This window comes from Rana temporaria, chromosome 4 (assembly GCF_905171775.1).
Source record: "Rana temporaria chromosome 4, aRanTem1.1, whole genome shotgun sequence".
Taxonomy (NCBI): domain Eukaryota; kingdom Metazoa; phylum Chordata; class Amphibia; order Anura; family Ranidae; genus Rana; species Rana temporaria.
The window spans coordinates 33,038,432-33,326,789 of record NC_053492.1 but is presented as its reverse complement, the minus strand read 5'-3'; the positions used below and the strand labels follow the sequence as shown (position 1 = coordinate 33,326,789).

The 288,358-nt window shown below is 46.1% G+C and overlaps 2 protein-coding genes across 2 annotated transcripts in view; both read left to right on the top strand.

Annotated features, from left to right (window-relative positions):
* Positions 1-17,125, top strand: part of RAB10 (RAB10, member RAS oncogene family) — a 147,819-nt gene extending 130,694 nt beyond the window's left edge. Inside the window, exons 4-6 of the mRNA XM_040348214.1 lie at positions 3,182-3,271; positions 13,398-13,499; positions 16,576-17,125. Coding sequence (XP_040204148.1) covers positions 3,182-3,271; positions 13,398-13,499; positions 16,576-16,659 — 276 coding nt within the window. The 3' untranslated portion in view covers positions 16,660-17,125. The remainder of the gene's footprint in view (positions 1-3,181; positions 3,272-13,397; positions 13,500-16,575) is intronic.
* Positions 17,126-87,363: 70,238 nt separating this feature from the next.
* On the top strand, positions 87,364-272,190 carry GAREM2 (GRB2 associated regulator of MAPK1 subtype 2). Its single transcript, XM_040348213.1, is given in 14 exon segments — positions 87,364-87,705; positions 152,436-152,576; positions 259,606-259,736; positions 263,302-263,551; positions 263,554-263,595; positions 263,598-263,925; positions 263,927-264,063; positions 264,066-264,130; positions 264,133-264,202; positions 264,205-264,323; positions 264,326-264,436; positions 264,438-264,461; positions 268,392-268,567; positions 270,829-272,190. Coding segments are annotated over 14 exon segments (2,694 nt in total). The 5' UTR covers positions 87,364-87,593; the 3' UTR covers positions 271,817-272,190.
* Positions 272,191-288,358: the final 16,168 nt, after the last annotated feature.

The window sequence follows — 288,358 nt, the reverse complement described above, 5'->3', positions numbered from 1 at the left end:
AATGTGCTGCCACTGATTGCCCACTATTGATACATGTCTCTGCCTAAATAAAGCTGCTTGTACATGAATCGAAATTCATCTGGTTGAGCAGGGACGGGCTGAGATTTGATCCACGTATGGGCAGGCTGATTGTACCCAAGTTGATCCATCCAATCGATTTGGGTCCAAGCTGCCCGTTGTATTTTTTACATGCGGTTACTGCTGGTGGCAATAGCCGCTGGCTGTAGTCATTGTGTTCTGCCAGCTGTGAAAGCTTCCTGCTGACAGAACACAATTGCACTGCAGGAGGCATTCCCCCCTCTGACTGTGTTTCTGGGGGAATGAAATGTGGAAGGAAAGAAACTCAGGCTATCTATGGGCTGCTTAATTCATGTGCAGAATGATCTCTGCTGATTCTGAACGACCAAAGCCGGACGTCCTGCACATGAGCGGCTGGCTGCATGCACACGATGACTCTGCTGTGCGTTGTGTAGGGCAGTGCAATATTACAGCACTTTGCATGGTTTACTTTATTTTATTGAAGTGTCACAAATTTAATTCAACTATGCACCACCACACTGTGCTTCAGTACTGTGACCTGCAGTGCATACATGTTTCATTCTTACTCGGCCTCAAGGCACCTGTATGGCGTGAGCAACACACACACGCGCACACACACAAAAACGCGCGCACACACACAAAAACGCGCGCACACACAAAAACGCGCGCACACACACAAAAACGCGCGCACACACACAAAAACACGCGCACACACACAAAAACACGCGCGCACACACAAAAACACGCGCGCACACACAAAAACACGCGCACACACACAAAAACACGCGCACACACACAAACACGCGCACACACACAAAAACACACACGCAGTGCAGATTATGGCAGCTGGAAGGACATGATGTGAATGAGCCCCATCTAATATTGAATGAACACGGCTCGGTGTTGACATGAAATGTACTGTGGCAGATGGGTCTGAGCCGACTCACTTCTGTCTCCTGTGGTCAGACTGCTTCTTCGCCGCTATTTTCCTTCTGACACAGACACCTGAGACTGACATCATTAGTTCCGTATCAGGTTTATTGCAGCAGCCCAAAATAACTTCCCCGAACAGCCAGGCCGGTGACACAGCAATCGGTGATGGTGCAGATCAGATCTGGACTCATCTAGGCGCGCACCCTGACCCTTCATACTGCATCAGAGAGGCTCAACCTTTTAAAGAGTGAGGGACACTTAAAGTGGATGTAAACCTGAATTTTGTATTTTATTTTTTGCTGTCACAATGTACAGTAAAACATTTCCTATCTGTACCCAGTCTTGCCACAAAAAGTTAATCCAGGTCGGAGCAATCCTTTTTTTTTTGTGAGATAAACGGGAGAAAACTTTGGTCTTTTCTGCCCCCTTGCTGAGAGTGACAGGTTATTTACATATCTCATGCACTAGCCTGGAGACGGGCATTATTTTTTAATTCCCACCCCCACTCCTTTTTTGAAGTCATGTGGTTACTTTTCTGGATGTTAGTGATCCTAGCAGAATTTGGTTTAAGAAATACACAGGACAAAATGCATGTTGACAGGGGGAGTGTAGAGGAGGGCGGAGAGTCTACTGACATCACGACTCCACCCACCAGACAACAGAATCTGCAGTTTTTCTTATAACAGGCAGAGGGGAGACATTTGACAGGTAAGGTCCAGGTGTAAAACAATGTGACAGGGATGCCGTACGGGCCTCATGGATCATGGGGTGGAGGTCACCGTTGCAACCCCCCAACGCTACACCAGTAGTACGGCAGTGTAGTTAAAAACGTATCTCATTCTCAACTATGGAATTTTTCTGCCCCCCAACCGCAAATGTAAACAACCCCTTACTGTCCTGAGCCCCCCTATAAGGCTGCCTTCACATGGATGTGCTGCAGGTTGGCCGCACTTTCCTGTGGGTTAGCTGCACTTTGTCATGGACGTCTATTATATCTTGCGGGTATGGTACACTTTCTGAAAGTGCAGCAAACCTCCAGGATATAATAGAAGTGTGCTTCCCTGGTTTTGAGGTCAAAGGCCACATCAGAGGGCTCCGAGGGTCACAAGTTGGGCACCCCTGTACTACATATGATGTACATGGCAATGGGTGGAATTCCACATTCACGGAGCCTGAAGCTGGCTCCACATACCCAGAGCTGGCTGGTGTCGGCATATCCAACAGTTGGAACAGTTTATGGCTCTGTTAAAGAGAACCTGTCCTTGTTAAAGCTAAATTCTAGATACACCATGAATAACTAATCATTCGTGATACTAAACACACACACACTGGTTCATTTATATTGTCCCCTTTATTTCTGTATGTTTGGCACTGTAATTATTTTATTAAAAAACATCTAAGTACCTTTTTCCTAATTGATATACAGCTGTCGCATGACCCAGCTCTTTCCCAGCCTGTCTGCAGGGATACAGAAGTAGGTGGAGCTTCCTGTTCTCTGCTCCTGGTCACTTGTTCCAAAAAAACAGAGTAAACTGTTTTCAATTGTCATACAAATATATATTTGCAATTAAATCTTTATTTTGTGGTAACATGGCATGGGAGGATTGCTGCCAGTCACAGGCTGTGTCACACCCCTCCAGCCTGTGTCTTGGTATAAGTGGAAGGTGAAGCCTCCATTAATCTACATGTAATATCCTGCCCACATTGTGTTTAGCTGGTTAGTGGACATGGAGGGAGTGGGCTGTCATTTACCACTGTGTATACACCCACATGTGTGATTATATAGCTAAATGGGCTGCTCAGATGTGATGGGGAGGAAATGCTCAGCATAGAAACTCAGTGAAAACTGAGCATGTGCAGAGCTGCCTACACTGCTCTGTGCAATCCCAAGCTGCATTGGGGACATGGACAGAATAGAGAGAGCAGCAAGATCAACAAGGGTTTTTTTTAAAGAACACAGAAAATCCCATAGTGAGCGACGCCATGGAATACACTTTTTATTGATACTTTTTTTTTTTTTTTTTACTTTATGTGGGTTTAGTGACACTTTAAAACGTGTGTGTGTGTGTGTGTGTGTTTTTTTTTTTTTTCTTTTTGGTTTCTTCACCTGTATATAAACACAAAGTTGTCAGATGTATACATTGTTTGCGCATCTTGTTGCATATGCAGAGATGAGTTGCATTAACCCCTCGCTCTCCTTTTCTTCCAGCATGCCAATGAAGATGTGGAGCGGATGCTGCTAGGAAACAAGTGTGACATGGAGGAGAAGAGGGTGGTGCTCAAAGCAAAGGGAGAGCAGGTGAGTGGATGGCCAGTGTAATCTTCATGGCCAAGTACGGCAGATCTTCCTGTAGGCGCTCACACGTTTCGACGCGTCTGTTGGTGTTCACACTCAACTGCCTTCCGAGACTTCAATCCGATAACATGAAATTGAATGAAAGACTATGCAGGTTTGATCAGAAAGTCTGTGGGGGTGCAACGGATCAAAAAACTCACGGTTCGGATCGTTCCTCGGATCAGGAGTCAGGGATCGGATCATTTTTCGGATCGGCAAAAAAAAATTCTCCCCCACTGTAATATCCATATTCCCCCCCCCCCCCCCTTTGTAATATCCATATCTCCCCCCCCACCCCACTGTAATATCCATATCTCCCCCCCCCCCCCCCCCCCACTGTAATATCCACATCTCCTCTCCCCCACTGTAATATCCACATCTCCTCCCCCCCCCCCCCACTGTAATATTCACATCTCCCCCACTGCAGTGGCGTCACTAGGGTTGGTGTCACCCAGTGCATAAAAAAAATTGTATCACCCCCCCCCCCCAGGTAGTAACAGGCAGGCGGACACCCCCCCCCAGGTAGTAACAGGCAGGCGGACACCCCCCCCCAGGTAGTAACAGGCAGGCGGACACCCCCCCCCCAGGTAGTAACAGGCAGGCGGACACCCCCCCCCAGGTAGTAACAGGCAGGCGGACACCCCCCCCAGGTAGTAACAGGCAGGCGGACACCCCCCCCAGGTAGTAACAGGCAGGCGGACACCCCCCCCAGGTAGTAACAGGCAGGCGGACACCCCCCCCAGGTAGTAACAGGCAGGCGGACACCCCCCCCCAGGTAGTAACAGGCAGGTAGTAACAGGCAGGCGGACACCCCCCCCAGGTAGTAACAGGCAGGCGGACACCCCCCCCCCCCCAGGTAGTAACAGGCAGGCGGACACCCCCCCAGGTAGTAACAGGCAGGCGGACACCCCCCCCAGGTAGTAACAGGCAGGCGGACACCCCCCCCCGGTAGTAACAGGCAGGCGGACACCCCCCCCAGGTAGTAACAGGCAGGCGGACACCCCCCCCAGGTAGTAACAGGCAGGCGGACACCCCCCCCAGGTAGTAACAGGCAGGCGGACACCCCCCCCAGGTAGTAACAGGCAGGCGGACACCCCCCCCCAGGTAGTAACAGGCAGGCGGACACCCCCCCCCAGGTAGTAACAGGCAGGCGGACACCCCCCCCCAGGTAGTAACAGGCAGGCGGACACCCCCCCCCAGGTAGTAACAGGCAGGCGGACACCCCCCCCCCAGGTAGTAACAGGCAGGCGGACACCCCCCCCCAGGTAGTAACAGGCAGGCGGACACCCCCCCCCAGGTAGTAACAGGCAGGCGGACACCCCCCCCCAGGTAGTAACAGGCAGGCGGACACCCCCCCCCCCCCCCCAGGTAGTAACAGGCAGGCGGACACCCACCCCCCAGGTAGTAACAGGCAGGCGGACACCCCCCCCAGGTAGTAACAGGCAGGCGGACACCCCCCCCAGGTAGTAACAGGCAGGCGGACACCCCCCCCAGGTAGTAACAGGCAGGCGGACACCCCCCCCAGGTAGTAACAGGCAGGCGGACACCCCCCCCCCCAGGTAGTAACAGGCAGGCGGACACCCCCCCCCCAGGTAGTAACAGGCAGGCGGACACCCCCCCAGGTAGTAACAGGCAGGCGGACACCCCCCCCAGGTAGTAACAGGCAGGCGGACCCCCCCCCCAGGTAGTAACAGGCAGGCGGACACCCCCCCCCAGGTAGTAACAGGCAGGCGGACACCCCCCCCCCCCAGGTAGTAACAGGCAGGCGGACACCCCCCCGGGTAGTATGACTCCCAGCTCTGGAGCCGTGGCCATAACATTAGGAAAGGCCGCGCCTTCGGCCTAGCTCCGGGGCCGCGGCAATCCCGCGGGTCACAGTGTGTGCCGATCCGAATGGGGTGACACGTTCAGATCACTTATCAACTGTGATCCGTTGCACCACTACTGTTGACTACACGGAGCCTTCCCCCTCACGTCCTGTTCATATGACTGTTTACACACACAGCTCCCGGTTCTCGCTCTGTAACGAGCGATCGCCCGGCGGTGAACGTGCCTGCCGGGCACGCGCGTCGGCGCCCCTATTGGCTGCTCGGCGAGATGACGTAATATGTGATCTCGCCGACCCGCCACCGTAAAACTGGCGGCTGGTCGGTTAAAATGGCGCACACTTGTGGAATGGCGACAAACTTCAGTACTTAAAAAATCTCCACTGGTGAAGCTTAAAGTTTTTTATTTATTTTTTACGGGTTACCAGTTTGAAGGTTACAAAAAAGTCTTGGGCTACAATTGTTGCTCTCGTTCTAATGCACGCGGCGATGCCTCGCATGTGGTTTGAATGCGGTTTACACATGCAGGCATGATGTACGTATGCGTTCAAGCGAGGTCAGAGGTGATTTACATTTTTATTTTTACATGTTGACACTTTCCATTTTTTTTTTTTATTCCTATTACAAGGAATGTAAACCTCGTAATAGAAATTGGGCATGACAGGTCCTCTTTACAGCGATATCTGGGGTATAGAAGGCCCCAGATCCCGCCTCTAGATCCAATAAAAAGATATTGACTTCCCAGCCAAGGCAACGGCAGTGTTTACAACTGCTGAGGCTGGACGTAACTTCATAAAGCCGCGCCCAGCCCCCAAAAGTCAGATGACCGGAGACCATCTGGTCCTCGTCTGCTCTATGGTAAAGGCTGCCGCCGGCCAATTCATTGTCGGCTCGCAGGTGTCCCCACCCAGCGGTTTTGACCATAGATTTGCTTTTATACCCCCCAAGTTAAGATGATATAGAATGTTCCCTCATCTCAAACACTGTCCTTTTTATAATCCTCTAACATACAGAATATCCCTCCCCCCGCCATGTGAAGTTTGTTTTTTGTATAGACGGTGTCATGGCATCCCCTCTGGTCTCCGTCTTCCCATGTAAACATCGCAGTTCAGGCCCCTTTGTATTGGCGTCTGGATGCTCCTCTGTCACATATGAACAGAATTCCCATGGCGCGTGGTTTACAGTGTGATAAATATTTACATAGCAGTGCCGGCTCCCACATCGGCCACAGCTATATGGGGTACTGGTCTGTGTGCACCGCTCTTTCCCTGGGATTTGTCTGTACAGATAATCAGGGTGGTAAGTCCTACTTTGATACGCCATGCCCAATAAGCCACTCCAGGAGCACTAGGACTTTAAATAGCTGGTGCGGGCCAAGCTGGCCAAAATGAGCGATTCCTTTCCTAGATGATATAGGAGCTGTCAGTGCTGTATAAACTGTATAATGCATCAGGTCCACCCAGTGTGTTCCACCAGCATTCCAGGACTTCCTATCTTGTTCCCGGAACAAAATTGAGTCACTCCGACTTTTTAGCCATTCATAAGCCTTGTATTTCTATCAATGAATACAAGGTTTCCTCTGGCTGAGTTTGGGAGGCAACGGTCCCTTTTTATAACCACTTGCCGACGAGCAACAGTACATATACTGTGCAGGAAAAATCACGTATACAGTATCTCACAAAAGTGAGTACACCCCTCACATTTTTGTAAACATTTTATTCTATCTTTTCATGTGACAACACTGAAGAAATGACACTTTGCTACAATGTAAAGTAGTGAGTGTACAGCTTGTATAACAGTGTACATTTGTTGTCCCCTCAAAATAACTCAACACACAAGTTGAAGGGGAATGCTATAGAACAGGGGTCTCCAAACATTCTAAAAGGGCAAGTTTACTGTCCTTCAGACTGTGGCCGGTGGGAGTAGTAAAGGTCCTGACATCAGTGGGAAAAAATAATGCCCCATAGTTTCAGTGAGTATTTTCACCCCGTTATTGTAACTGGGAGGAATTGGGTCCCATTGTTGTCATTGAGAGGAATTGGGTTTTATTGTCATTGGGAGGAATTGTGCCCCATCAGTGATGTCATTCGGCCCCATTGTTGTCATTGGGAGGAATTGGGCCCCATTGTTGTCATTGGGAGGAATTGGGCCCCATTGTTGTCATTGGGAGGCATTGGGCCCCCTTTGTTTTCATTGGGAGGAATTGGGCCCCCTTTGTTGTCATTGGGAGGAATTGGGCCCCCTTTGTTGTCATTGGGAGGAATTGGGCCCCCTTTGTTGTCATTGGGAGGAATTGGGCCCCCTTTGTTGTCATTGGGAGGAATTGGGCCCCCTTTGTTGTCATTTGGAGGAATTGGGCCCCCTTTGTTGTCATTGGGAGGAATTGGGCCCCCTTTGTTGTCATTGGGAGGAATTGGGCCCCCTTTGTTGTCATTGGGAGGAATTGGGCCCCCTTTGTTGTCATTGGGAGGAATTGGGCCCCCTTTGTTGTCATTGGGAGGAATTGGGCCCCCTTTGTTGTCATTTGGAGGAATTGGGCCCCCTTTGTTGTCATTTGGAGGAATTGGGCCCCCTTTGTTGTCATTGGGAGGAATTGGGCCCCCTTTGTTGTCATTGGGAGGAATTGGGCCCCCTTTGTTGTCATTGGGAGGAATTGGGCCCCCTTTGTTGTCATTGGGAGGAATTGGGCCCCCTTTGTTGTCATTGGGAGGAATTGGGCCCCCTTTGTTGTCATTGGGAGGAATTGGGCCCCCTTTGTTGTCATTGGGAGGAATTGGGCCCCCTTTGTTGTCATTGGGAGGAATTGGGCCCCCTTTGTTGTCATTGGGAGGAATTGGGCCCCCTTTGTTGTCATTGGGAGGAATTGGGCCCCCTTTGTTGTCATTGGGAGGAATTGGGCCCCATCGTTGTCATTGGGAGGAATTGGGCCCCCTTTGTTGTCATTGGGAGGAATTGGGCCCCCTTTGTTGTCATTGGGAGGAATTGGGCCCCCTTTGTTGTCATTGGGAGGAATTGGGCCCCATCGTTGTCATTGGGAGGAATTGGGCCCCATCGTTGAGGTCATTGAGAGGAATTGGGCCCCATCGTTGAGGTCATTGGGAGGAATTGGGCCCCATCGTTGAGGTCATTGGGAGGAATTGGGCCCCATCGTTGAGGTCATTGGGAGGAATTGGGCCCCATCATTGAGGTCATTGAGAGGAATTGGGCCCCATCATTGAGGTCATTGGGAGGAATTGGGCCCCATCATTGAGGTCATTGGGAGGAATTGGGCCTCATCATTGATGTCATTGGGCCCCATTGTCATTGAGAGGAATGGTCCTATTGTCATTGTGAGCAATTGAGTCCCATTGTCATTGGGAGGAATGGTGCCCCATCAGTGATGTCATTCGGCCCCATGGTCATTGAGAGGAATTGGGTTTTATTGTCATTAGGAGGAATTGTGCCCCATCATTGAGGTCATTGAGTCACATTGTCGTTGTCATTGGGAGGAATTGTGAAGAGTGTGATCAGAAGATAGGGTCCCTTTAATCCTACTACTTTCACATTGAAAGGATGTGACATTCGGATATAAAACCATTTAGGAGGACAATACAATTCCTGAGTGTGATGAACACTGATGTGTGTAGAATACCAGTCGGTGTCCCGTCTCCGGACACACAGGCTTATTGTCACCGTCTGGTCACATGATCCGCAGTGAGAAAGCTGCCAGGGACTGCACCAGGCTGCAGCTCATGCAGTAGATGCAGAACACTGATGGCCACTCAGGCGGAATGCTCGCAGCTTACTTCAGCTTTTTACAGATCTTTTTGCCGTGTTGCTTCTTTCCAGCAGAGCGCCAGGGACAATTCAGCCTGGCTGCATAATTGGACACAACCGTGCCATTCATCTCCGCAGCCTCCAGTGCAGTTTGTGCTCACCGCAGGGGCTCCCGAGCTGCAGTGTCACTTCAGTGCTCACAAATGCCAGACTACGACTTCATTCACACCACTGTTTAGCTGCATTGATCTGCATAGGTTGGCACAAGGGAGCGGTTTTCTTTGTGGCCTGTTCACCTCCTAGCGCTGCATCAAAATTCCGCACGTCTGCATTTTTATGTCAGATTGGCTATTCCTAAGGAATAAAATGAGTATTCGCGGTAGTGGTGGCGGCAGCAGCAGCTCAAAAGTGAATGCAGCATGTTGACTTGACAGGTGGCATGGCATGTCCATTACCATTAGGGTCAACATGGCCTCAACCAGAAGCCAGACACTTGGTTCGCACTTGCAGTGCAGTAGTTCCATTTGTAAATTGTCACTAGGCAAAAAAAGACAATCAAGAGGTGGCAAGATCACCACCTGAATGCCTGACAGCAGCTACTTGGCTGCACTCTGAAAAGAAATCCCCCGCAAATCACTTTTCAGAGCTACTGTGAACCTAGCTTAACCTGTTGATGCCCAGAGATTGCCAAAGCTAATTTCATGCCCAGGCCACATTTTGCAGTATCTGCATTTGTTGGTTAATATAACGAATTTGCATATCCGATAACTTTTATACAGATTTCTCGTCTATTGACACAAATATCTTATTCTATAACTGTTGAATTATGCTGCCACCTGCAGGAGTAGGAAGTGAAGTACAAAAAAAAAAAATCAACAGAGGCAGCCCCCCCTCCCCCCCCCCCCCCCCCCCCCCCCCCCCCGTTAGCTCTAATTAAAATGTGAAGTCACCACTTTGTGTGGGGTACCATCTACTGTAAGAGAACCCCCTGGTATGTGCCCATTCCATTTCTGATAAGGTTTCTTCTAATGTTATACTTAATGTAAGAGTGTCAAAGCTTCATTTACCTAAAGCTGAATTGCAGGTATGGATCTTTTATAAATGGTTACAGTGATCAAGCTTGGACCCATGTAACAAGGTATACAGGTGAAACTCGAAAAATACGAATATCGTGCAAAAGTTCATTTATTTCACTAATGCAACTTAAAAGGTGAAACTAATATATGAGAGCGACTCATTACATGGAAAGCAAGATAGTTCAAGCCGTGATTTGGCATAATTGTGATGATTATGGCTTACAGCTCATGAAAACCCCAAATCCACAATCTCAGAATATTACATGCAATCAATAAAACAAGGATTGTGCATAGAACAATATCGGACCTCTGAAAAGTAGAAGCATGCATATGTACTCAGTACTTGGTTTGGGCCCCTCAATGTGGCGTGGCATGGAAGGTATCAGCCTGTGGCACTGCTGAGGTGTTATGGAAGACCAGAATGCTTCAATAGCGGCCTTCAGCTCTTCTGCATTGTTCGGTCTCATGTCTCATCTTTCTCTTGGCAATGCCCCATAGATTCTCTATGGGGTTCAGGTCAGGCGAGTTTGCTGGCCAATCAAGCACAGAGTAATCCACGGTCATTGAACCAGATTTTGGTGCTTTTGGCAGGTGCCAAGTCCTGCTGGAAAATGAAGTCTGCATCTTCATAGAGCTCGTCTGTGGAAGAAAGCATGAAGTGCTCCAAAATCTCGTGGTAGACGGCTGCGTTGACCCTGGACTTAAAGTGGAAGTCCTCCTAAAAAATAAATAAAATAAAAGCCGGCAGCTACAAATACTGCAGCTGCTGACTTTTAATATTGGGACACTTACCTGTTCAGGGTGCCCACGATGTCGGCAGTCGAAGCCGATCTATCGCTCGGGGCTCCCCTACTTGCGCCGCCATCCTCAGTAAGAGAATCAGGAAGTGAAGCCTTGTGGCTTCACTTCCTAGCTCCCTACTGCGCGTGCACAAGTTGCGCTACGCGTCCTCGCTGGTCCCTGCTGTCTTCTGTGACCTGTGTGTCTCCCAGAAGACAGTGGGGGGGGCAGAATAGGCGGTGGAAGTGGCGTAGGTCACCTTGATCACAGATGAGATCTATGCCCGGAAGTGTGGGGGGCAAATACCTGTATTACACAGGTATCTGCTCGGCCCCCCACCCCCCGAAAGGTGCCAAATGTGACACCGGTGCGGGGGAGGATTCCAAAAAGTGGGAGTTTTTATTTTTGGGTGAACTCCACTTTAATGAAGCATGGAGGACCAACACCAGCAGATGACACGGCTCCCCAAATCAACACGGACTGTGGAAACTTCACACTGGACTTCAAGCATCTTGCAGTGTGTGCCTCTCCATTCTTCCTCCATACTCCGGCTTCTTGGTTTCCAAATGAGATGCAAAATTTGCTCTCATCAGAAAAGAGGACTTTGGACCACCGAGCACCAGACCCGTTGTGTTTTTCTTTAGCCCAGGTAAGACGCTTCTGACGTTGTTTGTTGTTCAGGAGGCTTGACAAGAGGAATACGACATTTGAAGCCCATGTCCAGGATCCGTCTGTGTGTGGTGCTCTTGATGCACTGACTCCAGCCTCAGTCCACTCCTTGTGAAAGTTCCCAACACTTTTGAATGGCCTTTTCCTGACAATTCTCTCCAGGCTGCGGTCATCCCTGCTGCTTGTGCACCTTTTTCTTTCACACTTTTCCCTTCCACATGACTTTCTATTAATGTGCTCTGATACAGCACTTTGGGAATATCCAACGTCTTTTGCAATTACCTTTTGAGGCTTTCCCTCCTTATGGAGGGTGTCAATGATGGTTTTCTGCACAACTGTCTTTCCCATGATTGTGATTCCTACTGAACCAGACTGAGAGGCCATTTAAAGGCTCGGCAACCATTGCAGGTGTTATGGATTAATTGGCTGATTAGAGTGGGACACTTTGAGCCTTTTCAAATTTTCTGAGATTGTGGATCTGGGGTTTTCATGAGCCATAATCATCACAATTATGACAAATCACGGCTTGAACTATCTTGCTTTGCATGTAATGAGTCTATCTCATTAGTTTCACCTTTTAGGTCGCATTAGTGAAATTAACTTTTGCACGATATTCAAATTTTTAGAGTTTCACCTGTATACCGTACCTCCTGGGATCCCTCTAGAAGCCTCTATTAGGAACTCCTATTTCAGTGATCTTCAATACCTTCTGGGTCCCATACCGAGCTGGTAATCTACTGAATTGTCAATATTGGTTCTCTGGCACTGGGCGCGGGCGAGTGACCGCCTGTGTTCAGGGCAGCCGTTTTAGCATGGGACCTGGAAGAAAGCCGATATCACTGGTGTTGACTACAGTGATTTCCAGCTTTATAGAGCGGCTATCTCAACCTTTTTACCATAGAGCAGGGATATGCAATTAGCGGACCTCCAGCTGTTGCAGAACTACAAGTCCCATGAGGCATAGCAAGAATCTGAAAGCTACAAGAATGACACCCAGAGGCAGAGGCATGATGGGACTTGTGGTTTTGCAACAGCTGGAGGTCCGCTAATTGCATATCCCTGCCATAGAGGAACCCTTAAAATAGTCAGGTCTCAGGGAAACTCTACTAAAACCACTTCATTGTGGGCCAGTGGGAGGGACGCCCCTTGCGTTGGTGGCCAGTGGGAGGCACACCCCCCTTAAAGGTGACCACATCTATCAAAATCATGCCTCTAAATGCAAGTTGACATTTGCCCCAGGACTATGCACGGACCATCAAATGGGGGGTCAACCTGCCACAGCCCAGGGAGCCCCTGGAGGAGCTCTGAGTTTGACTGTTCTGTAGGGAACCGGTATGTATGATGCATTCATAGTTGCACAAGTCCAAGCTGTATCAATGTATGTAAAAATATATCATTCCTGGAATTCTTTATAGTCTGCAGGGTGCCCTTTGTTTGCATTCTGCCCTATACATTTTGTTGAGTGTGGCCACACTGCTTTTCAGGGTTTCATGGAGCTCTACCATAGCCACCCTTATGTGTGCGCTTCTGCCCGGGGTGTGGGTGTGCATGCATTTTGTTGCACTAGGAGTGACTGCGTTCATGCAACAATTTATAGGCCATCTACAGTGCATGCTGTTCAGGCCTGGATACGTTTTATATGCACAGTTCTCATAAGGGACCATGTACAGCTGACCTGGAATGCGTGGGTTATCACAGGGGGTGAGGGACCACATGCTGCCGATCGTATGCGTGCAGTCGTGATGTTTATGGTGTGTACTTTCCCCAACTGGAAGCACAAGGAAGCGGCATTGAGCCATGGGGGGGGGGGGGGGGTGGCTGTTATGACAAAACAAGAGATTGGGGACATTGTTTGAACAAGTACTCTGTTGTGGGTTTCCATGGTGGATGTGAATATTTCTAATCCTGCTTTCTCTCTTGTACTGTTTGATAAGGACATGCAACGAGCGGGAGACTCACCATGAATCCTCTTCTCTTCCACAGATTGCCCGGGAGCATGGAATTAGGTTTTTTGAGACTAGCGCTAAAGCAAACGTAAACATTGAGAAGGCATTCCTCACGTTAGCAGAAGACATACTTCGAAAGGTACGAGATTTCTCATCTGTCTCTCTCCTGATTTTTCAGATCTCTTCAGGTTTCAGACTTCCAATGGCCCCGACCATAACACTGAAAGGCAGGGAGATGTGTAGCGCTGTATCCAATGGTGCTGGCCACATCTTTCCTATGAGCAAAAGGGACATTTTTACCACTTGCCTATCAGGGCCATTCTGACTGTTCTCTCCTACCAAGAATGGCATATTAAACCTCAGTGTATGTGGGAAAGAAATGCAATAAAGGGGGTTTTAAGTTAGGTTGGTATACACTTGAACCAGAAAATTGTTCTTTAGTGCCAATTTAAATAATGCATGCATGGTTTTTGAAGGAAGAATTGAAAGTCCATTAGCTGCCTTCCAAACCATTTGAAGGCTGTGATTACTGCAGTACTGACAGACCAGGGAGGTGACCAAACACTTTACAATTAATAATTGTCCACAAAATGTACAGAAATTGCCAGTTTAGAAAAGAAAATTTCACTTTCTGTAAAAAAAAAACCTGATGACACGTAAACGCTGCATGACTTGGTGTTGCCCTGAATGACACTTCGTTTTTAGTCTGCCTCTAGAATTTTTAGACCGGTTTAGAAAATTACAAAGTAATTTCCAAATGGTAGCTCTGTATGTGTACCCGACTTCCCCAGAATCTCATCACTCGCTTGTGTGATTTTTTTTTTTTTTTAAACCCCACCCTCTTTGCCCACGTTCTTCAGTTAGGCTGCTTTCACATTGGGCAGCGGAGGTGCGGTGACGGTAAAGCTGTGCTATTTTTAGCGCCGCTATACCGTCGTATTTACCGGGATATTCGGGCGCTAGCGGTGAGGTTTTAACCCTCACTAGCGTCCGAAAAAGGGTTAATACCGCCCGCAATGCGCCTCTGCAGAGGCGCATTGCGGGCGGTATTACGGCGGTTTCCCATTGATTTCAATGGGAAGGCGCGGTAAACACCCCCGCTCCTATACCGCTCCAAAGATGCGCCTAGCAGGACTTTTAAAGCGGTCCTGCTACCGCACTGCTTCAGTGTGAAAGCCTTTGGGCTTTCACATTGAAGCCTGCAGGGCAAGATTTATTCATGCGGTATAGCAGCGCTATTTTTAGCGCTGTACTGCATTAATAACGCCTCGATGTGAAAGGGGCCTAACACGTCTTATGTTCCTGGAGGATGCTCCTCTTTAACCCCTGTGAGTGCATTTCTTATGTTTTTTGAGGTCGGGTCCTGATGTTGGATGAAAAAAACTTGGGTCACAATCAGCGTTTCAGTTCTTCCCAAAGGTCCTTCACCGTACTGTTGCCACAGGGTTGGAAGAGCAGAATTGTCTACAGTGTCTTTGTATGATGTAGTGTTAACAGCACCCTTCCCTGGAAACACTTGATCTCAATCATTTGGAGGGGTTGTAAACCCGCAGGTTTTTTTTCACCTTTAAATGGGTTATAAAGGTACAATTTTTTTCTTTATTTATTTATTTTTTTTTCTTCCCTAAATAGCGTCCTTTCCCTTAGTGCAGTCCTCCTTCACTTACCTCATCCTTCCATTTTGCTTTTAAATGTCCTTATTTCTTCTGAGAAATCCTCACTTCCTGTTCTTCTGTCTGTAACTCCACACAGTAATGCAAGGCTTTCTCCCTGGTGTGGAGTGTCGTGCTCGCCCCCTCCCTTGGACAACAGGAGAGTCGGGACGCCCACTAACACACAGCTCCTTTATCTGCAACGTAGAGTGTGTCCCGACTCTCCTGTAGTCCAAGGGAGGGGGCGAGCATGACACTCCACACCAGGGAGAAAGCCTTGCATTACTGTGTGGAGTTACAGACAGAAGAACAGGAAGTGAGGATTTCTCAGAAGAAATAAGGACATTTAAAAGCAAAATGGAAGGATAAGGTAAGTGAAGGAGGACTGCACCAAGGTAAAGGAAGCTATTTAGGGGAAAACATTTTTTTTTCCTTTACAACCCCTTTAAAGCATCCTATGCCTTAAAGCGGTTGTAAACCCGCACCAACATTTTTTTTTTTCTCCTGCAAGGCAAAAGTCATAATGAGCTAATATGCACCGCATATTGGCTCATTATGAAATACTTGCCTCGGAACGAGGTGTGTAAAACTTACCTGGTTCACGCCGAGCGAGAAATCATCTTGCCCCGGCGTGTCTTCAGGGTATCGCCGCTCCAGCGCTGTGATTGGCTGGAGCGGCGATGACGTCACTCCCGCGCCACTCAGATTTTAATTTGGCAAGGTCTGGCGGCTGCCGGTCCTTTAGCCGAGGATCCCCCCTGCGCATGCGCCGCTGCAGTCGGCGGCGCATTGCGAGGGAAATATTTTCTAAACCAGGGATATGCAATTAGTGGACCTCCAGCTGTTTCAAAACTACAAGTCCCATCATGCCTCTGCCTCTGGATGTCATGCTTGTGGCTATCAGGCTTGCTATGCCTCATGGGACTTGTAGTTCTGCAACAGCTGGAGGTCCGTTAATTGCATATCCCTGCCCTAAACCGTACAGGTTTAGGAGATATTCTTTATACCTACAGGTAAGCCGTATTATAGGCTTACCTGTAGGTAAAAGTAAAAAAAAGTGGGTTTACAACCACTTTAAAGTAAGAAAACTTATGGCAGTCACCAGCCCCCGCCACCCACTGTTTTACTTACCTGAGCCCTGGAATTCACTTGGCGGAGATGCGTTGTCACTCTCTGCACAGGGTCCTGGCTCTTGATGTTGATGGCAGCGTAGCCATTGGCTCATGCTGCTGTCATTCAAATCCAATTACGGGGTGGGCCCCAAGTCCGGCATCCGTGTGTCCCCCCCGGACTCCTGGGAAAGCCCTTCTCCTAGGGGGGTTATCTGATGTGGGGAGGAGCCGCTGGGGACCCCAGAATTCAGTGTTCTGGGCCACACTGCCAAACAGGCTGCACAGTGGAGGGAAGTATGACATTTAAAAAAAAAAAACTAGCCTTTACAACCACTTTAACTTATGGCCATATAGGCATGTGTGATGAGATGTCCAGATGTTTGGCCATACAGTGTGTAAATCTGTCCCAGTGTGGGCCAACCTGTGTCTAATCCCTTGTTTTGTCTTGCAGACTCCAGTTAAAGAACCCAACAGTGAGAACGTAGATATCAGCAGCGGCGGTGGCGTGACAGGCTGGAAGAGCAAATGTTGTTGAGCCCTTTTATTTGCATTGTTCACCATCCACTGTTCCCCCCCCCCCCCCCCCCCCCTCACCCTTTTCCCCCTCCTACCCAACCACTTCTCGTCCTTGCAGCATAAACCACTCTGAACCCACCCATCCCCTCCAATTTAACCTTTGAATGTCCCCCCCCCCCCATCATATTAACATCCTTCTCTAAGCGAGTGCTTGCTGGTCTCATTCTTCTTCGGGTGTATAGAGAACGGAGGAAGATGCAGCTGAAAGTCGATAAACCATGTTTGTGACATTTTCTCATTTTAACGCTTTATCCTCCTCCCCTACCCCTCCCCCGTCACTACATTTTGGTTGTATCATGTCCCCTCTCTCGTTCTGTTGTCACTAAGAAAAAAAAAAAAATTTGGAAGATGGAGGCACCTACAGCAATTACTGCTACTATTCTGGAAAATGAAATGTGTATCACAATAAAATTTAGAGTGAATCACTATTGTCGTGTCCATCTTGGCCGCAGGAGCAATTGGGCGCTTTGAGCACGCCAGCGTCTGTGTCGCTGCATAGTGTAAAAAAAAGTGACCTAGCACGGGAAGAAGGGCATCTGTAGTGTTCTCGGCTAGCCCACGTTCTAACGCAGATGACTTGTATGATGCAGTCTGTTAGTACTGGCAGAATCTTTGGGTTATAAACCAGCCACTAAACTCTCCTCATGCAATCCTTAAATGACAACTTCACCCTTAGGGCAGTTGCCTTTAAGTAAAGCCCCGCCCTCCTGAGCGCAGCCTACCACCCACTTTTGGGCATTTTTTTATGGCCCTGTACGGAACCTCAAGGTCTTTGATAAGAAAAGGTTCCATCCTGGTCTTTTTCCTTTTGGGCATCCAAGCAAAGGCTGTGCATCGCCAGCTGGCGCTACTCTGTGAATGTTGTCCTTAACCACTTAAGGACAGAAGGTGTTTTTCAGATTTGGTGTTTACAAGACTAAAACAGTGTTTTTTTTTGCTAGAAAATTACTTAAAACCCCCAAACATTATATATATTTTTTTTCCAACACCCTAGAGCAGGGATATGCAATTAGCGGACCTCCAGCTGTTGCCAAACTACAAGTCCCATAATGCCTCTGCCTCTGGGTGTCATGCTTGATGCTGTCAGTCTTGCTATGCCTCATGGGACTTGTAGTTTGGCAACAGCTGGAGGTCCGCTAATTGCATATCCCTGCCCTAGAGAATAAAATGGCGTCATTGCAATACATTTTGTCACACCGTATTTGCGCAGCGGTCTTACAAGCGCACTTTTTTTGGAAAAAATTCACATTTTTGAATTAAAAAATAAGACAACAATAAATTTGGCCCAATTTTTTTATATATTGTGAAAGATAATGTTACGCCGAGTAAAATGATACCCAACATGCCACTCTTAAAAATTGCGCCCGCTCGTGGCATGGCGTCAAACTTTTACCCTTAAAAATCTTCATAGGCGATGTTTAAAAAATTCTATAGGTTTCATTTTTTGAGTTACAGAGAAGGGCTAGGGCTAGAATTATTGCTCTCGCTCTAACGATCGCGGCGATACCTCACTTGTGTGGTTTGAATACCGTTTTACAATGCGGGCGCTACTCGCGTATGCTTCTGCGCGCGAGCTCGTTGGGACGGGGCGCTTTAAAAAAAAAAGTTTTTTCTTGTTTATTTTTATTTTATAATTTTTTACACTGAAATAAAAAAAAATGTTTCACTTTTTTATTCCTATTACAAAGAATGTAAACATCCCTTGTAATAGAAAAAAAGCATGACAGGTCCTCTTAAATATGAGATCTGGAGTCAAAAAGACCTCGGATCTCATATTTAGACTTAAATGCAAAAAAAAAAAAAATGGAAATTTTGTCATTTGAAAAAATGACGACAAAAAAATGTCTTTTTAAGACGCATGGGCGGGACTGACGTTTTGACGTCACTTCTGCCCAGCAATGCTGTGGGGGCCATCTTGCCCTCACTCGCATCCCCACACAGCAGCTGAAAGGACCCGATCGCCTCCGCCGCTACCGACGGCTCCGGTAAGCGGCGGGAGGGGGGGCCCTCTCCCGCCACCGATAACGTCGATCTCACGGAGACCGCCGTTATCGTTGACAGGACCGCTCACTGAAGAGATGGATATCTCGGTTGTGGCAGCAGCTGCTGCCGTTACTGAGATATCCATCTTTAAAAACAGGACGTATATATACAGTGGGCGGTCGTTAAGTGGTTAAAGCTGAATTTTTGGAGATCTAAATCTCAAGCAAGGTGCCTGATCATACTTATCTCTCTCTAATTACAAATGGCAGCTTTATTGTGCTCCAGTAATTTAACTTCTGGCGCTTCGATGCTGCTGCCTGTGGCTTCTGTGAATGGTCTGCAGAAAGGAGGGGTCAGCATAGCTGCTGTGTGTGTGTGTGCTTCTCTCCTCTCACAGCCAGAGTGTGTCCTTCAGGGGAGTGCAATAAACCTGTATACATTGTGCTCCAGGAGGATAACTTCCAGAGCACCAATGCTGATCACTGTGGTCTCAGTTCCTTCAAGAGAACAGTCGCAACTGCTATGCCTTCCCCTCCTGCCCATTCTCCAGAAGCCTTTGTATTTTGTGAATGAGTTCACATATTACAAACACATTCTGTAAATGGGCTGCAGAGGGGGAGGGGTGGGCATTGGCTAAGAGAAGTGCCAACGGTGGCTCAACGCGATTGGCACTGCGCTGACAAAGCCATTCACCTCTGCAGCTAGGGGTTCGGATCCCGGTCTCGGCTACATGTGAATTGAGTTTGGTGGTCTCAGCCCGGCTCCCGGTGGGTGTGCTATGCGAGGTAAGCCTGCGCTTAGTACGCCCACCCCCCTCCCACAAAAACCATCACACTTACACGCACTCGAAATTGAGTTAACATGCACGCACTTTGACCACGCGGTCTCTAAAAAGAGAGGCGAAGGACTAACGGGGCTGTTTGAGCGGGCTAGATCCTCTCACTCCCTTGTAGGGAGTCCCTCTGCCCCGTTGGGCTTCAAAGCGGAGCAGGTAGGGCGGGCTATGTGGGAGGACCTCCTCACACACCCGCCATTGCCACCCGGGGCATGGAGAAAGGTGGCAGATTGCCTCTGGGGGAAGCCTGCCTACTCCCAAGTCCGGCTCCTCTCTCGAGTACAAGCACAAAGATGCACTTTAAAAAAGAAAAGAAGCGCACACAGCAGCTATGCCCACCCCTCCCCCTCTGCAGCCCATTCACAGAAGCCTTTGTATTCTGTGAACTCGGTCACAAAATACAAAGGCTTCTGAGAATGGGTAGGAGGGGGGCGGGTATAGCAGTTCCAGCGACTCTGCTCTTGAAGGAACCCGAGACCACAGTGAGCAACATCGGAGCTTACAAATTATCTTCCTGGAACACAATATATACAGGTTTATTGCACTCCCCAGATGACACACTCTGGCTGTGAGAGAAGAGAAGCGCATGCAGCAGCTGAGTGTCATTCGGGGAGTGCAATAAACCTATATATTGGGTTCCAGGAAGATAATTTGTAACCTCTGATGTTGCTCACTGTGGTCACAGGTTCCTTCAAGAGCAGAGTCGCTGGAACTGCTATGCCTGCCCCCTCCTACCCATTTTTGGAAGCCTTTGTATTCTGTGAACTCGGTCACAAAATACAAAGACTCTGTAAATGGGCTGCATGGGGGGGTGGGATTGCTGTGTGTGTGTGTGTGTGTGTGTGTGTGTGTGTGTGTGTGTGTGCTTCTCTGCTCCCGATTGGAGTGTAATAAACTTGTATATTGTGCTCCAGGAAGATAACTTCTAAGCACTGATGTTGCTCGCTGTGGTCTCGGTTCCTTCAAGAGCAGCGTCGCTGGAACTGCTATGCCTGCCCCCCTCCTACCCATTCACAGAAGCCTGTTGCATGTCGCACAGCTTTTCCAAAATACTTATAAAGGCAAATCACTCAGAGGAAGATGGTCACATCCTCCCAGGCTCTGGGGCGGAAATTGAGATACCCAACGGTGGATTTGGCCAAGCGGACCGCAGAACCAATCGCAGTACTTTAGAACGAGGAATGTAGTATGCTGGATCCAAATATAAAACCAAAAAGGAGATCAGAGATGCAACTATACTGCCACAAACAGCCCTATAATCCAGGACACCACAACTTGCCAAATGGTTTACTGACATAAAATGGGAGAGGAGTACTTCCTAATCTAACTTGCATTCATGGTGACATTTCTGTAATCCGAAAGTACTGCCTACATATTGGAAGTTAATGCTTTGACAAACGATGAGTAGGAAGGTGTGGACCATTGCAAAATGCTTGGGGTTTTTAATATAGTTTATTCAGCAGTGGTGTTCTACAATCTCTCAAGTTAATTGGCCCATGCAGTCTCATCCAGGTGTTATACATTTAAAAAAAAATAATAATAATAATGATAAAGGATCCAATATATTTATAACGTATGAACCCAGCCACTTTATTAGGTACACCTTCCTAGTACCGGGTCGGACCCTCTTTTGCCTTCAGAACGGCCTTAATTCTTCATGGCATAGATTCAACAAGGTGTTGGAAACATTCCTCAGATTTTGGTCCATAGTGACATGGCATCATGCAGTTGCTGCAGATTTGTCCATGATGCAAATCTCCTGTTAACACCACATCCCAATTGTGCTCTATTGCAGGGCTCGACAAATCACGGACGCCATGGCGACTAGAAATAGTGTCCTGGCGACTTGGCTTTTTTTTTTTTTGTGAGCTGGCGCCATCTGGTGGTGGCCGTTGGTATTACAAGTTAAGCATTACAAGTTAAACAGCAATTCTAATGTAATTTTTCACTATTTTCACTGCCATCTTCTTCTCTCTAATTAGAACCCCCAAACATTATATATATTTTTTATCCTAACACCCTAGAGCAGGGATATGCAATTAGCGGACCTCCAGATGTTGTAAAACTACAAATCCCATCATGCCTCTGCCTCTGGGTGTCATGCTCGTGGCTGTCAGAGCCTTGCTATGCCTCATGGGATTTGTAGTTCTGCAACAGCTGGAGGTCCGCTAATTGCATATCCCCGCCCTAGAGAATAAAATGGCGATCGTTGCAATACTTTCTGTCACGCCGTATTTGCGCAGCGGTCTTACAAGCGCACTTTTTTGGGAAAAAATTACACTTTTTTTAATAAAAAAATAAGACCACAGTAAAGTTATCCCCATTTTTTTTTATATTATGAAAGATAATGTTACGCTGAGTAAATTCATACCCAACATGTCACGCTTCAAAATTGCGTCCGCTCGTGGAATGCCGACAAACTTTTACCCTTTAAAGTCTTCATAGGCAACGTTTAAAAAAAATCTACAGGTTGCATTGTTTGAGTTACAGAGGAGTACTAGGGCTAGAATTATTGCTCTCGCTCTACCAATCGTGGCGATACCTCACATGTGTGGTTTGAACACCGTTCACATATGCGGGCGCTGCTCACGTATGTGTTCGCTTCTGCGCGCAAGCTCGTCGGGGCTGGGTGCGTTTTCTGGCTCCTAACTTTTTTAGCTGGCTCCTAGATTCCAAGCAAATTTGTCAAACCCTGATCTATTGGATAAGATCTGGTGACCGCGGAGGCCATTGGAGTACAGGGAACCCATTGTCATGTTCAAGAAGCCAGTGGTGAGATGATTGGAGCTTTGTGACATGGTGCATTATCCTGCTGGAAGGAGCCATCAGAAGATGGGGACACTGAAGTCCTAAAGGGATGGACATGGTCAGCAACAATACTCAGGTAGGCCGTGGTGTTAAAACGATGCTCAATAGGCACTAAGGGGTCCAAAGTGTGCCAAGAAAATATCCCCCACACCACCAGCCTGAACCATTGATGCAAGGCAGGATAGATCCACGTTTTCACCAAATTCTGGCCCTTCCGTCTGAATGTCGCAGCTAAAATTGACTCCTCAGACCAGGCAACGTTTTTCCAATGTTCTATTGTCCCATTTTGGTGAGCCTGTGTGAATTGTAGCCTCAGTTTAACTACTTCCCGACCCGCGTATTGTAAATGTACGTCCTCTTTTTAAACATGGATATCTCAGTAACGGCAGCAGCTGCTGCCACAACTGAGATATCCATGTTTTCAGCGGGCGGCCGTATAAACGATAACGCCGGTCTCCGCGGCGGATTCGCCGCGAGATCGCCGTTATCGGTGGCGGGAGAGGGGCCCCCCCTCCCGCCGCTTTTCCGCGCCCTCCGCCGCTTACCGGAGCCGTCGGTAGCGGCGGAGGAGATCCGATGCTGCCGCCTGGAGAGTGAGGACTTATGTGAGGGCAAGATGGCCCCCACCCGTCCTCATAGCTCTGCTGGGCGGAAGTGACGTCAAAACGTCAGTCCCGCCCAGCCTCTTAAAGAGACAATATTTTTTTTGTCATTTTTTTAAATGACAAATTTTCCTTTTCTTTTTTTTTTGCATTTAAGCCTAAATATGAGATCTGAGGTCTTTTTGACCCCAGATCTCATATTTAAGAGGACCTGTCATGCTTTTTTCTATTACAAGGGATGTTTACATTCCTTGTAATAGGAATAAAAGTGATCATTGTATTATTTTTTACACTAAAATATAAAAAAAAAAAATCAATAAAATTAAATAAGAAAACAAAAAAAAAAAGTGCCCCGTCCCGACGAGCTCGCGCGCAGAAGCGAACGCATACGCGAGTAGCGCCCGCATATGAAAACGGTGTTCAAATCACACAAGTGAGGTATCGCCGCGATCGTTAGAGCGAGAGCAATAATTATAGCCCTAGACCTAGAGCTACTCTGTAGCTCAAAAAATGCAACTTATAGAATTTTTTAAACGTCGCCTATCTAGATTTTTAAGGGTAAAAGTTTGACGCCATGCCACGAGCGCGCGCAATTTTAAAGCGTGACATGTTTGGTATCATTTTACTCGGCGTAACATTATCTTTCACAATATATAAAAAAATTGGGCCAAATTTATTGTGGTCTTATCTTTTAATTCAAAAAAGTGATTTTTTTCCAAAAAAAGTGCGCTTGTAAGACTGCTGCGCAAATACGGTGTGACAAAGTATTGCGATGACCGCCATTTTATACTCTAGGGTGTTAGAAAAGAAATATATCATGTTTGGGGGTTTTAAGTAATTTTCTAGCAGAAAAAACTGTTTTAGTCTTGCAAACACCAAATCTGAAAAACACCTAAGGTCTTTAAGTGGTTAAAGGGTAACCCCCCCCTGGGGTGGCAATATCTTTGATTTCCTCCATGTTGTTCAGATAGATCTCAACCACTGAAAGGTTGCCTATCCCTCCTCTAGAGGTATATGCTTGGTTCATATTTTGATGTCGGAGGTATGAAGTCAGGTACAGAACAAGTGTTTTTGGGTATCCACTGCTCTTTGTCAAGTCTGCAGGTTTTAAAACGCCAATGATGGGGAAACCCACCATGACAAATAATCTGGAAGTATAAACACACTGCTGTCTGTCCGCTGATCCCATCAGTCCAAAATTGTAATTTACAAAGTATCAATGTGTTCCACAATGTAGCAGAAGTCCTGTCTTTTGGGGCTCAGGTTTTTTTTTTTTTTTAAATGGTGAAACACCCAAAGGTGGGGGGTTTGATTGCCTCCATGTTTAGGTAGATCGCAATCTCTGAAAGGTTACTTACTCCCTCTTCTAGAGGCATATGATTATTTCATATTTGATGTCAAAGGTATGAAGTAAGGTACAGGACAAGTGTTTCGGGTATCTACCACTCTTTGTCAAGCCTGCAGGTTTTAAAACATCAATGACTGGGAACACTCCATGACAAATAACCGGGAAGTATAATAAACACACCGCTGTCTGTCCTCGCACTCCTAGAAATCTCATTTACAAAGTATCAATGTGTTCCACAATGTAGCAGATCCAAGCCTAGAGACAATGTAGAGACATTGGATCGCTCCCATCATGTATATTTCGCTTCCCTTACTAATTATAAATGGGAATTGGTGTAAATAAGCCTTAAGGCCCCGGTCACATTTGGACGATGAGGAATCCCAAAATGCTGATTTGGGGTGGGGTGCCATTCATTCTAAATGTGATGAGATGTAATGATGCGCTAAAATCAACCCTATATGCTATACAGTGAAACAAGGTAAACATGAACCTAAATAGGTATTAAATGAACTGTGACAATCCTGCCAAAGAATTGCATAAAAAAGTGCCAATGTGAGAACGGTAACAATAAGCAAAGTCCATTCATCTGAACTGGGTATGGAAGTATTGCTTATTGTAGATGAATGGACTTTGCTTATTGTTGCTGTTATCACATTGACACTTTTTTATGCAATTTTTTGGCAGGATTGTCAGTTTGTTTAATACCTATTTAGGTTCATATTATTTACCCTTTTTCACTGTATAGCATATAGGGTTGTTTTTAGCGCATCATTACATCTTATCACATTTTTATTAGTTTAGTACACTATTTGTATGTATGCAGCTTTTATTATTTGGTTATCCTTGTTGCTTTTCCTTTGTATTCACCACAATAGCGCCTTAGTATCACTTTTCCATTCATTCTAAATGGCATCCCAGGTGTGGTGCGATTTTGTTGATTGTCATGTGACACAGCAAAACATACTGATAAAATTTAGGGTTGTCTCGATACCACTTTTTTTTTTTTTTTTTTTTTTTTTTTTAGGAACGAGTACAAGTACCGATCCTTTTTTTTTTTTTTTTTTTTTCAAGTACTTCCTGATACTTTTTTTTTTTTTTTAATGTCATGTGACAATTTCACTAATTGACACTGATGGATGGAACTATAACCAATGATGGGGCACTATTCCTAGCACATACACCAACAGAATGCTATTTCTTCCACTGATGTCAATGGGACACTATTCCCTCCACTATCAAGAGTGGGGTGCTGGGAACAATTTCGCCCACTGGCACCAGCAAAGGGGGGGGGGGCACTTATTCCTCCCATGTATAGGACATGGGGGGGGGCACTTATTCCTCCCATGTATAAGACATGGGGGCACTTATTCCTCCCACTGGCACCAGTGATGGGGTTGGGGGCACTTATTCCTCCCATGTATAGGACATGGGGGGGCACTCTTTCCTCCCACTGGCACCAATGATTGGTGGGGATGGGCACTTATTCCTCCCATGTATAGGACATGGGGGGGCACTATTTCCTCCCACTGGCACCAGCGATGGGGGGGGGCACTTATTCCTCCCATGTATAGGACATGGGGGCACTTATTCCTCCCACTGGCACCAGTGATGGGGGGGGGGCACTTATTCCTCCCATGTATAGGACATGGGGGGGCACTTATTCCTCCCACTGCCACCAGGGGTGGCACTTATTCCTCCTATGTATAGGACATGGGGGGGGCACCCTTTCCTCCCACTGGCACCAACAATTGGGGGGGGGGGGGCACTTATTCCTCCCATGTATAGGACATGGCTGACAGTTCTTTATAGTATCTAGGTTGGAAGGAAGTGTCGGATGCTGTGCGCTCACCTGGAGAAGGGGGCAGGATGTGCTTACTGAGCCTCCTCTTCTCCAGCGCACTGATCTCCATGTTCTTGGTCATCTCACTCGGCAGTACCAGCGCAGAGACCTTTTACGGTGTCACCCAGTCCTTAAATACCGAACACCTTGGCATGCACCACTCCATTGGTCATCATGGGGTTGAAGTAAAGGCTCTCATGTACACTGGCCATGTTTTTCACAGAGACAGCCTACCGGGACTGCATCGCTCAGAAAAGGGGCTAGGCTTCAGCTGTCACATGGTGGGGTGGGGCAAGTTTATAAGGACGTGTTTTAGAACCGGAAGCGTGTTGCAATGCAGTGTGCTGTGCATGTTCGGCGGCGCCCTGCACTCCTGCCCCGGCCAGCTTACCCCCGTGATCTGCTGCTGCCAGACCGATCTCCGACCCGTCCGCCGACTTCCGGTTCCAGGTATCGGATCTGGCATCGGGAGCATTTGTGCGAGTACAAGTACTCGGTATCGATACCGATACTAGTATCGGGACAACCCTAGTAAAATCACACCAGGCTCAGGGCCAAAATTTGGTTCCTGAGCTTCTTTGGCATGACAAACATGCAATAAGGCACCCTGTTCAAGTAAATTGGCCTCCCTATGTGCGACACGGAAACTGCTTTTTAAAATCGTGCCTGGGAACCCGCTACATCAGGGGTTGACAAATTTGCTTGGAATCTAGGAGCCAGCTAAAAAAGTTAGGAGCCAGAAAACTCACCCCGTCCCGACGAGCTTGCGCGCAGAGCAGCGCCCACATATGTAAACGGTGTTCAAACCACACATGTGAGGTATCGCCGCGATTGGTAGAGCGAGAGCAATAATTCTAGCCCTAGACCTCCTCTGTAACTCAAAACATGCAACCTGTAAATATTTTTAAACGTTGCCTATGGAGATTTTAAAGGGTAAAAGTTTGTCGGCATTCCACGAGCGGACGCAATTTTGAAGCGTGACATGTTGGGTATCAATTTACTCGGCGTAACATTATCTTTCATAATATTAAAAAAATGGGGATAACTTTACTGTTGTCTTATTTTTTTATTAAAAAAAGTGTAATTTTTTCCCAAAAAAGTGCGCTTGCAAGACCGCTGCGCAAATACGGCGTGACAAAGTATTGCAACGATCGCCATTTTATTCTCTAGGGTGTTAGGATAAAAAATATATATAATGTTTGGGGGTTCTAATTAGAGGGACGAAGATGGCAGTGAAAATAGTGAAAAATGGCATTAGAATTGCTGTTTAACTTGTAATGCTTAACTTGTATTACCAACGGCTCACCACCAGATGGCGCCAGCTCACATCTGGTGGTAATAACTTGTATTACCAACGGCTCACCACCAGATGGCGCCAGCTCACATCTGGTGGTAATAACTTGTAATACCAACGGCTCACCACTGGATGGCGCCAGCTCACAAAAAAAAATGTTTTTTTTTTTTTGCCCACCTTCCAAGCCAAGTCGCCAGGACACTATTTCTAGTCGCCATGGCGACCTGGCGCCCGGGATTTGTCGATCCCTGCGCTACATGAAATGTGAATTGGGCCTAAGGGCCCATTGGCCCATTTACTTATCTACTGTACATTTCAGGAGAAAATACGGAGTTGTCTCTAAATGGCACCCATGCAATACACAGAGGTTGTGGTGCATTTGTTTGGCAAAAATGGAGTCAACACAGGCGGTGATGCCTCCTTATACCTTGTCCATAACCTCTGAAAAGTTTAATCAAAATGTATTTGTGAACCTGGTTCAAAATTTCTGCTTTGGAGATCCTGCCGGAAACGGCACTTCCTGTTGCAGGCTGGCATTGCTAAGCCCCTGTCACTGTCAGCCTATCATATCGGCTCTTTCAGGTGCTTATTGGCCTTCACTGATAGACCTGATAAGCAACCCAATGGTCAACTGAAGGAGCTGGCTGACAACGCGGCTTCAACAGGAAGTGACGTTACTGGCAGGATCTCCACATAAGAAACTTTGCAACAGATTCACAAGAACCGGTTCCTTATGACCATTATAATACAGTAGGTCATGATTTTAACCACTTCAGCACCAGAAGGTTCCCCACCCCACCCTTTCACGACCAGGCATTTTTTTGCGATACGACACTGCATTCCTTTAACTGACAATTGCGCGGTCGTCCAACGCTGTACCCAAATAAAATCTGTAATTTTTTTTCCCACAAATAGTTTTCTTTTGGTGGTATTTGATCACCTCTGCGGTTTTTATTTTTTGCGTTATAAACAAAAAAAACGTAAATTTAAAAAAATATATTCTTTTTTTTCCTGCTATAAAACATCCAATTAAAAAAAAAAACTAAATTCTTAATTAGATAATTAATTTAGGCCAATGTGTATTCTACATATTTTTAGTAAAAAAATAAAAAAAATAAGCGTATATTGATTGGTTAGCGCAAAAGTTATAGCGTCTACAAACTACGGGATATATTAATGGAATTATTTATTTTATTTTTTTAACTAATAACAGTGGCGTTCAGCAACCTATAGCGGGACTGCAGCAGGCAAATCGGACACAGTGACACTTTTTTGGGGACTAGTGACACTAATACAGCGATCTGTGCAAAAAAAAAATATGCACTGTCACTGTACTAATGGCACTGGCTGGGAAGGGGCTGGGGGTTAAAGCAAAGGACCGCCTAAAAAAAATATTTTATTTATATATATATATATATATATATATATATATATAATTAAAATCAAAATCCAGCAGCTACAAATACTGCAGCTGGTGACTTTTAATACATGGACACTTACCTGTCCTGGGTGACCGCGAGAAGAACTGAGAAAAGAACTGCGAACTGCGATCGATGCTGGCAGCCGAAGCCAAGCAAATGCTCGGCTCTCGGCTTCCCCCGCCGCCATCCTTGGTGAGGAAATCGGGAAGTGAAGCGTTGCGACTTCATTTCCCAATTGCCTACTGTGCATGCACGTCCTCGCTGGTCTCTGCTCTTTTCTGGGGCCTCTGTTTTTCCCAGAAGACGGCCGGGGGGACGGGAAGTGATGTAGACCCCTGCAGATTCTGCAGGGGTCTATGCCCTGAAGTGGGTACAAATACCTGTATTATACAGGTCTCTGCACCCCCCTCCCCCCTGAAAGGTGCAAATGTGGCACCGGAGGGGGGGTAAGGGTTCTGAAAAGTGGAGGTTCCATTTTTGTGTGGACCTCCGCTTTAACATCAGGGGCGATCAAAGGGTTTAATTGGGTCCCTAGGGAGTGCTTGCTAACTGTGAGGGAGGTGCTTTTACTGTGGGAAGGCAGAGATCTGTGTTCCTGCTTAGCAGAAACATAAGCTCACTAACTTCCCTACTAACAGAACGGCGATCTGCCTTGTTTTTTTTTTTTTTTTTTTTTACAGTAAAGAGATCTGCCTTGTTTACATAGGTAGATCGCAGTTCTTCTTCTCTCAGGAACAATGGGCAGGTCCGTCCCCGGCAGACATACAGTCCGCCAAACTCGCTGATTGGCTCCCATTGTGTCCTATCGCAGCGGATGCGGGTCACTGGCAGTGTGCACCCCAGACCTGGAAGTGCAAAATCACATACCTGTATGTGATTTTTGCACAGGGAAGCCACCTTGCCGCTGTATATCTACGGTATACGGTCGGCAAGAGGTTCAATATACTGAAAAAAATAGATTTAGGGTTCATTTAAAATGAATGTCCTAATTTGCATAACATACTGTGCCATTCATTCATAATGGAACCCCGGTGCACTAAAAAAAAAAAAACACACCCATGTGGTAGTGTTTTATATAAAAAGGGATATTTGAATCTAATTATTAAAGATCACCAAAAACCCTATTCAATTCATTTTTTTTTTTTGTAGTCTAAGCAAACTCCCCCATCCATCCATGTCTCAATGCTTTATTTTGCTGAGAAAACACCCCCCTAGCATTCGTGGCTGTGGCCATCTTAACTAAGGGCAGATGATTCATGTAGAATTTACTTCCTAGAATCCATCTGCCCTTAGCTCCGGTGTATTGTCACAGTTTGCTGCCTAGCCTAGAATGCTCCGGAAGTCACGTGGCGGCCAACTGCGCATGTGCGATGCTTTCCAAACGCAAATGCAATGCGTTCCAATGGATTCATGACAGTGCACACCAGTGAAACCTCGGTCGGCATCCAGGCTCTTTCCTTAACATCCCAGTGGATTGGAGGATGTTAAAAAAAGAGCCAGGAGGCCGAGCGAGCGGAGCGAGGACGTGAGGCCGACTGGCCACTTTACTCTAAATCCATTGGAACGCATCGCACTTGCGTTTGGAAGGCATCGCTCATGCGCAGTTGGCCGCCACGTGACTTCCGCAGCATTCTAGGATAGGCAGCAAACTGTGACACTACACCGGCAGGAGGGTGTGCTTATCTAAGAAAACCCCCTCCTGAAGACTCCTGGGACATCATGTGACCAGGGCAGAAAACCCGGGAAGTACATGAATGTAGGGTTGCCACCTGTTCACCCAAACAGTTCGGGTTTTGAATCATGTGTCCGGGTTTTAGGCAGACTGAAACCCGGACACATTATTCAGACTGGGCTGTGGCTCCCCATATAACCAAGATAGTCCCACACATATGTTACTGTGTAGGGGCAGGTTTGGCATCACTGGGGTGGGGGCAGGGCAATGATGTCAGCAAGAGCAATTTGGCTGCACCCGCTGTTCTCTGCAGTAGGCTATGTGCACTGCATTACTACTCTTGTTGGGGGCACCCAAAGGTGTCCCAGTCCCACCCACTTTCAGATGCCATTGTAACAAGATAATCAACGTTTTTCCATATTACCTGTCAGCGGTCATAAAGTTCTGGTTGATCGGTGTGTTTCCTATTCTGAATCCTAATAAATTCACCAATAACTGATATTTTCTTTGCAAGGCGACACCCTTATATCTATTACTTATCAGGGGTGGGGGGATCATTTATTGATCATTTATCATTTATTGGGCTGATACAGTCTAATTAGAGCACTGTGTCACTTTTATGTTCATCTGTCTCATCTGGTTTGGGCAAGGAGTGCACGGCGCCCTCTGCTGGCCTCTCACTGGCTAAAGATAAAGTCAGCAAAGTCTTTTTATTTTTTATTATATATAAAGAATACATTCAGTACATGGCTGATTTATTTGTACCGCCGTTACCATGGCAATGTAGGATTTTTATCCGGAGGAAACTAGTTTTTCTCGTCGCTGACACCTCAATTCGTCATCCCATGTGTAATGTAAAGCTTCAGAAGTCTACAGACAACCTTCATTGTAGGAAAGGACATCCACATTTAACACAAGTCATACCTTCTACCTGGGAAGCGCCACCTATGTAATCCTTACACCCGACGCTTTCTGGTTTATTGCTTTTCTTTTCAACTGCCAGTTACAGTGAAAAAAAATAGAATATATAATATTTTATATATATATATATATATATATATATATATATATATATATATATATATGTTATACAGTTGAACCTTGGATTACGAGCATAATCCGTTCCAGGCAGGGCAGGACTTAGGGTGGTGGGGGCCCCTGGGCTTGAGTGTTGAAGGGGCCCCCTGGAGCCGAGAATTGAGGGGGATCGAAGGTGTTGAGCGAGGGGGCGCATTAAAGTTGTTGAGCAGGGGGGAGGGGTTTTGCAGTTGTTGAGCGGGGGGGGGGGTGCCTCTCACCTGTGCCAACAGCCGGGGCCACAGACTGTCATTAGCCCGGCTGTCGGCTTTCTTCCCTTCAGCAGCCACAGTCCTCCACACACTGCTCCGGTTCCTCCTGCTTAACCCTTTCACGGGACTGCGGGAAGAAGCTGTCTGTGCGGGAAAGTCCAGCAGAATGCGGTCGTGTTGGGAGGTATACGCAGGGCCGCCATCAGGAATTTTGGGGCCTCTTACACAGCTTAAGGCATGGCAGAGAACCGGGAGGGGGGGGTGCTGCCGCCTGAAATTGAGAAGCGTGGGGGGGGGGGGGGGCGTTTAAAAAAAAAAAAAGAAAAGAAAAATATATATATATATATATACAGTACAGACCAAAAGTTTGGACACCCCTTCTCATTCAAAGAGTTTTCTTTATTTTCATGACTATGAAAATTGTAGATTCACACTGAAGGCATCAAAACTATGAATTAACACATGTGGAATTATACATAACAAAAAAGTGTGAAACAACTGAAAATATATTTCATATTCTAGGTTCTTCAAAGTAGCCACCTTTTGCAGCAGACACATCTCTAGAACTGGTAAGAGGAGACTGTGTGAATCAGGCCTTCATGGTAGAATATCTGCTAGGAAACCACTGTTAAGAAAGGCAACAAGCAGAAGAGACTTGTTTGGGGTAAAGAACACAAGGAATGGACATTAGACCAGTGGAAATCTGTGCTTTGGTCTGATGAGTCCAAACTTGGGATCTTTGGTTCCAACCCCCGTGTCTTTGTGCGACGCAGAAAAGGTGAACGGATGGACTCTACATGCCTGGTTCCCACCGTGAAGCATGGAGGAGGAGGTGTGATGGTGTGGGGGTGCTTTGCTGGTGACACTGTTGGGGATTTAATCAAAATTGAAGGCATACTGTACCAGCATGGCTACCACAGCATCTTGCAGCGGCATGCTATTCCATCCGGTTTGCGTTTAGTTGGACCATCATTTATTTTTCAACAGGACAATGACCCCAAACACACCTCCAGGCTGTGTAAGGGCTATTTGACCAAGAAGGAGAGTGATGGGGTGCTGCGCCAGGTGACTACCTCTTGAAGCTCATTAAGAGAATGCCAAGAGTGTGACAAGCAGTAATCAAAGCAAAAGGTGGCTACTTTGAAGAACCTAGAATATGAAATATATTTTCAGTTGTTTCACACTTTTTTGTTATGTATAATTCCACATGTGTTACTTCATAGTTTTGATGCCTTCAGTGTGAATCTACAATTTTCATAGTCATGAAAATAAAGAAAACTCTTTATATGAGAAGGTGTGTCCAAACTTTTGGTCTGTACTGTATATATAAAAAAAGGGGGGTAGCCATCTGGGGCCCTGGGGACCTCTGGGCCCTTTAATAAAAAGAAAAAAGAAACCTCTGGGCCCTTTAATAAAAAAAAACATTTATAAAAAATGCATAAAAAAGGGAGGTTGCCACATGGGGCCCTGGGGACCTCTGAGCCCTTTAATAAAAAAAAATATATAAAAAAAAAATTAATTTTTTTTATAAAAAAAAGGGGGGGTTGCCATCCGGGGGCCCTGGAGATCTCTGGGCCCTTTATTAATAATAATAATAATAATAATAATAATTAAAAAAATATATATATATATATATATATACACATATATATAAAAAAACATTTATAAAAAAAGGGGGGGTTGCCGTCTGGGGGCCCTGGAGACCTCTGGGCCCTTTAATAATAATAATAAAATATATATATATATATATATATATATATATATATATATATATAAAAAATATATAAAAAAACATTTTTTATATAAAAAATAAATACAAAAAGGGGTCCGGAGCCCTTGGGATCTCCGGAACCCTAAAAAAAAAATATATATATATATATTTTTTTTTTAAAGGGGGCCCCCTATTGGGTGAGGCCCATGGGCTTGAGCCCAGTCAAGCCCAATGGTAAGTCCGGCCCTGGTTCCAGGAGTATGCTCGTAATCCAAAGTACTCACATATCAAAGCGAGTTTTCCCATTGAAGTCAATGGAAACTAAAATGATTTGTTCAATGGGATGCAATACCGAATGCGGCCAGAGGTGGGGGGGGGGGGCGCCAGAGAGCCGAAAACGGCCGTAAAGGCTTGTTTCCTGCACCCCGTACCTCAGGCCAAATGAGGTACTGCAGGCCTATTTTCGGCTCTGCTCGGCTTCTGCGCCCCCGTACCTCAGGGCAAAATGAGGTACTGCAGGCCTATTTAGCTTGAATACAAAAAGATACTTGGGGGGGGCACACCCTAAAAATGCTATACATCTAAGATGGTGCTGCTATAAGACCAAATACAGTACAAAACAGATTATAGCGCACACATGCAAAAATGACATTTGTCCTGTAAGGCTAGTTAAAAACGCCTGAACATATTCAAAAATATGTGAATATGTTCAGGTGTTTTTAACTAGCCTTACAGGACAAATGTCATTTTTGCATGTGTGCGTTATAATCTGTTTTGTACTATTTAGCTTGAATTCTGCTCGTCTTGCGAGTCTTTGCTCGCAAATCAAAACGCTCTCAAACCAAGTTACTCTTAAACCGAGGTTCCACTGTATATATTATATTTTATTATATATCTATTTTTTATATTTAGAAAATTAAGATATAAAACATACACACTCACACTATATCTCACTGTTGTAACCATGGCAACACAGCGTTCCATCAGAGTGTACTCATACCTCCCAACTTTTTGACATGGGAATGAGGGACACCTATCACCAAAAGTATGCAGGCATAGGACACACCCTTGCCACACCCCCTTAACCACTTGCCTACTGTGCACATACACCCCCCTTCCTGCCCAGACGAAATTTTAGCTTCCGGCACTGCGTCGCTTTAACTGACAATTGCGCGGTCGTGCGACGTGGCTCCCAAACAAAATTGGCGTCCTTTTTTCCCCACAAATAGAGCTTTCTTTTGGTGGTATTTGATCGCCTGTGCGGTTTTTATTTTTTGGGCTAAAAACAAATAAAGAGTGTAAATTTTGAAAAAAAAAAACACAATATTTTTTACTTTTTGCTATAATAAATATCCAATTAAAAAAAAAAAATGTTATCTCAGTTTAGGTCGATACATATTCTTCTACATATTTTTGGTAAAAAAAATAAAATCGGAATAACCATATAGTGATTGGATTGCGCAAAAGTTATATTGCCTACAAAATAGGGGACATAATTATGATTTTTTTTATTTTAGTTTTTTACTAGGAATGGCGGCGATCTGCGATTTGTTTCGGGACTGCGACATTATAGCGGACACATGGGACACTTTTGACACATTTTTGGGGCCATTCACATTTATACAGTGAACAGTGCTATAAATATGCATTGATTACTGTATAAATGTGACTGGCAGGGAAGGGGTTAACCACTAGGGGGCAGGGAAGGGGTTAAATGTGTAGCCTAGTGAGTGTTCTAACTGTAGGGGGAGGGGGGTGACTGGGGGAGGTGACCGATCTGTGTCCCTGTGTACAAGAGACACAGCATTGGTCTCCTCTCCCTGACAGGACGTGGATCTCTGTGTTTACACACAAAGCTCCACGTCCCTGCTCAGTTACTGGGCAATCGCGGGTGCCCGGCGGCCATCGCGGCCACCAGGCACGCGCATTGTGTTCCTAGTAACGCGTGCGCCCCCTAGCGGCTTTAAATGACAGGACGTCATATGACGTCCTGTCAGAACAATGAAGTCAGACTGATGGGGCACTATTCCTCCCAATGACGCCAACAATGGGGCACTATTCTTCCCACAGAAACCAATCATGGGGCAGTATTCCTCCCACTGACACTAATGATGGGACACTATTCCCTCTAATGCAGTGAATCTCAACCTGGGGGTCGGGAACCCCTCGGGGGTCGAATCCTGGGCTGTTCCCAGGGCCATCTTAATAGCATCATGGCCCCCTACAAGCCTGCCCCAATTTACGCACCTACTCTCAAGAATGAAAGTACAATATTTCTACTTTGCAGCATGTCACTTGCCACCATCACCCGTCATCAAATTCAGCGTGTCACTTGCCACTGTCACCTGTCATCAAATTCAGCGTGTCACTTGCCACTGTCACCTGTCATCAAATTCAGCGTGTCACTTACCATCCATCACGTCACCAGATTCAGCGTGTCACTTGCCACCCATCCCGTCACCAGATTCAGCGCGTCACTTGCCACTGGTTCCTTGTCACCAGATTCAGCGTGTCACTTGCCACGTCGCCTGTCACCAGATGCAGATTGTCACTTGCCAAGTCACCTGCCACACGTTGCGGATTGTGACTTGCCACATGTTGCCACATGGGGAGCTGACAGAGAAGATGGGGGTTTGGCAGAGAGGAGATGGGTCTGGCAGAGAAGATGGGTGCTTGGCAGAGAAGAGGGGGGTTTGGCAGAGAAGATAAGGGGGGGGTCTGGCAGAGAGGAGGGGGGGTCTGGCAGAGAGAAGAGGGGGTCTGGCAGAGAGGAGGGGGGGTCTGGCAGAGAGAAGAGGGGGTCTGGCAGAGAGAAGAGGGGGGTCTGGCAGAGAGAAGAGGGGGTCTGGCAGAGAGAAGAGGGGGGTCTGGCAGAGAGAAGAGGGGGGTCTGGCAGAGAGAAGAGGTGGTCTGGCAGAGAGAAGAGGGGGTCTGGCAGAGAGAAGAGGGGGGTCTGGCAGAGAGAAGAGGGGGTCTGGCAGAGAGAAGAGGGGGGTCTGGCAGAGAGAAGAGGGGGGTCTGGCAGAGAGAAGAGGGGGAGTCTGGCGAAGAGAAGAGGGGGGGTCTGGCAGAGAGAAGAGGGGGTCTGGCAGAGAGAAGAGGAGGGTCTGGCAGAGAGAAGAGGGGGGTCTGGCAGAGAGAAGAGGGGTCTGGCAGAGAGAAGAGGGGGTTCTGGCAGAGAGAAGAGGTGGTCTGGCAGAGAGAAGTGGGGGGTCTGGCAGAGAGAAGAGGGGGAGTCTGGCAAAGAGAAGAGGGGGGGTCTGGCAGAGAAGATGGGGGTCTGGCAGAGAGGAGGGGGGGTCTGGCAGAGAGGATGGGGGTCTGGCAGAGAGGAGGGGGGTCTGGCAGAGAGGAGGGGGGTCTGGCAGAGAGGAGGGGGGGTCTGGCAGAGAGGAGGGGGGTCTGGCAGAGGGAAGAGGGGGTCTGGCAGAGAGAAGAGGGGGTCTGGCAGAGAGGAGGGGGGGTCTGGCAGAGAGGAGGGGGGGCGGGAAGAGAAGATGAGGACTTGACAGAGGAGAGGGGGGTGTCATGGCACTTCTGGAGTGGGGGAAGAAGGGGGAGCGTGCTGCTTTGCTGATCGACGATCTGCACATAAGGGGGGGGGGGGGGGGGTCCGACTCGGGATCGCTCACCACTGACTGAAGGCATGGGGTGCTGGTGGCGGGAGAGCATCAGTTCAATCCAGCCACACAGTGAGCGGGTGATGGGGGGGGATCAATGACACCACAGAGGGGGTGGAGAGTTAGTGCTGCTGGCGGCCGCCGAACTCTGAAACGTACGAGACCGCATCCAGCCACGGGGGGGGGGGGGGGTGATGGAGAGCTGCAGTGTGCAGGTACTTCCCATACTGGCTGGAGTGGAGGACACAAGCCCGGGCAGCTTGTACAGGTGGCAACCGCCGCAACCCCATCTCTCATCCACATTATCACATTATCGTGCCTGCTCAGTAAGACGGCCCTGGCTGTTCCAAAAACCTGCACCGCTCTCCCAGCCTTTTTGCCCACTCAGCCTCTTTGCAGGCGTCCATTCAGTTCATGGCATGGCTGGGGGGCAGAGACTAGAGGTCAGCTGACTGGTGATGAATGTGAAGTGGGAGGGGCTGCAGGAGACCCTATCTCCTGATTTCGGCAAAGGTGTCACTGCTACAAGACACCACAAAGGGATTTTAATATTGTACAAGTGGAGGGAACTCTGGGAGCTCTAAATGTTAATGGGTTAGGGGCGCAAATTACTTGTCTTGCCTTGGGTGCTGCCATTCCACGCTTCAATAGACCCTCCAGCACACCTTGCCAATCAGTTCTGGAGGTCCTGGAACTGCGTTCCCCCACGTTCCTGCTGAAATAAAGCCCTGCCGATGGGGCACTATTCCTCTCCCTGGCACCAGTAATTGGGTACTTATTCCTCCCACTGACATCAACAATGGGGTACTATTCCTCCCACTGACACCAGCAATGGGGTACTATTCCTCCCACTGACACCAGCAATGGGGTACTATTCCTCCCACTGACACCAGCAATGGGGTACTATTCCTCCCACTGACACCAGCAATGGGGTACTATTCCTCCCACTGACACCAGCAATGGACCAGGATTTGAACAGTGCTGGGGCAATTCCAACGACAGTCAGTGCAGAATTAAAAATAACAATTCTGAATTACACACCCCCACTCTGCCGCTCCTACTAGCTTAGGGGGGTGTATTTTTTCCATTATCTGTGCTCCTTTCTGATGATCATGTGCTGGTCGGAGTGGAGGGAATATTTCTTCAGTTTCGGGTGTATGCCCATTCTGCTCCGCTCACATGTTCTTCTGCCTTGGGGCAAGTCCCGGCCAGCCGCCTGCCTGCTTATCTCCTTGCCTTCCCTGGTGGAGTGATCTTCCTCCGCACCCCACCCAGTAGTATCCAGGGGCCCAGAGACTAAGACTTGAGGGGCAGAGAGTCGCTGATTGCCGCCATTACTAGTAAAAAAAAAAAAATATGTCCTCAGATTTAGTTTTAAAAATCTGGTCACCTTACTCTAGCAACCAATAAGGGAGTGGTAATAATGTAAAGTAATCTCTAGCAACCAATCAGTGAGCGGTAATGATGTGCAGTAACCTCTAGCAACCAATCAGTGAGTGGTATTAATGTGCAGTAATCTCTAGCAACCAGTTTGTAGTAATGATGCGCAGTAACCTCTAACAACCAATGGGTGAGTGGTAATGATGTGCAGTAACCTCTAGCAACCAATCAGTGAGCAGTAAGGAAAGGATGTGCAGTAACATATAACAATCAATGGGTCAGTAGTAATGATGTGCAGTAATCTCCAGCAACCAATGGGTAAGCGGTAAGCTCTAGCAACCAATCTGTGAGCAGTAAAGATGTGCAGTAACCTCTAGCAACCAATGGATGAGTAGTAATGATGTACTGTAACTTTTAGCAACTAATCAGTGAGCCTTAATGTGTGCTGTAACCTCTGGCAACCAGTCAGAGAGTGGTAATGATATGCCGTAACCTTTGGCAACCAATCACAATCGCTGTCTTATCTGCTGCAGTAAGTTGATTTTGAGTTTAGCTGCTATTTATTGTATGTCTCAGAGCAGGTGGAGAGCAATATTCCAAGGTAGGGGGTAGAAGTTGGCCCCAGCCCCGGCCCATGGGGGAGGGGGGCCCAACAAAATGCTTGCCCAGGATCCAATCAATGTTAAAGACTGGCCTGCATGGGGAGGCAGGCCATTTGGTAGTTTATAAGAGATAACTAGGAGGGAAGATATTCTTTGGTGCAGCTCACAGGAAGTGACAAACACCCGGCATTTCAGACAGGATCAAAACGTCCTATTTCCTGTACTTGCTGAAAATGTTCTTATCCTGAAAAAAAAAAAAACGAATGCAACCACCATGTCTAAGGACTGTATATTGCATCATGTTGCATTTAGTTCTTGAGTTTAGTTATACACAGGTGGCTGGATGGTGGTTAAAAGAAAGGGTGGTTTTACCCCCCACCTAAAAATAAAAATGACATTCATCCGCTCACCTCAGTCATGGAATTTTGATTTGCTTCTACCAGCATTTGGCCTGTTTGTAACACGACCAAACATGACTTATTCAAGTGAATGTGGCCGCAACTGTGAATCAAATACTTGGCTTGTGTTTGCAGTGTGGTATTTTCAATAGAAAACCCCCAGCCATTCATCCGAAAAAACAGTCTGCTGGCCAGTCGTTGCTCTACCACCTTCTAGAGAGCGATCCACCTGGGGGATCTTAATGTATATCTAAAGCCCATAATTTTATCCCCCATTCTGTTTTTTATTTTTTTATTTTGCCATCTGTGTCCCTCCCATGGAGAGATTTCCCTTCACTTCCTGTCCCGTAGCCAAAACAGGAAGTGAGAGGAAATTCCTCCAAAGTTAGGAAATCCCTGGTTGTCACCAAAACTAGCGTCCCCATTGGCAGATTCCACTCTATTCCTGTTATGGGGACGACATAGAATTTGAATTTTCTTTCACTCTAAGTGATATCAGTAAACAATAGAGAGGGTGAATCTCCCTTACAGGGACACAGACAGCAACAAACCCCGGCAGGCAGCCTTAAGCGTATGTTAGGGCAGAATTAAAAAATAAAGCACATATACAGTACATCTCTGTTACACAAACACACGTTTCCCACATTTAAAACAACAAAAACACTTGTTGATCCTGGCAAAAATGCACTGAGCTCCTAATTTCCTGCTGTAAGATAACAATACTTGCTTTTTTTCTGGATTGAAACTGCAAAAAAAAATAATAATGGTGTCAGCCCTGCCCAATTGTCTTTTGCTAAACAAAGGAATCCCTCCTTGTGTTCATACAATGCTGCAGAGAATGTCAGACTCATCAAAATGAAAGCACTCATTTGCACTGTAGAACTTAGGGCTCATTTACAGCTGTGGGGTGGGTGGTAAAAAAAAATGTGCCCTAGCCGCAGTTTTACCTCCCCCTTAGGCTGCCAACCAGGTGGAAAAGACTCTACATATTCTGTAGCTGCAATGATTTGCAGCACAGCAAAAATTCAACTCTTTTTGGTGGGCAGTACCGCTGAAGAACGTGACCCATTCAAGTGAATGGTGCCACATCACACCAGCGATCCAAGCACTAGGTGCGATTTTGCCATTTACAAACCACGTTCAGCTGTATAAAAAAATAAACAGAGAGTACAAACATAAGGAATAGCATTGCCAGCCGTGCGAGTGCTGCTCTTTGAAAAGCGATCTATGGTGGACCACTGCAGGTGTAAACTACCATGTACCTTGTTTACACCTGCAGTGGTCCACCATAGATCGCTTTTCAAAGAGCAGGACCATGGACACTGGAGAAAATGGAATGTTCCTTAATGCTGCGTTCACACATGTACGTGTTGGTGTGCGTTGTGTTAGGGCTGCCTGTTTATTTTAGTGGGTTGCCTAACGCACCAACAAAGGTGCACACCACAGTCTACGAAAATGCATTATAGTGTGCTGCAACTCATGTCTGTTGGCAAGATGCGTTGGGTTGGACTTAAAGATAATAACACTGCGTCACCCCAATGTGCAAAATGTGTGTTTTTGTATGTCGCAGTAATGTGTGCGTTACGGCAACGCAACAATGTAAGTATGGTATAAAGACTTGAAAAAATTCCCATCTTGCTGAAAATCCCAAATAGGCAATTCAGGGAAAATAGAGATGTCCATAAACAGTCATCGTACAGCTCAGAGGCTGACATCACCAGCATCCGCTATGTAAGCAATCTAACCAGGCCAGCCTTGGAAAGGGAACGAATAAAGATTCAGTTTCTCTGACCAGTTCATTCTACCGGAGAATGAATGAATCCAAATGTTGGCAATTACATCACTGATGATGCATTCTCGAGACTATATACCACACCTTGGCCTCATTTATAGGGGCATTGAACACATTTTTATTCTCATTCCTGGAACGGAGGAGCAGTACAGCTTAAATATTTTCCATTGTGCTGATAATCCTAAATAGGTAATAAAGGGAAAATAGTAACAGATGTCCATAAACATATTTGATGGGCGTCATAGTACAGCTCAGAGGCTGACATCACCAGGATCCACTATGTAAGTAATCTAACCAGGCCAGCCTTGGAAAGGGAACGAATAAAGATTCAGTTTCTCTGACCAGTTCATTCTACCGGAAAGCTTTCCATCCCTCGGTTCCTTATATATAAAATTTCCATAAATCCAAATGTTGGCAATTACATGGTTGATGATGCATTCTCGAGACCATATACCACACCTTGGCCTCATTTATAGGGGCATTGAACACATTTTTATTCTCATTCCTGGAACGGAGGAGTAGTACAGCTCAAATATTTTCCATTGTGCTGATAATCCAAAATAGGTAATAAAGGGAAAATACTGAGTAACAGATGTCCATAAACATATTGCATTTGATGGCCGTCATAGTACAGCTCCGAGGCTGACATCACCAGGATCCGCTATGTAAGCAATCTAACCAGGCCAGCCTTGGAAAGGGAACGAATAAAGATTCAGTTTCTCTGAGCAGTTCATTCTACCGGAGAGCTTTCCACCCCTCGGTTCCTTATATATAAAATTCTATAAATCCAAATGTTGGCAATTACATGGTTGATGATGCATTCTCGAGACCATATACTACACCTTGGCCTCATTTATAGGGGCATTGAACACATTTTTATTCTCATTCCTGGAACGGTGGAGCAGTACAGCTCAAATATTTTCCATTGTGCTGATAATCCTAAATAGGTAATAAAGGGAAAATACTGAGTAACAGATGTCCATAAACATATTGCATTTGATAGCCATCATAGTACAGCTCCGAGGCTGACATCACCAGGATCCGCTATGTAAGCAATCTAACCAGGCCAGCCTTGGAAAGGGAACGAATAAAGATTCAGTTTCTCTGACCAGTTCATTCTACCGGAGAGCTTTCCACCCCTCGGTTCCTTATATATAAAATTCTATGGCCCAGATTCACAAAAGAGATACGACGGCGCATCTCCAGATACGCCGTTGTATCTCTGCCTAGCGCCGTCGTATCTATGCGACTGATTCGTAGAATCAGTTACGCATAGATATTCAGTAGATCCGACAGGCATAAGTCTCTTCCGCCGTCGGATCTTAACTGCAATTTTTTTTTGCCCGCTAGGTGGCGCTTCCGTCGTTTTCCCCGTCGAGTATGCAAATTAGCTAGATACGCGAATTCCCGAACGTACGCGCAGCCGACGCAGTGAAGTTACGAAGTTTACGTTAGGCTTTTCCCGGCGTAAAGTTGCCCCTGGGTATATGAGGCGCAGTCAATGTTAAAGGGGAGTTCCAGCCAATTTGTATGTTTATTAAAAGTCAGCAGCTACAAAAAGTGTAGCTGCTGGCTTTTAATAAACAGACACTTACCTGCTCCAGCGTTCCAGCGACGCGCCGGCCGGGGCTCCGCTCCTCTCCCCCCCTCCCCGGCCGGCGTCTTCATTGTCACTGTGGGCACCCAGCCGTGACAGCTTTCGGCTTCACGGCCGGGCACCCACTGCGCATGCGCGAGCGGCACTGCGCATGCGTGCGTGGCGCGACCCGGCGCTGCGCCGTGTAATTGGCCAGGAGATTGCCTAGGACATGTGACATGTCCTAGGCGATCGCCTACAGCAGCCTCTTCCTGTAGGCGATTAGGCTTAATCGCCTACAGGAAGGAGGAAGTGGGACAGGAAGTCCCACTCTTCCTGAAGCCCCCACTCCCCCTCCCAAAAAAATTACATGCCAAATGTGGCATGTAAGGGGGTGAGGAGTGGGATAAGCGGACGTTCCAAATTTGGGTGGAACTCCTCTTTAACCTCCCTGGCGGTATGATTCTTTCAGAAAAAACATGCTGAAAGCGGTACCATTATTTGCAAGGAAATTTGGCGTTTTATATTGTAGGTCTGTAATTTTTAGAAATAACTCACTTAAATCTGACCAAACAAGATTCTAATAGGCATCCCGGGTATGAGATTTTTTTAAAAACAAAATTATAAATTATAATATAATAAATAATTATAAATAATTATAACAAATAATAATATAATTATAATAAAAATTATTCAATAATGTAATCAAATCAAAATCACTGAAATTTTTTCAGTTGCAGAATTGTCGCTGTCATTATTTTTTTTTTTTATGACGAATTTCCCCACAAATCGCTATCGCACAATTCTGCAAGTGATTATAATTTATTATCGCTGTTTTTTAGCTGATCTAAAACTATTTTTGACATAAAGGGACACTTTTGGTTGCTATGGACAATCTACAGTTTGCAGGGAGAAAGAAACGTTTTTATTATATAAAATGACATGCATGACACAGGACAGACCACTAGGGACAAGGGGGGTGTGTTTTTTTTACATACAGTACTGTAATCTATAAGATTACAGTATACTGTATGTAAAGTGTTTGTTTACTTTTTTGAATTTGGCGCCGTTCTCCGTCCCCGTGCGTCGTAACGTCGCAGGGAACGGAGATCGGCGTCACACGGAGGCACTGTGTGAATCGAGCGAGGTCCCGCTCGCTCACACAGCGCGGTGGCATCGCTGGATCCAGGGACAAGGTAAGTAAACCATGCCTGTGGATCTAGCGAGGCAAGCCCGAGTCTGACTCGGGGTTACCGCTCGCAGCAGGAAAATCTAACCCCGAGTCAGACTCGGGAATACCGCCAGGCAGGTTAAGTATGGCCGTCGTTCCCGTGTCGAAAATTAAAAAAATTACGTTGTTTGCGTAAGTCGTCCGTGAATGGTGCTGGACGTAATTTACGTCCACGTCAAAACCAATGACGTCCTTGCGACGTCATTTAGAGCAATGCACGCTGGGATATTTTAGGGACGGCGCATGCGCAGTTCGTTCGGCGCGGGGACGCGCATCATTTAAATGATACACGCCCCCTACCTGCTGAATTTGAATTCCGCCGGGTGATTTACGTTACGCCGCCGCAACTTTACACGCAAGTGCTTTGTGAATAAAGCACTTGCCTTAAAAACTTGCAGCAGCGTAACATAAATGAGATACGTTACGCCCACCCAGAGATACGCCGATCTCTGAGAATCTGGGCCTATAAATCCAAATGTTGGCAATTACATCACTGATGATGCATTCTCGAGACTATATACCACACTTTGGCCTCATTTATGGGGACATTAAACACATTTTTACTCTAGTTCCTGGAACGGAGGAGCAGTACAGCTCAAATATTTTCCATTGTGCTGATAATCCTAAATAGGTAATAATAGGTAATAAAGGGAAAGTAGTGAGTAACAGATGTCCATAAACATATTGCATTTGATGGCCGTCATAGTACAGCTCAGAGGCTGACATCACCAGGATCTGTTATGTAAGAAATCTAACCAGTCCAGCCTTGGAAAGGGAACGAATAAAGATTCAGTTTCTCTGACCAGTTCTTTCTACCTGGGAGTTTTCACGTGGCTACATTGTGGGACCAGGAGAGGGTGGCTACATTCCTACATACTGTGGGGACAAGGCGGGGTGGCTAAATTCCTACATACAGCAGAATAAGGAGAGGGTGTCTACATGCCTACATACAGTGAGACCAAGATAGGATGGCTATATGCCTACATACAGTGAGACCAAGACAGGGTGACTACATTCCGACATACAGTAGGACTAGGAGGGGGTGGCAATATGCCTACATACAGTGAGATCAAGACATGGTGGCTACATTCCTACATACATTGGGACTAGGAGAAGGTGGCTACATTCCTACATACTGTGGGACCAAGAGAGGGTGGCTACATTCCTACATACTGTGGGACCAGGAGAGGGTGGCTACATTCCTACATACTGTGGGACCAAGAGGGGGTGTCTACATTCATCCATACTGTGGGGCCAAGACAGAGTGGCTACATTCCTACGTACAGTGGGACCAAGACAGGGTGGCTACATTGTTACGTACTGTGGGGCTAAAACAGGGTGACTACATTCCTACATACAGTGGGACCAGGAGAGGGTGGCTACATGCCTACATACATTAGGACCACGACAGGGTGGCTACATTCCTACATAGGGTGGGACAAGGAAAGGGTGGCTACCAGGGGCGGACTGACAACTCGGACAATAGAAGATTATGGGGCCCCTGGGCTTACAGATGGCCACCACACCAGGAGGCAGTGCAGAGGCGGGGCAGCTAAAATCTCAGGATTTCCACATCAAAAGCATGTCGGTTTCGGACATATCAGGGACAGATGTAAAAAAACATAGATTTTTACATACTGTCCCTGGTTTTACTGAGCCTGGCAACCCTGATAGGGCCCCCTAGTGGCATGGGGCCCTTGGGCAGTGCCCGAGTGACTCAATGGTCAATCCGCCCCTGGTGGCTACATTCTGTGGGATCAGGAGAGGGTGGCTACATTCCTACATACTGTGGGACCAGGAGAGGGTGGCTACATTCCTACATACAGTGGGACCAAGACAAGGTGGCTACTAGGGATGAGCCCCGCGTTCGATTCGAACGTACGTTCGAATCGAACATCGGTCGTTCGATCGTTCGTCGAAACTCAAACGAAACGGGTTGTTCGCGCCAAATTCGAATGACGCAAAACGTCCCATAATTCACTGCGGCGTTGAGCGCTGATGATTGGCCAAGCATGCTGTATGTCCCGCATGCTTGGCCAATCACAGCGCTCAAAAAACGAAGAGCCATAATTGGCCAAAGCCAGGGTGGCTTTGGCCAATTATGGCTCAGGGGGATTAGTACACGCCCCACACTATAAAAGGCAGCCTGCACGGCTGCCTTGTGTAGTGTGTTCCAGCTTGTTACAGAGAGCAGATCAGTCAGACAGAGAGAGATAGAGAGATAGAGACGTATCTTTTCTACCAGATAGATAGATAGATGGAAGGAAGTGTAGTCAGTATAGTTAAAACTACAGTTTGTAGAGAATATATTCACATCCTTAGGCGTTGTCAATATATTTATAAACTGTATAGCTCATCTAGTTGATCTATTAGTATCTGTCAGGCAGGAGATTGTTCTACATGCAGTGCTCTAATGTGTTGTATTGCCTGCATTAGGGATTAGCTTGAAAATATTATTCTGTGTTATTGAACGTGTGCTAGTTTAATTGCACACACAGACGCATTACCTGTTACTGCACGTGTGCAATTTATTTGCACAGAAGCGCAGTCGCAGTTAATGCAACTGGGCTATTGAATTGCACAGAAACGCAGACATTCTTACTGCGTGTGTGCTGTTTAATAGCAACTAAACGCATTCGGTGTCACTGCGTGTGTGCTGTTAAATCGCATTTGACCGCAGTCGCTATTACTGCGTGTGTGCTGTTTAATAGCAACTAAACGCAGTCGGTGTCACTGCGTGTGTGCTGTTAAATCGCATTTGACCGCAGTCGCTATTACTGCGTGTGTGCTGTTTAATAGCAACTAAACGCAGTCGGTGTCACTGCGTGTGTGCTGTTAAATCGCATTTGACCGCAGTCGCTATTACTGCGTGTGTGCTGTTTAATAGCAACTAAACGCAGTTGGTGTCACTGCGTGTGTGCTGTTAAATCGCATTTGACCGCAGTCGCTCTTACTGTGTGGTTGCTGTTTAATACCATCTGAACGCAGTTGGTGTGACTGCGACTATTTTGTTACATAACACTTGAGCCAAGTCGCTCTTACTGTGTGGTTGCTGTTTAATACCATCTGAACAAAGTTGGTGTGACTGCGACTTTTTTGTTACATAACACTTGAGCCAAGTCGCTCTTACTGTGTGGTTGCTATTTAATACCATCTGAACGCAGTTGGTGTGACTGCGACTATTTTGTTACATAACACTTGAGCCAAGTCGCTCTTACTGTGTGGTTGCTGTTTAATACCATCTGAACGCAGTTGGTGTGACTGCGACTATTTTGTTACATAACACTTGAGCCAAGTCGCTCTTACTGTGTGGTTGCTGTTTAATACCATCTGAATGCAGTTGGTGTGACTGCGACTATTTTGTTACATAACACTTGAGCCAAGTCGCTCTTACTGTGAGGTTGCTGTTTAATACCATCTGAACAAAGTTGGTGTGACTGCAACTATTTTGTTACATAACACTTGTGCCAAGTCGCTCTTACTGTGTGGTTGCTATTTAATACCATCTGAACGCAGTTGGTGTGACTGCGACTATTTTGTTACATAACACTTGAGCCAAGTCGCTCTTACTGTGTGGTTGCTGTTTAATACCATCTGAACAAAGCTGGTGTGACTGCGACTATTTTGTTACTTAACACTTGAGCCAAGTCGCTCTTACTGTGTGGTTGCTGTTTAATACCATCTGAACGCAGTTGGTGTGACTGCGACTATTTTGTTACATAACACCTGAACGCATAACTATGGTTGGAAGGACAAAGAGAGGCAGAGAGTCACGAGGGCAAGCAGGCTCTGCATCTAGAGGTAACGCTGGTGATGGATGTGGTGCATCCTCTTCAGCACGTGGCCGCTCATCCTTCTTTTCGGGAGCTGGCCGTGTTGAGCCTCAACATGCTGAGAAATTAGTTGAGTGGATGACCAAGCCGTCCTCATCCTCCTCATCCTCTCTCACACAGACTGATCATAGTTTGTCTGGCAAAGCAGCTGCCAAGGCGTCCTCTACCCTCTGCACAATGGCATCACACAATCCTTCCCTAGTCCCACCGTGTCCTCCTGAGGAGTCCCCCGAACTGTTTCAACACAGTGTTGGGTACATGCTAGCTGAAGATGCGCAGCGTTTTGAAGACTCCGATGACGGAACACTGATAGAGGAAGGCATTGATGTAAGCCCAGGGAGAGGGGGTGTCCGAGAGGGACAACAATCTGGGAGTGATGTTCCCCCAGCTGGAGCATACTGCCAGGTTGTCGCCAGTGATGATGAGGAGGGAGGGGATGATGAGGTCATTGACTCTACCTGGTGCCTGATAGGAGAGAGGAGGAAGAGGAGGACGAGGCACAGGCACATCTCCAAAGAGGCAGGATGCCCTTCAGGGGTCAGCTTAAGGGCAGCACACCAACTGCATTACGTGGCGCTGCTGTGTCTCAACGGTACAGCAAAAGTTCTTTGGTGTGGGCCTTTTTTGAAACATGTCCATCAGATCGTACCTTTGCTGTTTGCAACATATGTCTCAAGCGTATCTCGCGTGGCCAAAACATCACCCGCTTGGGCACCACATGCTTGTCCAGACATATGTCGACCTGCCATGCAGCTCGTTGGCAGGCATACCAGAAAGACCCACACCAAAGACCAAAGCGGTCCTCCCCTTGCCCTTCTGTGACCTCCAACCCCAACTAGACCCCCAGTCCTCTCTGCAGCCTGCACCGAAGGTGTAGAAATAGGTGTGTCACAACGTAGTAGTGGTAGTACATGCGGGCAATCTACTGATATTACCAGACAAATTTCCCTGCCCCAGCTGCTGCAGCACTGAAAGAAGTACGCTCCCAGCCATCCACATGCCCAGCGGTTGAATGCTAGCTTAGCAAAATTGCTAGCACTTCAACTGCTACCTTTTCAGTTGGTAGATTCTGCCCCCTTCCGTGAGTTTGTGGAATGTGCAGTACCTCAGTGGCAAGTACCCAAACGCCACTTTTTCTCACGGAAGGCGATTCCAGCTCTCTACCGGCATGTGGAAGGCAATGTCCATGCCTCGCTGGACAGGGCGGTCAGTGGTAAGGTGCATCTTACTGCTGACTCATGGTCCAGCAGGCATGGACAGGGACGTTACCTGTCTTTTACGGCCCATTGGGTGACTCTGCTGGGAGCTGGGAAGGACGCAGGGCAAGGTACAGTAGTTTTGGAGGTTGTTCCGCCACCACGCCTCCAAAACACTACTACTGCTTGTGACACACCTCTCTCCTCCACCCCCTCCTCTTCTTCTTCCTCTGTGGCCTCTTCCTGTGGTGATGTTGGCTCAGAACCAGCCGTGCTCCGTAGGCGTACGACGGGCTAAGCAGGAATGCAGGCCAAGAGATGCCATGCGGTGCTAGAGCTGGTGTGCTTGGGAGACAGGAGCCACACTGGGGAATAGGTTCTTTCAGCTCTGCAGGGGCAGGCTCAGAGGTGGTTGACGCCACACTAGCTGAAGCCTGGAATGGTGGTCAGCGATAATGGCACCAACCTCCTCTCTGCCCTGCGACGTGGAAAACTCACCCATGTGCCCTGTTTTGCGCATGTTCTCAATTTGGTGGTGCAGCGGTTCTTGGGCAGGTACCCTGGCTTACAGGATGTCCTGAGGCAGGCCAGGAAAGTCTGTGTGCATTTCCGGAGGTCATATAATGCCACTGCTCGGCTGACAGACCTCCAGAGGGAATACAACCTGCCCAAGAACCGCCTAATCTGTGACATGCCCACCAGATGGAACTCTACGTTGGCCATGCTGCACACGCAGCAGAGGGCCATCAATGAGTACCTGTGCCAATATGGCAGCAGAACTGGCTCAGGGGAGCTTGGGTTTTTTTCACCACGCCAGTGGGCCTTGATCAGGGATGCATGCACTGTCCTGTCACCATTTGAGGAGGCCACGAGGATGGTGAGCAGTGACAGTGCATGCATCAGTGAGACTGTCCCGCTTATTCACATGTTGGAGCACACCCTATGTGGAATAATGGACAGGGCCCTTGAGGCAGAACAGAGGGAGGAAGAGGAGGACTTCCTTACTTCTCAAGGCCCCCTTTATCCAGACACTGTTCCTGCTTGCCCACCTGGAACACAGGAAGAGTAGGAGGAGGATGAGGAGGAGGAGGAGGAGGATTGTATCAGCAGCATGGAGGTGGAGCCTAGCACTCAGCATCAACAGCAGCAGTCTTCAAGGGATCATTTACAGTCCCAAGGAACACGTGGACTTTTACGTGGCTGGGATGAGGTGGCTGAGGATCCTGTCGTCCTCAGTGACCCAGAGGACTGTGCCCCGAATGCCTCTGCAAACCTACGCTGCATGGCCTCCCTGATCCTGCAAAGCCTGCGTAAGGATCCTCGTGTACGTGCTATCAAGGAGAGGGATCATTACTGGCTGGCAACTCTCCTTGATCCACGTTACAAGAGTAAGGTAACGGATCTTATGTTGCCATCGCAGAGGGAGCAGAAGATGAAACTACTGCGGGAGGCCTTGCAGAAGGGTCTGTGCAATGCGTTCCCAGAACCGGGGGGATTACCAAAACCTGGCCCTGGACAACGTCTTGCTGAGGCTTCGGTGAGTCAGAGAAGGAGCGGTGGAGAAGGTGGCCGTCTGACCGATGCGTTCAGACAATTTTTTAGTCCGCAGTCCCAAGGTCTGACCGGTTCCAGCAACCATCGCCAGCGTCTGGTTTACATGGTCCGGGAATACCTAGCGGCAAGATCCGACTTGGACACCTTCCCCACGAAAAATCCTCTGGCTTACTGGGTCTTGAGGATGGATCACTGGCCAGAGCTTGCACAGTACGCAATTGAGCTACTGGCTTGCCCTGAATCCAGTGTTCTTTCAGAACGCACATTCAGTGCTGCTGGAGGCTTTGTGACCGATCACAGGGTACGCCTCTCCACCGACTCTGTTGATCGACTGACCTTCATCAAAATGAATCAGGCTTGGATCAACACCGGCTACCAAGCACCTGATGCTGATGTTACTGAATAAGAATTTTGTGTTGAAATATCAGATCCCTTTGAGACTGCTGATGCTGAGTGACTGTCCTGTTGTGCTGCTGATGGAATATCCTTCTCCTCCTCACTTTTCATGCTGTTAGCTAGTAAGAAATGTTGTTTTTCTGTGCTCCGCCACCAGTGCCTAAGGCCTAATTTTTCTGGGGCGCCTAATAACAATTTTTGATGCAATACTTTGCACGTGGCCTAAGGCATCATTTTTCTGCCCCTGTGTAACAGGGGCGTCTAATAACAATTTTTGATGCAATACTTTGCATGTGGCCTAAGGCACAATTTTTGTGCCCCTGTGTAACAGGGGCGTCTAATAACAATTTTTGATGCAATACTTTGCACGTGGCTCTTTGTTGCGCTACAATTACAGTATGTTTGAGGGGTGCCCTTTTTTCTACAATTTTGCTTTCCCAAAAAGATAATGCCACCCCCCCACCACCCCTAAAATAATCGAGATATTGTTCCCAACCAGCACGTGCGCAAGCAGTATTAAATTACTTTGTTCTTATAATAATTTAATGTTGTGCAGGGACATTTCTAAACACGTGCCACTACTAGAGACACACAGCAGGTGTGATATTTGAAGGAATTTTTCATTTTTTTTTTTTACTTTAAACATCATTAAAATCGCTGCCCTGGAAAAACGGCCGTTTTTAAAATATTTTTTTCGATTGATACATGTTCCCTGGGGCAAGACCCGGGTTCTGAAAGACGTTTACCAACATTAAATTGAATATTGGTCTTTAAAATGATTGTTTTTGAATTCGAACATTCGAGTCCCATAGACTTCAATGGGGTTCTAAATGTTCGCGCGAACCCGCGGTCTGTTCGAACGTTCTGATGCGAACCGAACCCGGGTATGTTCGGCTCATCCCTAGTGGCTACATTCTTACATACTGTGGGACCAGGAGAGGGTGGCTACATTCCTACATAATGTGGGGATAAGGCGGGGTGGCTAAATTCCTACATACAGCAGAACCAGGAGAGGGTGGCTACATGCCTACATACAGTGAGACCAAGATAGGAAGGCTATATGCCTACATACAGTGAGACCAAGACAGGGTGGCTACATTCCTACATACATCGGGACTATGAGAAGGTGGCTACATTCCTACATACAGTGAGATCAAGACAGGGTGGCTACATTCCTACATACAGTGGGACTAGGAGAAGGTGACTACATTCCTACATACTGTGGGACCAGGAGAGGGTGGCTACATTCCTTAATACTGTGGGACCAGGAGAGGGTGGCTACATTCCTACATACTGTGAGACCAGGAGAGGGTGGCTACATTCGTCCATACTGTGGGGCCAAGACAGAGTGGCTACATTCCTACATACCTTGGGACCAAGACAGAGTGGCTACATTGTTACGTACTGTGGGGCCAAAACAGGGTGACTACATTCCCACATATAGTGGGACCAGGAGAGGGTGGCTACATGCCTACATACATTAGAACCAAGACATGGTGGCTACATTCCTACATACAGTGGGACCAGCAAAGGGTGGCACAGTCCTACATACAGTGGGACCAGGAGAGGGTGGCTACATTCCTACATACAGTGGGACCAGGAGAGGGTGGCTACATTCCTACATACAGTGGGACTAAGGCAGGGTGGCTACATTCCTACATACAGTGGAGCCAAGGCAGGGTGAAGCACTACTGGGGCAGATTTGGTCTCATTCCTGAAGCTCACCTTCAATAAATACAGCAAGCTGATTGAATGGTTTGATGGCTGGAGCCTGTTGACCTAACTTGAATTGACGATGGCCCTTTAATAGCCCACCAGTGAGTATGGAAGCCGAGTCCACAGCATTCCGTCACAAATCACATTGTTGCGCTAATCCCTTATAATGATCCCTAATAATGATCTCTAATAATGATCCCTAATAATGATGCCTGATAATGATCCCTAATAATGATCCCTAATAATGACCATCGAAAACACCCAAAACTGCACGTCCATACTAATTACCATAGGTGATGACGCAATCGGTCACACCATTAATATAGAAACCCATATAGCCTATTTGGGGCCAACCATATGATCTGTGCCATCAGAAGATAATCATGGTCCTCTGAAGGTCTCACCTTACCGGCACCGAGTCCATTTTACCATTGTTGCATCAACTAATGTATTCCTGTCTCTGCTGATTCATTCAGGAACTCTTTACCGGCTCATAAAGTGCTCCCCCAGCAGACAACGCTGTCAGAGGATCATAAATCATCTATGTATGAATGGAGGATAGAGGAGGGGATGTCTTCCTGGGTGACATCAGCCAGAGCACTATCATTGTCTGGACAGCACGTCACCCTGGGGGCTCCCCGATATCCTCTCCAGTGTCATCATCCCAAGTCTTACGGCACGCCGGGCAAAGATTGCAAGTCGGTTACATCATTACTATTTACTTTTTTATTTTTTTAGTGTGTGTTTTATCATTTATTTGGCTTACATGGTGTTACTGCACGTAAAAAATTTGCATTTTAAAAAATTTGCATTTCATTAAAAACGATCGTGTGTGGGCTCCAGAGCACTTTTCACGATCTAAAAAATGGGCATTAAAAATTTCGAACATGCTTTAATTTTTCACGTAGTTTTTAACGTTGTTGTTTTGAAGGTTGTAAAAAATGGTCGTGTGTGGGCTTTAACGACGTGAAAAAAACGCGCAAGTTATGAGACGGGAGCGCTCGTTCTGGTAAAACTACCGTTCGTAATGGAGTAAGCACATTCATCACGCTGTAACAGACAGAAAAGCGCGAATCATCTTTTACTAACAGGAAATCAGCAAAAGCAGCCCGCATGGAACTTCCCCTTTATAGTGCCGTCGTATGTGTTGTACGTCACCGCGCTTTGCTAGAGCATTTTCTTTTCATGATCGTGTGTAGGCAAGGCCGTTTTAATGAACGGGTTGAAAAAAACTTTGGGCCAGATTCACGTAGGGGCGCGGCGGCGTAACGTATCGTAGATACGTTACACCGCCGCAAGTTTTCATCGCAAGTGCCTGATTCACCAAGCACTTGCGATGAAAACCTACGCCGGCGGCCTCCGGCGCAAGGCGAGCCAATTTAAATGGGCGTATGCCATTTAAATTAGGCGCGCTCCCGCGCCGGACCTACTGCGCATGCTCCGTTTCGTTATTCCCGTCATGCTTTGCGCGCCGTGACGTCATTTTTTCGAACGGCACGCGCGCAGCGTAATTCCGTATTCCCGGACGGCTTACGCAAACAACGTTATTTTTTTAATTTCGACGCGGGAACGACGGCAATACTTTATACAGCAATACGATTGCTGCGTAAAGTTAAGGCACTAAAAAAACCGACTAACTTTGCGACGGGAAACTAGACTAGCGGCGACGTAGCGAACGCGAAAATCCGTCGGGAATCGCCGTAACTCCTAATTTGCATACCCGACGCTGGTTTACGACGCGGGAACGACCCCCAGCGGCGGCCGCGGTACTGCATCCTAAGATCCGACAGTGTAAAACAATTACACCTGTCGGATCTTAGGGATATCTATGCGTAACTGATTCTATGTATCAGCCGCATAGATAGAAACAGAGATACGCCGTCGTATCTCTTAGGTGAATCTGGCCCTTTGTTTTTTCTAGACCCTTAAAAACGTAATTTTTTAGAACCCGAAAAACGGTCGTGTGTACACGGCATAAGTTTTCCTGTTTAAAACAACACTAAAATTTGGATGTTGGTACAAAGCATTGCAAAGTTATTTACAAATGAAATAACGTTTTTTTTTTTTAAATTTTGCGCATTTTCCATGTAAATTTATATAAAAGGTGTAAACATATTAATCAACAAAGCAAACAAAACCAGATTTTTTTAAATACTGTAGTAATTAATAATAAAAAAATAAAAAAAAATTACCAAGAATATTATAATTGAATGGAGAAGGAGAATAAGGAGTTAATTAGGACTGATTAGAGCATGGGTCTTCAAACTACGGCCCTCCTGTTGTTCAGGAACTACAACTCCCATCATGCCTAGTCATGTCGTGTGGTTCTACAACAGCTGGAGGGCCGTAGTTTGAGGATCCCTGGATTAGAGTAAACTATTAAGGTGTTCAACAGAGGAACGTATGTTTTTTACTTGTTAGGTTGCTTTAACCACTTCAGCCCCGATGAATTTGGTTGCCAAATGACCGGGCCACTTTTTGCAATTCGCTACTGCGTCACTTTAACTGACAATTGCGCGGTCGTGCAACATGGCTCCCAAACAAAATTACAAAATTTACGTCCTTTTTTTCCCCACAAATAGAGCTTTCTTTTGGTGGTATTTATTCACCTCTGCGGTTTTTATTTTTTGCGCTATAAACAAAAAAACTGCAGAAATTTGAAAAAAATAAATCTATATTTTTTACTTTTTGCTATAATAAATATCCCCCAAAAATATATATATATAAAAAAAACGATTTTTTTCCCCGGTTTACATATTTTTGGTAAAAAAACAGTTATATAGCTGGATTCAGAAAGATTTACGCCGGCGTATCAGTAGATATGCCGACGTAACTCTGAATCTACGCAGTCCTAAATTTAAGCGTATTCTGGAAACCAGATACGCTTAAATTAGGCTAAGATGCGAGCGGCGTAAGTCTCCTACGCCGTCGTATCTTAAAGTGTAATTTTTAGGCAATTTTAGGTGGCGATTCCGTTGAGTTCGGCGTAGAATATGTAAATGACTAGATACGCCGATTCACGAACGTACATGCGCCCGTCGCAGTAAAGATACGGCGTTTCCGTAAGAAATACGCCGCGTAAAGATAAAGCTGCCCCCTAGGTGGCTTAGCCAATGTTAAGTATGGCCGTCGTTCCCGCGTCAAAATTTGAAAATTTTACGTCGTTTGCGTAAGTCGTCCGTAAATGGGGCTGGACGTAATTTACGTTCACGTCGAAACCAATACGACCTTGCGGCGTACTTTGGCGCAATGCACACTGGGATATGTACACGGACGGCGCATGCGCCGTTCGTAAAAAACGTCAATCACGTCGGGTCGCGAGTAATTTACATAAAACACGCCCCCCATCCTCATTTGAATTAAGCGCGCTTACGCCGGCCCCATTTACGCTACGCCGCCGTAAGTTAGGAGGCAAGTGCTTTGTGAATACAGTACTTGCCTCTTTGACTTAAGGCGGCGTAGCGTAAATACAATACGCTACGCCGCCTTAAAGATGCGGTGCTCTCTCTGAATCTGGCTAATAGCGTCTACAAATAAGGGGATAGTTTTATGCCATTTTTACTAATATTTTTTTTTGCTAGTAATGGTGGCGATCAGCGATTTTTATCCTGATTTCGACATTATGGCGGACACATCGGACACTTTTGGTGCTAATTTGGGACCATTCACATTTATACATCGATCAGTGCTATAAAAATGCACTTATTACTGTGTAAATGTGACTGGCGGTGAAGGGGTTAACGAGGAGGGGGCGCTATAGGGGTTAAGTGTGTCTTATGAGTGTGTTCTAACTGTAGGGGGGCTGGGCTACGTGTGTCACGACACTGATCACCGCTTCCGATTGCAGGAAGCGGTGATCAGTGTCCTGTCACTTGGAAGAATGGAGAAATGCTCGTTTACATCAACATTTCCCCGTTCTTCCTCTCCGTGAGACGTTTGCCGGTATACCCACGGACATCGAGTCCGCAGGACCGGCGGTCACACTCATGGAGCTTGCGGCGGGTCGGGTGCCCACAATGCCGCGTCTTAAAGGGCAACGTATATATACGTTGATCTGCCCAGCTGTGCCATTTTGCCGACGTATATCGCCGTGAGCCGGTCGGCAAGTGGCTAGACTAGAACAGTCTATAGGTTCATGGCTAGGGAATATGAAGTAGCTTGCAGAACAGATATGGCTAGACTGGAACCATCTTTAGGTTCACGGATGGGGACCATAAAGTAGAGAGCATCTTGACTGCAGATTTGGTGATGTCACTACTGCGTTGGTCTCCTAGCTGGAGAAGAAACTCTACCTGAGGACCTGCAAAACAAGGATCTCCCTGCTCTTGCTTCACCATTCTATTGATATGTGCGTTCTTCACCTCTCGTTATTCCTCTTGAATATTTCCCTCACCAGCCACCTAGTTGGCAGCACTGATTTGAAAAAGCTAAGCTCTGCTTCCACCAAAAAAACTGTGCGGGGGCAGCCCCATTCCATGGGAAATTTTGGTTCTCCCCAGAGATGAGCTTTAATGAGCTCCTCAGGGCCGTCTTTTAAGGCAGGGCAAAAGGGGAAGCTGCCCTGGGCCCTGTCGTTGTTGTGGGGCCCAAAGCAGCTGCCTCACACTTGCCAACTATCCCAGTTTAAATTCCCTTGTCCCTTGAAGTTTTAGTCCAGTGCTGTGTCCTGATATCTCAGTGTGAAGTGCTGCTTCTAATGCTGCCCAGCTCTGCCCTATTGTGTACGGATGACTTACCTGCAAACCCTGTGTTTAAATAACCAGCATTCATTTGTAAATATTTGTAAATAAAGGCGGCATTCATATGTATATCATGCCCCACAGTAAATAGATGATGTGCTGTAACCTCTAGCAACCAACCATTGAGCAGTATTACTGTACAGTAATCTCTAGCAACCAATGAACAAGAAGAAATCATGTGCTGTAACCTCTAGCAACTAATCAGTGAGCCGTAATGTGTGCTGTAACCTCTAGCAACCAGTCAGTAAGCGGTAATGATCTGCTGTAACCTCTAGCAACCAGTCAGTAAGTGGTAATGATCTGCTGTAACCTCTGGCAACCAATCACACAATCACTGCCTGAGATGATACAGTAAACTGATTTTAAGTCTAGTTGATATTTATTGTGTCTCAGAGCAGGTGGAGAGCCAAGACATTTTTTCCCAGGGTCCAATCAACATTAAAGACGGCCCTGGAGCTCCTCAATCTGTATCATCTTTAGAATAATTTATTTTTTTTAGGCTTATTTACCTTTATTTTCACCTGGTGATCTGGCCAGTAACACACTTCCTATATTAGGGTGTCTCCACTCTGGATGAATTAGTAACGAAGATAGACACAGTGGCTGCAATTGATGGGCACAGTGGCTGTGTTTGATGGGCACAGTGGCTGCAATTGATGTGCATAATGGCTGCATTTGATGGGCAGAGTGGCTGTGTTTGATGGACACAGTGGCTGCAATTGATGGGCACTGTGCCTGCGTTTGATGGGCACAGTGGCTGCGTTTGATGGACACAGTGGCTGTGTTTGATGGACACAGTGGCTGCGTTTGATGGGCACAGTGGCTGCGTTTGATGGACACAGTGGCTGCATTTGATGGGGCAAAGTGGCTGCATTTGATGGACACAGTGGCTGCATTTGATGGGGCAAAGTGGCTGCGTTTGATGGACACAGTGGCTGCATTTGATGGGACAGTGGCTGCATTTGATGGACACAGTGGCTGCGTTTGATGGGACAGTGGCTGCATTTGATGGGGCATAGTGGCTGTGTTTGATGGGCACAGTGGCTGCGTTTGATGGGACACAATGGCTGCGTTTGATGGACACAGTGGCTGCGTTTGATGGGCACAGTAGCTTCATTTGATGGGGCAAAGTGGCTGCGTTTGATGGACACAGTGGCTGCATTTGATGGGGCAAAGTGGCTGCGTTTGATGGACACAGTGGCTGCATTTGATGGGACAGTGGCTGCATTTGATGGACACAGTGGCTGCGTTTGATAGGACAGTGGCTGCATTTGATGGGGCATAGTGGCTGTGTTTGATGGGCACAGTGGCTGCGTTTGATGGGACACAATGGCTGCGTTTGATGGACACAGTGGCTGCGGTTGATGGGCACAGTGACTGCGTTTGATGGGACACAATAGCAGTCCCATCAAACGCAGTCACTGTGCCCATCAACCGCAGCCACTGTGTCCATCAAACGCAGCCATTGTGTCCCATCAAACAATGCGTTTGATGGACACAGTGTCTGTGTTTGATGGGCACAGTGGCTTCATTTGATGAGGCAAAGTGGCTGCATTTGATGGACACAGTGGCTGCATTTGATGGACACAGTGGCTGCATTTGATGGGGCACAGTGGCTGCATTTGATGGACACAGTGGCTGCATTTGATGGGGCACAGTGGCTGCATTTAGTGGGGCACAGTGGCTGCATTTGATGGGTCAAAGTGGCTGCATTTGATGGACACAGTGGCTGCATTTGATGGGGCACAGTGGCTGTGTTTGATGGACACAGTGGCTGCTTATGATGGCACAGTGGCTGCGTTTGATGGGGCACAGTGGCTGTGTTTGATGGACACAGTGGCTGCTTTTGATGGAACAGTGGCTGCGTTTAATGGCACCATGCCTGCATTTGATAGACACAGTGGCTGCGTTTGATGGACACAGTGGCTGCGTTTGATGGCACAGTGGCTGCGTTTGATGGCACAGTGGCTGCGTTTGATGGGCAGAGTGGATGTGTTTGATGGACACAGTGGCTGCAATTGATGGGCACTGTGTCTGCGTTTGATGGGCACAGTGGCTGCGTTTGATGGACACAGTGGCTGTGTTTGATGGACACAGTGGCTGCGTTTGATGGGCACAGTGGCTGCGTTTGATGGACACAGTGGCTGCATTTGATGGGGAAAAGTGGCTGCATTTGATGGACACAGTGGCTGCATTTGATGGGGCAAAGTGGCTGCGTTTGATGGACACAGTGGCTGCATTTGATGGGACAGTGGCTGCATTTGATGGACACAGTGGCTGCGTTTGATGGGACAGTGGCTGCATTTGATGGGGCATAGTGGCTGTGTTTGATGGGCACAGTGGCTGCGTTTGATGGGACACAATGGCTGCGTTTGATGGACACAGTGGCTGCGTTTGATGGGCACAGTGGCTGCATTTGATGGGACACAATGGCTGCGTTTGATGGACACAGTGGCTGCGTTTGATGGGCACAGTAGCTTCATTTGATGGGGCAAAGTGGCTGCGTTTGATGGACACAGTGGCTGCGTTTGATGGACACAGTGGCTGCATTTGATGGGACAGTGGCTGCATTTGATGGACACAGTGGCTGCGTTTGATGGGACAGTGGCTGCATTTGATGGGGCATAGTGGCTGTGTTTGATGGGCACAGTGGCTGCGTTTGATGGGACACAATGGCTGCGTTTGATGGACACAGTGGCTGCGGTTGATGGGCACAGTGACTGCGTTTGATGGGACACAATAGCTGCGTTTGATGGACACAGTGTCTGTGTTTGATGGGCACAGTGGCTTCATTTGATGGGGCAAAGTGGCTGCATTTGATGGACACAGTGGCTGCATTTGATGGACACAGTGGCTGCATTTGATGGGGCACAGTGGCTGCATTTGATGGACACAGTGGCTGCATTTGATGGGGCACAGTGGCTGCATTTAGTGGGGCACAGTGGCTGCATTTGATGGGTCAAAGTGGCTGCATTTGATGGACACAGTGGCTGCATTTGATGGGGCACAGTGGCTGTGTTTGATGGACACAGTGGCTGCTTATGATGGCACAGTGGCTGCGTTTGATGGGGCACAGTGGCTGTGTTTGATGGACACAGTGGCTGCTTTTGATGGCACAGTGGCTGCGTTTGATGGCACCATGCCTGCATTTGATAGACACAGTGGCTGCGTTTGATGGACACAGTGGCTGCGTTTGATGGCACAGTGGCTGCGTTTGATGGCACAGTGGCTGCGTTTGATGGGCAGAGTGGATGTGTTTGATGGACACAGTGGCTGCAATTGATGGGCACTGTGTCTGAGTTTGATGGGCACAGTGGCTGCATTTGATGGACACAGTGGCTGTGTTTGATGGACACAGTGGCTGCGTTTGATGGGCACAGTGGCTGCGTTTGATGGACACAGTGGCTGCATTTGATGGGGCAAAGTGGCTGCATTTGATGGACACAGTGGCTGCATTTGATGGGGCAAAGTGGCTGCGTTTGATGGACACAGTGGCTGCATTTGATGGGACAGTGGCTGCATTTGATGGACACAGTGGCTGCGTTTGATGGGACAGTGGCTGCATTTGATGGGGCATAGTGGCTGTGTTTGATGGGCACAGTGGCTGCGTTTGATGGGACACAATGGCTGCGTTTGATGGACACAGTGGCTGCGTTTGATGGGCACAGTGGCTGCGTTTGATGGGACACAATGGCTGCGTTTGATGGACACAGTGGCTGCGTTTGATGGGCACAGTAGCTTCATTTGATGGGGCAAAGTGGCTGCGTTTGATGGACACAGTGGCTGCGTTTGATGGACACAGTGGCTGCATTTGATGGGACAGTGGCTGCATTTGATGGACACAGTGGCTGCGTTTGATGGGACAGTGGCTGCATTTGATGGGGCATAGTGGCTGTGTTTGATGGGCACAGTGGCTGCGTTTGATGGGACACAATGGCTGCGTTTGATGGACACAGTGGCTGCGTTTGATGGGCACAGTGGCTGCGTTTGATGGGACACAATAGCTGCGTTTGAGGGACACAGTGTCTGCGTTTGATGGGCACAGTGGCTTCATTTGATGGGGCAAAGTGGCTGCGTTTGATGGACACAGTGGCTGCATTTGATGGACACAGTGGCTGCATTTGATGGGGCACAGTGGCTGCATTTGATGGACACAGTGGCTGCATTTGATGGGGCACAGTGGCTACATTTGGTGGGGCACAGTGGCTGCATTTGATGGGTCAAAGTGGCTGGATTTGATGGACACAGTGGCTGCATTTGATGGGGCACAGTGGCTGTGTTTGATGGACACAGTGGCTGCTTTTGATGGCACAGTGGCTGCGTTTGATGGACACAGTGGCTGCGTTTGATGGGACAGTGGCTGCGCTTGATGGACATAGTGGCTGCGTTTGATGGGCACAGTGGCTGCGTTTGATGGGCACAGTGAGGCTGCAATTGATTTTTTTTTCAGAATTTTTCAGTTTGTTTGCTCCCCTCCAAAAAAATGTGACCACAATCCGGCACTGGTGGGTAGTGTCAGATGTACTAGCAGATTTAGAGGACCTTGACTAACAAATTGAAGCCAAACTCCAGCTCACTCTTTATAATCAGTGACAGCAAACAGTTTTATTTCCTTTTGGGATAAAGCTTGGTCTGTAAAGGGAAGTTGTAAAACAAAAGAGCAACTGGCAGGATCATCAGATTAAAAGAAAAAAGGGCTAACAAAAAATAAAAACAAAAGAAAACGAATGCAACCATCACATCTAAGAATTGGTAAGCTGCAATAGAATACATTGTTCTTTCTTTTTGCATTGAATACCGCTTTAAATGCTCTATGTGTGCTTCAAAATCTCTTTAAAACGGATACAATGTCAGTTTAGATTAAAAAAAAAAATGATTGCAGGAAAAATATTGATTTTTAAGATGAAATTTTGCTAAACGAATCAAATTTCTCGATGAATTGATTTTTGTATAGAGGCAGAGGGGCCCCCGGGGTCATTGTCCCGGCACTGGATTGAGGGCTTCCTGGATAGATCAGCATTTTCCCATTGATTATTTATTTTTGGTCTGATGTTGGTCATTAATGTTTCAATGGAGTAATCATGGACATGGATAAGCAGAAAAAGGCCGTATGGGCTGTCCCTGCATTTCATGGATTCCAATGGCCAGATCCCGATCTCTAACACACTCAGCAAGAAACCCTTAGCTAGAATAGGCAAGCCCTTTCAGCTTCTCCATGGCATCACCCAAAGCCTGCCACCTGCCTCTTGTGTGAATGTAGACATTGGGGTGTGTTTTTAAAAACATAATTGCCCTGAGAAGCTAAACGCACACTCATTTTGTGTGAATGGGGGCAAAAACGAATGTTACTAGGCTATTTTCCCTCCAGGCCGAATGTTTTTTATTTGTGCACAATAGATTGTATCAGGAAAATTCTGCATTATGGGCACTAGATGGAGCTTTGATTATCAGCGCCATCTAATGGACATAATGCAGTACTTTTCTGATTCAATAAACAAATAACATTTAACCTGAAGAAAAAATAGTTTAGAAGATCAAATGTTATCAGGCTATTTTCTCTCCAGGTTGAGGCCAGGTTCACACCTATGCGAATCGAATGCGCATTTCCCCGCATTCAATTCGCATAGCAGGAGAATGTGACTGTCTCTCTATGGAGTCGGTTCACATATCTCCGCAGCGAGTCCGGTGAGGTTTTCCCAGAAAAACGCGTGCCTTTTTAGGTGCGTTTCAGGTTCGATTTCAGCCCAAATTTCTGGCTGAAACTGGACCTGAACTGGTGAACCAGCATGCACTGGACCCCTGATGTGAGCCGCATGCGGGGACGGTGTGAACCCGGCCTGAATGTTATTAGTTTATAAGATCAAATGTTATCAGGCTATTTTCTCTCCAGGTTGAAGGTTATTTGCCTGATAACATTTGATCTTATAAACGAATAACTATTAACCTGGAGAGAAAATAGCCTGATTACATTTGTTTTTACCCACCCAGCCAAATATACTTGCAGTTTCACAGGAAGAATAGCTCTGCGTGTATTTTTTTCTATACTCATCTCATGTAACATGTCTGCATTGTCTGACCATCTATTGTATCATGTCTGCAGTCTCTGCCCATCTCCTGTATCATGTCTGCAGTCTCTGACCATCCCTTGTATCATGTCTGCAGTCTCTGACCATCCCTTGTATGATGTCTGCAGTCTCTGACCATCTCTTGTATCATGTCTGCAATCTCTGGCCATCTCTTGTATCATGTCTGTAGTCTCTGACCATCCCTTGTATCATGTCTGCGGTCTCTGACCATCTCTTGTATCATGTCTGCAATCTCTGGCCATCTCTTGTATCATGTCTGCAGTCTCTGACCATCCCTTGTATCATGTCTGCAGTCTCTGACCATCTCTTGTATGATGTCTGCAGTCTCTGGCCATCTCTTGTATCATGTCTGCAGTCTCTGACCATCTCCTGTATCATGTCTGCAGTCTCTCCAGATACCAAAGACATGCTGGTAGGTTAATTGGATCCTGTCCAAATTGGCCCTGTATATATGTATATATATGTGTACGACTGTGTATCCCAAGTGTGTCGAGATCCTACGGGGTAAATGACCGCACCAGCCAGGTAGACACTGGCTGCAAAAAGCGCCTAGAGGCGATTCAATTTGCATGTGTAGCGCTATACAAGTCACTCATTCATTCATTCATTCTGACCATCTCCTGTATCATGTCTGCAGTCTCTGATCATCTCCTGTATCATGTCTGCAGTCTCTGGCCATCTCTTGTATCATGTCTGCAGTCTCTGACCATCTCTTGTATCATGTCTGCAGTCTCTGGCCATCCCTTGTATCATGTCTGCAGTCTCTGGCCATCTCTTGTATCATGTCTGCAGTCTTTGGCCCTCTCTTGTATCATGTCTGCAGTCTCTGACCATCTCCTGTACTATGTCTGCAGTCTCTGACTATCTCTTGTATCATGTCTGCAGTCTCTGACCATCTCCTGTACTATGTCTGCAGTCTCTGACTATCTCTTGTATCATGTCTGCAGTCTCTGACCATCTCCTGTACTATGTCTGCAGTCTCTGACCATCTCCTGTACTATGTCTGCAGTCTCTGACCATCTCTTGTATCATGTCTGCAGTCTCTGACTATCTCTTGTATCATGTCTGCAGTCTCTGACCATCTCCTGTACTATGTCTGCAGTCTCTGACTATCTCTTGTATCATGTCTGCAGTCTCTGACCATCTCCTGTACTATGTCTGCAGTCTCTGACTATCTCTTGTATCATGTCTGCAGTCTCTGACCATCTCCTGTACTATGTCTGCAGTCTCTGACTATCTCTTGTATCATGTATGCAGTCTCTGACCATCTCCTGTACTATGTCTGCAGTCTCTGACTATCTCTTGTATCATGTCTGCAGTCTCTGCAGACACCAAAGACATGCTGGTAGGTTAATTGGATCATGTCCAAATTGGCCCTGTATATATGTATATATATGTGTACGACTGTGTGTCCCAAGTGTGTCGAGATCCTACGGGGTAAATGATCGCACCAGCCAGGAAGACAATGGCTGCAAAAAGGGCCTAGAGGCGATTCAATTTGCATGTGTAGCGCTATACAAGTCACTCATTCATTCATTCATTCTGACCATCTCCTGTATCATGTCTGCAGTCTCTGACCATCTCTTGTATCATGTCTGCAGTCTCTGGCCATCTCTTGTATCATGTCTGCAGTCTCTGGCCATCCCTTGTATCATGTCTGTAGTCTCTGACCATCTCTTGTATCGTGTCTGCAGTCTCTAACCATCTCCTGTATCATGTCTGCAGTCTCTGACCGTCTCCTGTATCATGTCTGCAGTCTCTGACCATCCCTTGTATCATGTATGCCGTCTCTGACCATCTCTTGTATCATGTCTGCAGTCTCTGGCCATCTCTTGTATCATGTCTGCAGTCTCTGACCATCCCTTGTATCATGTCTTCAGTATCTGACCATCTTCTGTATCATGTCTGCAGTCTCTGACCATCTCCTGTATCATGTCTGCAGTCTCTGACCATCCCTTGTATCATGTCTGCAGTCTCTGACCATCCCTTGTATCATGTCTGCAGTCTCTGACCATCCCTTGTATCATGTCTGCAGTCTCTGTCCATCTCTTGTATCATGTCTGCAGTCTCTGGTCATCCCTTGTATCATGTCTGCAGTCTCTGACCGTCTCTTGTACCATGTCTGCAGTCTCTGACCATCCCTTGTATCATGTCTGTAGTCTCTGACCATCCCTTGTATCATGTCTGTAGTCTCTGACCATCCCTTGTATCATGTCTCCAGTCTCTGACCATCCCTTGTATCATGTCTCCAGTCTCTGACCATCCCTTGTATCATGTCTGTAGTCTCTGACCATCCCTTGTATCATGTCTGCAGTCTCTGACCGTCTCTTGTACCATGTCTGCAGTCTCTGACCATCCCTTGTATCATGTCTGTAGTCTCTGACCATCCCTTGTATCATGTCTGCAGTCTCTGACCGTCTCTTGTACCATGTCTGCAGTCTCTGACCATCTCTTGTATCATGTCTGCAGTCTCTGACCACCTCCTGTAACATGCTAACAGTCTTCTTGTAGCGTTATGTCCATGCATTACTATGAGGGCCCCCACACCTCCTACGTTGACAAATTCCGCATCTCGTCACTGTTCTAATGTATCAGGCGACATCCATAAATAGACTGCTGATCTATAGGAATGACATTAGTGAGTGGTCAGCGTGGGGTTAATTGCTTCCTGAGCTAAATGCATCCTTCCTCCTTTATTTATATCCTCGTCCATCTAACCTTGTCCATGATCAGCGGAGGTCACCTACCTACACAGGAAATAACCACAGCGCCATTGGAGATCGTCATACCGGATACAGAACCACGGGAAACGCTGGTAGGTACGCACACTCCAAACCACAGCCCCCCATGTTGTGTGTCACATGATCCAGTCTTCTGTATTGTATACTTGGTGTAATAGTGTAGAAAGCTGTGTGACATACTGTATATATATATATATATATTACACACAGTACTGTGCAAAAGTTTTAGGCAGGTGTGAAGAAACGCTGTAAAGTTGAAATGCCTTCAAAAATATATATTTTAATTGTTTATCTACAAAATGCAAAAGTGAGCGACCAGAAGGGCCGCCGTCAGGGGGGTACAGGCAGTACACCTGTAAGGGGCCGGAGGTCCCCAGGGGCCCAGATGGCAACCCCCCCCCCCTTTTTTTTTGGAAGGGGCTCGGAGGTCCCCACTGACCTCGGATGGCAACCCCCGTTTTTTATTTATTTTTATTACAGTAAAACATTTTTTTTATTTTTTTTATATATTTTTATTTTTTTGTTTTATTAAATGGCCCAGGGCCCCGGGTGGCAACCCCCCTTTTTTTTATTTTTATTTTTAATATTTTTTTTGTTTTTGTTTTTATTAAAGGCCTCGGAGGCCCCCAGACAGATAGATCGACAGATAGATCGACAGATAGATAGACAGATAGACAGACAGATAGACAGACAGACAGATAGACAGACAGATAGATCGACAGATAGACAGACAGATAGATAGACAGATAGACAGACAGATAGATCGACAGATAGACAGACAGATAGACAGACAGATAGACAGACAGACAGATAGACAGACAGATAGATCGACAGATAGACAGACAGATAGATAGACAGATAGACAGACAGATAGATCGACAGATAGACAGACAGATAGACAGCCAGGTAGATAGACAGATAGACAGACAGACATATAGACAGATAGACAGCCAGGTAGATAGACAGATAGACAGACAGACATATAGACAGACATATAGATAGATATATAGATAGACAGTCAGTCAGTCAGGTTGATAGACAGATAGACAGAGAGATAGATAGACAGATAGACAGCCAGGTAGATAGACAGATAGACAGCCAGGTAGATAGACAGATAGATACATGGATACATAGATAGATCAAACTATTCATTTCCATAATCGGAAATCGCATGGTAGACAGACAGACAGACAGACAGACAGATAGATAGATAGATAGATAGATAGACAGACATATAGATAGATAGATAGATAGATAGATAGATAGATAGACAGACAGACAGACAGACAGACAGACAGACAGACAGACAGATAGATAGACAGACAGACAGACAGACAGACAGACAGACAGACAGACAGATAGATAGATAGATAGATAGATAGATAGACAGGTAGATAGATAGATAGATAGATAGATAGATATACAGACAGACAGACAGACAGACAGACAGACAGACAGATAGATAGATAGATAGATAGATAGATAGATAGACAGACAGACAGACAGACAGATAGATAGATAGAAATACAGACAGACAGACAGACAGATAGATAGATAGATAGATAGATAGATAGATAGATAGATAGATAGATCGACAGGTAGATAGATAGATAGATAGATAGATAGATAGATAGACAGGTAGATAGATAGATAGATAGATAGATAGATAGATAGATAGATAGATAGATAGATATACAGACAGACAGACAGACAGATAGATAGATAGATAGATAGATAGACAGACAGACAGACAGACAGACAGACAGACAGATAGATAGATAGATAGATAGATAGATAGATCGACAGGTAGATAGATAGATAGATAGATAGATAGATAGATAGACAGGTAGATAGATAGATAGATAGATAGATAGATAGATAGATAGATAGATAGATAGATAGATAGATAAATAGATAGACAGGTAGATAGACAGACAGATAGATAGATAGATAGATAGATAGATAGATAGATAGATAGATAGATAGACAGACAGACAGACAGACAGACAGACAGACAGATAGATAGATAGATAGATAGATAGATAGATAGATAGATAGATAGATAGATATACAGACAGACAGACAGATAGATAGACAGGTAGATAGATAGATAGATAGATAGATAGATAGATAGATAGATAGATAGATAGATAGATCGATAGATAGATAGATAGATAGATAGATAGATAGATAGAGAGATAGATAGATAGATAGACAGGTAGATAGACAGACAGATAGATAGATAGATAGATAGATAGATAGATAGATAGATAGATAGATAGATAGATAGATAGATAGATAGATAGATAGATAGATAGATAGATAGACAGGTAGATAGACAGATAGATAGATAGATAGATAGATAGATAGATAGATAGATAGATAGATAGATAGACAGACAGACAGACAGACAGACAGACAGACAGATAGATAGATAGATAGATAGATAGACAGGTAGATAGACAGATAGATAGATACATGGATACATAGATAGATCAAACTATTCCTTTCCATAATCGGAGATTGCATGGTCCCACCCTGGCTTTTGGTCCTGTGAGTATCACCGAGAGAGACCAGTAGCAGTATTTTCCCCCGGGTAAGAATTTTAGGAATAGTCCAATAAAAGATAGAAATAAAACCAGCTTTTGCTACAACATTCATCATTTAACCCAGAGATTTCCCATGCAGTATTTTTTTTCTGCCACTAGATGTCCTCAGTCTGATGGCCAGCATCATTCAACCCAGGTCATAATAGGTCGGCCCCCCCCAGCCTGTAACTGGACATTGAAAGGAGAAGCAGCACAGTGATAGACTCAGCTCTCTCTCACTCTGCTCTCTCCTCCTGTCGGCATGCTCTTTGTTAGATCTAAGTGTTTTCTTATACTTCTGCCTTGATATTGTTTCTTCCTCTCACACTTCAGCTCTGCTATATAGGGACTGCAAGAGGCTGATACCAGGTCACTTTTAGGTATTTACATTGCTTGAGTTCAAAAAATTCATTTAAAAATGTATTAATGATTACAGAACTGTGTTTGTTATATTATTTCATATTAGTTCAGCTTTCTAATAAATAATAAGTGACCTTTCAGAGAAAGGTCACTTATCCAGTTTGCCCCTTTAAGGTGACCTAATCGATCCCAACCCCCTCTCCAGAGATCCATACTTACCTTACTCTGCTGAAGCCTCCAGGAACTGACTTCCATGGGACTCTGCTGTGCAGGCGCGGCCAGGAGACAGAAGACTTATGGCGCAGGGTGTACAGAATCTCTGGAGGGGTCAGATGGAGGTAAGTATGCATCTCTGGGGAGGATGAGGGTGGGGGGGTCAGATGGAGGTAAGTATGCATCTCTGGGGAGGATGAGGGTGGGGGGGGGGGGTCAGACGGAGGTAAGTATGCATCTCTGGGGAGGATGAGGGTGGGGGGGTCAGATGGAGGTAAGTATGCATCTCTGGGGAGGATGAGGGTGGGGGGGGGGTCAGATGGAGGTAAGTATGCATCTCTGGGGAGGATGAGGGTGGGGGGGGTCAGATGGAGGTAAGTATGCATCTCTGGGGAGGATGAGGGTGGGGGGGGTCAGATGGAGGTAAGTATGCATCTCTGGGGAGGATGAGGGTGGGGGGGGGGGTCAGATGGAGGTAAGTATGCATCTCTGGGGAGGATGAGGGTGGGGGGGTCAGATGGAGGTAAGTATGCATCTCTGGGGAGGATGAGGGTGGGGGGGGTCAGATGGAGGTAAGTATGCATCTCTGGGGAGGATGAGGGTGGGGGGGGGGTCAGATGAAGGTAAGTATGCATCTCTGGGGAGGATGAGGGTGGGGGGGGTCAGATGGAGGTAAGTATGCATCTCTGGGGAGGATGAGGGTGGGGGGGGGTCAGATGGAGGTAAGTATGCATCTCTGGGGAGGATGAGGGTGGGGGGGGGGTCAGATGGAGGTAAGTATGCATCTCTGGGGAGGATGAGGGTGGGGGGGGGGGTCAGATGGAGGTAAGTATGCATCTCTGGGGAGGATGAGGGTGGGGGGGGGGGTCAGATGGAGGTAAGTATGCATCTCTGAGGAGGATGAGGGTGGGGGGGTCAGATGGAGGTAAGTATGCATCTCTGGGGAGGATGAGGGTGGGGGGGGGGTCAGATGGAGGTAAGTATGCATCTCTGGGGAGGATGAGGGTGGGGGGGATGATTACAGATGGAGGTAAGTATGCATCTCTGAGGAGGATGAGGGTGGGGGGGGGGTCAGATGGAGGTAAGTATGCATCTCTGAGGAGGATGAGGGTGGGGGGGTCAGATGGAGGTAAGTATGCATCTCTGGGGAGGATGAGGGTGGGGGGGGTCAGATGGAGGTAAGTATGCATCTCTGGGGAGGATGAGGGTGGGGGGGGGGTCAGATGGAGGTAAGTATGCATCTCTGGGGAGGATGAGGGTGGGGGGGGGTCAGATGGAGGTAAGTATGCATCTCTGGGGAGGATGAGGGTGGGGGGGGGGTCAGATGGAGGTAAGTATGCATCTCTGGGGAGGATGAGGGTGGGGGGGGGGGTCAGATGGAGGTAAGTATGCATCTCTGGGGAGGATGAGGGTGGGGGGGGGGTCAGATGGAGGTAAGTATGCATCTCTGGGGAGGATGAGGGTGGGGGCGGGTCAGATGGAGGTAAGTATGCATGTCTGAGGAGGATGAGGGGGGGGGGGGGGGCAGATGGAGGTAAGTATGCATCTCTGAGGAGGATGAGGGTGGGGGGGGGGGGTCAGATGGAGGTAAGTATGCATCTCTGGGGAGAATGAGGGTGGGGGGGGGTCATATGGAGGTAAGTATGCATCTCTGGGGAGGATGAGGGTGGGGGGGGTCAGATGGAGGTAAGTATGCATCTCTGGGGAGGATGAGGGGGGGGGGGGGGGTCAGATGGAGGTAAGTATGCATCTCTGAGGAGGATGAGGGTGGGGGGGTCAGATGGAGGTAAGTATGCATCTCTGGGGAGGATGAGGGTGGGGGGGAGGGGGTCAGATGGAGGTAAGTATGCATCTCTGGGGAGGATGAGGGTGGGGGGGGGGTCAGATGGAGGTAAGTATGCATCTCTGGGGAGGATGAGGGTGGGGGGGGGGTCAGATGGAGGCAAGTATGCATCTCTGGGGAGGATGAGGGTGGAGGGGGGTCAGATGGAGGTAAGTATGCATCTCTGGGGAGGATGAGGGTGGGGGGGGGGGTCAGATGGAGGTAAGTATGCATCTCTGGGGAGGATGAGGGTGGGGGCGGGTCAGATGGAGGTAAGTATGCATCTCTGAGGAGGATGAGGGTGGGGGGGGGGTCAGATGGAGGTAAGTATGCATCTCTGAGGAGGATGAGGGTGGGGGGGGGGTCAGATGGAGGTAAGTATGCATCTCTGGGGAGGATGAGGGTGGGGGGGGGTCAGATGGAGGTAAGTATGCATCTCTGGGGAGGATGAGGGTGGGGGGGTTCAGATGGAGGTAAGTATGCATCTCTGGGGAGGATGAGGGTGGGGGGGGGTCAGATGGAGGTAAGTATGCATCTCTGGGGAGGGTGAGGGTGGGGGGGGGGTCAGATGGAGGTAAGTATGCATCTCTGGGGAGGATGAGGGTGGGGGGGGGGTCAGATGGGGGTAAGTATGCATCTCTGGGGAGGAGGAGGGGGGGGGGGGGGTCAGATGGAGGTAAGTATGCATCTCTGGGGAGGATGAGGGTGGGGGGGGTCAGATGGAGGTAAGTATGCATCTCTGGGGAGGATGAGGGTGGGGGGGGGGTCAGATGGAGGTAAGTATGCATCTCTGGGGAGGATGAGGGTGGGGGGGGGTCAGATGGAGGTAAGTATGCATCTCTGGGGAGGATGAGGGTGGGGGGGGGTCAGATGGAGGTAAGTATGCATCTCTGGGGAGGATGAGGGTGGGGGGGGGGGTCAGATGGAGGTAAGTATGCATCTCTGGGGAGGATGAGGGTGGGGGGGGGGGGTCAGATGGAGGTAAGTATGCATCTCTGAGGAGGATGAGGGTGGGGGGGGGGGGTCAGATGAGGTAAGTATGCATCTCTGGGGAGGGTGGGGGGGGGTCAGATGGAGGTAAGTATGCATCTCTGGGGAGGATGAGGGTGGGGGGGTCAGATGGAGGTAAGTATGCATCTCTGGGGAGGATGAGGGTGGGGGGGGGGTCAGATGAGGTAAGTATGCATCTCTGGGGAGGGTGGGGGGGGGGTCAGTGGGGTCACCTTAAAGGGGAAAATAGGCGCTCTTATCTTTCGACTATTCAGCATTGGTCCATTTTAATAGTAAGTTGTTTATAATCTTGCTATAATATATAAATTACAGTCACATTCATATTTTTGGTTGGTAAAGCCAATACAGACTATACAGCAAGCATGAGATAATTGTGGGTGGAAACACAAGCTGGGAGACCACAAAAGAGAAACAGCTGGGAACTGCGGTAACAAATAAATAAAAATAAAATAATTCTTCTATTTTATAAATAATAATAATGTAATAATAGTTATTCTTTATAAATAATAATTAAATAATAATATAATTATTATTGTTATTATTATTAATATTATTTTTCATAAACAATAAACAATAAATATTAACATAATAATTATTACTATTGTTATTTTTTTATAATACATAAATTAATAAAATTTAATAATTCTTCTATTTTATAAATAATAATAATGTAATAATAATCCTTCTTTATAAATAATAATATAATTATTATTGTTATTATTATTAATATTACTTTTTATAAATAATAAACACTAAGGGCCAGATCCACGAAAGAATTACGCCGGCGTATCTCTTGATACGCCGGCGTAATTTCAAATTTTGCGCGTCGTATCTTTGTTTTGTATCTACAAAACAAGATACGACGGCATCTCGGATCAATCTGACAGGCGTACGTCTTACTACGCCGTCGGATCTTAGGTGCATTTTTCAGCGGCCGCTAGGTGGCGTTTCCGTCTAATTCCGCGTTGAGTATGCAAATTAGCTAGTTACGGCGATCCACGAACGTACGTCCGGCCGTCGCATTTTTTACGTTGTTTGCGTTCGGCTTTTTCCGGCGTATAGTTACCCCTGCTATTATGAGGCGTACTCAATGTTAAGTATGGCCGTCGTTCCCGCCTTTTAAATTTTTTACGTCGTTTGCGTAAGTCGTTCGCAAAAGGGATTTGCGTAGAATGACGTCACCGTCGTGAGTAGTGGCTTGTTCCGGGTTAATTTCGAGCATGCGCACTGGGATACCCCCACGGACGGCGCATGCGCAGTTAAAAAAAAACGGCGTTTACGTCTGGTCACAACGTATTTACATAAAACACGCCCCCATCACAGAGATTTGAATGCCGCGCCATTACGCCGCCAAAGATACACTACGCCGCCGTAACTTACGGCGCGGATTCTTTGTGGAATTGAAAAAAAAAAAGTTACGGTGGCGTAGTGTATCTTAGATACGCTACGCCTGGCGGATAAATGCGCCGCTGTACGTGGATCTGCCCCTAAATCTATTTTATAAATATTAACGTACTAGTTATTACTATTGTTATTATTTTATAATAAATCTAATTTAATAATTATTCTATTTTATAAATAATAATAATATTATAATTATTTTTGGTATTAGTATTTGCTTTTTTAATAAACAATAATAATTATAATGAAAATATGCAAAAATGTTATAGGTGAACTGTGTGTCACCCGGGTCTCTTGTATTATAGAAACTAACCACAAGATGGAGACAAAGTCCACTTTCATATCCATAGACCCTGTAATAATTATAGGAGGAAACAAAATAGAAATGGTTACCCTTTGATGGCACGGGGAAGACTGGGGACATCTTTAGCCAGAATACGTAGGACATTACTATTGTCTACAGTCTGTGTGTCACTCCAATTCTAAAAGCTCCTTTGCAATACAACTTTTTTTGTAATCACGCCGAAGAAGCATCCATGTGGGATTTTTTTCCACGAACAACCAAAAGAGGTCACTTTGTCACTTTTATATTTTCTTGCTGTAATTCAAAAAATGATGTTTCGTTTGAGATACAAGCTTCTGAATTAAATTATAAATATAAATTTCTACGTAACAATGCTAAACTGATACATAACAATGTATCACCATACATAATAATGCAGGCGGAGTGACAATAAAAAGCCAACGCGTTTCGTGGAAAGGGTCCCCCTTCATCAGGACATGCTACTATAAGTGTGTTCTGGACTGATGACATTGGAGGAATCCTTTGAACCCCCGGTGTCTGTTGGATTTTTATGATACAAGAGTCTGGATTAAATTAGAACTGGCCTTTATTTGTTCTGATTTTGGATTTCTGATCACAGGAGCCAAAAACTGGAAGTAGTTTGGCTGAAGTTTTATGGAATTTCATGTGAGTGCATTATTTATTGGAGTCTAGCCTTTTTAATAAACATATTGCACGGTACTGCGACATTATGGCGGACACATCGGAGACTTTTGACACATTTTTGCTAAAAAAAATGCACTGATTACTGTAAAAATGTCACTGGCAGGGAAGGGGTTAACACTAGGGGGCGATCAAGGGGTTAACTGTGTTCCCTCTCTGTGTTCTAACTGAAGGGGGGATGGGACTTACTAGGGGAAATGACAGATCGCTGTTCACGCTTTGTATGAATAACGATCAGTCATTTCTTCCCTGAAAGAACCGGGAGCAGTGGGCCAGATTCATGTACTTTTACGGCGGCGTAACGTATCCCGTTTACATTACACCGCCGCAAGTTTTCAGCGTAAGTGCTTGATTCACAAAGCACTTGTGTGTAAACTTGCGGCGGCGTAGCGTAAAGCTGCCCGGCGCAAGCCCGCCTAATTCAAATGGGGCGTGTATCATTTAAATTAGGCGCACTCCCGCGCTGAACGTTCTGCGCATGCTCCGTTAGGAAATTTCCCGCTGTGCATTGCGCGAAATTACGGCGCTCCGACGTATTTATTGAACGGCGACGTGCGTTACGTCGTTTCGTATTCCCGGACGTCTTACGCAAATTTTTTTTTTAAATTCGACGTGGGAACGACGGCCATACTTTAACATGGATGGTGTAATTTTACACCACCTAAAGAGGACTCGTAACTTTGCGACGGGGAAAAGCCGACTAGCGACGACGTAAGCGAATGCGACGAACGCGTGTACCTTCGTGGATCGCTGTAATCATCTAATTTGCATACCCGACGCAGGAAAACGACGCAAACTCCACCCAGCGGGCGCCGGAGAATTACACCTACGACCCGAAAGGCGTACGAAGCCGTACGCCTGTCGGATCGAAGCCTAAAGCCGTCGTAACTTGCTTTGAGGATTCAAAACAACGCTACGACGCGGCAAATTTGAAAATACGCCGGCGTATCAGTAGATACGCCGGCGTATTTCAACTGTGAATCTGGCCCAGTGTGTTTACACATACAGATCCCGGTTCTCGCTGTGTCATGAGCGATCGCGGGTGCCTGGCGGTCATCACATCCGCCGGGCACTCGCATCGGCTCCGGGGTCGAGCAGCGGGCGCTCACACGTGCCTCCGGCGGTGCGTGCGCGCCCCTAGTGGCCACGGGGCGAAGCGACGTAACATAACATTGTTTTGCCCAGCCAAGCCATGCTGCCGCAGTAAAACTGCGGCGGCTGGTCGGCAAGTGGATTAAGTGCTTATAAACCTCAGACATAAAATATTAACAAGGCATATCCCTCTATAGTGTGTACTTGTTTCAGTCCAGAGCACTAAGTGTCTTTACAAATCATTAGGAAGACCTCATCTGGAATATGAAGTTCAGTTTTGGAAACCAGTTCATAAAAAGGATATCAGGGAACTGGAGAAAGTGCAGAGAAGGGCAACCAAACTGATAAGAGGCATGGAGGAGCTCAGCTATGAGGAAAGATTAGAGGAACTGAATTTATTCTCTCTTGAGAAGAGGAGAATAAGGGGGGATATGATCCACATGTACAAATATATAAGTAGTCCATAAGGTCATCACAGAGGACAAGGGGGGCACTCTTTACACCTAGAGGAAAAAAGATTTCATCTCCAAATACGGAAAGGTTTCTTCACAGTAAGAGCTGTGAAAATGTGGAATAGACTCCCTCCAGAGGTGCTTCTGTTCAGCTCAGTAGATTGTTTTAAAAAAAGGCCTGGATTATTTCCTATATACACATAGGGCTAGATTCAGCAAGAATTTCCGCCGGCGTATCTATTGATACGCCGCGTCAATTCAAAGCTGCGCCGGCGTATCTTCTTTCTGTATTCAGAAAGCAAGATACGCCGAAATTAGGCAAAGATCCGACTGGCGTTAGTCTCTTACGCCATCGTATCTTAGGGTGCATATTTACACTGGCCGCTAGGTGGCGCTTCCGTCAATTTCAGCGTAGAATATGCAAATGAGCTGGATACGCTGATTCAGAAACGTACATGCGCCCGGCGGATTTTTTTACGTCGTTTGCGTAAGGCTTTTTCCGGCGTAACGTTACTCCTGCTATATGAGGCATAGCCAATGTTAAGTATGAACGTCGTTCGAATTTTGAAAATTTTGCGCCGTTTACATCGTTTGTGTAAGTCGTTCGCGAATAGGGCTTTGCGTAAATTACGTTCACATCGAAACATTGACTATTTGCGACGTGATTAGGAGCATGTGCACTGGGATACATTCACGGCCGGCGCATGCGCCATTCGTGAGAAACGTCATTTACATGGGGTCATGTTTTATATACATACGCCGGCAGATTTACGCTACGCGAAGAAAACCCTATTTTTTCTTCCGTCTGGCGGATCGGATCGGGTGAACACATACGGTCCGTGTTCATCCGATCCCCCATAGGGGAGAGCGGAGAAAAGACAGGGCGGTCCCTGCACAGTGTGCGGGGACCGCCCTGTCATCCACCGGCTCAGCGGGGATTTTACGGAGGATCCCCGCTGAGCATACGGAGGCGAATCATTACTGATCCGCCCCGTGTGAAAGGGGCCTTACTGTTATGATGACAACTGTAACATTTTGGATCTCCAATTATTTTCTTTCCTGTAGATAACCATAAAATGTTGGATCTCACTTACTGTCCTGGTGACAACTGTAAAATGTTGGATTTCTCTTCCCTTCTCTTGGTGACAACAGTAAAATTGTGAATTTCCCTTCACTTTGTGTCCTGCATACAACCATAAAATGTTGGATTTCCCATCACTTACTCTCCTAGTGACAACTGTAAAATTTGGGATTACTCTTCACTTTGTGTTCTGGCGACAACTTAAAAACTTTGGATTTCCCATTGTTTACTGTCCTGGTGACAACTTTAAGGGCCAGATTCACGTAAATCAGCGGATCTATAGATCTGCTCGATCTACGTGATTTAAGATCCGCTCCCGCAAGTTTGAGAGGCAAGTGGCTAATTCACAAACCACTTACCTCCAAACTTGCGACGGCGGATCCTAAATCCCCCCGCAGAATTCAAATTCCGCGGCTAGGGGGAGTGTACTATTTAAATCAGGCGCGTTCCCGCGCCGATTTAAATGCGCATGCGCCGTCCGGGGAATTTCCCGGCGTGCATTGCTCCCACTGACGTCACTAGGACGTCAGTGGTTTCGACGTGAGCGTGACTTGCGACGCGTGTGTTTGTGAATCGGCGTACGCAAACGACGTTAGAAAATTCAAATTCGACGCGGGAACGCCGGCTATACTTAACATTGGCTGCGCCTGCTAAAAACGGGGGGTAAGTATACGACGGGAAAACCGCTATGGAAACGACGTAAGAACACTGCGACGGGTCCGCGTACGTTCGTGAATTTGCGTATCTCGCTGATTTACATATTATTTATCGTAAATCAGCGGGAACGCCCCCGGCGCCATTTTTAAATTGAAAAAAAGATCCGACAGTGTAACACAGTGTAACACTGTCAGATCTTAGTCCTATCTATGCGTATCTGATTCTATGAATCAGGCGCATAGATAGGACCAGTGTAAGTCAGAGATACGATGGTGTATCTGTAGATACACCGTCATATCTCTTTGTGAATCTGGCCCTAAAAGTTTAGATGTATTTTCACTTTGTGTCCTGGTGACAACAGTAACATTTTTGATTTCCAATCACTTACTGTCCTAGTGACAACTGTAAAATTTGGTATTTCCCTTCATTTTGTGTCTTGGTGACAACAGTAACATTTTGGATTTTCAATCCCTTGTTTGTCCTGGAGACAACCATAAGATGTTGGATTTCCCATCACTTACTGTCCTGGTGACAACTGTAAAATTTGGGACTTCTCTTGACTTGACTTTGTGTCTTGGTGACAACAGTAAAATGTTGGAATTTCATTTGTCTCTTGGTGACAACTGTAAACTTTAGGATTTCTCTTCCCTTTATGTCTTGGTGACGACTGTAAAATTTGGTATTTCCCTTCCCTTTCTGTCCTGGTGACAACGGTAACATTTTGGATCTTCCATCACTTACTGTCCTTGTGACGACTGTAAAATGTGGGATTTGCCTTTACTTTGTGTCTTGGTGACGACTGTAAAATTTGGGATTTCCCTTTACTTTTTGTCCTTTGACAACTGTAAATTTTTGAAATTTCTCTTCACTTTGTGTCTTGATGAGAACTAACATTTTGGAATTTCTCTTGCCTTTGTGCCTTGGTGACAACAGTACAATTTGGGATTTCCCTTTACTTTGTTTCTTGGTGACAACTGTACAATATGGGCTTTCCCTTCACTTTGTTTCTTGGTGACAACTGTAAAATATGGGCTTTCCCTTCACTTTGTTTCTTGGTGACAACTGTAAAATATGGGCTTTCCCTTCACTTTGTTTCTTGGTGACAACTGTAAAATATGGGCTTTCCCTTCACTTTGTTTCTTGGTGACAACAGTACAATTTGGGATTTCCCTTTACTTTGTTTCTTGGTGACAACTGTACAATATGGGCTTTCCCTTCACTTTGTTTCTTGGTGACAACTGTAAAATATGGGCTTTCCCTTCACTTTGTTTCTTGGTGACAACTGTAAAATATGGGCTTTCCCTTCACTTTGTTTCTTGGTGACAACTGTAAAATATGGGCTTTCCCTTCACTTTGTTTCTTGGTGACAACTGTACAATATGGGCTTTCCCTTCATTTTGTTTCTTGGTGACAACTGTACAATATGGGCTTTCCCTTCACTTTGTTTCTTGGTGACAACTGTACAATATGGGCTTTCCCTTCACTTTGTTTCTTGGTGACAACTGTAAAATATGGGCTTTCCCTTCACTTTGTTTCTTGGTGACAACTGTAAAATATGGGCTTTCCCTTCACTTTGTTTCTTGGTGACAACTGTACAATATGGGCTTTCCCTTCATTTTGTTTCTTGGTGACAACTGTACAATATGGGCTTTCCCTTCACTTTGTTTCTTGGTGACAACTGTAAAATATGGGCTTTCCCTTCACTTTGTTTCTTGGTGACAACTGTACAATATGGGCTTTCCCTTCACTTTGTTTCTTGGTGACAACTGTACAATATGGGCTTTCCCTTCATTTTGTTTCTTGGTGACAACTGTACAATTTGGTATTTCCCTTCACTTTGTGTCCCGGGACAGCGGTAAGATGTTGGATTTCCCATCACTTACTGTCTTGGTGACAACTGTAAAATTTGGGACTTCTCTTGACTTGACTTTGTGTCTTGGTGACAACAGTAAAATGTTGGAATTTCATTTGTCTCTTGGTGACAACTGTAAATTTGGTATTTCTCTTCACTTTGTGTCCCGGTGACAACTGTAAACTTTAGGATTTCTCTTCCCTTTGTGTCTTGGTGACGACTGTAAAATTTGGGATTTCCCTTCCCTTTCTGTCCTGGTGACAACGGTAAAATTTTGGATCTTCCATCACTTACTGTCCTTGTGACGACTGTAAAATGTGGGATTTGCCTTTACTTTGTGTCTTGGTGACGACTGTAAAATATGGGCTTTCCCTTCACTTTGTTTCTTGGTGACAACTGTACAATATGGGCTTTCCCTTCACTTTGTTTCTTGGTGACAACTGTAAAATATGGGCTTTCCCTTCACTTTGTTTCTTGGTGACAACTGTACAATTTGGGATTTCCCTTCACTTTGTTTCTTGGTGACAACTGTACAATATGGGCTTTCCCTTCATTTTGTTTCTTGATGACAACTGTACAATTTGGTATTTCCCTTCACTTTGTGTCCCGTGACAGCGGTAAGATGTTGGATTTCCCATCACTTACTGTCTTGGTGACAACTGTAAAATGTGGTATTTTCCATAGCTCCGGAGATCTCACCATAGAGATCTCACCATAGAGACATCAGCTCTTGGTGGACTGACCCTTTAAGCAGGCTCCCGCTATATCCTCCAGCCCCCCTCCTGCTTCCTTCTCAGTATATGAATGCAATTAGCTGTATGTTAAGCAACAGGATCCACTTATGTGATTTAAATCCTCCTCGTCCCCCCACCTCCTCCACCTCCAACCAAATCCTTCTGGAGGATCGATGAGAAGAGTTTCTATTCCCTCTTCTGATTCCGGAGGAGGCGGACAGGTAATTAATGGCTTAACCCCTCCGATGCCTCTCTGAGCAAAAAAGCCTTGCAGAAGATAAATGAGGGGTCTACCATTGTGGGGGGGGGGGGGGGGGAGTCTCAGTGCCGGCATACTTAGCGATGAACAAATTTGTCCAATCTGAGTAAGTTCATAGAATTGGTGAATCTAGGCTGGATTCCTAGAATGCCTCATTCTTAGCAGATTGGCCGAGTCTACTGTTTAATATTCAGGAGAATAGAATAGTGATGAATTGGCCGTTCTCCTGATTCAACCATCCCTAGTCATTACTATCCTTCCTTGACTTCTTGGTCAATGACCCAATGAAACGGCTTATTCATGTCAGGAACTCATTGGGTTTTTTCCCCATTTGTGCCCAACAGGGGAGACTTCCCTCTATAGCCTTTCCTGTAGACCAGGGGTGTCCAAACTTTTTTTCAAAGAGGGCCAGATTTGATGAAGTGAACATGCGTGAGGGCCGACCATTTTTCTGACATTCTTTGAACCATTAAAATTTGGTCTAAGTGTGTTTGCCCGAGCACTAATACACGGCCCAACACAAATTCTCCTGCCTTTGTGGCTGTGTGTGGTGAAGAGATGAGCGTGGGCGTGTTATTTGGATATACCGTATTTATCGGCGTATAACACTCACCTTCACTTTAGGAGGGATGTTTCAGGGGGGAAAAAAATGCAAATAAAGAACTGTGAAGCAAAATAAGGGTCATTGCCCATCAATGCAGCCCAATCAGTGCCATGAATGCAGCCTCTCCATTGCCTTGAATGCAGCCTCTCCATTGCCTTGAATGCAGCCTATCCATTGCCTTGAATGCAGCCTCTCCATTGCCTTGAATGCAGCCTGATCGATGCCCATCTGCAGCCTCGGAGGGGGAGGGGGGTGGGACGAGTGCCAACAGATTACATACAGGAGAATCTCCTGTTTACACAGCAGCCTCTGTAATACAATGTCCCGCCTCCTATGTTTGACAGAGGAGTCGTCCAATGGCAGCCCAGGAGACGAGACTTCCTATTACAGATGCCGCAGAGTAAACAGGAGATTCTCCTGTATGTAATATGACAGCACTCGTTCCCCACCCCTCCCTGTCCCCTCCGAGGCAGCACCGATAAATACAGTATATATCCAAATTACCAGGGGGGCCACATTAAACTGGAACGGGGGCCGCAATCGGCCCCCGGGCCGGACTTTGGACATGCCTGCTGTAGACACATCAAGTGAAGAAATCTCTCCAAATTGAAGGAAGTCTCCTCTAAAGGCCCGTGCACACGACCAGAAAATCGTAATAAAAATACCGCTTTCGATGGGATCGTGCTGTAATCTGATCGTTAGTACACAGCTTTTGAGAGCTGATCAGGACGGGTCGTGCAAAATTATCCAATGAAACAAGCATGAAAATGTTTTTCGTACGATACCAGATCGCATGATTTTCGTTTAACCACTTGAACAATCAAGGGGAGGGCCAGATATGGCCCTTTATCTGGCTCGAGGGCCAGATGTGGCCCTTTATCTGGCTCGAGGGCCAGATGCGGCCCTTTATCTGGCCCTTGGGTGTACTGACCCAGGAACTCAGCACAGGGATAATGGGAACCTCTCATAATGGGCACAGCAGGTGTACAGACCTGGAAACTCAGCACAGGGATCATGGAAACCCCTCATAATGGGCACAGCAGGTGTACAGACCTTTATCTGGCCCTTTATCTGGCCCTTGGGGCACTGTTTCTCCCACTAATATAATGCACTATTCCTCCCACTGACACCAACAATGGGGCTACTATTCCTCCCACTGACACCAACAATGGGGCTACTATTCCTCTCACTGACACCAACAATGGGGCACTATTCCTCCCACTGATACCAACAATGGGGCACGATTTCTTCCACCAATACCAATGATGGGATACTATTCCTCCTCCTAATAGGGGCACTACTTCTCCTGCTATTGACCACCAACCCTGAGGCCATATTTATTTTCACTGATGCTGAGCCTGTGACTTTCGCTGCCCCTGCGGACCACAATCCGGCCCTCCTAATGTGTGAAGGACAATAAACTGGCACTTTGTTTGAAAAGTTTGGAGACCCCTGATCTAGGCCAACTCTACAATGTTAGAGTTGAGTTACCAACAACCATGCAGTGTCTGGTCTAAACCATCCAATCAGATTGTAACATGTGTGGTCATCTTAAAGAGAGCCTGTGAGTAGGCTTCCATAAGCCTATCATGGGTTCTCAACCCGCGGTCCTCCAGCTGCTGCAGAACTACAAGTCCCATAATGCATCTGCCTTTGGGAGTCATGCTTTTAACTGTCTGCCTTGCAATGCCTCATGGGACTTGTAGTTCCGCAGCAGCTGGAGGGCCATTGGTTGAGCACCCATGCATGCATTTAGACACCCGAAAGCCTTAAGACTGTTGCTCAGTTAGCCATCTAGTGCCGTATTTCTCAACTCCAGTCCTCAAGGCGCCCCAACAGGTCACGTTTTCAGGATTGCCCTCAGATGAAACAACTGTGGTAATTACTAAGGCAATGAAGCTGATCAAATCACCTGTGCAAAATAATGGAAAGCCTGAAAGCATGACCTGTCGGGGGGCCTGGAGGACTGGAGTTGATAAACACTGATCTCATCTAGTGGAATGGTTGTTTCAGCCAGTTGGAGTAGACCAATATACCAGAAGGGAGAGGTGCTTTATAGGTCTGAGTAATTCCCCCTCTTGTTATGTGTCTTGGATGCACCCAACAGTGGGATCTCCCGGCCACAATTACCGTCTCTTCTCTTGTCCACCTGGGAGTCTTGGGTGTTTCTTCCCACCTTCGTGTGTTCTGTTACATTCTCCATTATATATGTTAAAAGTTAATGGACCAGGGATGGTCAGAACCCCTCACAGTAAACACAGCAGGTCTATAAACTTGGGAACACAGCACAGGGATGGTGGGAACCCCTCATAATGGGCACAGCAGGCGTGAAGACCTGGAAACTCAGCACAGGGATGGTGGAAACCCCTCATAATGGGCACAGCAGGCGTGAAGACCTGGAAACTCAGCACAGGGATGGTGGAAACCCCTCATAATGGGCACAGCAGGCGTGAAGACCTGGTAACTCAGCACAGGGATGGTGGGAACTTCTCATAATGGGCACAGCAGGTGTACAGACCCAGGAACTCAGCACAGGGATGGTGGAAACCCCTCAAAATGAGCACAGCAGGCGTGAAGACCTGGTAACTCAGCACAGGGATGGTGGAAACCCCTCATAATGGGCACAGCAGGCGTGAAGACCTGGAAACTCAGCACAGGGATGGTGGAAACCCCTCATAATGGGCACAGCAGGCGTGAAGACCTGGGAACTCAGCACAGGGATGGTGGAAACCCCTCATAATGGGCACAGCAGGCGTGAAGACCTGGGAACTCAGCACAGGGATGGTGGAAACCCCTCATAATGGGCACAGCAGGCGTGAAGACCTGGGAACTCAGCACAGGGATGGTGGAAACCCCTCATAATGGGCACAGCAGGCGTGAAGACCTGGGAACTCAGCACAGGGATGGTGGAAACCCCTCATAATGGGCACAGCAGGCGTGAAGACCTGGGAACTCAGCACAGGGATGGTGGAAACCCCTCATAATGGGCACAGCAGGCGTGAAGACCTGGTAACTCAGCACAGGGATGGTGGGAACTAGGGTTGTCCCGATACCACTTTTTTAGGACTGAGTACGAGTACCGATACTTTTTTTCAAGTAGTCGCCGATACCGAATACCGATACTTTTTTTAAAATGTGTCCCCAAATGCAGCGATGTCCCCCCACAGATGCAGCCATGTATCCCCCCATCCAGCCATTGTCTCCCCCCATGCAGCCAGCGTCACCCCCCATCCAGCCAGCGTCACCCCCCATCCAGCCAGCGTCACCCCCCATCCAGCCAGCGTCACCCCCCATCCAGCCAGCGTCACCCCCCATCCAGCAATGTATTCCCCCAGCCATTGTCACCCCCCATCCAGCCAGCGTCACCCCCCATCCAGCCAGCGTCACCCCCCATCCAGCCAGCGTCACCCCCCATCCAGCCAGCGTCACCCCCCAACCAGCCATTGTCTCCCCCCATGCAGCAATGTATCCCCCCATCCAGCCATTGTCACCCCCCATCCAGCAATGTATTCCCCCAGCCATTGTCACCCCCCATGCAGCCATTGTCACCCCCCATGCAGCCATTGTCACCCCCCCATCCAGCCATTGTCACCCCCCATCCAGCAATGTATTCCCCCAGCCATTGTCACCCCCCATGCAGCCAGCGTCACCCCCCATGCAGCCAGCGTCACCCCCCATGCAGCCAGCGTCACCCCCCATGCAGCCAGCGTCACCCCCCATCCAGCAATGTATCCCCCCATCCAGCCATTGTCACCCCCCATCCAGCAATGTATTCCCCCAGCCATTGTCACCCCCCATGCAGCCAGCGTCACCCCCCATGCAGCCAGCGTCACCCCCCATGCAGCCAGCGTCACCCCCCCATACAGCCAGCGTCACCCCCCATACAGCCAGCGTCACCCCCCATACAGCCAGCGTCACCCCCCATGCAGCCAGCGTCCCCCCATCCAGCCAGCGTCTCCCCCCATCCAGCGTCTCCCCCCATCCAGCGTCTCCCCCCATCCAGCCATGTCACGCTTACCTGCATCCCCGCTGCCGCCGACTCTGTAATACGGGCGGGAACATTACAACTTTGAATCTCTGTTATGATTGGCGCCGCGCTGCGTATAGACACTCCCCCTCGCTCGGGATTGGACAGTTCACCCGAGCGAGGGGGAGTGTCTATGCGTGGTGCGAATCATTACAGCTATTCAAAGCTGTAATGTTCCCGCCCGTATTACACAGTCGGCGGCAGCGGGGATGCGGCGAATGGCGGCGGATTACGGCGTTTCGTGGCGGCGGGCGGCGTTCGGCGGCGGGCGGCGTTCGGCGGCGGGCGGCGGCGGCAAGAATTCTATTTATGTATCGGGGCGGGGTATCGGCGTCTGAGTACCGCCGAAAAAACTCGGAATCGGTCCCGATACCGATACTAGTATCGGTATCGGGACAACCCTAGTGGGAACCCCTCATAATGGGCACAGTAGGTGTACAGACCCAGGAACTCAGCACAGGGATGGTGGGAACCCCTCATAATGGGCACAGCAGGTGTACAGACCTGGAAACTCAGCACAGGGATGGTGGGAACCCTCATAATGGGCACAGCAGGTGTACAGACCCAGGTACTCAGCACAGGGATGGTGGGAACCCCTCATAATGGATAATATAATTTAGCCTGCATTCTCATTTGCACGTTCCATGAACCCACAGTTCTACGGAATTTGCGCAAAACATGCATCGCCCTTGCAGTACCATTAATTGCTAATGGCACTCCAGACATAGCCAGCAAGCGCACATTTTTGCGCATTGCAAGTCGTGCAACAAACACGCTAAAATGCACGGTTAAAAAAAGCCCAAAGAAAAGTACAGGAGTTTCTTTGGCGCATGTGTTGCATAAAAAAAAAAAAAATGCGCACGGTCACGCAATGTGATGTCACGCCTTAGGTTCCATTCACACCTATGCAGGTGTAACGGTGCGCTCGTGTTATTGCATGTTTATCTCTCCTAGGGCAGCTCTTTCGTTTCTATGGACTGTCCTACGCGTGAAAAGTTGCAGAAAAAGGGGGGGGGGGGCATGACCGCACTAAAATGCGTGCCATTAGGAATTAATGGGACGGAATTCATGGGGAGCCATTAAATTTAGAATTAGTGACAGTGTTGTGTGTCTGCAAAGGGGATGCGTTTTTTTTTGTTTTTTTTTTGAGCGCTGTGATTCATAATGTTTCCATCGCACACGTTCTTGGAAAAGGCGTAACGTAAACAGGTAAAAATAATAATAATAATTAAAAAAAAATGCAAATACATATAAATGCACTGAAAACGCGCACACAGAAACACATGGTGCATTTATATGTATTTGCATTTTTTTTTACCTTTTTTTTTTTTCTACAAAATTGCATTTACGTGTTCATGCGCGTTTTTGGTGTGTTTGCACGCATTTATGCGCATTTGCAATGCGTTCCAGTGCAGGAAAATGCTGAACACTGCTCTTTTTTTTAATGCTCATGAAAGTGCTGCTATGGTGTAAACTAGGCTCGTTGGAATACTTTTTTTTTTTTTGCATATGCGTTTGTACTGCGTTTATGCCACGTTTATTACCGAACTCGCCGTGCAGCGCCGCTGTAAATTAGGCGCTCTCTCTCGGTTGCAGGCCAGCGTGTGATGGGTTACAGGTCCGCGTTTTATGAATGAGAAGACAAACTGAGACTTGTACCCTGCAGGGTCTGCGCTGGATTCTCACACATCCCCCCCCCCTCCTCCTCTCCATCCCGGGGCGGAGCGCAGAAGAGCGTCTCTGAAAGGAACGTTCCCAGTGGAGGGATGGAGTGAGTGGGAGAGCGGCGGGGAGGGAGGGAGGGGGAGGGGGAGGTGGCGCCTCTCTCTCTCTCTCTCTTCTTGTCCTGTACAGAAATCTATGAATGTAATCCAGCAGCTCGCTAGGAGCGCAGGGAGCATGGCACAGTCCGATGGTGCCCCCCGCCGTGCCCAGATGGTGATGGTCCCGGCATCCCTGGTGCTGATGCTGCCGGCGGCGCTGCAGGTGGCGTGTCTGGATCCCTGACTTTCTGCACTTTTCTTCTTCTTCTTCTTTTTTTTTTTGGGTATGCCGGATCCCCGGAAGCGCCATGGAGAAGATAAGAGCCGGCGTCTCGGAGCTGGGGTGGAGCTCGGTGTCCTTGCCCCTGGACGTCGTCGTCAGCAAGTTCCGTCTGCCCACCCTGGTGAAGATCGGCAAAGGTAAGGGGGGGTCACCCTTGGGTCCTTTTTCCCGGGAATGTCACCCTTTCACTCAGTGACTTCTCTGATTTCGACTACAAACACCGCCCTCTCTTCTTTATAACATAAGGGGGAGGTGTTCTGTAGTTCACAGAAGAGAAGGCTGTTAAAGATTTCAGTCCAGTGCACTTCTTGTCCCATGGTGACAACTCTCACTCACCCTCCTGTATCTATGGAGGAGCGCCTTCTGATTTGCACTACAATCAGCCCCCACCACCTTCCTCTTCTTTATAGCACACGGTGAAGGTGTTCTGTAGTTCACAAAAGAGAAGGCTGATAACACTGCTTGAGATTTCATTTCAAAGCGCTTCTTGTCCGAAGCTGATAACGCTCACTTGTCAGCCAGTATCTATGGAGGAGAACCCTAGGCTGCTTTTCTGATTTAGACTACAACCCCCCCCCCCATCTTAAAAGTACTGGGGGGGGTGTTCTGTAGTTCGCAGAAGAGAAGGCTGATAACACTGCTTGAGATTTAATTTCAAAGCACTTCTTGTCCTATGGCGACAACTCTCAGTCATCATCTTGTTAGGCTTCTCTTCTGATTTGGACTACAATCACCTCCCCCTTCCTCCTCTTTATAGCACATCATGGTGAGGGTGTTCTGTAGTTCACAGAAGAGAGAACTGATAGCGCTGCTTGAGATTTAATTTCAGTACACTTTTGTGATAACTCTCACTCATCATTCTGTATCTATGGAGGAGAACCCTGGGCTGCACTACAATCAGCCCCCCCCCACTCCCCTCTACCTCTTCTTTATAGCACATGGTGGAGGTGTTCTGTAGTTCACAGTAGAGAAGGCTGATAACACTGCTTGAGATTTCATTTCAAAGCGCTTCTTGTCCTAAGCTGATAACGCTCACTCATCAGCCAGTATCTATGGAGGAGAACCCTGGGCTGCTCTTCTGATTTAGACTGCAACCCCCCCCCCCCCCCCCCAATCTTAAAAGTACTGGGGGACGTGTTCTGCAGTTCGCAGAAGAGAAGGCTGATAACACTGGTTAATATTTCAATTCAGTGCACTTCTTGTCTTAGGGTGACAACTCTCAGTCGTCATCTTGTTAGGCTGCTCTTCTGATTTGGACTACAATCACCTCCTCCCCCTTCCTTCTCTTTATAGCACACGGTGAAGGTGTTCTGTAGTTCGCAGAAGAGAAGGCTGATAACACTGTTTGAGATTTAATTTCAGTAATCTTTTGTGATAACTCTCACTCATCGTCCTGTATGTATGGAGGAGAACCCTGGGCTGCTCTTCTGATTTAGACTACAACCCCCCCCCCCCCAATCTTAAAAGTACTGGGGGAGGTGTTCTGTAGTTCAAAAAAGAGAAGGCTGATAACACTGTTTGAGATTTCATTTCAAAGCACTTCTTGTCCTAAGCTGATAACGCTCACTCATCAGCCAGTGTCTATGGAGGAGCACCCTAGGCTGCTCTTCTGATTTAGACTACAACCCCCCCCCCCAATCTTAAAAGTACTGGGGGGTGTTCTGTAGTTCGCTGAAGAGAAGGCTGAGAACACTGCTTGAGATTTCATTCCAAAGCACTTCTCATCTTCTTCAACTCTCAGTCGTCATCTTGTTAGGCTGCTCTTTTGATTTGGACTACAATCACCTCCCCCTTCCTCCTCTTTATAGCACATGGTGAGGGTGTTCTGTAGTTCACAGAAGAGAGAACTGATAGCGCTGCTTGAGATTTCATTTCAGTACACTTTTGTGATAACTCTCACTCATCGTCCTGTATCTGTGGAGGAGAACCCTGGGCTGCTCTTCTGATTTAGACCAAACCCCCCCTCCCCCCAATCTTAAAAGAACTGGGGGAGTTGTTCTGTAGTTCACAGAAGAGAAGGCTGATAACACTGGTTAAGATTTCAGTTCAGTGCACTTGTCTTGGTGTGAGATTTCATTTCAAAGCACTTCTTGTCCTAAGTTGATAACGCTCACTCATCAGCCAGTATCTATGGAGAAGCACCCTAGGCTGCTCTTCTGGTTTAGACTACACCCCCCCCCCCCCCAATCCTAAAAGTACTGGGGGAGTTGTTCTGTAGTTCACAGAAGAGAAGGCTGATAACACTGGTTAAGATTTCAGTTCAGTGCACTTGTCTTAGTGTGACAACTCTCAGTCATCATCTTGTTAGAGGTTCACCCTGGGCTGCTCTTCCGATGTGGAATACAAGGCCCCCCCCCCCCACCACCTAAATGAACACGGGTGGGAGATGTTTTATAGTTCACAGTAGAGCAGGCTGATAACACTGTTTGAGATTTCATGTCGATGCACGTCTTGTCCTAAGGTCTTAACTCTCACTCATCCTCCTGTATTGATGGAGAAGAACCCTGGGCTGGACTTCTGATTTGGGCTACAAAACCCCCTCCTCCTCTTAAATTACAATGGGGATGATGTTCTGTAGTTCACAGAAGAAAAAGACCGATAACACTGTTTGAGATTTCAGTCTGTTACACTTCTTGTCTTACAGTGACAACTGTCACTCACCAACCTCGCTGTTACTCACCGTCCTGTATATATGGAGGAGCACCCTAAGCTGGTCTGATTTGGACTACAAACACCTCCCCCTCCTCGTCTTTATAACATAGGAGGGAGATGTTCTGTTGTTCACATAAAAGAAGGCTGGTAACTTTGAGATTTCATTTAAATCTACTTCCTGTCGTAGGGGGAACAGCTGTCACTCCCTGTCCTGTATCTACGGACAGGGCCGCCATCAGGGGGGTACAGGCATTACACCTGTAAGGGGCCCGGCTGGCCCCTCCCATGTTTTTTTTTTTCAAATTATTATATATTTTTTTGCATTACACTCAGATCTGCTGCTTATTAGTTAACCCTTCAGTGCCCTGCCTGTCACTTGCTTTTAATGGGAGTGATAATCAGTAGTTTTGAGCGGAATACGCCATATTCGATTTCGCGATATATCACGAATATATAGACGAATATTCGTGAAATATTCGCTAAAATCGAATTTTCGTGATATTTTATCGAAATTTCGCTAATGCGAATGCGAAATTGATTGCGAAATTTTGACAACTGTGGTAGGAGAACTCTGATTGGCTCTGATGCAAAAGAAGGGCGGAGAAAGTATTCGCGAATATTTGGAAATCGAATATTCGCAATTGCGAATATTCGGCAACATAAAAGGATCGCCTCAGCTTAGCTACTCGGCCCAGGGTCTCTAATCATACCAGCAATGCTTTTAGACGTCAATAGGATGTGATCTGTTTTAAAAATAAATTTGAAAAAATACGAATATTCGGAATAGCGAATTTTGGCCGCGAAATTCAAGTTATTCGCGAATATTCGAATATGCCATATTCGTAACGAATATTCGTAATGCGAATATTCGTGAGCAACACTAATAATCAGTGATATCCATGCCAATCAATCAGGTTTCAGCGTGGTCATTTAAGTTTTTCTGATTGGTCGCTGTAAGTTATTGAACTGTACGAAGTGCCGAAGGAGCCTGCTATTAAGAAATACCTAATGTGTCCACAGTTGTGATAGACCTGCCACATTCAACTACCAGTGGCCACAGTAGCAGGGCCGGCCTTAGGTGTTCAGGCGCCCTGTGCGAGCTAATCCTGTGGCGCCCCCCCCCCCCTCCAATCTTCATAGATAGATAGATAGATAGATAGATAGATAAAAATGAGAAAGAAAGAAGGGGAGGAGAAAGAAAAGAAAAGAAAGAAAGAAAGGGAGGGAGGAGAAAGAAGGAAAGAAAGAAAGGGAGGGAGGAGAAAGAAAGAAAGGGAGGAGAAAGAAAGAAAGGGAGGGAGGAGAAAGAAAGAAAGAAAGAAAGAAAGAAAGGGAGGAGAAAGAAAGAAAGAAAGGGAGGATAAAGAAAGAAAGAAAGAAAGAAAGAAAGAAAGAAAGAAAGAAAGAAAGAAAGAAAGAAAGAAAGAAAGAAAGAAATGGAGGATAAAGAAAGAAAGAAAGGGAGGATAAAGAAAGAAAGAAAGGGAGGATAAAGAAAGAAAGAAAGAAAGAAAGAAAGAAAGAAAGAAAGAAAGAAAGAAAGAAAGAAAGAAAGAAAGAAATGGAGGATAAAGAAAGAAAGAAAGGGAGGATAAAGAAAGAAAGAAAGAAAGAAAGAAAGAAAGAAAGAAAGAAAGAAAGAAAGAAAGAAAGAAAGAAAGAAAGAAAGAAAGAAAGGGAGGAGAAAGAAGGAAAGGGAGGATAAAGAAAGAAAGAAAGAAAGGGAGGAGAAAGAAGAAAAGAAAGAAAGAAAGAAAGAAAGAAAGAAAGAAAGAAAGAAAGAAAGGGAGGATAAAGAAAGAAAGAAAGAAAGAAAGGCAGGATAAAGAAAGAAAGAAAGAAAGAAAGAAAGAAAGAAGGAAAGAAAGAAAGAAAGAAAGGGAGGAGAAAGAAAGAACGAAAGAAAGAAAGGGAGGGAGGAGAAAGAAAGGGAGGGAGGAGAAAGAAAGGGAGGGAGGAGAAAGAAAGAAAGAAAGGGAGGGAGGAGAAAGAAAGAAGGAAAGAAGCAAAGAAAGGGAGGAGAAAGAAAGAAAGAAAGAAAGAAAGAAAGAAAGAAAGAAAGAAAGAAAGAAAGAAAGAAAGAAAGAAAGAAGGAAAAAAAGAAAGAAGGAAAGAAGGAAAGAAAGAAGGAAAGAAGGAAAGAAAGAAAGAAGGAAAGAAGGAAAGAAAGAAGGAAAGAAGGAAAGAAAGAAAGAAAGGGAGGGAGGAGAAAGAAAGAAAGAAAGAAAGAAAGAAAGAAAGAAAGAAAGAAAGAAAGAAAGAAAGAAAGAAAGGGAGGAGAAAGAAGGAAAGAAAGAAAGAAAGAAAGAAAGAAAGAAAGGGAGGATAAAGAAAGAAAGAAAGAAAGAAAGAAGGAAAAAAGGAAAGAAAGGGAGGAGAAAGAAAGAAGGAAAGAAAGAAGGAAAGAAGGAAAGAAAGAAGGAAAGAAGGAAAGAAAGAAAGAAAGAAAGAAATAAAGAAAGAAAGAAAGAAGGAACGAAAGAAGGAAAGAAGGAAAGAAAGAAAGAAAGAAAGAAAGAAAGAAAGAAAGAAAGAAAGAAAGAAAGAAAGAAAGAAAGAAAGAAGGAAAGAAAGAAGGAAAGAAAGAAGGAAAGAAAGAAAGAAAGGGAGGAGAAAGAAAGAAAGAAAGAAAGGGAGGAGAAAGAAAGAAAGAAAGAAAGAAAGAAAGAAAGAAAGAAAGAAAGAAAGGGAGGGAGGAGAAAGAAGGAAAGAAGGAAAGAAAGAAAGAAAGAAAGAAAGGGAGGATAAAGAAAGAAAGAAAGAAAGAAAGAAAGAAAGGGAGGAAAAAGAAAGAAAAAAAGAAAGAAAAAAAAAAAGGGAAGAGAAAGAAAGAAAGAAAGAAAAAAAAAAAGAAAGAAGGAAAGAAAGAAGGAAAGAAGGAAAGAAAGAAGGAAAGAAGGAAAGAAAGGGAGGGAGGAGAAAGAAAGAAAGAAAGAAAGAAAGAAAGGGAGGAAAAAGAAATAAAGAAAGAAAGAAAGAAAGGGAGGGAGGAGAAAGAAGGAAAGAAAGAAAGAAAGGGAGGAGAAAGAAAGAAAGAAAGAAAGAAAGAAAGAAAGAAAGGGAGAAAGAAAGAAAGAAAGAAAGAAAGAAAGAAAGAAAGAAAGAAAGAAAGAAAGAAAGAAAAAAAGGGAGAAAGAAAGAAAGAAAGAAAGAAAGAAAGAAAGAAAGAAAGAAAGAAAGAAAGAAACGGAGGATGAAGGAAGAAAGAAAGAGAAAGAAAAGAAGAAAGAAAGGGAGGATGAAGGAAGAAAGAAATAAACAATAGATAGATAAAGGGAGAGAGAATGAAAAAATGATAGATAGATAGAAGAAAGATAGATAGAAAGAAACAAAGGGAAGATAGATAGACAGACAGACAAAGAAAGATAGATAATAGGGAGAGGGAGAGAGAAGGGAATGAAGACCACCCCATACATCAGTGTACAGTACTCACTCAGAGGCAGGAGGGACTGGATGGATGGATGGACGCTCTGGGCGCTCTGTGCGGTCGCACGGCTCGCACACCCCAAAGGCCGGCCCTGGCCACAGTAGCAGGGCGGTTGTGGCGGTCGCCATTTATACCCATACAGAAGTGGTCGGTATTGCTATGGGCTTGGCACAGTGCTCCTTAGGGGGGCGCTGTTCTTCTAATTTGATCTGCATGTTAGCCCGCCCAACAAGGGTCCCCATTAGGGTGACCACATTTCAAAACTACCATTCAGGGACACCCCCCTTCCCAAAAATCAGCTTGTGCTGTAACGAATCACAGCACAGTGATTGGACACAAGTAGCCAGATTCAGAAAGACTGGCTTAACTTTGAGCCGGCGTAGCGTATGGCATATACGCTACGCCGCCGTAAGTCAGAGAGGCAAGTGCTGTATTCGCAAAGCACTTGCCTCCTAAGTTACGGCGGCGTAGCGTAAATGGGCCGGCCTAAGCGCGCCTAATTCAAATGAGGAACAGGGGGGCGTGTTTTATGTTAATAACTTGTGACCCGACGTGATTGACGTTTTTAACGAACGGCGCATGCGCCGTCCGTGGACATATCCCTCCAAAGTACGCCGCAAGGACGTATTGGTTTCGACGTGATTGTAAATTACGTCCAGCCCCATTCACAGACGACTTACGCAAACGACGTAAAATTTTCTAAATTCGACGCGGGAACGACGTCCATACTTAACATTGGCTAGGCCAGCTATTTGTTCGACTAGCTTTACGCCGGAAAACGCCTTACGTAAACGGCGTACCTTTACTGCGACGGGCAAGCGTACGTTCGGGAATAGGCGTATCTCGCTGATTTACGCATTCTAGGCGTAAATCAGCGTTCACGCCCCTAGCGGCCGGCGGAACTAGACAGCTAAGATACGACGGCGCAGGCAGTCATATCTTAGCTACATTTAAGTGTATCTCAATTTGAGAATACACTTAAATGTACGACGGCGCAGATTCAGAGTTACGATGGCGTATCTACTGATACGCCGGCTTAGCTCTTTCTGAATCTAGCTAAAGGGGTGGGATTTATGATTTCTCCAATCACAAGCAGGGGGCGGTAATGGTGCTCCTCCAGGCATTCCCGGGCAGGGCAAGTACTGTCAGTGAGTAAAGCAGTGATTTGGCGGCCTTTTTTGGGGGGGCATCAGATTGGCCCAGGGGGGGGGGCCATGGGTGTTCAACCTGTGGCCCTCCAGCTGATGCGGAACCACAAGTCCCATGAGACGAGTTGTAGTTCCGCAACAGCTGGGGGGGGGCACAGGTTGAGCACCCATGGCCTAGGCCATAAACCAGGAAGTAACAAAAAATAAAAAAAAAGTTAAAAAAAAAATATATAATATACTTACCCAAGGGATCGTGGCAGAATTTTTGAACAAGCTCCCCCACCCAATACTCACGTTATAATATACTTCTGGTGGTAGCTATACCTTGTATATATGAAATTGAATAGATGTCCAAATACTTTCTTTTGATATTTTGATATGGTAAATATATCTCTTTAGAGCAAACCAACCCCCCGAAGAAGACCACATGGGTCGAAACGCGGTGGGGCATCATCACAACAGACATATGACATGTGATGCTGTATTTTTGTGTTTGCATTTGTGTATCGTGGAATGTTTTTTGTTATCCCCTGACCAAGAGCTTATATTTTAATCTGTTTATATCTTAAATAAAGTATTTTTATACAATCTCTTTTGATTTTCGCCTGTACTGCTGCTTTAAAACCCCTTGGGGGAACCTTCCCATATTGTTTGTTCCAGGGTGTGCAGCCTCTATACCTCTCTTATGTGTCTTTCCCATGCTGATGCTAGTAGCATAAGGATTAAAAATAATCAATATTGATCGAGAGGGTTAAGTCACACTTTAAGGGTCCCTATGCACACGGTGGGCTTTGCACATTGCTCATTAAGGGGGCGCTGTTATTCTAATTTGATATGCACATTGGCCTGCCCAACAAGGGTCACCATACATGCTACAATCTGACAGTACAATCAACTTTTGATTTACGAAAACAATGTTTTATGAGGACCTACCTAATCTATCCGATCACATTGTATCTAATCGGGCAGGTCTTTGTATTACGTAACAGTTGGTAGATTAAAGGAGATTGTGCAATCAGATTTTAATGCGTGGTGGTGGGCTTGAGATGATGGTTTCAGTTCTTGGCCAGTAATTTTTTTCCCTTTCTTACGCAGTTTCAGGGGTACCAAAATGGTAACCCAAAAGTCGGACTTTAAAGGCACAATGAACAATGGAGAGTATACAAAAAAATACAATATTTATTGAAAGTAGTACATGGTACATATAAAGCATTAGGAAAAATTAAAAAAGTATATATATATATATATATATATATATATATATATATATATATATATATATATTAATATATATACATATATATATATATATAAAATATATGATATAGAGTGAGCCCCTGTGTGTCAACGCGTTTCGCTGTTAAGCTTCGTCAGGACACATTCAGGGTTCGTTGGAGAGAGAAAGAAACGGGTCTCGCCATCTTATGGGAGGATAGCATCCTTATCCACAAGATTCCAAAAGGTTATATCCAGTGGTGTAACAAAGGATGGTCATGAGAGCCAGTGGCTCATGTATTCCATATGGGGAATATTCTGGCTGAATTCCTTCCACGGATTATAGAGAAAAATCAGACGAAGAGGGAAGGAGATGTGTTTGGACAGACGACCAATATAGAGGTTATTATTTCCCTTGTATCAAGGTCATGTTTGGACATATGTAACCATTAAACAAAAAAGGCACAACTGTGTATAGACAGGATGGCAAAATGAGTCAATCCCCTTAAGACCATTAAAAATGGCAGATAACCAACATGACCCCCTGGAGAGAAGCCACACGCTAATCACTCCAGGGTATACAGTGAGCGCTTGTGCGTCAACACGTTTCGCTGTTACGCTTCATCGGGACACATTCAGGGTTCGTTGGAGAGAGAAACCCCCTGGAGAGAAGCCACACGCTAATCACTCCAGGGTATAGAGTGAGCGCTTGTGCGTCAACACGTTTCGCTGTTAAGCTTCGTCAGGACACATTCAGGGTTCGTTGGAGAGAGAAACCCCATGGAGAGAAGCCTCAAAGCGGCTACTCTCCATAGGGTTTCTCTCTCCAACGAACCCTGAATGTGTCCTGACGACGCTTAACAGCGAAACATGTTGACGCACAGGGGCTCACTCTATATCATGTATCTTATATATATACTTTTTTAATTCTTCCTAATGCTTTATATGTACCATGTACTACCTTCAATAAATATTGTATTTTTTGTATACTCTCCATTGTTCATTGTGCCTTCAAAGTCCGACCTTTGGGTTACTATTTTGGTACCCCTTTTATTCTTATATTATTTACGGATGTGGCTATGTGAGTGCTTTCTCTTCTATTTTCGCAGTTTCAGGGGCTACCCGTACATTTACCAATCTGATCATGAAACCTTGCAGCAGGTATACCGTAATACCGCAAGCCTTTTGGCCATCAATACGTCAATGTAGGTAACTTGGTCCGCTATCTGTGGTTCTGATCTTGCCTGTAATACCTGTTTATGGGGATGTTATGGTTTAGTGGTGGGTCCTCGATGAGTCAAAATCTAATGTATGATGTGTGCTCCCTCCAGGATGGAAGCAGTCAGTAATATCAGCGCGACGTCCTCGCTGTCCGTGGTACTGACACAGCTGGTAGCCTCACTCAATGACAGTCTGCTATAGTGAACGGTCTCCAGCTCTATTGCCTTGTAAAGCTGGAGACTGTATGAAGACCAATGTCATTGATCACTATAATGACCAAGAAATCGATCACCAAGTTTGAAATCCTCAACAATGTACAATGATTTGATAGGTTGGCAGAGGTTTTCAACCTTCTGGTAAATGCTTGTCAAGCCTTCCATGCTCCAACAGTAAAAAAAAATATATATACTCACACAATAAGTGCCCATTCACACCTAGGCGTATATACGCCTGAAGCGCGACGCCGCAGCAGCCCCTGATACGCTGGAGGGGTGAGTTTACATTGTCGGCTATGGAGATGGTTCACATCTCCACGCCGAACGCCGAAACGCCTGAAGCCCAAAACAAGTCCCGGACCTTTTTTTCAGGCGGCTTTCGGCGTTCGGCCATAGCCGACAATGTTGATCACCCCTCCTGTGTATGTTACCGATGCGTATTTTACCGCGTTTTGTCGCGGCAAATCGCGGGACAAAACGCCGCAATTTGTCGCGGCAATTCGCGGTAAAATACGCCGCGTTGTAGTGTGAATGCAGGCTCCATTCACACCTAGGCGTTTTAACGCCTGAAGCGCGACACTACAATACGCCGGAGGGTCGAAAATACATTAGTCTCTATGGAGATTTTTTGTCGCGCGTATCGGGCGGTTTGGGCGTATTTGAGCGTTTCCATTTCCCATAGAAAGTAATGGAAACGCTCGATTCAAGTGACTTGCGCGACAACGGGCGTTTCGTCGCTTTAATCAATAGAACTTGTCGCCCATGCAGAAGATTAAAACAATCTACCAACATAGCAACAAGTGATGAAAAGATGATAATTTTTCCTATTGGCTAAAATAAAAAACGTCGAAGTAAAAAACGTCGGACAACGCTGTATGCAAACGCGCAAATAAGCATGAATACGCGCGACAAAACGCCAAAAAAACGACCGACGCTCAGGTGTGAATGCAGCCTAAGGCTTCATTTCCACTGGCGTTTTTACTGCCACTTTTCTGAGCGTTTTTTACAGCTTAAAAACGCCTGTCCATGTTATTCTATGGCATGATGCCCACATAAGCGCTTTTGAGCTGCAAATGGCATAGGCGTTTTTGAGCTGTAAAAAATGCGGGACCAGGGAATTCTGTGGCTCCAGCAATAGAGCTGTAAAAACGCCAGACATTAACAAACGCTCAAAAACGCAGGGGAGGGCTGGGGGCACAGAGAGGTTGGCAGGAACTGTGGAGACTAAGGGCCAGATTCTCGTAGAATGGTGTATCTTAGCGGCGGCGTAACGTATCCGATTTACGTTACGCCGCCGCAACTTACACGGGCAAGTGCTGTATTCTCAAAGCACTTGCTCCGTAAGTTGCGGCGGCTTAGGGTAAATCGGCCGGCGTAAGCCCGCCTAATTCAAATGTGGAAGGGGGGGGCGTGTTTTATGTTAAATTACTGTGACCCGACGTGATTGAAGTTTTTCGGCATGCGCCGTCCGTGGAAATCTCCCAGTGTGCATTGCTCCTAATACGCCGCAAGGACGTATTGGTTTTGACGTGGACGTAAATTACGTCCAGCCCCATTCACGGACGAGTTACGCAAACGCCGTAACTTTTTTAAATTTCGACGCGGGAGCGACGGCCATACTTAACATTGGCTGCGCCTCATAGACCCAGGGGCAACTTTACGCCGGGAAAAGCCTAACGTAAACGTCGTAACTTTACTCCGTCGGACGCGCGTACGTTCGGGAATTTGCGTATCTAGCTAATTTGCATACTCGACGCGGTTTTCGACGGAAGCGCCACCTAGCTGGCCAAAAAAAAAAATGCAGTTAAGATCCGACGGCGTAAGAGACTTACGCCTGTCGGATCTAATGGATATCTATGCGTAACTGATTCTAAGAATCAGGCGCATAGATACGACGGCTCAACTCAGAGATACGACGGCGTATCTGGAGATACGCCGTCGTATCTCTTTTGTGAATCTGGACCTAAGGGCTCTTAGGAAGCCTTGTGGACACTGGGGCAGATTCAGGTACCTTTGCACAGTTTTTACGGAGCCGCAGGGCAAAGTTTTTGCCCTGCACCCCCGCAAATTTTCTGCGCTACCCGTGATTCACGGAGCAGTAGCTCCGTAAATTGCGTGAGCGCTCCGGCAAAATGCCCAGCGTAAGCGCGCGCAATTTAAATGATCTCGTAGGGGGCGGGAATCATTTAAATTAGGCGCGTTCCCGCGCCGATCGTAGAGCGCATGCATTGCGGCAAATGACGTCGCAAGGACGTAATTTGCTTCAAAGTGAACGTGAATGGCGTCCAGCGCCATTCACGATTCACTTACGCAAACTACGTAAAGTTCAAATTTCGCGACGCGGGAACGACGGGTATACGTAACATTGGCTGCCCCTGCTAATAGCAGGGGCAGCCTTACGCGAAAACCGCCGTACGCAAACAACGTAAACTGCGTACGCAGGGCTCGCGTAACGTTGTGAATCGGCGTTAGTATGCAATTTGCATACTATACGCTGAGCACAACGGGAACGCCACCTAGCGGCCATCGCAAGAATGCAGCCTAAGATATGCGGGCATAAGAGCCTTATGCCACGCATATCTTAGGCTGCAGTCGGCGTAACGAGGTTCCTGAATCAGGAGCATTCGTTACGCCGGGGCAAGTAAGCAATTGCGCTGCGTAACTATGGTTACGCAGGCGCAATTGCTCTTTGAATCCGGGCCACTGTGAGAGGTTGGGGGGCAATGTGGGCCAATATGGGGGGTTGGGTGGTACTAGACTCAGAAGAGTGAGAATCTCTTCTAATCCCTAAACTGAAAGGGTTAACAGCCTCTGACCCTCAGCTGGCTGCTATGGCGTGTAGTTCCTCTAATCTAAATTTCCTAGTAGTGATGGGTGCAGAGCCTCCGATCGACGTGACGGCCCGGATCATTGACTTTTCTGTCAGCTTCAGGAAACGTAGAGGAAGCGGATTAAATATGACCCATCCAGCTGTGTGACCAGAGGCAGCACTGAGCACTCTGCATGATGATAGTCCCAGCAGAGCTGTGAATGAGGATGACAGATGAGATAACTATGGGAGGTCACCAATCAGATTAAGGGGGGATCCCCAAATCTTATTTACGTTACGCCGCCGCAAGTTTTCCAGGCAAGTGCTTTATTCACAAAGCACTTGCCTGTAAAGTTGCGGCGGCGTAGCGTAAATCGCCCGGCGGAATTCAAATTCGGCGGGTAGGGGGCGTGTATCATTTAAATGATGCGCGTCCCTGCGCCGAACGAACTGCGCATGCGCCGGCCGCGACTGAATCCCAGTGCGCATGCTCCAAATGACGTCGGCAATTCGTCATGCTTTCGACGTGAACGTAAATTACGTCCATCCGTATTCGCGAACGACTTACGCAAACGACGTAAAAAATTCAAATTTCGTCGCGGGAACGACGGCCATACTTAACATTGGCTGCGCCTCATAGACCCAGGGGTAACTATACGCCGGAAAAAGCCGAACGAAAACAACGTAAAAAAAAAAGCGACAGGCGGTCGTTCGTTTCTGAATCGGCGTAAATCCTCATTTGGCTATTCCTCGCGTAAAAGATACGGAAGCGCCACCTAGCGGCCAGCCTGAAATTGCAGCCTAAGATCCGACGGTGTAAGACACTTACACCTGGCGGATCTTAGGCATATCTATGCGTAACTGATTCTCTGAATCAGTCGCATAGATACGACCGGCCGAACTCAGAGATACGACGGCGTATCAGGAGATACGCCGTCGTATCTCTTTCTGAATCTGGCCCCATGTGTCTGGCGCCCTGCATGTAAATTAGTGGCCGGACGCATGGATTAGAGGGGGCGGCGCCCCATGTGGACGGGCCGCCGCTAATCAAAGTCAAACAAAAACTCCTAGCTAACTTACCAACCAGCCTGCAACAAAACTGAATTGTCTTGTCTAACAAGGGGTTTATATTTGCAAATATATCTATAAGTTGAATAAAAAGAAAAGTAAGCTGCGCCCCAAAAAGTCCCAATCCTTGCAGAGAGTGATATATTAATAGTCCATATTGGTGAAACACAGAAGAAAGTGCCCATCCACCGTAAGAAAAACCTGCTTACCGGATGGCAAACATAAAAGGCATGAGGCTACAACCCAGCCTGGGGCCTTTAACTTGCAAATGATGATCGGATGACAAAATCCCGGTAACCTCGGTAACTCAGACAGGATGGTTGCAGATCTTCCACTGGTACCTTATAAATAAGTTGAGAATAAGCATGTTAAAAACTAAGGGCCAGATTCACACACCTTTGCGACGGCGTAACCTATGCCGTTTACGTTACTCTGCCGCAAGTTTTCAGCGTAAGTGCTTGATTCACAAAGCACTTGCGTGTAAACTTGCGGCAGCGTAGCGTAAAGCCGCCCGGCGCAAGCCCGCCTAATTCAAATGGGGCGTGTACCATTTAAATTAGGCGCGTTCCTGCACCGAGCGTACTGCGCATGCTCCGTTTTGAAATTTCCCGCCGTGCTTTGCGCGAAATGACGTCGCCCCGACGTAATGTTTTGAACGGCGACGTGCGTTACGTCCTTTCGTATTCCCGGACGACTTACACAAAAAAAAAAAATTGAAATTCGACGCGGGAACGACGGCCATAATTTAACATGGGCTGTCTAATATTACACCACCTAAATAGCAAGCGCAAATTTACGACGGGAAAAAACGACTAGCGACGACGTTAGAGAATGCGACGGATGTGCGTACCTTCGTGGATCGCCGTAAACAGCTAATTTGAATACCCGACGCGGAAAACGACGCGAACTCCACCCAGCGGTCGCTGAAGTATTGCATCCTAAGATCCGAAGGCGTACGAAGCCGTACGCCTGTGGGATCTTAGCCAAATGCCGTCGTATCTTTGTTTGTGAATTACAAATAAAGATACGACAAATTTGAAAGTACGCCGGAGTATCAGCAGATACTCCGGCATACTTTTTCTGTGAATCTGGCCCTTAGCCGGCCGGCAACAAATAATCAGAAGCCCCTCCTTCTTGTGAACAGCGTAGCTACGTCAGTACGTAACCTACTCCAGACGCGTTTCGTCAGATATGACGTTGTCAATGTCTATAAGTTGCATTGGCTACGTCAAGGCACCCCAGTGTACTGCAGTCCTAACTCTATATATTTGAGAGTCTCCCAAATTGGAGCACATACATAACAGTTGGATAGATTAAGGGCAGGTTTGCCTGGAGGGAGCCCACCCCTACTTAAAGGTCTAGGGATGCACAGGACACCCAGCAAGAACACAATGGCAGCTGAAGGTATCCCAAGCCACCCCGCACCAATTCACCATCTATAAAAGCAAATGGCAACCACCCCAACCTATAACTAGCCTTTGCAACAAGGAGCACATGGAGGGGCAACGCACATCAAAAACAAACAAAAATTCCCAGCTTACCAACCAGCCAGCCTGCAACAAAACTGAATTGACCTGTCTAAACGTTTACGTAAAAAAAAAGGGGATTTAGTCGCCATTTTTTTTTTTTTTTTAATTAGCACAAAAAGTGTTGTTTTTTTTAAGTTGGACCACCCCACCCCCTAAACAGTGGGCTGGATTCAAGAAGCAATTGCGCCTGTGTAACCATAGTTACACAGGCGCAATTGCTTACTTGCCCCGGCGTAACGAATGCTCTTGATTCAGGAACCTCGTTACGCCGACTGCAGCCTAAGATCTGCGCGGCATAAGGCTCTTATGCCCGCATATCTTAGGCTGCATTCTTGCGATGGCCGCTAGGTGGCGTTCCCGTTGTGCTCAGCGTATAGTATGCAAATTGCATACTAACGCCGATTAACAACGTTGCGCGAGCCCTGCGTACGCAGTTTACGTCGTTTCCGTACGGCGTCTTTCGCGTAAGGCTGCCCCTGCTATTAGCAGGGGCAGCCAATGTTACGTATACCCGTCGTTCCCGCGTCACGAAATTTTAAATTTACGTAGTTTGCGTAATGCCGGGTACAGACGAGAGGATTGATCCGCGGATACGGTCCGCTGGACCTTATCCGCGGATAAATCCTCTCGAGGATTTCCGCGGATTTGGATCCGATGGAGTGTACTCACCATCGGATCGAAATCCGCGCCGAAATCCCATCGCGATGACGTGTCGCGCCGTCGCCGTGACGTGTGCGACGCTGTCATATAAGGATACCCACGCATGCGTCGAATCATTACGACGCATGAGAGGGAGGGAATCGGACGGATCGATCCGGTGAGTCTGTACAGACCACCGGATCGATCCGCTGAAGCCGATTCCAGCGGATAGATTTCTTAGCATGCTAAGAAATTTTTATCTGCTGGAAATCGGTCGGGCCGAAAAAAATCCGCGGAAAAAGATCCGCTGGGTTGTACACACCAGCGGATCTATCCGCTGGAACTGATCCGCAGATCAATTCCAGCGGATAGATCTTCTCGTGTGTACGGGGCCTAAGTGATTCTTGAATGGCGCTGGACGCCATTCACGTTCACTTTGAAGCAAATGACGTCCTTGCGACGTCATTTGCCGCAATGCACGTCGGGAAAGTTTCCCGACGGAGCATGCGCTCTACGATCGGCGCGGGAACGTGCCTAATTTAAATGATTCCCGCCCCCTACGGGATCATTTAAATTGCGCGCGCTTACGCCTGGCATTTTGCCGGCGCGCCGGCGCAAATTTACGGAGCTACCGCTCCGTGAATCAAGGGCAGCGCAGTAATTTTGCGGGGGCGCAGGGCAAAAACGTTGCCCTGCGCCTCCGTAAAAAATGCGCAATTGTACTTGAATCTAGCCCAATGCTCTCATAGTTTCTCTGCACATTCTCTAACATTTTATGAAAAACAACAGGTGCCGAAGCAGACCCCCCAGCCTAGCGCCCGTGCACCGCAGGCAGCTCACGTTTCGAAGAGTCCTCCAACTGAAGCCGATTAGAGATGAGTCATTTGCGCTGAATAGGGGAATTAGTCAGAATGTGGCCTGTTTATACAGCCGGCGAGCACGAGGAGACCGAACGACTAAGAACTGATAGTTAGAGGCAAGCTGAGCGGGCACATATATATCTCCTATTTTATGCATACTGTACATTTCCATTGAAGCCTTGCTTCAAGGCTGAGATGTATATAATTAAAGCGTAATCCTTCGTCATGCTAAATCTCCAGTCTCTGGAGCGTTCTGTAAGAATAGGTGGGGGAGGAGGGGGTTCTCACAGTACGGGAAGGTACAAGTAGCATTGTGAAACATCTCACCCTTCTCCGTTATACTACAAACGTACTTTTGTCTGTGTACCCGTCAAAGACATTTTCCATCACTTCCAGCCAAGACTGGGTCTTCAAACTTAACTCCACAAGACCACTGCCACTGATGGGTTGCCATTTTCGCAGAACGATGTGTATGCTACACCACCAGGCGGCTAGGGGCAGTGCCGGGACGCATGTTTTCTTGGGACAGAAATCTCAAAATGGGGACTGTCCCCAGGAAATGGGGACATATGGTAAAAATATCTTGCCCCCCCCCCCCCGGGCTGCTCTGATGCCCTGTAAAAAGGCTGAAGGCTTCCCGGTGAAGAGGAGTAAAAAGTATTCGCTGGTGTCCTACTGGTGTGCAAGATAGGGACAAGTACAGAGCGCAGGAGTCCCCCACCCAATGCCATGGGTGGTGTATGTCGTGTCCGAGCAGAGGCGGGCTCCGTGCCCCATCATGGGCTCTCCTCCCCCGGTCTGTTACGCAGGGCCGCCATCAGCGGGATCCAGGCAGTACACCTGTAAGGGGCCTGGAGGTCCCCAGGGACCCGGATGGCAACCCCCTTTAAAAAAATGGCAACACCCCCTTTTTTTTATTTATAGAATTTTTTATTTTTTTTGTATTTATTGAATTTAATTTAGCACTGGTCCCCGAAGAGGTTCAAATTGCTAATTATTATTATTAAAGGGCCCAGAGGTCCCCAGGGCCCCGGATGGCAACCCCCTTTTTTTTTATACATTTTTTTTCTTTTTTATATTATTATTATTTTTTTCTTTTTATTTCTTTTTTTATATCTATCTATCTATCTATCTATCTATCTATCTATCTATCTATCTATCTATCTATCTATCTATCTATCTATCTATCTATATTTATATTTATTAAAGGGCTCAGATGTCCCCAGGGCCCCATGTGGCAAGCCCCCCTTTTTTTTTTAAATAAATGTTTATTTATTTTTTTTATATATAATTTTTTTTTTATTAAAGGGCCCAGAGGTCCCCAGGGCCCTGAATGGCAACTCCCCTTTTTTTTATAAATGTTTATTTTTATTTTTTTATGTATTTTTTTTATTCATTTTTTATTAAAGGGCCCAGAGGTTTCTTTTTTTGTATTTTTATTAAAGGGCCCAGAGGTCCCGGATGGCAACCCCCCTTTTTTTGTAATTTCTTTTTATATAAAAAAAAAAAAAATATTAAAGGGCCCAGAGGTCCCCAGGGCCCCAGATGGCAACCAGCCTTTTTAAAAATATATAAATATATATTTTTTATATATATTTTTTTTATTTCTTTTTTTCTTTTTATTAAATGGCCCAGAGGTCCCCAGGGCACCGGATGGCTACCCCCCTTTTTTTATATATATTTTTCTTTATTTCTTCTTTTTTTTTGTAAAGGGCCCCCCCCCCCGCTTTTCAATTCGTGGCAGCAACCCCCCCCAGTTCTCTGCTCCAGGGGGCCCATGCCTGAAGCTGTGGCCCCATAATTCCTGATGGTGGCCCTGCTGCTACGACCAAGTCACCCCAGCTCCCCACTGCCCCTTGCTGGCCACTTTGGGAACCCTGGAGTCGGTGCAGCGGGCGACTCAATATTTTTTGTTGATGAAGGGGGGGAACCGGAGAAGGCAAAATATAAGCAGATTATACAGACCATACCAGGGATCCTTCTCTTCGGGAACAGCAGGAAATTAGCGATGATCAAAATGGGGAAATTTTTTTTTTTTTTGCAAAACTTTAATCGGCCTGAATTTTTAAACATAGACATATCTATGGCCAGTCAGTAATTGTATCATTCTCTGCAGGCTGCTGAAATCCGTGTGCCCATTTCCCATTGAATAAAAAGGCCAAAAGACGATTCGCTAGTTTCCACCTGCTACAATTCCAACCAACCACAAAACTTCAGAGTAAGATTCTGCTTTAGTGGCACAGAAGCTGTTATGAAACAGTGATGGGGGGGGGGGGGGGCCCTGTATCCTGGACGTCACTACAGACATCTGATGCCCGCTGTGCCCTCCATCCCCCAGCACCGAGGTTCATTGACATGCAGGGTAGCGAGTGTTGCTGGCAGAGCTGGCAATTCTTTACAAACACAGCAGAGCCTTTCTCACTCCCTTCCCCTCCCCCCCCCCCCAACTCATCGACCCCCACCAGATCCCCTGTGAAAAATAGAGGCTGATTAACTCCTGCTGTACCAGCTCACGGCAACAGTTTTATGGAGTATCCTGAAAGCCGACTTGTGAGCCGCTTGTGGCAAAAACCTTACTAAGAATAGTTCAACACCTTTAGTCGTATCTTTGCAATTTATATCTTTGTATTGCTGTGCCCTGCGTTCTCCAAAAATGATGCTTGGTAAAGCCCGGTTTGAACGGCGCGATGCTTATAAGCGCATGAGCGATTTTGGGGCTGCGCACACAGAATGCATTCAAAACGTATCCCTGCTAATGATCAGTAGCTGGCGTAGACTGGCTTCCCATCATGTGACCACTGTGACAGCCAATCATAGTGGTCATTAATGTTGAGCAGAATACGCCATATTCGATTTCGCGATATATCACGAATATATAGCCGAATATTCAAGAAATATTCGCTAAATTCGAATATTCGTGATATTTTATCGAAATGAAATGTTTGCGAAATTTCGCTATTGCGAATGCGAAAATAATTGCGAAATTTCAACAACTGCGGTAGGAGCCCTCTGATTGGCTCAGAATATTCTTGATATTTTATCGAAATTTCGCAAAATGCGAATGCGATATTTATTGCGGAATTTCGACAACTGCGGTAGGAGCCCTCTGATTGGCTCAGAATATTCGTGATATTTCATCGAAATTTCGCAAAATGCGAATGCGATATTTATTGCGGAATTTCGACAACTGCGGTAGGAGCCCTCTGATTGGCTCAGAATATTCGTGATATTTCATCGAAATTTCGCAAAATGCGAATGCGATATTTATTGCGGAATTTCGACAACTGTGGTAGGAGAACTCTGAATGGCTCTGATGCAAAAGAAGGGCGGAGAAAATAATCGCGCGATATTCCGATTGCCGAATAATCGCATTGCGATTTTTCGGCAAGATAAAATGAACGCTTCAGCTACTCGGCCCAAGGTCTCTAATCATACCAGCAATGCTTTTAGACGTCGATGGAGATCTCTAGGATGTGATCTGTTCTAAAACTAAAATTGAAAAAATTCGAATATTCGGAATAGCGAATATTCACCGCGAAATTCGAAATATATCGCGAATACTCGAATATGCCATATTCGAGCCGAATATTCGCAATACGAATATTCGTGAGCAACACTAGTGGTCATGTGATCCGTGCCCCCCCTGGTATAAAGACCCTGTTTAAGGGACGCCAGGGCTGGGCAGGAAGGGGTCGAAGAATACATTAGAAAACACACTTATAGGTAGATTCAGAGCGAGTTACGCCAGCGTATCAGTAGATACGCCGTTGTAACTCTGAATCTACGCCGGCGTTAATTTAAGCGTATTCTGGAAACCAGATACGCTTAAATTAGGCTAAGATACAAGCGGCGTAAGTCTCCTACGCCGTCGTATCTTAAAGTGTAATTTTTAGGCTGGCCGCTAGGTGGCGCTTCCGTTGATTTTGGCGTAGAATATGTAAATGACTAGATACGCCAATTCACGAATGTACGCTTGCCTGTCGCCATAAATATACGCTGTTTCCGTAAGAGATACGCCGCGTAAAGATAAAGCTGCCCCTAGGAGGCGTAGTCAATGTTAAGTATGGCCGTCGTTCCCGCGTTGAAATTTGAAAATTTTACGTTGTTTGCGTAAGTCGTCAGTGAATGGGGCTCGACGTAATTTACATTCACGTCAAAACCAATACGTCCTTGCGGCGTACTTTGGAGCAATGCACACTGGGATATGTACACGGAAGGCGCATGCGCGGTTCGTAAAAAACGTCAATCACGTCGGGTCACGAGTAATTAACATAAAACACGCCCCCCCATCCTCATTTGAATTAGGCGCGCTTACGCCGGCCGCATTTACACTACGCCGCCGTAAGTTAGGAGGCAAGTACTTTGTGAATACAGTACTTGCCTCTCTGACTTAAGGCGGCGCAGCGTAAATACGATACGCTACGCCGCCTTAAAGTTGCGGCGCAGTCTTTGAATCTAGGTATTAGGCTAGGTTCACACATGTGTGGGTCGGGAATGTATTCTCAATGGCACCCGCGGGCAAAACTGCCACAGCACCAAGCATTTTCACAAAGTGAAGGGTCGAAAAATTCTTACCCCATGTTTTGCGTGGGCAAAACGGTCCATTTTAATTGAATGAGCCGCTGTACCCCCGACATGTGCGCGCAAATGCGCATGCACATACAGTATGTGAATCAAAGCCTTAAAGTGTATGTGAACTCTAGCAATACATTTCACTTATTTGCTCCCCTATGATCCAATAAATATACATTTGAAAGCATTTCATTATATTTGTTAAACAAATGTAGAAAAAAATATCTGTTCATCCAGCCCAAAAATTGTAAGTTGCCTCTGGACTGGTCTCAGTTAGCATTCTTCCATGCTATCTCAGTAGACTACAAAACACCTCCCCTGATGTTATGAAGATGGGGAGATGTTATATACTCCTAACACATTCAAGAAATCTATAAAAAAAAAAAGCACTATATAAGTAAATGATAAAATAACTAAGTGCCTAGAGTCCGTTGGTATCTGAGGCCCCTTAAAAGACGTCCCGTAGGACGAAACGTGTAGGGAAGAGCATTGCAGTAACGTCATCCATCTGGGATTGGAGCATTTCTTACAGTCCTATTTAGTGAGGTCTAAGGTTCTGATAAACGGTCTGGTTTGTTGGTGGTTGGAGTACTGGAGTTGTTGGTGGCACAGAAGAAGTGGTTTCAGTCCCAACACATTTCCTTCCTAGGGTGACAACACTGCTCCTCCTAAATACAGTACGGTTGTCACTCTTGGACAGGCAGTGTGTTCCTGGCAGCATCACTAGGTAAAAAAAAAGAAAAAAAAGTGTGAAATGAAAAAGAAAATGAATGGCCCCACCACATCTAAGGACTGGTAATCTGCAATACATAAAATTTTTGGTTTTAGATACACTTTAAGCTTGGATAGAGATGGGGAAGGATAAGACCCCTGTGCCTCCTCTCTTGCTCTTTGGACAGTGCATCAGGTGCCAAGATTCATGACTGGAACGTGATCTTCCAATTGTTTAGTTATTACAGGCATTTATTTAGAGCCAACAATTTACCCATAAATCCCATCAGTCTCCACCCCCAAGGAGCTCACAAGTCCCGATCTCACACTAGGGACATTTTAGACAAGAGTCAATTCCCTACCAGCATGTCTTTGAACTCTGGATAGAAACCATGGCAATCACATGTATAATGCCAGTCTGGGATTCAAACCAGAGACCCCAGTGCTGCAAGGCAGAGGTGATAACCATTAAGCCACTGTGCTGCCCTAGTAGGGAGCATATCCGTTGTATAATCAACCAAAATTACAGATTCTTTGGCAGGTAACACAATAGATGTACAGTGATGTGGCGATTGCATGACTGCTAATGTTAAGTTCTGGGCACTAAAGAAGAGTCTGTCATACCTGGCATAATGACTAATGGGTCCTCTGCCATGGATGCGGGTGCCATCTTGGGAGAGCCTGAGTTTCATTGGGGACAGAGCTCTCTTGAGACTTGTGTGGCCATCTTGGACTCATACGGGGTTATATATAGCCCAGCAGACCAATGTGTCTAATGCCATGGGCTTGGGTGCCATTCTATAGGATCCTGAATTTCATTGGATACAGAGATCTCTTGAGACTTGTGTGGCCATCTTGGGCTCATAAAGGGGTTATATATAGCCCAGCAGACCAATGTGTCTAATGCCATGGACTTGGGTGCCATTCTATAGGATCCTGAATTTCATTGGATACAGAGATCTCTTGAGACATGGGTGGCCATCTTGGGCTCATAAAGGGGTTATATATAGCCCAGCAGACCAATGTGTCTAATGCCATGGACTAGGGTGCCATCTTGGGGAGCCTTGGTTTATTTGAACACAGAGCTGTCAAGAGTCTTGGGCTGCCATCTTGGACTCATAAGGGGTTATATATAGCCCAGCAGACCAATGTGTCTCCCACTATGGACTTGGGTGCCATCTTGGGTGAGCCTGAGTTTCATTGGACACAGAGCTCTCAAAAAACTTGGGACAGCCATCTTGGACTCATAAGGGGTTATATATAGACCAGCAGACCAATGTGTCTAATGCCATGGACTTGGGTGCCATCTTCGGGTAGCCTGAATTTCATTGGACACAGAGCTATCTTGAGACTTGGGCAGCCATCTTGGACTCATAAGGGGTTATTTGTACCCATAAGACCAATGTATCCTCTGCCATTGACTTGGGTAGAGCCTTGGTTTATTTGAACGCAGAGATGTCAAGGGACTTGGGCTGCCATCTTGGACTCATAAATGGTTATATATAGCCCAGCAGACCAATGTGGCTCCTGCCATGGACTTGGATGCCATCTTGGGTGAGCCTGAGCTTCATTGGTCACAGAGCATTCTGGGGCAGCCATATTGGACCCATAAAGGGTTATATATAGCCTTTTTTGGGTCAGATACCTGATTGTGAAGGAAGTGTAGGCCTAGATTGGGGACAGGTTCCCGTCCAGTAGGGATGCTCACAGATGTCTCTGGAGTTTGTTCTGTGTATTCAGAAGGTTACCATAAGCCTTTTCAGCTTTCTTATCTGCTGCTGCCCTCTGCCCCACACTGGTTAAGACAGCACCCCTTGCAGGAAAGCCACCTCTGGGAGGCCTTGTGGGTACATGCTTAAAACTTAAAAATGATCCTTCATAGTGGTGCTGCAAAGGGTTAATTGCTTGCTTAGGTCGCGGGGACATAGAGAGGAAAATGTACTTACCCGATCCTCTGATCCTCCGTACTGCTAGACCACTGCTCTCCCGATTGAAAAATTGTGTTGTGCTTTCTCTTTAAACAAACAAAGTGATAATCACCACATCCTAAATAAACATAAACAAATACAGAATAGTGTGCAAACAATAAAGTTCCAAAACTGTAAAGTAAATAAAAACACACATTGGTCTGCTGGACATTTTCCACTCCCACAGGCCACAGTCTGACCCCCCTGAATTCTGAAGGACAGTAAACTGGCCCCTTGTTTAGAAAGTTTGGAGACCCCTGCCTTAGACTGATTATTGAGAGGGCAGACTACTGTTGTGCATCTGGCTGCCTCTCCATTAATTCTGGGAAAGAACCAGTTAAATCACAGCTGCTCCTATGGTGGTAGCGCTACATTTTTATTTCTTTTTTGCCATATGTGTCCCCCATTGGGGGGAATTCCCTTCACTTCCTGTCCCATAGCTAAAAAAGAGAGGGGATGCCTGGTTGTCACCAGAACTAGTGTCCTCATTGGAAAAATGTCCCTTCTATTCCTGGTGACAACCCAAAATGTGGTATTTTCTATCACTTTCTCACTTTGATAACCATAACCAGGACAAATAGAGAGGATGATCTGCCTAACGGGGGCACAGACAGCAATAAAAACCTGACAGGTGTTCTAATCCCTCTCCGCTCTATTCAAAACTAAAAAGTTATACTTTAAGCCTGGAAAGGGTTGGCCTACATGTCAGATTTTTCTTCTCATCCTGTTCTGGTGACACCCAAGGAAGTGAGGTCAGATCTCCCCGGCGGGGACAGCAGGAAGCTGCGATAGAGGATCTAACGCTTCCTTGCTCTATCCAAAGCGAAGGAGGAAGAATTTTGGCCGGCGTTCAAAGCGGTTGTCAGTAGTCGGTTCACGTGCACACCCTGGGAAATACACACAAACACACAATACACGCCGCGCTCCAAGCTGGCATTGCCATGGACAATATTAGGAGAATAGACGTGTATGTCAGACTTTAATCTGCGTAGATGGGGGAAAAGCTGGGGAGTTACATGGTGCATGTTTATCCCCTGCCTGCGAAATCGCAAATCCTTCCCCGCTGCCGCCCCCCCTCCGTTTTCCAGACTCCACGCTAGCAGAGACGATGGCTCTTCGGGGATCACCGTCTAAACAATGACAGGGGCCCCCAGGCTGGTTGTAATTCACAGCAAGAAATACCGCCAGCCAACGTCCTGCCCTAATTGTTCTTATCCTCTCCCTCCAGATGCGTCATGTGACACCATCGCAGCGAAAAACAACTTTTCATCAATCTTTAAAAGGGCCAATCAAGAACAAAAAACTGCGTTTAACCCTTTTTTTTCCACACTAAAAAATAAATAAATATTCTGATAGCGTAACTAAAATGCACAGCATCAACTTTTTTTATTTTAATATTTTTTTTATTTCTTTTTATATTTTATTCCTCGCTCTTACACAAATTGTTACAAAAAATTATTCAAATGTTTACTTTTTTTTTTGCACACTTTAAAAGGAAAAAATATTCTGAAAGCGTAACTAAACGCACAGCATCAACTTTTTTTATTTGATTTTTTTTTTTTATTATTTTACTATGTTTTTAATGTTATCCCTCGCTCTTACACAAATTGTTACAACAATGATTAAAATGTTATTTATTTTTTGCACGCTTTAAAAAAATAAATTCTGAAAGTGTAACTAAATGCACAGCGTCAACTTTTTTTATTTGATTATTTTAAAATATTTTACTTTGTTTTTAATATGTTATCCCTCGCTCTTACACAAATTGTTACAAAAATGATTACAATTTTTACTTTTTATTTGCACGCTTTAAAAAAATAAATTCTGAAAGCGTAACTAAAACGCACAGCATCAACTTTTTTTTATAATTTTTTTTATATATTTTTTTTTTATATTTTAATCCTCACTCTTACACAAAATTGTTACAAAAATTATTCAAATTTTTACTTTTTTTTGCACAGTTAAAAAAAAGAAAAATTCTGAAAGCGTAACTAAATGCACAGTATCAGCTTTTTTTAATTTTATATTTTTATTTTATTTTAATTTTTTAATCTTCACTCTTACACAAATTGTTACAAAAATAATTCAAATTTTTAAATTTTTTTTGCACACTGAAAACTGAAAGCGTAATTAAAACGCACAGCATCAACTTTTTTTATTTGAATTATTTTTATATTATATATATATATATATATATATATATATATATATATATATATATATATATATATATATATATATATATATATATATATATATATTATCCCTTACTCTTACACAAATTGTTACAAAAATTATTCAAATTTTCAATTTTTTTTTTCATTTGCACACTTAAAAAAAAAAAGATTCTGAAAGCGTAACTAAATGCACAGCATCAACTTTTTTTTATTATTTTTTTTTTTAATTTCCAGACTGAAAAAATAATCATTATTAAATAGCTAAGTATAACAGTAATAGTTTCTATGCAGTACACCATGTGCTGTCCAGGGTGCTGAATATGGCGGCTGTGCCTTCTATTAGTAAACTCTGGTAATATAGCTGACCCCATATGAGTAAATATATGATATCCGTGATTGACAGGTCTCATGAGCGCCCCCTCATGCTGACTTGTCCTGGGCGCACGAGGGAGCTGCAGGTCACAATTAACCCTTCCACCTCCAGGCATGACCACTTCAGCACTCCAAAGATGCAGTGCTTACAGAAAGGCCACAAATATTTCAAGTAGATCTAAAAACAATCACTACAATCTCATATGCTGTAAAGTTAGGCTGCATTCACTTCATTTTGCGTTTTTGCAATGTGTGCAAATAACACGCCGTGTTTTTTTGCTCCAATCATTTCAATGGGCTTCCCTACACGCAGCAAAGTAGCTTTCTGCATATTTTTTTTAAACCACAGCTTTTGTCGCACATTTTTTTTTTCCTGAACTTTAGGCGCCATTAACAATGAATGGCGATGCAAACGCAACAGGCATGTTTCACGGACGCGCATGAAATGGTACGATTTTACAAACGCCCGTGAGCTGCTGAAGTGCGAATGCAGCATTACTGTTGTATTCAGCCTTTTCAGAACCATAGTTTTCTATAAAATAATCCTTGGTGATCCTGCCATGGAAGTCCTTATTTAGGTACTTCCTGTTATAGGGTGACAACTGTCTTATAAATGTGCTTCTGCGTTGTCACGCTATCAAATGTGCCCCCTAGTGGAGACTACAAATGCCAACACACCTTGAGCAGATATGCTGCATCATTGTCACTATCAGGGCTTTTTATTTTTTTGAGAGTAGGTGCAGGACCCCCCTCCACTCCATGTCACCCCTCCCACAGCCCCGCTCTCTCTCTCTTTGTGCAGGATGGCTGGTCTCGCCTCCACCCCCTCCTGCAGTTCTCTTTAGGGAGGCTGCAGTAGGTGTGGCCTGCTGGGCCCCTCCCACAGTCCTGCTCTCTCTCCTTGTGCAGGATGACTGGTCTCACCTCCGCCCCCTCCTGCAGTTCTCTGCAGGCATCCTGCAGTGGGTGGAGCCTGCCAGTCCCCTCCCACAGCTCTGCTCTCTCCCCTTTGTGCAGGATGACTCGTCTCACCTCCACCCCCTTCTGTAGTTCTCTGCAGGCAGCCTGCAGTGGGTGGAGCCTGCCGAGCCCCTCCCACAGCCCTGCCCTCTCTCCTTGTGCAGGGTGACTGGTCTCATCCCCACCCCCTCCTGCAGTTTTCTGCAGGCATCCTGCAGTGGGTGGAGCCTGCCAGCCCCTCCTATAGCTCTGCTTTCTCTCCTTACTTGTTACTGTTCTCCAATTTTAGATAAATGGTGCGGTCATTAAGAAACCTTTTAACTTATGTGAAAAAAAACATCAAAATAACATGAACAAAGAGCACTAGAAAGATCAGTCAACCACCTTTCTTATACATCTATATACTTAGAAATTTTGTCCATATCCGGTGTAACATATTAGCTAAATATACATATATATATATATATATATATATATATATATATATATATATTCAAAAGTAGGGATGAGCCTGCGGTTCTAGTTGAACGTAAGTTTGACTCAAACATCGGGTGTTCGTTTCGCAAACTAAACGATCCGAACATATGGGGCATTCGCGGGAAATTTGAGTGCCGCAGAATGCCCCATAATGCACTGCGAGGACGTCTGATGATTGGCCAAAGCATGCAGGTCACAGCGCGCTCTGCTGCAAGAGCCATAATTGGCCAAAGGCATGGAGGCATGGTGGGGACTGTGGGCCAGATTCACAAAGGAGATACGACGGAGTATCTCAGATACTCCGTCGTATCTCTCAGAGTATCTATGCGGCTGATTCATAGAATCAGTTACGCATAGATATCCCTAAGATCCGACAGGTGTAATTGTTTTACACTGTCGGATCTTAGAATGCAATACCGCGGCCGCCGCTGGGGTGAGTTTGCGTCGTAAACCATCGTCGGGTATGCAAATTAGGAGTTACGGCGATCCACGACCGATTTTCGCGTTCGCTACGTCGCCGCTAGTCTAGTTTCCCGTCGCAAAGTTAGTCGTCGTTTTTGGTGCCTTAACTTTACACAGCAAACGTATTGCTGTATAAAGTATGGCCGTCGTTCCCGCGTCGAAATTTAAAAATCAACGTCGTTTGCGTAAGACGTCCGGGAATACGAAAGTACACTATGCGCGTCGCCGTTCGAAAAAAATCCGTCACTGCGCGCAAAGCACGGCGGGAATTTCGAAACGGAGCATGCGCAGTAGGTCCGGCGCGGGAGCGCGCCTAATTTAAATGGCACACGCCCATTTAAATTCCGCGGGCTTACGACGGCGTATTTTTTCACGCAAGTGCTTGGTGAATCAGGCACTTGCGATGAAAAATTGCGGCGGTGTAATGTATCTACGATACGTTACGCCGCTGCGATTCTACCTGAATCTGGCCCTAAGTCCACGCCCTACACTATATAAGGCTGCTTAGATAGATTGAGCTAGATTAGGCAGGTTAGTTAGTGGCATGCAGGCACTGTATTTTTATATATATATATATATATATATATATATATATACAGCCCTCAAAATTTCCACTCGCCTGCTAGCATTTGGCGAGTGGATTTAAGCTGGTGGCGAGTGATAGCAGTTCTGCATGACCAACAGTCCAATCTGTGCCTACACTTAGAGCCACGCTGCGATTGGCGGCCGAAGAGGAAAGGTGCGTGCCCAGGAAAAGTAGTCGGGTGAGCCGCACACATGCAGAGCAGTACACAGGTGCTCTCCTTACAATTCTCGTTAAGCCATGGGACCTGATAGTATGACCTCTCTGAGCCTGGCTTCCCAAACTGACCAATGTAGCTGGAGAGCAGGAAGGAACAAGTGAGCTGGAGGACTGCGATTATCACCACTCTGGGTGTGCCAGGTAGGCAGTGCACCACAGCGCTCACCAAGAGTTGCCCTGACAAGAGAGCGGCAGTATGCTGTGCGGTGTCAGTGTGCGCTGTGTTGTGGTGTCAATGGCTATGCTTGTGTGTGAATCTTGGTGCTGGATTGTACTCCCTCCCGCTGTGCTGCAGCTCCTCTCCTCACTGCCTGACAATGAAAGGGGGAAGTGGGGACATGCAAGTGTGGAGCCGCACACAGGGGCTCCTGATTATGAGAGTGGGTAGAATAGGAGAGGGAGAGAGAGAGAGGAGGATGGATGGGGGTTGCAGAGGAGACAGCAAGAGAATGGGGGAAAAGACCTGGTTCTAGAGAGAAGGCAGAGGAGGAGGAGGGAGTCTTGTACATAAGAAGAGGGAGAGCAATATTTGCAGAAGTAAAAAAGTCCATATCCCTTTGGTTTGCCCCAGTGCCATATCCCTCTGGTTTGCCCCAGTGCCATATCCCTCTGGTTTGCCCCAGTGCCATATCCCTCTGGTTTTCCCCAGTGCCATATCCCTCTGGTTTTCCCCAGTGCATATCCCTCTGGTTTGCCCCAGTGCCATGTCCCTCTGGTTTGCCCCAGTGCCATATCCCTCTGGTTTGCCCCAGTGCCATATGCCTCTGGTTTGCCCCAGTGCCATGTCCCTCTGGTCTTCCCCCCAATGCCATGTCCCTCTGGTCTGCCCCAGTGCCCTGTCCCTCTGGTCTGCCTCAGTGCCCTGTCCCTCTGGTCTGCCTCAGTGTCCTGTCCCATTTTGTTAAAGTTGTTGTTGGTAATATTTAATTGTGTAACTTGATTCGGCATAAAACATTTAACAGTGTCATTCCAAGAGATAATCTACAAGGGCGTGTTTAGGGGCGGAATTAGGGGCGGGGCGGTGTATGGGTTAGGTGAGGCAACTGGTGAGAAGCTCAGGGCTTGAAATTTTGAGCCCTGTGTGTATATATATATATATATATATATATATATATATATATATATATATATATATATATAAATACTCTGCATTTAGTGTAGACTTTTTTAGATATTTAGTGTAGACTCTATATTCAGTCAGTGCAGGCAGTGTAGTATATATAACACAGTGTATTGAAGTGGTTAAGTGGGACCCTGCGACAAAACGTAAAAAAAAATGGCGTGGGGGTCCCCCCAAAATCCACACCAGGCCCTTCAGGTCTGGTATGGATTTTAAGGGAAGCCCTCGCCAAAATAAAAAAAATGCGTGGGCCCCCCCCAAATTTCAAACCAGACCCTTATCCAAGCATGCAACCTGGCAGATCAGAATAGAAGGGGGATGAGCGAGCCACCCCTGCTCTTGAACAATACCAGGCCGCTTGCCCTCAACATGGGGAGGGTGCTTTGGGGTATTTGATATATCAGAAAAGCAGAACTTAATATTTGGTACAGAAACCTTTGTTTGCGATCATACGTTTCCTGTAGTTCTTGACCAGGTTTGCACACAGGATTAGAGATCATACGTTTCCTGTAGTTCTTGACCAGGTTTGCACACACTGCAGCAGGAATTTTGGAGCCCTCCTCCATACAGAGCTTCTCCAGATCCTTCAGGTTTCGGGGGTGTCGCTGGAAAATATGGACTTTCAGCTCCCTCCAAAGATTTTCTATTGGGTTCAGGTCTGGAGACTGGCTAGGCCACTCCAGGACCTTGAGATACTTCTTACAGAGCCACGCCTTAGTTGCCCTGGCTGTGTGTTTTGGGTCGTTGTCATGCTGGAAGACCCAGCAATGACCCATCTTCAATGCTCTTACTGAGGGAAGGAGGTTGTTGGCCAAGATCTCGCGATACATGGCCCTATTCATCCTCTCCTCAATACAGTGCAGTCGTCCTGTCCCCTTTGCAGGAAAGCATCCCAAAAATAATGATTTATTTCACCTCCATGCTTCACGGTTGGAATGTGTTCTTGGGGTTGTACTCATCCTTCTTCTTCCACCAAACACGGCGAGTGGAGTTTAGACCAAAAAGCTGTGTGCCCCCACGGGTGCGCGCCGGCATGTTATCCTGCAGGACGTCAATAGACGTCCAGTCAGGATAACAGAACCACTTCCCGGACGTCAATTGCCTATTGACCGGGCGGGAAGTGGTTAAGAATCGTACAATGTGATTTTTTGGATATTCGTTTTAGATTCCGTCACCCACAGTTGAAGAGTACTCATAATAAAAATTACAGACCTCTAAATGCTTTGTAAGAAGGGCAATCTGCAAAATCGGCAGAGTATCAAATACTTGTTCTCCCCTCTGTATGAGTTTTATACTTTCACAGCAGTTCATTGAAACAAAATCAGATGCTTTTATGCTGATTGCAGCGATGAGTCACCGGAACTGGGCACCCACCACGTACTGCGAAACGGGACCAACGTGCGTGTGACGCGGACCAGCTGGTAGTCCAGATGGCAGGTTCCATTGACCACATAGGGCCACGGAGATGATTGGCGGGTCTCTTGAGTCATAGCAGGACAAACAGGCTGAGGAGGGGGGGGCGGTAATGGAGAGATATTAGTAGATGTCAGTACATTAAGCGCAGAGAAAATCGTTCCGCTTCTCTGTCACACTGACGTCTCTGAAATGCAGCTGGGAAAGAAGAAAGCAACATGATAAATATCCACTTTATAGGGAGGGAAACGCAGAGATTTAATTTTTCGGTAAAAAAAAATCGAAAGATTTCGCCATAATTGTGCCATTTTTGCTAAATGCATTGGAGTCAATGGTGAGGATGAAGAGTTTTTGAGTGGTTAATGGGCTTTAACCACTTCCATACCGCGCCTATTCTGGAACTTCTCTCCTACATGTAAAAAAAATTACTCAGAACCCCCAAACATTATATATTTTTTTTAGCAAATAGGGAATAAAGTGGCGGTCATTGCAACTTTTTATCACGCGCGGTATTTGAGCAATCATTTTTCAAATGATTTTTTTTGGCGACGCTTTACATTTTTTTTTACAGGTTATCAGTTTAGAGTTACAGAGGTGTAGTACTAGTGCTCTAACACACTAGTGCTCTAACACACGCGGTGATACCTCACATATGTGGTTTGAACGGCGTTTACATATGTGGGCAGGACTTTGGTGTGTGTTCGCTACTGAGTGCGAGCTACCGGGGGCTTTTTCCATCCGAAATTCTGACCGTGTGTACAAGGCATTAGTGCTCTGGATGTTTTGTTCATATTTCATGTCTGTTCATTTGCATGAAGACTGTCTAGGTAATGCCCACATGTGACAACACTGAGCCTCCATGATTGACAGAATTGAAATCCAATGAATGAAAGGGGCTGGCCACTAAGGAAAAGGCTAGATGATGCTGGACAATCCAGTAGACAGGTGGAAATTCCAGTAGACAGGTGGGCAATCCAGTAGACAGGTGGGCAATCTAGTAGACAGGTGGAAATTCCAGTAGACTGGTAGACCATCCAGTAAACAGGTGGACAATCCAGTAGACAGGTGGACAATCCAGTAGACAGGTGGACAATCCAGCAGACAGGTGTACAATCCAGTAGACAGGTGGACAATCCAGTAGACAGGTGGACATTCCAGTAGAGAGGTGGACAATCCAGTAGATAGGTGGGCAATCCAGTAGACAGGTGGAAATTCCAGTAGACAGGTGGGCAATCCAGTAGACAGGTGAAAATTCCAGTAGACAGGTGGGCAATCCAGTAGACAGGTGGACAATCCAATAGACAGGTGGACAATCCAGCAGACAGGTGGACAATCCAGCAGACAGGTGGACAATCCAGTAGACAGGTGGACAATCCAGTAGACAGGTGGACAATCCAGCAGACAGGTGTACAATCCAGTAGACAGGTGGACAATCCAGTAGACAGGTAGACATTCCAGTAGACAGGTGGACAATTCAGTAGACAGGTGGACAATTCAGTAGACAGGTGGACAATCCAGTAGACAGGTGGACAATCCAGTAGACAGGTGGGCAATCCAGTAGACAGGTGGACAATCCACTAGACAGGTGGACAATCCACTAGACAGGTGGACAATCCAGTAGACAGGTGGACATTCCAGTAGACAGGTGGACGATCCACTAGACAGGTGGACAATCCACTAGACATGTGGACAATCCACTAGACATGTGGGCAATCCAGTAGACAGGTGGACATTCCAGTAGACAGGTGGACGATCCAGTAGACAGGTGGACGATCCAGTAGACAGGTGGACGATCCAGTAGACAGGTGGACGATCCAGTAGACAGGTGGACGATCCAGTAGACAGGTGGACGATCCAGTAGACAGGTGTGCATTCCAGTAGACAGGTGGACGATCCAGTAGACAGGTGGACAATCCACTAGACAGGTGGACATTCCAGTAGACAGGTGGACGATCCAGTAGACAGGTGGACGATCCAGTAGCCAGGCGGGCGATCCAGTAGACAGGTGGACAATCCACTAGACAGGTGGACAATCCACTAGACAGGTGGGCAATCCAGTAGACAGGTGGACATTCCAGTAGACAGGTGGACGATCCAGTAGACAGGTGGACAATCCAGTAGACAGGTGGACAATCCAGTAGACAGGTGGACAATCCAGTAGACAGGTGGACAATCCAGGAGACAGGTGGACAATCCAGTAGACAGGCGGGTGATCCAGTAGACAGGTGGACAATCCAGTGGACAGGTGGACAATCCAGTAGACAGGTGGACAATCCAGTAGACAGGTGGACATTCCAGTAGACAGGTGGACGATCCAGTAGATAGGCGGGCGATCCACTAGACAGGTGGACATTCCAGTAGACAGGTGGACGATCCAGTAGACAGGTGGACGATCCAGTATACAGGTGGACGATCCAGTAGACAGGTGGACAATCCAGTAGACAGGTGTGCATTCCAGTAGACAGGTGGACGATCCAGTAGACAGGTGGACGATCCAGTAGACAGGTGGGCAATCCAGTAGACAGGCGGGCGATCCACTAGACAGGTGGACAATCCACTAGACAGGTGGACATTCCAGTAGACAGGTGGACGATCCAGTAGATAGGCGGGCGATCCAGTAGACAGGCGGGCAATCCAGTAGACAGGTGGGCAATCCAGTAGACAGGTGGACGATCCAGTAGACAGGTGGAAGATCCAGTAGACAGGTGGACGATCCAGTAGACAGGTGGACGATCCAGTAGACAGGTGTGCATTCCAGTAAACAGGTGGACACGCAGATTAAACGTTCTCATTGCTCTCGGAGCGTCTTGCTGTACAATGCTTAGTCACGAGGAAGCTTCCTGGTTACGGTCACTGCTGAGTCGGCAGAATTCTGATTGCCGGATGATGGACGGGTAAAGCACTTGTGGGTCCATTACTGGGAACAGGGAGACCACTGCGGCCCACAGACTGCTAATAGAACAAGTAAATTCTTTATAACTTCCGCACTGACCTCCTCACTCGTCTGACAATCGGTTTTCCTGTAAAGATCCCTTTTACCATTATACTAACTATACATTTCCCCTTTACATTTAGGGTTATAAGTAAGATGTGGGGGCTGGTCCGGGATTAAAGTGGACCTGTCATCAGATATATCTTTTCATGGCAAGTATGCAATGTACAATTCCAGGGTCACAGAGATTACAGTTCTCTCCCCTGACATCTTCTGCTTTCCTCTCCAATAGGACGGAGCCATCTTTTACATAATTTTATTAATATTTAATATTATTTGTCACTTTAATTAATATAAATATTTGAAATAGTGTATATACTTTAATTCATTTTGAATAATAAATTATTTGATTAATAATTAATTTGTATTAATAATGGCCCAGATTCACAAAGCACTTACTCTGACGTATAACAAGTTGCGCAAGCAACGTAAGTGCAAATGTGCGCCGTCGTATCTGTGCGCCAGACCCACAAACAGATATGCGCCTAAAACCTGGCTACACCGCGCCGACGTAGCTTGCTTACGCCGGCGTAGGGTGGGCGCACATTTAGGCTGGGTGCATGGTGCCGCTCCCATTGATTAGCCATTCAAACATGCAAATGAGGGAAATACGTGCGCGTAAGTTGTATGTCCGGCGTAAAGTTATTCCCCATAAAGGAGGTGCAACCCAGCAGCAGACATGCAAAGGTCTGAATCAGGGAACACAAGCCGGCGTATTTTACGTTGGACGTGTGTCCGGCTGGGCGTAGGTTAAGTTCACGCCGTACGCAGTGATCCCGCGTAGTTTAGGCAGTTGTTCCGACGTGGTTGTGAGCAGGCGCAGGGGGATGCGTCCACGTTACGGCGCATGCGCAGTTCGTGATACGTATCTGTCTGGCGCTCGGCCCATCATTTGCATGGGGTCACGCCTCATTTGCATGGGTCACGCCCACTTCCACGTACACCTTCGAATCCCACGCCACGCTGGCACAGCGTTGGGAGCACTGGCTTGCTGAATGCATTGCTTGCCTCTCTGCGCTGTGTTGGCGTAGCCTACATTGGTTACTCTACGGCGGCGTAATGTGCGCCCACATTCTGTGAATCTGGGCCCTTGACTTTAATAATAATCATTTTGATTATTACATACTTCAATTCATATTTAAATGAAATGTTTTTTTTTAATATATTTAATTAATCAAAATAATTACTTTAATATAAATAATGCAATTAATACATACTTTAAGTAATATAAATAGTTTAATTACTACATACTGTCATTAATATAAATGATTCAATTAATATATACTTTAAATATTATTTAGTAATACATGATTTTAATAACATTTTAATATCATCAATATTTAATTTTATTCATTCATAATTTAAGTAATTAATGGGTATTTTCATTAAAGTGGTAATAACCCCAAAACCAAAAATTTTATATATTGCAGCTTGCCAATCCTTAGAATGTGGTGACTCCATTTGTTTTTTTGGGTTTTTTTTTAGGCTTTTTTACCTTTGTTTTCACCTGGTGATCTGGCCAATAATACACGTCTTGTACTAGAGTGCCCACACTCTGGATGAAGGAGCACCAGAGACACCTTTGGACAGCAGCATTGTCAGTCTGGGGGGGGGGGGGGGAGTGCTAGATGTGCTAGCAGATTTCGATACACTAACAAATTGAAGCCAAACTCCAGCTAATACTTTATAAGCACTTTTATTAAACAGTCTTTGTCCTTTTGAGATACATAAAAGTTTTATATAATTAAAAGGGGTTGTAAAGGTATTTTTTTCCCCCCTAAATAGCTTCCTTTACCTTAGTGCAGTCCTCCTTCACTTACCTTATCCTTCCATTTTGCTTTTAAATGTCCTTATTTCTTCTGAGAAATCCTCACTTCCTGTTCTTCCGTCTGTAACTCCACACAGTAATGCAAGGCTTTCTCCCTGGTGTGGAGTGTCGTGCTCGCCCCCTCCCTTGGACTACTGGAGAGTCAGGACGCTCTCTCTAAGAAAGAAAGTCTAAAAAAGAAAACAAATGCAGCGATCACATAAGCTGCAAAATAATTAGGGCTGGATCCAGAGAGCTTCGCCTATCTTTAGGCGGGCGTAGCGTATCTCAGATACACTACGCCGCCGTAAGTTTGAGCAGCAAGTTGTGTATTCACATAGAACTTGCGCTGAAACTTACGGCGGCGCAGTGTAACTGGGCCGGCGTAAGCCCGCCTAATTCGAAAAAGGCTGGTTGGTGGCATGTACTATGTAAAACGTTTTTGACGTTTTTAACGAACGGCGCATGCGCCGTCCGTGGACGTATCCCAGTGAGCATGCTCCAAATGACGTCGGAAAATCGACGTGAATGTAAATTACGTCCAGCCCTATTCGCGAACGACTTATGCAAACGACGTAAAAATTTCAAAACTCGGCGCAGGAACGACGGCCATACTTTACATAGGATACGCCGCACATACCCCTCATATAGGAGGGGTAACTTTACGCCGGAAAAAGCCGAACGCAAACAACGTAAAAAAAAGCGCCAGGCGGTCGTTCGTTTCTGAATCGGCGTGAATACTAATTTGCATATTCCTCGCGTAAAAATACGGAAGCGCCACCTGGCGGCCAGCCAGAAAATGCAGCCTAAGATACGACGGTGTAAGACACTTACACCTGTCGGATCTTAGGGATATCTATGCGTAACTGATTCTCTGAATCAGGCGCATAGATACGACCGACCGAACTCAGAGATACGACGGCGTATCAGGAGATACACCGTCGTATCTATTTTCTGAATCTGGCCCTTAATGTTTGTTTTTGGGTCTAATACTTCTTTAAAATTATTACTCATAGTTATACTGTTATGGATCTGAGCTGACGCTTGCTCGGTGTGCCCGTCTTGCTCAGGATACTCCATGTACGCTGTAGAAGGAAGGTTGCGGGTCCCGGCAGCCTACACACGCTGTCTAGGAAGGCTCTTCAGGTTGGATGGGTACCATGTAATGAGACATCCGGAGATGTGTGTAGGAGGCGAGTGGTACACAGCTGGCAGGAAACTGTCATTTTCTCTGATGAAGCCATAATACTGCAATGTGCGCGCCAGGAAAACACGCTCTTCTCCCCGTCCTCAGTGTTACCGATTGGGGGAAGAAGATGATGTTTTCTACTCAGTGATTCTGGGTAACAAGAATGGTTCACCTTAAATAATCTTCAAGTTTAAGTGAAACCTTAATGGGAATGTAAACCTTCCAAGGGTTTGGAATCATCACAGGGTAGATCAGTGGTGGCCAATGTTAAAATCAACCAACAATAGCAGAATTTGACCAAAGGGTGGCGGTAAAGAGCAGAAAAACCACGTGATGTTGGGGAAGTTTGCAGAAAAGTCCTGCCGTGTGTATGCTATGGGTGTGCCCGGCCAACTCCCTTCAAACGAAAATCCACGGAATAGTTTGTTTGAAGTCTGATTGTGTGTATGAGGCTTAACAATAACCCGCAGCATTGGTGTCAGTGAGTACAATATTAACCCCCAGCATTGGTGTTAGTACAATAATAACCCCCAGCATTGGTGTTAGTACAATAATAACCCCCAGCATTGGTGTCAGTGAGTACAATATTGACTCCAGCATTGGTGTTAGGACAATAATCACCCCCAGCATTGGTGTCAGTTACGACAATATTAACCCCCAGCATTGGTGTTAGTACAATAATAACCCCCAGCATTGGTGTTAGTACAATAATAACCCCCAGCATTGGTGTTAGTACAATAATAACCCCCAGCATTGGTGTTAGTACAATAATAACCCCCAGCATTGGTGTTAGTACAATAATAACCCCCAGCATTGGTGTTAGTACAATAATAACCCCCAGCATTGGTGTTAGTACAATAATAACCCCTAGCAATGGTGTCAGTTAGTACAATATTAACCCCCAGCATTGGTGTTAGTACAATAATAACCCCCAGCATTGGTGTTAGTACAATAATAACCCCCAGCATTGGTGTCAGTGAGTACAATATTGACTCCAGCATTGGTGTTAGTACAATAATAACCCCCAGCATTGGTGTCAGTTACGACAATATTAACCCCCAGCATTGGTGTTAGTACAATAATAACCCCCAGCATTGGTGTTAGTACAATAATAACCCCCAGCATTGGTGTTAGTACAATAATAACCCCCAGCATTGGTGTTAGTACAATAATAACCCCTAGCAATGGTGTCAGTTAGTACAATATTAACCCCCAGCATTGGTGTTAGGACAATAATAACCCCCAGCATTGGTGTCAGTGAGTGCAATAATAGCCCCCAGCATTGATGTCAAATGAGTGCAATAATAACCCCCAGCATTGGTGTCAGTGACTGCAATAATAACCCCTATCATTGGTGTCAGTGACTGCAGTATTACCCCCAGAATTGGTGTCAGTAAATGCAATAATAACCCCCATCATTGATGACAGTCGCCAACTCCCAGCATTAGTGTCAAGTGAGTGCAATAATAACCCCCAGCGCTGGTGTCAGTAAGTGCAATAATAACCCTCAACATTGGTGACAGATGCCGCAATAATAACTCCCAACATTGGTGTCAGTGAGTGGAATAATAACCCCCAACATTGGTGACAGATGCCGCAATAATAACTCCCAACATTGGTGTCAGTGAGTGGAATAATAACTCACAACATTGGTGTCAGTGAGTGGAATAATAACCCCCAGCACTGGTGTCAGTAAATTTAATAATAACCCCCAACATTGGTGTCAGATGCCACAATAATAACTCCCAGCATTGGTGTTAAGTGAGTGCAATAATAACCTCCAGCATTGGTACAAGTGAGTGCAATAATAACCCCCAGTACTGGTGTCAACAGGTGCAATAATAAGCCCCAACATTGGTGTCAGTGAGGGCAAAAATAACACCCAAAATTGGTGTCAGTGACTGCAGTATTACCCCCAGCATTGGTGTCAGTAAGTGCAATAATAACCCCCAACGCTGGTGTCAGTGAGTGCAATAATAACCCCCAACATTGGTGTCAGTGAGTGCAATAATAACCCCCAACATTGGTGTCAGTGAGTGCAATAATAACCCCCAACATTGGTGTCAGTGAGTGCAATAATAACCCCCAACATTGGTGCCAATGTGTACAATAATAACCCTTATCATTGGTGTCAATATGTGCAATAATAACCCCCAGCATTGGTATCAGTAAGTGCAATAATAACCCCCAGCATCAGTGTCAGTGACCACAATACTAGCACCCAACCCTGTTGTCAGCATTTTTAACCCCTCCCCTTCATTGTTGGTTGGGGCTCTGTAATCCCTAGAGATGGTTGTGTGTGAAAATCCCAGTAGATCAGCATTTTTTTTAAATACTCAGACCAACCCGTCTGGCACCAACAACCATGCCATGTTCAAAGTCACTTAAATCCCCATTTCTTCCCCATTCTGATGATTGGTTTGAACATTAGTAAATCATCTTCACCACGTCTAGATGTCTAAATGCTGCCATGTGATTGGCTGACTAGCAATTTGTGTTACCAAGCAATTGATCAGGTGTACCTAATAAAGTGTCTGGTGAGTGTATATGGGGGCAGCCACATTTCCTGCTTACATCTAAATACCGTCTTTCCTTCTTGATACTCCAACATTTGGGTAAAATTGGAACCATTCCATTTGTTTCCCCCACAATGTTCCCCAACGTTCCCAAATCTCCCTAAGCCCCCCAGTACTGTGCTCTTTCTGCACACATTTCCACATACTCAGCTGAGACGTCGCCTTCTCAATACCTTCTTATTGGTTATTGGTTCTCAATACCTTCTTAATGGTTATTGGTTCTCAATACCTTCTTAATGGTTATTGATTCTCAATACCTTCTTATTGGTTATTGGTTCTCAATACCTTCTTATTGGTTATTGGTTCTCAATACCTTCTTTTTGGTTCTCAATACCTTCTTATTGGTTCTCAATACCTTCTTATTGGTTATTGGTTCTCAATACCTTCTTATTGGTTATTGGTTCTCAATACCTTCTTATTGGTTATTGGTTCTCAATACCTTCTTATTGGTTATTGGTTCTCAATACCTTCTTATTGGATATTGGTTCTCAATACCTTCTTATTGGATATTGGTTCTCAATACCTTCTTATTGGATATTGGTTCTCAATACCTTCGTATTGGTTATGGGTTCTCAATACCTTCTTATTGGTTATTGGTTCTCAATACCTTCTTATTGGTTATTGGTTCGCAATACCTTCTTGTTGGTTATTGGTTCTCAATACCTTCTTGTTGGTTATTGGTTCTCAATACCTTCTTGTTGGTTATTGGTTCTCAATACCTTCTTGTTGGTTATTGGTGAGATGCTATTAACCGGGATGGTTATTGGTGAGATGCTATTATGTGATTTCATCTCTGCACCCAACTTTTAACCTATTGATCCATAGATGAGTTACTGCTGACCAGTGACCCTGCTGAGGAGTCAGAGATAATTAAATAACCTGCAGGACCCTGACTATGTGTGGGGCGGCCGGGCCCAACAGCAAAACCAAAATTACAGGACCCTTCAAATTTCTAATCCCATATTTGAAAGGCAATTTCACAGATACTAATTGCTTTCATGGTAATCTTATAGTCTCCAAACTATATACAGTGCCTTGCAAAAATATTCACCCCCCTTGGCATTTTTCATGTTTTGTTGACTCACAACCTGGAATTAACAAGGATTGTTTGAGGATTTGCATCATTTAATTTACAGAACATGCCCACAACTTTGAAGGACAAAAAAACTGAAAAAGTCAATGCGCATAACTATTCACCCCCCTAAAGTCAATACTTTGTAGAGCCACCTTTTGTGGCAATCACAGCTCCAAGTCTCTTTGGATAAGTCTCTATGAGCTTGCCACATCTTACCACTGGGATTTTTGTCCATTCCTTCTTGCAAAACTGCTCCAGCACCTTCAAGTTGGATGGTTTGCACTTGTGAACAGCAATTTTTACACGTCTGACCACAGATTTTCTATTGGATTGCGGTCTGGGCTTTGACTAGGTCATTCCAACACATTTAGGGTCCTTTCACACTAGCGGACTGTTCGTCCGCTCATTACAAGTCCGTTAACGGACTTGTAATGAATCCCTATGGGAACGCGTCCGTTAGTGGATGGAGCATCCGCTAGCGTCCGCGTCAGTTGGGATCCGCTTTTCCGAACCTATTTTTCTTCCGTTCGGCGGAGCGTAACTGATGCAGACGGACAGACGGTCCGTCTGCATCAGGTTCCCCATAGGGGACAGCGGAGCAGAGACAGGGTGGTCCCTGCACTGTGTGCGGGGGACCGCCCTATCCGCCGACAGCTGAGCGGGGATCCCCGCTGAGCCGACGGTGACACACGGAGCGGACCCGGAAGAGCCCTTATATGTTTCCCCTTCAACCACTCAAGTGTTGCTTTAGCAGTGTGTTTGGGGTCATTGTCCTGCTGGAAGGTGAACCTCCGTCCTAGCCTCAAATCACACACAGAGTGCTACAGGTTTTGCTCAAGAATATCCCTGTTTTTAGCACTATCCATCTTTCCCTCAACTCTGACCAGTTTCCCAGTCCTAACTGCTGAAAAACACCCCACAGCATCATGCTGCCGCCACCATGTTTCACAGTGGGGATGGTGTTCTTTGGGTGATGTGATGTGTTGGGTTTGCGCCAGACATAGCGTTTTCTTTGATGGCCAAAAGGTTCAATTTTTGTCTCATGAGACCAGAGCACCTTCCTCCATACATTTTGGGAGTCTCCCATATGCCTTTTCACAAACTCAAAACGTGCCATTTTGTTTTTTGCTGAAAGTCATGGCTTTCTTCTGGTCACACTGCCATAATGCCCAACTCTATGGATGGAGCGTACGGCTTATTGTCGTCCTATGTACAGATATTCCAGTCTCTGCTGTGGAACTCTGCAGCTCCTCCAGGGTCACCTTAGGTCTCTGTGCTGCCTCTCTGATTAATGCCCTCCTTGCCCGGTCTGTGAGTTTTGGTGTGCGGCCGTCTCTTGGCAGGTTTTCTGTTGTGCCATGTTATTTCCATTTGGTTATGATAGATTTGATGGTGCTCCTAGGAATCATAAAAGATTTACATATTTTTTTTATAACCTAACCCTGACTTGTACTTCTCAACAACATTGTCCCTTATTTGTTTGGAGAGTTCCTTGGTCTTCATGGCAGTGTTTGGTTGGTGGTGCCTCTTGCTTAGGTGTTGGGGCCTTTCAAAAAGGTGTGTATATGTAATGACAGATCATGTGACACTTGGATTGCACACAGGTGGACATCATTTCACTAATTATGTGACTTCTGAAGGTAATTGGTTGCACCAGAGCATTTTATGGGCTTCATAACAAAGGGGGTGAATACATGCGCACATGCCAATTATAATTGTTTTATTTATGAAAAATAGTTTTATGTATTTTACTTCACCAACTCAGACTATTGTGTTCTGATCCATCACATATAATTCAGATTAAAAAAACATTGAACTAAAGGTTGTAATGTAACAAAAAAGGTAAAAAGCCAAGGGGGTGAATACTTTTGCAAGGCACTGTAGATATTCATTTCATTGACATTATTTAAAGTTCATATTCCAAATGCTATTGCTGCCTAAACCAATGTGTCACCAGGCAGTGCTGGGCTTCCCGTGTGCTTCTGGACCGCATTGCGGTTACATGGTCTGCTATTGCTATAGTTACACATTGTGACTGCAGCATTACCCATTTAACCCTTTTTACGCCGAGCGTACGCATATATGCGTCCTCGGCTTTCGGGGGTTATTCCGGGATGATGCCTGCTGCTGCAGGCATCATCCCGGTACCGTTGTTTAGAGCCGGCGATTGGCTATCCAGACATAACAACTGAAAAGCCGCTCGGTTGTTATGCCGGAGGAGCGGGAGGGGACACCCCCCCCTCCCGCCGCCTCTCACCGATCCGACCGGGTCTCCCGTCCCACCGGGAGACCCGATCCTCGATCTGGCGCCTCCAGTGTCCAGGCGCAGACTGAAACTAAGCCGTAAACGGCTTTGTTTCAGTCTCCGCAATGTAAACACAGAAGCGACGTCATGACGTCACTTCCGGGTTTCTCGGCTGCCAATGGCGCCGGATTAAAAAAAGTACACAGTATTCAGAATCGCAGTTTTCGGCGACCTGAATACTTTGAAGTGCAAAGGAGGGATCGGGGGTCTTTTAGACCCCCGATCCCTCCATAAAGAGTACCTGTCACCACCTATTACTGTCACAAGGGATGTTTACATTTCTTGTGACAGCAATAAGGCTTCATTTCCATGGATGTTTTTGGAAGTTTTTACAGCCACTTTTCTGAGCGTTTTTTGCAGCTTAAAAACAGCTCTCCATGTTAGTCTATGGCCTCATGCCCACCATGACGTTTTTGAGCTGTAGATGGCTGAGCCGTTTTTAAGCTGCAAAAAAAAAAACAGGACCAGTGCGTTCTGAAGCTCCAGCCTAGAGCTGTAAAAACGCCAGACAATAAAAAAACGCTCAAAAACGTGCAAAAACGCTACTTTTTTTTTTTTTTTTAAACATGGACAGGCGTTTTTAAGCTGTAAAAAAGGCTAAAAAAAGTGGCTGTAAAAACGTCCATGGAAATGAAGCCTAAAAGTGATCAAAATGTAAAAAAATAAAATTAAAATTATAAAAAAAAAATAAGAAAAAAAAATATTTAAAGCCCCCCCCCCCTCCCCGCGAGCTTGCGCAACAAAGAAAACGCATACGGAAGTCGCGCCCGCATATGAAAACGGTGTTCACATCACACATGTGAGGTATCGCCGCGATTGTCAGAGCGAGAGCAATAATTCTAGCACTAGACCTCCTCTGTAACTCTAACCTGGTAACCGTAAAAAAAAGTTTAAAGCGTCGCCTATGGTGATTTTTAGGTACCATAGTTTGTCGCCATTCCACGAGTGCGTGCAATTATAAAGCGTGACATGCTTGGTATCTATTTACTCGGCGTAACATCATCTTTCACATTATGCAAAAAAATTGGGCTAACTTTACTTTTTCATTTTTTTTAAATTCATGAAAGTAAATTTTTCCCAAAAAGTTGTGTTTGAAACACCGCCGCACAAATACCGTGTGACATAAAATATTGAAACAATCGCCATTTTATTCTCTAGATTCTCTGCTAAAAAAAAAATATATAATATTTAGGGGTTCTAAGTAATTTCCGAGCAAAATTTGGAGCAATGTCCCTTTGTCCCTCTTTCCCCTCATTTGTCCCTCATTTTGGTCTGATCCATAGAGTTGTATATAAAATTCACTTTTTGTTTATCAAAAAGTGTTTCCCAGTGCTAAACCTTTCCTCCAATTTCAAAATTTTTGCATTTGTACATTTTAAAAGCCAATAAAAAGGAAAAGTAGTGGTTAAAAAAAAACCTTGTGGATTTGATTAACCTTTTTTTGGTTAATTCTCCTTTAAGGGGGTGTGGCATGAGGCGTGTCCTATGCCTACATACGTTTGTTAGTAGGTGTCCCTCATTCCCATCTCAAAATGTTGGGAGGTATGTACATGGGCATCGCAAAGGTGGTGGAGTCAGGGGTGGAGTCAAGGTGCATGATTTATGAAAGGCCAGAGCTTACACAGGGCCAGTGGCGTCGCTAGGGGGTGGCTTTTGGGGCCATAGCCCCGAGTCTCTCGGAGATGACCATGGCTTCTCTGCAGCCAGGCCACAAGCGCACCCCTGTTCCGCTGTCACTGTGCAGCCGCGGGCAGCAGAGAGATGACATCATCACTCACTGCCCATCTTCTCTCTGGTGACCCTGATGTAAGGAGTGGCTCTCTGAGAAAACTGATGTAAGTGGGGGCTTTCTGGGGACCCTTATGTAAGGGGGGCTCCCTGGGGACCCTGATGTAATGATAATATATATAATGTAATATATATATACACACACAAACATGTATATTATTTACATGTGTATGTCCCAGCCCAAGTGTATGGCTTTCTTTACTTCGCTGCTATGGGTTCTAGCCCCAGATCTTTTATAAACCTAGCAACGTCCCTGCACAGGGCTATGGGTTCCTAAAGGGAATTGACTGTTGCCGAGAATCACATGGTCCTCTACAGGGCTTTTTTTCTCAGAGAATAGGTGCAGGAACTCCACCTTTCTGAGTCATCCCTTGACTCCACCCCCTACCCACCTACAAGCACTGTTCCTTGGTTCCACCTCCTACCCACCTCCCATTACCACCCCTTTTAGAGAATACAGAACCAAGTATCATTTTATAGCGCTAAGTATTAGCAACAAAGGACACCCCAGTGACAATACACTCCCAACAGCCAGCATCAATAGACCCACCAGCAGCCAGCAATACTAGACCCCTCCCTCCAGCAATGATTGACCCCCCCTGCAGAATAAGACCCACCCCAGCAACAATACAACCTCCACTGGCAACAACAGACCTCCACAGCAACAATAACCCCCTCTGCAAAAATAAGTCCCCTCCAGCAACAATACATTTCCCAGTAGCCAGCATTAATAGACCCTCCAGCAGCCAGCAACAAAGACCCCTTCTTCAACAGCAAATCCCACCCAGCAACAATAGATCCCCCATACTCAGCGGATAGATTCCCTCCAGCAACAACAGATTACCCAGCACCAGCATCAATAGATCGTTTAGCACCCCTTGCCATTACATATATTCAGTTCTGGAGGTTGCGGAACTGCGTTCCCCCACGTTCCCGCTGAAAAAAAGCCCTGGTCCTCCATACCCAGAGGTAGCATGTAGCGTGATGGAGAGTGATGAAACGATAAATACATGGTTGGAAGAAGTGGGGGAATTCAAGCAAACTTGTTGCATTGTCCTTATAGGTTCCATCTAATTCCGGCTCCTGGTTTTGGCTTGGTAAGGATAATTGGTTTCTTCCTGTACAACCTGACGTCTATGACAGAACTGCGCATTGAAAGGCCCGCCCATCCCAGACCGAGCGGTAATAATCAAAATATTAGACTGTATCCTGAGCCGTGACCTACTTAGAGCATCAACCCGGTAATTACATCTTATCAGGATATTCCGGGGTCTGACAACCGAGAGTTAAAGCAAATCGTTGTCACTAATTATATCCCCCTTCCCACATATAGACTCTACTCTACACCATATATTCATAGCGCTGTCAGCCCCGCTGTACATTGTCAGCCCCATTGGAAATCTCTGAAAATAGATTTTAAACCTAGCTAAGATATGACAGCCTGCGCCGTCGTATCTTAGGGTGCAATATTTAGGCTGGCCGTTAGGTGGCGCTTCCGTTGAGTTCGGCGTAGAATATGTAAATGACTAGATACGCCTATTCACGAACGTACTTGCGCCCGACGCAGTAAAGATACGCCGTTTACGTAAGGCGTTTTCAGGCGTAAAGTTATTCCATCAAATAGCTGGACTAGTCAATGTTAAGTTTGGCCGTAGTTCCCGCGTCGAAATTTGAAAATTTTATGTCCTTTGCGTAAGTCGTCCGTGAATAGGGCTGGACGTAATTTACGTTCACGTTGAAACCAATACGTCCTTGCGGCGTACTTTGGCGCAATGCACACTGGGATATGTACACGGACGGTGCATGCGCCGTTAAAAAAAAACGTCAAAAACGTGGGGTCAAGTAAAATTTAAATAAAACACGCCCCCAACATCCCCATTTGAATTAGGCAGGCCGTTTGTAAAAAATGTCAATCACGTCAGGTCACCCCCTATTGACATAAAACACGCCCCCTCATCCTAATTTGAATTAGGCGCGCTTACACCGGCCCTATTTACGCTACGCCGCCGTAAGTTAGGAGGCAAGTACTTTGTGAATACAGTACTTGCCTCTCTGACTTAAGGCGGCGTAGCATAAATACGATACGCTACGCCGCCTTAAAGATGCGGCGCCATACCTGAATCCAGCGATTAGTCCGTAGGGTTTAATATTAAGTTGGACCACCATTTGCAACTATAACCAGGGCTGCCTTTAAGGCAGGGCCAAAGGGGAAGCTGCCCTGGGCCCTGTAATTGTTGAAGGGCCCAAAGCAGCTGCCTAATACTTGCCAACTATCCCAGTTTAAATTCCCTTGTCCCTTGAAGTTTTAGTCATTTGCTGTGTCCTGATATCTCAGTGTGAAGTGCTGCTACTAATGCTGCCCAGCTCTGCCCTATTGTTTACATGTGTTTACATGTAAATAACCAGCATTCATTTGTAAATAAAGGAATCATTCATATGTAAATAGTCGAGAGGGCGGCATTCATATGTAAATAATAGCGGCATTCATATGTAAATAAAGGTGGCATGCATATGTAAATAAAGGGATCATTCATATGTAAATAAAGGGATCATCCATATGTAAATAATCGAGGCAGACGACATTCATATCTAAATGAAGGCGGCATTCATATGTATATCATGCCCCTCTGCAGTGAAGAGATGATGTGCTGTAACCTCTAGCAACCAATCAGTGAGCAGTATTACTGTACAGTAATCTCTAGCAACCAATCAACAAGCAGAAGTCATGTGCTGTAACCTCTAGCAACCAGTGGTAATGATATGCTGTAACCTCTGGCAACCATTTGCAATCACTGCCTGATCTGATACAATAAACTGATTTTAAGTCTAGCTGATATTTATTGTGTCTCAGAGCAGGTGGAGAGCAAAATTCCATGGGGAGGGGGGGGGGGGGGGCTAAGAAAAATTTTGCCCAGGGTCCAATCAACATTAAGGACGGCCCTGGCTATAACAGCTTCAACTCTTCAGGGAAGGCTGTTCACAAGATTTAGGAGTGTGTTTATGGGAATGTTTGACCATTTCTCAGAAAATGCATTTGTGAGTTCAGGCACTGATGTGGACGAGAAGGCCTGGCTCGCAGTCTGCGCTCAAATTCGGGGTTGAGTCAAGTTCCTCCACCCCAAACTCCCTCATCCATGTCTTTATGAACCTTGCTTTGTGCTCTGATCCAAATCATTTGGTGGAGGGGGATTATGTTGTGGAGTTGTTTTTCAGGGGTTGGGCTCCAGTGAAAGGAACTTTTAAGGCGTCAGCATACCTAGAAATTTTGGACAATTTCATGCTTCCAACTTTGTTGGAACAGCTGGGGGATGGACCCTTCCTGTTCCAACATGACTGAGCACCAGAGAGGGACAGAATGTGGCCTGGTGTCTTGTGCCCAAGCAGGCAGATGTCCAGGGAGATTTCTAGCCCTACTCTTTTCCTCCTCGTCAGGTACAATTGCGGTGGCGCAACGTAACCCGTTTACGTTACACCGCCGCAAGTTTTCAGTGTAAGTGTCTGATCCACAAAGCACTTACCTGCAAACTTGCAGTGGTGTATCGTAAACACGTCCGGCGCAAGCCCGCCCAATTCAAATGGGGCGTGTACCATTTAAATCAGGCACGCTCCCGCGCCGGACGTACTGCGCATGCTCAGTTTTGAAATTCCCGCCTTGCTTTGCGCGATGTGACGTAATTTTTTTGAACGGCGACGTGAGTTACGTCAATTACACCTGTCGGATCTTAGGGCTATCTATGCGGAACTGATTCTATGAATCAGCCGCATAGATAGGACAAGAGATACGACGGTGTATCAGGAGATACGCCGTCGTATCTATTCTGTGAATCTGGCCCTAAGAGTCCTTCTTATAGGGGTGTATTTTTAGAATTTTTTTTTAAGTGTGGTTTTTAATGAAGGAATTTTAACCGTACAATATCATTTTTATTCCTTAGAAAAATAAAAGTTTCACCTTTCCATATAATTTGCATTTCTTCTAAAAATAAATGTTCCCTTGCTATGTTTATGTTAATGTTTTGTTCTATTTTAATCCTTTGACGTCTTTCGCAAAGAAAGTGAATCATTAATATGATTAGGCAGTGTAAGTGCAAGTATATGGTATGTGACACGTAGATTTTTTTCTCATGCTTTGACCCTGGGAGGGCCTATCAAAGGCATATAAAAGGAAACAAATAATATATATTCTACATATTTAATGATGAAGGTTAATGCTAGAACTCCAGAATTTCTTCTAATGGCGCGTACACACGATCGGAAATTCCAACAAAAAACCGACTGAATTTTGTCTCAAACTTGTGTTGCATACACACGATCACACAAAGTTCGGAACCTTCAAGAACACGGTGACGTACAACACTACAACGAGCCGAGAAAAATGAAGTTCAATGATTGCGAGCATGCGTCAAATTGATTCCGAGCATGCATGTTTTTTTTTGCACGTCGTAATTGCATACAGGCGATCGGAATTTCCGACAAGAACTTTTCCCATCGGAAAATTTGAGAACCAGCTCTCAGATTTTTGCTGGCGTAAATTCCAACAGCAAAGGTCCGATGGAGCATACACACGGTCGGGATTTCCGACCAAAAGCTCACATCTGACTTTTGCTGGCGGAATTTCCGATCGTGTGTACGAGGCATAAGTCATTAGCTGGTTCCCCCTCCCTGTTTATAGCGCAAAAAAACCCAAAAAACTCAGAGGTGATCAAATACCACCAAAAGAAAGCTCTATTTGTGGGGAAAAAAGGACGTCAATTTTGTTTGGGAGCCACGTTGCACGACCGCGCAATTGTCATTCAAAGCGTGACAGTACCAAAAGCTGAAATTTCGCCTGGGTAGGAAGGGGGTACCGTATTTGCCGGCGTATAAGACGACTGGGCGTATAAGACGACCCTCTATTTTTCCAGGAAAAATGTTGGTTTTGGGATATACTTGCCGTATAAGACTACCCCCTTCCTACTAGTCTGTCTGGAAGCTGAGGGGTAGCCAGAACAACCGCTGACAGGAACAACCGCTGACAGAAACAGGCATTTTTCAAATTTCACTGTGCCATTACATGCCTCACTGTGCCATTCCATTACATGCCCCACTGTGCCATTCCATTACATGCCCCACTGTGCCATTCCATTACATGCCCCACTGTGCCGTGCCATTACATGCCCCACTGTGCCGTGCCATTACATGCCCCACTATGCCGTGCCATTTCATGCCCCCACTGTGCCATTCCATGCCCCCACTGTGCCATTCCATGCCCCACTATGCCGGAAGCAACAGGAACAACCGCTGACAGAAACAGGCATTTTTCAAATTTCACTGTGCCATTACATGCCTCACTGTGCCATTCCATTACATGCCCCACTGTGCCATTCCATTACATGCCCCACTGTGCCGTGCCATTACATGCCCCACTGTGCCGTGCCATTACATGCCCCACTGTGCCGTGCCATTACATGCCCCACTATGCCGTGCCATTTCATGCCCCCACTGTGCCATTCCATGCCCCCACTGTGCCATTCCATGCCCCACTATGCCGGAAGCTGAGGGGTAGCCAGAACAACCGCTGACAGGAACAACCGCTGACAGAAACAGGCATTTTTCAAATTTCACTGTGCCATTACATGCCTCACTGTGCCATTCCATTACATGCCCCACTGTGCCATTCCATTACATGCCCCACTGTGCCATTCCATTACATGCCCCACTGTGCCGTGCCATTACATGCCCCACTGTGCCGTGCCATTACATGCCCCACTATGCCGTGCCATTTCATGCCCCCACTGTGCCATTCCATGCCCCCACTGTGCCATTCCATGCCCCACTATGCCGGAAGCAACAGGAACAACCGCTGACAGAAACAGGCATTTTTCAAATTTCACTGTGCCATTACATGCCTCACTGTGCCATTCCATTACATGCCCCACTGTGCCATTCCATTACATGCCCCACTGTGCCGTGCCATTACATGCCCCACTGTGCCGTGCCATTACATGCCCCACTGTGCCGTGCCATTACATGCCCCACTATGCCGTGCCATTTCATGCCCCCACTGTGCCATTCCATGCCCCCACTGTGCCATTCCATGCCCCACTATGCCGGAAGCTGAGGGGTAGCCAGAACAACCGCTGACAGGAACAACCGCTGACAGAAACAGGCATTTTTCAAATTTCACTGTGCCATTACATGCCTCACTGTGCCATTCCATTACATGCCCCACTGTGCCATTCCATTACATGCCCCACTGTGCCATTCCATTACATGCCCCACTGTGCCGTGCCATTACATGCCCCACTGTGCCGTGCCATTACATGCCCCACTATGCCGTGCCATTTCATGCCCCCACTGTGCCATTCCATGCCCCCACTGTGCCATTCCATGCCCCACTATGCCGGAAGCAACAGGAACAACCGCTGACAGAAACAGGCATTTTTCAAATTTCACTGTGCCATTACATGCCTCACTGTGCCATTCCATTACATGCCCCACTGTGCCATTCCATTACATGCCCCACTGTGCCGTGCCATTACATGCCCCACTGTGCCGTGCCATTACATGCCCCACTGTGCCGTGCCATTACATGCCCCACTATGCCGTGCCATTTCATGCCCCCACTGTGCCATTCCATGCCCCCACTGTGCCATTCCATGCCCCACTATGCCGGAAGCTGAGGGGTAGCCAGAACAACCGCTGACAGGAACAACCGCTGACAGAAACAGGCATTTTTCAAATTTCACTGTGCCATTACATGCCTCACTGTGCCATTCCATTACATGCCCCACTGTGCCATTCCATTACATGCCCCACTGTGCCATTCCATTACATGCCCCACTGTGCCATTCCATTACATGCCCCACTGTGCCATTCCATTACATGCCCCACTGTGCCGTGCCATTACATGCCCCAATGTGCCGTGCCATTACATGCTCCACTGTGCCGTGCCATTTCATGCCCCCACTGTGCCATTCCATGCCCCCACTGTGCCATTCCATGCCCTCACTGTGCCATTCCATGCCTCCACTGTGCCATTCCATACCCCCACTGTGCCATTCCATGCCTCCACTGTCCATCACATGCCCCTACTGTGCCGGCCAAGACGATCTCCCTACCTTATTTTTTTGCTGCGGACATCCATGTTTAAGGCTGCGGGCATCCATGATTCAAAAGCCACGCCTCCTCCTCAGACTGTTCCGTGATAGGCGGAACACTAATTTTCCCAGCGGGGCCTCTGTTCAGTGTTCCGCCTATCACAGACGTCCTCTCGTCCGAGGATGAGAAGGCATCCATGATTGGCGGAACACTGAACAGAGGCCCTGCTGGGAAAATTAGTGTTTCGCCTATAACGGAACAGTCTGAGAAGGAGGCGCGGCTTTTAAATCATGGATGCCCGCAGCCTGAAACATGGATGTCCGCAGCCTGATGGAGACGACCCCCGACTTTGGATGCATTTTTTTGTATCCAAAAGGTCGTTTTATATGCCAGAAAATACAGTATATGTGCCCAGTAAGCAAGTGGTTAAGTAGACCTGTCATTTGTCTCTGATTAGGTAAAGTGCAGGTACACGTTAAATAAGTATGACTGTCCTTATAAATCCATATACTGGGTGCACAGTAAATCATAAGAGCTTGCTACTCACATCATGTGGTTGCCCATTAATCTGCCCCTACAGAGGCCCTGCCTGTGTATATTGATCTATGTGGTCTCCTTACCATAGTGGATATATTGTATCTGATTGACGCACATTGACCTGTTATTTTTGGCCCTGTCAGCCTGAGTGCATGAGAGCCATATCATGATCTGATTTATTACAGGCTATGTGATGCTTTGATATAAATTAATTCACTATAATACAGCTTAAGATCAAAGACAGTATATTCACATTAAACAGAGGAAGACGGCAGAGAGGGCACATTTGTGGTTTATGTACATTAACCCCTTACCGTCCCCTTTCCTCGCTAAACATATAACTGTAGCTGGACTTGGCTTGCCAGGGCAACTGCTTAGTTATCGACATACAAATAGTCTCTGCAGTAGAAAGAAGGACTTCTGGGTAATATACCCCGCTGTAGGGCCGCTGATAAGCCAGTAAAACTGGCCCTGTTGTAGCGGGGCCCGGGTGGCAACCCCCTTTAGGGGTCCGAAGGTCCCCAGGGGCCCGGAGGCCCACAGGGCCCCAGATGACAACTCCCCTTTTTTTAATAAATTTTTTATAAAATATATATATATATATATATATTTTTTTTATTAAAGGGCCAACTTTTTTCTTAGGGGTACGGGGGCCCCCAGGGGCCCGGAGATCCCCAGGGCCCGGGATGAAAACACCCCTTTTTTTATAAAAAAATAAATACATTTTTATATATTTTTTATTTCATATATATAAGAAGCGGGAGGGGGGGGCTGAAATAAAAAATATATAAAAAATATATAAAAATGTGTATATATATATATATATATATTTTTTTTTATTATTATTATTATTATTATTATTATTATTATTATTATAGGGCCCAGAAGTCCCCAGGGCCCTGGATGGCAACCCCCCTTTTTTTATAAATGTTTATTTTTTTATTAAAGGGCCCAGAATGGCAACCCCCCCCTTTTTTATATAAATGTTTATTTATTTATTTTATATATTTTTTTTATAAATTTTTTATTAAAGGGCCCAGAGGTCCCGGATGGCAACTCCCCTTTTTTGTAAGTTCTTTTTATAAAAAAAAAAAAATAATTTGTAAAGGGCCCCACTCTGCTTCTCAATTCGTGGCAGCCCCCCCTCCTGCTTCTCAATTTCAGACGGCAGGACCCCCCCCCCCCCCCGCTTCTCTGCTCCAGGGGGCCCATGACTGAAGCTGTGTAAGGGGCCCCATAATTCCTGACGGCGGCCATGCCCCGTTGTAATGAACGCTCTATTCATTAGGTCAGTCTTTCTTAACCAGGGTTCCTCTAAAGCAGGGATATGCAATTAGCGAACCTCCTGCTGTTGCAAAACTACAAGTCCCATCATGCCTCTGGGTGTCATGCTTGTGGCTGTCAGAGTCTTGCTATGCCTCATGGGACTTGTAGTTCTGCAACAGCTGGGAGTCCGCTAATTGAATATCCCTGCTCTAGAGCAAGGGTGTCAAACTCAATTTCATCGTGGCCCGCATCAGCATTATGATTGCCCTTAAAAGGGCCGGTTGTATCTGTAAGGCCCCATACACACGATAGAATTTATCCGCGAATACGGTCCAGCGGACCGTTTCCGCGGATAAATCCTCTCGAGGATTTCGGCGGATTTTCATGCGATGGAGTGTACACACCATCGCATTGAAATCCGCGCCGAAATCCTCTGGCGATGACGTGTCGCGCCGTCGCCGCGATTATTACGCGGCGACGTGCGCGACGCTGTCATATAAGGAATTCCACGCATGCGTCAAATCATTACGACGCATGCGGGGGATCCCTTCGGACGGATGGATCCGGTGAGTCTGTACAGACCAGCGGAACCATCCGTTGGGATGGACTCCAGCAGATGGATATGTTCTGCATGTCAGCAAATATTCGATCTGCTGGAATCCATCCCAGGGGAGATATATCCGCGGAAACAGATCCGCTGGCGTGTACACACCATAGGATCTATCCGCTGAAACCCATTTGCTGGGATTTATCTGCGGATGGATTCTATGGTGTGTACGGGGCCTAAGATTAGATGTCCAGCGCATCCCCTCCCCTTTACATTAGATGTCAATAGCCACCACATCATCAAAAGTTGAGTCCCCCACTCTGCCTTACATCACAGTGCACCCCCCTTTCCTTATGCTACTGCTGGGAAGAAGATGCATTGCTTGAAAGCAGAAAGTAAGGGTCTGGAGTAGGACCAGAGGAGGGCTGGAGCTCTCCTGCAGCTGCAGGAGAGGTGCGAGGGCCACATGAAGTGGCCTGGAGGGTAGGATTCGGCCCACGGGCCTTGTGTTTGACACCTGTGCGATAGAGGAACAGGAAGGGGCCATCCCCAAACTGTTCCCACAAAGGTGAGAGCATAAAATTGTCCAAAATGTCTTGGTATGCCAACGCCTTAAGAGTTTCCTTCACTGGAACTAAAGGGCCAAGCCCAACCCCTGAAAACCAACCCCACACCATAATCCCCCCTCCACTAAACGATTTGGACCAGTGCACAAATCAAGGTCCATAAAGACATGGATGAGCATGTTTGGGGAGGAGGATCTTGACTGGCCTGGACAGAGTCCTGACCTCAACCCGATAGAACACCTTTGGAATGAATTAGAATGGACACTGTGAACCAGACCTTCTCGTACACATCAGTGCCTGACCTCACAAATGCTCTTCTGGAAGAATGATCCAACATTCCCATAGACACACTCCTAAACCTTGTGGACGGCCTTCCCAGAAGAGTTGAAGCTGTTATAGCTGCAAAGGGTGGGCCAACTCAATATTGAACCCTACGGACTAAGACTGGGATGCCATTAAAGTTCATGTGCGTGTAAAGGTAGGTGTCCCAATACTTTTGGTAACATAGTGTATTTTAGTTGTACTGACTCCAAACCTTTTTTTTTCTAGTTTTGGATAGAGGAACGGGTTAAAAGCTCTGTCAGGTTTTTATTGCTGTCAATGTCCCAACTGGTGAGAATCATTCCCTTTACTACCATGTCCTGGTGCAGACACCTAGAATGTCTTATTGTACGAAGGAATCACAAACAAAAAGAATATAAAAAGGAGAACTCAATCATCTTGTTTTTGACTTGGTGTAACTTTTACTTGAACTTCATATTTTAGCCTTGAAGCTCGGCAGGCCGCTGTATACATCTCACTTAGGGATCAGTAAATAAAATCTCCCCCTTAACAACCTTCAAGGAAAAGGAGACTCCATTGCCTGATGGGGCCAAGCTGACTGAAGCAGCCTGTGAGCGTTGCCATGGAGAGGCTCTGGAGTAGGCCTCAGGCCTTTCTAAAATAGAAAATCAATAGGAATCAAATCCATTTAGACTAAAACTAAAAGCGAGAGTGCTAATCCGCCGGATATCAAATCAAGCCTCGTTACACAGCCCAGAAATTAGGACTAAATTTCTCCTCACACTTATCTGCATTCAGCACTTTGCCAGCAAAAATGCCGTTATTGATTACTTTATGGAGATCATTTACCAAAAACTAGGTTTTCTTCACAAGACAAAATTCATTCAAAAATGAAAACAATGGCACTATTATGACAGGAAAAAAATGGTTTACGATTTCACCAAGTCACATGTGTCTTCTGGTCGTTAGATCTTATATTATATATAATAAGGTTATATCTTATATAATTACATAAATGGGCGGAGTGCCCATAAGGGCTTGATCGTGTAAAGAGAGAGTACTGTGTTCATTCAAATATATGAATATTCAGTTAAAGCGTATGGCCCGGATTCGGGCGCACATTACGCCGACGTAGCGCAAATAAGATGCGCTACGCCGACGCAGCGCAGAGAGGCAAGTATGGAATTCACAAAGCCATTGCTCCCAAAACTGCGCTGGGTTTCTCAGGCGTAAGCCGGCGTAGGTGGAAGTGGGCGTGAGCCATGCAAATGAGGCGTGACCCCATGCAAATGATGGGCTGAGTGTCAGACAGATACTTATAACGAACGGAGCATGCGCCGCCCCGTGGACGCATGCTCCGAATCACGTCGGAACAACTCCCTAAGACACGTCGGATCACTGCCTAGGGCGTGAACGTAACTTTCGCCCAGTCATATTCACGTCCAACGTAAAATACGCCGGCTTGTGTTCCCTGGTGCAGCCCTTTGCATGGATGCTGCTGAGTTACACCACCTTTATGGGGCAAAACTTTACACCGGACGTATGACTTTACACGCACTGCGTCGGGCGGACGTACGTTCGTGAATCGCCGTATCTCCCTCATTTGCATATTTGAATAGAGAATCAATGGGAGCGCCCCCCCCGAGGATGCCCACTGGACCACCAGGGATGGCCATATAGACCACCAGTGAAAAAAAAAAAAAAAGGATGCCACCCTAGACCACCAGGGATGAGGAGGACACACAAAATGGATGCCAATCAGTGCCGCAATGGATGCCAATCAGTGCCCACAATGGGCATAACTGATTGGCAGGCATTGTTTGGCACTGATTGGCATCCATTAGTACAACACATACAATAGTGCCCATCTATGCCCATCCGTGCCGCCTATCAGTGCCCATCCATGCCGCCTATCAGTGCCCATCCGTGCCGCCTATCCGTGCCCGTCCGTGCCGCCTATCCGTGCCCGTCCGTGCCGCCTTTTAATAATCAGACACTTACCTGTCCCACGGTCCAGCTCCTCATCCTCTCCGTGGCACTGGCATTCTAACTGTGCCCCCCCTCCCTGAATGTGGCTTCATATCTGGGTGCACACTGCACATGTGCGAGCCGCGCTGTGAATGGCCGGGAAATCTTGCAGGGAGGGAGGGGGAGAGGTGATTTTCCTTCCGGCACCAGGGGAGGAAGTGGGAGCTGGGTGCCTGTAAAAACAGGGTACCCCCCCAGTGTTGCCAACCTACCAGATTGAAATTTACTGGCACGACACCCGAAATTTACTGGCGCAGCCAAGTTTTTACTGGCATTTCACAAAAGTTACTAAAGTACATTTTTAGGTGCAAATTTCAGTATTTAGGCTACAAACAAGTACGCTAGACAAATAGCAATGTGATTTAAGGTAGATATTTAGGCTAAAAAAACATATTTTTGTTATTTTCGATATAATAAGGGCAAATTATTTAGTCATATCACCCTCTGCCTCCATCCCCCTCTGCCACCAACACCCCCCCTCTGCGGTGCCACAATCTCCCCCTACCTCCAATCTCCCCAGACCCCCTGCCTCCATCGTCCCCTGCCTCCATCCCAGGGCCATCTTTTCCATTGGGCACGCTGGGCAGTTGCCCGGGGGCCCTGCTTGCCTGGGGGGCCCCACCGGCTGCCCAGCAACTCCAGTAAAAAATTGTGGAGAGTGAAGGGTTAGAACTGCCCATGCCCAGTTTGCGGAAATCAGAGAGAAGATCCGATCCTCCACGAGTGCGGGGGGTTGCTGTTGTAAGGGGGGAGTGAATGCAAAAATGTAAGGGGGCACTGATATTAAGGTTCCCCCTCCTATATTAGTGACCCCCCTTTCCTTAGTGTATTTACTCTACGGAAGGTGGTCTCTGGTCACCAGTGTGCCCCCCACATCAGCGTTCCCCTTTACATCAGAGTATGCAGGATTCCCCCTTACAATGCAAGGGGGAACTCTGTCTGCGGACCCTGATGTAAGTGGGAAAGAGAAAGCAGTGGACTCTGATATAAGGTGGTCTCTGGTCACCAGAGCCCCCCTCCACATCAGAGTTCCCTCCTTAGATCATGATCTGCAGCGTTCCCCTTTACATAAGAGTTCCCTTTCACTGTAAGGGGGAATCCTGCAGACTCTGATGTAAGAAGAAACTCTGTGCTGGCTGGGTTATAGTAACCTGACCTTCATGTCAATGAAGACATTTATTTTTACTTTTGTTTAACTTAAACACATTGCTAATAGCACTAGCTATATGTTTATAGTTTAAATACTGACATTTGCATTGTTCGGCACTGAAAACTGTAATTTTAGGTACTTTTTTTTGCACTGGCAGTAAAAGATGTGGTTCTGCCAGTAAATTTTATGATTTTTGTCAGTAAATTCTCGTGCGTGATTGTGTAGACAGGGCCCCAGTGCACTGTATTGCCCGGGGGCCTATAATGCTCTTAAGATGACACTGCTCCATCCCCCTCTACGGTGCCACCAACAACCCCTGTCTCCATCCCCCACTCTCTGTGGTGCCACTATCCCCCTCTGCTGTGCCACCAACACCCCCTGCCTCCAATCACCCCCCGCCACTAACACCCCCTGCCTCCAATCTCCCCCTGCTTCCATCCCCCTCTGCGGTGTCACCGCAGCCACCATCACTCCCTGCCTCCAATCTCCATGCGCAGTTCCAAGCCGAACCGATCTCGGCAATTTTTACTGCCACATTCCCGCAACCACGGACATTTACGAACGGGGGAAAAAAGTGCCAGTTTTTACGAACTGTCCGTAAAAATACGGACGGTTGGCAACACTGGTACCCCCCCCCCCCCATGTGGCAAATGTGGCAATTTAGGGGGTCACCAACACTTAAAGCGGAAGTTCCATTTTTGGGTAGAACTCCGCTTTAAAGTGGATGTAAAGCCACTCTCACCCTTTCTAAACTACTGCCATAGTCCTCATCTATAAGGATATAGATGCCTCTTGCATGTATCCTTACCTGTCAAATGTCTCCCCTCTGTCTGTTATAAGAACTGAAAAACTGCAGATTCTGTGGGTGGGTCTGTTGTCTGGAGCTCGGTGGGTGGAGTTGTGATGTCAGTAGACTCCTCGCCCTCCTCTACACTCATGCATTTTTTTCTGTGTATTCTTTACACTAAATCCTGCTATGATCACTAACATCCAGTCAAAATCCAGAAAAATAACCACATGACTTCAGAAAAGGAGTGGGGGTGGGAATTAAAAAATAATGCCTGTCTCCAGGCTAGTGCATGAGATATGTAAATAACCTGTCACTCACAGCAAGGGGGCGGAACGGACTAAGGGTTTTCTCTGTAAGTCCGTTTTATTTCATTGAACAATAAAAGAGGATTGCTCAGAGCTGGATTAACTTGTGTGGCAAGACTGGGCACAGATGATAGGAAATCTTATACTCTACATTGTGACATAAAAAAATAAATACAAATTTTCGGGTTTACATCCAGTGTGTGCCTAACAAGTGTCAATGTGTATAATATGTGCTGCTTTTTACTAATAATCTCTAAAATTAAAGTTAACTTTCCACTTTGGGCAAATCATTTTTTTTTTTTGTGAATCTGTTGCCAAGTTTCTTTGCCTCGCAATTAGCAGCAATGCTGACCATCTGCCATGTGTGCACCTTCAGTTGGCCTTAGGGCTAGCTATCAACAGCCCAACAGCCAACTGAAGGAACTCACACATATTTCTTATGGGAGTGTACACTTGGGCCCGGATTCACAGACACTGGCGCATATTATTGCCGCCGTATCGTATCCCCTTTACGCTACGCCGACGCAGCGCAGAGAGGCAAGCACTGAATTCACAAAGCACCTCCTTCCAAATCTGCGCTGGGTTTTTCAGGCGTAAGTCGGCGTAAGTGGAAGTGAGCATGAGCCATGATAATGAGTCGTGACCCCATGCAAATGATGGGCCAAGCGCCAGACAGATACCTATCGCCAACTGCACATGCGCCGTCCCGTGGGCGCATCTCAGTGCGCATGCTCAGAATCACATCGGAAAGAATGCCTAAGATACGACGGATCACTGCCTATGGCGTGAACGTAACCTACGTGAGCCATGCTAATGAGGCGTGACCCCATGTAAATGATGGGCCGAGCGCCAGATAGATACGAATAACGAGCAGCGCATGCGCCGTCCCGTGGACGCATCCCAGTGCGCATGCTCAGAATCACGTCAGAACGAATGCCTAAGGCCTCGTACAGACGAGGGGTTATCCGCTGGAAACGGTCCGCCGGACCGTTTCCAGCGGACATTCCTCCTCCGGATTTTGATCCGATGGCTTGTACACACCATCGGATCAAAATCCGCGCGGAAAACATCCGCGGTCACGTGTCGTGCCGTCGCCGCGACGATGACGCGGCGACATGCGCGACGCTGGAAGGTAAACACTTCCACGCATGCGTCGAATCATTAGGACGCATGCGAGGGATGGGAGCGGACGGACTGATCCGGTGAGTCTGTACAGACGACCGGATCAGTCCGCTGGACTGGATTCCAGCGGATAGATTTCTTAGCATGCTACAACATTTTTATCCACTGGGAATCCGTCGGCTGGATTTTTATCCGCCGGGAAATGTCCGCTCGGACGTACACACGACCGGATCTATCTGCTGGAACTGATCCGCGGATCAATCCCAGCGGATAGATCCGGTCGTCTGTACGAGGCCTAAGATACGACGGATCACTGCCTAGGGCGTGAACGTAACCTACGCCCAGCCATATTCACGTACAACGTAAACGACGTAAAATACGACGGCTTGTGTTCCCTGGTCCATACCTTTTGCATGGGTTGCGTCTCATATATGGGGAATTACTTTACGCCGGATGTACGACTTACGGAAACCACATATATTGTGCGCCAGGCGCACGTACGTTTCGTGAATCGACGTATCTCCCTCATTTCCATTTTTGAATAGGAAATCAATGGGAGCGCCAGATGCGGCCAGCGGAAAAATGCGCCCACGATACGCCGGCATAGGCAAGTTACGTTGGTCGGATGAAGCCTATTTTTAGGCGTATCTCAGTTTGTGGGCACGGCGCACAGATACGACGGCGCATATTTACACTTACGTGGCGTATCTCGAGATACATCGGCGTAAGTGCTTTGTGAATCCGGGCCTTGATGTTTACCCTCGTCTTGAAGAAGGGGGCATCCAAGGGCACCCCCCGAAATGTGTTGCTATGTTTTACAATTTTATTTTTATTTTTAACAAAATAAAGCACACATTTTCAAATATCATGCTTTCAGATCTTTTAGCAAACTTTGACTTTATCTTGCCTATCTTATATGGGACCAGGAGCTTCTATCTATATGGTCACTGTGTCTTTTAATGAGAGAGAAGGTCTTGTTCAGAGGCTGCTCTCTACAGACATCAGTCTGAGTATTAATGAGCTCAGGAAGTTATCTGTACTGCCAGATCTGATGGGAACATCACAAGTATCTGCGTGTTCTCTATATCTCACTGATGATCTCCCGAGCCTGACAGCTCGTCGTCTTAATGCCGGTGGCAGGAAAGAAAGATGTCCATTAAACTGACCAATCACTTTACTAGTGGGGGGAAAAAAATCTTACTGGACACTATAAGAAAGTTTTACTTGGAGAACTTTTTTTTTTTTTTTTTGCAGATTTTTATAAATCACAATCGCAAAGCCAATATTGCATTCCCCTTTAAAGGTGCATGCCTATATAGAGTGGGTGGCAGTGCCCAGTCCTGGTCTTTCTTGACCTTCAGCTGGAAGTTTGGCTTACTACAGTGGGGATCGAAAGTTTGGGTACCCCGATCGTGTGTACGTGGCATAAGGATAGCAATCATATGAAGCCATTTATTATCGCATAGTTTTTTGGATCCTTTTTAAATCATAATGATAACAGAAAGCACCCAAATGGCCCTGATAAAAAGTTTACATACCCTGGAATGTTTTGCCTTGGTACAGACAGAGAAGGTGGCACACACAGGTTCAAATGGCAATTAAAAGTTAAAGGGGTTGTAAAGGTAAATGTTTTTTCACCTTAATGCATCCTATGAATTAAGGTGAAAAAACATCCGATGGTACCGCCCCCCCCCCCCCCCCCGAACCCCCGTTTTACTTACCTGACCCCTCGAAAGTCCATGTGATCGTCTTCGGTTCTCAGCCTTGCCGTTGATTGGCTAGGCTGGACAGATTGATAGCAGCGCAGCCATTGGCTGGCGCTGCTGTCAATCACATCGGATGACATGGCGCGCCGGGGGGCAGGGCTGAGTCATACAGTCGGCGGCTATGGTCGCCGCTGTATCACGGGAGCGCGCTCGCAAAAGCTTTCCACCATGTGAGCTCGCTCGCATGAAGGTGGAAAGCTTTTGCGAGGAGGATCCAAGACAGCCGCCGAGGGACCCCAGAAGACAGTATTCGGGGACACTCTGTGCAAAACGAGCTGCACAGAGGAGGTAAGTATAACATGTTTGTTATCTAAAATAAAAAAATTGCCTTCAGGCGTCGGTCGTTTTTTTCCGGCGTTTTGTCGCGCGTATTCATGCTTATTTGCACGTTTGCATACAGCGCCGTCCGACGTTTTTGTACTTCAACGTTTTTTATTTTAGCCAATAAGAAAAATGATCATCTTTTCATCACTTGTTGCTATGTTGGTAGATTTTTTTAATCTTCTGCCTGGGTGAAAAGTTCTATTGATTAAAGCGACGAAACGCCCGTAGCAAACGCTCATTGATGCGCTAGTCGCTTGAATCGAGCGTTTCCATTACTTTCTCTGGGAAATGGAAACGCCCAAACCGCCCGATACGCGCGACAAAAAAGGGTCCGGAACTTGTTTGAGCTTCAGGCGTTCGACATCAGGCGTATTGGCGTGCACATGTGAACCATCTCCATAGGGATTAATGTATTTTTTCCCCTCTAGCGTATTTGAGCGTCGCGCTTCAGGCGACAAAACGCTCAGGTGTGAATGCAGCGTTAGGGTCCTTTCACACGGAGCGGACCGTTTTTGTGTCCGCTCCGTGTGTGTCCGTCGGCTCAGCGGGGATCATCCGTAATCCCCGCTGAGCTGTCGGCGGACAGGGCGGTCCCCGCACACTGTGCAGAGACCGCCCTGTCTTTCCTCCGCTCTCCCCTATGGGGAATCGGATGAATACGGACCGTCTGTCCGTATTCATCCGATCCGATCCGCCGGACGGAAGAAAAATAGGGTTTTCTTCCGTCCGAAAAACCGGATCTTTACGGACGCGGATCTTTGCGGACGTTACAAGTTTACGGACTTGTAAAAAGCGGACGAACGGTCCGCACATGTGAAAGGGGCCTTAGTGTTCCTTTAATTTCCCACATTTGTCTCTATTTAAATAACAATTAGTGTCTGTGTATAAATACTCAATGAGTTTGTTAGCTCTCATATGGATGCACTAAGCAGGCTAGACACTGAGCCATGAGGAGGTAGAAAAGAACAGTCAAAAGACCTGCGTAACAAGGTAATGAAACTTTACAAAGATGGAAAAGGATATAAAAAGATATCCAAAGCCTTGAATATGCCTCAGTACTGTTTAATCACTTATTAAGAAGTTGACATTTTGGGGATCGCTTGATACCAGGTAGATTTTTTGGCATGATCAGTCATATTTTTAATATGAATGCCAAAATGGCACAATTTCTGCCAGGGTATGCAAACTTTTGAGCACAACTGTATGCCTTATTTTAAAGTCCCAATTTATTTTCTACACCACGATATTTTGTGGAGAAAGATTTTTTATAATGCTTTACTAATAAGAAGTAGTGCCATAGGAGGTTCAGGATAGGAGGGCATTTAACCCTTGCAGCATTTAACCCTTGCACTGCAGACGAAGGCAAGGAAGAACCTTTACTTTCCCCAGAGTTCTGCTTTAATGGTAAAGATAATAAAGGAGCAGTTTACCATTATTGTCCAAGCGTTCTATAAATCCTTGATTACACTAAGTTCATCTTCCTCATTCTTTTCCCATGTTACGTATAGAGGAGACTGATTGATTGATTGATTGATTGATGGGATGATGCTCTCTTGCAGGGGAATACGTGGAGGGGGTCAGTGACCAGGACGTCATCCTGATTCATTCCTGCCGACAGTGGACAACGGTGACGGCTCACAGCCTCGAGGAGGGACACTACGTCATCGGGCCCAAGATAGACATCCCACTCCAGTATCCAGGTATAGAAAGAATCCCATTTCTTGAATTGAATAATAATTATAACTTGACCGACATACTGTTCCTTATACCTACATGACCTTTTCGCTGCCAGAGACATGTTTGCTTTTTTTTTTACACACGATTAAGAATCATTTTAGGCCTGAAGATTACACAAAACCCCCAAACATTATATGCTTTCTGAAAGCAGACACCCTAGAGCAGGCATGTCCAAAGTCCAGCCCGCGGGCCAATCGCAGCCCACGTTCTGGTTCTGAGCGGCCCGCCTGGTTATTTGGACATATACCGTATTTATCGGGGTATTGCACGCTCCGGCGTATAGCACGCACCCCTAATTTTGACCCTAAAATCCTGTAAAAAAACATTTTATTACATTTTACTACTTGTGCCTAGTACACACAATAGGATTTATCCGCGGATACGGTCCTCCGGACCGTTTCCGCGGATAAATCCTCTGAGGATTTTGATCCGATGGAGTGTACACACCATCGGATCGAAATCCGCGCCGAATTCCCATCGCGATGACGTGTCGCGCCGTCGCCGCGATGATGACGCGGCGACGTGCGCGACGCTGTCATATAAGGAATTCCACGCATGCGTCGAATCATTACGACGCATGCGAGGGATGGGTTCGGACGGATCGATCCGGTGAGTCTGTACAGACCACCGGATCGATCCGCTGGAGCCGATTCCAGCGGATAGATTTCTTAGCATGTTAAGAAATTTTTATCCGCTGGAAATCGGTCGGCCCGAAATATATCCGCGGATAAATATCCGCTGGATCGTACACACCACAGGATCTATCCACTGAAACCGATCCGCGGATCAATTTCAGCGGATCGATCCTCTCGTGTGTACGGGGCCTTACAGTTTTGGTGTCTTGCCCGGCGTCCATCGGCGGCCTCATCCGGTCCGGCGTCCGTCTGCGGCCTCGGTGGTGTCCTCCCGGCTTCTTCCGCGCTGTCTTCATGTCAAATCCCTGCTTCCCGCGCTCAGTTCGAAGCCTCCGCCGACGTATGCCGAGCGCAGTACACTCGGGTATATTCGGCCAGGCTCGGCTTCTCACGCATAAACGTCACAAAGCGTGACTACGAGCGAAGCCGAGCCTGGCCGAATGTACCCGAGCGTACTGCGCTCGGTAAATGTCGGCGCAGGCATTCAAACACCGCGCGGGAAGCGGGTATCGCGATTTTGCCCTGATTTTCAGGGCAAAAAAGTGCGCGGTATACGCCGATAAATACGGTATATCTTTTGTGGCCCCCAACAATCTTCCAGCGCCGGGGCCACAAAAGATATATATGCTGGCTGCCTTGGAGGGGACAGGGAGGAGGTGGGACGAGTGCTGTACATACAGGAGGAGAATTTCCTGTTTACGGGCGGCCTCTGTAATGGGAAGTCCCGTCTCCTGCGCTGCCATTGGACGACTGTTCTGCCCATCATAAGAGGCGGGACTTTGTATTAAAGAGGCCGCCCGATGTAAACAGGAGTTTCTCCTGTATGACTCTGCATTCCTGGCAATGGTGGGTGCAGCATTCCTGGCAATGGTGGGTGCAGCATTCCTGGCAATTTCTTAAAATGAAGGTGCATGTTATATGCCAATAAATACGGTATATCCAAATAACACGCCCAAGCTCATCTCTTTAACTCACCCACAGCCACAAAGGCAAGAGAATTCTTGTTGGGCGGTGTATTAGTGCTCAAACAAACACACTTAGACCGCATTTTAATGGTTCAAAGAATGTCAGGCAAAATGGTCGGCCCTCACGCATGTTCGCTTCATCAAATCTGGCCCTCTTTGAAAAAAGTTTGGACACCCCTGCCCTAGAGCAATGATGATGGCGAACCTTGGCACCCCGGATGTTTTGGAACTACATTTCCCATGATGCTCATGCACTCTGCAGTATAGTTGAGCATCATGGGAAATGTAGTTCCAAAACATCTGGAGTGCCAAAGTTCACCATCACTGCCTTATGTACACACGACCGGAAAATCCGACAAGACAACCATGGATTTTTTTGGCTCAAACTTGTGTTGCATACACACGGTCACACCAAATTCCGACCGTCAAGAACGCAGTGACGTACAACACTACGACGAGCCGAGAAAAATGAAGTTCAGTGCTTCCGCCCATGCGTCGACTTGATTCCGAGCATGCATGCTTTTTGTGTGCGTCGGAATCGCATACAGGCAATCGGAATTTCCTCCAATAACTTTTCTTGGCGGAAAATTTGAGAACCAGCTCTCAAATTTTTCTTGGCGGAAATTCCAACAGCAAAAATTCCGATGGAGCCTACACACGGTCGGAATGTCCGACCAAAAGCTCACATCGGACTTTTCTTGTCGGAATTTACGATCGTGTGTACGCGGCATTATAGAATAAAATTGCGGCAATATCAAGAGACATCAAACATTGGAACTACTACTAATGCCACGTACACGCGATTGGATTTATTTCTTCTGAGAAATCCACACTTTCTGTTCTTCTGTCTGTAACTCCACACAGTAATGCGAGGCTTTCTCCCTGGTGTGGAGTGTCGTGCTCGCCCCCTCCCTTGGACTACAGGAGAGTCAGGACGCTCTCTACGTTGCAGATAGAGAAAGGAGCTGTGTGTTAGTGGGCGTCCTGACTCTCCTGTAGTCCAAGGGAGGGGGCGAGCACGACACTCCACACCAGGGAGAAAGCCTTGCATTACTGTGTGGAGTTACAGGCAGAAGAACAGGAAGTGAGGATTTCTCAGAAGAAATAAGGACATTTAAAAGCAAAATGGAAGGATGAGGTAAGTGAAGGAGGACTGCACTAAGGTAAAGGAAGATATTTAGGGAATTTTTTTTTTTTACCTCTACAACCCCTTTAACCACTTCCATATCGGGCACTTATACACCTTCCCGCCCAGACCAATTTTTAGCTTTCAGCGCTGTTGCACTTTAAATGACAATTGCGCGGTCATGCTACACTGTACCCAAACAAAATTTTTATAATTTTGTACCCACAAATAGAGCTTTATTTTGGTGGTATTTGATCACCTCTGGGATTTTTTTTTCTGCAAATTTTTTTTTAAAAAGACAGAAAATTTAGAAAAAATATGTTTTTTTTTGTTTCTGTTATAAAACATTGTAAATAAGTAAGTTTTCTCCTTCACTGATGGTACTGCACTGACGGGCACTGAAAAGGCGGCACTGATGGGCACCGATGAGGTGGCACTGATGTGGTGGCATTGTTGGGCACTAATATGCGGCACTGATGGGCGGCACGGATGGGCACTAATTGGCGGCACGGATAGGCGGCATGGATGGGCTTGGGTAGGCAGCACGTATGGGCACGGATAGGTGGCACAGATGAGCACAGATAGGTGGCACGGATAGGCGGCACGGATGGGCACGGATAGGCGGCACGGATGGGCACTGATAGACAGGATGGATGGGCACTGATAGGCGGCATGGATGGGCACTGATAGGTGGCACGGATGGGCATAGATGGGCACTATCGTATGTGTTGTACTAATGGATGCCAATCAGTGCTAAACCATGCCTGCCAATCAGTGATGCCCATTGTGGGCACTGATTGGCATCCATTGCGGCACTGATTGGCATCCATTTTGTGTGTCCTTCTCATCCCTGGTGGTCTAGGGTGACATACCTTTTTTTTTTTGCATCCCTGGTGGTCCAGTGGGCATCCTTGGTGGTCCAGTGGGCATCCTCGGGGGGGCTGTGCTGATAATCGATCAGCACAAACCCCCCCTGTCACAGGAGCAGCCGATCGGCTCTCCTCTACTCGCCTCTGACAGACGCGAGTGAGGAAAAGCTGATTACCCGCTTTTTCTGTTTACATCGTGATCAACCGTGATTGGACACGGCTGATCACGTGGTAAAGAGTCTCCGTGAGAGACTCTTTACCTTGATCGGTGTTGCGGGGTGTCAGACTGACACCCTGCAACAACGATCGCGGCTCAGAATCCTGAGGACATCATATGACGTCCAGTCAGGATTCTACAACCACTTTGCCGCCGTCAATCTGTCATTGGCGGGCGGCAAGTGGTTAAACTCTACTATACGCTAGTAGAAATTTATTTGAAACGTCTTGCTTCAAGAATGTTCGTTTGATCCTGTGTACAAGGATAATCATGTTACAGGATTATCCTCATAAAGGATACCATAGAACATCTTTATTCCACACCTCCACAGATCAGTATTTCTGAATGAAGCCTGCAAGCATTGCTTTCAGGCTTCATTGATGCAGAAGCCACTGTCGGCACTCTTGATACAGAGATCACTTATCGAATGGATTCATCATAGAACACCTTTATCAAACACCTTCACAGATCAGTATTTATGAATGGAGCCTGCATGCACTGTGGAACTACAGCTGTTTTATTCTCCAGGGTGTCTGCTTTCAGAATGTTTTGGGGGGGTTTTAATTAATCTTCATGCCTAAAATAATTTTTTAAATATGCGTGCAAAAATGAAAAAAAAAAAATTCTGTGGGAAAGAAGTGGTCTTCTTGGAGCCTTGTGCCCCTGGATGTTGCCTCTTCTCCCTGGTCCACAATACATATCATTTTGGACCTATCTTGCTTTTCCCGGAGCCTAGGCTTCTCCCCGGTGACTCTCATTTGACCTTGCCGCCCGCTGGCTGACATTAATAGCTGAGACGGCGGATCATGATCAGTGCGTTCAGCTCTTTTTTTGTCTTCTGATTCATTAGATGGGAAAACCACACAGTGACAAAAGCTTTGTCTGCTCCAGGAACCTCCAGCTCTCGGTGACATATTAATTACAACCTTTCTCTGACAGCCAGAGAGCGCGCCTTCAATAATTACACCTTCCAGCTGTGACATAATAAAAATCATATTACTGCTCGTTATCGCTCGTTATCGCTCGCGCTGGGAGCACTTCCTGTGCAATAAATTCCAGGATGCCACCCTGCCCAGCTCCACAGTGACTCCATCTTGTACTGGGGCTAAATGTGTCCTTCAACGTAAAGGCTTAAACCTAAAGGGCCAGATCCAGAAAGAAATACATTGGCGCAGCGTATCAGAGATACACTACGCCGCCGTACCTTACCTGGCGCATTTTCGAATCCTCAGCGAGTTCGCGCCATAAGTTACGGTGGCGTAGTGTATTTCTGGCGGTGTATTTCAAATTGGGCGGGTTGGGGGCGGGTTTCATTTAAATGAAGCGCGTCCCCGCGCCGAATTAAATGCGCATGCGTGGTTCCTAAATTTCCCGCCGTGCATTGCGCTAAATGACGTCGCAACAACATCATTTTTTTTAACTTAGACGTGAGTTACGTCCATCCCAAGTAACGGACGACTTACTCAAAAAAAATAAATAAAAATATTTGGACGCGGGAACGACGGCCGTACTTAACATGGCAATTCTATGTATACGCCGAAAAATACCAGCTTTAACTATACGCCGGAAAAAGCCGACTACAGACGACGTTAGAAAATGCGACGGCCGCACGTACATTTGTAGATCGTCGTAAATCGCTAATTTGCATACCTGACGCGGAAAACGCCACCCAGCGGACGCCGAAGTATTGCATCTTAGATCCGAAGGTGTACGAAGACGTACGCATGTCGGATCTTACCCAGAAGCCGTCGTATCTTGTTTTGAGGATTCAAAACAACGATACGACGCGGGAAATTTGAAAGTACGCCGGCGTATCAGTAGATAAGCCGGCGTACTTCGTCTGTGGATCTGGCCCTAAAACATGAATGTAAGACATTGCAGCTTACTAGTTCCTGGAGGTGGTGGCTGCATTTGTTTTCTTTTTTCAGGCTTTTTTTTTATTTTTTCACCTGGTAATCTTGCCATTAAAACACTTCCTTTGCACCTTTTTCTCCACTGTGTCTATGGAGGAAGCCACAAAGGCTGGACCTCAGTCATCTATGTTAAAAAGAAAACCAAGCGCTGCTCCTATACTCAATAAACTGTTCTTACCAATAAATAATGAATACACTTAATAATTGATCTCATAAATGGCTATACATTTACAGTATCTAATGTGAATAAAGGGAAAGGACTTTGTAACCATGGGCAGACCGACTTATTTTTAGCACCACATCCCTTAGGTAGATACGAAAGGATTAAAGTGGATGTAAACCCGATTTTTTTTTTTTTTAATGTCACAATGTAGAGTATAAGATTTCCTATCATCTGTGCCCAGTCTTGTCACACAGAGTTAATCCAGCTCTGAGCAATCCTCTTTTATTGTTCAGTGAAATAAAACGGACTTACAGAGAAAAACCTTAGTCCGTTCCGCCCCCTTGCTGTGAGTGACAGGTTATTTACATATCTCATGCACTAGCCTCGCTCCTTTTCTGAAGTCATGTGGTTACTTTTCTGGATTTTGACTGGATGTTAGTGATCATTGACACGGGGAGTGTAGAGGAGGGCGGGGAGTCTACTGACATCACGACTCCACCCACAGAGCTCCAGACAACAGATCCACCCACAGAATCTGCAGTTTTTCAGTTCTTATAACAGACAGAGGGGAGACATTTGACAGGTAAGGATACATGCAGGAGGCATCTATATGCTTAAAGATCAGCACTATGGCAGTCGTTTAGAAAGGATGAGAGTGGCTTTACATCCACTTTAATTGGTATTTCTAAGGTGCAGAATGAGATACAATAATATCAAATATGATATACAAGATTTTTTTTTTTATTATTATTTAAAGAGCAAATAAAAAATTGTTAAAAGGTAACAATTGGCGAGTACATATCAATACAGTTACTTCTGCAAAACTTTGTTTTTCTGGTCTTTGAATGCCCCCTATGGTCACCCACAGCGCACGGTTTTCTTGATGCAAATAGACACCTGTGAACTTTCCTAGTGATTTGATTAACATCTCAAGAGACCTAAAAAAAGGCTTGTACCTCAAAAAATTGGACAGCATCCCCTGAAGAAGCCCGACATATGGGCGAAACATGTTGGGAACTCCATTCTACAGTGCTGTAGCCATGAAACTGTATTGATATGTACTTGGCAATTGTTACCTTTTAACAATTTTTTTATTTGCCCTTTAATTAATTTTTTTCCATATATATATATATATATATATATATATATATATATATATATATATATATATATATATATATAGATATATATATATATTTGATATTATTGTATCTCATTCTGCAAAAAGTTGTTTTTCTGGTCTTTGAATGCCCCCTATGGTCACCCACAGCACACGGTTTTCTTGATGCAGATAGACACCTGTGATCCTAGTGATTTGATTAAAGTGGATGTAAACCCAAACATGTTTTTTTTTATGTCACAATGTAGAGTATAAGATTTCCTATCATCTGTGCCCAGTCTTGCCACACAGAGTTAATGCAGCTCTGAGCAATCCTCTTTTATTGTTCAGTGAAAATTAACAGACTTCCAGATGAAACCCTGTCTAAATAAAAAGTCCTTTCCTCTCTCCTTGCTTTGAGTGACATGTTATTTACATATCTAGCTTGGACATGTTTATCATATGTTATGTTATGTTTATCATAAAATTAGGTGATCCACAGTATAAAAAGTGAGAAATCCACCCCTCCCCCACATAACACATCCTGGTAATATACAATGAACTGTGAATCACCTCATATTATGATAAACATAACATAACATATGATAAACATGTCCAAGCTAGATATGTAAATAACCTGTCACTCAAAGCAAGGAGAGAGGAAAGGACTTTTTATTTAGACAGGGTTTTATCTGGAAGTCTGTTAATTTTCACTGAACAATAAAAGAGGATTGCTCAGAGCTGGATTAACTCTGTGTGGCAAGACTGGGCACAGATGATAGGAAATCTTATACTGTACATTGTGACATCAAAAACATCCCAAGAGACCTGAAAGGCTTGTACCTCAAAAAATTGGACAGCATCCCCTGAAGAAGCCCGGCATATGGGCGAAACATGTTGAGAACTCCATTCTACAGTGCTGTATCCATAAAACTGTATTGATATGTATTTGCCAATTGTTACCTTTTACAATTTTTTTATTTGCTCTTTAACCACTTCAATACAGGGCATTTTCACCCCCTTCCTGCCCAGACCAATTTTTAGTTTTCAGCGCTGTCGCACTTTTGACAATTGCACGGTCGTGCGACATGGCGCCCAAACAAAATTGGCATCCTTTTTTTCCCACAAATAGAGCTTTCTTTTGGTGGTATTTGATCACCTCTGCGGGTTTTTTTTTTTGCGCTATAAACGAAAATAGAGCGACAATTTTGAGAAAATTCTATATTTTTTACTTTTTGCTTTAATAAATATCCCCCAAAAAGATATTAAAAAACATTTTGGGCCGATACGTATTCTTCTACATATTTTTGGTAAAAATAATCGAAATAAGCGTTTATTGATTGGTTTGCGCAAAAGTTATAGCGTCTACAAAATAGGGGATAGATTTATGGCATTTTTATTTATTTGTATTTATACTAGTAATGGCTAGTGTTGAGCAGAATATGCCATATTCGATTTCGCGATATATCTCGAATATATATTCGAATATTCGAGATATATTCGCTAAATTCGAATATTCGTGATATTTTATCGAAATTAATTGAATGCGATTTTTCGCTATTGCGAATGCGAAAATAATTGCGATTTTTTAATAACTGCGGTAGGAGCGCTCTGATTGGCTTAGAATATTCGTGATATTTTATCGAAATATCGCAACATGCGAATGCGATATTTATTGCGCAATTTCGAGAAATGCTGGAGGAGCGCTCTGATTGGCTCAGAATATTCGTGATATTTTATCGAAATATCGCAACATGCGAATGCGATATTTATTGCGCAATTTCGAGATATGCTGGAGGAGCGCTCTGATTGGCTCAGAATATTCGTGATATTTTATCGAAATATCGCAACATGCGATTGCGATATTTATTGCGCAATTTCGAGATATGCTGGAGGAGCGCTCTGATTGGCTCAGAATATTCCTGATATTTTATCGAAATATCGCAACATGCGAATGCGATATTTATTGCGCAATTTCGAGATATGCTGGAGGAGCGCTCTGATTGGCTCAGAATATTCCTGATATTTTATCGAAATATCGCAACATGCGAATGCGAAATTTATTGCAGATATTTCGAAAACTGCTGTAGCAGCACTCTGAAATCGAATATGTATGATATTTTAACCAAAATACATATTGCGATTGCGATTTTTCGATCGCGCATGCGCAATTGCGCGAACAACACGCGACCATTTCCTGGAGCCTTGCCAGTTTCCCAATATTACAGCAACATGGTGGGAAGCAATTTCTCAAAGTCTGAGGAAAAGTTGCTGATTTGTGTAAGTATTTTGACCACTGTTATTTCATCATCTTCAACTGCATTTAAGTCTAGTTTAAAAGTTAGTATATATGATCAGATATTAGTATTTAACCAAAAATGTGTCTCCTGCTTTTACAAAACTACAAGTCCCAGCATGCCTGGACAGCTGCAGACACCCTGGTTGGCAAATGTGTATTTAGGCACTTTTCCTTGTTATTTAGCATAATGAATTTAAAATTTTTTTGGACATAGGACGTATGCGAACGTCCTGACTTCAGTGTCCTCAAGGCCCAAGGACGTTCGAATACATATTGCCCTTTAGATGTTGCAGAACTACAACTTCCAGCATGCCTGGGAATGCTGGCACTTCTAGTATTGTAAGTTCTGCAGGCCCACATTTTTCAGGCCTTTATGCACGGGTCTCTAAACTGTGGCACCCTAGATGCAGCAAAAGTAAAATTCTTAGCATGCACTGACAGACCGTGGCTGATGGGAGTAGTAGTTTTGCAACAGCTGGAGGTGGACTGGTCTTGAAACCCAGAGTTAGGTAACAAACCCGTAGTGTTTTGCAACCATTCTGCCTCCAGCTGGTTATTTTCTGTTGAAAAGCCTGTGGCGTGCAAAACACAACCCAAAAACTCCACCCGGTGCAAGGAAAAATTTGCACACACCTAAAGAGTGACATCACAAAAAACTGCGACGGTTGCATACGTCAGTGGTCCTCCGAAAAGGTCCCGTCTCTGACCCCCCGGGGCGTTAGGCTCCTAGGCTCCTGACAGGGAAAAGAGTTACTGTGGTCCATACAGCCGAAGCCATATGGACCCATCTCGGTCCAAGCAGCGCAATCAACACGCGAACAACACGCGACCATTTCCTGGAGCCTTGCCAGTTTCCAACTTATGATCGCAGCGCAATCACACAGCAACATGGTTGGAAGCAATTTCACTAAGTCTGAGGAAAAGTTGCTGATTTGTGTAAGTATTTTGACCACTGTTATTTCATCATCTTCAACTGCATTTAAGTCTAGTTTAAAAGTTAGTATATATGATCAGATATTAGTATTTAACCAAAAATGTGTCTCCTGCTTTTACAAAACTACAAGTCCCAGCCCAGCCCAGCATTTTAGTCTAGTTTAAAAGTTAGTATATATGATCATATATTAGTATTTCACAAAAAATGTGTCTCCTGCTTTTACAAAACTACAAGTCCCAGCATGCCTGGACAGCTGCAGACACCCTGGTTGGCAAATGTGTATTTAGGCACTTTTCCTTGTTATTTAGCATAATGAATTTAAAAATTTTTTGGACATAGGACGTATGCGAACGTCCTGACTTCAGTGTCCTCAAGGCCCAAGGACGTTCGAATACATATTGCCCTTTAGATGTTGCAGAACTACAACTTCCAGCATGCCTGGGAATGCTGGCACTTCTAGTATTGTAAGTTCTGCAGGCCCCCATTTTTCAGGCCTTTATGCACGGGTCTCTAAACTGTGGCACCCTAAATGCAGCAAAAGTAAAATTCTTAGCATGCACTGACAGACCGTGGCTGATGGGAGTAGTAGTTTTGCAACAGCTGGAGGTGGACTGGTCTTGAAACCCAGAGTAAAGTAACAAACACGTAGTGTTTTGCAACCATTCTGCCTCCAGCTGTATTTTTCCTGTTGAAAAGCCTGTGGCGTGCAAAACACAACCCAAAAACTCCACCCGGATGCAGTGAAAAATGTGCACACACCTAAAGAGTGACATCACAAAAAACTGCGACTGGTACATACGTCAGTGGTCCTCCGAAAAAGGTCCCGTCTCTGACCCCCCGGGGCGTTAGGCTCCTGACAGGGAAAAGAGTTAGCAACGCATATCTCCCCTATACGTGTATCCTGTGTTGTTAATAATATATTCATAATTATGCAAATGATAATGGCTGCTATATTTATGCAAAAAAGGTGGCGACCGAAATGGCAGGATATAAAATCTTTCATGTTACCCCTGTCATTGATTAATAAGGCGAGAATGCTTCCAATTGTTGAATAGCATACATTTACGTCATATATCCATAAGGCTGTCAACAGAAGTATTACAATATACTTTGTTCTTCATCTTGCAGAAGTTCCTGGAAACAGGATATGATGACCTGCGGCGGCAGCCACAGAAAAGGGCTGTGGTCAGCGCCCTAATCGCTGACTTTGGCGGCCAACATGACCACAAGGCCATTGTTAAGAAGTGGTCTGACCTCAAGAGGCGCCAAATGGGTAATGTCAGACGTCTTCGGGCTAAATATCATCCAGGTAAGTTATTGTTGACAGTTATGTTTTTTTTAAAAAAAGTGTATTTTGTGCGTGAACTCGAAAGAGAGAGGAGCCGGCCTGCAGGAGTTGGGAGGCCTCCCCCAGAGGCAATCTGCCACCTTTCTCCATGCCCCGGTTGGCAATGGCGGGTGTGAGGGGGTCCTCCCAACCCAACCTCGCATAGCACACCCACCAGTGGCGGGGCTGAGACCACCAAACTCAATTCACAGGTAGCCGAGAGCGGGATCCGAACCCCTAGCTGCAGAGGTGAATCAGTTGTCAGTGCAGTGGCAATCGCGTGGAGCCACCGCAGCTCCTTTGGTGACAGTTATGTAAGGTCATATGTAATTCATGTAAGGTCAGATGTTGTTAACCAAGATGCCATGTTGTGCTAACATATATCACCACCGGCCAAGGTATTCATAGTACTGTTGAAAAAAGACATGGGGCAGCAGACAGGAACACAGAAGTTATGTGGGAACATAATTTTCCCATTGCTTTGCATGGGACTTTAAAGAAAAACCCCGACCATGGCAAGTGGGGGTGGGTAAGGTTTAAACCACCTATCCTATGTTTGTGGCTGACATATAAGTAACCTGTGTGCCAAGTTTCATATAAATATCTTTAGCCGTTTGTACGTGATGCTGGAACATACATACATACATACATACATACATACATACATTTATGCACACACACACGTTGAGTTTTATATATATAGATTACCACTAAATTCCTGTGTTAGGAGTGGGGTTGTTATAGTAATCCCGTGTGCTCCATCAGGCCCTTTTTTTAACATGAGATGGTCTGAACAAAACAAAGGAGACAAAAACAGCTCATTTTAACATGGTTGCATCCCAGCTCACGCTCAGTCCCCTGTAGTGCCCACAAGACCCTTTAATATAACATTGTCCCATTGGTTAACTGTCTATATAAATCAATTTGTATTCATATACAATACAGCACAGTACACAGAATTTGCATACGTCATTAGAAAACATTTTTATAATATATGAACATTGTGTTATTATAGGAGCTCCAATGCCAGTTGTCCGCGCCAAGCGCAGAAGGCGCCAGGCCGATGAGGAGGAGGAGGAGGATGCGGCAGAGGAGGATGCGGCAGAGGAGGACATGGATGAGGAGGAGCAGCCAGGGCCCTCCCACTCCCCAACCCCAGCTCCTGTTGAGGAGCAAGCTGAGGAGATTCCCCCCCCCACCACCCCAACTTCTCAAGCGGAAGAGCAGGAGGAAGAGAGCGTTCCTGTGAGCCTCGCTCAGGAAGGTAAATATGTGCACAATGATTAATAACATTTCAACAACAAAATGTAGATATAAAAATGGACAACATATAAAGCGCACCTGTCAGATTGTAGAACCATAATATGGTATTGATGCTAGAAGTATACAGGTAGTGCATAATTATTAGGCAAGTTGTATTTTTTGAGGATTCATTTTATTATTGAACAACAACCATGTTCTCAATGAACCCCAAAAACTCATTAATATCAAAGCTGAATTTTTTTGGAAGTAGTTTTTAGTTTGTTTTTAGTGTTAGTTATTTTCGGGGGATATCTGTGTGTGCAGGTGACTACTATTACTGTGCAGAATTATTAGGCAACTTAACCAAAAAATAAATAGATACCCTTTTCAATGATTTATTTGTAACAGTGAAACCAATATAACATCTCAACATTCACAAATACACATTTCTGACATTTAAAAACAAAACAAAAACAAATCAGTGACCAATATAGCCACCTTTATTTGCAAGGACACTCGAAAGCCTGACATCCATGGATTCTGTCAGTGTTTTGATCTGTTCACCATCAACATTGCGTGCAGCAGCAACCACAGCCTCCCAGACACTGTTCAGAGAGTTGTACTGTTTTCCCTCCTTGTAAATCCCACATTTGATGATGGACCACAGGTTCTCAATGGGGTTCAGATCAGGTGAACAAGGAGGCCATGTCATTACTTTTTTTTATTTAATACCCTTTCTTGCCAGCCACGCTGTGGAGTACTTTGACACGTGTGATGGAGCATTGTCCTGCATGAAAATCATGTTTTTCTTGAAGGATGGTGACTTTTTCCTGTACCACTGCTTGAAGAAGGTCTCTTCCATAATCTGGCAGTAGGACTGGGAGTTCAGCTTGACTCCATCCTCAATCCGAAAAGGCCCCACAAGCTCATCTTTGATGATACCACCCCAAACCAGTACTCCACCACCACCTTGCTGGCGTCTGAGTCGGACTGGAGCTCCCTGCACTTTACCAATCCAGCCACGGGCTCTTCCATCTGGCCCATCAAGACTCACTCTCATTTCAGCAGTCCATAAAACCTTAGAAAAATCTTTCTTGAGATATTTATTGGCACAGTCTTGACGTTGCAGCTTGTGTGTCTTGTTCAGTGGTCGTCGTCTTTCAGCCTTTCTTACCTTGGCCATGTCTCTGGGTATTGCACACCTTGTGCTTTTGGGCACCCCGGTGATGTTGCAGCTCTGAAATATGGCCAATCTGGTGGCAAGTGGCATCTTGGCAGCTGCACGCTTGACTTTTCTCAGTTCATGGTCAGTTATTTTGCGCCTTTTTTTTTCCACACACTTCTTTTGACCCTGTTGACTATTTTGAATGAAACGCTTGATTTTTCGATGATCACGCTTCAGAAGATTTGCAATTTTAAGAGTGCTGCATCCCTCTGCTAGATATCTCTCTATTTTGGACTTTTCAGAGTCTCTCAAGTCCTTCTTTTAGACCATTTTGCCAAAGGAAAGGAAGTTGACTAATAATTATGCACACCTTATATAGGGTGTTGATGTCATTAGACCACACACCTTCTCATTACAGAGATGTACATTACCTAATATGCCTAATTGGTAGTAGGCTTTCGAGCCTATACAGCTTGGAGTGAGACAACATGCATAAAGAGCATGATGTGGTCCAATTACTCATTTGCCTAATAATTCTGCACTCCCTGTATGTGTTAGACACACAACAAATGTATAGACATGATAATGATTGATTAATAAGCAAAAAAAATATTTTATGTATTTGTTAACGGTCTTTGTAATCAAATTGTTTTTTCTTATATCATAACAGCTGTAAAAGAGATTATGCAGAGACAAGCAGCAATAACGAAAAGGCAAGAATTAATTATTGCTAACCAGAGGAAAATGTGCTATTTAGCCAATCAAAACAAGCAACTGGAGGAGCAACAAATGAGAGAAATGCGTGAATTGGAAAAATTGCAAAAGCGCATGAGCCAATCACTTTGATTTTTTTTTTATAATAAAAAATATTATTTTTTGGAAATGTTTCATTTCTTTTTGAGATAGATTTTTAGGTTTTTCAACACATCTAACTTCACATCGAACAAATCAACATCAACACATCTAACTTCATAATAAGCAACAACATTTTATACTATTAATTTATTTAACACAAACCTAGGACAAACTAAAGCACACGGACACAGACACGACGAACACAAAATAAACTGTTGAAAAATGAACATAACAAAAGCAACAATATATATATATATATATATATATATATATATATATATATACCGAGAGAGAGAGAGAGCAAGAAAGAGAGAGAGAATGCAGATGAGCTCTTGCAGACAGCCCAATGGTTGCAGTATAAATGCCGCAAAACAGGGTTTAACATAAGGTTCATTGTTATAGTTACACTTGCTGTTTAGATCCGGTCTGGTAGCTTGTAGCGGAGGCTGTTGGTGGATCCGCTGTGCCAGAGAGGTCATGAAGCTTTACTCAGCATGGAGGCAGCAGCAGTAGTATTAAAATATAATGTAACTAGACAATGCATTTCCTGAGGAAAATGCGAGTGGGAATGCTGAATAGCTTAATTGCTGAGCCCCTTGCCAAAGACATTCACCATAACCACTACACTATCTTTAGGACACACAGCTTCTTTCTCTATCTGCAAAGTATAGAGTATGCTGACTTCCTGGTCGCCCCTCCCCCCTCAAGAGGTTTCCCCTCCCCCCCAGGTCAGTGAGGAGGAATATTGCACTGAGGTCAGGAAAGTTATTTATGGAAAGAAATAACATTACAAACGCTTTTAATTCACAGATCAAATACATGATTTAAGCCTCCAAACAAAGCTTAATAAATCCTCAACCGTACATGCGATCGATACAACGACTACACCGTTTGAAATACACGGCCCTTGTGAACGCATCGATATGAAATTTATGTTGATAAACTTAAAAATGTGACATAGGTGTATTGACTGAGCAGCAGAAGCAGCAGTAGTAGTATTAGCAGTAGTAGTTGATACAGAGTCAGATATAGGGTGTGAAATAACTGCTGACATAGGTGTCTTGACTGGGCAGCAGCAGCAGCAGAAGCAGCAGTAGTAGTATTAGCAGTAGTAGTTGATACAGAGTCATATCACTTGGGCAGGAGGTGCCATGATGAACAGCAGTGGTAATAAGAGTATATAGGGTGTGAAATAACTGCTGACATAGGTGTCTTGACTGAGCAGCAGCAGTAGTAGTATTAGCAGTAGTAGTTGATACAGAGTCATATCACTTGGGCAGGAGGTGCCATGATGAACAGCAGTGGTAATAAGAGTATATAGGGTGTGAAATAACTGCTGACATAGGTGTCTTGACTGAGCAGCAGCAGTAGTAGTATTAGCAGTAGTAGTTGATACAGAGTCATATCACTTGGGCAGGAGGTGCCATCATGAACAGCAGTAGGAATAGGAGTATATAGAGTGTCAAATAACTGCTGACATAGGTGTCTTGACTGGGCAGCAGCAGCAGAAGCAGCAGTAGTATTAACAGTAGTAGTTGATACAGAGTCATATCACATGGGCAGGAGGTGCCATGATGAACAGCAGTAGGAATAGGAGTATATAGAGTGTCAAATAACTGCTGACATAGGTGTCTTGACTGGGCAGCAGCAGCAGAAGCAGCAGTAGTATTAACAGTAGTAGTTGATACAGAGTCATATCACATGGGCAGGAGGTGCCATGATGAACAGCAGTAGGAATAGGAGTATATAGAGTGTCAAATAACTGCTGACATAGGTGTCTTGACTGGGCAGCAGCAGCAGAAGCAGCAGTAGTATTAACAGTAGTAGTTGATACAGAGTCATATCACATGGGCAGGAGGTGCCATGATGAACAGCAGTAGGAATAGGAGTATATAGAGTGTCAAATAACTGCTGACATAGGTGTCTTGACTGGGCAGCAGCAGCAGAAGCAGCAGTAGTATTAACAGTAGTAGTTGATACAGAGTCATATCACATGGGCAGGAGGTGCCATGATGAACAGCAGTAGGAATAGGAGTATATAGAGTGTCAAATAACTGCTGACATAGGTGTCTTGACTGGGCAGCAGCAGCAGAAGCAGCAGTAGTATTAACAGTAGTAGTTGATACAGAGTCATATCACATGGGCAGGAGGTGCCATGATGAACAGCAGTAGGAATAGGAGTATATAGAGTGTCAAATAACTGCTGACATAGGTGTCTTGACTGGGCAGCAGCAGCAGAAGCAGCAGTAGTATTAACAGTAGTAGTTGATACAGAGTCATATCACATGGGCAGGAGGTGCCATGATGAACAGCAGTGGTAATAAGAGTATATAGGGTGTGAAATAACTGCTGACATAGGTGTCTTGACTGAGCAGCAGCAGTAGTAGTATTAGCAGTAGTAGTTGATACAGAGTCATATCACTTGGGCAGGAGGTGCCATGATGAACAGCAGTGGTAATAAGAGTATATAGGGTGTGAAATAACTGCTGACATAGGTGTCTTGACTGAGCAGCAGCAGTAGTAGTATTAGCAGTAGTAGTTGATACAGAGTCATATCACTTGGGCAGGAGGTGCCATCATGAACAGCAGTAGGAATAGGAGTATATAGAGTGTCAAATAACTGCTGACATAGGTGTCTTGACTGGGCAGCAGCAGCAGAAGCAGCAGTAGTATTAACAGTAGTAGTTGATACAGAGTCATATCACATGGGCAGGAGGTGCCATGATGAACAGCAGTAGGAATAGGAGTATATAGAGTGTCAAATAACTGCTGACATAGGTGTCTTGACTGGGCAGCAGCAGCAGAAGCAGCAGTAGTATTAACAGTAGTAGTTGATACAGAGTCATATCACATGGGCAGGAGGTGCCATGATGAACAGCAGTAGGAATAGGAGTATATAGAGTGTCAAATAACTGCTGACATAGGTGTCTTGACTGGGCAGCAGCAGCAGAAGCAGCAGTAGTATTAACAGTAGTAGTTGATACAGAGTCATATCACATGGGCAGGAGGTGCCATGATGAACAGCAGTAGGAATAGGAGTATATAGAGTGTCAAATAACTGCTGACATAGGTGTCTTGACTGGGCAGCAGCAGCAGAAGCAGCAGTAGTATTAACAGTAGTAGTTGATACAGAGTCATATCACATGGGCAGGAGGTGCCATGATGAACAGCAGTAGGAATAGGAGTATATAGAGTGTCAAATAACTGCTGACATAGGTGTCTTGACTGGGCAGCAGCAGCAGAAGCAGCAGTAGTAGTATTAACAGTAGTAGTTGATACAGAGTCATATCACATGGGCAGGAGTTGCCATGATGTACAGCAGTCTTAATAAGAGTATATAGGGTGTGAAATAACTGCTGACATAATTGTCTTGACTGATCCAAAGGAGTCATGGGAGAAAATCATGTGGTCAGATGAGACTATAATATAATTTTTTGATCATAATTTCACTAACCGTGTTCGGAGGAAGAATAATGATGAGTACCATGCCAAGAACGCCATCCCTAATGTGAAGCATGGGGGTGGTAGCATCATGCTTTGGTGGTGTTTTTCTGCACATGGGACAGGGTGACTGCACTGTATTAAGGAGAGGATGACCGGGGCCATGTATTGCAAGATTTTGGGCAACAACCTGCTTCCCTGAGTTAGAGCTTTGAAGATGGGTCGAGGCTGGGTCTTCCAACATGAGAATGACCCAAAGCACACAGCCAGGATAACCAAGGATTGGCTCTGTAAGGAGCATATCAAGGTTCTGGCGTGGCCTAGCCAGTCTCCAGACCTAAACCCAATAGAGAATCTTTGGAGGGAGCTCAAACTCCGTGTTTCTCAGCGATAGCCCAGAAACATGACTGATGTAGAGAAGATCTGTGTGGAGGAGTGGGCCAAAATCCCTCCTCCAGTGTGTGCAAAGCTGGTGTAAAACTACAAGAAATTTTTGACCGCTGTAATTGCAAAGAAAGCCTACTGTACCAAATATTAACATTGATTTTCTCTGATGTTGAAATAGTTATATTCAGCACTGTAAATACATCAGGTCCGGGGCTTCATCAGGGAATGCATGGCAAGGGACCCTTCAGCGCCCTGAACCGACGACGGGTGCCAGAAAGTCACCGCCGATCCAGGACTCATTCATCTTTATGAATGTGAGTCTGTCCACGGACTCTGTGGACAGACGGGTCCTCTTGTCCGTGACCACCCCACCTGCCGCGCTGAATGTCCGCTCAGATAGTACGCTGGAGGGGGGGCAAGACAATAACTCCAGCGCATACTGAGCGAGCTCGCGGCAGGTGTCCAATCTGGCAACCCAGTACTCCATGGGGTCGTCGGTGCTCATACTGTCAGAAGCACCGACGGACGCCATGTAGTCTGCCACCATGTGGGCCAGCCGCTGGTGGTGACTGCTGCTGCTGCTGCTGGTGGTGGTACTGGGTCGCTCGGTTTGGAAGAACATCCTCATCTCTTCCATTAGGTCCCCTGCTCGGCTGCAGCTGGGTGCAGCCACCTGCTGGGTGAGATGAGGGGGGACAACTGGAGGCCGGGGAGTTGCCTGCTCCAACCGTCTGACAATGGCTGCCTGCAGTTCCTCCATCCGGTGCTGCCTCCGGCTGGCTGGGATGAACTGCTCCAGTTTCCCCTTGCACCTGGGATCCAAAAGGGTGGGCATCCAGAAATCATCCCTCGTCTTGATGGTCTTAACCCGGGGGTCCCTCCTGAGGCATCTGAGCATGTGGGCAGCCATGGGGAAGAGCACAGCCCGCTGTGACTCCTCAATGCTGGCCAGGTTAATGAGGTGCGACTCTTCTTCCCTGAGGCGCTGCTGGTCAAACTCAGACATGCCCAACCCCCGGACTATCGGTGCCCCCAACACCGGCTCTCCCTCCTGACCAGGCCCTGACTCCGGGACGACACCAGCAACCACCTCCTCCTCCTCTTCATCATCATCCTCCTCCTCCTCCTCCTCCTCCTGGTCCTGGCCCTGGTCTCGGTGGAGCATTGCTGACTCCTCCTGCTCCACCAAGGCACTCTCCCCAGCCTCGAGCAGGCGATCTAGTGTCCTCTCCAGCATGAACAGTATTGGCAGCACGCTATTGAGGCCAATTTGCTCACTGCTGACCATCTTGGTCGCCTGCTCGAAGGAGGACAACACTTGGCAGACCTGGTTTATCTGCCCCCACTGCGCACAGGCGATGAAAGGGAGTTGTGGTGAAGCCCTCTGAGTGCCTAGTTCCATCAGGTACTCCCTCACCGCCCTTTGCTGCTCCCACAACCTCTTCAGCATGTGGAGGGTGGAGTTCCACCGCGTCACACTGTCCACAATCAGCCTGTGAAGGGGCAGATTGTACTTCCGCTGCAATTTGGACAGGGACGCGGTAGCGGTTGGGGAGCGCCTGAAGTGGCTGGCAATCCTACGCGCCTTTGCCACAATGTCACTCAACCCTGGATAAGTGCGCAGGAACTTCTGCACCACCAGGTTGAGGACATGTGCCAGACAGGGCACGTGCGTCAGACTGCCAGCATGGAGGGCGGCGAGTAGGTTGCTGCCGTTATCGCAGACAACCATACCTGGCTGGAGCCTTCGGGGTGTCAGCCACTTCTGGACCTGAGCTTGAAGTGCTTTCAGCACTTCTTCTGCAGTGTGTCTCCGGTCCCCTAAACTAACAAGCTGGAGCACGGCCTGACAGCGCACGTGCCCCACACTTGAGTAGCTACGGGGGCGCTTGCTGGGAGGCTCAGCAGCTGCGGAGACAGTGGCTTGAGGGAGACCAGCAGTTCTCCCCTGGACACCCCGGGGCGGCACCACAAGATCGGTTGCCGACGATCCCTCACCGACGCCTCGGAGGGAAACCCAATGGGCCGTGAAGCTGATGTAGCGTCCCTGCCCATGCCTGCTGGTCCAGCCATCCATTGTCAGATGAACCCTGTCGCTGACAGCGTGATCCAGCGACAGGGTTACATTCTGAACAATGTGCTGGTGTAGGGCAGGGACACCAGTCCTGGCAAAGAAATGGCGGCTGGGGACACGCCATTGGGGTTGGGCCTGCTCCAACATCTGCCTGAAGGGGTTGCTGTCAACTATGTTGAAGGGCAGCAGATGTTGGGCAATAACCCTTGCCAGGAGCCCATTGAGGGAACGCACACGTCGGTCTCCAGGGGGGAAGGGAGTGGTGCGGTCAAAGGCGTCTGAAATCGACGCCTGGCGCCGGACGGCAGTGCGGGACACAGACGTGGAGGGTGCTGTGGAAGTAGAGGTCTGGCTGCCGGTACCAGTACCTCTACTAGAGGGAGCGGGGGGGCATGACCTGCTGGAAACAGATGAAGATGTGGCAGGGGCTGCTGTACCCTGCTCACTTGTGGTGGTGGCGCTGCTACCACCACCACGCTTCATCTCCTCATACAACGCCCAGTGGTTTATCCTGAGGTGCTGGTTCAGGGCTGTGGTACCCACCCGAGCCAAACACTTCCCTCTCTTCACCCTCACTTTACAAATCCGGCAGATGGCCACGGTAGGGTTGTCTGCCACCAGGGTAAAGAAATTCCAGACAGGTGACTTCAGCACCGCCCTCCTGTCAGATGGGGTGACGCTTACTTGCACCTGCTGGGATTCGGTGCGCACAGGTGGAGCTGCCTGCTGCTGCTGCTGCTGCTGCTGCTCCTCCTCCTGACACCTCCTGCTGCCATCACCAGTGGAGACCCTGACGATGGTCTCCCTGGTGGTGACCTGGCGCACCGTTTCACCAGGGTGCCTACCTTCCCCGTCGTCACTGACGTAGTGAGCCGACGCGTCAGATGGCAACCATGATGGGTCACCCTCTTCGCCCCCAGAGATGTCAGACCAAGGGCTGAGATGTGTTGGTCTGAGGGAACCACGTGACATGGAGCCTCTAGCCTGGCTCCGCTGTCCCCTCACCCACGCCTGGGTCTGACTAGGTGCTGCTGTTTCCTGCACCAAAACAGCAGCACCAGTTTGAAGGGATGTCTCTGGGATACTGCCAGCAGGTATCCCATCCTCCTCATCCATCCCTTCAAAAAGGTCCTGACCATCAGGACAGAGCTGGAGGTCTGCCTGATGCATGGCCTCCCCCAAGAGATCCCTATCACTGTCGCTGTCGAACAGTAAGATGCTGGACTCTTGGGGGCTGGGGGGGGGTAGTACAGGCAACGGTGTAATGGTGGTACTACTGTGAGTCGGGACCGACGACTCAGTGGCACTGCTGTGCCCCATGTAGTCCACCACTACTTGAGCCTGAGATGGCAATATCGGGCGGCTGCCCGATGGGAAGAACTCCCGGATCAGGCGTACTCCCCTTGCACCCGATCCTCTACCACTAGTAGGGGCACGAGAGGTACCCCGTGCTGGCAGCGATCCAGCACTGGGAGTAACTCCCCTACCCCTACTGCCACGGCCACGGATGCCGCTCATAATTGCTGATATGTGTGTGGGGGGGTTAAACTTTATTGGGGGGGAAAATGTGAACAAAATGTGTTTTTGTGTTTTTTTTACAAGACAGGCACGCAGACAAAGACGTACACAGACAGCTACTAAACTATAAGAAAAGTAGTACACCAGACAAGGACTACAAAATTAAAGAAAAAAAAAAAAAGCACTAAACAAACACTAACTTTTTTTTTTTTTTTTTTTTTAAACACAGACACTAAACACACACTAAGCTAAGCTAGATGAAATAAATGTACACTAACAGTGTGTACACTTACTACACAAAATTTAACTAAACTGAACACAAAACTTAGCTTTTATAAAAGCTCTTTAGGGAAAACTAAACAAAATTTGAACTGAGATGCCTATCAAATATCACTGAACAGTGAACCTGCAAGATCTGACAGTAACACAAGATGAACAAAACTTAGCTTTTAGAAAAGCTCTTTTATAAAGCTCAGATCAATATGTGTTCTGAAATCTCTTGCAAATATAACTGAACAGGGAGGATTGCAGGATCAAACAGTAACACAAATGAAAAAAACAGCACAAAACAGCACAAAACGTAGCTTTGAAAAAAGCTCTTGGGTCTATTGCTTTGAAAAAAGCAGTTGATATACTGGAAAAGATCCACTGGAATCACTAAATAGCAATGCTGGTGATGATCTAAATCAATCAAGAACAAAGACACAGGAAACCAGGAAACCAGGAACACAGAAACAGCCTCCACACTCTATAGCAAGCTTCTGAATCTGCAATGAAATGGTGCTGGGAGTGAGCTTATATAATGTCCATGCAGGCAGGTTCCTATTGGTTGCTAACCTGTGACGAGTGTGGAAGGAGAACTCTGATTGGCTCTGATGCAAAAGGGCGGAGCAAATAATCGCGCAATATTCCTATTGCCGAATATTCGCATTGCGAATATTCGGCAATATAAAATGATCGCTTCAGCTACTCGGCCCAATGGCTCTAATCATACCAGCAATGCTTTCAGACGTCTATGGAGATCACTAGGATGTGATCTGTTTTAAAAATGAAACTGTAAAAATCGCTCTGATGCGGAAGATCGGGGCGAGGAAAATAATCGCGCGATATTGCGTTTGCCGAATAATCGCATTGCGATCTTTCTGGAAAATTCAATGAACGCTTCAGCTACTCGGCCCAGGGTCTCTAATTATACCAGCAATGCTTTTAGACGTCGATGGAGATATCTAGGATGTGATCTGATTCAAAAAAAAAATTGTAAAAAATCGAATATTCGGAATTGCGAATATTCACCGCGAATTTCGAAATATAGCGCGATTTCTCGAATATGCTATATTCGAGTCGAATATTCGCAATGCGAATATTCGTGAGCAACACTAGTAATGGCAGCGATCTGCGATTTTTATTGTGACTGCGACATTGAGACGGATATATCAGACATTTTTAACACGTTTTTGGGACCATTCACATTTATACAGCGATTAGTGCTATAAAACTGCACTGTTACTGTTTAAATGTGACTGGCAGGGAAGGGGTTAACACTGGGGGGCGCTGAAGGGGTAAATATATTTCCTAGGGAGTGATTCTAACTGTAGGGGGAGGGGACTCGCAAGGGGAGGAGACCGATGTGTGCTCCTCTGTACTGGGAACACACATCGGTCTCCTCTCTTTTCTGACAGGACGTGGATCTGTGTGTTTACACACACAGATCCACGGTCCCGCTGTGATCGCGGCCAATTGCAGGTGCCCGGCGGACATCGCGATCAAGCTTAGTACTGTTTGGTTTTCTAAAAAAACTTTAAAAGCAATAGCACTCACAAAAGTTGTAGCAATACAAGCATGTATCATGGGAATCATGGGGTTGGATCGCAGCCTCAGCGTGCGTTTCATTTACCAGAAATGACGTCAATACTCGTCCATGCTTGACGCGTTTCGTCCCTCCCACTGGGTGTCTTCAGAAGCTGAAGATTATTCTGCTTATATTTTGCCTTCCCTGCTTCCTCCTCCCCCTCATCAACATAAGTTTTATTTTTAATTTTTTTTATAAATCCATTCTGTTTTTATTACATACCTTTTATTTTAGATTCAGTGATGTCATCACTGTGTTTCTGTGCTTCTCTATGCAATGCAGTTAGATCATTGCTGATGGCGGAATCCGATAAGCCCCCCGCCCGCAGACCCCGACAACCAACGGCCAGGGTTGTCGGGAAGAGGCCCTTGTCCCCATCAACATTGGGCCAGGGTGCTTTGGGGGGGCGCCCCCCTGCCCCAAAGCACCCACCCCCCCACGTTGAGGGCATGCTGCCTGGTATGGTTCAAGAGGGGGGCGCTTGCTCTTACCCACCCCCTTTTCTGACCGGCTGGGCTGCGTGCTCGGATAAGGGTCTGGTATGGATTTTGGTGGGACCCCCACGCCGTTTTTCCGGCGTAGGATTTCCCGTTAAAATCCATACCAGACCTAAGGGCCTGGTATGCTCACGGAGGGGAGCCCATATTTGAAATTTGGCGTGGAGTTCCCTCTCATCATAACAGCGGCGAGACTTCCCTCCCCTCTCCAAGGTCATCAAATCCACAGCTAAAACGCAAAGGAACAGCTGATTGAGAACTTGGCAAAGATAACGGAGCTCAAAAACGCAACGCACAAGTGTGAATCCGGCCTTAAAGCGGGGTTACGGGCATAATCTTTTTTTTTGCAAGCTAAAATTAATCACATTAAATAGTCCCTAAAACATATTAATAGCTCCCCAATTGTTCCAGAAATCATTGTAAACACTTGCCTTATATCCTCCAGCTCATGTTGTGGCCGTATCCATCATATGTGTGGGCATGTGAAGCCAAGTTCCTTTTTCTTCCTGGTTTTCAGGGATAGGTGCATGCTGGGCAATTTTTAGGCACAGTAATGCCCAGAGACTCCTGGGAAATGAGCATCATCATTTCCCAGGAGGCAATGGGGTCTTAGGATAGGAAGTTGAACCACCGCAGGCTAGGAACTAGGCAGATTACGAAATCTGCCTAGTACCAGTCAGATAGTAATAAATGTAAAATTCTATTTTTTTTTTATTTTTTTTTTTACATGAAAGGCAAGCTGTTAATAGAAAGTTAATTTTTAGGGTGGAACTCTGCTTTAAGATACGACAGGAATGCAATGCAGATTAGTGGGGTGGAGGTCTCTCTTTAAAAGCAGCGCTCTTCCTCTGTACTGTCTGAGATTGGAAGAAGTGATGAAATCCCGGTCATCGTCTGATCCTGGTAATTTTATCCGGCCACATGCTGAGTGACTAATAGGTCAATCACACTATCACTTCCCATCAGTCGGCAGATCCGACCTGATTATTGCCATGGCAGCCGTCGCCATCACCCGTCCATATGATGCAATACTTCCAGCCTTGTGTGCAATGAAGGTGAAGGGTTTCTCGGAAACGTGTGACAGGCGATTAATCATTTGTTATTTTTATTCAATAAGCAGAAGTGATAAGGGGACAAATGGACTTCCATTCACAGATACAGCCGGTTTATTTATAACTTATAGAGCGCTAACACATGGAACTCAGAATATCGATCCATTCTTATCGGTGTCTGTCATCCTAAGGAGATTACAGTCCAAAATTCTACAGTTTAGAGCAAATTTTGGAGCAATTTCCATACCAGAACTTGGTAAAAGGAATAAGACCACAGTCTCCAAATTTATTAGAGAGCATACAAACTCCATGAATCTAATGTGGGAAATGAGCCAAGGACCTCAGCCCTTTCACAGAATTAGGGGTGAGAGAAATCCACTTTGATGAAAGTTTGTAAAAATTGAGACGGTTTAGAAATTTTTTGTTTGAAATTTTTGTCGAAATGCATTGGAGGGGACGGAGGCTAAATTATGGAGTTGTTTAACCTTGTGCCGACGACATAACACATGGGTGCAGTGGCAAGGAGGGTGGCCCTAACACCCACAAAATGCACATAAACATCCATGGCGGCTGAGTTTTCTATGCTGAAAGTGCGCTCAGCTGACACCAACAGGTCCCGGTCTCTAGTTATGGTTGAGAGCTGCCAGAAAGGGCCCCCAACAGGTCCCGGTCTCCAGTTATGTTTCAGCACTGCCAGGGAGGGCTCCCAACAGGTCCTGATCTCCTAGTTATGGTTGAGAGCTGCCAGAAAGGGCCCCCAACAGGTCCCGGTCTCTAGTTGCACTGCCAGGGAGGGCTCCCAACAGGTCCTGTTCTCCTGGTTATGTTTGAGTGCTGTCAGGATGGGATCCCAATAGGTCCCGGGCTCTAATTAGGATCATGCGCTGTTGGGACAGGCTCTCAACAGGTCCCGGTCTCTAGTTATGGTCAAGCTCTGCCAGGGAGGGCTCTCAACAGGTCCTGGTCTTTAGTTATGGTCGAGCGCTGCCTGGGAGGGCTTCCAACAGGTCTCGGCCTCTAGTCATTGTTGAGCGTTGCCAGGGAGGGCTGCCACCAGGTCACAGTCTCTTGTTATAGTCAACTGCTATAGGGGTAGGCTCCCAACAGGTCCTGGTCTCTAGTTATGGTCAAGTGCTGTCGGGCAGGCTCTCAACAGGTCCCATTCTCTAGGTATGATCAAGCTCTGCCAGGGAAATAAACCCCTAAAGTGGACTTTTAAGGAACAGTTTATGAAAGTCTACTTTAGGGGTTTATTTCTTTGTTTCATATACTAGATGTGGCACTAAAAAATGCATATAATTACTGTTCTCCGTTTAAGCTCTGCCAGGGAGGGCTCCCAACAGGTCCTGGTCTTTTGTTATGGTCAAGCGTTGTAATAAAGGGCTTCCAACAGGTCCCAGTCTCTAGTTATGGTTGAGCGCAGCCAGGGAGGGCTCCCAACAGGTCCCCGTCTCTAGTTATGGTTGAGCGCAGCCAGGGAGGGTTCCCAACAGGTCCTTGTCTCTAGTTATGGTCAAGCACTGCCGTGGCGGGCTCCCAACAGGTCCTGGTCTCTAGTCATGTTTGAGCACTGTCAGGACAGGCTTCCAACAGTTCCAGGTCTCTAGTTATGATTCAGCACTGTCAGGGCGGGCTCCTAGCAGGTCCCGGTCTCTAGTTATGGTCAAGCTCTGCTGGGGCGGGCTTCCAACAGGTCCCGGTCTCTAGTTATGGTCAAGAACTGTTGGAGTGGGCTTCCAACAAGTCCCAGTCTCTAGTTATGGTCAAGTTCTGCCAGGGAGGGCTCCCAACAGGTCTTAGTCCCTAGTTATGGTCGAGGGCTTCCAGCAAGTTCCGGCTTCTAGTTATGGTCGAGTGCTACTGGAGCAGGCTCCAAATCTTGTGACTAATGTGGTAGCCAATCACAGTGGTCAAGTGATTGGAAAGTCTGTCATATTTTCCCACCTTAAGACCCAGTTAAAGATTTATGGTGGGCAGGGGGAAAGCAATTAAGGGTGCAATGGGCTTTTAAGTAACTGTCACAAAAATTGAGAGTTGCCATTGCTGGGCCTTTTTTGAAACATGCTAGTGGTTTGACTGTGTCTGGCAGAACAAGCATGGGGTAAATGAGTTTTATAAAAGTGTTGTAATTAGTGTTGCTCACGAATATTCGCATTGCGAATATTCGACTCGAATATAGCATATTCGAGAAATCGCGCTATATTTCGAAATTCGCGGTGAATATTCGCAATTCCGAATATTCGATTTTTTACAATTTTTTTTTTGAATCAGATCACATCCTAGATATCTCCATCGACGTCTAAAAGCATTGCTGGTATCATTAGAGACCCTGGGCCGAGTAGCTGAAGCGTTCATTGAATTTTCCAGAAAGATCGCAATGCGATTATTCGGCAAACGCAATATCGCGCGATTATTTTCCTCGCCCCGATCTTCCGCATCAGAGCGATTTTTACAGTTTCATTTTTAAAACAGATCACATCCTAGTGATCTCCATAGACGTCTGAAAGCATTGCTGGTATGATTAGAGCCATTGGGCCGAGTAGCTGAAGCGATCATTTTATATTGCCGAATATTCGCAATGCGAATATTCGGCAATAGGAATATTGCGCGATTATTTGCTCCGCCCTTTTGCATCAGAGCCAATCAGAGTTCTCCTTCCACACTCGTCACAGGTTAGCAACCAATAGGAACCTGCCTGCATGGACATTATATAAGCTCACTCCCAGCACCATTTCATTGCAGATTCAGAAGCTGGCTATAGAGTGTGGAGGCTGTTTCTGTGTTCCTGGTTTCCTGTGTCTTTGTTCTTGATTGATTTAGATCATCACCAGCATTGCTATTTAGTGATTCCAGTGGATCTTTTCCAGTATATCAACTGCTTTTTTCAAAGCAATAGACCCAAGAGCTTTTTTCAAAGCTACGTTTTGTGCTGTTTTGTGCTGTTTTTTTCATTTGTGTTACTGTTTGATCCTGCAATCCTCCCTGTTCAGTTATATTTGCAAGAGATTTCAGAACACATATTGATCTGAGCTTTATAAAAGAGCTTTTCTAAAAGCTAAGTTTTGTTCATCTTGTGTTACTGTCAGATCTTGCAGGTTCGCTGTTCAGTGATATTTGATAGGCATCTCAGTTCAAATTTTGTTTAGTTTTCCCTAAAGAGCTTTTATAAAAGCTAAGTTTTGTGTTCAGTTTAGTTAAATTTTGTGTAGTAAGTGTACACACTGTTAGTGTACATTTATTTCATCTAGCTTAGCTTAGTGTGTGTTTAGTGTCTGTGTTTTGTGTTTAAAAAAAAAAAAAAAAAAAAAAGTTAGTGTTTGTTTAGTGCTTTTTTTTTTTTTCTTTAATTTTGTAGTCCTTGTCTGGTGTACTACTTTTCTTATAGTTTAGTAGCTGTCTGTGTACGTCTTTGTCTGCGTGCCTGTCTTGTAAAAAAAACACAAAAACACATTTTGTTCACATTTTCCCCCCCAATAAAGTTTAACCCCCCCACACACATATCAGCAATTATGAGCGGCATCCGTGGCCGTGGCAGTAGGGGTAGGGGAGTTACTCCCAGTGCTGGATCGCTGCCAGCACGGGGTACCTCTCGTGCCCCTACTAGTGGTAGAGGATCGGGTGCAAGGGGAGTACGCCTGATCCGGGAGTTCTTCCCATCGGGCAGCCGCCCGATATTGCCATCTCAGGCTCAAGTAGTGGTGGACTACATGGGGCACAGCAGTGCCACTGAGTCGTCGGTCCCGACTCACAGTAGTACCACCATTACACCGTTGCCTGTACTACCCCCCCCCAGCCCCCAAGAGTCCAGCATCTTACTGTTCGACAGCGACAGTGATAGGGATCTCTTGGGGGAGGCCATGCATCAGGCAGACCTCCAGCTCTGTCCTGATGGTCAGGACCTTTTTGAAGGGATGGATGAGGAGGATGGGATACCTGCTGGCAGTATCCCAGAGACATCCCTTCAAACTGGTGCTGCTGTTTTGGTGCAGGAAACAGCAGCACCTAGTCAGACCCAGGCGTGGGTGAGGGGACAGCGGAGCCAGGCTAGAGGCTCCATGTCACGTGGTTCCCTCAGACCAACACATCTCAGCCCTTGGTCTGACATCTCTGGGGGCGAAGAGGGTGACCCATCATGGTTGCCATCTGACGCGTCGGCTCACTACGTCAGTGACGACGGGGAAGGTAGGCACCCTGGTGAAACGGTGCGCCAGGTCACCACCAGGGAGACCATCGTCAGGGTCTCCACTGGTGATGGCAGCAGGAGGTGTCAGGAGGAGGAGCAGCAGCAGCAGCAGCAGCAGCAGGCAGCTCCACCTGTGCGCACCGAATCCCAGCAGGTGCAAGTAAGCGTCACCCCATCTGACAGGAGGGCGGTGCTGAAGTCACCTGTCTGGAATTTCTTTACCCTGGTGGCAGACAACCCTACCGTGGCCATCTGCCGGATTTGTAAAGTGAGGGTGAAGAGAGGGAAGTGTTTGGCTCGGGTGGGTACCACAGCCCTGAACCAGCACCTGAGGATAAACCACTGGGCGTTGTATGAGGAGATGAAGCGTGGTGGTGGTAGCAGCGCCACCACCACAAGTGAGCAGGGTACAGCAGCCCCTGCCACATCTTCATCTGTTTCCAGCAGGTCATGCCCCCCCGCTCCCTCTAGTAGAGGTACTGGTACCGGCAGCCAGACCTCTACTTCCACAGCACCCTCCACGTCTGTGTCCCGCACTGCCGTCCGGCGCCAGGCGTCGATTTCAGACGCCTTTGACCGCACCACTCCCTTCCCCCCTGGAGACCGACGTGTGCGTTCCCTCAATGGGCTCCTGGCAAGGGTTATTGCCCAACATCTGCTGCCCTTCAACATAGTTGACAGCAACCCCTTCAGGCAGATGTTGGAGCAGGCCCAACCCCAATGGCGTGTCCCCAGCCGCCATTTCTTTGCCAGGACTGGTGTCCCTGCCCTACACCAGCACATTGTGCAGAATGTAACCCTGTCGCTGGATCACGCTGTCAGCGACAGGGTTCATCTGACAATGGATGGCTGGACCAGCAGGCATGGGCAGGGACGCTACATCAGCTTCACGGCCCATTGGGTTTCCCTCCGAGGCGTCGGTGAGGGATCGTCGGCAACCGATCTTGTGGTGCCGCCCCGGGGTGTCCAGGGGAGAACTGCTGGTCTCCCTCAAGCCACTGTCTCCGCAGCTGCTGAGCCTCCCAGCAAGCGCCCCCGTAGCTACTCAAGTGTGGGGCACGTGCGCTGTCAGGCCGTGCTCCAGCTTGTTAGTTTAGGGGACCGGAGACACACTGCAGAAGAAGTGCTGAAAGCACTTCAAGCTCAGGTCCAGAAGTGGCTGACACCCCGAAGGCTCCAGCCAGGTATGGTTGTCTGCGATAACGGCAGCAACCTACTCGCCGCCCTCCATGCTGGCAGTCTGACGCACGTGCCCTGTCTGGCACATGTCCTCAACCTGGTGGTGCAGAAGTTCCTGCGCACTTATCCAGGGTTGAGTGACATTGTGGCAAAGGCGCGTAGGATTGCCAGCCACTTCAGGCGCTCCCCAACCGCTACCGCGTCCCTGTCCAAATTGCAGCGGAAGTACAATCTGCCCCTTCACAGGCTGATTGTGGACAGTGTGACGCGGTGGAACTCCACCCTCCACATGCTGAAGAGGTTGTGGGAGCAGCAAAGGGCGGTGAGGGAGTACCTGATGGAACTAGGCACTCAGAGGGCTTCACCACAACTCCCTTTCATCGCCTGTGCGCAGTGGGGGCAGATAAACCAGGTCTGCCAAGTGTTGTCCTCCTTCGAGCAGGCGACCAAGATGGTCAGCAGTGAGCAAATTGGCCTCAATAGCGTGCTGCCAATACTGTTCATGCTGGAGAGGACACTAGATCGCCTGCTCGAGGCTGGGGAGAGTGCCTTGGTGGAGCAGGAGGAGTCAGCAATGCTCCACCGAGACCAGGGCCAGGACCAGGAGGAGGAGGAGGAGGAGGAGGATGATGATGAAGAGGAGGAGGAGGTGGTTGCTGGTGTCGTCCCGGAGTCAGGGCCTGGTCAGGAGGGAGAGCCGGTGTTGGGGGCACCGATAGTCCGGGGGTTGGGCATGTCTGAGTTTGACCAGCAGCGCCTCAGGGAAGAAGAGTCGCACCTCATTCACCTGGCCAGCATTGAGGAGTCACAGCGGGCTGTGCTCTTCCCCATGGCTGCCCACATGCTCAGATGCCTCAGGAGGGACCCCCGGGTTAAGACCATCAAGACGAGGGATGATTTCTGGATGGCCACCCTTTTGGATCCCAGGTGCAAGGGGAAACTGGAGCAGTTCATCCCAGCCAGCCGGAGGCAGCACCGGATGGAGGAACTGCAGGCAGCCATTGTCAGACGGTTGGAGCAGGCAACTCCCCGGCCTCCAGTTGTCCCCCCTCATCTCACCCAGCAGGTGGCTGCACCCAGCTGCAGCCGAGCAGGGGACCTAATGGAAGAGATGAGGATGTTCTTCCAAACCGAGCGACCCAGTACCACCACCAGCAGCAGCAGCAGCAGTCACCACCAGCGGCTGGCCCACATGGTGGCAGACTACATGGCGTCCGTCGGTGCTTCTGACAGTATGAGCACCGACGACCCCATGGAGTACTGGGTTGCCAGATTGGACACCTGCCGCGAGCTCGCTCAGTATGCGCTGGAGTTATTGTCTTGCCCCCCCTCCAGCGTACTATCTGAGCGGACATTCAGCGCGGCAGGTGGGGTGGTCACGGACAAGAGGACCCGTCTGTCCACAGAGTCCGTGGACAGACTCACATTCATAAAGATGAATGAGTCCTGGATCGGCGGTGACTTTCTGGCACCCGTCGTCGGTTCAGGGCGCTGAAGGGTCCCTTGCCATGCATTCCCTGATGAAGCCCCGGACCTGATGTATTTACAGTGCTGAATATAACTATTTCAACATCAGAGAAAATCAATGTTAATATTTGGTACAGTAGGCTTTCTTTGCAATTACAGCGGTCAAACATTTCTTGTAGTTTTACACCAGCTTTGCACACACTGGAGGAGGGATTTTGGCCCACTCCTCCACACAGATCTTCTCTACATCAGTCATGTTTCTGGGCTATCGCTGAGAAACACGGAGTTTGAGCTCCCTCCAAAGATTCTCTATTGGGTTTAGGTCTGGAGACTGGCTAGGCCACGCCAGAACCTTGATATGCTCCTTACAGAGCCAATCCTTGGTTATCCTGGCTGTGTGCTTTGGGTCATTCTCATGTTGGAAGACCCAGCCTCGACCCATCTTCAAAGCTCTAACTCAGGGAAGGAGGTTGTTGCCCAAAATCTTGCAATACATGGCCCCGGTCATCCTCTCCTTAATACAGTGCAGTCACCCTGTCCCATGTGCAGAAAAACACCACCAAAGCATGATGCTACCACCCCCATGCTTCACATTAGGGATGGCGTTCTTGGCATGGTACTCATCATTATTCTTCCTCCGAACACGGTTAGTGAAATTATGATCAAAAAATTATATTATAGTCTCATCTGACCACATGATTTTCTCCCATGACTCCTTTGGATCAGTCAAGACAATTATGTCAGCAGTTATTTCACACCCTATATACTCTTATTAAGACTGCTGTACATCATGGCAACTCCTGCCCATGTGATATGACTCTGTATCAACTACTACTGTTAATACTACTACTGCTGCTTCTGCTGCTGCTGCTGCCCAGTCAAGACACCTATGTCAGCAGTTATTTGACACTCTATATACTCCTATTCCTACTGCTGTTCATGATGGCACCTCCTGCCCATGTGATATGACTCTGTATCAACTACTACTGTTAATACTACTGCTGCTTCTGCTGCTGCTGCCCAGTCAAGACACCTATGTCAGCAGTTATTTGACACTCTATATACTCCTATTCCTACTGCTGTTCATGATGGCACCTCCTGCCCATGTGATATGACTCTGTATCAACTACTACTGTTAATACTACTGCTGCTTCTGCTGCTGCTGCCCAGTCAAGACACCTATGTCAGCAGTTATTTGACACTCTATATACTCCTATTCCTACTGCTGTTCATGATGGCACCTCCTGCCCATGTGATATGACTCTGTATCAACTACTACTGTTAATACTACTGCTGCTTCTGCTGCTGCTGCCCAGTCAAGACACCTATGTCAGCAGTTATTTGACACTCTATATACTCCTATTCCTACTGCTGTTCATCATGGCACCTCCTGCCCATGTGATATGACTCTGTATCAACTACTACTGTTAATACTACTGCTGCTTCTGCTGCTGCTGCCCAGTCAATACACCTATGTCAGCAGTTATTTGACACTCTATATACTCCTATTCCTACTGCTGTTCATGATGGCACCTCCTGCCCATGTGATATGACTCTGTATCAACTACTACTGTTAATACTACTGCTGCTTCTGCTGCTGCTGCCCAGTCAAGACACCTATGTCAGCAGTTATTTGACACTCTATATACTCCTATTCCTACTGCTGTTCATCATGGCACCTCCTGCCCATGTGATATGACTCTGTATCAACTACTACTGTTAATACTACTGCTGCTGCTTCTGCTGCTGCTGCTGCCCAGTCAAGACACCTATGTCAGCAGTTATTTGACACTCTATATACTCCTATTCCTACTGCTGTTCATGATGGCACCTCCTGCCCATGTGATATGACTCTGTATCAACTACTACTGTTAATACTACTGCTGCTTCTGCTGCTGCTGCCCAGTCAAGACACCTATGTCAGCAGTTATTTGACACTCTATATACTCCTATTCCTACTGCTGTTCATCATGGCACCTCCTGCCCATGTGATATGACTCTGTATCAACTACTACTGTTAATACTACTGCTGCTTCTGCTGCTGCTGCCCAGTCAATACACCTATGTCAGCAGTTATTTGACACTCTATATACTCCTATTCCTACTGCTGTTCATGATGGCACCTCCTGCCCATGTGATATGACTCTGTATCAACTACTACTGTTAATACTACTGCTGCTTCTGCTGCTGCTGCCCAGTCAAGACACCTATGTCAGCAGTTATTTGACACTCTATATACTCCTATTCCTACTGCTGTTCATCATGGCACCTCCTGCCCATGTGATATGACTCTGTATCAACTACTACTGTTAATACTACTGCTGCTTCTGCTGCTGCTGCCCAGTCAAGACACCTATGTCAGCAGTTATTTGACACTCTATATACTCCTATTCCTACTGCTGTTCATCATGGCACCTCCTGCCCATGTGATATGACTCTGTATCAACTACTACTGTTAATACTACTGCTGCTTCTGCTGCTGCTGCCCAGTCAATACACCTATGTCAGCAGTTATTTGACACTCTATATACTCCTATTCCTACTGCTGTTCATGATGGCACCTCCTGCCCATGTGATATGACTCTGTATCAACTACTACTGTTAATACTACTGCTGCTTCTGCTGCTGCTGCCCAGTCAAGACACCTATGTCAGCAGTTATTTGACACTCTATATACTCCTATTCCTACTGCTGTTCATCATGGCACCTCCTGCCCATGTGATATGACTCTGTATCAACTACTACTGTTAATACTACTGCTGCTGCTTCTGCTGCTGCTGCTGCCCAGTCAAGACACCTATGTCAGCAGTTATTTGACACTCTATATACTCCTATTCCTACTGCTGTTCATCATGGCACCTCCTGCCCATGTGATATGACTCTGTATCAACTACTACTGTTAATACTACTGCTGCTTCTGCTGCTGCTGCCCAGTCAATACACCTATGTCAGCAGTTATTTGACACTCTATATACTCCTATTCCTACTGCTGTTCATGATGGCACCTCCTGCCCATGTGATATGACTCGGTATCAACTACTACTGTTAATACTACTGCTGCTTCTGCTGCTGCTGCCCAGTCAAGACACCTATGTCAGCAGTTATTTGACACTCTATATACTCCTATTCCTACTGCTGTTCATCATGGCACCTCCTGCCCATGTGATATGACTCTGTATCAACTACTACTGTTAATACTACTGCTGCTTCTGCTGCTGCTGCCCAGTCAATACACCTATGTCAGCAGTTATTTGACACTCTATATACTCCTATTCCTACTGCTGTTCATGATGGCACCTCCTGCCCATGTGATATGACTCTGTATCAACTACTACTGTTAATACTACTGCTGCTTCTGCTGCTGCTGCCCAGTCAAGACACCTATGTCAGCAGTTATTTGACACTCTATATACTCCTATTCCTACTGCTGTTCATGATGGCACCTCCTGCCCATGTGATATGACTCTGTATCAACTACTACTGTTAATACTACTACTGCTGCTTCTTCTGCCCAGTCAAGACACCTATGTCAGCAGTTATTTCACACCCTATATACTCTTATTAAGACTGCTGTTCATCATGGCACCTCTTGCCCGAGTGATTTGACACTGTATTGTCAATGTCTACTACTACTATTACAGCTCAGTCAAGACACCTGTGTCCCAATTTTTTGGTACACTATTGACTACTATGACCACTACTGATGCTGTAAAGTATTCCCCAAGTGTTTTTATGCTATGTATTACTATTACCACTACTGCTTGTAAATCATGCCTGTGTGATACTTAGTGGGAATGCTTTAATAAGCATTCCTAGTATGGATACCCGTAAATGTATTAATCTTAATTAGTGTGAATGCTTTAATAAACATTTCCAGTATTGATATCCGTAAATTTAGTAATCTTATTATTCCTTAAGTTTTTTGGTTCTGCGTAACTTCGGCATACTTTCAGCTATTGAGACCATTCAACTGTAAAAATGTTCGTCTCGTTCAGCTAATGATGGGACTTCTTCAAGTTTTTTTCTACTTTTTACACTTTTATAAATTTTAAGCTTTTAGACCCTTTTTTTAAACATTGAAGTCAATGAGAACATCCTTTTCCCCTTTGAATTCACATGCCATGCCAAAAGTTTCAGCTACTTCATACTTTCACTTACAGACACTGAAAAAACTTTAAAGCGGTCACAAAATATTTAGCTATCCGGCTATGACTTTTCAGATCGTTATCGTTTACAATTTTTTGGTGAAAACGCAATTTACGTTTTGCGAATTTTTCACAAAAATGCAATAGGTTATAATGTAATCCTATGGAGGGGATTTAGAGTCTGTCATGTGACCTTAACATTGGAGATCTTTGTAATTAAAAATATCTTTACAAAAAGGGGAAACAAATTGGTCTCACGCCCACAAGATCTACTTTTCATACACAATTTTTAGATCAAAACGTAGCTATGCTTGTCTGGTTTATGGCAATGTGACCAATTCTGCGATACGTATTTTAGTTTTAATTATTGGAGCAACAGCCAGAAATTATGTCTCATAGACTCTCATGTGAAATTATCTAAAAAATGTTGCTGCAGAACTCACAAAGACGCTCTTTTCTAAATCGCAGAAATGGCCACATTTTTAAGTTTATCTACATAAATTTCATATCGATGCGTTTACAAGGGCCGTGTATTTCAAACGGTGTAGTCGTTGTATCAATTGCATGTACGTTTGAGGATTTATTAAGCTTTGTTTGGAGGCTTAAATCATGTATTAGATCTGTGAATTAAAAGCGTTTGTAATGTTATTTCTTTCCATAAATAACTTTCCTGACCTCAGTGCAATATTCCTCCTCACTGACCTGGGGGGGAGGGGAAACCTATTGAGGGGGGAGGGGCGACCAGGAAGTCAGCATACTCTATACTTTGCAGATAGAGAAAGAAGCTGTGTGTCCTAAAGATAGTGTAGTGGTTATGGTGAATGTCTTTGGCAAGGGGCTCACCAATTAAGCTATTCAGCATTCCCACTCGCATTTTCCTCAGGAAATGCATTGTCTAGTTATATTATATTTTAATACTCCTGCTGCTGCCTCCATGCTGAGTAAAGCTTCATGACCTTTCTGGCACAGCGGATCCACCAACAGCCTCCGCTACAAGCTACCAGACCGGACTACCAGACCGGATCTAAACAGCAAGTGTAACTATAACAATGAACCTTATGTTAAACCCTGTTTTGCGGCATTTATACTGCAACCATTGGGCTGACTGCAAGAGCTCATCTGCATTCTCTCTCTTTCTTGCTCTCCCTCTCTCTCTCTTTGTATATATATATATATATATTGTTGCTTTTGTTATGTTCATTTTTCAACAGTTTATTTTGTGTTCGTCGTGTCTGTGTCGTGTGCTTTAGTTTGTCCTAGGTTAATGTTAAATAAAATAATAGTATAAAATGTTTTTGCTTATTATGAAGTTAAATGTGTTGATGTTGATTTGTTTGATGTGAAGTTAGATGTGTTGAAAAACCTACAACTCTATCTCAAAAAGAAATGAAACATTTCCAAAAAATAAGTTTTTTTAATACAAAAATAAATTTAAATATAGCTCTCAATCCGTTTTTGAATGCGGTGCATTTCCGCAATCTGACCCGATAGCTGCTGCTCTAGCAGAGCATTTTGTTGGTTGAGGTAGCTCATCTTACGCTGGTTCTGAAGGATCTTCTGGTGCGTCTTTTCAATGAGTATATTTTGCCTCTTCAGATCTCTTGATGCTTTTAGGATATAATAAAAAAACATTTGGATTTCAAATAACGTTACCAAATAAATAAATATTTTTTTTTGCTTATTAATCAATCATTATCATGTGTATACACTTGTTATGTGTCTAACACATCCCGGGAGTGCAGAATTATTAGGCAAATGAGTATTTGGACCACATCATCCTCTTTATGCATGTTGTCTTACTCCAAGCTGTATAGGCTCGAAAGCCTACTACAGATTAGGCATATTAGGTAATGTACATCTCTGTAATGAGAAGGTGTGTGGTCTAATGACATCAACACTCTATATCAGGTGTGCATAATTATTAGTCAATTTCCTTTTCTTTGGCAAAATTGGCCAAAAGAAGGATTTGACAGACTCTGAAAAGTCCAAAATAGAGAGATATCTAGCAGAGGGATGCAGCACTCTTAAAGTTGCAAAGCTTCTGAAGCGTGATCATCAAACAAAAGAAGCGTGTGGAAAAACAAAGGTGCAAAATAACTGCCCATGAACTGAGAAAAGTTAAGCGTGCAGCTGCCAAGATGCCACTTGCCACAAGATTGGCCATATTTCAGAGCTGCAACATCACTGGGGTGCCCAAAAGCACAAGGTGTGCAATACCCAGAGACATGGCCAAGGTAAGAAAGGCTGAAAGACGATGACCACTGAACAAGACACACAAGCTGCAACGTCAAGACTGTGCCAATAAATATCTCAAGAAAGATTTTTCTAAGGTTTTATGGACTGCTGAAATGAGAGTGAGTCTTGATGGGCCAGATGGAAGAGCCCGTGGCTGGATTGGTAAAGGGCAGGGAGCTCCAGTCCGACTCAGACGCCAGCAAGGTGGTGGTGGAGTACTGGTTTGGGGTGGTATCATCAAAGATGAGCTTGTGGGGCCTTTTCGGATTGAGGATGGAGTCAAGCTGAACTCCCAGTCCTACTGCCAGATTATGGAAGAGACCTTCTTCAAGCAGTGGTACAGGAAAAAGTCACCATCCTTCAAGAAAAACATGATTTTCATGCAGGACAATGCTCCATCACACGTGTCAAAGTACTCCACAGCGTGGCTGGCAAGAAAGGGTATTAAATAAAAAAAAGTAATGACATGGCCTCCTTGTTCACCTGATCTGAACCCCATTGAGAACCTGTGGTCCATCATCAAATGTGGGATTTACAAGGAGGGAAAACAGTACACCTCTCTGAACAGTGTCTGGCAGGCTGTGGTTGCTGCTGCACGCAATGTTGATGGTGAACAGATCAAAACACTGACAGAATCCATGGATGTCAGGCTTTTGAGTGTCCTTGCAAAGAAAGGTGGCTATATTGGTCACTGATTTGTTTTTGTTTTGTTTTTAAATGTCAGAAATGTGTATTTGTGAATGTTGAGATGTTATATTGGTTTCACTGTTAAAAATAAATCATTGAAATGGCTATCTATTTATTTTTTGGTTAAGTTGCCTAATAATTCTGCACAGTAATAGTAGTCACCTGCACACACAGATATCCCCCGAAAATAACTAACACTAAAAACAAACTAAAAACTACTTCCAAAAAAATTCAGCTTTGATATTAATGAGTTTTTGGGGTTCATTGAGAACATGGTTGTTGTTCAATAATAAAATGAATCCTCAAAAAATACAACTTGCCTAATAATTATGCACGACCTGTATACTTCTAGCATCAATACCATATTATGGTTCTACAATCTGACAGGTGCGCTTTATATGTTGTCCATTTTTATATCTACATTTTGTTGTTGAAATGTTATTAATCATTGTGCACATATTTACCTTCCTGAATGAGGCTCACAGGACCGCTCTCTTCCTCCTGCTCTTCTGCTTGAGAAGTTGGGGTGGTGGGGGGGGGAAGCTCCTCAGCTTGCTCCTCAACAGGAGCTGGGGTTGGGGAGTGGGAGGGCCCTGGCTGCTCCTCCTCATCCATGTCCTCCTCTGCCGCATCCTCCTCTGCCGCATCCTCCTCCTCCTCCTCATCGGCCTGGCGCCTTCTGCGCTTGGCGCGGACAACTGGCATTGGAGCTCCTATAATAACACAATGTTCATATATTATAAAAATGTTTTCTAATGACGTATGCAAATTCTGTGTACTGTGCTGTATTGTATATGAATACAAATTGATTTATATAGACAGTTAACCAATGGGACAATGTTATATTAAAGGGTCTTGTGGGCACTACAGGGGACTGAGCGTGAGCTGGGATGCAACCATGTTAAAATGAGCTGTTTTTGTCTCCTTTGTTTTGTTCAGACCATCTCATGTTAAAAAAAGGGCCTGATGGAGCACACGGGATTACTATAACAACCCCACTCCTAACACAGGAATTTAGTGGTAATCTATATATATAAAACTCAACGTGTGTGTGTGCATAAATGTATGTATGTATGTATGTATGTATGTATGTTCCAGCATCACGTACAAACGGCTAAAGATATTTATATGAAACTTGGCACACAGGTTACTTATATGTCAGCCACAAACATAGGATAGGTGGTTTAAACCTTACCCACCCCCACTTGCCATGGTCGGGGTTTTTCTTTAAAGTCCCATGCAAAGCAATGGGAAAATTATGTTCCCACATAACTTCTGTGTTCCTGTCTGCTGCCCCATGTCTTTTTTCAACAGTACTATGAATACCTTGGCCGGTGGTGATATATGTTAGCACAACATGGCATCTTGGTTAACAACATCTGACCTTACATGAATTACATATGACCTTACATAACTGTCACCAAAGGAGCTGCGGTGGCTCCACGCGATTGCCACTGCACTGACAACTGATTCACCTCTGCAGCTAGGGGTTCGGATCCCGCTCTCGGCTACCTGTGAATTGAGTTTGGTGGTCTCAGCCCCGCCACTGGTGGGTGTGCTATGCGAGGTTGGGTTGGGAGGACCCCCTCACACCCGCCATTGCCAACCGGGGCATGGAGAAAGGTGTCAGATTGCCTCTGGGGGAGGCCTCCCAACTCCTGCAGGCCGGCTCCTCTCTCTTTCGAGTTCACGCACAAAATACACTTTTTTAAAAAAAAACATAACTGTCAACAATAACTTACCTGGATGATATTTAGCCCGAAGACGTCTGACATTACCCATTTGGCGCCTCTTCAGGTCAGACCACTTCTTAACAATGGCCTTGTGGTCATGTTGGCCGCCAAAGTCAGCGATTAGGGCGCTGACCACAGCCCTTTTCTGTGGCTGCCGCCGCAGCTCATCGTATCCTGTTTCCAGGAACTTCTGCAAGATGAAGAACAAAGTATATTGTAATACTTCTGTTGACAGCCTTATGGATATATGACGTAAATGTATGCTATTCAACAATTGGAAGCATTCTCGCCTTATTAATCAATGACAGGGGTAACATGAAAGATTTTATATCCTGCCATTTCGGTCGCCACCTTTTTTGCATAAATATAGCAGCCATTATCATTTGCATAATTATGAATATATTATTAACAACACAGGATACACGTATAGGGGAGATATGCGTTGCTAACTCTTTTCCCTGTCAGGAGCCTAACGCCCCGGGGGGTCAGAGACGGGACCTTTTTCGGAGGACCACTGACGTATGTACCAGTCGCAGTTTTTTGTGATGTCACTCTTTAGGTGTGTGCACATTTTTCACTGCATCCGGGTGGAGTTTTTGGGTTGTGTTTTGCACGCCACAGGCTTTTCAACAGGAAAAAAACAGCTGGAGGCAGAATGGTTGCAAAACACTACGTGTTTGTTACTTAACTCTGGGTTTCAAGACCAGTCCACCTCCAGCTGTTGCAAAACTACTACTCCCATCAGCCACGGTCTGTCAGTGCATGCTAAGAATTTTACTTTTGCTGCATTTAGGGTGCCACAGTTTAGAGACCCGTGCATAAAGGCCTGAAAAATGGGGGCCTGCAGAACTTACAATACTAGAAGTGCCAGCATTCCCAGGCATGCTGGAAGTTGTAGTTCTGCAACATCTAAAGGGCAATATGTATTCGAACGTCCTTGGGCCTTGAGGACACTGAAGTCAGGACGTTCGCATACGTCCTATGTCCAAAAAATTTTTAAATTCATTATGCTAAATAACAAGGAAAAGTGCCTAAATACACATTTGCCAACCAGGGTGTCTGCAGCTGTCCAGGCATGCTGGGACTTGTAGTTTTGTAAAAGCAGGAGACACATTTTTTGTGAAATACTAATATATGATCATATATACTAACTTTTAAACTAGACTTAAATGCTGGGCTGGGCTGGGACTTGTAGTTTTGTAAAAGCAGGAGACACATTTTTGGTTAAATACTAATATCTGATCATATATACTAACTTTTAAACTAGACTTAAATGCAGTTGAAGATGATGAAATAACAGTGGTCAAAATACTTACACAAATCAGCAACTTTTCCTCAGACTTAGTGAAATTGCTTCCAACCATGTTGCTGTGTGATTGCGCTGCGATCATAAGTTGGAAACTGGCAAGGCTCCAGGAAATGGTCGCGTGTTGTTCGCGTGTTGATTGCGCTGCTTGGACCGAGATGGGTCCATATGGCTTCGGCTGTATGGACCACAGTAACTCTTTTCCCTGTCAGGAGCCTAGGAGCCTAACGCCCCGGGGGGTCAGAGACGGGACCTTTTCGGAGGACCACTGACGTATGCAACCGTCGCAGTTTTTTGTGATGTCACTCTTTAGGTGTGTGCAAATTTTTCCTTGCACCGGGTGGAGTTTTTGGGTTGTGTTTTGCACGCCACAGGCTTTTCAACAGAAAATAACCAGCTGGAGGCAGAATGGTTGCAAAACACTACGGGTTTGTTACCTAACTCTGGGTTTCAAGACCAGTCCACCTCCAGCTGTTGCAAAACTACTACTCCCATCAGCCACGGTCTTTCAGTGCATGCTAAGAATTTTACTTTTGCTGCATCTAGGGTGCCACAGTTTAGAGACCCGTGCATAAAGGCCTGAAAAATGTGGGCCTGCAGAACTTACAATACTAGAAGTGCCAGCATTCCCAGGCATGCTGGAAGTTGTAGTTCTGCAACATCTAAAGGGCAATATGTATTCGAACGTCCTTGGGCCTTGAGGACACTGAAGTCAGGACGTTCGCATACGTCCTATGTCCAAAAAAATTTTAAATTCATTATGCTAAATAACAAGGAAAAGTGCCTAAATACACATTTGCCAACCAGGGTGTCTGCAGCTGTCCAGGCATGCTGGGACTTGTAGTTTTGTAAAAGCAGGAGACACATTTTTGGTTAAATACTAATATCTGATCATATATACTAACTTTTAAACTAGACTTAAATGCAGTTGAAGATGATGAAATAACAGTGGTCAAAATACTTACACAAATCAGCAACTTTTCCTCAGACTTTGAGAAATTGCTTCCCACCATGTTGCTGTAATATTGGGAAACTGGCAAGGCTCCAGGAAATGGTCGCGTGTTGTTCGCGCAATTGCGCATGCGCGATCGAAAAATCGCAATCGCAATATGTATTTTGGTTAAAATATCATACATATTCGATTTCAGAGTGCTGCTACAGCAGTTTTCGAAATATCTGCAATAAATTTCGCATTCGCATGTTGCGATATTTCGATAAAATATCAGGAATATTCTGAGCCAATCAGAGCGCTCCTCCAGCATATCTCGAAATTGCGCAATAAATATCGCATTCGCATGTTGCGATATTTCGATAAAATATCAGGAATATTCTGAGCCAATCAGAGCGCTCCTCCAGCATATCTCGAAATTGCGCAATAAATATCGCATTCGCATGTTGCGATATTTCGATAAAATATCACGAATATTCTGAGCCAATCAGAGCGCTCCTCCAGCATATCTCGAAATTGCGCAATAAATATCGCATTCGCATGTTGCGATATTTCGATAAAATATCACGAATATTCTGAGCCAATCAGAGCGCTCCTCCAGCATATCTCGAAATTGCGCAATAAATATCGCATTCGCATGTTGCGATATTTCGATAAAATATCACGAATATTCTAAGCCAATCAGAGCGCTCCTACCGCAGTTATTAAAAAAATCGCAATTATTTTCGCATTCGCAATAGCGAAAAATCGCATTCAATTAATTTCGATAAAATATCACGAATATTCGAATTTAGCGAATATATCTCGAATATTCGAATATATATTCGAGATATATCGCGAAATCGAATATGGCATATTCTGCTCAACACTAGTTGTAATTACTTATCTCTATATTTTTTCTGGGTCAGAGATTTAAAGGAAGCTAAAGCATCAGAATGATAGCCCATGAACTAACATTCTCAAAGAAGAAGTAATGGCGACCTCCATACTTTGCTCATTATGGAACCACTTTAAGGAAAGCTCCTTTAAACTATCCTGGATATGTTCTTCTGTCAAAAAATGGCCCCCATTACCTGGAACAAGGTACCCACATACTGGAGCTTGCAAGGGCACTCCAACACATAAACAACCCATGGAGTGCCCATGGAAGCTCCAATATGTGGGTCGCACATCTAGACCACTGCTGGTAAAGGTATGCGAACACATAAACAATATTACAAAAGGAATGAAAAAACATAGTATATCCAAACATTTTAGGGAGGTACATGGCAGGAACCCTAAGGGTTTAAAATTTTGGGGTGTGGAAAAGGTCAACCGCCATTGGAGAGGAGGTAACTTTATAAGAACCCTCAGTCAGCGTGAGTTATTCTGGGTGTATGAGACCAAGGTCTTGGCACCCAGGGGCCTCAACGTGGACTTTGACCTTAACTGCTTCATTAATAATGACTGACATTGGTCATTATTTATTGTGTAGCATTGATGATGGATAATATAATGAAATAGGTGTATATGGATTTTACTAGAAATAGGATCAAATAATGTGATGGAGCAAACTCGGTGGTAATAAAATAATGGTACTTTATATTATTAATTTTTTTAATTACATTTATTGGATTGCTAAGAATAGGATCAATAAATAATGTGATGGAGCAAACCCAGTAGTAATAAAATAATGGTACTTTATATTAATAATATATTTTAAATTATTTTATCTTTTAATAAATATAATGAATTTCTTTTTATTAGTTTTAGTTATTTGTGCATTGATTAAAATAAATTATAAAATATCTTGCAATACAATTAATTATTTTTATCATTTAGTTTGTCTACATAAGGATTTATTAATGTTTATGAGTAAAAGGTCAAAATGTGATTAGAAGTGGTAGCATTTACAGTTTATTATAGTTTCTTGTTCAGATTGTGACTGAGTGGGTGGTCACTGCGGCAGTCGGGATTAGTAGGGAGCGGAAAGAGTGGTGCATTAATAATGTATTTAATTGTGGGTTGAAGTACAGGCAAAATTTGTATCGCTTGATCCGGAGAAATTACACTTCCGTGGTCCACTGGAAGTGGGTGTACCCGCACACGCTCCAGACTGCCGGGTGAAGCCCGGGAGATTGCCTTGGTAACATTGAGCTATTTAAGGGTTCGGGTGAGGCAGCCCACCCATCTAATGAGGAAGTACAATTCTAATGCCTTGTCCGAACAGGTTCTCTATCTCTATCTAAGGTTCGTCGGACTTCCGAAAAAAAAGTCCGATGGAGGCTACACATGGCCGGACTTTTCTGAAAATCCGGTCGTGTGTATGAGGCATAATAGTGCAAATGTAGACCTAACCAACTGCCCGAAATATCCAATATCCCTTGATTTTGGTCATGCCATCCTCAGAGTCTAACTCCTCCTGTTTCTACAAAATGCATGTCCCTATTCCATCAGATACATTTCCTATAATCTAGAACTGATTGTACATGACAAATCACACACTAGCACAGGAACAAGGGGGAACTGAAGATAATCCAGCAATTTGGCAATGTCTGGGCTGGGTTTATATAGGGAAGTTTGAGGTCATTTCCTGTACACCTCCCGGGCATTTTCCCACCTTTTTTCCATCAGGTTGAGGTCACTTCCTGTGCGCCTCCTGGGCATTTTCCTGCCTTTTTCCATCACATTGAGGTCACTTTCTGTGTGCCTCTTGGGCATTTTCCTGCCTTTTTCCATCAGGTCTTCTGCGCAAGTGCAGTTTGGCGCACTGAGGCTTCTTTGGCGCATGCACAGTTGGCACGGATTTCCTCTTGCGACAACGCGCCATTGGTGCCTGCGTAGTAAGCCCCGGACTCTTAAAAGGGTGTATAACCAGCTTGAGACAAATAAAGACTCCAGAGGCAATGATGAGTCCTCTGGTAATTGTCACAGGAGGCATACTCCTTTCCAGTCCCTACAAGGTTTGGTATGCAACTTTCTAAGGGTGAAATATCAGTTTTTGTGTGTATTGAGCCTATCAGGATTTTGGTTCGGCCATTGTTTGTAAGAGAAAGGTGGAAATCAGTGCTCTGCCTCCCCTTCCAGTTGCCAAGCTGACCACAAAACCACAGAACGGGGTAAGACGAGGCCACACTGATATCATAATTGCGGACTCATCGTTTTCTCCCCTGGATTACTTAGCTTGGATCTCGGTCGCGGCTCTGCGCTGGTATTTTAAGGGCTCTGAGATCATCGCCATTGAGTGGAGACTTAATGAGTCTTTCATTGTGACATTGATTCACCCTCGTGAATTAATAATGTGAAATATATCCAGGATGGGCTGGGCCCCACTCTCGAGGAGCTGCAGAGTGGAATGTGTTAACCTCACTTACCATCTCCATTCATAAAGCCATCTCACTGTGATAAATGGGTCTGTGTCTCTGCACATTTCTCAGCAGCCAGGCCACGCTGGGGCCTCATTCACCACATCACCTTCTGCCGCCTGTAGGATTTCTGTATACTAACAATGTTCATTAGTGAGATAAGGACCAGAGTCTGCTGATTTCAAAGTTCTGTTTCAAATGCTGCTTTATGCATGGACATACCTCCATAGACCCAATATATCTGGACGGTACGGTAACCAGCTAACATGGCACCATCCACAGGCAGCTTAACTCTTCAATAAAACACAGATGTTGAATCCAAATGCAATTTCACTTCAGACAAGTGCAGTACTGAGGATGTTTCTTCTTCGAGTAATATTTTATCTGTTATGTATACATACAAACACATACATACTTTATTATAAAGTATGTACACATGATAAATGATTCTCACAGTATTGTGGGCTTTCTAAAGATATAGCCTGGCAACCTGCTTTATGGCTGGCTTTGTCACCTTAGAATAACAGTCCAATAAGGCATGAGTCACCTCTCTGACCCATTCATATGTGAAGCTATTGAACTCTGTAAATAAAAAAAAAGTTTTTTTACAACAGAGGAGCAAAGGAAGAAACTTGAGGATAAAGGTGGAAGGGGATTGGGTCAAATTCGACCTGGTTAAAGAGTCAGCCAAGCCAGAGCTGATATGTTAGTTTTGTGTAGATGCCAGAGTGTTGAGTCAACCTCCTTTTCTAGAGAAATGCATATCTGATTTGAAAATTTGGGGTATTTGTGGGAAGCCAAGAGTGGAGATTTCACAATACTGTGTTAATTGGCTCCGAGCTCCCACATTTCCCGAGAGAACAACAATCTTCATTGTACATTTACATAGGAGACATTTGCTTCATCTCTTCTAATTCTAAGCTAATCAATAATCTTTAGCCAATAATATCTCAACCTTTCATTTGTCCTTGTTGATTCTAAAGAGCTTGTCTGGACAAGGGGTTCATTAGGTATTTACATTCTGAACTTTGGATGAGCTTCAGGTCTGCTATTCCAGTAGTAGCTTAGCCAAAGGGATTATTGATTCCAGTAACCAATGATACAGCTTGATTAGGTCTTACTGGTAAAGGTAAACTTTCCTAGTCAATTGACAATACCTAAACTTTGTGTCACCTAACCGGCCACCATGGAAGCCTTGAGCAATTGTCTACAGCAGGGGTCTCCAAACATTTTAAGCAAAGGGCCAGTTTATTTTACCTTAGGCTTTAGGTGGGGCCAGACTGTGGCCAGTGCGAGTTGAAAATGTCCCCCCATCGGTACCCCATCATTGGTTGTAATGGGAATAATAGTGATGGCGTCAGTAGGGGGAAAGGTGCACCATCATTGGTGTCAGTTGGTAGAATAGTGCCCCAAGGGCCAAATAAAGGCAAGCAAAGGGCCACATCCGTGTATTCTCGCGCTAGCTCGAGTGTCACGTGACGTGGGAAGCGGGTCACATGACTCGCAAAGCGCGTCATGTGACGAGGGCGGATACTAATTCGCCATTTTAACTAAGGAATCCAGGAAGTGTTTGCTTGTGGGATTCAAAATGCCCACAAGCAAGATGGAAAAGCACAGCAGTATTTTTTAAAAGTTCTTATTTTTTACGAAAACGGAGCGGACGGACATACAAGCAGCTAGCAGGTGAGTAGTCCCTAGATAGCTATATTAGCATGCATTGCACAGTTTAAAAAAAAAAAGCAAAACCCGCGGAACCTCCGCTTTAATAAATAAATAAATAAAATAAATAAAAATAAATTCTCACTCCAGGGAAGGAACCACTTCCAGAAAACCCTTCATCTATCTCAGCCTTTCTCTCCCCCTTTTCCGCTACACTTCTCTTTTCACACTCCTCTCATACACCTACATTCCCTTTCTTATCTATGCCTGACTTATGTATTTTGTGAGGGGTTAGCTTGGTAGCGGGGTGTGTGACCCCTTGGATGGGTTCACCACACACTAAATTTCTACAGACTGGCAGTCGAAAACGGTTGAAAACAAAGTTTCTGGTTTATTTTTCCATCTTGCTGGAAAACAATTGCAAGCATCCAAACAGCATAAACAAAATCAAACATAAAATAAATCCTAGCCACTCTGGGCGTCTACCTTCCACACAGGAACCTATCTATGAAGTCTAACACAGCCTACTGCTGGGTAGACAGTGCTGGTCATACAGCACAAAACAATAGTCTTTTGATTTTTATCACACAGAAAAATCAATCCTCTTCTCACTTTCACAGAAGACCTTCTGGCACTGCTCTCCTACTCACACAGCCTTAGTGATGCAGCAATTAGTGGTAACCCTCTGGACTTCTTATAGAGGGCTTAATTGCCTCACTCTGAACAGCTGGAGTCTTTCAACACCCTTAGACCTTGTCTGGCTATTTCTGCAGCCGACGCCCAATAATGATTAGTGTATTGTCTAAGCAAGGCAGAAATGTATGTCCCGTTTGTGACAACACCCACAGATTTACCTGACTTCCTGTCACAATTTCTTCTGTTTCTCCCTCTGCCCCTATTCTTATAATGTTTATGAGAAACAGACAAGTTGCCATGTGTTTTGTCCTTCTATCATAATGCCCTTGCTCATGGGGGACATCTAGGTGCAGTGTGTCCCACCCGGCATTTTACAGCACCCAGGAAGGACAGGTTCAGAGTCCAGCTTGTCAAAGTCTATGGCAGGCTACAGCTGGGGGAGGCTGAACCCTGTACTGAGTGGTACCTGTGTTTAGGACCCTGTGCGTTCAGGGATTAATGTCTGGAGCACTGTTCCTAGACAGCCCAAATGTGCAAGGGGCCTAAATCCGACCATAGACGGTTCAGCAGGGACCAGCCGAGATTCGAACCATGTATGGGCAGGCTGATTGAAAAATTGGACAGGCTGGTTGTACCCAAGTTGATTGATCAACCCCATCAATATTGACTGTGTTGATGGGGAAATTTGGTGATTTTCCTTTCCTGAATTCCGTGGTTGGAGGAAAATTGCTCTATCTATGTCTGCTTAAGACTTTGGAGCTCATGGTGGGCCTTATCGCTTCTTGTGATGCAACCCTGAATCCTTGGTTTTACTCACCACCCTACTGGAACACATGATCTCTTTATTACTGGTTGTTGATCCCACCTGCACATCTATAAGACCCCAGTTCCCTGTGAACTGAAGTTTAGTAAACTGCGATGCTTCTCAGAGGTTCTCCAAACCTTAAGGCCAGGTTCACACCTATGCGAATTGAGTGCGGCTCAAACCGCATCCAATACGCAGAACATTTCTAAATACATTGTTTTCAATGAGGCTGGTTCACATATGTGCGATGCATTCGCACTGCGCATTGCAGTAAAACCGTGTGCGTCTTTTAGGCATTGCGGTGCGGCTCAGGTGCAAATTCAAGCCCATTATCTTCTATGGGTACGCAGCTGATTCGCAGATGTGTTCAGTTCTCTTCAGGAATTTCTCTCATTCAGCTCAATACACTTCTCCCCCACTCTCCTCTCACCCGTAACTTCTCCCAGGTCTCCAAATTCGCATCTAAAACATTGCTAATCTGCTGAACACTTCTCTTATCTCTCTGCAGAGATAAGAGAGCTGAAATTCGCACCGCACTAGTGTGATTCCGGCCTTACTCAACTTTTGAAAGTCCATCACTTTGCATGTATGCTGCGTGCAACAGTTCTGCCAGAGTAGGATTTGTATACATTATTCCAACGCATGCATTAATCTGTCACTTGCTGTGTCATTTATCACATTACCAAATGACGGAGGCCTATGGAGTATCTAGGACACTCTTTATGAATCCCACATGTGTTAAAACCTTGGGTGACATAGAATTTTAAAAGTGACGCTTGGATATTGTGAAGGTTGTGACGGTGGCACCAGGGGTGGACTGACCATTTGGGCACTCGGGCACTGCCCGAGGGCCCCATGCCACTAGGGGGCCCCATTAGGGTTGCCAGCCTCAGTAAAACCAGGGACAGTATGTTAAAATCTGTGTTGTTTTTTTAAATCCCAAGATTATAGCTGCCCCGCCTCTCCAGTACCTTTTCAGTGTGTGTATGTGTATTCTGTGTGTAACGTAGTAGTAACGCTACGCCGCCGCAACTTTGAGAGGCAAGTGCTGTATTTACAAAGCACTTGCCTCTAAAGTTATGGCGGCGTAGCGTAAATCTGCCAGCGTAAGGGCGCCAAATTCAAATGATAAAGATGTGGGCGTGTTTTATGTTAATTTTACTTGACCCCATATAAATAACGTATTTTTTGAACGGCGCATGCGCCGTCCGTGAGGGTATCCCAGTGCGCATGCTCGAAATCACGCCGCAAAAAGTCAATGCTTTCGACGTGAACGTAATTTACGCAAAGCCCTATTAGCGAACGTTTTAGGCAAACGACGTACACGACGGAAAATTCAACGCTGGCCCGACGTCCATACTTAACATTGCGTACGACTCATAGAGCAGGGGTAACGTTGCGCCGAAAAAAGCCTTACGTAAACGACGTAAAAAAATGCGCCGGGCGGAAGTACGTTTGTGGATTGGCGTATCTAGCTAATTTGCATACTTGACGCGGAAATCAACGGAAGCGCCACCCAGCGGCCAGCGTAAATATGCACCTTAGATCCGACGGCGTACTAAGACGTACGTCAGTCGGATCTAGCCCAGCTTCAGGCGTATCTTGTTTTGTGGATACAAAACAAAGATACGCCGGAGCATCCTAGAAGTTACGCGGCGTATCAATAGATAGGCCAGCGTAACTTCTTCGTGGATCCGGGCCTCTGTGTGTAGTGTGTATATTGTGTGTCTGTGTGTGTATACTTTGTGGCCCCATAATCTATTGCCTGGGGGCCCCATAATCTCCTATTGCCTGGGGGCCCCATAATCTCCTATTGCCCGGGGGCCCAATAATCTCCTATTGCCTAGGGGCCCCATAATCTCCTATTGCCTGGGGGCCCCATAATCTCCTATTGCCTGAGGGCCCCATAATCTCCTATTGCCCGGGGGGCCCATAACCTCCTATTGCCCGGGGGCCACATAATCTCCTATTGCCCGGGGGCCCATAATCTCCTATTGCCCGGGGGGCCCATAACCTCCTATTGCCCGGGGGGCCCATAATTTCCTATTGCCTGGGGGCCCCATAATCTCCTATTGCCTGGGGGCCCCATAATCTCCTATTGCCCGGGGGCCCCATAATCTCCTTTTGCCTTGGGGCCCCATGAGTTGTCAGTGCACCCCTGGGTGGCACACTGCTGACCAAACTTTGGCAAACACTGCCTGGAGGATTTTCTCGTCAGGCCACCCCCGGTCCCTGAAAGGTACCCGCCTGGATCCGGTGTCCCTGATTCTGCACACTCCGGAGACGGAGATGCTGCACGCTGCTGGAGGAATCCTTGTGTTCTGGGAAGAGTGAATATTCAGCGTGTTTCTCAGAGGATGTGCGCTCAGTAGAATTCAATATTTGCTCCGGAAGGAAGACAGATGATAGCCTGAATTATTGCTGGCGTACTCCCCAGGGGAACAGCAAAAGATAATTGCAAGAGCAGGTATAGCGGAATAGGGAAGGGGAATCCAGAGTCATTGAAAAGAAATACTACAGAAGGGTAATATACAATTTGTACATTAGGATGAAAGGAAACATCCGACATCCTTCCGACAATATACATTCTATATGACATCGTTTTGACAAATCTACAGAAGATTGAACAGAATATACAATCAGATTGAAACACGTAGGGCAAAGGAGATTATACAAATATTGCACAATCTTATTGTTACATGCATGGCGAGCTATGCAGCTTGAGTCACCTGCTGGTCCCTCAGTCCCACCAATTGCCGTATTTATCGGGGTATTGCGCGCTCCTGTAAAAAAAGCTTTTAGTACTTACAGTTTTGGTGTCTTGCGCGGCGTCCATCGGCGGCCTCGTCGGGTCCGGCGTCCGTCTACGGCTTCGGTGGTGTCCTCCTCGTCGGGTCCGGCGTCCTTCTGCGTTGTCTTCCCTGCTCGATCCCCGCTTCCCGCGCTGAATTTGAACTACTGCGCCGGCATATACCGAGCGCAGTACACTCGTGTATAGTCGGGCAGGCTCGGCTCCTCTCACGGTCACGTCCTGTGCATCCTGTACGTCCAGGACGTGACTGCGAGAGAACCCGAGCCTGCCCGATTATACACGAGTGTACTGCACTTAGTATATGCCGGCGCAGTAGTTCAAACTCAGCGCGGGTATCGTCGTATATCGCACACACACGATTTTGCCCTGAATTTCAGGGCAAAAAAGTGCGCGGTATACGCCGATAAATACGGTATATGTTATCACCCACCTTGCAAAGAGCAACAGGAGTCAACCTATATATACAGTATAACAGGAAGACGTACCTAAACCATGACCAGATATTACTTGAATGGAAATTGCATTTTTAAAAAGATTACAAAAAAAATTGAAATCAGATTAACATGCTAAATATTTTATGAGATTTTAGAGATTAGTTAAAGGTCAAAACCCTAGGATAGGGCTGTCTTAATGAGAGGGCACTGCCCAGGGGCCCCAGCTGCATGGGGGGGGGGCCTGCACTTTCCCCAAAGCAGCCGGTCCTTGAGCCCACGCTGCCCCCAAATTGGGGGCCCCATGATGGCACTGAGAATGATAGATACACAGGGGAGGCAGTCTGCCTCCTACCTACTTGATGTCTGTTTACCTGCACTATCATCATTGTAGGGGCCCCAAAGCATTACTTTGCCCAGGGGCCCATGATGCTATTAAGACGGCCCTGCCCTAGGAATACTGTTCAGCTTCTTTTGGACTTGGTGGGGCTCCAAAATGTGTACAAAACACCCTCTTTTTGCTATCCGTGTGAACACTGCTGTAACTCCAATAAGGACTCTGGTGGGTCAAAAAAAAGTAAAGTGGATGTGAAGCAGGGCTCAAGTCCTGCGGGAACGCGTGGGAACGGAGTTCCTGCACTTTTTTCACAGCAGGAACGCAGTTCCCTTTACAGGACTAGAGCAGCCGAGCTGCCCGAGCCAAACCTTCACTAAGCGGCGATGCCCAGCTCGAGTCACTGTCAGGGGCAGGCGAACCTTAGTAATCCTTTATGTTACTGGCCGCTTCCTGTATATGGATTCATCGGGTATTCCGTCACTTCCTCTATGCCGCAATGTCTCCTGGGAGCTTTTGTCATTGTTCCCAGGAGACATTGCGGAGGTCTGCCACGATTTATCGCAGGATTTAGAAAGAACTTGCGGTTTAGTAATTATGCATATGAGCGTATCATCTTTTTATTTTTTTTGGTGGGGGAGTGGATCTTGGGTGGGAGTTCCCACACTTTTTTCCCCAGGACTTGACCCCTGATGGGAAGAGGATCATGGGATCTGACCACTGGAAAGGCTGCTGGGTGAATCAACCCTTTAGAGTCCACCCACCACCAAAATATCAGTTCTGGGTGGACCAATACATTGATCTAGAAAAATAATTGTGCGTCAATTAACTTCTCTGATTGCTATAGAGCGTCTGAATGAATGGAGTAACTTATATACAGTAGCGCTACAAACGCAAACGAAAACCCCTTAAGGCTCTTTTGCAGCCTGTGTCTTCAGAAGAGATGGGTCGTAAGCTTCTTCCTGAATGCCAGATGTCTGCGGGTAGAGCGTTCCATAGCCGGGGTCCATGGACTGCGAATCTTTGTTCGCCTTTTGATTTGTAGCGGGTCTTGGGGATGTGAAGAAGGTTTTGGTCAGTTGACCGGAGGGGGCGACTTGGGGTGTAGTGCTTTATTTTGTCGCATAGGTATTGTGGTGTTTTTCCTTGTGTACATTTGTGAGTGAGGCAGAGGGTCTTAACCACTTAAGACCCGGACCATTATGCAGGTAAAGGACCTGGCCCCTTTTTGCAATTCCGCACTGCGTCGATTTAACTGACAAACAAAATTGGCGTTCTTTTTTTCCCACAAATAGAGCTTTCTTTTGGTGGTATTTGATCACCTCTGCGGTTTTTATAGGGGGCGCTAAGTGGTTAAGTGTGCCCTAAGGGAGTGATTCTGACTGTAGGGGGGCGTGGCTGTAGGCGTGACATCACTAATCGTCGTTCCCTATATCAGGGAACAGACGATCAGTGTCACTGCCACACAGAAGAACGGGGAAGGTGTGTTTACACACACCTCTCCCCGTTCTTCAGCTCCTGTGAGCCGATCGCAGGACACCGGCGACGATCGGGTCCACGGGTCCTGCTGGCGCGGTCACGGAGCTTCGGACTGGGTCGTGAGCACGCGCGACCCATGGCTGGGCTCTTAAAGGCAACGTACAGGTACGTGCCTGTGCCCAGCCGTGCCATTCTGCCGACGTATATCAACGTTAGGCGGTCGTTAAGTGGTTAAATGTAACCCTATCCTTCACAGCTAGCCAATGGAGGGATCTCAGGGACGGGGTGATTGATTCCCAGGGTTTTTTTTTTTCCAGTTACCAGTCTTGCTGCTGTGTTCTGGACAACTTGTAGACGTGAAATTTGGTATTTGGGAAGTCCTAGGTAGAGGGAGTTTGCGTAGTCGAGTCGGGAATTGATGATTGTTCCAACTACTGCTTCTGTGTCTCCTTCCGGGATGAAGTGGATGAGTCTACGCAACAGGCGAAGAAGGTGGTGAGATCCGCTGACTACTGATCCTACTTGTGCATCCATTGTCATGTCTGAGTCAAAGATGATTCCGAGGCTTTTGGCTTTACTGCTGGGGGTGATGGTTTTTCCGAGAATGGTGGGTGGTGTGGACGTCGTGCTAAGGTTTTTGTTTCGGTTTGCATGGAGGAAGAGGAGTTCTGTTTTGGATCCATTAAGTTTGAGGCAGGCTGAGTTTACTCCTATTCTGGCGCAACAGTGAGCTCGCATTTTTGCGTGTTGCATTTAGGGCAGCCCATTCATTTCAAAGGGCTACCGTATTCGCAAAAATCACACAAAAGAACAGTGTGATTGCTTTTTTTTTTTATTCACGCCGCACCAAAATGCATGGTTATTTGTTACCATGCAGTTACGATGCAGTTTGCCATGTGTTTGCACGCATATGTCACTAAAGTGCATTAGGGTGCCATTAAGACTAATGGCACTGCTGCGCTCCTGCAAAAGGGGTGTTGTGTTGCGCACAATTGCACATAGATGTGGACCTAGCCTAAAGTTAAAGCGGAAGTAAACCCATTAATTTAACAGTTTCAAAAAACAGTTAAATTTCTGGCACATGCCGGGAATGTAACACTCCCATTGGTTGCGCTCTCAACCAAACTGTCAAATCATCCAATGGCTGGTGTCCTAACTGATCACATGTGCAGCATCATGGCAGTTGTAGATGAAACTGAGGCCAAGATGGCCGCTTCCTTGGCGGTAAATGATTGGAGGGTTTGCTTCCACTTTAAAGTGATCCAATGCTATTAATAGATCTCAAACTGTTGCCTTGTTTCTTCAAAACCATTATATGCACATGTGTACATGAGCTTTTGCTTACATGTTAACTGCTTTACCATACCTCCCAACTGTCCCTGATTTCGAGGAACTGTCCCTGATTTGGAGCAATGTCCCTCTGTCCCTCATTCCCCTCATTTGTCCCTCATTCTGGTCTAATCTATACAGATGTATATAAAATGCACTTTTTATCTATCAAAAAGTATTTCCCAGCGCTAAACCTTCCATCTGATTTCTAAATTGCTGCATTTGTAAATTCCAAAAGCCAATATAAAGAAATAGTAGTGGTAAAAAAAGCACTTGTGGGTTTAACCAATTGTATTTTTTTGTACAATTCTCCTTTAAGGGGGCGTGGCAAGCGGTGTGTCCTATGCCTGCATACTTTTGCTGATAGGTGTCCCTCATTCCCATCTCAGAAAGTTGGGAGGTATGCTTTACTCCCAAGTCAATAGAAAATAAGAAGGATAATGTGTAAAAATGACTGCGCTACCAAGACGGCGGATAGCTGTTGACACTACAATGTGACAAATTGTGTAAAGTTATATGTAATACAGAAGCAGTGTGATGTAGGTCAGAAGGAGGTCAACATTTGTCAGAATGGGGTTTGAAAGTTAGAAAAAGGTCAACTGAAGGTCAAAAGGAGATCAACTGCAGTTTAGAAAGAGGATCAACTTAAATACAATAGAAGGTCAACTGCAGGTCAGAAGGAGGTCAACTGTATGCCAGAACCATGGCCCAGATTCTCAAAGGGCTTACGACGGCGCAACGCAATGTACGCCGTCGTAAGTCCTAATCTAGGTCGTTGTATCTATGCGACTGAGTCTTAGAATCAGTTACGCATAGATATCCATTAGATCCGACAGGCATAAGGCTCTTACGCTGTCGGATCTTAAATGCAATTTTTTTTTTTGCCGCTAGGTGTCGCCTCCGTCGTTTTCCCCGTCGAGTATGCAAATTAGCTAAATACGTAAATTCCCGAACGTACGTGCGGTAGACGCAGTGAGTTACGACGTTTACGTTAGATTTGCGCGGCGTAAAGTTGCCCCTGCTATATGAGGGACAACCAATGTTAAGTATGGCCGTCGTTCCCGCGTCGAAATTTTAAAATTTACGTTGTTTGCGTAAGTCGTCTGTGAATGGGGCTTGACGCAATTTACGTTCACGTCAAAACCAATGATGTCCTTGCAACGTCATTTGGAGCAATGCACCCTGGGATATTTTCCGGACGGCGCATGCGCAGTACGTTCAGTGCGGGAACGCGCTTAATTTAAATGCTCCACGCCCCCTACACGGCTAATTTGAATTAGGCGGGCTTGCGTCGGGTGATTTACGCTACGCTGCCGCAACTTTACAGGCAAGCTCTTTGTGAATAAAGCACTTGCCTGTAAAACTTGCGGCGGCGTAACGTAAATCAGATACGTTACGCCCGCACAGTTTTACGCCCATCTACGAGAATCTGGGCCCATGTCTGCAAGTTGGAAAGAGGTCAGTTGAAGGTCAAATGGCAATCAACTGCAGGTCAGAAAGAGGATCAACTTAAAGACAATAGAAGGTCAACTGCCGGTCAGAAGGAGGTCAACTCCAGGTGAGAAGGAGGATCAACTGTTTTTCAGAAGTAGGTCAACTGAAGGTCATTAGGAGATCAACCACAGGTCAAAAGGAGGATCAACTAAAGGACAATGGAAGGTCAACTGCAGGTGAGAAGGAGGATCAACTGAAGGTCATAAGGAAATTAACTGCAGGTTAGAACACGGATCAACTGAAGGACAGAAGAAGGTCAACTGCAGGTCAAAAGGAGGATCAACTAGAGGTCAGAAAGAGATCGACCACAAGTCAGAAAGAGGTCTGAAATTCAGAAGGAAGTCAACTAAAGATCAAAAGCAGGACCAACGGGACATCGACCACACCACACCCCTAGTTTTGTTTTGCTCCGCCCTGGAGCTTAGTCATGGGTGCTGCATGTGAGAACAGCCCACTTCCAAAATTGACACCCACCCATCAAGCCAGTTTCATATTTGCATAACTCCTTCCAAGAGCCGGCCCACTGCTTGCATCGGTGCTGAGCGCCCTCCAGAGGAGTACTGAGGCAGGGGGCTGGGATGTTTTCAGGAAGATATGTACAGCTCCTTGTCGGCCACTCCCACCAGTCATAATCTGCCTGCACAGAGAAGTAATGGGACCCAGTGAGGAGGTTTTATTTAAATATTTAATTAGCAATTTCATGAGGGAGGAGAAACCAGAGTAGACAACATTTTTAATCAGATCAAACTTCAGATTATCCACTTGCCGACCCGCCACAGTACATAGACTGCGGCGGGGCAGCACGTGTTTGCAAAATAACGTTAAGTGCCTGCACCGGGATTAAGAGTGCTTAACGACCCCCCCCCTGGACCGTGCGAATTGCAGATCCTGGTACTCATGTGATTACAGTGTTAACAAATCTGTTATGAATGAATTCATTTGTAACAGAGTTGTGTTGCCTATGCTGTGATTAACTACAGCTATCACATGGTACCTGGGCCAGTCCCAGCACCCTGTACCATGTGATTAGCTGTAGCCAATCATAGTTTGATAGTGATCACAGCTGTCATGAATGGTTAACCCAATTGGATTTTCGAATTGGGTTTATTGTCAGTGGCTATAGTTCTCCCGGCCGGGGTGGCTTTCCCCTTCAGGAGAACACAATAGCTCTGTAGGATGGATTTCCCATCAACACTGACTGTGGGGGAATCAAGTGATTTTCCATGGGTTGCGGGAAAGAAAATCGCTCCATCTATGGCCGGCTTTAGACAGCTAAACAGGTTTTCTGTACTGCACAGCCTGCAAAGGTTTTTTGTGACTAGTGTCAACAATTCTGAAGTCCCCTCCTGTACATTTGACATCAGCACCATAATGGGCTCCCTTCCAACCCCAGAACCCATAGCAGCAGCCTGGGCTTTGCAAATAATGCTGTCTGTATTGTCTAAGCTATGGATCTGAACACTTGTTTCCAGTCAAAGAGTCAGAAAGCAATGAAGGCAAGGAGCCAGCGTGAAAGCCAGACAACTAGCATTTTTAGAAGGAGATCAGCATCAATCATTAATGGCAGTATAGTAGACTGCAGGCCAACAGATGGAAGGAAAAAATCTGGCCTGGTTTCAGCTGGCATAATAGACCTCTCTCTGCATTTCTTCGGTGCCGTTATTACCATGAAACACCACATGCTGAAAACAGCAGATCAATTAGCAACACGTTAGCAACACAGGGAGCCGTGACAGCTTCCGAGGAGGAATGAAAATTAATTGTATTTTTTATTTTTAAAACCTAACTTCAGCCAACCCATTTTTCAAATACTTAGTTTTGGATACAGGAGAACAGTCCTGATTATTTTGTCAGCTTTTCATTTTGGTCTATGGTCCTATTATGGAAGGTTATCCTGTCACTATGACACCATTGTAAGAAATTAGCAAAATGGGGACAGAAAGATAGAGGTTTAATAAAAAAAAAAAAAATTGGTTATTGGATATTATTTACTCCCGGGATCCATATAAATGGCCCACCCTGTATATATATATATATATATATATATATATATATATATATATATATATATATACAGGGTGGGCCATTATATGGATCCACCCGGGTGGGTACACCGTAATAAAATGGGAATGGTTGGTGATATCAATTTCCTGTTTGTGGCACATTAGTATATGTAAGGGGGGAAACTTTTCAAGATGGGTGGTGACCATGGCGGCCATTTTGAAGTCGGCCATTTTGAATCCAACTTTTTTTTGGTATATCCATATAAATGGCCCACCCTGTGTGTATATATATATATATATATATATATATATATATATATATATATATATATATATATATATATATATATATATCCTCATTAGGTGCATATTTTAATCAGAATGTAGTATTATTATTAATAACATATTTTTTATTACTTTACCCCAAATGAACTGAAATTCTATGGTCTAGTATTCATATGAGGTTTGTATATTGATTATCTGTTCGATATTATCTGACATACATTTTTTTACTTCCAATTCCATTGGCTATTGGGTATATGGTTTTAAATATGAGGAGGAGATATTGTATTGATATTGGAATGATATTATTATTATTATTATACAGGATTTATATAGCGCCAACAGTTTGCGCAGCGCTTTACATCAGGATATGGAGACTTACCGTATATACTCGAGTATAAGCCGACCCGAATATAAACCGAGGCACCTAATTTTACCACAAAAAAATAGGAAAACGTATTGACTCGAGTATAAGCCTAGGGTTCCATCTGCATGCCTTATTGTGCCTCACTGTGTCCATGTGCATGCCTCACTGTGCCCATGCCTCACTGTGTCCATGTGCATGCCTCACTGTGCCCATGCCTCACTGTGCCCATGCCTCACTGTGCCCATGCCTCACTGTGTCCATGCCTCACTGTTCCCATGCCTCACTGTGCCCATCCCTCACTATGTCCATGCCTCACTGTGTCCATGACTAGACTGATGTTTAACATGGGAGTCTATGGGAGTCTATGGAAGGGGTGCCCAGTTTAAAAAATTGTTGCTCCACAGCCGTAGGTTCCCCAGACAACAAACTTTGCACACTTGTAGAGGAGAAATGTGTGCCAAGTTCCAGGGTCCAGGGGACCTACGACCAGCCGGTAGTGGGTGACCGTTTAACATGGAAGTCTATGGAAGGGGTGCCCGGCTTTAAAAAATTGCTGCTCTCCGGCCGTAGGTCCCCCGGATAACAAACTTGCACACTTGTAGAGGAAGAGTGGGGCTACATGTGTGCTAAGTTTGGGGTCCATGGGACCTAAGGCTGGCCGGTACCGGGTCCCCAAAGTCCGGGAGATCAGGCACAAAAAGGTGACTCAAGTATAACACGAGGGGGGCAAAAAAATGTGCTGAAAAACTTGGCTTATACTCGAGTATATACGGTATGTTTTTTTTCTAGCCCTGATGGAGTGCTCTTGGACCCCCGAAACACCTTGGCTACTTTTTGGATTGTCTCCCTGAATTTTATTGGAATCATTTTTTACATTACTTTGTCAAACATTATCAGCTGGGATTTTGAGTTTGCCAGGCACCAAGATTTAGCACAATTTGACCCCCTCCTGTATGCTCCAATGCATTTCACTGAAAGTGGTCCAAAAATCTTGCCAAAGGCCAACGCCATGTCACTGAGATAAATTAACTGGTTCCCGCCTGGCCTATTGTACACTGGCACGCAACACGGCAATCGTGGTGAGCTGTATCCCTTGGACACAGTGCATCACTGATCAGGGTGAAGAGCCAATGATGTTGGCTCCTTGCCATGTGATCAGCTGTGTCCAATCACATGTAAACAAATGCTGGTGTTCTGCCAAAACAGCCAACTCTTCAAAATCTCCAACCACCTCACTTCCGTTGACTCTCCAGCAGCAGTAATTGCAGATTTCGACAACTTGGCTGTTTTGACAGAACACCGGCAGCGTATACACTCCAGTATGCAATGACTTGGCTGTTTTGACAGAACACGAGCTAAGGAGTAAAAAATGAGTTGCCGCCTTGGAGGAGGCCATGTTGTTGGTTATTAGCAGGTTCACTAACAATGTCTACTTATTATATCATGTACCATAGTGTATATGGTGCCGGTGTTGTGTGAAAACAGCGAAGTCATTGAAATCTGCAATTACTGCTGCTGGGGAGTCACCGGAAGTGACGTGGTTGGAGATTTTGGCGAGTTGTCTGTTTTGGCAGGAAACCAGTTATCAGCATTTTCTTTCCTCAGTGCCATCACTGTCTGAGGAAAGGGAAGCTGGTAACTGTCTTTCCTGTGATGGGACATTTACACTGATAATCAGGGCACTGATCATCAGTGCCAATCAGTGTTCATCAGTGCAGCATAACAGTGCAGATTATCAGTGCAGCCTCATCAGTGCCCATCAGTGAAGCCTCATCAGTGCCAATCAGTGCCGCCTTATCAGTGCAGACTCATCTGTGTCCATCAGTGCCGCCTCTTTAGTGGCAATCAGTACCACCTCATCAGGTCTTTTTTAGTTTGTTTACCAAGAGAAAGCTCACCTGTCTCAAAAATATGATAAAAATGTCATGTGGATAAAGTATTGTATGACCGCGCAATTGTCATTTAAAGTGTGATAACACTGAAAGCTGAAAATTGGCCTGGGCAGGAAGGGGGGAAGAGTGTATTGAGGTTGTTAAATAAAAACATGGGGGGGCAGCAACTATAACTAAAACTCTTGCGAAATGTTATGGCCTGTTCTTGATTCTAGTCCTTTTTCACAGTGTCCCCTAATACGTCCTGTCCCTAGAGGGGAAACCTCCCCAGTAAAGACACAGACAGAAATAAAAACCTGGAAGAGGCTGTAGCCCTACCCTGCTCTATCCCAAATAGAATAAACAGTGTTGGCTGGAGTTATGCTATTGCACTCCTGGGTGACTTCCTCACCGCACTCCCAGTTCCCGATCCTACGAGTTGAATATACTCAGATAATTGCTATAAATCAATAGTTTTGCTCAATGAATTTTCTAGATAGGATTTCATTTGCGTGTGGAAATCAAAGGTCATCCATTAAAACAAACTGAGACCATTTGGGTGTAGTCTTTGACAGCTGGTGACAGTATGGTAGGACATTGTTAGGCAGTCATCTTGATTGAATTTTCTCTTTGGGCAGAAGAAACTAAATCAATATAATTGAATTGAATTGTAACTTGTTTAATGCTCTCCCCCAAAGGGGCCACTGAAAATGGCCAGGTCTCTCTTGCTAAAGTACAGAGGTTGCCAGACCCAGACATAGTTCCTAGCACACAGATGTTGTAATATTAATATATATGTGTAGGTATGTATGGCACAATATATTGTATTGCATTACCGTATTGACCAGGAATTCAGTTGAACTGTCCAAGCCAGCTGCATTCTAACATATCAAAGGTACAGAAGACCCTTAGATGTGTTAATCTTATGCAAAACTACCTAGGTGTGTGTGAGGTATGGCCCGTTAACCTCAAAGGTTATATTGTTTACATACGTTAGGAAGTATTTATTGATGGTAATTAGACTTGGTCATTATCTGTCACTCTGAAAGACAGGATGTAGATCAACGACGGCCAATCAAATTGCTCAGCTATTCAGTGAATAGGGAATATAATCCTGGAGGTGAGTTTTGTCACTCTACATATTCTCTGTATATTCTCTGAATATGGCACAGGTCTAGAGCTGATCTAGTCAGATGGGACTTTGAATTACTGTTGGATTTGTATCATCTGTGGAATTTGGACTTTATAATATATAATAATATAATATAATATATAATAATTTATAGTCATCATACTAACACCCAAATATCAATTATCTACTCCGGACTACACTATAAATTGATATCACTAAAACAGACAGATGTAGGTTTTGTCCAGGGGATGTCTTTTTGCAGAAAACTGAACAGGAAAGGGATAAGAATGCAGGATACTCCAAAACATTAGAAGAAATTAACAGGACAACTTTAGACAAATCCTCTTGTAACAGCCATTGCTGAGGGTAAAAAGGAAGGGCCAGCTAATCTAGTTCTTAAGGCACACCATAAATCTTTAGCAGGGGTCCTACTCACAATGTCCAAGGACAGCTGTCGCCTACCAGCTTCCATGTATTATCCTATTGTGATGACACAATCCCTTCTTAGGTCAGCCTCCACAGGTCATGCCCTCATGCCCTCCAGCAAATATCATTCAATCCAGATTCCTTCTGGCACTCAGTAAAGGCTAAGGCCAAACATCAGCTCCCCGGTATAGAGGCTACATCCCAGGGGCAGCAGCCCCAGGACAAATCCCCTCTGAGCAAACCTCCCAAACATTTATCTACTCCCCCAGCCACGTTCTGGGTTCCCCTCTCAGGGATTAGCTGAGAATAGATAAATATTCATAACTTCAGTGGTTGACTTTCCTACTCTATTCTCTTGCCTAATCAACCACCAAGCATAGGAAGACCTAACCAGACCTAGAAAACAGATCACTAAGTACAGCTCAAAAACTAAGATTAGCCTAACAAGGGCAGGGCACTACACTTGGATTTATAATTGCATTTCTAGAGGGATTATTTGGTTGTGCATCAGTGGCAGTGGTTTTAGGGCCATGTCAACGAGAACTTGCAGTTACAAGATCGCTAGAATATGCAGGAAGGTCTCAAATCTGCGTCCCTGCCAAAGACTTTACAAAACCTTACGTTGCTGCGGACAGAGGAACACATACAAGCAGGTAAGTGTTTCATTGTCCACATGTGTCCTCCAAAGTGGTCTTTCCACTGGCATGTTCTGGCCATTGACAAGATCGCTATTGTTATGCCGCGTACACACGATCGGACATTCCGACAACAAAACCGTGGATGAATTTCCGGCGGATGTTGGCTCAAACTTGTCTTGCATGCACACAATTGCACAAATGTTGTCGGAAATTGCGAACGTCAAGAACATGGTCATGCACAACACGTACGACGGCACAATAAAATGTAAGTTCCATAGCAAGTGCTCTATCCTTTGGGCTCCTTCTGCTAATCTAGTGTTAGTAGAAGTTTGGTGAGAGACGATTTGCGTTTTCAGCTTTGTGCTTTTCAGTCCGTTACAGCGTGACAAATGTGCTATCTCCATTACGAACTCTAGTTTTACCAGAACGATCGATTCCATCTCGTACTTGATTCAGAGCATGCTTGGAATTTTGTGTGTCTGAATTGTCTACACATGATCGGAATTTACAAGAACAGATTTTGCTGTCGGAAAATTTGAGAACTAGCTCTCAAATTCTTGTTGTCCGAAAATGTCCGATGGGGCCTACACCCAGGGCCGTCTTACTGAGTGGGCACCCCTGGGCACAGCCCGGGGGCCCCACGTTCACCTGGGGCCCCATCAGAGTTGGACAAATAGCACTTGAGGTGCGCTGAATGAGTAGTCGGCGCTCTGTAGGAGGAAAGAAGTGAGGGAGCTTGGTAGGGTGCATTTATTCCTGGCCATTTCTGGGTGTGCTGCCGATGTTCCGCGAGCGGCGGAGGGTGTTTCTGGTGCTGTGGAGAGCCTTAGTTAGCTGGTATCTTTGGCAGTGTACAGCTCCACATCACCGCCAAAGATACCAGCTGAGCTAGCTAAGGCTCTCCAAACACCTTCCGTCGCTCGCGGAACATCCGCAGCACACCCAGGAATGGCCAGGAAACTTGTAGCTTCTCCTCTCCTCCCCCTCCTTTCATGGCTGCTGAGTCGCTCCATCCTCACTGCTCAATGTGCAGTGACAAGCGGCTCGGGAGGTGTGGCCGTCCTGGAAGGAATCCCCAATCTCCATCCTGTACCCTCCACATCCCTTCTCCCGCCCCTCTCTCCCTGCATGTGTGCCGCTACGTCTATGAAGGGGGCGGGAAGATTAAAGAGTCAAAGACCACAAGAATGAGAGAAGTCACTGACTGAGAGCAAGTAAGTGAGCACTGTGACCAGACCCCCTTCTCCCCCCTCCTTCTCCCCCCATTCGTTCTCCCCCCTCCTTCTCCCCCTCTTCTCTCCCCCCTCCTTCTCTCCCCTCTTCCTTCTCCCTCGCCTTCCTTCTCTCCCCCACCTCCCCCCTTCTCCCCCCTCTTCCTTCTCCCTCGCCTTCCTTCTCCCCCTCCCCTTCCTTCTCTCCCCCACCTCCCCCTTCTCTCCCCTCTTCCTTCTCCCCCTTTCTTTTCCCCTCCCCTTCCTTCTCCAGCCCTTCCTTCTCCCTTGCCTTCCTTCTCTCCCCCACCTCCCCCTTCCTTCCCCCCTTTCTTACCCCCTCCCCTTCCTTCTCTCCCCTCTTCCTTCTCCCTCTCCTTCCTTCTCTCCCCCACCTCCCCCCTTCTCTCCCCCCTCCTTCTACCCCCTCTTCCTTCTCCCTCGCCTTCCTTCTCTCCCCTCCTTCTCCCCCTCCCCTTCCTTCTCCTCCCCTTCCTTCTCCCTCGCCTTCTTTCTCTCCCCCACCTTCCCCCTTCTCTCCCCCCTTTCTTCCCCCCTCCCCTTCCTTCTCTCTCCCCCTCCTTCTCTCTCCCCTTTCTTCTCTCCCCCCTTCCTTCTCTCCCGCCTTCCTTCTCTCTCCCACTTCTCCCCCCCTCTTCCTTCTCTCCCCCACCTCCCCCCTTCTCTCCCCTCTTCCCTCTCCTTTGCCTTCCTTCCCCCCCTTCCTTCCCCCCCTTCCTTCTCCCTCCTTCCTTCTCTCCCCCCTTTCTTCTCCCCCTCCTCCTCTCTCTCCTCCCTCCTCCTTGCTCCTCTTTTTTTCCCGCTTTCCTTCTTTCTTCTTCCTCCCCCATCCTTCTCTCTCCCCCCACCTTATCCCCCTTCCTTCTCCCCCCCCTTCCAGACACGCTGAATCTGGTGGCAAGGGGCGGGTGGCAAGTGACATGCTGAATATGGTGGCAGGTGACTATGGCAAGTAGCACGCTGAATCTGGTGACAGTGGCAAGTGACACGCTGAATTTTGTGGCAGGTGACAGTGGCAAGTGACACACCGAATCTGGTGGCAGGTGACAATGGCAAGTGACACGTTGAATCTGGTGACGGGTGACAAGTGACACGCTGAATCTGGCGACAGGTGACTATGGCAAGTAACACACTGAATCTGGTGACAGTGGCAAGTGACACGCTGAATTTTGTGGCAGGTAACAGTGGCAAGTGACACACCGAATCTGGTGGCAGGTGACAATGGCAAGTGACACGCTGAATCTGTGAATCTGGTGGCAGGTGACAAGTGACACGCTGAATCTGCCGACAGGTGACTATGGCAAGTAACACGCTGAATCTGGTGACAGTGGCAAGTGACAAGCTGAATTTTGTGGCAGGTGACAGTGGCAAGTGACACACCGAATCTGGTGGCAGGTGACAATGGCAAGTGACACGCTGAATCTGGTGGCAGGTGACGGGTGACAAGTGACACGCTGAATCTGGCGACAGGTGACTATGGCAAGTAACACGCTGAATCTGGTGACAGTGGCAAGTGACACACCGAATCTGGTGGCAGGTGACGGGTGACAAGTGACACGCTGAATCTGGCGACAGGTGACTATGGCAAGTAACACGCTGAATCTGGTGACAGTGGCAAGTGACACACCGAATCTGGTGGCAGGTGACAATGGCAAGTGACACACTGCATTTGGTGGCAAGTGACACGCTGAATCTGGTGGCAGGGGATGGGTGGCAATTGACATGCTGAATCTGGTGACAGTTTCCTGTTTTATCCCGCAGTTAATAACCATCTTTCTAGAATGTCTGCCATCTCTAGTAGTCTTCTGTAGCACTAGGGCCTGTGTCCATGGACATTAAGCAGGTTTAGCGTTCCTGTTAAAGCCTGTGAGAATGCACAGGTCAGATGCAGGTCACCTGCAGGTCGAATTTCCCTGTCAATGGACTCTGAATGATCTCAGAAGTGTCTCAAACTAATGTCGAATTGATCAAGTTGACGCAATCCCAAAGTTTACTGTTCTGTTTCCAATATCGCTATAAGAAATAGGATATCTCCTGAGACACAGATTTCATGGACAATATGGCAACTTTTTGACTTGACAAGATCCACAGTCAACTCACCAAGAAGGCTTGAATCCAGTGTAGTTTTACTTCATCTTAGCACATTACAAGGATTATTTTTCTAATGCCCCATACACACGATTGAAATTCCGCTCAAACTTGGCTTGTTTCCGAGTATGCGTCGGAATTTTGCGCGTGGGAATTGCTACAGGCGATCGGAAATTTGAGAACCAGCTCTCAATCTTTTGCTGGGGGAAATTCCGACAGCAAAAGTCAGATAGCGCATACACACCTACACCTACACACACCCTCTTGAGAAAGACAGCTATGAGGCTTTACCTGACGACTTCGAGGAAAGCATCAAGCAGTTAGATGAGAAACTCAATGCTTTTGATGGTAAACTTAAGGCCATGCTGGACATAGTGGCACCCTTCACCCAATCGAACTTCAGGCCAAAAATGTACAAATCCAATCGTTGGTACACCCCCAAATTAGCCACCTTCAAAAATAACTGCCGGAAGCTAGAAGGAAATGGCAAAAAAATAAAACTAAGGCTAATAAAATCCTCTATAGAATACAGGCCCGTGCTTACTTCCAGTTAGTAAGGAAGCATAAGAGAATAGCCCTAGCATCCCGCATCGAATTAGCGGCCAATAGCCAAGCGGAACTATTTAAAATCAGTAAGGAGCTGTTTAATCCACCACTGGCCTCCCAACAAATTGTCCATTCTCAAGCTCTATGTGACAATCTACTTGAGGCCTTTGTCAACAAAGTTTGTGACATCCAAGCTGGCCTAGGTCCCCCAGTCCTTGTCCCCTCAGCAAACCTCACTATTAAGATCAACCGGCCCAATCACATCATTCCCTTTTGCTCCTTTCAGCCAGTAACGAAAACTCAGCTCTTCAGCTCCATTAAACATCTAAAACCCTCTTATTATGCCGATGACACCTGCCCAGCATGGTTGCTTAAGGATAACATCAACACAGTCATCGATGAGATTCTGATCATGGTTAACCTCTCTTTGACAACTGGAGAGTTTCCAGATAACTGGAAACATGCCCTGGTCACACCAATCTTGAAAAAAAGCACGCTGGATGCCAAAGTTATGTCCAACTACCGCCCCATTTCAGGACTATGCTTTCTGGCTAAGCTGGTGGAACATGAGGCTCTTATGCAACTTCAAGCACATTGTGAATTACAAAATCTCTTTCACGATGCTCAATCGGGGTTTAGGCCCAAAAGAGGGATCGAGCTATCCATCCTGGCCACTAGAGAAAGGCTGCTGGAGTCGAGAGACGCGGGGGGGTCGGCGGCCTTGGTACTGCTTGACCTCTCCGCGGCTTTCGATACTGTCAGCCACAAGATCCTCCTGGCTCGGCTGCAGGACGAGTTCTATATTACAGGCATACCCCTTACTTGGATACGCAATTTCCTGACAGGCAGAACATTCCAAGTAATATTGGGCCCATTTAGGTCAGCGAGGGTGCCCCTTCTCTGCGGGGTCCCTCAGGGCTCGGCAATTTCACCGTGGCTGTTTAATTGCTATGTGAGGCCCGTGGTAGATATCATCTCTTCATGGGGATTGGCCACTCAGGTATACGCTGACGACATACAAATTGTGGCCAGTGATGCTCTCAACCCCACGGCAGCCCACCTTCTTTCCTGCTGCCTCTCATCTATCCAGACATGGATGAAGGACAATCGTTTGGCCCTGAACGTATCTAAAACTGAGGTACTTCTTACAGGTCCAACACAAAGTTTAAACCTGCTTGCAGAGTGGCCCGTATCAATGGGCCCGTGCCCCACTCCATCCAGCCAAGTAAGAAACCTGGGCGTCATATTTGACAATAAACTTTCATGGATTCCACAGGTGAGGAATTGTACCAAGAATGCCCTTTACTATCTTCGGATGCTGCGACGGGTAAAACATCTGCTCTCCCAAACACACAGAAATACACTAGTACAGGCCTTAGTCATCTCACGTCTTGATTTTTGCAATGTGGTATACCTTGGACTCCCTACTAAATGGCTCTCCAAGCTGCAGCTGGTGCAGAACCAGGCAGCTAGGTTGATTACGGGGACCTCAAGATGGGACCATATATCACCCGTTCTCAGACTACTTCATTGGCTCCCATGCGCAAGGAGGATTGAATTCAAGGCTTTGTGTGTTATGTTCAGGGCCTTCAAACAACATGGCCCACTGTTCATTAATAACATGGCCATACATTACCACCCCCCCAGGGCACTGAGATCGGCCGATCAGGACTTTGCTGTCATCCCTCTAGTAAGGTTGATTTCGTTTGGTGGCCGATCTTTCAGAGCCAGAGCCGCCTCGCTTTGGAACCTTCTCCCGTTGTCTTTGAGGAAGTACACTGTTCTTCTTACCTTCAGAAAGGCTCTTAAAACCTTCCTCTTTGGGGCAAGTTGATTATGACCACGCCTAATTAAACTGACCTGGCCCCTCCTTCCCTCACCCTATGTCCCCCTCACTCCAAACTCCCTTGCTACCGTTTATTTTTATTGTTGATACTTTATATGGTTTCTCTTTTTATTTATGTACACGAGCCATCAGTTCGTCTACGAAGTCTTTTTTTCTTTCTTCTCTTGGATTGCTTTTTGGTCCAGAATAGACCAGCGGACCTCCTTCCAGCGCTTAGACACACCCTTCAGGGTGTATGTGGCGCTGTAAAGAAATATTAAAATCAAAATCACACACGGTCAGAATTTCCGTTCAAAAACTCACATTGGATTTTTGCTGTCGGAATTTCCGATCGTGTGTAAGGGGCATTAGACTTTGGAAATGTAAAAAGAAAATGGGGTTGATTTATTAAAACTGGAGAGTGCAAAATCTGGTGCCGCTCTGCATAAAAACCAATCAGCTTCTAGTTTTTGCAAAAAAGAGCCTGCCTGTTGGCAAATAATGAGAAAAATGCATTTAGCTCTGCTTTATTACCTGTTGATAACACTTTAAAACACGTTCTGTGCATTTTGATGCATCCATTCTATGGACCTCCCAATGCACTAAAACATAGAAAAACACAGACATGTTGAGCTAGATGCCCCATTGCTTTACGTCGGCGTATCTATAGGCCGCGTAAGTTGAAAGATGCGCCGTCGTATCTATGCGTGCCATTCTGGGAGCTACCGTAGATACGCCTGAATTACAGCTTCCTCCGTCCAACGTAAGTGTCAGTACGCCGTCGTATCTAGGGTGCATATTTACGCTGGCCGCTGGGGGCGCTTCTGTAGATTTCCGCGTAGAATATGTAAATGACCTAGATACGCCGATTCACAAACGTACTTGCACCCGCTACGCCGTTTACGTAAGGCTTACGTCCGGCGTAACTTTACCCCTGCTATATGAGGCGCAGCCAATGTTAAGGTATGGACGTCGAAACAGCCGTCGAAATTTACGTCGTTTACGTAAGTGGTACGTGAATGGGGCTGTGCGTAGGTTACGTTCACGTCGAAAGCATTGAGCCGACGTATCTTAGGGAGTATATGCGACGTGACTCTGAGCATGCGCGTGCATGCGCCGTTCGTTCGGGAAGACATTTACATGGGGTCACGGCTAATTTGTATACAACACGCCCACTACCTTCCACATTTAAATTAGGCGGGCTTACGCCTGCCTATTTACACTACGCCAGCGCAACGTACGACGCCAGATCTTTGTGAATACTGGTCTGGGCGCCTTATTTTACGTTGGCGTAGCGCATATGAGATGCGATACGCCGGCCAAAATATACGCCGAGCTACGTGAATCTAGCTCGTTGTATTTTTTCTAAATGCACTGCAGAGCTGAGATGATAACAGACCCTTTCTTTTTTATGGCGATCCATGAATCAAAATGCTTGCATTAAAATGCAGGAGTATTTTATGAAATAGGCATTGTGATATAAACAATCCAGTACAGCTAAAGGAGGAGTACCCCTTTAAGATCTTCCAAGGACTAATGCCCTCTGGAGTATTTCGTGATTGCCCCGCCTGACCCCACAATTGCTTCTAACTGACAAGTGATTGACACTATGACTAGAGAAGTCATTTGGGCATGCTCCCATCTTATCTGATTAATTTGTAAATGTTGTGATGGTAATGTAAGGTCAGCCCACCACCACCCATTCCCAACCCCCACTGAACCGTCACATGGGTCTGACCCTAGAACGGCACAGCATGGGGTCATTTGCTGCCTTGAAGCCATCTGTTGACCGAGCGGAGCTGGGGCTCTTTAACTCATCCGGCTCATCAATACTGAATGAAGGGTAATAAATAAATGATAACGTGCACTCTATGGATATGGGGATGTGCAGACCCAGCTGAGCACACACACCGTTCTGGCGGGGAACATATGGAGAGTAATATATAGAGGGAAGCTTTGATTTGTAGACCATATATAGGTACAACAAGCTTTATAGGAGTTTCACAAACATTAAGATAAAACTCTACAATCTAAACCAGGGCTCTCCAAACTCCGGGCCCTTTGCTTGTCTTTATCTGGCCCTTGGGGCACTTTTCCTTCCACTGATACAAGACACTATTCCTCAAACTGACACCAACAATGGGGCAATAATCCTGCTACTTACATTAACAATGGGGCACTATTTTTCCCATTGATGCCAACGATGGGGCACTATTCCTCAAACTGACACCAACAATGGGACACTATTATTCTCACTGACACCAACCATGGTAGAAACTGATAGGTAGATTCACAAAGAGTTAGGCCGGCTTATCAGTAGATAAGCCGACCTAACTCTGAATCTACGCCGGCGTTTGTTTAAGCGTATGCTCAAACAGAGATACGCTTAAACAAAGCTAAGATAGGCCGGCTTGCGCCGTTCTATCTTAGCTTGCAATTTTTTGGATGGCCGCTAGGTGGCGCTTCCATTGCGGCCGGCGTAGATTATGTAAATTAGCTTTTACGCCAATTCCCGAACATACGCGAGCCCGTCGCAGTCGATTAACGTCGTTTCCGTAAGGCCTTAGGCGGCCTAAAGTTATTCCACCTATGAGGTGGAATAACAATGTTAAAGTATGGCCGCCGTTCCCACCGCACAGGGAAGTGATCTAGCACCTGGATAATGCTCTACACGTTGAAAAACATTAGGTTTGAAGGCCTCGGGCCAGATTCTCCAATATTCTGCGGCGGCCTCGCGTAAGCTATTTACACTACGCCGCCGCAACTTACTGGAGCAAGTGCCGTATTCCTCAAGCACTTGCTCCGTAGTTTGCGGAGGTGTAGTGTAAAAGGCCCGGCGTATCCCCGCGTATTTCAAAGGGGGTGGCTTATATTTAAATTAAGCGCGCCCCCGTTTCGATCGAACTGCGCATGCGCCGGGCTAAAAATAGCCCAGTGCGCATGCTCCAGTTCTCGACGGAAAACGTCAATGACGCCGACGTGTGCGTCATTGACGTAAAGTCGTATTCAAGAACGACTTAGGAAAACGACGTACCCAACGGGAAAAGACGACGCGGACCCGACGCCATACTTAACATGGCATACGTGGGACTGGCGTAAGGTTACCCCTCATATAGCAGGGGTAACCTTACGCTTACGCAAACGATGTAAGCGACGGTTACGCGACGCAATTTCGTTCGGGAATCGGCGTATCAGGCTCATTTGCATAAACAAATGAGACCTGAACGTAAACGCCACCTAGCGGCCGGCGGCGAACTACATTTAAGATCCGACAGTGTAAGTGACTTACACATGTCACTTCTTCAGCGTATCTATGCGAAAATGATTCTAGGAATCACTCGCATAGATACGCGTGTCAAAAAAGAGAGATACGACGGAGTTTCCTGAGATACTCCATCGTAACTCTACTGAGAATATGGCCCCTCGTCTTTACCTTTTGGAGGATGAAGCAGAAGAAACCCTAAGCTGTTGTCTATGAGTTAAGACTTAGGGCCAGATTCACAAAGGTTAGCGGATCTTTAGATCCGTGTAACCTATGTGTTTTAAGATCCGCCCTCGCAAGTTTGTGAGGAAAGTGTCAAATTCACAACACACTTACCTCCAAACTTGCGACGGCGGATCCTAACTCCCCCGGCGGAATTCTAATTCCGCGGCTGGGGGAGTGTACTATTTAAATCAGGCGCGCTCCCGCGCCGATTAAAATACGCATGCGCCGTCCGGGGAATTTCCCGGCGTGCATTGCTCCCACTGACGTCAATAGGACGTCAGTGGTTGCGACGTGAGCGGGACTTGCGACGCGCGTGTACGCAAACGACGTAGGAAATTTCAAAATCGACGCGGGAACGACGGCCATACTTAACAATACTTACCCCTGCTTTTAGCAGGGGTAAGTATACGACGGGTACCGCGCTACGGAAACGACGTAAGAACACAGCGTCGGGTCCGCATACGTTCGTGAATTTCGCGTATCTCGCTGATTTACATATTATTCAGTGTAAATCAGCGGGAACGCCCCCGGCGCAATTTTTAAATCCAAAAAAAGATCCGACAGTGTAACACATTGTAACACTGTCGGATCTCAGCCCTATCTATGCGTATCTGATTCTATGAATCAGGTGCATAGATAGGACCAGTGTAAGTCAGAGATACGATGGTGTATCTGAGATACTCCATCGTATCTCTTCTGTGAATCTGGCCCTTAATTTGCAGCTCTGAGAGTGAGTGAATGGATGCAAGAGATGCAAAGTAAGTTGACTGTGGAAGATATGACAACACGTGTTATACTAAACCACGTCCTTTAGGCACCCCTACCTTTTACTATGCCTACGACTCACTGGAGCACCATGGTACACTTTCTTCAGCCCACAAAAATGTGTCCTTACCATAAAAGGGCCAGTTGGTTGTGTTTGCCTCCTAATCCACAAATGTTCCCAGGCATGCAACCCTAGGGAAAATCCATCTTTTGCAAGGTGGCCAGTCCAAGCCCAGCCAGTTGGTTGTGTTTGCCCCCCCCCCCCCCCCCCCCCTCCAATTCACAAATGTTCCCAGGCATGCAACCCTTATGGTTGGTTGTGTTTGCCTCCCCAATCCACAAATGTTCCCAGGCATGTAACTATTAAACCCTTATGGAAAATCCAGCTATTGCAAGGTGGCCAGTCCAAGCCCAGCCAGTTGGTTGTGTTTGCCTCCCCAATCCACAAATGTTCCCAGGCATGCAACCCTTATGGAAAATCCAGCTATTGCAAGATGGCCAGTCCAAGCCCAGCCAGTTGGTTGTGTTTGCCTCCCCAATCCACAAATGTTCCCAGGCATGCAACCCTTATGGAAAATCCAGCTATTGCAAGATGGCCAGTCCAAGCCCAGCCAGTTGGTTGTGTTTGCCTCCCCAATCCACAAATGTTCCCAGGCATGCAACCCTTATGGAAAATCCATCTTTTGTAAGGTGGCCAGTCCAAGCCCAAAGGGAAATAAAAGCAGTTGGAAAACAAAATCAGACCAATTTTGCCAATTTTGGGGGCAAATAAGATAATTAATCATGCCTAATGGTATATGAGACTCTTAGTAGTAGACATGATACATATGATAATATAAAAGCATGCTAAGCATATACAGCCCTCTGTATTCCCAGGGCTGTGATCGCATGTCAGGAATAGGGATATGTTGTGTAACTGGACCCAGCTCTTCCCTCCCCCATCATTTTCTGTAAATGGGAGCAATGTGCCCTCTGGAAGCTGCAGCCGGGATAAATCAATGTTTAAACAAGGCCTGATCAATAGAGGCTGGCGGCCTGGTACCGTTATCTTGATAGACTCAGGGCTAACACAACTTAGGCCTCCTGTGTACAAACAAAAACATTTGACTTCTCGTTAACCCTTGAGTCTGCATGTACAGCCATTGGGCGAGAAAACATCAGCAATATTCTTTTTACCGCAGCCGGTGGTACGCAAGTAGAGAATCAGGAATCATAAAACATAACCAATAACGGGAAATTACCAAATATACAGTATAATAACCCAACTCCAAGAATGTATGCAATGGGATGTGCTTTAACCACTTAAGACACGGACCTATATGCAGGTAAAGGACCAGGCCCCTTTTTGCGATTCGGCACTGCGTCGCTTTTACTGACAACTGCGCGGTCGTGCGACGTGGCTCCCAAACAACATTGGCATCCTTTTTTTCCCACAAATAGAGCTTTCTTTTGGTGGTATTTGATTTTTGCGCTATAAACAAAAATAGAGCGACAATTTTGGAAAAAATGCAATATTTTTTACTTTTTGCTATAATAAATATCCCCCAAAAATATATAAAAAAACGTTTTTTTCCCTCAGTTTAGGCGCAATAAGCGTTTATCGATTGGTTTGCGCAAAATTTATAGCGTTTACAAAATAGGGGATAGTTTTATTGCATTTTTATTAGCAATTTTTTCTTTACTACTAATTGCGGCGATCAGCGATTTTTTTTGTGACTGCGACATTATGGCGGACACATCGGACAATTTTGACACATTTTTGGGACCATTGTCATTTTCACAGCAAAAAGTGCTATAAAAATGCATTGGCCCAGATTCAAAGAGCAATTGCGCCTGCGTAACCATAGATCGAGGGTAGCGCAGAAAATTTGCGGGGGCGCAGGGCAAAAACGGTGCCCTGCGCCTACGTAAAAACTGCGCAAATGTTACTGAATCTACCCCATTGTTTACTGTGAAAATGACAATTGCAGTTTGGGAGTTAACCACTAGGGGGCTCTGAAGGGGTTAAGTGTGACATCATATGTGTTTCTAACTGTAGGGGGGTGGGGCTGGACGTTGTGACGTCATTGATAGCCTTTCCCTATATCGGGGAACAGACGATCAATGACAGCGCCACTGTGAAGAACGGGGAAGGTGTGTTTACACACACCTCTCCCTGTTCTTCAGCTCCTGTGACCGATCGCGGGACACCGACGGCGATCGAGTCCGTGGGTCCTGCTGCCACGGTCACGGAGCTTCGCCCGCGACCCATGGCTGGGCATTTAACAATCACGTACAGGTACGTGATTGTGCCCAGCCGTGCCATTCTGCCGACGTATATCGGTGTTAGGCGGTCCTTAAGTGGTTAATGGTATACAGCAGTGGTCTCAAACTGCCGACCCTCCAGCTGTTTCAAAACTACAAGTCCCATGAGGCATTGCAAGGCTGACAGTTACAAGCATGACTCCCACAGGCAGAGGCATGATGGAACTTGTAGTTTCCCAACAGCTGGAGGGCCACCAATTTAAGACCCCTGGTACAGTATGTGCGTAAAACAATCACTAAATTTCTAATAATCACATACATGTGCAAGAGATCAGTAGCACTGTGATGTAACTAATAAGGAAAAAAAAAAGAAAAACAAGTATTTTGATAAAAATGGCAATTAAAGTTTATGATGCGCAACAGGATTGATTTACTAAAGGCCAATAGACTGTGCACTTTACATGTGCAGTTACACTCTACAAGAGCATTTGCTCCAAAGCTTAGGAAAAGAAGTGAAATTCTGCTGAATTCCATCATCCAATCATGTGCAAGCAAAAATGCTGTTTTTTAAAAAAAAAAATCCTTGCATGTGATTGGGTATTCATTGCAAAGTGAAGCTTGTCCTCATTTACTAAGCTCTGGCGCTACTGCATTTGCAAAGTGCACAGTCTATTTGCATTTAGTAAATCAAATCTTATTCAGTTAGGAAGTAAATATATTTCAAATCTGAACTCCAGTCCACTGTAAAAATTCACTTTACAGTGATTTGCATTCCTTGTCTAGGAATAAGCAGCAATACTTACCTTCAGTGGCAGCTGGTGGTTTTTTGTTTGGGGGGGGGGGGGGCGGCAAACAACCCCCTCCCTGGCACTTTCCCCATCGGTGGTGGGGATTGGTGGGTACACAGGGGCGGGGATCAGCGGGCACATCGGGAAGGGGATCTGGCTGTGGCGGGCATCTGGCAGCATCTCCTGTGTCTTTTCTTCTGAAATCATGGTGGCTTCCGACTGTGTGTCTCCTCCCCTCCTCCTTGGCATCCAATAGCCTGACATTTAAGCCGATTGGAAAAGAGTAACAAACCCGTGCTTCCTGATTGACGGAGAGGCGATTTAGTGTTAGAACAGCGAATATTTATTTGCTTTTCTAACACACCTACGTGTGTTAGAACAAACAATGCTCTGTGCTCCAAGTCCCCCCTATTTTGAAGCCTATTAGAGCCTATGGCTCTAATCAGGTGCTTCAAAAAAATACCCCTGTCGCTGTAAATCAGGCGACCGGCATCCTGAAAGGGGGCGAACGCCTGAATAGGGGATGGCCGCGGCGCCCTGGATAGATTCATGCATGAATCTGTCCATTAACTATATAGGGAGGTGCTGTGAATAGAAGAGGCGGCGCCTGTCCGCCCTTAATGCCTGCTTACCTTATCCCTACCTCCGCCAGCTTCCTCCCTTTTGTCATGCTGTCCCATGAAGCTGCTTCTCTTTTCTGCTAGATTGGCTGTGGGCTCTCCGGGTCATCATGTCTTGCATTGTATGTGAGTACATTAAGGCAGGGGTGCCCAACCTTTTGAAGAGCGATGACCACTTATGCGACTCGGTAAGCATTAGCGGGCCACAATGAGCGCAGCGGGGGCAGATGACAGGTCCGTGTCCACTCTGCATATGCAGACACAGCCTGCTCTACTCTATGGACCCTCTGGTCTGATCCGCCCAGACGGAAGGGAAACAGATGCCCTTCTGGTTTTTTTAGCGGATAGAATTGGAGGTAGGTGGGTGTAAATGGACACAAGTCCGTTTACATCTGCCTATCCATAGAGGTGAATGGAGAGTCCAATTGGGTCCACCTGAAATACGGACAGGCAGGGTGCGCAGGGTGCTTCTTTGCACCCAGGCGCCTGCAGAGGTGGGGGTGCCGAAGTGCCAGAGTTCTCCCCTCCTTCTGGCAGTGCTCGGGGGAGGGGCCGTTCCTCTTCCTGACACGAGGGTTCTAGTTTTCAGTGGCTGCTGAGTGCTGATGTATAGGAATGAATTCCTCACACTGGGAGTCTGGGATCCTGCACTGTCTACAGGCAGCGTGGTGCAGCGGCTCGGCTCCGAGTCCTCTACTCCATTGCGGCTTCTAACTCCTCCCCTCCTCCTAGGCGTCCAATAGGATTGCCTGTCCTTTCAGCCAATCGGGTGACCAATTTAAAAACGGTTGGACAGGAGGAGGATCAGTGTTAGAACAGCGAATTTTCATTTGCTGTTGTAACACACCTGGGTGGGATCAGAGCGCACTCTCTGCGACCCAAGCCCACCCTATATTGAAGCCTAATAGAGCCTCTGGCTCTAATTGGTGCTTCACAAAAACAGCCCCTCCACATTGGAATCCATGCGCCGGTATACTGAAAGGGGTCGGGAGTATGGATAGTGAGGAAGGTGGCAATGGACAGGGGGGGCTTAATGGACGGGCTACCCCTGGAGGAACCCTAGTTGAGAATGGCTTCCCAAGTATTTAACCCTTCTACAATTTGAAGCTGAACTCTGGGTACTATTTTTTTATATGAATGCATGTGTTATTGTCTATTTACCTTGCTTTTCTGATAGTTTTGTAAGTAGCAAGGCAGTGGGCGGTTTGTATTATAATTAACCGTGACCCCATGTAAATGAAGCGCCGAACGAATGATGCATGCGCGCATGCTCAGTATCACGTCGAATTTACACCATAACATACGCCGGCTCAATGCCTGTGACGTGAACGTAACCTACGCCCAGCCCCATTCACGTACGACGTAAAAATCTACGCTTGTTCCGACGTCTATACTTTGCATTACCTGCGCCTCATATAGCAGGGGTAACTTTACGCCGGACATAAGCCTTACGTAAACGGCGTAGCGTAATGCGACGGGTGCAAGTACGTTCGTGAATCAGCGTATCTAGGTCATTTGCATATTTAACGCGTAAATCAACGGAAGCGCCCCTAGCGGCCAGCGTGAATATGCACCCTAAGATACGACGGCGTAGGAGACTTACGTCGGTCGTATCTTGGCAAAATTCAGGTGTATCTTGTTCCCTGAATAGGGCGCATAGATACGACGGCACATCACATAACTTACATAGTTAGTCATAGTTAGTCAGGTTGAAAAAAGACACAAGTCCATCCAGTTCAACCACAAAAAATAAAAAAACAAAATAAAAAACACAGTAAAATCCTATACACCCAACTTCATACCCACAGTTGATCCAGAGGAAGGCAAAAAACCCCAGCAGAGCATGATCCAATTTGCTACAGCAGGGGAAAAAATTCCTTCCTGATCCCCCGAGAGGCAATCGGATTTACCCTGGATCAACTTTACCTACAAATCTTAGTACTCAGTTATATTCTGTACATTTAGGAAAGAATCCAGACCTTTCTTAAAGCAATCTACTGATCTGGCCAGAACCACCTCTGGAGGGAGTCTGTTCCACATTTTCACAGCTCTTACTGTGAAAAAACCTTTCCGTATTTGGAGGTGAAATCTCTTTTCCTCTAGACGTAAAGAGTGCCCCCTTGTCCTCAGTGATGACCGTAAAGTGAATAACTCAACACCAAGTTCAAAAGATATCAAAAGATACGTCGGTGTAAGTCGTCTGTGAATCCGGCCCCATGTGTTTTGTGAAAAGGCAGTCGACACCAGTACTGGGGACAATCGAACCAGCAGTTGGTGTCAGTCAGGGGGGGCAGAAGCACAGAACAAGCTGTACTAACACACAAAACTATCAGATTGTTGTTAATGTAGTAGAAAAATTTAAAAGGTAAATAAGTAATAACGCATACTGTATATGCATAATTAAAATAAGGGTACCTGGGATTAGACTTGTGTCTTGGGTAGAATGGTAAGATCACTAACTGCCACTTGGAGCAGCTCTTTGAAATCAGTCAAACATGAATGCTTTGAATTTCGAGTCTCTCAAGGGACGCAACCTACATGCCAAGCGTTTGATCGGCTTCTAGGATGAAAATCGGAGTGCTTAGTAAAGTATGATATGTACCCTGAGGAAGTTGTAATACAAAATGTTTCTGCTTGAGTGAAACAAAATATTAAAGAACCCAACTATTTCTAAGTAAAATGGCTACCATAGATGTAGTTGTCAACTGTCCCTTGTCACCACACTGGTCATACACATGGAACTTCTGTGTTGCCAATGCTGCCCTCTCCAGCTGCACATGCTCCCCTTTCTTTTGCTCACTCATTACTCTGTTCAGCTGCTAGAACCATAGGCGTGCACACAGGGTGTGCCAGGTGTGCCTGGGCACACCCTTATCACCCTGTGTAGAGCAGATTCCCCCTGTGTAGACCCCTGATATTTCATCAAAGCCCCCTAACAGGGCTCCTAAATTTGGCTAGAACCTAAGAACATCTGAGTACTGGGGAACATGCGACTCCACCCTCTTCCCCCACATAACTTGGTGATTGGCTACTTAAACACCTAGAACTGTCACATATGGGCGGGGAGAGAATCCTCAGCTCTATGTAAGCTCCCAAGTCATGACTTACATAGAATTTCATATTTTTCTCATGCAGCCAAAGGTTGTGATGGGGCATATGTAAGTATGTGCAGCTGGGGAGGGTTATAGTTAAAGTGGATGTTCACCCAAAAAATCTTTTTTTAATATTAGATTGAGGCTAAGTATGCGAAGCAGAATCGGGTGTTTACTTTAAAATCAATGCTGTACTTACCGTTTTAGAGATAGATGTTCTCCGCCGCTTCCGGGTATTGGCTGCGGGACTGGGCGTTCCTACTTGATTGACAGGCTTCCGACGGTCGCATACAGCACGTCACGAGTTCCTGAAAGTAACTGAACGTCGGTGCGCAGGCGCCGTTCGGCTTCTTTCGGCAACTGGTGACGCGCTGTATGCGACCGTCGGAAGGCTGTCAATCAAATAGGAACGGCCATTCCCGAAGATCATACACGGAAGCCACGGAGAACATCTATCTCTAAAACGGTAAGTACTGAAAATATTTTAAAATAAACACCTGATTCTGCTTCGCATAATTAGCCTAAATCTAATGTTAACATTTTTTTTTCGGGAGAACTCCCGCTTTAAAGAGTAACTCAAGTCAAGTGATACAAGGCATATTGTAGAGGGGTCAGAGTGCTGGGGGCATATCTGGGGTGTAGAGGGGTCAGAGTGCTGGGGGGATATCTGGGGTGTAGAAGGGTCAGAGTGCTGGGGGCATATCTGGGGTGTAGAGGGGTCAGAGTGCTGGGGGGATATCTGGGGTGTAGAGAGGTCAGAGTACTGGGGGCATATCTGGGGTGTAGAGGGGTCAGAGTGCTGGGGGGATATCTGGGGTGTAGAGGGGTCAGAGTGCTAGGGGGATATCTACGGTGTAGAGGGGTCAGAGTGCTGGGGGCATATCTGGGGTGTAGAGGGGTCAGAGTGCTGGGAGGATATCTGGGGTGTAGAAGGGTCAGAGTGCTGGGGGCATATCTGGGGTGTAGAGGGGTCAGAGTGCTGGGGGGATATCTGGGGTGTAGAGGGGTCAGAGTGCTAGGGGGATATCTACGGTGTAGAGGGGTCAGAGTGCTGGGGGCATATCTGGGGTGTAGAGGGGTCAGAGTACTGGGGGCATATCTGGGGTGTAGAGGGGTCAGAGTGCTGGGGGGATATCTGGGGTGTAGAGGGGTCAGAGTGCTAGGGGGATATCTACGGTGTAGAGGGGTCAGAGTGCTGGGGGCATATCTGGGGTGTAGAGGGGTCAGAGTACTGGGGGCATATCTGGGGTGTAGAGGGGTCAGAGTGCTGGGGGGATATCTGGGGTGTAGAGGGGTCAGAGTGCTGGGGGGATATCTGGGGTGTAGAAGGGTCAGAGTGCTGGGGGGATATCTGGAATGTAGAGGGGTAGCCTGGGCTCAAGGACCAGCTGCTTTAGGTAAAGGGCAGTTCCCCCCCATGCAGCTGTGGCTCCAGGGCAGTGCCCACTGCCCAGGTGTGCCCTCTCATTAAGACAGCCCTGAGGTATTTTCACCAGAGGTTAACATGTTTTTTTTTTAGTATGGAAAATAAAAGGTTCAATTGAAATCACCAGGCTAGGTCTACAGCTAGTAGAATATCCTTTATTTTATATATTGCTGCTCCATGTGATTAGATCTCAGTGGTCCAACCATCCTTCAAGGCCATTACCATTACCATGGCCACACAGTCCTAGAAGAGGCGTAGCCACCAAGCCAATCTCATTTTGCAAAATGGAGATCCTCTGTTGCCCTTTGTTTAAGCCATAAAACATTTCATCTTACACAAGGCTGAGTCAACACAAGTCACTGTGGAGCTGCGTAAACATTTGCAAAGAATATGAGTGCGTTCAATAAGAATATGACGAGGGAGTTGAAGGAGAATTATTGCGTGTATGGAGTGTAGTCATGGTATCTCCTAGTCACAAACCCTTTAAGCCTTCCAAATTCTTTTTTTTAATAAACTTTGTGCTTAAAGTAAATTGAAGAATTAAATGCTAAGAAGCACGACAAGTGGAAGACTGACGCCATAGCAACAGAATGATTAGCTTGTCTGGTGCAGGCTCCATCCTACCCACTAACGACCCAACATTCTTAAAGGGTGTGTAAACCCCTACAATTAACTTCTCTTATTGGGTCCCTTTTGGTCAGTTAAATATACCATTAAAGTGTTTTATTTTATCTATTCTATAAGAGCCTAAAATGAATCCTGATGGAAATCTAGTGACAACATCCCATGCCCTCTGCCTGTGTTGCACTCTTATCAGTTAGAATTGTTTCCAACTATCTCCGCAGACTACGAAACAACTTCCCCTGTTAGAAAAAGGGAGAAGGGGTGTTGTATGAAGTTCTATCAACCCCTGTGGGCTATACCCAGGCTGCTTTGCATTGCAAGCAGCTGGATCACCCCTAAGAATTCAGATTCCAAGGCTCCCCAAATCTCTCAGCCCAACCAGATATTGACTAGTACACAGATGGTGGCCAGAGGCCTAAACTTCCCATCCTCCTGGCCGTTACACTGTTAACCCCCTCTTCCGAGAGGAACTCACACCCTTGATCTAAGTGTATACCTTTAGAGCCGGTTCACATATAGGCGGCACGACTTCGGGGACGACTCTGCAAGTCGTCCTGAGGACGACTTCAGAGGCGAATCGCAAAACGACTTCTGTATAGAAGTCAATGCAGATCGCCCCGAGCCGCCCCCGAAATACTACAGGAACCTTTTTTCTAAGTCGGAGCGACTTGCGTTAGGATCCAAATGGCCAGGTTTGCACCAGTAAGCACACCTCTCACTCCATTCCCCAGACATTGATTGTAATCGACACTTCTCTACTTCTCTTCTTTTACTTTCATAGGTGTAGCAATGAAAGCTAACAGTCCAGATATTGGAAAAGCTGTAGCCCAAATATTGGCTTACATTAGATGGCATTGCAGCAATTAGGAGGCATGCAGTGTCTTGTGGCTCATCCTGAATAATGCTCAGTCTTTCTCCTATACTCTAGATCAGGGGTGCCCAACCTTTTGAAGAGCGAGGGCCACTTGAGCCACTTGGTAACCATAGCGGGCCACAATGAGTGGAGCGGGCAAGTGACAGGTCCATGTCCAGTCTGCATATTCAGAGCGGACACGGACCCAGCCCACTCTACTCTATAGGCCCTTCGATCCGATCCAACCTGATGGAAGGGGACGGGCCCCCTTCTGTTTTTTTAAGCAGATCGGAGGTAGGTGGGTGTACACAGACACAAGTCCGTTTACATCTGCAGCTCCATAGAGGTGAATGGGGGAGAGCCTACTACTCATTGATGTTCTCAATAAAGTTGAAGACTGTGAACTCAAATTATTTAATTTATTATTTAATTTACGAGCGCTTAGCTATTTGATTAAAGCTACCAAGTGAGATAAAAACATGATATGCCTAAAGTTATCTTATACAGTACATTGTACCCAATATATGTACTCACAGCGAAGTTCACACCTTTGTTGTAATGATGGGGTCTCACCCTTTTTTGGTATTTAATAAAAATTATATTTGAAAAAAAAAAAGTTCCACTGCTCTGACCCCTGGGTCAGAATTTATGTTCCTCAATTGCACTTGAGGCAGCTGGTACAGGTAAAACAGAGGCGACCTCTATGTCTTCCAGGTTAAAGTCTACGTCCTCTCCTCTGCACCGGGAAAATGGGACAGGGCGTCCGGATGCCCGTTGAGTTTCCTTGGCTTGTAATGTATCTTGAGTTTAAACCGTGCCAGCAGGGTTGCCCACCTCTGCTTCAAGACCCTCAATTTTGCGATCTCCAGGTAGGCCAGTGGGTTGTTGGCCCCGGTGAGGTACTCTGCAAATTTTAGAGTGATACACCAGACCAGGGCGAGTACTTAGAGCTTAAAATAACCTTTTGTGGGGGTTCTTCTCAGTTGACTATATGCTTTTGCTAGTGTGAACAATCAGCCTCTCTTGGCCATCTTGTACTTGGGCCAGGGCAGCCCCCAGACCCTTGGAGCTCCCATCCGTATATACCCGGAATGGCTGGGTGTAGTCGGCGTAGGCCAGCGATGGGGCTGAGGTCAGTCTTTGCTTCAATGCAGCAACAGATCACAACAAACCCAGGCAGGCAGACTCACAGCTTCCAATGATGTGAAGTAGCAGGTTTCACTTGAACCGACAGTGTCTGTTGAGAGAGGACAGAATACAGCCTGGCTGTCTCCTGCCCAACAAGGAAAGGTATCCAGAGATGTGACGCTACGCTTTCCCTCCTCATCCAAAACCTTTCCCTATTTCCCTTTTTTTTTATGCAGCCACCACATCTATGGACTGGTGGTAGAATCTCAACCATGGCACTGCCTGCATGGAGTTTGCATTTTCTCCCTGTGCCTGCGTGGGTTTTCTCCAGGTACTCCAGTTTCCTCCTAGACATGCTGGTAGGCTAATTTGCTTCTGTCTAAATTGGCCCTAGTATGTGTATGTATGAATGTGAGTTAAGGCCCTTAGATTGTACACTCCTTGGGGGCAGGGACTGATGCAAATGTATGATATATACTGTATTTATGTAAAGCGTTGCGTAAGTTGATGGCGTTATATGAGTACCTGTAATAAATAGATAAACATATTTTATGGGAACAGCTATATTTGCCAAGTCAACTATATAAAATAAATGCTGAGATGAAAATCAGTAAATGGGCGCCTCATCAATTCATTGTGAAACAGTCATGTTTGGCTTGAATTTATCTTCCATATCCTGAACCATAGCAACTGCTGAGCCAAGCCGATGTCAGCTGGTGGCCTTTTATTGCATACCGCCATCCGTTGGTTCCCCCCCTATGCAAAATATAGTGTCCGGTCTCCGGTGTGCATTGAAAACTACAATATATTGAACTTTTTTAGAAACTCCAGAAAATAACCCAAGGCTTTCAGACAACATGGCTATTGTGAGTTGTAGAATAGCTGTAATGTGTTTCCCAGTCTTATATTTCACCCCAACTGACACTCAGCACAATGGCAGCCAAACTCTCCGACAGTTAAATGGCGGTGGAAACAAGAACTGGGGGATTATAATTCTTCAGGACCTTGTGAAGGTCTAGGGGGGGAAATAGTTGTTGTGGTTTATTCATCGGGGCTCAGTCTGATGACTTCTCCATGAACCTGGCAGGCTGGATTTAGGTATTTAGTACCCAGGAGCTACAAATCAGTCTCAACAAGTTCATCATCAGCCTGCGAGGTCCAAGTCACCCTTACTCAAGTATTGCAATCATGCCTTCTTTATTTATTCAAAATCGTTATTGAGAAAATTTGGGGGCTGCCAAAAGGTTTCTTGTACAATGATCCTGACTTATCCTAGAATGATTCTAACAATGGTGCTCACTTCCAGGGACTGTTTGGTACCTGTAGGCACCTGTGTTATGCCCCGTACACACGATCGGATTTTCCGTCGGAAAAACCATGGATGGTTTTTCCGACGGAATTTCGCTCAAGCTTGGCTTGCATACACACAGTCACACAAAAGTTCTCTGAACTCAAGAACGCGGTGACGTACAACGCTACGACGAGCCGAGCATGCATCAAATTGTTTAGAAAGAATGCGTCAGAATTGTACGCGTCGGAATTGCTACAGACGATTGGAATTTCCGATCGGAATTTTTCCCGTCGGAAAAATTGAGAACCTGCTTTCAATTTTTTGCTGGCGGAAATTCCGACAGAAAAAGTCTGATGGAGCATACACATGGGTCGGAATTTCTGACCAAAAGCTCACAGCGGACTTTTGCTGGCCGAATTTCCAACCTTGTGTATGCGGCATTAGTCTTTTGAGAGGTCCTTGCCTCACCATCTCTGAGGAAACTTGAAATTTAATTGCACTTTTACTTACCTGAAACTTTACTCCTTTGCCAGTTGGCACTCCCCAATACTCTGCCTTCCATCATGTCCCTCATTGGTCTTGATGACATCATAACCTTAGACTGCTGGAGTATAGGGGAGAATACCTTGCGGGTACCGGTCTAGAAACGCAGAGGATTAGGTAAGAAGGTCTACTTTAACAAGTCCTCTAGACCTAAACGAGCAATCAACACTTGCAGTGTGGTTGCAGGCCCATGGCAAGGGATGATTTTTCCCGGAGTTGGGCTTTAATCCCCACCACTCATACTAACCCTCTACCCTCTGTCCCTCAACTGTTAAGAGGTTTTATTGTCCACTGAAGAATGGACTGATGAATGAAAGGGGTAGGGGTAAGTCGATGGGGATACTGGATGATGCCCAGACAAAGATGGCTGTCTTTCTAGAGAGTAAACAGATGAAGACATATTTGAGAGGTAATAATTACCTGGAACTGTTACATTGACATCTTACTTATCAGGCATGCATCTACAGCAGTGATTCTCAACTTGGGGGTCGAATGATGATTTGCCAGGGGTCACCAAATCATAGGCTATTCCTGAAGCCCACACCGCTCTCCCAGCCTTTTCCCTGCTGCCCAGCTGGGCTGTTTTTGGAGCCCACGGCCGCCCACTCAGCCTCTTTGCAGCCGTATATTCAGTTCACGGCATGGCTGGGGGGCAGAGACTAGAGTTCAGCTGACTGGTGAGGAATGTGAAGTGGGAGGGGCTGGAGGAGACTGATTTTGGCATAGGTGTCACTGCTACGAGACACAGTGAAGCCGGAGACACAGTGAGTAACACTACCTGTGATTAGAGTTGCAATTAAAAGTCCCCAATACAGTTCTTAGATCAGCAGATGACCTTGATCAAGAGCATCTAAGTTGGCTGATCAGAAATCCCCCCAGCATTGCCACTCATCCCAACTCCCCGCCATCACTGCCACTGATCCCAACTCCCCGCCAGCACTGCCACTGATACCAACTCCCCGCCAGGACTGCCACTCATCCCAGCTTCCCATCAGCACTGCCACTGATCCCAACTCCCCGCCAGCACTGTCACTGATACCAACTCCCCGCCAGCACTGCCACTCATCCCAGCTCCCCGCCAGCACTGCTACTGATCCCAACTCCCCGCCAGGACTGCCACTCATCCCAGCTCCCCGCCAGCACTGCCACTGATCCCAACTCCACGCCAGCACTGTCACTGATCCCAACTCCCCGCCAGCACTGCCACTCATCCCAACTCCCCGCCAGGACTGCCACTCATCCCAGCTCCCCGCCAGCACTGCCACTCATTCCAACTCCCTGCCAGCACTGCCACTCATCCCAGCTCCCAGCCAGCACTGCCACTCATCCCAGCTCCCCGCCAGCACTGCCACTGATCCCAACTCCCCGCCAGCACTGTCACTGATCCCAACTCCCCGCCAGCACTGCCACTCATCCTAACTTCCCGGCCAGGACTGCCACTCATCCCAACTCCCCGCCAGGACTGCCACTCATCCCAACTCCCTGCTAGCACTGCCACTGATCCCAACTCCCCGGCCAGGACTGCCACTCATACCAACTCCCCGCCAGGACTGCCAGTCATCCCAACTCCCTGCTAGCACTGCCACTGATCCCAACTCCCCATCAGGACTGCCACTCATCCCAACTCCCCACTAGCACTGCCACTCATCCCAACTCCCCGCCAGCACTACCACTGATCCCAACTCCCTGCCAGGACTGCCACTCATCCCAACTCCCCCCCAGGACTGCCACTCATCCCAACTCCCCGCCAGGACTGCCACTCATCCCAACTCCCTGCTAGCACTGCCACTGACCCTATACCCACCAGCCCCCCACCAAAGAGTAATAGAAGGAATACAAATAGAGAATACATGGAAGGAAGAGGAAAAGAGGGGGAGGAACAATGAAAAAGGGAGAGTAAGAATAAGAGAAGAAATGCAGGTTTGAGAGGGATGGGGGGACAAAAATAAGAAATTAGGATATAGAGAGAGAAACAAGGAAAAGAAGGGAGAAAAGAGGAAAAAGTGGCACATTCTAAAATGTACTATAGGGGTTTTAACATTGTACAAGTGGAAGGGACTTAGGGAGGGCTAAATGTCTGTGGGTTACGGGCGTAAATTACTTGAGTTTCTTCAAGCATTTTTTAATGCATGTTTGAACACAGGCTTGAAAGTCTTTTGTTTTAGCCAATGGAATTCTAGTAACTAGGAGAAAGAAAAGGCAAGAAATTGCGTGAAAAACATGCATGTGTGTTTGAGGTGTGTCTATTGAAGATTATAAGTGCTGCTCAGCCATTCGCAGGAAGCCTTGTATTTTTATTGTCTTCCTCTGATTGGCTGTGGTGGAGAGGTGAGTGGATGATGCTGTAATCTCCACCTCAGCCAATCAGAGAAAGCCTTCTATTGATTCATAAAAATACAAGGCTTCCAATGATTAGCTGAGCAGCGCCTGACTCAATATTATAACGGGAACAGAATGGGAAGTCTCCGTACTGCTGCCACAACACAGCGCCGCATACTGGATGGTGATGCTACTTACAGTTTATACAGCGCTGACAGCGGCCACATTTCTAAGTAATGGAAATTAGACATGTGCAAAGTTTTGTTACGAATCGAAATTCAGACAAAATATTTGTTATTTGGAGATTTGGATGTATCCGAATCACAATAGTAACGTATTTGAACGAATCCGAAATTAATTATCATGAAAGGGTTTCATTTGATAGCTTGGTTCTTTTATTAATTTGTTTGAAGCATCCGAAATAACGTAATGGCATAACGAAGGATTTGAATCTATTCGGATCCATTTGTTTTAGTGAGCGTAGCGTGAATATTTAAATACGATTCTTTTTTGTATTGGGGTTGAGAGACCATTTGCTTAATTTGTATGTGGGCAACCCAATAGACTAGTGTAGATGGGAATGAGGAAATGAATTCAACTTAATAATATAACAAATGAATTCATATTAATTCAGATGAGAGCGGCGCAATCGTTTTTGACTCTTGGATAATCGGCTGATTCTTTTTGCATTAACATTTCTCATTATTACAAAAAATGCACTACATATGAATCATAATATAATGACTGAATCCGAAATTAATTTAATTTGTTTCGGATGCATGTGACTCCAACATTATTGTCCAATCAGCTCATTCTATTTCTCTTTGTGGGTTGGACTAGCAGGGATGATTCAGAGTGCATACGTAATCTCCTGAAATAACAAATTAACACGTAAAAAGAATATACAGTGAAATCTCAGATTGCGAGTAATGGGGTTAAAGAGAGTTTTGCAATACGAGCATTTTTTTAAAAATCCTGACTCGGTTTGTCTCGCAAAACAAGCAGGATTCAAGCCACATCGGTGTGCAGTACCGCTTTTGGTCAGAGGTGCGGGGGCGCCGTAGCCGAGCCGAGACGTTCTTAAATACTCGGAAATACTCTGGCCCCGATTCACAACTGAGATACGACGGCGTATCTCCAGATACGCTGTCGTATCTCTGCGTTGTGCCGTCGTATCTATGCGCCTGATTCTTAGAATCAGTTACGCATAGATATCTGTTAGATCCGACAGGCGTAAGTCTCTTACGCCGTCGGATCGTAACTGCATTTTTACGCTGGCCGCTAGGGGCGTGTACTCTGATTTACGTGTTGAAATATGTAAATCAGCTAGATGCGCGAATTCACGAACGTACGCTGTTTTCCCGGCGTATAGTTACCCCTGCTATATGGTGGCGTAAGTGCAGCGTACCAATGTTAAGTATGGCCGTCGTTCCTGCGTCGAAATTTAAAATTTTTACGTCGTTTGCGTAAGTCGTCCGTGCATGGGGCTGGACGTAATTTACGTACACGTCGAAACCAATACGTCCTTGCGGCGTACTTTGACACAAAGCACACTGGGATATTCCACGGACGGCGCATGTGCCGTAAGTGCAAAACGTCAATCACGTCGGGTCACAACACATTGACATAAAACACGCCTCCCTGTTCAACATTTGAATTAGGCGGGCTTACGCCGGCCGATTTACGCTACGCCGCCACAACTTACGGAGCAAGTGCTTTGAGAGTACAGCACTTGCCCGTCCAAGTTGCGGAGGCGTAACGTAAATCGGATACATTACGCCGCCGCAAAAATACGCCGTTCTACGAGAATCTGGGCCTCTGTTTCCGAGCCTTTCCGAGTTCAGTTGTCCCCAGAAATGTAATAGAGGGGAAATCTTCCAATTGGGGCACAAGTTCTGGTGAGCTGGGGGTCCCCAAGGAATTTACTTAAATTGCAGGGATTTCCTCTCGCTTTCTGTTTGGATATGGGACAGGAAGTGAAGGGAAATCTAAGAAATGGGACACAGATGGCGAAAAAAAATTTGACAGGGGTCATAACCCTCACTTTTTCCATCCAAACTAAAATAAAAATTGCCTATAGTTCTACTTTAAGGTCTTATACACAGAAGACGCTTTGGCCATCTTTCCTAGATGCCTTTCCTCCTGGCAGCGGCGTTTTGACGAAAAACAAATGCTTGACGCTTGTAAACGTGTGTAACGCGGTTAGGCACGTAAATCGCTTGGGAGTTAATTCATTTAATTGCCCAGAATAATAATTTATTCTGCCCATTGAAATGAATTAATGCTTAAGACAGTGGTGGCCCGTCTATACATGGCGCAGAGGCGCCAAACCCCTAATCCATCCAGGGCCACGGACGCATGGATTCCAATGTTTTTTTTTCTTTTTTTGAAGCACATGATTAGAGCCTGACGCTCTAATTGGCTTAAAAAAAGGGTGGGCTCGGGGCGCAGAGCACTGCGCCCTGAGCCCACCCAGTTGTGTGACAATAGCGAATTAATATTCTTTATTGTCTTCCTGTTTCTCCTCCCGGCGAATCAGGAAGCGGGTTCTAAGACCCAATTGGCCTAAAGGAGAAGCAATCATATTGGACGCAGAGGAGGAGATACAGGGGAACGCGCCAAGGAGGAGGAGACGCAGGGCGAAGCCACCAAGGAGGAAGCACTGCCTGCGCCCTAAATTGGATAAGTGCGGGGCTGGTGGGCTGACGATCAAGCGATCAGGGGGTTGGTGATTTGGCCGACCGGGGTGTGGGGGGGTTGTGGTTGGGTTGTTTATAGCCCCTCACAAAAAAAAATGGAGCAACTGGCTCAAGAGCTACACGCGCTGCGTTAAAAAGTCCAGTGTGCATGAGGCCTAAAAGTTCAATATTGAGAAGGGTTCACTTTCCAACTTATTGACAATATGCTACTCACATCGTACATCTAAAATACCGTAAGCACTTTTAGAGACCACTACATCCAGTGGCTCCTTGTTTTCAGTATGGACATTTGCGCAGACGTCAACTACAAAAGGAGACAATTATCATAAACACTTAATAAAGTGACGTCTTATCTGATACCCTTCCAGGAAAATGATGTTTCCCGACACCGCTGACCTAGACTGCGTGTTTTATGCTTAACGGTTTTATTGCATTCAGATCTGGGCCACTTACTGGTTCTGATCATTTTTTCACCAGTGCCCTCAGCCCTCCTCATAAAATAACGTATTCTTTTTTCCGAATGCAGGGCTGTCTGGCCCGCAAGTATAACGCAATTAATGCAGCACAGATGCCAATCGCTCCCTTCTGCTGCTGGTGATCGCTGTCTATCGGCAGTAGAGGGGCTAACAGCCCTCAATAAAAATAAGTGGTCATTTTCCTGTCCCGAGAGGACACTTATTACCACGAAATGTATCAGTAGATTGCCGGTAATAAGGCCCAACCCCCACCCCCGTCTCCAGTCCCAGGCCTGCACACACAGCAAAGTGTAAAAAGCACTAAGATATACAGGCTTGTGGGTGAGATCAAATCATGGATGATTAAAGCGGAACTCCGGGCACAAAAACTTTCATTTCAATATGTTTCTTAATAGCCATAAAAGATATAAATCCACTTTGGGTGTACCAAATGTCTTTACAAATCCAGATATTACCTTGTAACAGTGGCAGCAGTGGCAGCTCGTGTTCAACATTTTTGGGGGGGTGCAAACTGAAAAAAAAAAACTCCATTGCAGCCACTGTGCCCATCAAACGCAGCCACTGTGCCATCAAACGCAGCCACTGTGCCATCAAACGCAGCCACTGTGCCATCAAACGCAGCCACTGTGCCCATCAAATGCAGCCACTGTGTCCATCAAGTGCAGCCGATGTGCCATCAAATGCAGCCGATGTGCCCATCAAACGCAGCCGATGTGCCCATCAAACGCTGCCACTGTGCCCATCAAAGGTAGCCGATGTGCCCATCAAACGCAGCCACTGTGCCCATCAAAGGTAGCCGATGTGCCCATCAAATGCAGCCAATGTGCCAATCAAATGCAGCCACTGTGCCCATCAAATGCAGCCACTGTGCCCATCAAACGCAGCCGATGTGCCCATCAAACGCAGCCACTGTGCCATCAAACGCAGCTACTGTGCCATCAAGCGCAGCCACTGTGCCCATCAAACGCAGCCACTGTGCCATCAAACGCAGCCACTGTGCCATCAAATGCAGCCACTGTGCCCATCAAATGCAGGCGATGTGCCCATCAAACGCAGCCACTGTGCCATCAAACGCAGCCACTGTGCCCATCAAATGCAGCCACTGTGCCCATCAAATGCAGCCGATGTGCCCATCAAACGCAGCCACTGTGCCATCAAACGCAGCCACTGTGCCATCAAACGCAGCCACTGTGCCCATCAAACGCAGCCACTGTGCCCATCAAACACAGCCACTGTGCCATCAAATGCAACCACTGTGCCATCAAACGCAGCTACTGTACCCATCAATTGCTGCCAGTGTGCCCATCAATTTCTGCCAGTGTGCCCATCAATTGCCACTACTGTGCCCATCAATTGCTGCCAGTGTGCCCATCAAACGCAGCCACTGTGCCCATCAAGCGCAGCCACTGTGCCCATCAAGCGCAGCCACCGTGCCCATCAAGCGCAGCCACTGTGCCATCAAACGCAGCCACTGTGCCCAACAAACGCAGCCACTGTGCCCAACAAACACAGCCATTGTGCCATCAAACACAGCCACTATACCCTTAAATTGCCGCCACTGTGCCATCAATTGCTGCCAGTGTGCCCATCAATTGCTGCCAGTGTGCCCATCAATTGCTGCTAGTGTGCCCATCAATTGCTGCCAGGGTGCCCATCAATTGCTGCCAGTGTGCCCATCAATTGTCAGACAAGACCAGTCACCCTGCACAAGGAGAAAGAACAGTGAACAGTCTTTATTACAGAGGCAAAGGGGTTGATTTACTGAACCTAGAACACTCAGAATCTGGTGCAGCTGTACATGGTAGCCAATCAGGTTCTAACTTAATTTTGTTCAATTATCATTATAATCGTTATACAGCGGCAGGTCGGCTCTCCGGCGCAAATCGCTGTAGCTGTACCGCGGCTCGCTCGTGCCCGATGCACACTGCGGGAGTGTGCCTGCAGGTCAGGTTGACTCGATGTGGACCATTGCGGTATACAGACCATGGGGATCATGGGGATCTGCCTTTGTAAACAAAGACGATCCCCATTCTGACAGGAGACATGACAGAGATCTACTGTGCCCCAGTGATCGGGAACAGTGATCTCTGTCATGTCCCTGCCAGCCCATCCCCTCTACACACAATACTGTAGAAGTAAAAAGGGTCACCTTTCTAGCGCTTAGGTATAAATAATCCTAGTTAAGCTAAACAGCTGCTATAAAGTACAAAACCATTATAAGAAGTAAGCAAAAAAGATCTAATGAATAGTCCTTCGAGCTTAAAGTGGAGGTTCACCCTATAAAAAAATTCTAACACTACATCCAGCCCAGTTCTGCATATAAAATTACACTGACCTTTTTTTTTTTTTTGCCATAGATTGCGTTTAGCCTTAGAATTCACCGCGGCTTCCGGGTAGGGAATCCCGCGGGAGTGGGCATTCCTATTGACATGCCAATTGATTGACATGCTAAACGACGGCGCACACAGCGCGTCACGACTTCCCGAAGGAAGCTCGGGTCGGCTCGGCTCTATTCGGCGCCTGCGCACCGGCGCCGAATAGAGCCGAGCAAGCAGGCAGCTCTTTATTGCTATGTCTCTTCTGCAAAAATGAACACTTACCTGCCTGCTCACAGGCTTTTATTAAATGTACGCTGAGCTGAGCTGCTCTCTAGGAGAGTTGTAGATTTTAATCAAATCTTTCAGGTCCGGTCAGCCTGTTACAAGCCTTCTCTGACAGACAGTTGAAGCTTTGCCAGGAAAAGTTCCCAGACACTTCTCCAAGTCTTCATAAAACTCCCCATCCCCGCTCTTTTGTTCCCGGGACAATCCCAGGACATGCTCATTGTCTCCGGGGTATAAAGGCTATGTTTGAACAATGAGCCATTCAGCCAGAGGCGTATTCTCTCATCATAAGCCACAGATAAAAAGAACATTCTACCGTGTATTGGAAGAAGTCACAATATACAGCGAAGCTGTGGTAATGCCTGGTGCATAGGCCGTGGAGGAGTACACTGAAGTATGACCACTCCTGGCTCATAGAATCACTCAAAGCGCTCATTTCTGGTGTGCAGATCACTACTTTATAGAACATTTGCAGCGTTCATTCTGTAATATATCTCACTGTTAACATTTTTTCATTTACCTTTTTCCTAGAGATAAATAATTGTATACATATACTGAATATTACTTTAGGAGAAGATTATACAATTACATGCACAGCGTGAGATATAACTAGACAGAGCTATAGAAGGATTAGGGCATGTGATAAATGATATAAAATATACTATTAATAGTACATGTATTAGGATATTTATATAGATAGATACATGGATAGATAGATAGATAGATAGATAGATAGATAGATAGATAGATAGATAGATAGATAGATAGATAGATAGATAGATAGATAGATAGATAGATAGATATCTTCCTCTCTCTTTATTTTTCGTTCACTCTCTCTCACTCACCCACTCTCTTTCTTCCTCCTTTTTTCCCTCTCACTTTCTCTTTCTTTCTTTCTTTCTTTCTTTCTTTCTTTCTTTCTTTCTTTCTTTCTTTCTTTCTTTCTTTCATTTCCTTCTTTCTCTATTTTTTTTTCTTTCTCTGTCTTTCTTTCTTCCTTTTCTCCCTCTCTTTCTTTCATTCTTTCTCTCTTCCTCTCTCTCATGGCCTTTCTTCCCTGATACCAATAAAGTTAAACTTTCTATAATCAAAGCAGCCAACTAACAAGCAGCCAACTAACTTATCTTCGTGCTACTTCTTTCTCTTTGTCTTTTTTTCTTTCTCACTTTCTTTCTCTCTTCCTTTCACTCTCTTTCTCTTCTCTCTTTCTTTCCTTCTCTCTCTCTCTCTTTTTTTCTTTATCTTTCTCTGTTTTTCTTTCCTTTTTTTCTGTACCTCTTTTTTTCCTTTCCTTTATCTTTTTCTCTCTTTCTTTTTTCCTCTCTCTCTTCTTTTATTCTTTCTTTCTTTCATCTTTCTTTCCTTCTTTATCTTTCTCTCTCTCTCTTGTTCCTTTCCTTTTTTTCCTTTATCTTTCTCTCTCTTTCTTTTCTTCTCTCTCTCTTCTTTGTTTCCTTCTTTCTCTCTCTTTCTTCGTCTTTATCTCTCTCTTTTTTTTCTTTCCTTTTTTCTTTATCTTTCTCTCTCTCTCTTTTTTTTTCTTGACGTTTTTCTTTATCTCTCTCTCTTTTTTTTCTTTCCTTTTTTCTTTATCTTTCTCTCTCTCTTTTTCCTTTCCTTTTTTTCCTGTGACGGCTCACTTGGACAGTCTTCCACCCATCACCATATAAGACCCCCCCAATCAACATTACTTCCCTGCGTTTTTTTCTGCGACCATGGGTTACCTAAATACTCTGCAGAAACTATCCGGGAACTAAAACCATTTGCCTCTATACTCCCAGTTGTCACCAAAAAAGCTCTAAGGAATGAGCGACTGTTGAGAATCAATCGACGATCAACCGTCAAAAACTACGCGCAGGTACCCCAGCCCAAGCGCATAATATGCGCTTTGGTCAACACAAGATCGGCAGTAAAACACCGACAAGAAATCTATGATTTCATCCTTCAACACGATCTAGACTGCCTCTTCATCACAGAAAGCTGTCTGACAGCCGACTGCAACACCATTCTAGCAGAATTGGTGCCAGCAAATTATCGCATTCAAATGCAAAACAGAGTGGGGCAAAGAGGGGGGGGCCTGGCGGTGATCCACAAGACTCACCTCTCCATCACCAAACCAGTCCTTCAAAACTCACTTCCATTCATGGAAACCCTCACTCTGCAGCTGCAAACAAATCCCCAAGATACGGTCCATATGCTACTTTGCTATAGACCACCAGGCCCAAAAACGCACCTTCTCACTTCATTGACTGAATTCATCTCCACATATACCCTAAACATCAAACACCTTTTGGTGCTTGGGGATTTCAACCTCTGGGCCAACTCCTCGCTGGACCCCGTAGCCGACGCCTGCATCGACCATCTGGAAGGATTAGGTCTGCAGCAACTAATACGAGGCCCCACTCATGCCTCAGGCCATACGCTCGATCTCATTTTTAAACAAGATTTGGAAATTGACGTCCTGGGAAATGAGCCGCAACCATGGACCGATCATCATGCCATCAAATTCACAATCACCAAAAATGCCAGCCCAAAAAAAAGACAAAACCGGTGACAACTCACTGGACTAGATCTCAGAAGAAGCTCTACTCGGAACTCTTCAAAACAACACTAGGGAACAAAATAAAAACAACCCAACAAAAACAAACAGCCACAGAAACACTTGACGCCATCAACAAGGCGCTAATACAGTCAGCTGACTTAGTAGCACCAAAACGCAAAACTTGCATCCGGAAAAACAACTCCAGCTGGTTTAATGACCAGACGTTGCTAAAGCAAGAGCGTAGAAGAGCAGAAGCTGCGTGGAAAAGGTGCTCTTCAGATAAAAACCACACCATTTACAAGATAATAACAAAGAAATATCACAAAGAAATCTTCACGGCCAAAAAAAATCATTTCTCCAACATCATCGCAAATGCCCTTAACCGCCCCCGAGAACTCTTCAAGTTGGTCACTCAGACTATGAATCCAGCTTGTTTAGAGGCCCCCAATTCTGATTCACAAGAATTTTGCAACGAATTATCGGATTATTTCATTAATAAAATTGAAAAAATCCGTGAAAGTATTTATCAAAATGGAACCGTCACCAACTCCCCCCCAAATCACAAACCTAATACCAACATAAATCCGTCGCAACCACCCAAATTTACTCTAAAACCCATTTCCATCTATGTCACTAAAAACATCATCGGGACTCTGCGTAATAGCACAGCACCCAATGATATCATCCCCACTAAACTGCTGAAAGAAAGTGCCGATATACTGGCACCAGCTATCACGTAGGTCATTAACCAATCATTCAAGGAGGGCATGGTGCCCACCTTGCTAAAACAAGGTACAATAAAACCAATTCTAAAAAAAAATACCCTCGACCCCAAGACCCAAACAACCGGAGGCCCATAACAGCTCTAAATGTCTTCTCCAAGGTAATGGAGAAAGTAGTTGTACAACAGCTGCAACTGCATTTAGACACCCATAAATTACTCGATCCGTTTCAATCAGGCTTCCGTCCGGGTCACGGAACAGAAACGGCGCTGCTTAAAATATGAGATGATGCTCTAGAGGCCGCAGACGAAGGAGAATCTTGTCTCCTGATACTGCTGGACCTAAGCGCGGCATTTGACACTGTAGACCACGGACTACTATTGGCTAGGCTAGCTGAAGTAGCCGGAGTCGCTGAATGTGTTTTACCCTGGTTCTCCTCCTTCTTGGAAAACCGATCACAAATAGTGAAACTGGGGTCTTTCACTTCTGAAAAACGTACGGTGTCATGCGGAGTCCCTCAGGGATCTCCCTTATCGCCCGTATTGTTTAATATCTATCTTCGCCCTCTCTTTGAAATCATCAGTAACCAGAAGTTACTTTACCACTCCTATGCAGACGACACACAACTGTATTTCCGCATCTGCAACAAAAAGGATCATTCTCTTGGACTAGAGAAATGCCTCACTCTAATAGATAACTGGATGACAAACAGTTATCTTAAACTCAATGGTTCGAAAACAGAACTTCTCCTGTTTCACGCTAACCGGAAAAATCACCCCACGTCAACATGGACTCCCCCACCCATTCTGGGTAAAACTATCACCCCTAGCACCAAAGTCAAAAGTCTCAGAGTCATTTTCGATACCTACATGACAATGGATGCACAAATAGGGTCAGTAGTCAGCGGATCCCACCATCTGCTGCGCCTACAACGCAGACTCACGCCCTTTATCCCGAAAGAGGACATTGCAGTCGTGGTGGGAACAATCATCAATTCCAGACTCGACTACGCAAATGCCCTCTATCTAGGACTCCCCAAATACCAAATCACTCGTCTGCAAGTCGTTCAAAATACGGCCGCTCGACTAGTGACTGGGAAAAAACCATGGGAATCAATCTCACCTTCACTGAGATCCCTTCATTGGTTGCCGGTAAAAGACAGAATCACTTTCAAGGCACTCTGTCTAATACATAAGTGTATTCAAGGCAACGCCCCCCAATATCTATGCGAAAAAATAAAAGCCCATAACCCCAATCGCATTCTGCGATCCACCAATCAAAACCTCCTCCAGATACCCAAGGCCAGATACAAGTCCAAAGGAGATCGAAGATTTGCAGTCCAGGGACCTCACCTGTGGAATGCACTACCAACCACCATCCGACTGGAGTCGGACCACTTGGCCTTCAGGAGAAAGATTAAAACCCATCTCTTCTGAGGTCAAGGGGTTCCTTACCCATGAAATAGATACAGCGCCCAGAGGCGATTCAGTTCGCTTGTGTTGCGCTTTACAAGTCTCTCTCTCTCTCTCTCCTTTATCTTTCTCTCTCTTTCTTTTCTTCTCTCTCTCTTCTTTGTTTCCTTCTTTCTCTCTCTTTCTTCGTCTTTCTCTCTCTTTTTTTCTTTCCTTTTTTCTTTATCTTTCTCTCTCTCTTTTTCCTTTCCTTTTTTTCCTTTATCTTTCTCTCTCTTTCTTTTCTTCTCTCTCTCTTCTTTGTTTCCTTCTTTCTCTCTCTTTCTTCGTCTCTCTCTCTCTCTTTTTTCTTTATCTTTCTCTCTCTCTTTTTTTTCTTTATCTATCTCTCTCTCTCTCTTTTTTTCTTGCCGTTTTTCTTGATCTCTCTCTCTTTTTTTCTTTCCTTTTTTATTTATCTTTCTCTCTCTCTCTCTTTCTTTTTTCTCTTGCTTTCTTTGTTTTTCTATTTCTTTCTGTATCTCTTTTGCTCTCTCTCTCTCTCTCTCTCTCTCTCTCTCAATCTCTCTCTTTCTCGCTTTCTTTTATGTGGTCTTTCTTCTCTGATACCAATAAAGTCCAACTTTCTATATTTTTTTTCAATATATTGTCAGAATGGATATGATACCACCACAAACAGCCAAACAACTTCTCTTTCTTTCCCTCAATCTCTCTCTCTTTCTTTCTCTTATGTGGTCATTCTTCACTGATACAAATAAAGTCCAACTTTCTATAATCTTTTTCAATATATTGTCAGAATGGATGTGGTACCACCACATACAGCTAACTAAATTCTCCTTGTGCTTCTTATTTTTCTGTATCTCTCTCTCTCTTTCATTTTCACTCTCCCTCTCCTTTTTTTTTTCTTTCTCTCACTCGCTCTCTCTCTCTTTCTTTCTCTTACATAGTTAGTCAGAAAAAAGTCTATCCAGTTCAACCATAAAAAAATAAAATAATAATAATATCATCATACAATCCCACATACCCAATTCTATACCCACAGTTGATCCAGAGGAAGGCAAAAAACCCCAGCAGAGCATGATCCAATTTGCTACAGAAGGGGAAAAAATTCCTTCCTGATCCCCCGAGAGGCAATCTGATTTTTCCTGGATCAACTTTACCTACACATCTTAGTACTCAGTTATATTCTGTACATTTAGGAAAGAATCCAGGCCTTTCTTAAAGCAATCTACTGAGCTGGCCAGAACCACCTCTGGAGGGAGTCTGTTCCACATTTTCACAGCTCTTACTGTGAAGAAACCTTTCCGTATTTGGAGGTGAAATCTCTTTTCCTGTAGACATAAAGAGTGCCCCCTTGTCTCTTCCTTCTTTTTTTTCTCTCTCTCTCTTTCTCTCATGTGATCGTTCTTCTTGTACCAATAAAGTCACACTTTCTATAATCTTTTTCAATATATTGTCAGAATTGATGTGGTACCACAACAAACAGACAACTAAATTCTCTTTGTGCTACTTCTTTTTCTCTCTCTCACTTTCTTTTTCTCTCTCTCTCCCTCCCTCTCTTTCTTTCTTCTCTCTCTCTCCCCCCTCTCTCTCTCGTGGTCGTTCTTCTCTGATACCAATAAAGTTAAACTTTCTATAATCTTTTTCAATATATTGTCAGAATGGATGTGGTGCTACCACAAAAAGCCAAATAACTTCTCTTTTTGCTACTTATTTTTCTTTCTTTCTCTCTCCCTCTCTTTCTTTTTTTCTCTCTCTTTTTCTCTCGCTCTCTCTTTTGTTCTTTCTTTCTTTTTCTCATTAACTAATGGTTGATGGATAGATGCAATCCTATATACATATATAGGCAGATTCAGAAAGACTTAGGCCGGCGTATCAGTAGATACGCCGGCCTAAGTCTGAATCTGCGCCAACGCAAATTTAAGCGTATTCTGGTAACCAGATACGCTTAAATTAGGCTAAGATACGAGCGGCGTAAGTGTCTTACACCCTCGTATCTTAAAGTGTAATTTTTAGGCTGGCCGCTAGGTGGCGCTTCCATTGCGGTCGGCGTAGAATATGTAAATCACTAGATACGCCGATTCACGAACGTACGCCCGGCCGACGCAGTACAGATACGCCGTTTACGTAAGGCATTTTCAGGCGTATAGTTATTCCATCAAATAGCTGGACTAGTAATGTTAAGTATGGCCGTCGTTCCCGCGTCGAAATTTGATTTTTTTTTTACGTCGTTTGTGTAAGTCGTCCGTGAATAGGGCTCGAAACCAATACGTCCGCGCGGCGTACTTAGCCGCAATGCACACTGGGATATGTACACGGACAGCGCATGCGCCGTTCTTAAAAAACTTCAATCACGTCAGGTCACACTTCATATACATAACACACGCCCCCCACATCCTCATTTGAATTAGGCGCGCTTACGCCAGCCCCATTTACGCTATGCCGCCGTTACTTAGCAGGCAAGTACTTTGTGAATACTGTACTTACGGCGGCGTAGTGTAAATACGATACGCTACGCCGCCGCAAGGATGCGCCCGCATACCTGAATCCAGCTAATACAGTGATATAATGGAGTCCAGCAGATAATGCCGGATGATCTGTCAGGCCCGGTGATGTGACGGTCATACTATAAACTTTACTCCGCTCCAGCTACGAATACTTGGGGACAAAGAAGTAATTAGTGGATGACACAATAGGGCTCATTGTCGTCCTGCTGAACACTGAGGTTTGCACTCTTCCAGCAGAGCAGCATGTAAAAAGACGGATAGATGGTTTTCCTGGAGTTGGGCAGACATTCATTGCAGACCCCCCAGACAGATTTTCCCAGAATTTGGCCTTGGACGTGGCAGTGTTCAGCTAATGGTGCTGAAGGACAGCGAAGGTTGTCTCTGGATCTGGACTCTTGTGCCCTCTAGTGGAGACAGAAGATATTTATAAATGGACCCAGGAGAATAGACTAAAAGACCACTCCGTGGGTAGAACATATATGAATGCTGAATAGGCTGTTTCTTAATTTGCTTCTCATTAAAAATGTAACAAGCTTGATAAATGGTGTTTTTTTTAACATAAGAGCAACGGTGCTCAGCTCTTGTCCCTAAGGGCTGCCAACAGAGCATGTGTTCTCAACAACCAGGTAGAGGCACGACGGCAATAATAAGTCATTAGGAAAACATTGATTATCTCACCTGTGAAGGGAACGGAGATCTGAGGACCAAAAGTTAAGATTCCGGTCCTAAACACAAGGGGATTGTTTCATTTTTGTTTCTAAACACTAGGTTAACCTCTTAACCACTTCAGCCCTGGAAGAATTTACCCCCTTCCTGCCAGAGCACTTTTTGCGATTCGGCACTGCGTCGCTTTAACTGACAATTGCGCGGTTGTGCGACGCTGTACCCAAACAAATTTTACGTCCTTTTTTTCCCACAAATAGAGCTTTCTTTTGGTGGTATTTTATCACCTCTGCGGTTTTTCCATTTTACGCTATAAACATAAAAAGAGCGTAAATTTTGGAAAAAAAACTATATTTTTTACTTTTTGCTATAATAAATATCCCCAAAAAATAAGTTGTTTTTCTCAGTTTAGGCCGATACGTATTCTTCTACATATTTTTGGTTAAAAAAACCCACAAAAAGCGTATATTGACTGATTTGCGCAAAAGTTATAGCGTCTACAAAATAGGGGATAGTTTTATGGCAATTTTATTATTCCTTTTTTTTATTATTAGTAATGGCGGCGATCTGCGATTTTTATTGTGACTGTGACATTATGGCAGGCACATCAGACACTTTTGACACTATTTTGGGACCAATGTCATTTATACAGCGATCAGTGCTATAAAAATGCACTGATTACCGTGTAAACAACACTGGCAGGGAAGGGGTTAACCACTAGGGGGCGAGGAAGGGGTTAAGTGTGTCCTAGGGAGTGATTCTAAAGCCCCGTACACACGGTCGGACTTTTGCCCAACCAACTTCAAAATCCGGCAGTTTTCGTATTTGTCCGACCGTGTGTACGTTCCATCGGACCAACTTTTTTGGCTTCAATCGGACAAAAAGTTGGGTCTGTGAACGGACCAACTTTCTGTTCCGAAAAGTCCGATTGTGCAAAGTGCGACCGTGTGTACAGCAAACCATCGGACTTTTGGACAAAGTACAAATGCGCATGCTCAGAACCAATGTTAAACTCAACCAACAATAGCAGAAGTTAACCAAAGGGTGGCGGTAAAGAGCAAGTAAAACCACGTGATGTTGGGAAAGTGTTAGAAAAGTTTGCAGAAAAGTCCGAGCGTGTGTATGCTATGGGTGTGATCGGACAAATCAATTAAGACAAAAATCCAAGGGAAATTTTGTTGGATGTCCGACCGTGTGTACGAGCCTTTACTGTGTGGGGGCTGGGATACAAGTGACAAGACACTGATCACTGCTCCCGATGAGAGGGAGCAGTAGATCACTGTCCTGTCACTTGTTTACACAGGCATCCCCCTGTTCTGCCTCTCCGTGACACGATCGCCGGACATCAAGTCCCACGGTCACGGACCACGCGGCAGGGGCGTGCGCCCGCACAGCGGAAAATTCAAAGCAACGTACAGGTACAGTGCTTTGCTCATCCACGCCATTCTGCCAACGTATATCTACAGGAGGCGGTTGGCAAGCGGTTAACTATAAGCCTGAAATACCCCTTCTTCACCAGGCCATTTTCCAGTTTTCTGTGATGTGATAGTTTGACTGACAATTACTCCATCATGCATCACTGTACCCAAGTGATTTTTATATCATTTTTTGAGCCAGTGGTATTGGTGGTAGTGATGTTATTATTACCACTGGGTCATTTTTTTTTTACTATATAATAGAAAACAAACATTTGGAAAAAAAACAATTCCCCTTTCTTTCTGTTATAAAACATATCAAATAAATATACTAGCACAGTACAAACACCCCCAAAATGTTTTTTTTTTTATTGGGGGGGGGAGTGGAGTAGATATTTAAAGGTGATCTTAGTTTTTGCCACAATTTTTTTGAAAATTAAGAATAATGGTGTTATTTAGAGGGTTGAAAAATGGAGCTTAATATTCATTAATGTACAAGTCATACGCAGAGGGAGGAGGAGGTAAGGGGATACATGTACTGGTTGTAGCGGATGGCGATAAAGGGGTTAATGTGCAGGATGAGTAAGGTGAAGGGTGTGATGTACAGGCACTGCGGACAGGTGAGGAGAGGGCAGTGAAAGGGTTAAAAAAACAATCCCACAATCATATTATTAAACCCCCCCCCCCCACCTTTAATCTGCTGTGGCCTACCTCCCTTTTTACCATCACTTCAATTATTTATTCCTCTTTTCCCCACATTGGAGGAAGGGGAGGACTCTCAAGTGTAAACAAGGGCAGTGTTTATATTTATGACTGCAATGATTGGTCATTACAGGGAAGACAAGGCACAGAGCCCTTCAGATTGGCTCTATGTATTCTGCCTGTGATCTGCAGTGTCTGTTTTTTATTATTATGTGGCAATAGTAAGGTGCAGCACAAATTTTTCAAAGGATCAGACAAGCAAATTTCATGAAGCCGTTAAAAGCACTCTACAGCAAAAGCCAGTCTACAGGTGCTTTTCCAATGCAGGACAAAATAATAGGGTCACTATCCACCCTCTTTACCTAGCAGCACATACTCATCTTTCCTTCACTTCGCCACTGCTCCATTCAGTGTCTTGTGTGTCTGGGTACAAGAGATCATGTGACTTGGTCCAGCATGAAAGCAGTAGTTAATTGGCCCAGCACTGTCACATGGAGGTGTGGAGAGAGTCCATGGTCCTGAGAAAGCTCCAGGTCCAATTTCGGCACTTACACAGGGCTTTCTCTCTTCTCTCTCGTCAGCTTAAAGTGGTTGTAAAGCTTCAATTTTTATTTTTTTTATAAATAACAAACATTTCATACTTACCTCCACTGTGCAGCTCGTTTTGCACAGAGTGGCCCCGATCCACATTTTCTGGGGGTCCCTCAGCAGCTGTCTCGGCTCCTCCCCGCTTCTGATAGCCCCCTTGGGAAGCGCTCTCCCAAGGGGGTTACCTTGTGGGCGTGCTCCGAGTCCTGTATCCGGCGTCCATAGCCCCGGCTACAGGACTCGGCCCCGTCCCCGGCCATCGCATCATTGAAGTTGATTGACAGCAGCGCGAGCCAATGGCTGCGCTGCTATCAATCTATCCAATGAAGAGCCGAGAAGACCGGGCCGAGATCAAGCACGTTGTCTACGCGGGACTTTCGAGGGCGCAACTAAGTAAACCGGGGGGCTGCTAGTCAGATGTTTTTTCACCTTAATGCATAGCATGCATTAAGGTGAAAAACATGAACCTTTACAAACCCCTTTAATGTAGCAGCAGCAGAGCAAAGGAAGATATCTATGAACTGCTGGAGAAGGGGAGATCTTGGAGAACCTGTCACTTTACCGTCCATTGAAAAAACACAGGTTCACTTTACCCTTTAACACTTCCGATTGGCTTCTACATGCTAAATGCATGCTCTCTTGACATACTAAAATAAACCTAAAAAGGCAATTGATGAGTGGTCACAGGACCCATCGGGCTGCCTTTATCTTTCTCTAGTCTTCCAATTACTGAAAATTGTGCGAAAAGGGCTCTCTGACTGGAAGAACTTCATGGAAAGAACCTTTCTTTATAGACTGGTGATGTAGCCTATGTCGCTTAAAATGTATCAAAAGCAAAACATTTTTTAAGTGTTTGAAGGCGCTTAGAACCCCTATTGTCTTATTACTGCTGCCCCAACTTGGGAAATTTGCCTTCTCTATTTGTCCTGGTGGTCATTGTCATAGAGAAAGTAAGGGCAAATCCAAGATTTTGTGTTGTCTGTGGAACAGGAAAAGAGGGAAAATCTTCTAATGAGGACCTGTACGAAAAAAAAAAACAACAAATCATTGACCCGACATAAAAAGGTAAATTCTACAGGCCAAGACTTAGCCGTCTTTTAAGGACAGTGAAGTTGACCACCTCTATCTTAGTGGAACAATGACAGTAGACCTTCTAGGCAAGCAGCTTATGTTATAACATTTGAAGGCGGGTTTTATTTTTTTCCTTCAATCCTTGACCAGATTCTCTCCTCTCTTCAGGGAAGTTCAAGCTGTTGGATCAGGATCGGGATGTGCGGGAACCTGTGCAGTATTTCAACAGTGTAGAAGAGGTGGCAAGCGTCTTTCCGGACCGAGTGTTCGTCATGGAAGCCATCACCTTCAGTGTCAAGGTCAGACGTTGAGAAGCCTGCAAGGATATGTGTGTGTGTTGAGGTGTGTGAGTCCAAGAGAAGCATGAGCAACGTGAATTGTGGTCTATCTGTCATACAGTAGTCCTGTAAAACCAATTGATAAACCAAATGTGTGGCCATTACCACCACAGGAACCTGCTGGTGTAATAATAGCATAGGCACCTCCAAGTGTCAACACCAACATTGTTAGTTTTTGGACAGAGTGGTGATGGAATGGCATCTGTGTCAGTTTTTTTACGGCTATTTTCAATCTCTGTTACCATGTCTGGATCTAGGGGACTGTTTGGGGGGCTGTGCTCCCCCATAGTTCATTCATTTAGAGTTAAACATGAGCTATGGCTGTTCTGCCCTCACTATACGTGGCTGAGGTATAATTCGACAGACAGCTAACTCTTCTCCCTTAACAACTCATTGAGGCAGGTCCTTTTTTCAACTTTTATTTCATGGAAGTTAGAGTAAAACTAAAATAAAATAAATAACATACAATCAGTATACACAATATACAAATATACAGTCCTGACACACTAGTCTAACTAGGAAAAGGGGTTATGAACATACCGGCGATGTTTCCATTAGGCTGACATTAGAATTGCAGCTGAACGGGTGTGGAGTTCTCTGGAGAGGGTGCATGGATGAAGAAGGAAGATGGCTACTGGGGGCTGTCTCTCAGACCTCATGGTATAGATCAGTGTTTCTCAACTCCAGTCCTCAAGGCGCCCCAACAGGTCATGTTTTTAGGATTTCCCTCAGATGAAACGGGTCTGGTAATTACTAAAGCAGTGAAACTGATCAAATCATCTTTGCAAAATAATGGAAAACCTGAAAACATGACCTGTTGGTGCACCTTAAGGACAAGTTGAGAAACACTGGTATAGATAACTGAAATACATGACAGGTGATATAATTTGCTGCTCAGTGAATGCAGTATTCTAGTCTGCATCTCCCCAAGGTATTACATACAACCTGGCCTGCTAGTGGGCCCTGAGGACAGGGTTGATGACCACTGCAATACAGGACAAAACATTGGGGTCACTAACCACCCTTCTTCTCTAGCAGCACAAACTCATCTTTCCTTCACCTACGTGTGTGTGCGTTTGCATCTGCGCGTAAGCCCCGGGTGGGGGGGCAGTGCTTTTAATGTTTTTTTATTATTTAAATTTCTTTTATTTAACAATTTTTTTTTTTTCAATTAATTTTATCTCTATCACAAAGGTGTTAACAAGACCCTTGTGATAGCTTTGAGCAGTGACAGATACTCTTTATGGACGTATCAGAGGACTATTAGACCCCTGATATATCCCCTGCCTTCCAAAGCAGCTGATCAAACACATATCTGTTAGATCAGCTGCTTCCATGGCTGTAATGGCCAGAGAAAGAAAGCTCTGAAACCAGAAGTGACGAAATCCTGATCACTTCCAGCTTTATTCATCACAGAGGAGATCAAGGAATGGATGTTCCTTCATCTCCCCTTTGGGCAGATGACCTAACCACTTACAGCAGTCCTTGGCTCCCCTGGTGGAATGGCAGAGCCCGGGAAGGGCGGCAGGAGGGGGAGGCTCCACAGTGATGTAAAAGTTATCACAGCTGCCCAGATCAATTTTACATGAAAGCCGATTGGCGCCACAAAAAATTGGCGCCAGCTTCATGGCTGAAACTGCAGCCATGATCTTGGCTTAACCACTTTGCTGTAATTATAAGTAAATGCCTGCCACACCACTACTAAACACTTGCTGTCTTGGACGTATATATACATAAACTGGACGGCAAGTGGTTAAAGTATGGTAATGATTCTAGCTGTACACTTAGGGGTTGATTTACTATAACTGGAGAGTTCAAAATTTGGTGCAGCCGTGCATGGTAGCCAATCAGCTTTTCATTTCAGCTTGTTCGGTTAAAGTGATACTAATGCCGCGTACACACGGTTGGAATTTCCGACAACAAATGTTCGATGTGATATTCCGACCGTGTGTAGGCTCCATCGGACATTTGCTGTCGGAATTTTCCGACAAGAAAATTTCGAGAGCTGGTTCTCAATTTTTCTGACAGCAAAAGTTCTTGTCGGAAATTCCGATCGTCTGTATGCAATTTTGACGCACAAAAATCTTACGCATGCTCGGAATCAATTGGACGCATGCTCGGAATCAATGAAATAAAATTTTCTCGGCTCGTCGTAGTGTTGTACGTCACCACGTTCTTGACGTTCGGAATTTCCGACAACATTTGTGTGACCGTGTGTATGCAAGACAAGTTTGAGCCAAAATTCCATCGGAAAAAATCCACGGTTTTGTTGTCGGAATTTCCGATCATGTGTATACGGCATTAAGCTTTGTTTTTTTAAATAACAAACATGTTATACTTGCCTGCTCTGTGCAGTGGTTTTGCACAGAGCAGCCCCGATCCTCTTCTTTTTGGGTCTCTGCCGGAACTTTTGGCACCTCCTCCTCGAGCAGTGCCCCCAGAGAAAGCTGCTTGCCCTGGGGGCATCACTGTGAGCTTTCTCCCGAGCCGCTGCTTAAGAAGACACATAGAGCCATGGCTCAGCCCTGCCCCACCCCTGCCTGGTCTCTCCTCATTGGCTCACTGGCTGTGATTGACAGCAGTGGGAGCCAATGGGCTCCCACTGTTGTCTCAGCAAATGAGGAGGAAGAGTCCACATACAGCCCAGGCTATCATGAACATCACTGGATCGGAGGAAGCCCAGGTAAGGATTGGGGGGGGGGGGCGGCACTGCACACAGAAGGTTTTTTAGCTTCATGCATAGAATGTATGAAGGTAAAAAAAAACTTCAGCGTTTAGGACCACTTTAAGCTAAAAGCTAATTTTCCCAACTGGATTAAATTAGAAAAATGTGTAAATACTGGGAAAAATACTGTGTGAATCTTACGTGAAAACATTTATACAGTATATAGACCCATTAATCATTTTCTAAACTGGTGCATAACTGGTTAAAAGGGATGCATTTTTTTACAAGGAATTTGTTTTTACCTATCCTATAACCCACAAGTGTCAAACACAAGGCCCGCAGGCCGAATCCAGCCCGCTAGGCCATTTCATGTGGCCCTCACATCTTTTTTTTTGTTTTTTAGCCAGATCCCTGCACCCTGTACGCATTGCACCCCCTGGACTTTGCACTCTGTACATAGCACACCCTGGACTTTGCACTCTGTACATAGCACACCCCTGGACTTTGCACTCTGTACATAGCACACCCCTGGACTTTGCACTTGGTACAAGCGCACCCCTGAACTCTGCACATAACGCACTTCTGGTATTTATTGCTCCTTTAGATCCTCCCCAGGTAGTGCAATTTGTGGTCAAGTTCCTGCACCAATTTAAAGAAAAGCCCTGGATAAATGTATGTACCCTTACAAATACAAACGGCCCTTTGAGGGAAACCTAATACTGATGCGGCCCTTGACGAAATTGAGTTTGACAAACTGCTATAACCTAACCTCCTAGATGTTGTCACAATACTCAAAGTTTAGTTTTCAACAGACACATATGTTTGGAGGTTTTTTTATCTATGTTTTTTTTTTCTTTCTAGGTGGTGTCGGGGGAGTTCAGCGAGGACAGTGAGGTATATAACTTCACACTTCACACAGGAGATGAGCTGACTCTCATGGGTCAAGCAGAGATCCTGTGCGCTAAGACAGTAAAGGAAAAGTCCCGTTTCAACACCATCTTGAAGAAACTGGGCAAGACTGGCACACTGGGCAAACAGGTGAAAGGTAAAATGCCCTGTTTGATATGCATGAACCATCGAACAAATGAGAGCCTAAGCCTTCCATTCCAGTGCAAGGAAGTTTTAGCACCAGGAGCCCATTGGAGCTACAGATGCAGGAGGCGAGCACACCATCCGGAGTATTATTGAGAAGGTTCGGCTGCCTGTTAACGTCATAGTGCCTACTCGCCCTCCTCGCAACCCCTATGACCATCACATTATCCGCGAAGGTCATCGGTACAAGCTGGTCAGCATTATCTCCAAAACTGTTGTTCTTTGTTGTCTTCTACGTAAGGAAGAGGTCAACCCCTTCCATTTCTTGCTGCTCACAGACATGCCCCGTTTTTCACTCCCTGAGGGTCTTCTTTGGGGAGATCCCCATTTTTGACAAGTTGTAAAAGACTGCGCTCTTTACTGCCAGGATCAGAAGTTCAACCGGATGAGTATTCAAGGCTGTTCGAGAGACAAAGACTGATTTTGCTGAGGAATGCGCCAGCCCGCGTAAAATACGGGTTTGCTTGCAGGGTTTTCTCGGCCGGCTCAATAAACTACACCGTGAAGAGCTGAGTCAGGGCCTACAACGCTTATCCTGTGTGTTTACAGCGGGACAATCTCCAATGATAACAGTCCCCAGGATTGTCGAGAGGCCCTACACCAGGACTAGGATCCTCATCTGACAACTCAGATTTAGATCGGGAGTATATGACACCAGATTGGGTGGAAAATGATTTAGGACTCAGGAACAGTTAGAGATACCCTATGAAGAACTTTGGACAAATCAGAATGTGGAAAATTACTCTGAGCCCAGCAGCAAGCCTGTTGGGCTAGAGAGTGGCAACAAGACCCCCAACATGACCTTATCTCCTTTGCGACCTCCCCATCTCCTCTCGAGAGCAAGTCGTGTTCACCACCTCCACCAGCCGTAGCTATTAATGAAGTAAAAACGGAAGCACCTCCACCCGGTGCCCCCAAAATCCGAAGCAGTAAGTACCAGAATCCTTTTTCTTCTTCTTAAGCGGAGTTCCGGCCCACAATTTCACTTTTTAAATATAAATACCCCTGTAATACACAAGCTTAATGTATTCTAGTAAAGTTAGTCTGTAAACTAAGGTCCGTTTTGTTAGGTTGTTACAGCATTTAGGACACTTTATAAATAGAAATTGACTGGGGCCATCTTAAGTGTGGGCATCATGAAGCCAGACTGTATGACTTCCTGGATTTCAGCCTTGCAGACCTCGCACCTGCTCAGTGCTGCACAAGCAATGTAATAGTTTTCAGATCAGGTTTCAGCACCTGTACTGTCCAAGTCACATGATTCTTCGAGACTGGGGAGTGCACAGACTCCTGGAAAGTTACACCCACTAATTCCCAGAGTCTGTGCGGTGAAGCTTAAGCACCTAGGTGCAGGAAGAGGGAAGATTAACTATCCTGCCTAGCAACAACACTTTGAGGCATCTAAAAAAAAAAAAAAAAATTTCTTAAAGGACTAATGACACTTTTTTAAAACTACTGATGTAATTGTTATATTTATGGGTGGAACTCCACTTTAAGCCTCATACGCACGATCCATCTGACTTTTCCGTGGATTTTTGTCCGAATGGACGTTGGCCGCGAACTTGTTCGGCAGAACATTTTTAGCCAACTTTCACCAAACCACGTGGTTTTCAGCTCTTCACCGACCCCTTTGTGCAACTTCTGCTATTGCTGTCTGATGTTTAGCATTGTTTCGGAGCATGCTGTTTGTACACACGATCGAATGATCCAACGTAACACATTTGTTGTTGGAAAGTTTGAGAGCATGCACAGCGACATTTGTCCGTGGAAATTCTGACATTTGTCCAATGGAGCATACACACGGTCGGATTGTCCGATTAGAACACGTCTGTCGGACCGTTGTTGTCAGAAAGTCGATCGTGTGTATGGGCCTTTAGAAGATATATCCCTTCAGCCTGGTACACACAATTCTTATTTTTCTGTTTTTTTTTTTTTTTTTTTCCATTTTAAAAATTATGAGGTAATAAAGTTATACGACAGAATAAAAATTCGGAAGTAATGTAATGAATTGTATTGGATTTTCCCAATGAAAACTGAACAGAACACCTCAATACAGGGCACTTTCACGCCCTTCCTGCCCAGGCCATTTTTTTGCGATACATCACAGCGTCGCTTTAAATGACAATTGCGTAGTCGTGCAACGCTGTACCCAAACAAAAGTGACGTCCTTTTTCCCCCACAAATAGAACTTTCTTTTGGTGTAATTTGATCACCTCTGCGTTTTTTTTTTTTTTTTGCGCTATAAACAAAAGAAAAGTGACAAGTTTGAAAAAAAACACAATAGGGCCAGATTCAGGTAACACTTACGCCGATGTATGTGTAGATACGTTGCGTAAGTGCACAGATGCGCCGTCATATCTCTGCGCCTGAGTCTCAATGCAAGATACACCTGAAATGTGGCTTCATCCAACCGACGTGCGTCTCTACGCCGTCGGAGCCTGGGCGCAAAATTACGCTGGCCGCAAGGGGCGCTTCCATTGATTTACGCGTTGAATATGCAAATTACTGAGATACGCCGATTCACGAACGTACTTGCGCCCGTCGCAGTAGTATACACCGTTTACGTCCAGCATAAAGTTATTCCTCCTATAGGAGGCACATCACATGCAAAGGTATGGATGACGAAACAGCCGTCGTATTTTACGTCGTTTACATAGTAGTACGTGAATAGGGCTGGGCGTAGGTTACGTTCAGTGATTCGACGTATCTTAGGCATTCGATCCGACGTGATTCTGAGCATGGCGCACTGGAAGCGTCCACGGGATGGCGCATGCGCCATTCGTTCGGCCCTTCATTTGCATGGGGTCACGGTTAATTTAAATGCATCACGCCCACTACCTTCCTACTTTGAATTAGGCGGGCTTACGCCGGCCAATTTACGTTACGCTGGTGCAACGTAGGGAGCGAGTGCTTTGTGAATACTGCTCTTGCCTCTCAGGTTACGTCGGCGTAGCGCATATGAGATGCGCTACGCCGGCACAAAAATGCGCTGATCTACCTGAATCTGGCCCAATATTTTTTACTTTTTGCTATAATAAATATCCTATTTTTTTTTTTTTTATTTCCTCAGTTTAGGCCGATAACGTATTCTTCTACATATATTTGGTAAATATAACTTTTGCGCAAAAAAAAACGCAATAAGCTTTTATTGATTGTTTGCGCAAAAGTTATAGCGTCTACAAATAGGGGATAGAATTATAGCATTTTTATTATTATTGGGCCAGATTCACGTAGCCTCAGCGGATCTATAGATCCGCCTCGATCTACGTGAATTAAGATCGCTCCGCAAGTTTAGGAGGCAAGTGGCTAATTCACAAACCACTTACCCTCCAAACTTGCGGCGGGCGATCCTAAATCCCCAGCGGAATTCAAATTCCGCGGCTAGGGGAGTGTCATATTTAAATCAGGCGCGTTCCCGGCGCCGATTTAAATGCGCATGCGTCGTCCGGGGAATTTTCCGGCGTGCAATGCTCCCACTGACGTCACTAGGACGTCAGTGGTTGCGACGTGGAGCGGGACTTGCGACGCGCGTTTTCGTGAATCGGCGTACGCAAACGACGTAGGAAAATTCAAATTCAGACGCGGGAACGCCGGCTATACTTAACATTGGCTGCGCCTGATAAAAGAAGGGGTAAGTATACGACGGAAAACCGCTACGGAAACGACGTAAGAACACTGCGACGGGTCTGCGTACGTTCGTGACTTTGCGTATCTCGCTGATTTACATATTATTTATCGTAAATCAGCGGGAAACGCCCCCCGGGGCCATTTTTAAATTGAAAAAAAGATCCGACAGTGTAACACAGTGTAACACTGTCGGATCTAGCCCTATCTATGCGTAACTGATTTCTATGAATCAGGCGCATTGATAGGACCAGTTTACGCCAGAGATACGATGGTGTATCTGTAGATACACCGTCGTATCTCTTTGTGAATTGGCCCATTATTTTTTTTTTTGTTTACTAGTAATGGTGGCAATCTGTGATTTTTATCATGACTGCGATATTTCGGCGGACGTATCGGACACTTGACACTATTTTGGGACCATTCACATTTATACAGCGATCCGTGCTATAAAAATGCATTGATTACTGTATAAATGTGACTGGCAGGGAAGGGGTTACACTAGGGGGCGATCAAGGGGTTAAATATGTTACCTAGGGAGTGATTCTAACTGTAGGGGGAGGGGATTCACAAGGGGAGGAAACCAATTGGTGTTCCTCTGTACAATGGAGCATACACACGGTCGGATTGTCCGATAAAACACGTCTGTCGGACCGTTGTTATCAGAAAGTCTGATCGTGTGTATGGGACTAGAAGATATACACACCATCGGTCTCCTATCACCTGACAGGACGTGGATCTGTGTGCTTACACACACAGATCCATGGTCCTGCTCCGTATACTGGGCAATCGCAGGTGCCTGACGGACATCACGGCCGCCGGGCACGCGCATCAGGTTCCCAGTGAAGCGGCCGGAGCCACCTACTGGCTTGGGAAAGCGAGGACATCATATGACGCCCGCCCAGAACGAGAGCGGCAAGTGGTTAAACGAAAATCATACGATCTGGTATCGTATGAGAACATTTTATGTGTTTGTCCCTTTGGATAATTTCACATGAACTGTCATGATCGGCTCTCAAAAGCTGTGTACTAACGATCAGATTATGGTATGATCGCTTTGAAAGCGGTATCTTTCGTAAGATTTTCTGATCGTGTGTACTAGGGCTTTACTTTGTAGAGCGTTCTCCTAGCTTCCTGGCGTTTCTACAAGGCAGCAAGTAAACAAAAATTCTTTATATCCTTGCGCTATATTTTATTCTTGTTTTGTATTCTATGCTTTTATTTTTGTCCTGTAGGTAAGGTATGAATGTCGCCTTCTGAATGCCCCACCAGTGCCCCCACGGGATGGCCGGCTCTTCTCCTCATCATCCAGCCCTCCTGTCCCACCAAGGCTTCCGAAAGTCCAACACTTATCCCACACGCAGTCACCCAGCCCCAGCCTTTCCTACTACTCGTCTGGGCTGCATGACATGTAAGTAACTTCTGGCCTGCCAAATCAAATTGCATGCTGTCATAGCTTTAGGAGGATCAGCCATGACTTATGCCGCGTACACACGATCATTTTTAATGTATGTACGTGTTGTACGTCACCGCGCTTTGCTCGAGCATCAAGAATCACGTCGAGAAAAGCTTAGGGCCAGATTCAGATACATTTACGTTGCTCCACGGCAGCGTAACGTATTCCATTTACGTTACACCGCCGCAGGTTTACAGCGTAAGTGCCTGATTCACAAAGCTCTTACCTGTAAACTTGCGGCGGGGCAACGTAAATTCGCTTGGCGCAAGCCCGCCTAATTCAAATGGGACGGGCACCATTTAAATTAGGCGCGTTCCCACGCCGAACGTACTGCGCATGCTCCGTCGGGAAAATTACCCGACGTGCATTGCGCTAAATGACGTCGCACGGACGTAATTTGTTTAGACATTAACGTAAATGGCGTCCAGCGCCATTCACGGACAACTTACGCAAACAACGTGATTTTTTAAATTTCGACGCGGGAACGACGGCCATACTTAACATTGCTTAGAACACCTAGGGCTCAGCCCTAATTTTACGACGCGTATCTCGACGGAAACAACGTAAAGTTAGAGCGACGGGTAACGCGGACGTTCGTGGATCGCCGTAACTAGTCATTTGCATATTCTACGCCGACCGCAATGGCCTCCACCTAGCGGCCGGCAAAGAATTGCATCCTATGATCCGACAGCGTAAGTCAATTACACCTGTCAGATCTTAGGGCTATCTATGCGGAACTGATTCTATAAATTAGCCTCATAGTTAGGACGGGCGGATCACAGAGATACGACGGCGTATCAGGAGATACGCCGTCGTATCTCTTTTGTGAATCTGGCCCTTAGTTTTTTCCATGACATTAAAAACGGTTGTGATGTACAACACGTACGGCGGCACTATAAAGGGAAAGTTCCATTCAAATGGCGCCACCCTTTGGGCTTGATTATGCAAATTTCCCTTCTCATAACTTGCTTCTGAGCATGCACGTTTTTTTTCCTCCGTCGTTAAAGCCTACACACGACCATTTTTCACGACGTGAAAAACGTCGACGTGAAAAAACTTCGAGAAAAATGCTCTGGAGCCTACACACGTTTTTATTGACCAATTTAAAAAATGGCATTTTTCTCGTCATGAAAAAACGGGCGTGTGTACGTGGCATGAGATTAGCATAAAACCATAATGTTTATTCTAAGGTTATTGTAATTCTGCAGGCTTGCATAATTTATTTTTATTATTTTGTCTGGGCATTAATCATGACGCTGAGAGACCCTCCCAAGCCTGCAATTGCTACCCATTTCGTCTTCCATCAAATCTTGCTATCCCCGGTTCCTTAGTGTACATAACAGTATCTAAAAACAGTGCATACAAAGAATAATTCCTTGGGAAGATCAAAAGAAAAAAAGTAGCTACACGACGTGAAAAACGACGACGTGAAAAAACGTTGAGAAAAAAATGGAGCATGTTCTAAATTTTTAATGCCCATTTTTTACATCGAGAAAAATGCTCTAGAGCCCACACACGACCGTTTTTAGACAGTTTGGACACTCACTAGCAAAAAAGGATACAGTTGCCATTCTCTAAGGCCCTGTACACACGACCGAACATGTCCGCTGAAACTGGTCCGCGGACCAGTTTCAGCGGACATGTTCAGTCGTCTGTACGTCTGACCGGACAATTTTCCGGAGGATCGGACAGGTTTCCAGCGGACAAATGTTTCTTAGCATGCTAAGAAACATGTCCGCTTGAGCCTGTCCGTCGGACATGTTCGGTCGTCTGTACAGACTCACCGGACATGTCCGCTCGGCCGAAAGCCCTCGCATGCGTCAAAGTGATTTGACGCATGCGTGGAAGCATTGACCTTCCAGGGCCGCGCACGGCGCGGACATGTCACCGCGTATCGTGTCCGCGCGGATTTCTGTTTGATGGTGTGTACAACCATCAGACAGAAATCCGGCAGCGGACATGTCCGATGAAAACGGTCCGGCGGACCGTTTTCATCGGACAGTCCGTCCGTGTGTACGAGGCCTTAGATTAAACATTCCATAAAAAAATTTTGGTATTTTGTGGGCCACATCTATAGACCCGTGGTTTTGGAGTGGGATGTCCAACACGTTTAGGTGTGATGGTCAGGTGTCCACAAACCTTTGTTTACTGTAAATTTTATGTTTATTATCACTTTATTGTAAAACTGATATATATATAATATTTTATCTTCACAGATCAGGAAATCGTAGTGGCAATTGTTCACCCTCCCCAGATTCCTATTCTTTATACTGCTACCCTTGCACCTGGGGAGACTGCAAGGCAGGAGATGCATCAAACCGGCAAATGTCAAACAGCATGGCCTCCACTGCCCAGCCCACACAGACATCCTGGTCAGATTCTTGGGCCTATGCAGACACCGGTCCGAGTGTGGCCAGTGGTCGCTCTACCCCTATACTGAGCACAGACACCACCATTAAGACTTACTACAGCTGTCCCAGGTTGAAGCCCCCACAACCCCAAAAACGCTTTGCCCCTTTCGGAGCCTTGAACCCCTTTGCCAATCCAGCCTTTGCCTCTACTCCTTCCTCCGGAGAGTGGTTAGATCCTCTAGAACATGCTAAATCCTCTACATCTTCCGTCTCAGATGTCCTGGATCCCTTTGATGTCAGTACTAGTCAAAGCACATCCCCAGACTGCTCTTCCATTGGTTCGGAGCTGCGATTCATTCCCGAACCTGTATTTAAAGGTGAAGGATCAGGGACTTCTCCTGCTCCACCACCCCGACCAGCAAAAGGGTTTGAGACTGAAAATATTGTAATTAGGAGCACGGCCCCAATGTCACCTACCATTGTAAGAGGAGCAGAGGGAGGGATCACTAGAGTTTATCTTACTCAAGGTGTCATTGAGGTGCCACCAATCTCATCCAGGAGTAACATGGATGCATCCTCCTCTCACACTCCTGGTGCCCCCAGAGCCCCTGGAGACCCTACAGCTTGGAACCCACCACCTGATCTATCAGCCCTGTCAGTGGAGAAAGTCTCAAGGTGCCTCAGGTTCATCGGACTGTCTGAAGACGTAGTGACGTTCTTTGTGAGGGAGCGTATTGACGGCAGCATCTTCGTCCAGTTGACAGAGGAGATCCTTTCGGATGATTTCAAGTTGACTAAACTTCAAGTTAAAAAGATTATGCAGTTCATCAAAGGATGGAGGCCTAAGATATAGATGACATTGGGCTCTTTTTAGCCTATATAAAGAAGACCGTGAGGTGTAGATAACGTTACAGGGCACAGACTGGGTTATTTTTATCAATAGACTTCCTGACTTTTCAAACTTTTTCCATATTTTGCGGACAATATTTGTTTTTAACTAATAGGTCCTCATAAAACGGTATACATAGCACAATTTGCACAAAAATGTAACACAATGTTGAAGGCAACAACTGCTAAAGGTTTAATATTGGAGCTGTGTATTAAATATTGAAAATGGCACAACTACTGGAAATGTACTATATTTTAAAGATGATGTTGCATGAGATGATTTGGTTCTTCTTTTAGGTCAGTCTTTCAGAGAGTATTGCAAATACAAGTAATAAGCAATTAGGACCTGTTCTCTGGTTATTTTTGCCTTGGCCATGTGTTGGATACAATGGGCAATGGTGTGGGGGTGATGGCGCTGTCTAAGTGGAGGCTGATGTTACCCAGATGGGGTAAGAACAAACTATATGGACCTCAAACTAATAAGTGATAAATATAGTGCCTCTATGAAATATGCCAGTGATAAAAACAAAATAGCTTATGTGTGGCTAGAACCACATGCTGTAAATACAACTTAGTATATAACGTTGGACAATAGTAAAGTGATATCGCACAGCGCAAGTGCTGAAAAATTGTGTCCAAAAAAGTAAAAAGTTGTGTCCACAAAAGTAAAAAATCCAAAAGACTAAAAAATGTCTAAAAGTTCAGGAAAAAAATATATATATATAAGGAATATATATATATGAAAAGCAACAATCCAGGTGTGAACCAATATAAATAAATTAACAGCAGTCCAGAGTGATATTAGTGACAATGTGACTTTCCAAGTGGGTAAGTGGTCACGGTATGCAGTAGTGCAGTGATGCGAAGTGGGTCCGGTGCTCCCCCTCCTGGGTCCCTACTCACCAGAGGCCCTCACCCCTGCAGGGGTAAAGAGCATAGAAAATCTCCAACCGACTCGGGTCCTCGCTCTCCTAATAGGTCCTACGATCCAGCTGGTACCAAAAAAGATCCTGGATATCCGGATTCCTCCAAGGGATGAAAAAAAGGGGTCTCATAGAGTAGTAGGTTCAGGTTCCAGTGGGTAAGTTTTATTGGTACAGCCACAGGCTAATATTAAAACAATATATACAAGTGTATACAAACAAAAAAAAAATAATAAAAGATAAAAATAGATTTAAAAATGAAATAAAAACGGGGGCCAGATAGAATGCTTGTGAAAACAAGCAGACAGTTATCTGTGTGATAGCAAGCTTCCCAGCACAGCACAAGCTCCACAAATGAGAACCAGCGTGGGAACGGCGTGCGTTCCACCAAATGAACAGCTGGTTAGTCCAGGAAGTGCGTGCGGGCGTGCGTGTATCCGCTTTACGCACGTTTCGTTCTCTTACGTCTTCAGAAGACGTAAGAGAACGAAACGTGCGTAAAGCGGATACACGCACGCCCGCACGCACTTCCTGGACTAACCAGCTGTTCATTTGGTGGAACGCACGCCGTTCCCACGCTGGTTCTCATTTGTGGAGCTTGTGCTGTGCTGGGAAGCTTGCTATCACACAGATAACTGTCTGCTTGTTTTCACAAGCATTCTATCTGGCCCCCGTTTTTATTTCATTTTTAAATCTATTTTTATCTTTTATTATTTTTTCTTTTGTTTGTATACACTTGTATATATTGTTTTAATATTAGCCTGTGGCTGTACCAATAAAACTTACCCACTGGAACCTGAACCTACTACTCTATGAGACCCCTTTTTTTCATCCCTTGGAGGAATCCGGATATCCAGGATCTTTTTTGGTACCAGCTGGATCGTAGGACCTATTAGGAGAGCGAGGACCCGAGTCGGTTGGAGATTTTCTATGCTCTTTACCCCTGCAGGGGTGAGGGCCTCTGGTGAGTAGGGACCCAGGAGGGGGAGCACCGGACCCACTTCGCATCACTGCACTACTGCATACCGTGACCACTTACCCACTTGGAAAGTCACATTGTCACTAATATCACTCTGGACTGCTGTTAATTTATTTATATTGGTTCACACCTGGATTGTTGCTTTTCATATATATATATTCCTTATATATATATTTTTTTCCTGAACTTTTAGACATTTTTTAGTCTTTTGGATTTTTTACTTTTGTGGACACAACTTTTTACTTTTTTGGACACAATTTTTCAGCACTTGCGCTGTGCGATATCACTTTACTATTGTCCAACGTTATATACTAAGTTGTATTTACAGCATGTGGTTCTAGCCACACATAAGCTATTTTGTTTTTATCACTGGCATATTTCATAGAGGCACTATATTTATCACTTATTAGTTTGAGGTCCATATAGTTTGTTCTTACCCCATCTGGGTAACATCAGCCTCCACTTAGACAGCGCCATCACCCCCACACCATTGCCCATTATTTCTGTATCCTTTAGGGGATCACATTCTTGGGGGGGCTGCAGTCTTATTATTTACCTATTTTATGTTCGTATTTTAAGTACTACTACATATCTCCAAACTAGTGTTTCCTAAGCGCGGTTATTTGCTTTTTATTCATGTGTTGGATACAGTATGCAAAAACATCAAACATATTGATTACAGACACATTTTCGGTACAGAGAGGAAGGGTTAGAAGTTTGGACATGTCTTGTACAATTGTCACAGGAAGAGATGGAAAATTCCCCAAATGGGGTCACAGAAGAACCTGACAGATTTTTACCCTTCCTCATTCATAGCCCAAAAAATAAAAATGATGGCTAGAGTTATGCCGTGTACACACGATCGGAAAAGTTCGATATGAGCTTTTGGTTGGAAATTCCGACCATGTGTAGCGCTCCATCGGAATTTTTCTGTTGGAATTTCCGACAAGAAAAATTTGAGAGCTGGTTCTCAAATTTTCCGACAAGAAAAGTTCTTGGAGGAAATTCCGATCGTCTGCATGAAATTCTGACGCACCAAAAACCACACATGCTCGGAATCAAGACGACGCATCCTCTGAAGCACTGAACTTAATTTTTCTCGGCTCGTCGTAGTGTTGTACGTCACCGCGTTCTTGTTGGTCGGAATTTGGTGTGACTGTGTATGCAAGACAAGTTTGAGCCAGGATTCTGTCGGAAAAAAAAAAACATGGGCCCAGATTCAAGAAGCTATTGCGCCCGCGCAACCTAGGATATGACAGACATAAGCCTCCTTATGCCTTCATATCTCAGGCTGCATTCTTGCGTTGGCCGCTAGGGGGCGCGGCCATTGTGATCGGCGTATAGTATGCAAATTGCATACTACCACCGATTCACAAAAGTTGCGCGGGCCCTGCGCACGCAAGGTACGGAGTTTCCGTACGGCGACTTTAGCGTAAGGCTGCTCCTGCTAATAGTAGGAGCAGCCAATGCTAAAGTATAGCCACCCTTCCCGCTCGTGAAATTTAAATTTCACGTCGTTTACGTAAGTGATTCGTGAATGGCGCTGGACGCCATTCACGTTCACTTAGAAGCAAATGACGTCCTTGCGACGTCATTTGCCGCAATGCACGTCGGGAAAGTTTCCGACGGAGCATGCGCTGTTCGCTCAGCGCAGCGAGCGGGAGCGCGCCTAATTTAAATGATTCCCGCCCCCGGCGGGATCATTTACATTAGGCGCTCTTACGCCGGACTAATTAGCATAGCGCCCGCGCAATTTACGGAGCTACTGCTCCGTGAATCGCGGGCAAATCGAAATATTTGCGTGGGCGCAGAGCAAAAATCGTTGCCCTTTGCCCACGCAAATATTGCGCGGATCTACCTGAATCTGGGCCATGGTTTTCTTGTCGGATTTTCCGATCGTGTGTACGCGGCATAAGACTTTAAATTCTCTCTTCAAATTAATCAACTGGACATATTTCATCTAAAACCAAATTATAACAAAGCATTTTTAAACACAATATCAAAAATGTAATATAGTACAGTTTACTAGACTTTAGATGAGGTGGGTGCAATACTTTTTTAGTTGTTTCCTCTATTTTAAACTAATTTATCCTGCCAGTAACATTCTATTTGTTCCTGATTGACCACAGTCACTCACTGCAATGTATTTTTTATTTTTTTTTTGTTTACAAACTTTATTTGGTACAAAATGGTGGTACAAAAAGCAAAATGGCATACAAAAAAAGAGTACACATAAGAAAATGTCCAGGAGTCAAAAAATAGACACTAGTAAACTATACAATCTTATGTAACATTAATAAAACATAGTTCTAAAGAGAATTAAGATGAGTGTCAAAAAGTAGATATAAAACCATAAGTGTTATTAGGATAAACAGATCAGCAAAAGGAATTATGCGATCACTGCAATGTATTCATGGAAGGGCAGCGATGTCACCCTAGTCTGCCCTCCTGATTTAGACTGGAGACACCTACCATTCTGTTACAAATGCCATTTCATGGATTGATATACCTCCTTATATAATATGGAACTGTTTCCCCAATGGGACTTTAGACAGCAATATAGTAAAAGGTCAAACAAGTATGGAATGGATAGCAAAAGGAGACATTTATTCAGAAATAAACAGATGTCATGATTTAATTAAAATACAACATATAAAAACTGGCCAAACAATACAGTACGTATAGCATGTAAGCAAAATTACACAAAATTGTACACATCGTTACAAAGTGCTAGAGAGTGTAGGAACACCAGCACGTTTCGACCTATGCACGGTCATCTTCAGGGGGATAATTGGCTCTATAAGATACATTAAATATCTTCAGAATTTCAAAACATATCATCATAAATCCCATTACAGGTCTAAAATGGCAATATATTTACGGCTAGAGGTCTCCTGATTCCTTCGCACTACCATTCACAGGCAGTTTAACTTCAGATAATTGTAGTACAAAAGGATGTTTTCCAGTTATTTGAATATGTGAATACCCAACACTGACTGAGGGAACATGGAAGAAGTGGGGATGGTCTAGCTAGGACTAAACGAACTAGCACTAAACAGGAGGGGGTGGACACAGGATTGGACAGTGGATTTCTGGTAGGAACAAGTATTTTTCTGTACTTGCAAAAATTGTACTTGGCCTGAGAAAGGAAAAACAAAAGCATCCACTGCATCTAAGGCCTGGTGAACTTCCAAGATATGTATACGAAGGGTCGTCAAAAAAGTTTCCGAAAATATATATATAAAAATAAATATAAAAATCTTACTTAAAAAAGGTTGGATATGATATGATATATAGATAGATATATCTACAAAAATATTGGCACCCCTGCTTTTGTCAGATAATGCACCACTTTGCCCAGAAAATTGTTGCAATTACAAATGTTTAGGCATTCTCATGTTTGTTTCTTTTGTTTGTATTAGTCTGTTAAAAAAAAAAGCGGAGAAACAAAAAGCCACATTCTACGCAAAACTCCAAACATGAACTGGATGATATTATTGGCACCCTCAATTTAGAATTTGGTATCACGCCCCTAGGAAAAAAAAACTGAAATCAATTTCTTTCTGTAACCATCACCGAGTTTCTTACATCGCTCTACTGGAATTTTGGGCCACTCTTCTTCCGCCAACTGCTCCAGGTCGCTCAGATTGGAAGGGTTCCTTTTGCAAACTGCTGTTCTGAGATGTCTCCACAGGTGCTCTATGGGATTTAGATCTGGACTCATTACTGGCCAGTTCATTTCTCTCCAGCGTTTGTCTTAAAGCATTTATAGGTGCTTTTTGATGTGTGCTTTGGGTCATCGTCCTTCTGTAAGACCCATGACCTCTGATGGAGATCCAACTTTCTGATACTGGGCCCTACATTGCACCCCAGAATTTTTTGATAGCCTTCAGATTTCATAATGCTATGCACACGGTCAAGACATCCAGTGCCTTAAGCAGCAAATCATAGTGCCGCAAAAACGTCAGTAAAGTGCGCTAAAATAGCGGTGCTTTACTGCCGACGGCGCAATGCCCCAGTGTGCTGCTGCGCTGCCTGTCTTTGGGGTTCCCCTAATTGCAAGTCTCCTCTCTGTCTTGTCCTCCACAGAAACCTCACCTCATTTTACATTACACAGCACCGCACCTCTGGACCCCCTTTACATTACACAGCACCCTGCACCTCTGGACCCCTTTTACATTACACAGCACCCTGCACCTCTGGGCCCCTTTTACAGCACCGCACCTCTGGAACCCTTTTACATTACACAGCACTGCACCTCTGGAACCCTTTTACATTATACAGCACCCTGCACCTCTGGGCCCCTTTACATTACACAGAACTGCACCTCTGGGCCCCTTTACATTACACAGCACCGCACCTCTGGGCCCCTTTACATTACACAGCACCCTGCACCCCCTTTACATTACACAGCACCTTGCACCTCTTGACCCCCTTTACATTACACAGCACCGCACCTCTGGACCCCCTTTACATTACACAGCACCCTGCAACTCTGGACCCTTTTACAGCACCGCACCTCTGGAACCCTTTTACATTACACAGCACCGCACCTCTGGAACCCTTTTACATTACACAGCACTGCACCTCTGGAACCCTTTTACATTATACAGCACCCTGCACCTCTGGGCCCCTTTACATTACACAGAACTGCACCTCTGGGCCCCTTTACATTACACAGAACTGCACCTCTGGGCCCCTTTACATTACACAGAACTGCCCCTCTGGGCCCCTTTACATTACACAGAACTGCCCCTCTGGGCCCCTTTACATTACACAGCACCCTGCACCCCTTTACATTACACAGCACCCTGCACCTCTGGAACCCTTTTACATTACACAGCACTGCACCTCTGGAACCCTTTTACATTATACAGCACCCTGCACCTCTGGGCCCCTTTACATTACACAGCACCGCACCTCTGGGCCCCTTTACATTACACAGCACCGCACCTCTAGACCCCCTTTACATTACACAGCACCGCACCTCTGGACCCCCTTTACATTACACAGCACCCTGCACCTCTGGACCCCTTTTACATTACACAGCACCTCTGGACCCCTTTTACAGCACCGCACCTCTGGAACCCTTTTACATTACACAGCACCGCACCTCTGGAACCCTTTTACATTACACAGCACTGCACCTCTGGAACCCTTTTACATTACACAGCACCGCACCTCTGGGCCCCTTTACATTACACAGCACCGCACCTCTGGGCCCCTTTACATTACACAGCACCGCACCTCTGGGCCCCTTTACATTACACAGCACCGCACCTCTGGGCCCCTTTACATTACACAGAACCGCACCTCTGGGCTCCTTTACATTACACAGCACCGCACCTCTGGGCCCCTTTACATTACACAGCACCGCACCTCTGGGCCCCTTTACATTACACAGCACTGCACCTCTGGGCCCCTTTACATTACACAGCACCGCCCTCTGGGCCCCTTTACATTACACAGCACCGCACCTCTGGGCCCCTTTACATTACACAGCACCGCACCTCTGGGCCCCTTTACATTACACAGCACTGCACCTCTGGGCCCCTTTACATTACACAGCACCGCACCTCTGGGCCCCTTTACATTACACAGCACCGCACCTCTGGGCCCCTTTACATTACACAGCACCGCACCTCTGGACCCCTTTTACATTACACAGCACCGCACCTCTGGGCCCCTTTTACATTACACAGCACCGCACCTCTGGGCCCCTTTTACATTACACAGCACCTCTGGACCCCTTTTACATTACACAGCACCGCACCTCTGGACCCCTTTTACATTACACAGCACCGCACCTCTGGACCCCTTTTACATTACACAGCACCTCTGGACCCCTTTTACATTACACAGCACCTCTGGACCCCTTTTACATTTTACAGCACCGCACCTCTGGACCCCTTTTACATTACACAGCACTGCACCTCTGGAACCCTTTTACATTATACAGCACCCTGCACCTCTGGGCCCCTTTACATTACACAGAACTGCACCTCTGGGCCCCTTTACATTACACAGCACCGCACCTCTGGGCCCCTTTACATTACACAGCACCGCACCTCTGGGCCCCTTTACATTACACAGCACCTCTGGACCCCTTTTACATTACACAGCACCGCACCTCTGGGCCCCTTTTACATTACACAGCACCGCACCTCTGGGCCCCTTTAACATTACACAGCACCTCTGGACCCCTTTTACATTACACAGCACCTCTGGACCCCTTTTACATTACACAGCACCGCACCTCTGGACCCCTTTTACATTACACAGCACCGCACCTCTGGACCCCTTTTACATTACACAGCACCTCTGGACCCCTTTTACATTTTACAGCACCGCACCTCTGGACCCCTTTTACATTACACAGCACTGCACCTCTGGAACCCTTTTACATTATACACCACCCTGCACCTCTGGGCCCCTTTACATTACACAGCACTGCACCTCTGGGCCCCTTTACATTACACAGCACCGCACCTCTGGGCCCCTTTACATTACACAGCACCGCACCTCTGGGCCCCTTTACATTACACAGCACCCTGCACCCCTTTACATTACACAGCACCCTGCACCCCTTTACATTACACAGCACCCTGCACCTCTGGAACCCTTTTACATTACACAGCACTGCACCTCTGGAACCCTTTTACATTATACAGCACCCTGCACCTCTGGGCTCCTTTACATTACACAGCACCGCACCTCTGGGCCCCTTTACATTACACAGCACCGCACCTCTGGGCCCCTTTACATTACACAGCACTGCACCTCTGGGCCCCTTTACATTACACAGCACCGCACCTCTGGGCCCCTTTACATTACACAGAACCGCACCTCTGGGCTCCTTTACATTACACAGCACCGCACCTCTGGGCCCCTTTACATTACACAGCACCGCACCTCTGGGCCCCTTTACATTACACAGCACCGCACCTCTGGGCCCCTTTACATTACACAGCACCGCCCTCTGGCCCCTTTACATTACACAGCACCGCACCTCTGGGCCCCTTTACATTACACAGCACCGCACCTCTGGGCCCCTTTACATTACACAGAACTGCACCTCTGGGCCCCTTTACATTACACAGCACCGCACCTCTGGCCCCTTTACATTACACAGCACCGCACCTCTGGGCCCCTTTACATTACACAGCACCTCTGGACCCCTTTTACATTACACAGCACCGCACCTCTGGGCCCCTTTTACATTACACAGCACCGCACCTGGGCCCCTTTTACATTACACAGCACCTCTGGACCCCTTTTACATTACACAGCACCGCACCTCTGGACCCCTTTTACATTACACAGCACCGCACCTCTGGACCCCTTTTACATTACACAGCACCTCTGGCCCCTTTTCCATTTTACAGCACCGCACCTCTGGACCCCTTTTACATTACACAGCACTGCACCTCTGGAACCCTTTTACATATACAGCACCTGCACCTCTGGGCCCCTTTACATTACACAGAACTGCACCTCTGGGCCCCTTTACATTACACAGCACCGCACCTCTGGGCCCCTTTACATTACACAGCACCGCACCTCTGGGCCCCTTTACATTACACAGCACCCTGCACCCTTTACATTACACAGCACCTGCACCCCTTTACATTACCCAGCACCTGCACCTCTGGACCCCTTTTACATTACACAGCACCGCACCTCTGGACCCCTTTTACATTACACAGCACCTCTGGACCCCTTTACATTTTACAGCACCGCACCTCTGGACCCCTTTTACATTACACAGCACTGCACCTCTGGAACCCTTTTACATTATACAGCACCGCACCTCTGGGCCCCTTTACATTACACAGAACTGCACCTCTGGGCCCCTTTACATTACACAGCACCGCACCTCTGGGCCCCTTTACATTACACAGCACCGCACCTCTGGGCCCCTTTACATTACACAGCACCCTGCACCCCTTTACATTACACAGCACCCTGCACCCCTTTACATTACACAGCACCCTGCACCTCTGGACCCCTTTTACATTACACAGCACCGCACCTCTGGACCCCTTTTACATTACACAGCAACACTCTGCACCCCTAGACCCATTTAGATTTACACAGACACCCCCCCCCAGCTTTGTCCTTTCCTACATTAATCATGCAGATGGAGAGAAAGTGAGCAGGGCTGAACAGCGGACAATCACCTGCTGGTTTACTTACGTTAACTTCAGCAGCTGAGAGCTCTCTACTCAGCACTGCTCACTGTCTCTCTCTCTCCCCTGCTTACACTGCTGCTGGATGCTTCAGAAGTTCAGATGGATGTAGAAATTAAAACCAAATTTGGCGCCGCCGTGCTGTAAACAAACGAGCCTAGAAAAAAAAAACGTTTCCCCCCGCCGGGTGGGCGGGGAATCGTTTTTTTTTTCTAGGCTTGTTTGTGTGCGATTGGCGGGCGGCGGAGTGGGAGGCGCTGTGCCTCTGTGGTGATTGCCCGTATTTGAAATGATGCTGTGTTTACAGCACGGCAGCGCCAAATAGAGAGGCCGGGAGACAGACCACCAGGAGCCCTAGTGAAGTGCCGTGCCACCGCGGCTATAGTGTGGGAGGCGGCAAAGGACGGGTTTTATTTTTTCCCGAGCACTGCGAGCAGGGAGCTTTTTTTTGGTCCCCCCCCCCCCAGGGTCGGCGCTGGCGCTGTAAGTCAATTTCCCATGTTGCCTTGTGCTAGCGCCAGCCCTGAGTGTAGGGTAAAAACCAGCAGACTCCTTTTTTCTAACACATGTTACACGGATATCTCACTTCAAAACACCTCCCTCCCCCACCCTTGGAAAACAGGGTGGGTTAAACTGTCCAATGACAATGGACACACAGGTCAGGTGTGTTTAAACTTCTCATTAGTAAACAGTCTTATCAGCAGGAGGGCTGTTGGAGGAATCCCCCTCCCTCTTTCCTCACAGCAAGACACTTGCACATCTCATAATAGTTGAGGCAGACAGCCACAATAGAATACAGTCCCACCCCAAACCATCACATCAAATTGTACACAACAGCATGAGACAACACACAATATATACAGTATACAACATTGAGTCTGATTAGCACAGATCATAGTGGGGTTCTCATTCACCCTGTGCCCCTATTAGAGACATAGGGTGAGGTACACATAAGGGGGCCTGGAGAAGCTAGACAAGGAGCCTCCAGAGCTCTCCAAGGCAAGTTGAGTTGCACAAACCCCCCATCCAAAGTGACCCCCGTCGCAGGACTGTATTCTTTTTCTGAAAACAGTAGAATGATAGGCTTTACCAAACAGCTGTCATTTTGTTTCTTCTGTCCACATTACTTCATCCCAAAAAGGATTTTGGCTTCCTCAGGTAAGTTTTGGCAAACTCTTTGATCGATTTTTCTGTTAATTGATACAGGCGAGTTTAATTACAAATTACAAGGAGCTTTACAAACTTGGAATGCAATTATTTCTTACATTTTTGAGAAGGTGCCATTCATTTTGCCCAGTCCATTTTGGAAGTTTTGTGTTGAATGTGTCAGATTTGGCTTTTTGTTTCTCCACTTTGTGTCCAAACAAAACAAAAAATAAAAAAAATAAACACAAAAATGTCTAAAGGTTTATAATTGAAAATTTTCCGGGCGAAATGGTGCATTATCCGACAAAAATGCAGGGGTGCCAACCTCGGAATTACGAGCATAATCTGTTCCAGGAGAATGCTCGTAATCCAAAGCACTTGCATATCAAAACGAGTTTCCCCATCAATGGAAATGAAAATAATTTGTTCCGCATTGACTTCTATGGCATGCAATACTGCATGTGGCCAGAGGTGTGGGCTGGGGCGCTGGAGAGCCTTGGAAAGGCAGTATTCCAGAGTATTTCCGAACGGCTCCGCTCCGGCGCCCCAGCACCTCTGGCTAAATGCGGTATTGCACACCACTGTGGCTTGAATCCTGCTCGTTTTGCGAGATAACGCTCGCAAACCGAGTCAGGATCTAAAAAAAAATAAAAAAAATGCTTGTATTGTGAAATGCTCGTTAACTGCGTCACTCGCAATCCGAGGTTTCACTGTATATCTAAAAGCACAACTCTGTGCATATGTTTTGGGAAAAGAGGTTGGTCCAACACACAGCAATATTCACCAGTCAGCTGTAGCCATGCGCTCATCATGCATTCTCATTTCTGCCCTTCTCACCAACATCATTACATCTGCTCTGTAATCAGTGCAGGACAAGCTGCCATCTCATTTGGGTAAGGCCCCATTTACACGGGGCAATTAGTTGCGTGCCCTGTACAGGGCCATGCATTACCGGTATGGGGATGCATGCATCCCCATGCTGGCAGTCCTATAGATGTGTAACACATGGTTACAAGGACACAGTCGCTGTGTCCCAATGGGACATGTGTGCCGGTCCAACAGCATGCCCCTGAATGCACCCACCTGTGCATCCCTTTACCGTTAACACTTGGTCCTGTATAGTGCACACAACTAATCTCCCTGTGGTAAAGGTGCCTATGTCTTAGCTGCTGGTAGGAGTGTGCTCCCACATTTTCAAGTCCCATGTCTGGTAGACTTGCAGTGGCATAAGAGGATCAGCAAAGCACAAGAATTTGTTCAAAACTGCTAAGCAAGAAGTAGCACCCGCATATACGTTGAGCGGAAATTTATGATGGGCGCTGAAACTTCGGCCTCGTACAGACGGACGGACTGTCCGCTGAAAACGGTCCGCCGGACCGTTTTCAGCGGTCATGTCCGCTCGAAGATTTCTGTCTGATGGTTGTACACACCATCAGACAGAAATCCGCGCGGACACGATACGCGGTGACGTGGCGACGTGCGGGCCCTGGAAGGTCAATGCTTCCACGCATGCGTCGAATCACTTTGACGCATGCGAGGGCTTTCGGCCGAGCGGACATGTCTGGTGAGTCTGTACAGACGACCGAACATGTCCGACGGACAGGCTTCCAGCCGACATGTTTCTTAGCATGCTAAGAAACATTTGTCCGCTGGAAACCTGTCCGATCCGCCGGAAAATTGTCCGGTCGGACGTACAGACGACTGAACATGTCCGCTGAAATTGGTCTGCGGACCAGTTTCAGCGGACATGTTCGGTCGTGTGTACGGGGCCTTCAAGTTTCTAAGGGACAGCCAAGAAACCCTAATGATTTAGAGAAGATCTGTAAAGGAGAGTGGACAAAAAAACCCTTCTGAGATGTGTGCAAACCTGATCACCAACAACAAGAAATAACTTACCTTTGTACTTGCCAACAAGGGTTTCTCCACCAAGTACTACAGTTGAGCTCAAAAGTTTACATACCCTGGCAGAAATTGTGAAGTTTTGGCAATAATATTGAAAATATGACTGATCATGCCAAAAAACTGTCTTTTATTTAACCACTTACCGACCACACCATGTAGATATACGTCGGCAGACTGCCGCAAGCTCTGTGACCGTGCCCGCGGGACCCGCAGACTCTATGTCCACCAGTGTTCCCGCGATGGGGTCACGGAGCTGCAAAACGGAGAGAGGCCAGTATAAACAAAGCATCTCCCCGTTCTGCCTAGTGACACGACACTGATCTTCGGCTCCCTGTAATCGGGAGCAGTGATCAGTGTCATATGACTCGTAGCCCAGCCCCCACACAGTTAGAACACATCCCCAGGTCACACTTAACCCCTTCCCCGCCCCCCTACTGGTTAACCCCTTCACTGCCAGTCACATTTATACAGTAATCAGTGCATTTTTATAGCACCGATTGCTGTATAGATGCGAATGGTCCCGAAATGGTGTCAAAAGTGTCCGCCATAAGGTCACAGTAACGATAAAAAGCGCTGATCGCCGCCATTACTAGTAAAAAAAAATAAAAAAAAAAAATATTATTAATAAGAATGCCATAAAACCAACCCCTATTTTGTAGACGCTGTAAATTTTGCGCAAACCAATCAAACGCTTATTGCGATTTTTTTAAACTAAAAATATGTAGAAGAATACGTATCGACCTAAACTGAGGAAAAGATTTGTTTTTTTATATATTTTTGGGGGATATTTATTATAGCAAAAAGTAAAACATATTGGGCCAGATCCACGTAGATCGGCCTAATTTTAAGCAGGCGTAGCGTATCATAGTTGCGCTACACCGCCGCTACTTTGAGAGGCAAGTGCTGTATTCTGAAAGCACTTGCGTCTAAAGTTACGGTGGCGTAGTGTAAATGTGTCGGCGCAAGGGCGCGCAATTCAAATGGATAAGATGTGTGAGCGTGTTTTATGTTAATTCTACTTGACCCCACGTAAATGACGTTTTTTTTAACGGCGCATGCGCCGTCCGTGGGGGTATTCCAGTGCGCATGCTCGAAATCACATCGCAAATAGTCAATGCTTTTGACGTGAACGTAATTTACGCAACACCCTATTCGCGAACGTTTGACGTAAACAACGGAAAATTCGGGGGGGCGTGGCCGCGGCATGAGCGAGTGAAGACGTGCTCTCTCTGAGCTCCGTGAGACCCGCGCTCTACTCGGCACACACGGCGACTTCCAGGGGGGATTTTCGCTCTGAAAAGATGCCACCGAAGCGCAAGTCATCCCCGCAGCCTCAGCGGACACCACGGGGAAACTCCGGATCCTTGGATGCCTTCTTTGGGACCGGAGGTGAGACGGCAGGCGCAGCCAAGATGGCGCCCGGCTCCCACGCTGCCAGGCCTTCTTCCCCCATCATCTCCCCGCACGTGCAGGCTTCCACACAGCCTCGATCCCCGTCCACCTCCGGCTCTGAAAGCGTTGATGAGCGGGGGAATGGAGGGGACCCTTGGGAGGATAAGGACATCCGCTCCCATATTCTATCTCTCCCCACCAAAGCTGATCTAGAGCGCTTTGCCCATAAGATGGAGAAGGCCCTGAGGCAGGACATTACAGATCTGCAGACTGACACAGCCCACCTGGGAGGCAGAGTGGAGGCCCTGGAAGCACAATGGGAAGAAACCACCCCAACCCTGCAGGCACTCACTGAACACTGTAAGATGCAGGACCGCAGGCTTGAGGCCCTGCTAGATCAAATGGACGATTTTGAAAACAGAAGCCGCAGGGTCAATATTCGCATCAGAGGCCTACCTGAAGCGACAGGCCCGAGGGAGATTGTCCCCACCTTACAGGGGGTCTTTAAACAAATTCTTGGCCGCCAAGCCCCTGATTTTATTGAAATAGACCGGGCACATCGTGCCCTACGCCCCCCCTCAGAAGATCCGGATAAACCCCGGGACATTATATGTAAGTTACATAAGTACTCCCTCAAGGAGCGTATTATGGCCAGGTCAGGGGAGTTCGGCACGTGGACTTTGATGGCGCGCAGCTGACCTTTTTTCCGGACCTGTCCAGACGCACGTTGATGCAACGCAGGGCACTAAAACCCCTTTTGGGGGCTCTCCAAGACGCCCAGCTGACCTACCGGTGGGGCTTCCCATTTAGCCTGTCGGCTACAAAAGATGGCCAGTCACATACCCTACGTACCAAGGAGGACTTACCCCGATTCCTGGAATCTCTGGGGCTCCCCGCGTAGATATTCCGGATTGGAGGGCCTCACCAGATATACCACTACCTACTCGCCCTGGACAGTGGCAACAGGTCCGCCGCCGCAACAACCGCCGCCGCGGCCCCAGGAGGGGTCCACCTGGGCACACCCCGCTCCCCCATTCCCCGCAAGGAGAGGCGTGAACTGTGGCCTCAGGGACCTCTGGCCCCCGGTGATGCTTTCTCCATCCTCACTACCGACTGATGTCTGTCTGATGGCATTGCCGGATGAACTGTGGCTCCTACTGTTCCTGGCATCAGATTTGCTCTTTCTTCCATTTTTTGCTGCTGATATATGCTGGATGATATTCCCCCCTGACTGCCGTTATAATATTAGTCTCCCCTGGGCTCAGGGGTTGACACTAATTTGAGTGATACTTGCGGGCCACTGGACGGGCTCGCTCTCTCGGTGCCTCGTCACTAACCCCCCAGTAGGCCGACTCCATTGGAGTCATGCTCCCTTTTTGGGGACAACCTCTGCTCGCTGATCCCCGCCGCTTCCCCCTTTTTGGGAGGCGGGTGGGATCCCCGACCAGGGGTGATATTGCACTAAGTTATGCCCATAGGGCATTATGGTTTTTTTTGTTGTTGTTTTATGGTTTATGTTTTTATGGATGTTTTTTTCCTTGTTCCTTCCTCATCCCCCTTGTTTCCGGTACTTGGCATCCGTTATAACCGTGCTCTGTTTCCTAGGCTCCTTAGAGGTTCGGTGGCTCCTGTATGCACCTGTCTGCTGGCGAGGTTGTGTGAAGGGTCTCTCCCAGGTCCAGTTCCTGAATATCTGAGATGGCTGATGTGAAAGTCGTATCCTATAACGTTCGTGGACTGGGCTCCGATGAAACGCAGTAAGTTGTGGCTTGAGATGAAACGCACGGGGGCACATGTTCTTTTTTTGCAGGAGACACATTTCCGCACTGACTCGGTCCCCCGCCTTCCCACCCACCTCTACCCCCTGTGGTTCCTGGGCAATTCCCCCCGACCTAAGTGGGGGGGGTGGCCATTGCGATCCACAAAAATTGCCCTTTTATTGTTGAGGACCAAAAACTAGACCCCAATGGCCGCTT